Below are 233,662 nucleotides of genomic sequence, written 5' to 3' on the forward strand. Positions count from 1 at the left end.
AGAGGAGTCTGGCTCCTGTGAGCTCACTGTGTGCACCTACGCTTTGATTTATCAGTCAAACAACTGTTAACACAGTGATTGTTGAGTGACTCTAAGTGTTGCAAAATAAGAACAAACATCTTTACACGTTTTTTTTCTTGCATTTATTTGGATTTGTTATTCTGAGTTTACTGTATGTGCAGTCGCCATTGCAAGTGATCAAATACACATCAACCTGATATCGTTTTTACACATTTTATATTTGAAATAGATTCCAGATCTAAAGAACTTGCTGACTGAGAAGGAGAATGCATTTAGGCCAGGGATCAAGCATGAGGTGCAGAGGGAGCAGACTGAGCTGAGGAGAATCGTACCCACAGCTGGTGGCATCTCTGCTGTGAACTGGGATCAGAATAAATACCAGACTCCCGTCTCTCAGCATCTTATCACTTATTGTAATACATTTAAAGTTCTTTAAATCATATGTCTGGTGATTTCCACTGAGTTGTATTGATACAAAACAGTGTCATACCCCGACCGATAAAACAAGCTGCCGCCACTGCCCCAGACAGACAAAGTGACAAGTGACAAGGAAGTGACGTCTTCACTGACGCCCTGCCTTGATGAGAGGACAGACTGCATTTTCATTTTTACTCCCACAGAGTGTAGTGACATGTAAATGTAAATGAATGCACTGTTTGTTCATTGTATTTGAATATTGTCACTGTCGAGAAGGTGAAGTCTTTGAAGATTAAATGTCAAACAGCTTTTCAATTTGCATGTTAACATGGTCATAAAACGCCCACATGAGTGTGTGAAAATGAAAATACAAATTGGATTACTGCATTATATATTCATTTTTTACTTAAATAATACATCCCGTGGGAAGTGGGGGTCACCTGACTGCTGGCCTGATGACCAGGACAGGTGTTGCTGACCGGGCAGCTCACACAGGTGCCTTGAGTTTTCTTTGTCCTTCATTTGAGCTGCTTCCCTCCATCATCTCACCTTTGTTCCTGAGTGTGTTGAGTGAGCACTTTATTTCATTATACTTCCTCAAGTCATGTTTATTATGTTGTTAAGTAGTGCATCCAATCCCCTTGGTTTGTTTTCACATGATTATATATTCAAAGTGACAATGTATTGATATGCTGATTTTTTTGTTTGTTGCTTTATTCAAGATAAAATGATAGAATTTGACCTGTATGAATGTTTTCTTTCATTTGTACAACTGTAACCTCTCACCTGTAACCACTCACACCTGACTGACTGCAAAAGATTAAATACTCAAATAGAACCTGCTGACTGCTTCTCCTGCTTTGCTCATATGCATTATGTCAAGTCCAGTGTAACACACACGTGTGGAAAATTACATTTTAATTTTCAAGTTTAAACGACCATTTGAATAAGGTCCCCTACAGGCTTCTGTAATGACTTTAATGTTTCTAATTTTAATCTATTATTTTTCTGTACCAGATGCTTTGAGGGTGAAAACACTATATTATAATCATGGATTGTGCATTTAAAGGAGAACCCGACCCTTTTTAAGAATTCACATTTCTTATTCCCTGCCCCAGAGCAGTTTGGTCAACATTTGTGAACATGCAGCTCTCTCCTCTAAAGTTTGAGACCAGAGGGAGAAGCTTAAAATGTGTGATGTTCTATAGCAATGAATGGGGATCTGACATGGAGACATAAAATATTTGTAATTTCTTTCACCAAAGTGATTCAAATCTTAAACTTATATCCAATTTAAAATCTGGATGAGACGGGGTACACAACACAGCTACTGTAGGTTATGGCATTAGTGAGGTAACTGATTTGCCCCGGTGGCTCAAAGTAATTTCAGCTACGTAGCTTCAGCAGCCTGAGTGATGAGAGAAAGCCTTTGTCTTTCTGACATTCACCCCTTCATTCATACTTTCAGGTAGAAATTCAATTCGAAAGTTAAAATGTTCTGAAATGTTCCATCATTTTTGGTTGTGTTCAACTTTTAAATCCCATTCATAGTTTTTACACAGTGATAGTTCAAGTTTCATGAACGTTTCTGGACCTTTCCAGATTTTTTACATTAGTGTGTGGTGGAATGTAAACAGGTACTGTGGGTAACATAACAGGCAGAGTGGGGAGAAGCTGTTCAACTGGTCTGAAAAATGTCTGTTTAACTTGTCCTCATGGCCACAAACTTCACTCTTCCCTCATCATTTTTGTCAGAACATAGACAAATTTGTCTTCTTTCATACAACGTGGCTACCAAAGCACAGTGGCTCACAGGATTTGAGCTATGAGCCTCTGAGTGACAGGAGTACCATCCAACTGCCCCATTGGCTCCAATGTTAACTGAATACAGAGGAAAACAGGGAGAGGGGCATTTTTTAAATCGCTGCACATCCCTAATTTTGGACACTACAGACAAATATTTAATATCGCTGCATTAACCCTTTCATGCACAATGTCCACTTGAGTGGACTGAAATATATATATTTTTTTCACTGGACATTTAGATCTATATTGAAATAATAGAGCTCCATGTGAGTTGTTTTTGTTCTGACCACTCAATGCGCTTTACACTACAAGTGTTCATTCACCCAATCACACATATTCATACACTGATGGCGGTGGCTGCCATGCAAGGTGGGACTGCTCTACCTCTGAGCCACAGCCGCCCTAAAACACTCATTTTAGTTTTCAATTGAGAGTAGAAGCACATGCGTTTTATGTTTGTTGAGCTGAGGAGTTAAGAGTGAGTATTAGAATATGTGAAAATGTGTTAAACAGCGTTACAAATACAATTTATTTTATATTATTTGATTTTTATCATTTTTATTCATTGATTTGTTAAATACACACGTTTTCTGTTTCTGTTCCTCAGATTCCATGTGACATTTCAGTAACTCCTTAAATAATTGGTGTAAAAATACTCATTTTAATAATAATTTGTTCTTTTTATGCCTAAAGATAAATAAAAGCACTTGGGAAAAGGCTTTCATAATTCGTGCATGAAAGGGTTAAGCAACAGATTCAACTGTATTATTTTAGAGGCTGCTGTTGCACTGTATTGCATTACAGAGAGGTTTGTATGTTGTTGAGCCTACCCTCCATTATTTGCCTCTAAAGTCTCAAAAGTCAACCTGACCAGTGAGCAAATTTTGAAATATTGCAAGCAGTAACAGTAACTTCATCCAGTTTTCTGTAAATTATCAAACCCCAAAGTTAACACTTATCACACCCCATATACTTTGGAGACTAAAGAAACACCACATGGGCAGTTTATTATGGAGGTAAATGAGAGGTTAGTGGGACAAAATTAGCAGTAGTCTGGCATGTCCCCTCAAGACGCCCAAACTGGGTTTTTGTGTCCTCCTATGGACGTCCAGGACACATGATAGCCCCTCCCCAAACTGGCAGGTCACTACTGGGCATGCGCAGATGTCTGGCAGGTTACACGAGTTTATTTTCAGCGATTTTCATGGAGACGGGTCATGATGGTGTAAACTAACCGTGGTCGAGCCCTGTGCCGAGATAACAATGTTTTTTCCCGGACTCTAGAAACCTCAGTGGAAACGTCTCCGGTGCAGTTTGAATTCAGCGGTGACATGTGAAATGTTGCTGCGTGGTTTGTCGGTATTTACAGGCGGCGACGGACAGACCAAGCCAGGCTAGTGTAGCTAGCTAGCAGCTCGGCTAGCTCCCGTTAGCCTCTCCGTTAGCTGAGCGTGTAGTAGTGTTGACGCAGTGTTTATCAGAGCTGTGCTAATTTATAACAGACCGGTAAATATCATCTACGGCTTCCTAAGTTTTACTGTTTAAGTGCACAGACGGGGGCGGCGGAGCGACTTAGCTCATGTTAGCTACTTTTGTGCGCTGGATACCGCAGTGAATGAGAGTGAGCTGTCCCGTAAGATAGCGACATCCATCATCCAGCACTCACTTTGACATCCAGTCCGGACCAGATCCAGTGAAAGCGGGGTCGAAATGCAGCGCTGATACATGCTATTTGTTAGCTAGGAGCTCACGTCGCATTACACCAGGCATATTGTTTTGGCTGACATGGCAGCCAGCGGATACTCTGACCTGAGGGAGAAGCTGAAATCCATGACACCACACAGAGACGAGCACAAAAATAAATACGTGGACGGGACGAACGGCAGCGGAAAAGGTCGAAAGCGCAAGTATCGGGAGTCTGACGACGATGAATGCGAGTACAGCGACGACAGCGCGGAGCTCCGGGAGCAGGAGGCCCGCCGGGTGAGGAGCAGCATCCTGCAGAAGAGCATCTTCACACCGGAGGAGTGCGCTCTCATCGAGGAGAAGATCGACGAGGTGGTGGCCAAGGGGGAGGCTGGACTTTACCGAGAGCATACTGTGGACAGAGCGCCCCTCCGTAACAAGTACTTCTTCGGGGAGGGGTACACGTATGGAGCCCAGCTGGAGAAGCGTGGACCGGGTCAGGAAAGGTTGTACCGCAAAGGAGAGGTGGATGAGATACCGAGCTGGGTGCATGAGCTGGTGATCAAGCGGCTGGTGTCGAATGGAGTGATCCCGGAAGGGTTTGTCAACAGTGCAGTCATCAATGATTACCAGCCAGGTGGCTGCATCGTGTCACATGTAGACCCTCTGCACATCTTTGCACGGCCCATTGTCTCAGTGTCCTTCTTCAGTGACAGTGCACTTTGCTTCGGCTGCCGCTTCCAGTTCAAACCAATCCGGGTGTCAGAGCCTGTGTTTGTCCTGCCTGTGAGGAGAGGCAGTGTCACAGTACTCAGGTGATTTTGACTGTTTGCACTGATTGAATTGTTGTTTGTTCTGCAGCTGCTTAGACCTGAAGTTGTTGTCACTAAAAGCTTTCTCTCTCTCTCTCTCTCTCTCAGTGGCTACGCTGCAGATGACATCACTCATTGTATCCGGCCCCAAGACATCAAGGAACGGCGGGCCGTCATCATCCTTAGAAAGTGAGTCAGCACACTGTAATTCTAAAGATATGGCTATGTTTTATGCAACCTTGCCCTAAACCATGTGTCTCTACTTGTGGCCCCTCCTCTGTTTGGCAGGACCAGACCCGATGCTCCTCGACTGGACTCTGACAGCCCTTTAAGCTCTTCCCCTGCAGAGAGACCCGCTCCTCTAAAAGCCAAACGCTCTCATCGCAAAGCAGACCCTGATGCAGCTCACAGGTATACACCCCCATATACAGACACTCCAGCGTGTCTGTATTCATGGGTCCAACAGAAATGTAAAGGCAAGAATCAGAAATGATCTACACACTGTACTGACAGCTCCCGGCAGTGTGCGGATCCTTTGATCTAGCACCTATGAGAGGTTTTTTTTGGATGTGCATGTTCTACACCCTGTTCGTTCATTATATATACAACCATGGAAAAACTACCCAATGTGCATAAATCAATTTAAAAGAGAGAGCTCTGACCTGGTGAGGGACTGAGGACAGTCAGACCCAGTCCACAATACACCTGAAAATAAGTAGACTTTGTCCAAAACAGATAGATATCCAACAAACAGAGAGAGGACACCAACACCACCATCAATGATGCATTTGACACTTAAACGCATAAACATATTTTCTCTATTGATGGTTATGACACATCACTTAGATCCTGTTTTGGTATTAGTCATAGTGACATGCAGAGCTGAAAATCTGCAGAAGTAGAATGGGACGCTGGAAAGGTTAACCTGAGTATTATTTGGATCCAGGGAGTTCAGTGTTGGCTAGTAAAAATCATGGTCCAGTGTGATTCTCTCGTAAAACTGGGACATTTCAGTCACAGAGCCGCCTTTTTTGTTGTTGTTGGAAGCAGTTGAAACTATAAACTCACTGGATGGTAGGAAATCATCTCAGCAACCTATAGGGTGGAAAAATGACATCATACAGCTGTAGAATAACAAATAAACATGTTGCTGTGATCTTCTGTTTTCTAAATGAACACTACTGACTTTGTCCATGTAAAATTGAGTGTGGTGTGAAATAAATCCTCAAAAGAAAAAAAAAAAAAAAAGGAAAAGCTAACATGATTCACTTTTCTCAACTGAGTCAAAAAAAAACTCTGTCGCTCTCCAGACTAATTAACTTAAACAGAAACAAATACTGCAACATTTTACTCCTAAAACAATTAACATTACCATCAACAATTACCAAAATAATGAAGCAGCAGTGCACAGTCAACATGTGATAAGTGATGATCCCAATCTGACTCGATGTCTCTCTGTCTCCCACCTCCACTAGGCCGAGGGTTCTGGAGATGGATAAAGAGGAGAACAGACATCCTTCGCTCTCCCGTCATAGTCGTCACGGCGGCAGCACAGAGAACTACTGGAGGCGTGGTCAGGACTACGACAAACACCGGGAGAGTTCAGGACGCAAAGTGAAAATGAGACGTCATTGAGCACTGCTCGCTCACACACATACACCGATAGATATACCCGTTCTTTTATGTATTTCAGTATTGTAACATTCTTTGATCAGACATCATTTTCTCGCTCCAGTTTCTGTGTGGCACAAGGAGCACCGTCATCATGCCGTCTGCATTTTGATTTGAGTCTGGATCAGTTTGAGTGTATATTTGTTTTTGGCAGACGAAGCTGGCGTCTCTGCTGCACATTATAGAACTTCAAGTTACTTACTACAGTTAAGCTCTGTTGTTAAACTGTTCAGTTACCTTAAATTAAATTTTTTTTTTGTTTCTTTGTTCATAGGTACTTCAAAATGGCATGTATTTTTTGTAACCAAGATGTACAGACCTTGAGAGCTAAAAGGAAGATGTACGTATGGACTTGTACAAAAGAAAAACCGGAGCTGTAATCTAACTTGTTATAATGTACAATACATTTGTATAGTCTTTGATTGGGGGAACTTTTATGCAGATTGAAACTATTATTTTTTTGTTGCACCTACATTTTTGATCCATACTTCCTTACTGTGCCATCCCAGATCTTTGCTGTTTGTTCACTTCAGCCTCTCTGTTGCAATTTAAGTTGCATCAACCGGCAGATGTCCGAAGAATCATGCTTTCTGTGTTATGATTTGATTCAGCCACGTAGCTCCTCTTGGTGAAAGTCACAATATGGTGTATCAACTAAACTGATGCTGTATGGAGTGATGAAATACTCAGGCCTTGTTTTACACTCTTGTTTCAGTCTGAAGTGGCTTGACCTTATATATAGTGACACACCATGTTATTGCTGTTCTCTATTAAATCTAATTTTTCCTCATTCAAATTGGGTGATATTTGGGTCAGTCGGAACTTAATTTGAGCAAAGGCAATCCTATTATGTCTTGTTTAACTTTGGTCTTAACACGTGGCTAGGAAGAAACCCAATTTCCAGATGTATTTGTCCTTGTGGTTTGCTGTGTAAACACAGATAAATTTGTTTCTTGCTCCCAGTCAGAGGTACTCATTAGCTGAATGCTAGGTTAGTTTGGAGTCGCACATGAACAAAAATACCCTCTGTTCAGAGGAGAAGTTACTTTCTAAAAACAGGGGGAGTGGTGTTCATGGTTTTCTGAAGCTCTGCTCCAGTTGTGAACTTGAACATGTTAGAAAAAGTTAGAAAACTAATGGTCAATACTGGAGTTCTCCTGACAGTGGGCAGTGGTGGCACATTGGGTGGTTTAATTGGGTGGTTTCACATTTTTGACTAGATGGTGCTGGCTGATTGGAATAAAGCTGAAGTTGTCTCCACAGAGTTGATTTGCCATTCATTACAGCACGGTTATCCCATTACCAAGCTGGCTGTTGAAGGATCAGGCACAGGAACAACACATCAGTGTTTCTTCTATTGCCAGCAGCAAAGGAACCATTAAGATACATATTTAAGTTTTCTCACACATTGGATGCATTTTATAATCTGATTAAAACATGTAAGCAGTGTCAGGTATGTTTTTCTGTTACAATATAATTTCCCTTAAACAATTGACAAGTATATACTGTATATTATCGCTGGCATGTTACAGGTTTTCTGTCTGGTTGGGTCACCTGGATCTCCAGATCAATCACAAATTTCACAAATCATAAGCCTCGGCTCAAACCCACTGCACTGACTGAAAAAGTTCAGTTTTCTTTTTTCTTCTAACAGCTGAAATTTTACGTGAATGGAGACTCACTTAATAAACTAAATGTTTTGCCATTGTTGTAGACCATTTTGAGCAGCTTACTGCTGAACTTGCAGTAGAGCAGTGTCAGTCACAGTTTCTATCTATAGCATCCTTTATTGGTGAATTAATATTAATATATGAAATTTCCACAAAAGTGAGGAAGACAGTTTGTGTTGGGATCTTTACAATTAAATCTTATGATTTTCTCTCAGTTGCGTAATATTGTGTTGTTTTCTTTTATATATTTTCAATTGCACAATCATAAAGTAGTATAGTCTCCTAAGTAATTACCTATAAAACATCGGAAACAAATCTCAGAGTTTCATTTTTAATTTAACGATTTCACAGTAAACAGCAGTCAGAAATAAAAGAAAAATATAAGGGAAGAAGAGAACGGCTTCACATTCTACTTTGTGTGTTGAATAAAACAAGAATAAAAGAACAACTATAAATAGATAGATTTGGCTTTAGCTAGAGAGCTATTATAACATCCTGGGTCCTGGCTATGTAGGAAGAAAAATGACATAGAAAGACTGGCAATCTTATTGGCAGCATGTTTTGAAAAAAGCTGATGTTAAGATAGCACAACCTTTATTCAGAGGACAGTGGGTGGGCTACACATGCAACAAACAAACAAATAATTCAGAATGAATTAGGAATTTTCCTAGTTCCAATAATAAATGAATGATTTTTTTAATGTTCATTGAGGTTTAATTGAGTGAGTGATTGAGTTAATCATCATTGGGTGATTTCTTTCATGGAAGTTCATCTTGAAGCCAATAACAAACTCAACACTACAGCTTCAGAGCTTTGTCTCTATTGTTTTTTTTTTCTTTAAATAGTACCAGGCTACATGGTTCTGTCCAGGAAAACTTTCAAGAAATAAAAAAATAATAAGATCATATTGTCTTAGTTAGATAGTAGGTGCTGGGGGCGCTGCTGCACTTTAACGTTGAGCTCCAACGGCAATTAAAAGGAAGAAGAAGAAGACAGCAGCTGTTAGCTAGCTGGTTGAGCTATATTTAACCTATGGCAGTGAGCGACAGATAATACGCTTTGTTGATGAAAAAGGATAAGAAAGACAGTTTTTTTTAACAAATGCTAATGGTTTGGGGTCAGACTGCTGTGTCCTTCTCCGCACTGAGTGGTAAGTACCTTCACCAGTGGAGTGAAGAGAGAGCTGTCACTGACTGCTAATGTAGCTAACCAACTAGCTGCCCAGTTTCTCTAGCTGGCGTTAGCTGCTCGCAGGTGTTGGCAACCAGTCGTCTTTTTTTTCTGCTGCTCATCTTCATGCTTAAAATACCTGACATTAAATTGGCAGACTGGCCATACTGGCTAGCTGGATGTACATCTGTCGTGTTACGTTACTAATTGTAATGTTACACATCTCTGGCGTTACATCTGTAGACGTTAGCCTCTGTGGAAATACAGGAGAGGAGGCGTTAGCATCACAAGGGAAATGAGGTGAATGTTAAGGTAAATCTGTGAAGCGGAGCATGACAGCAGTCCAGTCAGGAGGGTGGCGTGTTTCTATTTCTAAATAAGCTGAAAAAAAATTAAAATAAATAAAAATCAGCTGTTTAAGGTCCCAGTAGGACCTTGTTGTATCGCAGTGCCTCCACCTTTGGTCTGCACAGTGAAGGGCTGCATCTAACGACAACTTTTCACATTCATCGTATATAGTATAGTTTTAAAATGGTGAGAAAATACCCATTAAAACTTCCCAAATGCTAAAGTGAGGTCTTCACAGATCTTGTTTTCAAACAAAAGCCCAGAACCTTGAAAATGAATTTAGTAAACACTGTATTATGATGATGAAAAGCAGAAAAGTCTCTCATTTGAGAGGCTAAAATCAGATTACTTTTTATTATTTTTGCTTAAAAAAATGTATGAAACGTCCAATCGATTATCAAACTGGTTGCCTGTTACTATTAACGATTGACTGATCAATTAATTATCATTATTATTATTAATAATTTAGCTTTCATACTCCACCAGTCAACTTCTGCCTATTCACAGCTCACAGTTGTACAACTTACACTTTATTGTTGTATACCGTTGTACACATATACACACAGAATACAGGTATCAATCGTGCCATCATGCTGCTACATGAATATATATTTTTCTATAGTTTATACTTGATATTAAAATTTCACCATTTTTTAAAAAGTTTATTGTGTTAAACCTGCCTCACTCCACTTTGTTGGTGTAATTGTGATGTGACAACATTTGATTTGCTTTGATTTCATTGTTGCAGCACTAGTGCAGTTTAGCCTACCACAAACACAAGATCAATTATTCTAAAGATCATGTTATGTATGATTCCTCTATTACTGTCCCACATAGCGAGGCTACCTGTCCCCTCACTGACAGTAACAACCTTGTAGAGTGTGATGCTGATAACACTGTAAGTTTGTCACTGCTGTACTGAGGTATTTGGTATATTTTAAGATAAAATGCTGTGCAGGCTGGAAACAGCAACACGTATATTGGGCAAGAGCATTACTGACCGACTGATCTATATGTTTATCAGTTGCTCTGTTTGCAGCTACAATCAGCTCAACCAGTGTTGGGTAACATCTGTCAACATAAGGTGTTCTTTGCCTTTTCCCTGATGATAATATAACTAAGATTAAATAGAAAAGTGAACTCTGCTCTGACGTTGAATGTACCACCTCTGTACTGTATGTGCTGCAAACATTTGTTGTGCTGTAACTTGACAAGGAAGGTTGTAATATGACCCATCCGGTGTGACTTGGGCATGTATTGGGTCTATAAATAGAGCACGTCTCCATTCTTGGGACCCTGTACCTCTGGCAAGGAGAGCAGACACGCATTCTGTTGGAACGGCTTGGAGAGATGTCCTGTGGCTATTTCTAGGTCTCAGGTGACAGCCGCTAAATATAATAAGCACAGCGCACATGTTCACATTTGTGCAAAATAAAAGAACCGGAATCACACATACTGTATGTGTTTGTTCCAGAGGTTAGTAGGCTTAAAATAATCAGTTCACAGTTTTCAACTCAGACCAAATTAAAATGTTGTTTCCCATCAGTAATAACCTCACACATGGCTTTAGTTTTTAGAAACATACTCCGCTGCTGCAGTTTCATACTCCCCTTGACCACAGGCCCTCTAGTTAGACAGGCAGCTCTTCTAACAATAGGCCCTTGTCACCATAGACATTTTGACATGGCCCTGAAACAACATCACAGGTGTATTTGATAACATTAAAGATGGCTGCCTTCCATTTGGCTGAATGCTTAATGAGACACACTGAAACTGAGCCATTGCTAATGCTGTTAATTACACCTGTGATTTCCCTGCTATGACGTCAGAATATCTGCGGTGAGAAAGAGCTCTTCACAAAACCATGGTTTCAACTTGAGAAACTGTCTTTCTCAGACACAGAAGCAGCCAAGAGAAACAAGCCCGCAGCATGGTATCCAACCCCCTTTTTATAAGTGGAATACATTATCCTGTGAGCTTCTTGCTTTTGAAAATAAGATTCATCAGGGTTTGGAGCTTTTGACAGTGAAGGCCATAAAGATTCACATCATTTTCACATTAACCCAACCATTCAGTTACCCCTTGTGCCCTGTATAAAAAGCATTCACGTTTGTTGCATTTCTCCACTTATTTATCCAGATTTGTCACCTGTCTGTGCGTGTTTTAATATCATGCTGATGGGAAGATTCAATGCAATATTGAATTTTTAAATTAGATTTTATGTCAGTTCCTCTAATGCATTATTCTGACTTTATAACATTCATGCAGAAGTGCAGTTGCCCATGATGATTTCTAAAAGTACAAGATAAAATATGCTGCAGGTAAAGTTCATTTCACCCCTGCCTGACTGTCATGTCTTTTGTTACTTTCTGCTGCCTTCAACTTATGCACTCTCTCTTCACAAGGCTAACCACAAAGAAAAGGAAGCAATGAACTTCCAGGGTAGTCGGAGGCGGGGAGAGGATGGCATTGCCATGGTAATTGACTTCTTGCTGTCTAATGCCCGGCTGGTTCTGGGAGTTGGTGGGGCAGCCCTGCTAGGAATTGCTACACTGGCAGTGAAACGGGTGAGTGTTTTTGAGGTTGTTAGTACCACATCAGTGAGTCGTTCACATGCATTCTTCCTCTGAATATGGAAGATTCATCGGTATTTTAGAGACATGAATTACTGCAAAAATTCCCACTCGCAAGAAAAAGTTTCGGTACATTTTTCTTTACTTAAATTTGTTGTGCACTTCTCGTTCCAGCTACTCCTTATCTATAGATATTTTTTCATTTTCATAGATAATCAATCAAGATTATTACTTATTTATTATAATAGACCTTACCTACCATAAGGTCACACTGCATACCCAGGTACAGTATAGTCCTGCACCCTTGCAGAGCAGCTGTCCCACACTAAGCAGCCAAAATTTCACGGCCCATTTTAGTGTCTTTGTTCACAAATTGTGATGTGAAAACCTCAGATTTTCACACTGAATCAAAGAAATATCGTGTGCGTCCTGGTCATAGTGTGGTAATAAAATCAAAGTGTACCACGGAGCGTCTCTCCTGTGTGGCTCCTGACAGCTGAACAATCAATAAGCAGTAGAAGAGAGGGTCCCACCTTGTGGTTCAAAATGAATTAAGCCAACTTCGCAGGCATTCAGCTCCATAGCTGAAAGTAACGGGAACAACCTATGGACTACTGGCAAATAATCAGCTGTATTTATCTGTTTATCTTGGAGGCAGGATAAGAGAGTTTCAGCGTTTTGTGTTACATTTATCACTGTTTGGCAACTGACAAGATCAACTAACTTCAATCTAAAGTGGACAAATAAAATGAAGGCAGCAAAATGCTCACAGTAAAAAAAGTACCTAAAACACCTCCAACAAGTTGTACCTTTCTGTAAGTTGATTTTTGTATGGTAGTGGAATGAATGAAGACTTTCTGCTGTCAGCAGGTAGCAGTATATATAACACTTTTGAAAATGGTCAATAGTGATGTAAAATATGTCATTTGTAGTTAATGGACTAAAACACAGTCGGAAGTTCCTTTCTTTCTGCCTCTTGAACTTAAATCAGTTTGCCTGCAGGTTAAGACAGCGTACTGTCTGCTGCAGTGCATGATGAGTTGTATTTCTGTGTTCAGTTGATAGAGCGCGCAGGCCGTGCAGCCGACGATGAAAAGGTGGAGCAGAAGATGGCTGAGAGTTGGGAGGAGTTGAGTTTGGTCTCAGCTTCCCCCACACTGATCAAGAAGGGCTTAGAGGGTGTGGTGATGAAACATGTTGCCAAGGCAACCAGACAACAGAAAGGTATTGACTACACCTCAGCAAGTGAAAGTGTTAAGACAGTCTCCCACAAAAGATATCACAAATACAAAACATTTTGAAAGCATATATTCTAATCAGCATTGTAACTCTCAGATAAACAGCTGTTTTAACATCTGTCTCAATCAGCTGACCTGTGCCAACAACCTGAGATGTCCTCTCTGGAAGTGTCTAAACCTGAGTCCAAGTCCAAGAGGCTCCGGCTGTGCGTCCTCAGTTTGCAGGTACACTCTGACAATTCAGCTCTGAGCTCTTGAAGCTGGACAGATTATGCATTCAGTCCCACCAGCTGCTGTAAGAGCTCTGCTCACTGTTGGCTCATTCATTTATGCATATGTGACATGTTTTGCAAAGCACACTGCTTAGGGGTTACGCATTGTTATTCACTGGTAAGGCCACACAGAGCCCCAAGAGCTGTGAATAATCAAAATACAGTGTATTGTGTGGAAGAAGTCAAACAAGCATGAAACAGCTTTGTGCTGGTGTGCAGAACACTCACATGAACAGAAAGGTCATGGATTGTTCTGTAGTCATTACATGAAATAATTTGTTCAGTAAATCTTAGTAGAGTGGTTGCAAACGCATGACTGGACATGAGGGGATTTGAAATAATGGGATTTTTCCTTTTAAAGAAAGCTTGAGCAATTCTTTTATGAACAGTTGCACATCTTTATTTTCTTTTCTGCATCTCTGGAATTCTGCTTTTGCAAAGAATCCTGGGCAGTGCTGAAACAAAGCAGAAAATTCGATTTTTCTCAGCCAAAACTTGTGATGTAAATGACTTTTCTTTCTGTAAAGACAAGTAATGTTCAGGATTGGCACAACATCCACAAAAGAATGAGCAGTACGTTCCTCTATAGCAGAGTGCTTTCAGATGCTTCTCAGCTCACGTCACTTTTGCCTTGGGAAGGGCTTCAATAAAACTGTTTATACAGTAATTTTGGTGTCAGCATTTTGGGTTTGGAAGCACTGACTCCCTCCAGTCATGTAAAAACCATTCACCTCCTCACACCTGTTTTATGATGGATAAGATAAATGCTTCTTTAACAGCAGTATAGACGCAATATTGTTCCTCTGCTGGTTACTAGCTTTTCTCCTGGCAGCAAATTAACAGGCCAAGCATCATCCTGTCACTGCTCTCAAGTCTGCTTAGAGGCACAATATGACTCTGGAGACAGCTGAGTGTATTCCCAGAGGAAGTGTAGAAACTGTTTGGTTCACTTCATGTTTAGAATTGTTCCTTTAGCAATAGTGTTTTTCTGCCTCTCTGAATGTTGCACATCCATGGATGTAGTACAGTACAAGTCTACCTGAACAGTGACCGACTTGTTCTGTGAAGACCTTTCATGCTCTGTATCATTGGAAAACTGTGTCTCCTGTGTGTAGGAGCGTCTGCAGCAGTACTATCACACGAGGGCGGCTCTATCTCCACTTGAGGTCCAGAGGTCTCAGGCTCTCGCCCTGGACATCTGCACTGAGATCCAGGGCTTTCTGCACAGCCGTCACCCCGACATGCCGCTGGGAGAAATGAGCCTCGGAGGCTCTCTGCTGGATGACCTGCAGGTACAAACTCAAACACGTTGTTTTCCTGTCTCATAAAACATTTCTAACAGTATTTCTTTGACCTCAGTGACGTTCTTCACCAAGCCACCTGAGTTTTTGTTTATGTGTGTGTGTGTATATGTGTGCATTAAGGTGGTCAGTGCAGATCATGCATGTCTGCTGGTGCCTCTAAAGCTGGAAGATTCACTGTGGAGTCTAATCCCAGGAGAACAAACACTGCTCACACACCCGCTGCACTGGATGGTCCGACGGGCCAATCTGGAATATTTTCCCAGAGGACGGAGCTACTGGGACAGGTGATCACACACAGACAGGAAAGATGCAGGGAACCTGCACTTTTAGATGCCTATAAGGGGAACTGCAACAAACTATTAATCATAGATTCTATGTAACAACAACAAAAAAATACCCTGAATGAAGGTAATATCTTCAAATGTCTTGTTTTGTTTGACCAAAAGTTCAGAAAAAATGGTCTTTTTGCAACAATAAATGACAAAGAAAAGCAGGAAATCCTCTCATTTGAGAGGCTGGTAGCAAAGTGTGTTTGGCATTTTTTCACTATTTAGGAGGTGACAGTGATAAAGCCCACAGAGACTTCATCACTCTGCCGCTCACTGATTTAAATCATCATCAAAAACACAGATTCAGCAGTGAAAGCCTCTCTTCATCTCTCACCCTGACCAAAGTTGCAGGAAACCTGGGTGTCATGTTTAAAGACCAGCTTTCCTTCTCTGACCATGTCACATCTCTCTTGCAGTCGAGCTGTTTTGCACTGTACACCGTATGAAAAGTTATCATCCTTACCTGACTCAGTGCACCAGGCTATAGTTTTCTCTTGCCTCGACTACTGCAGTGCCCCTCTAGCAGATCTCTCTTCATGCACGGTGAAATCCTTACAGATGGTCCAGAATGCAACAGTGCACCTGCGTTTTCGATCAGACTAAAAGGGCACATGTCTCTCTGCTGCTCATTGACCTACTGATGGCCATCTGAATCAAATTAAAGTCACTAATACTTGTCTTCAGTGACCTCTGGGTCTGCACTCATCTACTTGAACTCAATCATACGGTCTCATGCTCCTTCTCAGCCACTGCGTTCCTTCATTGATTGTTGTCTGGCATTGCTATCCCTGCACACAAGGCAGTCTGAGTCCAGACTGTATGTGGCTCGTCAGCTGTGGATTCTCTTGATGACTCATCTCCTCTGAGAGCACCTCTTCTCGTAAAACCTCTCACACCCTAAAATGCCTAATTCACACTCACTGTGCACTTCTTTACCCGATCTCCTCGCACTTTGTCTTATTGAACAGATTCAGCACTTAGTGCTTACTTCTAGGTTTGCTACTGTACTGAAGGTTGAGTGCTGTCTGCCACTTGTAAGTCACTTTGAATAGAAGCATCTGTAAATGAGTAAACGTAAACGGTGAAGTTTTTTACAACAGCCTTTGCACATTTTATTGAAGCAACAGTAATAGATTTTATATTTTGAGGTTTCATGGCTGAAGATATGAAACAGAAACATGATTGGAAAATATAACCTTTCTCTGAAACCACTCTCCTTTGTCTTGTAGGTACCTGGTGGGTGGTTACCTGTCTGCAGAAGCTGTTGTCAACATGTTTAATAAAGCCATCATGGAAACTGTGAACTGGCCATCAATCAGCAGCACTATGGACTGTCTCGTCAGACCTGTACTGGGAGGACAGGACCTGAGACTGGAGATTCGGTGTGTGTGCTCTGCTGTTTTCAGTGTTGGAAATGAGCTACTACTGGTTTTCATTAGTTAACACAACAGCTGTTGTGAGAGAGTCTTTGTAAAATAAGACTAGGCAATATAATTAATAACAATATCATGATATCAGGAACAACATCTTTCCAGTATTGATATGTCCCAAAATAGCAAATGTATGCAAAATCACATAAAAATGTTTTTTAAAAAACTTCTAATGTGTAAATAAGAAACTTTTCTGCATTTATATGAACCGGTTAAATTGAACTCTAACCCTATCATCATGATATGATTCCACTGAAGTTCAATAAACAATCAAGTATTGCCCAGCCAAAGTTGTAAAACCACGTGTCTGTTAAACTTGATGTGCTCGTCCTTTCTAATGAGCTCTTCTGTTTTAATCCTTTAGGCCTCGAAGTGAAAAAGAGGAAGTAGAGGGCAGTGATCAACCCCTGTTCATCTCCATGTTGCCTCTGCTGAGGCAGGGGGACACGGTCCTGACTGCTCAACCTGAGCTCACCTCTCCCTGGGTCAATGCCTGGCACCTGTCGCTCTACCCATGGGAAACTCAGCATCTGGCTCAACTCGACGCCGCTGACGACGGATACCGCAGACACACGCTTAAAATCCTGAAGGCAGTGTGCAGACTGAACCCTGCCCTGCGACCACTCAAAGCTGCCCCGCTGGCTAACCTCATCCTGCACCTCAGTGACAGTGAGAGCGACTGGTCCGAGAACAGCCTGGATGTGAGATTCCAGCAGTGTATCACAGAGCTGATTGGCTACCTTGAGCAAGGGGCGTTACACAGTTACTTCAAACCGGCTGTCAATCTGCTGAGCGGCTTGTCAGAGGACCAGGTGGACCAGATGGGCTTCATGCTCTACTGTGCCGTGTCAGAGCCAGAAATACTGCTCATATGACTCTCATCACACACAACGCTCCACTATACAGCCTCTGAAACACACAGATCAAAGGAGTAATCTTTTATCATCCATGTTGTATGGTTCAAGTCAAAGATATATTCTTCCCACTGCCTACTCTCCCTCTTTAGCTTTTCCATACTGCATTGTCGAAAGGTAAAGGGGAACAGCTGCAATGACTAAGTGGCAGGCACCATGAACTGATCTCTGCGCTGGAGGAGGAGGGGAAGCTACAAGGAAGCTGCAGATGTGAATGTGATAAGGAAGCAAAACCAATCACCCAGAGGAAAGGAGATGGCTGAGGAAGTGTTAAACAAACGTTTGAAATGATGCCTCGGGATGTGCGTGATCATAATTCCCTTGTGTGATTATTTATTTTCACAGGGAGTGATGGAGGGTCAACGTTGCCACATACAGTTCAGTATAAGCGTTAACAGCAGGGGAGGAGTACAGTTAAATGCTCAAGTTATCCTCCAATTTCTGGTGTGTGCTCTGCATCATTTTCCTAAATCTCTTTTAATATATTCTATCTATGCAGAAAAATAATAATAATGACCTGTGAAAACCACCAGGTTTTGCTGCACTCATTAAATACTATCAGTGTATCTGAGTTTGGCGTATTTAACTCAGGGTGTATACTTTATCATACTGGAGGTTGAAGTGTGCAGTCATTTTTGTCTATAGTCTTCAGTCTGTTGCCAATCTTATTTGGGTAAACTAACCCTTTAGATTATGGTTAAAGTTGCCTAATAATTTTATGCAGTTGTTTTTAAATACAGTATGAATGTGGGCATTTCTTCAGTTGTGTTTTTTTTTTTTTTTCTCTCTGGGTGTGAGAGAAATACATTTTCTGTGATTGAACAGTGAAACTGCAAATAAAAATTAAAGTACTTATTTAGATTCTCACTCAGTGTCTCCTGGGGTTTTTTTCTTTCTCTGTAGCTGTAGTGTTTAACTCCCTCTGGCGTCTTTGTACATCAATGAGTGTTTTAAATTTTTCTGTTAGGGAAACATTGATCAAATGGTAAAAACATGTCATGCGACTTTCAGTTATGTCATAGAGCCAGCTGATAATTACAACCATCAGCTGATCGCAGAAATAGAAACAGCAGAAATGGATGACATGTGACAATGACTACTGACTTCCAATAGATACTTACATGCTCATATGTACATGGAAAGTGCGCTCCTTGTGCGTAGTGGGTGTGGGCTGGTTGGTGCACCAGTAGGGGCCGCCACATAGCTGTGCCCTCAGGACATCATTATACTGTTTTATTATTTTGTTGACCTCATTTTCAAATATGAAGGAAGTTCATGATCAGTTATCGAAAATGATTTCAAACACATGTCACCAATAACAAAAAAATAGCATGTTTTATGGAGTTAGTGAGCTATTTTATTGAATTACTTTCAGTATTTGAAGGTAACTAAGTACTTAAGGTAATTTTGAGGTACTTATACTCCACTGTAATGTAGAGGCATTATTATAGGCCTACTTTTAACACCAACACATTTATTTGATAACTTTGTAGATTCAGCTTAATAATACAAAATCTAAACAAATCGTGAGGTACTATTATAATTTAAGATACTGTGAGATCAAACTTCATAGGCCTATATACCCAGAGATACATTTACAAGCTACCCAGCAGTATTTAAAGTAATTAAAATTACATGACTTGCTATTTATTATTACTTAGTATTACTACATTTTCTTAAGTAAAAGGGTACTTCTTCCACCACTGAAATTTTACAAGTAGGGCAGCTTCTATTTAATATATATATGTATATATGCAGTTGCCAGTTTATTAGCTAGAGCTAGCTACATAACATAATGCAGTCATGAACTGTACAACAGTCCAGAAATATAACCTGCCTTTATAAAGGTAATAATACCTAGTGTTGTTTATTAATAGCGATGATGTGATGATGATGAAGGAAACTCCGCTGACACCGTCTTGCTTGTGTATAAAGAGGTTTATTACAAAGAAGTCCAGCATCAAATCAAGCACCCTGCCAATATGAGTCTCCTCTGCATAACAGCTCTAACTTATATAGGTTGGTTTTTGTCATGAAGCTGAGACAAGAGCTATGGTCCATATCTAAATGGACCTAATTTCCTAAGACAAAGAAACACTCATCTCCCATGTCCTTTTGACCTAGGGCCCCTAATTGAATGTACCAGACCCAGGAAGTCACATAACATATGGAACTTAGGACATTACACTACCTACCTTAGTTTTGCAGTGATGGTAAACTCACTTTCTGTTTTTTGAAAAAAAAACAAAACAAAAAAAAACAATGTGAAAAAACAGAATACTATTGTCTGACATTTTATACAGTGAACAATCAAATGAGTAGACATGGAAATAATTGTCAATTATATTCATAATTATTATTGTTAGTTGTAGTTTTACAGTTTTACTATAACGGAATAATATTCCCTGCCTGTGTTAATTTCTTGACACAGAGAAAATGGAAGCGATTTGATCAAAGTCAAATTGCAACGAAGTTTACAACAAAATAAACAACAAGTACAAAAAAAACCCCTTAATTTCTTAAAGCTAGATTTAGACACAGAGTTTTGCTATAAGAACAGGAAGGAGGGTTGATATTGTTCCTGTTTGGTGCAATCAGATTCTAATCAGATTATACAGAACAAAATGATATGTAGTAAACATGGAGATCTTGTGGCAGTTGCTCACTTTGTCCGGTTTGTTATCCAACCTTAAGTAAAAGGAAATATAGTTCAACAGCACCACAGAGTATAATCTCCAAAATTACCATACAGTTGAATTATTTAAATTGAATTTGAAGAAAAACTGAACATTATAATTTATTGCAGGACTGCTGAAATAGATTGCATTGCTTTATTTAGGTGTTTCTAATAAACAGTCAACTCAGTGTATCTCCAGCGGATGTTCCAAAAATGGTTTTACTTTGAAACCGCTGACCGGAAGTCAGCCTGGTTTTCGTGAAGCGCCGCTTTCGCAACACAAGTGAGCGGCACCGGCGCGGCACCGGCGCGGCACCGGCGTCTGTCACATGGCTAAATATGGGTGTAGAGGCTTCTGTTTGCCGGTCAGATATGTGACACAGAGAAAAGTTTTAGGCTGAAAGTTGTCATGCTAATCACAAGAAAGAGGAACACCAGACCCGGGACAAAGGTTAGCGAAACCGTGTGACTGCCGCCCGCGGCGAACTTTCGCTTCTCCGTGAAGTTTTCTCAGATGCCTTTTCCTGAAAACGGCGCTTGTTTACGCGGCTGTTGTTGTTGAGAAGAAGCAGGTAAGACCCTGATTCCCCCCTTTTTAATGTGGTGCAGCCTCAGTGTGCATCGCTTCACGAGTGTCGTCTACCGAGCAACAAGTTTGTAGATCTGAGGTTGTTGTTGTCGCTGCAGCGGCCGGGCTGAACAGCTGACTCACCGACTGGAGGCCGGGGGCACAGGGACCGGCTGCCCCCCCTCACTGTCTGAAGATGATCGGGTCGCCGGACCTGCTGGCCTTCACCAGCACTGAGGGCTTTGGGGACGCAGAAGAGGAGCAGAGGGCGCAGAGTCTCCCTGAAGAGCTTTCTGTCCCCCTTTCACCTCCCTCCCACCCCTGGACCACTTCCGCGCAGTTCCTCAGAGACTTCATACTGGTGGCTGAGTTCTCAGAGCAGGTGAGTGTTTTTAACTCTGCTGTACTTTCTGTCTGTGGTGGGAGAAGCAATCAGATCCAGTACTTCACCAAAAGCACCAATACAACAATGTAAAAATACTCCATTACAAGCAAAAGTCCTTCATTCAGAATCAAGGGTAAGTACTAAAAGTGCTGGCTTCACCATGTGACTGATATGTTACATATGATACATGGTTAGGCCTATTACTGATGCATCCTTATGTGAAGATAAACTTGAAGGCCTATGAAATAATTAATGGGGGAGGGAAGGAAAAAAAAAGTACAATATTGAAACGTAGTGGAGCAGACGTATAAAGCACCATAAAGCGGACAATCAAAGAAAGGACAAATACCTCAAAATTGTACTTCTTGTACTTTGCTGCTTTCCACCACTCCCTGGACAATAGGGAGAATAAGGAGGAGCAGTGAGTGGAAATAACATTAGATTCATCTCCAAGGGAGAAATTAGGTGTAACAGCCGCACAAAAACATTAATCATAAGAATTTAAGTTGAAAAATTACACAATAGATCCGAAGACGAAAAAATACCTGAAGCTAGATTCCATAAATGTGCCAGTGTGGTTTTCTCTTACATCAAGAGTATTATACTAAATAACAACATTAGGATTTAAGGGGTATGCTAATAATGATATATGAAATAACATGATATAGATATGTTGTACAATAAAATAGTATTTAATAGTTCTGCAGTGTAACCTCGAAGGATGCAGTAATAGTAATGTTAAATAGTAGACTAGTAAACTTTAGTTTTTAAGAGCCACATTTTGTGGTCATGTTGCTAAAACTTCTTCTTAAAATGAATGTCAGCTCAGTTTCTGTCAGGGTAATGGTGTCGCAACTGATCGTGATGTTAACTTTGTTCAGGAAGTCTCAGTGAGATTAAGATCTTTTTTGCAAGAGAGACTTGAGAACAAATTAAATATCACAAGACGGCAAGTCAGCCACACAGTCACGCACACCAACACAGCCATTAAAACGATCACAAATATTAGTAGAAGTATCAACAAGTACAGCGTGTGTCTTGAAGATGCGTATTACGGGAAGCTTTGCACAGATCAGAGTTGATACGAGAAACTTTTAGAGCTAATCTCTCCGGTGATCTGGTGTCACAGTTATTCACTATCCGTTTCGTAAAAGCTTAGACAGCAAGGTTTTATGAAAGGTTTTATGGTGTGTAGGTGCCTCCTACATGTTTCTGAAAAACACTCACAGACTGCTTCAACAGGTTGCCACAGCAGCAACTTTTATTTTTATTGTTGATTCATCTGTTGAATATTGTTTTGGATCAGTCATTTAGATTCTAAAATGTCAGAAAATAGTGTAAAATACCTCATCACAGGTTCTCAGAGTGGTGTCTTCAAATATATTTTTCTTTGTCGGACTAACTGTCCCAAAGATATTCAGTTTACAAAGATGTAAACAGTAAATATGGAAATCAAATGTTTTACATCTGATAGATGCATACGTTACATTATTTGATTATCAGTGGGTGGCAATTAATTTTCTATCATATAACTAATCAATTCAGCCACTAATTGTTTCTGGGCTTCTCATATAACTCACAGTGGTGAGTTTGATAGCTGTCTTCAGCAATGAATGGAAATGCAGTGTAGTTTGGGGGGAGAGGCTGCGGCGTGAGCAAACAGGATTGGGGCTGCAACAAATAATTATTTTCATTGTTGATAAATCTGTACATTTTTTTTCCCTGAGAAATTATTTTGTCTATAAAATGTCAGAAAATAGTAAAAAAAAAAAAAAAAAAAAAATCCATCACAGTTTGCTAGAACTGGAGGTGACAGATTATATGTCTTGTTTTATAAAGTCAACAGTGCAAAACCAGAGAAACAGAGAGATTCAGTTTACAGTTATAAAACTGTCATCGCAGTACGGATTTTTTTTTTTTTTAAATGACTTAAACAATTAATTAATGATAAAATAGTTGGTAATTGATTTTGTGTTGAATGACTAATTGTTTCAGCCCTGCATCCTACATTTTTACTGTAACTCAGTGCTGGGTGATTAAATTATAAGCACAGGCATTTTCCTTATTCTTTTCCTTATTTCTCATAGACTAACATAGTCATTATTGGCAGCCCTAGGCAAATATTTATATTGCAGTGCATCTCTTAAAATCTCTGCTGTGCTTTCAGGTGGGTCCTAAACCTGTGCTGACGATTCCGGACAACCCCAGAGTCATCGGCACCTTTGACCTCAACCACTTCTCTGTCCGCCTGATGTCTGTGGACTACCAGGCGTCCGGCCCCGTCCACACCGCTCACGCCACCCCCGGCCCCCGCCTCAACTTCAGCGAGGACTCCAAAGTCATCCTGGGAGATTCAGCAGAGGATGCTTTTGCATACGTTCACCACCTGACCCTGTACGACCTGGAGGCTCGCGGCATGGTGCGTCCTTTCTGTATGGCCTACGTGTGTTCGGACCAGGCGAAGCTGATGGAGAACTTCTCTGAGCTGTCGACGTGCTTCTCTCAGGCGTCTGACAGCCTCAAGACGGGAAACAGGCAGGCGTTCTCCATGGAGCTGCAGAGAAAACTACAGGAGCTCGAGTAAGATCAGGGTGTCCTCTGATGCAATAACAATATACATTATCCTACGTATTAGAGCCTGACTGATACATCTGCCTCCACCACTGGTTACTGGTCTGATATTAGATTATTACAGACATATACAAATCAACTAAAAGGTAATAAGAGATGTTTGAGGTAATTTAGGAAGTGTCTCCATTAAGGAATTTTTATAGAAATGTTCTTGGGATAGAAAAAAAAAGAATTGAATAAAATTTAAAATATGATTTAAAAATAAATATGTATACATAAATGGATACATAAAATATATGAATAGAGTGAAAAAATAAATATTAGTGAAAAAATAAATATTAAAGATCCGTAGATATACTATGTCCTGAATATACACTGTACACTGGTAGTAATAATATTCAGTATACTATCATATAAATATACAAATAAAAGCACTAAATTCTCTCATCTGAGAAACCTGAACCAGGGCATTTTGGCAACAATCCCAAAAAAAAAAAATCAACTCTCATACAGACTCACTTGTTAGCTTTTTGCACCTGTTGAGGAGGAACAAATGAAACATTTCTTACTGTATGATCACATTATACTTGCATCCTATAAATACATTCTTTCTGGTTTCAATTCAGTGCTATTGAAGTCAAATTCAAGCGATCTACATGCGACTCCTGTGCACTTGCAGGTCAGAGTTCAACTTAAACCGGGCAGATGTAGTTGGTTTGCCAGTAGAAACAGCGCTGCGCTGTTTGTTATTATTAGCTCATTTCATGACCATATTTAGTAAATGAACACACTACCAGACAACAGACTGTAGCCTCACACATTAAGTGTAAACACCTGTTGTGTTGGACATATATGAAGTGACTGGATTCATATATGAGTTAACATGGTAAATATGTAGTTTGTCCCGCTCCATCAGATGCAAAGCTAACGGGACAGTGAGAGTGGTGTCAGTTGAGTTTGGTCAATGCAAACTCACACAGTTCTGGCCAGAAATCCAATCAGCCTCATTAAACAACAGAGCACACAGAGGTCCCAGCCTTGGTGTGATCAGAAGTGAAGCAGACTTCAGGTTTTCAGGCAGAGAGGGCAGTGAAACACTGCTGCTCAGCCTTTAAGTCTGCTGACTACATTTAACTGTCCCTGTTTCAGGTACACACAGTTGACTTTGCAGCAGGAGACGGAGCGTGTGACGGCGGTAAACGGGTTCACAGAAGATGGAGAAAACGACGGTGATCTTGAAGCTGTAAAGCGTTCAATCCTAAATCACAGAGACCTCCTCCGCCAGGTCACGTCCTACCCAAACAGGAAGCTCAAACAGCCTGACTTTCTGCCCTACGACCCAGCTGACTCCCTCACCGATCCTGCTGCATTACTGCCTCCTGAGCCCTGTCCCTTCACCTCCGCCACCACCTCCGAGCACCGTCTGAAGCCGCTGCAGGAGCTCTGCAACGCCTACTTCCTCTCCTTAATGAAGGAGCAGCTGGCAGACACAGAGCGCCGCCTTCGTGGTGACAAGAGTGTCCTGCGAACTTCTCGGGTCTCACGTTCGTTGTCCAGAAAGCTCACGCTCACCAACTTCCTGTTTGAGCTGTGGAGCCCAGAGGATGAAGAGGAGGAGGAGAGTGCTGAAGCAGAGCTGCAGAGGGCGACGGAGAGGAGGAGCGGTGGTGAGGTGTTGCAGTCAGAGCCAATGAGTCTGGAGTCATTCTGCTCCTGTGTGGAGGAGATCCCGATCAAACTGGAGGCAGGAGAAGCTGGGACAGTGACCCCTGACCCCAGCGTTGCCACGGAGATGACAGGAAGCGTGAGCAGTGGCGACAGCATTGAAGTGCTTGGGACTGAGAAATCCTATCGGACGCAACATGTTGTTGCTGGATCTGACAGCAGAGGTAGGTCCACCGACAGATAATCAATAATCATTGAAATCATTTATCAATCAAAAATGCCAAACAGCACCTAGTTTCAGCCTCTCAAACGGGGCAATCTGCTGTTCTGTATCACTGTTGAATTCAGGCAAAACAAGCAATTTTAAAGCGTATCTCTAAGGAGGATAAATCTGATGTCAGTCTGTTGGTTGGTTCACCACTTTGGTCCAGACTGAAATCTCTCAACCACAATTGGATGGATCGGTATAAAGTTCTGCACAGACACTTGTCTCCACAGGATGAAGCCTGATGATAGTGATTTCCTGACCTTTACTCTTGCACTATGATGTTGATATTTATGGCTGTGATGCAGCTCAACATCTGCTAGATGCCCAGATGAGGTTTCCTGTTTAATATCGCGGCCCTACGACCTTCCCTCTAACAACACCATTTTAGTTCAGTTTTAGTTCAGTAGTTTATTTTTTTCATTTTTTTTCATCCAGCACCATCATCTGGTCTAAATTTCCATTTGTCACTTACTTTTGTTTATAACCAAATACCCACAGAACTAATGACCATCAGCCTCAGCTGTACTTTGTGTTTAGTTACATTTAGCAAATGTTAGCATGCTAACATGCTAAACCAACAGGGTGAACATTTTAAACATTAAACCTTCTAGTCATCAACATGTTAGCTGTGTGAGAGAGTTTAACTCACACACAGCCTCACAGAGCAGGAAACGTGGCCGTAGACTCTTGTTTTGCTGTTTGCTGACATTTCACAGACTCAATAATTAATTACTTGGAAAAAACCCAACATATTGATCAATACTGACAATAGTCATTAGTTGCAGTCCTAACTGGCAGTATCTTCTTTCATCTATACACACAGGTAACAATCAAGGATTAACAGAAACAGACAAAATAACCTTTAGAGCTTGTTCTTTCATTGTTTAAGCCTTTTTTTTTTTTTAGCAAACTACAGTGAAATGGTGACACGAATAGTTGATTAATAGATGGAAAAAAAGCTGCCACCTACTGTTCTGGTAACTGATAAATTATTTTATTTTTGTTTCACCTTCTCAAATTTGTTTTGCTTTTCTTTGTTGTTTGTCAAAAAAAAAAATTTTTTTTGGCAAAAAATTTTGTAAAACTTTTTGGTTTTGAACTGTTGGTAAAACAAAACAAACAATTTGACGATGTCTCCTTGGCCTCAGGGAAATTGTGATGAGCAGCTTTCCCTTTTTTTTTTTGACTTTTTATATTAATAATAAAAAAAAAGATGAATCCAGCTGCAGCTATGTAACAGCTGAACAAGGAGCAGCTGACAGTTTACTCTCTTCAGCAGAAACACCAGTTATGCTGATGGACACCGCTGTCAGGCGAGCGGCAGTAGATGCAGGTGTCAGACGTGTGCGAGCGTACGCCAGGCGAGCCAACAGCGAGGACAGCATCGAGGTCCTGAGCACCACCGAGTCCATCTTTCCTGATGACCTCACCGCCATCACAGAGGAGGACGCGGAGCACCAACCTCTGAGCAATGGCTTCGACAACGAGGAAGAAACACTAACAGAGTGTAAGTCTGACGATGCCCTCAGAGAGGAGAAAATACTGAATGGAGCTTCTTTGGAAAATGAAAATGAAAATGAAAATGAACTGCCTGCTCAGAAAGATGACAGTTGTGTTGATAAAGATGAGTCTTTAAAGCTAACAACTGTCAGTGGTGGCGTCGTGATCAATGAGAAACCAGCCATGGAGAGTTTGATGGAGAATCAAGTCCATGAAGACAACAGTCCTGAGAAGACGCCCAAAATGCAACCAGGTAATAAATACGTCTGTTATAATATAAAGATCTCCATCCACACTAAAATGTGAGGCCAGTGTTTAAAGCATTTTCAAGCAATTAATTTCTGTTTTTAAGTGTTCAAAATGAGCTGAGGACCAAAATGGAGAGAGAAAAGAGGTGCTGTCAAGTGTAGCCAACTTAGTGTGGACGCAGTCTTAGTTTCAGAGTGAGGTGGATAGTAAAATTATTCCTCTGCATCTCAACAACTCTTAACTGTTGTGAAAGTTGTTTCCATTATTGCCAAATCACAAGAGGTTATTGGATTTGGATTGGATTTTGCAGGCCCAAATTTTATTTTCTAGATGTCATTTATCATGTTAGGAATAATTTAATTTGAGCAAACAAAAATGTACTTTGTGCTCAATAAATTTATTTGCATGTTTGCTTTTATCCAGTCAAGTGCACAACAACAGCCTCTTGGTTTTACTCATATGTCTTGTCTGAATGTCTCTGTCCTGTGCGCGCTCAAGTTTACATGCATTGTGCTCAAAAGGTCCCATAACATGCTCGGAGCTGAGGCACACATATGATGCCGTAAAATGGAAGTGATACATAGAAGTAACAGTGCAATAGTGCACTTTAGATTAAAGTTTGAAGGACGACTACACTGCGATATAATATAAAATATGTATAGTGAAGGGGTAGAGGGATCATCTAGTGTCTGTGTATCATTGTGTTTGAATTGGTCATCTAGTACCTGGAAGGTGGGATGCAAAAAATGATTCCAGGTATCATATCAGGTGAAATTAAATAATACACATAAACTCAAATGATCACATGCAGTGAATTACTTGTTCCCACGTTCTGGCTTGTGATCCTTCATAGCCAGTCGATGCCTAAACCGACCACTGATGACAGGTTTCGTATCAATGAGCTATGATTAGTTCAACAGTTTACTGTTGTTGTTCATCATCTTGTGCTTTATCTGTTTAGTAAGAACTGAGGAAACTGTTTTTTTTTTGCAGGTGCAGTGAAGTTGATGCCAAAGTGGTCTGAAGTCAATCAGACGGTGCAGTCGGTGCCTGACCTCCGTGTGAACTTCGCCTCTTCTGTTGCCATGGCAGAGGTGGAGCGTTGGTCTCGACCCTGCCCTCCTCTGCGGCTGCTGACCATCGAGGAAGCATCTGACTGCACCAGCTTTACAGGCTCCTCAACCCCCCCCTCTCCCATCCAAAATATCCACAGTATCGCCCGTTTCGAGAGGAAGAGGAGAAGGAAGGCTGGACTCAGAGCCCTCAGGTTCCTCAAACAGAACTCATTCTCCCAGCATGCTGTGTTTTGTCTCCTGAGCGGCCGGCCGCTGGTTGTTGTCGGAGGAGATGAGAGTTTGGTCAGAAAGCTGGTGGATGCTCTGAGTCTCTTCCTGCCTGCTCCCGGCCCTGATGGAAATGCTGTGATGCCGTGTCTGTTCACACCACTTCAGCTGACCGACCTGCTCACCTGGAGACTGATAGGAATACACAGGTGCGCCATAACACACCGTCAGCTGAGGATGGCTGCCAAGCCTCATCATTTATTTTTATGTTTAGTTATGCTGCCACTCTATCCCAGGTCTTTATCTATTTTGTTTGACTAATAAGGCCCTTTATCAACTCTTGTTACAGAGGTGCGGACAGAATAACAGGAACTCTTTACAATAATACCAGTCACAGCACATTTTCTATCAAGTGAATGTGATAATGTGATTTTTGCTACTTTGATCCTATATAATATAATTGAGATTCATGTCGTTGCTTCTTGAAATTCTGGCTCATTTTATGAGGTCAATGTGACAAGTTTAGTATCTTTAAAATGTATGTTTACAATGAAAACAAGTAATTAAGACAACAGCTACATGTTAAGGAAAAGTTTGCATTTAAGATCTTCAGATGGGAGAAAAGCAAAGATGATAAGATTTGTTTCAAATGAAAGAACAAAACATTGGAGTGAGTCAAGAGTTTGAAGGCCCTGAATGAGAACAGCTCAAATAAAATGACACAGGCCCCAGCCGCCCAAAAGAAAAAAAACTACAAATCAAGCTTTAAATTTTGCTTTTAATACACAATAAGGCACAACTTTAAAACATGTCTATTTTTCCTCGACCAGATCTCCCTCCAGCTCCTCGACCGCCATTATTCACTCTCTGGCTCGCTACAGTCGTTATTTGGCCCTGCTGGACCTGGACCAAAGGACTCTGCGCTGTCCGTCATACTCCGGCTCTCTCGTCGGCAGACTCGCCGACCCTCACACTGGCATCAGCCGAGGCATCACCTACCTGCTGCACCTGGAGAGCTGCCTGACTGCGCTGGCCAACCAGGCCCTGCTGTACACGTTTAGTGCTGCTGCACAACGTCCAAGCGCTGCTGGAGGGAAGGAAGATTCAGAGGGCGACGAGCTTCTGATCACGCGAAGATTCTGCAGCAGTGAAAATGATTTGAGAGTGATGACCTTCCTGTCTGACCTCATCAAACAGCGCCACGCAGGACGTGGACCACCAGTTTTGAGATTCTCTTATAGTTCAGTGCAGCTCCACAGAAATACATACACAACATAGAGTCCAAAGACACTGGATGAACAAACGATTATTACAGTTACAACAAAATGCACTGATGTTTTTATCTGTAGTGTTTAAATGTTGGTGTGTGCATGATTCCTCCATCATGCTTTCATGTATCTCTGGATTACTGAACATTAGTGCACTTGTGCCTCTTTGGCGCCAAAAACTTTTATGCGTTGGCAGCCGCTACACCTGAAGTATTTTAAGTTTTTTATTGCAGTGTGTTTTTAAGATGTCACTGGATCACAAATGAACTCTTTGTAATTTAAGATAATTGAGCCACATATGTACATTGTGCAATTTAAACAGGTAAAAAAAAAAAACAAAACTGTGAAGACAGCATGGTTCCGATTATGGATTTTAGTACTTCAGTCTTCCTTTAATTTTACAACATGATTGCTGTTAAGACAAGCTCTGGTTTGACTGAACCACAGGGGGTCACAGGGCTGAGAAGAGTTGTAAATTTAATGCTCAACTCTTAATGCACTGTTTTTAAGATTATCATGTTTTTTTCAAATAAACCTTATGTTTGGAGTAACTAATAGTTAGATTGATGTAGTGCAGTAAAAAGTACAGCACATGTAGTGGAGTATAAAGTAGTAAAAAATGCATATACTCAAGTAAAGTACAAGTATCTCAGATTTGTAAATTCAGTACTTAAGTAAATGCACTTACTTTCCACCACTGAGGATCACACTGCACAGTGGCTTTAAACCTCAGTTAAAACTCAGTGAATACAGCTACACTTTAATCAATAACCTATCAATCAGAACAGCTGATTTGTTTGATCGATTCTACTTCATACAGGGAATTATGATACATTTTACTCAACTACATTTATTTTAAAGCTTTAGTTATCTCTCAGATTAATTCAGATTTATTGATACAAAGTATAATCAATAGAGAAACCATGTTTTTAACTCAGTGTGATTAAACTACACTAAGTGGTCAAAATTAGCCCCACCTTTACTACTGTGTTATTTAAAGCATATGAGTTATGTACTTTTATTTAAATTTTTGAATGTATCTGAACTGCAGCTGAGACAGAGCAACAGCCTCCACCTGTTAAACACTGTAGGTTTATACGTTATTTTAATGATGCAAATATGAGCCGATTTTAGTGTGTGTATATTTACTCTGAAAATAAAATCATATTTTACACTGGAATTCTACATTTTAAGCAATAAAGCAATAATTCAGCAATTCACAGCAACCAAGACATGCTCTTCCTTTTCTTTCTTTTGGCCAAAGTGGTTCATAACGCTGGACGTTTCTTTAATTTATTAACTGTTACATAACAGCCTCATATACAATAAAAATGAATATCGAAAAGTATGTCCAAAAAAAAAAAAAAAAAAAAGTAATTCAGTGCAGAGTTAAACTTGTATCCAGTTCAGACCACCAAGCCATCAAAGAACAAAGCAACATATAATGTCTGTGTGCTGTTATTAAATGCTGAACAACAGTGAGGATGTTAATCTGCGTTTCACAGTCTGTGCAGGTATGTTGTGACATCTGTGCAGAGGAGGCAGCAGCACAGTGACCCCGGTGTTTCAGGACTTTCTCAAGTCTGGCAGGAGCAGTGATGTGCATCAGGACAAGCTGCAACCATCAAGAACAAAAAGAACAAATATTTAAAAATGTTTCAGCTTTTAGTCAGTTTTTGCTTCATTAGTTTCATTATTTGATAATGAAGTCCCATATTACAATTTGACTAATTACGTTTACAATTTTGCCTTTAAGGTGCAAATGGAACTAATAAAGTGTGAGAGGATGAAGCACTGAAAGGAGGAAAATGACACATTACTATTGATTAAGTGATTAAATAGTTTAAGTCATTTATTAAAAAGGTAAAAATCCAAACATTCATGATGCACTGACTGATTATGACAGTACTTGCTTAACACATAGGCACATAGGTATAGGCTCTTTATGTGACTGACGAATAAATAAAAATCTCTTTTTAAGTGTGGAGCAATAGATTTAGGGCTGCTACTAACAATTATCTTCCTTATCAATTAATCTGATGATTTGATTGTTTTATCTATAAACTCTCAGAATAGAGAAAGGTGACATCTTTAACTCTGTTTTTTTGTCTGACCATCAGACCAAAACCCAAAAATATTCAGTCTACTATCACGCATGACAAAGAAAAAGCATTAAATCGCAAATTAAAAAAGTACAATTATTTGATAAGAAAAATAGATACAGATTAATCTTTTGTCAATCGGCTAATCAGTTAATTGTCTAATGAACAGCTCCACTGAGGATCGAAAAAGTGATGCTTAGCTCCAGCTTTCTTAAACCTTAAACATATTAGAGTCATCTCAATCACTTCCACACACAAATTATGGATTAAATTATGAGGTGTAGGATTATTGCTACATAATCATCCACTTTAGGTGACTTCAGGTTTCAGAATTGGTCTCAGTAGAGAAAAATATCTGTTTGGAAAATGGCTCATGAACAGTGGTGTTCTGAAAAAAAGGTAACCGGAGGAGTTTTTGAAAACAGCTAGTTCCTCCTGAACGCTGATGATGGAAATGTGAAGTGCATGGAAGCTAACAGGTATCCCCCTCTGTTTAATGTTGTTCCGTCGATAGAGAACTGGTTGCACTAATCGACCATGAAATGGAGGAATGCAGTGACACGAGGCAGCAAAGAGGACAACTGTGACCAGATGTAAACCCTGTATGAGAATGGTAATGCATTCAGCATATTTGTGAGGCCCTAAAGGTTTCACAAGATGTGTTTTTGTAACAAGTACTGAGTGAAAACTCAACAGGGTACCTCAATATACACCCTGCTTCTAAAAAATATATAAAATACCCACAGCTAAGAATAAAGACACTAAAGACTTCTCCTTTAAAAATGGATTCTGAGGGGAAAACAAAAGGCCAACAGGAGAGAACAGCTGATGAGAGCTGAGGGACTTACAGCTGACACTGTGATGCTGCCTTCACTTGGGAGTAGAGTTTAACAGCCACTGGTCTGCCTGCAGGAGGAACAAACACTAGAGGTTAAAAATCAGATACCACACCAGCAAAATCCATAGTGAAGGATCACCAAAGGTGGCAGGGTGACTTACAGTAGGTGCTGATCACCACATCAGGAGAGGACATGGGAAAAAAGGCAACAGATCAGATCCACACCCTCTCACTACCTTTAACATCCACCATAAAGGAAAATAAAATCTCTACAGCTCAAAAAAGGTCGTTATGCTTTTTGCTTGCAGCAGGTTATGAATTTAATTTGACTCACTGGTCCCAGTTCTCTGTTGAAGACGAGAGAGTGGGTATGATGGAGCGAAGAAAGGGTAATGAATTATCCCCATCTGTCAGGAACAGAAACAAACAGATACTATGTTATGAGGCTGTGTTGTTTCATCTCCATGTAAAGAGACAATGAAGAGTTTTTCACTGCTAGCAGTAGAGATAGGCTGTAAAGCAACATGTCGATGGGTGGATGCTTGTATTCATATCTCATGCTCCAGCGCTACATGCATGAGGACACACACGAAGCAAGGAGCTGTTAGTAGTAATGGTAGACGAGAAGATAATCTGAGCATGAGAACTTCAAGTTGTGTAAAAAAAATCCAGACTTTTAAAATCCAGGTTTTAAAACTGCAAATAAAAGGCTGTGAAGAATTTTGAAGGTACTGATTTGTTGTACTCGACTGCACAAGAAGTCTGAAGTTGTGTGAAAAATTATGCTACATTCACTGGTAGAGATGAGAAAGATTTTTGTGTTAACAACTTGCAAGCTCATCGAGACAGTTCTATGATTAAATACTGTGCATGTTGGTCCAATGGGGGTTAAAATTCTGTGTACTGACAACACTACTGAGTACATTATACTTGGATTTAATGACTCTGAACATTGATTATTTGTGGGTGTAAGGCGTCAATATTTATTTGCTTTTCAGGTGCTTCCATATTGTTAAGCACCAACTCAAATATATCAGAGGATCTTGGGTGTTAAGGTGAGAGCTATAACTTTGATATAAGGCAAATTCTGCATTACTAAGAGAGCTTGAGGGAATTCAAACCCCGCCTACTTTCTTACCTCAGCACACTTGCCCAATAGTTGTGTGAAGTGGGGTTGATTGTCAGATGGTTGAACAGTGTTTGAGGGGCTGAGTCTGAGTTGAAGTGGCAATGTGACAAACACTTCATGTGAGCCATACTGAGGCTTTAAGGTGCAGTAATGTTGGCTGTCAGGGACCATGTTGATGCAGTTCCTATATTTTGCCACTAGAGGTCATTGCATAGTTGCAAATAACTTATGGCAAATGTTTTTTCTGTTGATGAATTTCATGCTGAGAAATTATGAACTTAAAACATCATTTGCATTAAACAAATATTTAATGCATAATTTTACATGAGTGCTGTTGTACTGATACATTTTGAGGAGCTGCTTTTGATGATTTAACCCCCAGATAATGGATGTTCAGAGTTCAGTGCATTGATTCATTATTTAGAGGTTCCCACACACCTGTTGTGTTTTCCATCTCCTGTGTGATCTCCTGTAAGAAGGAGTTGAGGCGTTCTGGATTGGAGGACAAACTGTCCCACAGCCACCGGAGAGCCCACACATTCTCCTGAGGGACATGATAAATATTGGTTAAAAACATTTCGGTCCTTGTTGCAGCTTCATGGTTCATCTGGACGTTTTCACAAAAAGGAGCAGTGAGAGAAGGTTGTTTCTATCATAAGATATTTCACCAATAGATGTGTGAAATTACTTTTATTACAGTATATATTTGATGAATTCTTCACAACCTCCATTATGTAAAATATTGGTCACATATGAAATTTTAACCCTAACCTAAATTTGTTGATCTTTTTGATTTATAACTTCCAACAAATTAAGCTATTTTAGGAGGGATTTTAAAAAGTTGTTTGACAAAAGAAAACAAACAAAAAAAACCCCAACAAAAAACAAAAACACAGACCAGAAAAAAGTCAAATATTTTATAAAAATGAAAGTAAGAATAGTCTAGAACATAGATACTGCAGGACCTCTGCACTGAGCTCAGAATGGGTCATTCTGATGATTTAAGTAAGTTAAATTCCTTAAACAGATCACAACAGCTTGGATTCTTGGCAGAAAAATACAAGCTTGAAACTGAAACAAAATTTTGAATTTCAGTTAAAAAAAAAAAAAAAAAAAAAAAAAAAAGGAAGAAGAACACAAAAACTGTGTGGAAGTCAAGAAAATGTTCAGTCAGCCGTTTGTCCACAAACAGGATGTGAGATCTAAGAGGAAGAGGAAAATACCTTAAATGTGTTGAGCACGGGGAGTGCTGGGCTCAGAGCACCACTGAGGATCCTCAAACCTAAAGCCCCTGTTACCAACAGCAACAAGGCCTGATCTGGGTAGACCTGTGTGTACACACACACACACACACACACACACACACACACACACACACACACACACACACACACACACACACACACACACACACTTTAACAGTTTCTCACTACTTGTTTGATGTGTGCATCTAAGCATACTTACCTCCTGAAAGAACCGTGGGATCTGTATGTTGGACCCATGCTCCAGCAGTATTGAATTCACAACATCCTTTGCTTCCTAAAGTCCAGACACATGACAGATAACAGAGTGATGACAACCACTGAAGATATATGGAAACCTCTAAAAAATAAATGAGTTGGAAAAAAAACTAGAAATACATACATGTAGAAAGTGTGGGCTTGGTGCTGGTAGAGCGGTGAGTGAACCATTAGGTGTGTTGACAACTGTGAGTATACGGGTCCAACACTGAGACTGGATCAGGAAAACATCAGACACAGTCACACATTGGGAAACAAAGGCAAATTTAATCCATAGAGCACAGTTCACAGACATGTGGAAACTCAAAACAGAACCCATCACGATCACTGTGTCACTAAAAAACACACATACACTGTACTAAATGGCTAAAACACAATATTAAGTCATTTAAAAAAACAACAGAAAGAAAAAAAAAATTTAAGTGCAGGTCTGTGCATATCTGAAGACCTAAGGAGGCCATTCCAGTAGCTGGGGTAATATAATCATCAGACTTTGAATTGACCCAAGAGGAGCAGAGACAGTGGCTTCTGTCATGAAACACAGGAAAGAGCGGTGTTACCCATTTGTGTGTTTGTGTAACTGCTATAAAACCCAGCATCCAAACCAAGAAATAAAGATGATCAAAACTAAGCAGCAGCAGGAGCAGTTGTCAACAATTTGCCTGAGCTGATGGCAAGATCACAAACACTTAACACCTAGTTACATATTCACAAATTTGATTAAAATTTGATTAACAGGGTTTGATTAATTTGTCACCATCTGTAGGTGTAACAGGCTCTTTGTAATCTATTGTAAAGCTACAAAAGTCTCTTCATGTCGCCAAACTTGAAAAACCTCTTTAAAAAATAAATTGAAGTTTGCATTAAGGACAGTGAGATTTCTAAAAAGCAAACTGAGCAGTGAGGTTTGTTGTAGACTTACATCAGTGAAGGCAGCAGAGCAGCATCTCTGAACCCTGAGAGCAAACTTCACCAGCTCGGCATGCTTTAGTGGAACAGCATCTAGAGAGAGGAGGGAGTTCCACCTCTGGTAAGAAAATGTTTTGAGATTCTTCAGAGTGAAAATTGTGATGTTTATCTTTGTCTGACCTTTGATTGGCTCCCACGGTGCATCAGAATGGCAGAGCTGTGCTGGCCGACTAACCGTCAGCTTTGGTGCCGTCGCTGTTTGAAAGATGCGAAAATAGAAGAGGAAGAGGGGCGGAGTGAAGCGGGAGGCGGGGGCGTTCAGCGAGGGGAACAAACTGTTGCAAGCTGAGGTGAAGTCTCCCTCCATGCACATGAAGAAAGGGATGAGGTCTTGAACCTGCTGGAAGCTGCCAGAGACATAAACCAAATGCAGAAAGTAAACAACATGACATAACCAATAATGGCTAAATATATAAATCTATAAATGAGACTTTATTTGCCAAAGATAGTCAGACTTTGTTGTTAATTTTCTTGATTTGAAAAATTGTGCCAGAAATTAAAAGCCCATCACAATCGCCAACAGCACAGAACCCAAAAACCTGCACATTAGAGCTGCAACTAGTGATCAATCTACTGATTGTTTTCTTGATTAACATAGAATCACTTTTTTTTTATTTTTTTAAAAAACAATTAGTTGATTGATCAATGGTCAGAAAAATAATGACCAACTATTTTGACTGATAATCGATTCATTGTTTATGTCTATCTTTAAGTAAAAATGCACCACTTTTGTTGAGGATTTGCCGCTTTCCCCAATTTAAGTAGTAACCTGAACATCTTTTGGATGAAAACCTCACCTTGGGTTCTGAAAAGCAGAAGATTCTCATAACTGAGAAGCTCTAGACTACACAAATATCTTATTTTGTGTGAGAAAATATGTCATTAAGCAAAATTTTTATCTCTGCTTTTCATCTGTTTAGACTTAAAACAACTGTTACTGCAAGAAAAGAGATATTCCTTCTCAAAAGACCATCTCTGGTAAATAAAGGTGAAATTAAGTCCAGTTATATAGAAAAACAGGAAAGCATGTAAAGTGTTGTTTGGTGTTATTTGGTCATAAACACTCACAGTGTGGAGCCATCAGTCTGGACCACACGAAGGTAGCGACACAGCTCTCTGTACCTGCAGATACGACACAGCCAAGTTTGTTGTTAAAGGCCGTGTGTGTGTGTTTAGTACAGTACATAAGTATGAAAGACCACCTAAATCCATTTAGTACCTGTGCTGTCGCTGTAGCAGCTCTGTTCTCAGTAGAACTACAGAAAGCTGTTCACTCAGGACGTCCTTCTTGCCTTTGTCTTTGCGAATGCCCGATACATTCTGACCCTTGAGCACAGACACTAGCAGGACGTCATCCCAGGGACGAACACACAGGCTGCAGCACACACACACAAACAAAGTTAAATAAAAACACAAAAAAAAGGCTTTAAGTGTGTAACCTTATGTTACACACAAGCTCTTACAAACTGTTGTTTCACAGTCACATTTGAACACACCAGTTCCTCATGTTCTTCAGCTCGGCAGGAAAATAAAGTCTCTTGTAAAAATCCTGTAGTTTTTGAGTGAACTCTGAAGTGAAATCAGCCAACACCATCTGTCTCTGCACTGATGTTACGACCCTGAAAAAACCCAAACACACATGTGGAAGAAGGTAATTAAACAGGTGAATTTGTTACAGACACACAAAAAGACAGGGTTTTGCGCATGTGTGCGCGTGTGCGTGTGAGCATGCGTTTACCTATGCAGCAATGTCGCTTTAGCCATATCAACACTGGCAAAGGCAGACTGTATGATGAGACCTCTGCAGAGTCAGTTTAACCAAAGACAGTTATTACACAGAAAATTCAAATTTGAAGGAAACCATTAATATAGAACAGGAAATGCTTCCTTCTATGTGTATATCTTGTGGGGGTGTGTGTGTTTGTGTTTACCCTGAGGGTTGAAAATGTTTAATAAAATCTTCGGTGGCTCCCAGTTTCATGATGGCAGCAGCTCTGTCATCCTGTTCATCTGCTTTGTTCAGGAATGATGACACAAACTCGTACACAGGGGTGTAGCTGGAAAAAAAGAAAATTGACGCTGCCATCACTACATGTACTAAACAGGTAAGTTACACTGCCAGGAAAGAGAGGTAAAGTGGTGATGTTCTCTGCATCTTAGGGATGATGAGGTCGACCTATCAATCCAGATAAACATTGGGGCTGTGATCTGGATTAAAATGAACTCTATGGACAAAAGTGTGAGGACACTTTGAGTTCTTTAGGCCTGGGGAAGTTTTAAATCAGTCTGTGCTGGGCCCCTCAGTTCCAACTAAAGGTACCCTGTGGAGTTTCTGACCAGATCAGAACAGAATAATGCTTTCATGAGTGGGTCCAAATATGGTGAATCTCACAACTATTGAATGTGTGTTTGGCACAGTTCTGGATAGATGAGGATGATCCTTACATACTTACATGTTTTTTTAAATTGATTTCTGATATATAAACAGAATGAGATTATCTGAGGGTGGATAACGGATGAGCTCTGCTGCACAACTCACTCAAAGATGCGTCCTTGCTGGTTTGGCAGGTTTAGACCATAATCCTGTAACGTCTTTCCCGTCATGAAGGTTAATAACTGTGCAGAGAGCTCTTGTTTGAAGCGTTGCAGCAACGTCTCTGGACAAGAGGAAGACAAATCCAGTTGCAGTGAAATTACATGTAACTGCAGACAAACAACAAGTGGTTCAAGTCTGAGGAAGTTCCCAAATGTCAACGTGATCTGTTTGTCCACATAGAGTTTTTATGAGAGAGAGAGAGAGAGAGAGAGAGAGAGAACCTGCATGTCGGAGGTGAGTGTCTATCTCGGACAGAGTGAGTTTGAACGTCTTCAGTCCTCCCAGCAATGCAGTGTTTCTCAGGTTGTTCCAGAAGTCGCTCCTTTTGTGGCTGTTGCAGTGACACATACCGCTGTGACACCACATTACACACTGAACACACAGGACGATAATGTGAAAATCAGAAGCCATTTGCATTAATGTGGCTTGAAAGACATTCTTAACCTACACATGCTGTAAGCACTGAAGCTTTCAGTAATTTAAAATTCTTGTGGTCACTAAATCAATTCCAGCAGAAACGTTAGTGGGAAAAATGCTTTTAATGCTCCAAAACAACAGAAAAATGTGACAGTAAAACTTACATCATCTTTGTGCAGCTTCTAATCTTCAGATTCAGAAACATGCCCTACATACCCACAGGGTAACTCACTATTGTGAGAGTGCAGTATATGCCAATGAAAACAGTGTGACTATATCTTGCAACATGGAGGAAAATATGCCTCTAAAAGGCCAGTCTTATGAGGGGAGATTCAAAGTTAAGCTTCATTTATCCACCGACTTTAAAAAAAAAAAAAAAAAATCAAAAAACTTCAATCTTGAGTCAAGATTTTCTAAAACCAATAAATCTTTGCACTGTAAAAGAAGAAGGTAGGATTTCTGTTGCAGTTTAATGAGATATCACTATTTTGAAATAGAACTGAAACAGAACATTACAAGCTGGGCTGTACTGAGCTGTACTGTAAAGGTACTACTGTTATAGTTATAATACTATGACATTGTGTCTTCTAGTCATTCAGCAACATTTCACCTCTTAAATTTAAAGAGGACGACTGACAAAAGCAACATATGTGGTAAAACGCTTCCACTTCTGATAGTGTCTTGCGGTGATGGTTAACATTTCAGAGAGAGCACACAAAATAAAAGCTGCACTTTATTTGGCGAATCTGACAAGACCGACAGGCTGTGGTAAAAGGATATAATATATAGTGTATAGTTGGTGTGGCAACTTAAGCAAGCACTGGCATCTTTACAGAGTGAGTCAACACATACCGCTGATGCCAGCTTGTCACAGATGTAGCAGAAGCACTGCTCACACATGAGCTGGTTACTGGCCACAGGAGTGTTGATCTCACAGTCTGTAGGTCTGTGCGGGACAGAAGAGGAGCAGTGTGATTCTCTCTACTGGAGGGGCAGTATTTCACAAGGTGTGTGTGGGGATTTACTCACATGAAAGGATGTATGGGGCAGTCATAGCGCGCATGAGGCAGCACCTCAGCACGGCGGGAGAAGGTCACGACCAGGTCTTCATCCAGAGCATTTGGAGACAACACAAAATCTGAAACAGAGAGGAGGCACAAATGTTGACTCTTCACAACCCCCAGTCTGACAAATACCGCTGGAGTATAAAGTAAACAAAGTTGTTACCACTGTTCTTCTTCGTGTCCTCCACCTCCACAATGAGAACCGACGGCTCACTGCATGATATGGCATCGTCTTCATCATCACTGAGGATGATTATTTCTCCATTGTCTCCCGTTGTACACATCAGAAACGTCTAGCGCAATAAGGACAAATGAAAACTAATCATTATCCCAGAGATGTATAATATAGCCAACACATCACTAAAGTATGTCTCTATATGTAAGATGTCAGTCTGGTCTTTGAGTAAGTCACAAATTAAACACTTCAAGTTTTGCTCCCCAGTGAAAGCTAACAGGCTTGCCCGTCTTTTTGCCTACTTTTAAGAAGCTAGCTATTAGCTGTCTTCAAGGCAGGAAACCGAAAGTTAAATGCATCCCGCAACGGTCGTCGCCCGTGTCAACGGTAAAAGTTTTCACCTTTTACTTTTTACTACAAAGTCTATTAACATAAACCTAAAATACATTTAAATTGTTGATTTAAAATCTTTTATGAGCAGAGACAGTATTTTCTTACCTTTGCTGTCCGCGTAACCAAAACAAACTTTGTTTTTCGCGCCGGGGTTCTCAAATCTGATAGCACCGGATGTGACGAGTTTTCTTCTTCGTCATCTTTAATGGCGACTCACAAACCAGCTTATAAATGCATCAACGCCACCTAATGGACATGAATGACTAAATATTATATTACACTTACATTGCAGTATATATTACACTGCATCCTCAATTTTACAATAATTAAATAACCCAATCGGATGCATGCCTATTAAATAGAGTTGAATAGTTTTTATTTTAATTTCTTTTTCAACTTCATTGAGGCTTTGCTGAGAGCCTGGTATCATTTGCAGGTAAATGGCTGTTTTCAAATTCTTAAATTAGTGCATCAAAAGCCTTTTAGTCAATTCTCCTGCCTTTACATTTACATTTAGGTTATTTGAGGGTTGTCATTTAATGTCACAATTACGATAAAGCAATAAAAGGAGTATTTCAACAAATGTACTGCATCTGGAGAGTTTTCATTCAGGAACCACTACTACTCGGCCCCTAATGACCCTCTGGGCATTAGGGGCCGAGTAGTAGTGGTTCATTAGCATTTTTCTTGGTGAAATGTAAAAATATGCCCTGTTCATTATTCTACATTACTTACAAAAAGTTCCTGCTTGAATTGCTCAAGAACTCAAACATCTATACTTTTTGAATAAACTGAGAAATGAGGCTGTAGTTGACTCAGCAAATTACCCTAAAATCAATGTTTCAGGTACATAAGACAGTACAGATGGCAACCAAGATGAGGTTTCATTTCTCAAGAATCCTGTATTCAAACTTGCAATTAACTTTTATTACAATAAAAATGACAATGACATTGATATTTTGCTTAAAATGAAATTAAACAAAGTTAACTGATAGAAGGTATATGAGGTAATACTTTGACAAAAAGTCTATACAGTTTTACACAGCTGAATGCAAATAGACAACCAGTGGACCAGAAGTCATGAATATTTTCAGGAGTGCTGTTACAGAGCAGTTCTGCTTGTCTTGTCCCTGTTATGAGAATAATGTCCCCTTTCTTCAGCTCTGTGGTTCCTCTGAGCCTGTGTCAGTCCATCTGCAGCCTCTGTTTTCACCTCTGCAGCGTCTGTTTCAGTTTGCAGTTCTGCCTGTTCACCCTCAGCATCCTGAGCAGGCATGGTTCTCAGCCACTGCTGGTAGTAACCACGAAAACCATCAATCTGGACCAGGTAGTTGTTTCTGGACTTGTACTGAGATTTAGAGAGCAGAGAGAAGAATGGAAGGGAAGACAGATGAAGGGGTGAAATAAAAAGATGGGAACAGAGACAACATGAAAAATATGAGTCAGTTGAGAAACCATTTATCTGCAAATGAAACAAATCCATGTTCTGCCTTAAATGAATCAACCCTAACCACAGAGCAGACATCTGTGTGTGTGCTGACTAGACTGGAACACCAGTGGAAACTCCTGTGTCGCCATGTACTGCTCACCTGGTTGTAGTTGGGAGGATACTGTGCAGCAAACTCCAGCTGTCTGATGATGATCTCGTTGGGCCACACCCCCATGTCCCTCATACCTTTAAGTAGTGTTTTAAGGTAAATGTAATCCAGTCTCCGAGTTGCTCGGCCAATTAGAGCAGAGAACACCTGGACGTTAGGCCTAAGTCCTGCCTCCTGCAGAATGTGAAGATGAGAGAAAGCTCACAAAATCACATCATTTTTCTTCTCCTTGTACCACTACCATTCCTAGTACTGCAGCCAATACACAGCATTTTCTCTATGTCTACATTTATGTAAAACAAATATGAACTAGATAAATCTGTTCCAACTTTTAGGATGTGTGTTTCATCACCTGCATGTCCTTTAGCAGCTGCAGACCGTCCTTCTGACGCTCACAGCCTAATGCGAGGCTTCCAAATGTCTGCACGTTCACACTCACATTGCGCCGATGCATCACACTCAATACACCCTGGAGAGAGGAAGAAATACATCAAAATGAAAATAACATTTACACAAGTATCTCTTTCCAGAATCAGCCTCCTCTTTCTTCTTGATAACCTACAAGAAACAATATCAACATTTCTTCAGTAGAGAAAAAAAACCAAAAAACTGTTCTGTGGATTATTCAGATTAATCCACATACGGAGTCTATATGGAGACCCCTAATGTTCAAAATGAAATTTAAAAAAGTGGACATTATGAAATTAGCTATCATAACAAAATAATAAATTATCATAATGACCTAATAATTATTTTAATCTATTTCATGAACCCTGTGTCTGTTCACAATAACAGAGTTTTTTTTAGGTATGGTTTCAGGTTTTCCAGAGTATATTTTTATTTCACAATGCCATTTTCCCCAGAGAGTGTTTGATTTCATAATGCAACATTTCATTGCTGTTGCTTAAAATATAGGACATGATCATTTATATCATGCTGTCTTGTTTTTTTTATTTGGTTTTGAACACAAAGACATGTTGTATAAATAAATCTGGCCACATATAACCAACATTTACAGTATCTACAAGGCTAGGTACCACTAGGAGGAAGGGTGATTGTTTTTGTTTTTTTGTAATTTGGGTGACTTGACTTTAATGCCAGACACATTGCTCAGTAATGGGCAAGATGAAGGCCTCTTCACCTCTTCAAAGGGCTGTTTGTGGGTTAAGACTTGGTTTTAGGGCTGGAGTTAAAATTAGGTTTAGGGTAAGGGTTGGGGGTGGGGTTAGTTACATTTAGTTGTGATGGTTTAAGTTATAGTAAGGGGCTTGGGAATGAATTATGTCGAGGAGTGTCCTCACAACTATAGAAAGACCATTATGTGTGTACGTGTGTGTGTGTGTACCTTTGCCATCTCTAGGTCACCAGCTCTGGCGGTTCTGCGAATCACAGAGTTAAAGAACGCCACGTCGAGCTTGACGTGATGCTGCTTGGCGACCTGCAGCAGCATCTGCAGAGACTGGTGGTCCGGCTCCATCGTATCGGCCAACAGGGTCAGAGTTCTGAGGTCTGGACTGAGTCCGTTAGCAGCCATCTTCTCCAGAAAACCTTCAGCTCCTCCAATCAGGGCAAGCCTATCAGACGCCCCATCCACAGTGCTGAGGGAGATCACAGCACCCTTCCTCCCATCAAAGAGGTCCAGCAGATTAGGCGCTGTGGAGTTCACTAGGTCAACAGGCAGTGATATATTTTCTGTTTGTCTGACTGGTATCAGGTGTGTGGATTCTTGTCTGCTAAACGACTCCTCACTGCCTCTGTGTGGATCAGGCTGGATAAACAACTGCCTCTCCAGAAGGTCAATGTCTATCACTTCCTTGCATCGGGACACACGTTCTGTCTCTTTCTGGCTCTCCCACTCAGGCCTAAGCAGAATGCGAGTGGCCAGGGCAGGATCGCCAATCCCACAATCCCTTGCAGTTCTCAAGAGCAGGTTATAGTTCTTGGAGTCTGGACGAATTCCTGACTTCAACATCTGGCGCCAAACCTGAAACAAATACAGAGTTAGACTACGTCCCCACTGGGTCGTCTGGATTTTGAAACACTGTTTACGTGCATTACGTTACTGTCACATACACCCGACCATGGCTTGGCATCATGTCTTTGTTTCGCTAATGTTTTCCTCATATGCACTAAAATGCCAGCTTTACAGTTTAAGATTTATCCGCTCTGAAAAGTGTTTTGAGAAAGCTGTGTTTGGAGAGAGAAAAACATCAGCCTCGAGCTGAAACAATTAGTCAATTAATCAATTCATTGATCGATTAATCAATTCGTTGATCGACAGAAGTTAATTGACAATTATTTTGTTAATCTGTTATTCGTTATTTATTTTTGAGCAAACAAATTAACAGGCCCTAGCTTCTCAAATATGGACATTTGCAGGTGTTTTTAATCCTCTGCTTGTGAATTAAATATCTTTGGGTTTTAAACATTTGTTCAGACAAAATAAGCAATTTGAAAACATTCATTAGCTGCAGAACTTAACTCATTAAATTCAGCAAGCTCAACATGCTCTTATTCACTGGAAAATTTCATACACATCTCTAGGTTCCTGCAAACATGCATCTACCTGTAAAGCCAGTCTGAATCCGGTCTCTTTGTCCTTCAAGCAGCCCATCAGCAGGTAGTGAAACGTCTCCTGAGTTACAACATGTCCATTCTGCAGCATCTCCTGCAAACACACACAAACCCATGTATAAACACAAATCTCACACAGTTCAGCGGAGAGACTTCTTTCCAAACACCCAGACAAGTGCTGTACCCTGAGCGTGTGAATGCAGGCCTGCAGGTGGTTGGTGACGGCGTGCGTCTTGAGAAGAGCGTGGTATGTGATGGTGCTGAGGGCGTAGTTTTTGCGACGGAGTTCTTGCTCCAACTTCAACGCTTGCTGAAGACCGGCTTGTTTGGAAGGTGATTCAGCGCAGGCGTTGAACAGTGCAGTGTAAGTCGCATCTACAGCATCGAGACCTCGCTTCTTCATCTGGAAAACACACACACACACGTCATTATACACGTTATTACACGATCTGAGGAAATCAGGTAGGAGCAGTAGTACAAATGTTTCAAAAATATGACTTGCTTGCTTTTCTTCATATATCATTATAAACTAAAGACTGGCTTTTGTGGGTGTTAATAAGACTGAGTTTGCCGTTTAGTCTCACGTTCATGATCTTTGATCTTTGAAAGCATCAAGCTGCAGGCTTGTCAGGTAAACCTTGCTTGTACCAATGCAGTCTAATGCAACAAGCCTGCAGTAATTCATACTTTCATTAAGGTTATTTTTGTTGACACCGTTTCAAACATGGGTCGCTCAAACCTAATGTTAATTTGGAAGAGGAAGTTTGTTGCAGTGTGGTATGTTATACTAGTGTAGGTGTTTCTAATATTTAGTTTCTTCCTGTGGATACGAGTCGGTTGGTAAAGTTGAATCATCATCTTCAGTCTCAACAAAACCTGGACATTGTAACACTCACAGGGCTAATTTTTACACAACATTAGTTTTAACTAGGTGTGCCTTATAAACTTTTTCAGCAATTGAGTGTAAGCTGAACTAATAATGACTAAATCAGGCTGATTGAAGACAGGCTTTTTTATCACTTTAAAATCTGAAGTAACATTTAATGTATTGATGGAGATGCTAAATGAACATATAAACATGATACAAGTATAGAAATGAAAGATTCCTACATCATTGTAGAGTTTGAAGGCCTTTTTGAGCTGTCCAGCTCGACCACAGCCTCCTATCAGGATGGTGTAGTTGTACTCCTGCGGCTGCAGCCTCTCTCCCTTCAGCATGTCTCTGCTGAACAAATCCAAAGCCTCCTGCAGCTGTGAGACCACAACATATGTTTGTCAACAACACAGAAAGAAAACAGGACACACATAGGAGTTAAACTGGACTGACCTTGTTGTTTTTGATCAGCTTCTTGCACTGTAAGAAGTACCAGTACGGTGTGTTTCTCCTCCCGGGCCTCCTGCGAGCTCCCACCGCCTCTGCCTCCTCATCTTCCTCCCAGGCTCCGTCCTCCTCTCGCTGTCGCAGATCCTGGAGGTCTGGGCTGCTTTTCTTGAACAACCTCCTGGAAGAATAGTCGGTGGAAAGGTTGCCGAAGCCCTCTCTGTCTTCTGGGGCTGAGGGGACATCCATGGGGTTCGCACCGCCCTGGGAAGCCGCGGACAGGGAGACAGACCTGACCGGTCGTCCCTTTGGCAGCTGCCAGGTAGTCGGCGTGAGGAGCCTGGACGACCGGAGCTGGGACAGGTTTTGTACCCCTGTCAGACTCAGGCCGCTGGGAGGCTTCTTCACCACCGAGAGGAGGCACAACTTAGCAACAGGGACCGAGATTTTCCTCCCATTTCGCACGCATGAACAGGCCACGGACGTTAACATGATTAATATTTTGGTTGGTTTTTTTTTTTTTTTAAATCAAGCTAACGACAGTAAAGTAAACAGGTACACGGCTCATGAGGCTCATTCATGGCTAGCTGATACCTGCGTAGCTTCAGTCATGTCAGGCACCACGATGTTTCAAGGCCGAACGAAGCGAGACTGAGACCTAAATAATCGATAATGAAAGAAACTCGTAAACCCCCTTGTTTTGGCGTTTCGCTCCTCGGAGAGAATTAACAACAACTATTTCTCTGAATTAAAACCTCATTGTTTATTACTGGGCTGTATAAACAGTTGAAGGACCTTCACATTTTCTGGTTGGGATGTGGCACTCCGATCGACTGCATCGTCGATAGATTATTATGCCGCTACAGGCTGCACAGGTTGTGTAAATAATGAAAGCACCGCCCCCAGCTGGGTTTAAACGCGTCTACACGTGTCTTACGTCTCTTCCTGGGGTGAAGTGAGGAGAGGACAGTGTGTCAGGATTAAGAGGAGTCTATAAAGACTGCTCTGATTCAGCTGTCAGAGGCCACAGGCTTCACGGATACACAGCTTATAATGGTAAAATAATGTGTGTGTGTGTGTGTGGTATTTATGTGACAACATTATTACCGTGTGAGATACCTATGTAGCAGTGTAGCCTAGTTTTGATGTCTCAGCAGAGGGCTCCAAAGTTCAAATAAAGAATTTGACTTAAATGTAATTACAGGCACGGAAAGTGATTTATTATTGTGATTAAAACTTCGCTCACTAAACAAGAGCGTCCTGTGAATGATTCAGTGAAAGACACCAGTTCTTTCAGTATTTTCAAGGCTTGAGGATGTGGGGTCAGTATCTTTAAATACAAGTGAAAAAGGAGTTACATTGAAATTAAACGAAGGCGCTGGCAGTATTTTTCCCGTCAAAATAGTTTGTTCCTCATGTTGTTCATCTCATAATTAATCGTAAATGTACCAAGGCTCAATAAAAGGCCATTTAATGTCACAGTTCTGATGATTTTCTGCCACATTTACATACTATCTAAAAAAAAAAAACAATAAACATGATTTTTGTACAGGCTCCTGAACAAGACCAGCAAGCTGCACCCTCCCATCCTGTGTCCAAGGCCACACCTCCTCCTGGTGCAAAGCACACACACACACACACACACACACACAACAAATGTACAATGTGATTAAAAAAAACAACATTTTTGTTTGAATTAAACAGTACACTCAATGTTTAATTTTGTGAGTGATTTTTCAGACATTCTGTGTTTTGAGGATGCGTTTTCCTCAGTAACAATGCACTTCTGAAATAATCATATAAAGCTCTATTTTAAAAATGAGACTCTGAATTGGTGGTTTAAGTGTTTTTCTCTCTCTTGTGAAACGGCCAGATGATTCACCGACAGACGAACCTCAGACCAGAGCAGACCTCTTACAATGTGAGTCCTGTTATCTACAGTAAAGCCAAACACAGTCTCATCAGTCAAGTGAACACTATTGAATTTGCAATAATTTGATTTAATCCCATTACCTTGGCATCACAAGTAACTGAGTCATTTTGTCGCCATAAAGGGATAAAGGCTGTTTAGTACAGCTGCACATTAAAAACTGTATTGAATAAAGGTGATATCATCCCTCTGCAGCATATCTGGGCTGTTTTTAGTGGACGAGAGTATGAATTTATTCTCAGTAAAAAGGATTGTGCTGGTGAAATAAAAAAAGAAACACAACACCTAAAATTAGTTTATCAATGAAGAAAGAACTTTCATGGCGTGATAAGCTAGCTGTTTCCCTCTGTTTCTTTATGCCAAGCTAAGCTAACCAGCTGATATCAGTAAGAATGATATCATCTAACTCTCAGCAAGAAAACAAATAAGTGTATTCCCCAAATTGTAAACCTATTCCTTCAAACACACTCTGGGAGGGAACACTGTTCAAGAACAAGTTTGAAATTCACCCAGCTGAGAGTGCAGCTGTATTCCTGAGGTAAAACCCTGTCACACATTCACATGAGGTGTATAAATGAACGATCTGTCAGGTTTTGTACATCTGTCCACTTCTTCCTCTCCACTCCAGATTACTGTCACCTCACCCTGAACCCGAACACAGCATACAGAGAGCTGCGTCTGTCTGAGCACAACAGAAAGGCAGAGCTCACAAGTTTAGTCCAGGACTATCCTGAACACCCAGACAGGTTCTCACATCTCTTTCAGGTGCTGTGTGATGAGGGCCTGTCAGGGCGCTGTTACTGGGAAGTGGAGTTTGAAGGGTCTGCCGAAGTAGCAGTGGCGTACAAAGATATTGGCAGATCAGACTATTATCACGAGTGTGCATTTGGCTGCAACGACAAGTCCTGGAGTTTGGACTTAAACAAAAACAGCAAATGTTTCCGACACAATGATGAGGAGACTGCAGTGCCGGAGCCTCAGTCCTCCAGAGTTGGTGTGTACCTGGATCATAAGGCAGGGATTCTTACTTTCTACTGTGTCTGTGACACGACGCTGCAGCTGATGCACAGAGTCGAGACCACGTTCACACAGCCTCTCTACCCCGGGCTGTGGGTGGCAGACAAGGCCCATTTGTGTGACCTGGAGTAGCAGTTCCTCCCAGTGTGTGTCCAGTCAGCCTCATGTCAGCAAATGTTGGTCCACCGGCGATACTGCACAGTGGGGTCGAGCATTATTGCTTCCAGCAAGAGTGTGAATGCCACAAAACATCAAGCCACATAACAGGATGCAGGGAATACAAAGCCTTGATTTTTTAAATATTTTTTAGGAATCAGAAAAACTTTGTTAAAATTGATTTGACTGTCAGACTTAATTAATCACTTATTTCATTCATTTTCATTGTTGGCCATGCTAATGAGTCCAGGAATGGCAATGTCAGTATTGGACAGATACTACTAAACATAAATGTATTAGCATGCTGATGTTAGCATTAAGCTCAAAGTTTAATCTGAGCTGCTAGCATGAATGTAGACTCCTGTATCGAAGTAGCTGTTATAGTGTATTCTGCTTAATATGTCTCAGATTTGTTATGATAAACACAATAGTTCTGCATAATTATTGTTATGTACTTTAAGTCAGAAATCAACAAACGAAAATGCCATTTTACTTTTTTTTTTTTTTTAACATTTTACTGTCATTGGTTAATTTGTTTAAAAAGTACATATCCATATCTGTCTTTTGTTATATGTTTTGATGCAATATAAGGAACTTTACCTCTGCTAAAATGTCTCAAACTTTCTGGAGCAACATGCTGTAAATGTCTGTGCAAATCACCATTGAAACCATTGCAGAATGGCTGAGTTGCAGTATCCTGCAGGACTAATGGAGAAAACACACTGTAGGGCGGAGTAATTGGGTTGCAAAAACTGTGGTGCACATCTGATGTAAAAATGTTCATTTCCTAGATAATTCGAAAAAATGTACACAACTAATCCCCCAGACACAGAACTGAAATGAACCGATCCATGAATTTTTACCTTTCATGAATGCCTGAGATTAGACATATGTGACAAGGAGAAAGTACCAACGTGGTGTTGGTATGCAGACAACAATATTAAAAGTAATTTATATGGAGTTTATTACATCATTAAAGTTTCAGAACAAATACATAATTTAATTCATATATTTGGCACTTATTTTCAAAATAGCAGAAATGATTTTTGATTGAGAAGCCAGAATACAGGCCCTCATGGCACCAAATATGAAATGTCATAGAACAAGACACTAAAAATCCCCACCAGCTCCAGAGCATCAGTCTGTAGCTAACCCTGACATTTGACCTCATTGTGGAGGTGAGTTTAAGTAAGTTTCCCTCCGTAGACCATCATTACTGAGTCATGTAAATGTAAGCAAGCATTAGTGGTGTCCTGTTGTAACCATTGTTGGTGTAACAGATCACAAAATAAGAAATCAGAGCACAGATGACAGTGTCAGTCTCTTTCATTTGTGATTTTCTTTTCCTGCAGAAAAAAAAAAACAGTTTGAACACCTAGGCTGTTAAGCACTAATCACACTGAAGCTTTGTGGTGATGTCACAGTGGTGATAAATGTGGTGGTTGGGCCACATGGCTCTGGAACAAAGTTATCCGATCCAGCAGCGTTAGTGGGATATCTCTGATGACTGAAGGCAGGTCTTCATGTTGTAATGGATAGATGACCACACTCAGGGCTGAGCGCTCAACTGAAAATCTGACCGAGAGAGAAAACACAAGAAAAGGTGAAATCTGTGATTAGACACACAATGAGATGCTTGATGGACAGTGTGGCCACACACACACACACACACACACACACACACACACACACACACACAATCACCGACCTGTCCAACAGAGCTTTCTGCAGTGTGCGACAAGCCACCAAGGTGCCACCCATGAACATGTGACACATGATGACATGACAGCATCGCTCCATGAAGGCCTCTGTGGCTGATGGGTCAAAGGTGCCGCTGCGTGAGATGAGGCAGAGACGTTGCAGACGGGAGCAGGAGGACAGCGCCTCAAAGAATGACGCGTTGGCATTCAGGTAGGGCTGCTCTAACCTAAAGACCAAACACACAATTTTCAACAACGTAGAAAAAAAAAAACAAGCAAAGAATCCCCTATTTTTTGTAGTGAGTTTAAGGTATCACTTTTGACAAAAAACAACAAAAATAAAAACATCAAACTACAAGGTTCAGTCTGAATACATGGTTTGTATGTTTGCAAGTTTCTATAATTGAAATAATTATGGGATATGATGATGATCATGACAGGTTTTATAATTCTCTGTAAAAAAAAAATTAAATTACAAAAATAATAGATTGATAGATAATAGATTCTTCATCTTATTACAAAATTAGCCGAGCATGTAATGTCTCTAAATCTACTTAACATCCCATTAACATCCCACAGAGAAAAACTAATAGAGATTAAACTATTAGTTTTAATAATTAATTAAATATTTGAATTAATTAATAATACATGCTTCTCGTGAAAAGGGGGAAAATCTGAAAATCTTCATATCATTGCAGTAAATGACAGGTAACAAAGGTGCCTTCTAACCTGAGTTCCTGCAGCTGTGTGCACTGTTTCAGCGTGTCCAGCAAAGCAGGAGTGTAGTTCATGGTTTTTAGTGATCCCATGTTGGCAATGGACAAAACCTGTAGGTCTTTGCACTGCCTGGCCAGCTGAACCAAACCTGTCCCCTTTAAGACCCCAGGAAGCCCAGCCAGAGTCAGACGACGTAATCGAGGCAAAGCCTCAAGGGCGGCCAAATGCGAATCGCCGACTCCTCGAGCCCACGCACACATACCGCGAGGCTCCACACTGGCACGAATGCAGGGCTCAAGCCGAGGCAGCGCAGAGACAAAACCTGGGCCAATGAGCTCTAGGGTCTCTAAAAAAGGGCAGCCAGCTAAGAGCTGAACGAGCCCTGATGTGCTGTCCCTTGACAAAGACTCTGAATCGGGCTTGTAAATCTGGAGCCCCACACGTGGAGCTTTCTTTAGCCCCAGGAACAATGAGGAAGGAGACATGTTGTTTGTAGAGATGTGATGTGTGTTTAAGCCGTCTGACAGAGCGCAGGCAGGCAGCGTGAGAGAGCGCAGGTGTCTGAATTTGACCAAGCTGGCACACAGGTGTGTTTCCCCACCGAGCCCAGGTGAGTGTTCATGATGATAGTGTGTGTGCATCAGGTTCAGGTGTTTAATGTTGGAACAGCCCATTGCCAACTGGCTTATTGTCCCAGGAACCAGGTGATCTTCCACATTCCTACATTCTGAGTAAAGGACCTGGTTGATCCCGCTGAGGTTCAGGCTGGTCAGCTGTGTAGCATCTCTGACTCCTCCCTCCAGCAGCGACTGGAACACCTGAGGCCACAACGCCGGGCAGCGACTGAAGCTGAGGTGCTTTGGACTGTTTCCCTCCAGAGCTCTCTTCAGTGACAAGGAGTCCAGCCAGGAGCGAGGCAGCTGCAGGGCCTCCAGTTCACCTCGTTGACCCAAGCTCTGGGCCAGTGAGGGGGCAGCAGGCCAGTGAGCAGGGTTCGGACCAGGAATCGAGACGAGGAAAACCTTGAGGCGCTTCGGAACATGAACACAGAACACTGCCAGGTAGAGAAGGAGCAAGGTCTGGTTTACCTACGGACATTACCACAAAGATATATCAGTTACAGACATTAGGCACTTATTACAGTGTATACTGCAGGTGTACTGTATGGGAACATATTACTTGTACATGTAATACCAACAAGCTCACCTCTCCTGGAGCCAGCCTCGCAGTGAACTCCTCCAGCTGCTGGTAATGTGGCACACTGCTTTGACCCACCATTAACTGACAGCATACACCGACACCCTCTCTGGTCACATCTGGGATGTCAAACTGCAGCATCAGCCTACAGTACACAAATACAGACACGCACATTCAACGCTGTTCATATTTTTAGCCATGCTAGTGGCATGGCTCTAGGGATGGCGGCCTCAGTGCGTCCAGACTGAAATATCTCAACAACTACTGGATGGATTACCAAGAAGTTTTGTACAGGCATTCATGGTTCCCTCCGACTTTGGTGACGCCCTCACTTTTCATCTAGTGCCGCCATAATGTTGACATTTATAGTTTTGAGTGAAATGTATCCACAACTAGTGGATGGATTGCCATGCATTTTGGTACAGACCTTCGTGTTCCCTTCAGGGTGAACTGGGGTGACTTTGGTGATCTTTGGACTTTGGATTTCACCATCAGGTCAGAATTTTAACTTGTTCAATTCACTGATTTATGACTAACATGACACTAATGACATTCACATCAGCCTCAGTGTTACTACATGATGCATAAATGCTCTAGCTGGTATCCTCACATTAAAATTGATAAAAGTAAATATAATGCACTGTGTGAAATCTCAGTAATATGACAGATCCTTACTTGCGGAGTTGGGCGCAGCACGGCACCACGCCATAACTCGGGGTCAGCAGCGTCTGTCTGAGCTCCGACAGGCGGCTCAGCGAACCCACTGCCTCTGAACTAAGCTGAGCAGAGTTGAAGCCCGGTGCCACATCAAAAGCAAGTGATCTAAGTAAAGAGAGGGAGGAGAGGAGACGGGACAGACGAACGGAAGTGAGGCGACAGCCGGTGACATCGAGGTGTGTCACTGCCCTGCAGCGAGCGAGATGGTCCATGGTAGAGCCAGACAGCCAGTAGCAACCATTCAGGCTCAGAGACTGCACCCGATTGGCTAGCTGCTTCAATATGTGCTGAACCAAAAGATCATCAGCCTGGAGGAAAAACAAGAACAAAATGTATTATATTCCACTGTGATGTTAGAGAAATGGTTTTAAATACACAGAAAGCTCCATAGATGCATGAACTTGATTATTAGATATACTGTGATAGAAATCTTTACTTAAACAATCCCGAAACATGCCTCATCAGAGCAGAGGATAAAACGTTTTTTCAATAGCTTTACCAGATACTCCTCAGACAGGCTGACGTGTGCGAGCAGGGTCTTATCGTGGCACAGCGTCTGTAACTTGTGGCAGACATTCGCCACATTCAGCAGCAGGTCACACACTGGAACATGGCGGAGGATGCACAGTAGGATCTCATCGGACAGATCCGACATTCCCACCGAGGTAGACGACATTGTGTCCTCATCGCATACCGCCTGAGACCAACGGTAAACAGTGTCACAGTTAGGTGCAGTGTATACGGTCAGCATTTGAGAAGAATTATCAAGATGGTCAAAATGCTAGAGATCTTTTAATGGCTGGTAACAATAACTAATTCCCACTACTTTGAATGAACGAAGCATCTTTTATGGTGATAGCTCTCCTTTTAAATCTCTGGTTGTAATAAGTAATTGGAGGAAATATTGTAAATCAATAAGCAGGACTACTTAATTACAATACTGAATATTTTATAGATACACTTTGCCTCAGTGCATCCTTTTGAGAAAATGTAAAGCATCATGTCAATAGTGAAATAACCACAATAGATAGACACTGGGTCTTGTAAATGATTACATGCATTTTTCTCTATTTCCTGGCATTTTATAGACATAAGAATTCATTGATTAATCTAAAAAATAATATGCAGATTACTCGATAATGAAAATGGTCATTATTTGCAGCCCTGCACACAGGTATATAAATTAGCTGATTACAAAATAATGAAGTTAATGTTTCAAGGATATAGCTTTTTGTATCCTGATACAAGACCCTTCACAGAGATGTACAGATTTGTTCAGATATAATATTAGTATTACCACCAGCAAAAGAGTCTCTGTCTGGCCACTGATTTACAAATTAATTATATTTTTGTCTGTTATCAGGTTGACTTAGGCTCAACGTTTGAAAAGAGACACTAAAACACATGTAATTCTATGGCAGTGCCCATGTGTTATTAACCAAACTTGGTCGAACAAGTTAACTGAAATTTGAGTGAAGTCTGGTATGATCCAACTTAGCGTTAACATTAGCTAACAGTTCAGCTGGTCCGCTCTGCGTTACCGTTGAGAAATTAATGAGATATCGATGAGGTTTGTCGGTCCACCAACCTGCACAATCTGTCGATCCATGTCCTCTGAAATGCCTCTCACTGTCCCACTCATGATCGGCAAGATTTTAGATGTTCATCCAGCCAGCAAGTGCTTCATGTCTCCGCGAAGCCGCTTCACAGTGAGCCAACTGTTGCCAGGACGGATGATGTTTGCTGCTGCACAACGGCGGAGGCTTTTACACTGACGGACACATTTCCTGTCGCTCCAGTCCGATTTTTGTTTGTTTTTTTGTTTTTAAATAAAATGAGCGTTTCTCACAGAAAATTGCAAAACATCAAAAGGATACTGGAAATAAAAATATGAAAAGTAGTATTTAGTAAAATATAGGCTATAATTATTTTTGATTATTATATATATATATATATATATATATATATATATATATATATATATATATATATATATATATGTATATATATATGTGTGTATATATATATATTGTAAGTAATAATAACAGATTCTGTATAAAATAAAAATAAAAACAAAAATAAAGACTTTTTAACGTTTTTTACATTAACGGCAAAACTACAAAACTAGTGTGTAGCTAAATTTTTCTTCATTAAAAAAAAAATCTTTATTTTTGCTTTTCATACAGAATCTAAATAAGTGCATTAAAATAAATCTTGCAGCGATATGAAAACCATGAATGGTGTAAATGTTCAGCTCCAAGAACAATTCATGTTGTTATTATGCACTCTGAACTGGCCCAGTTGCTTTAAATGTATATTCCCTTACAAATAATGGATGATGAGAGGAGGAGCCCCGCTTTTATTTGTTCATAAAATGTGAATATTTATTTCCGGTAAATGAGTGTAATGGGCAGTAACTGTTCCATCAAACCGAACTGTATGTAATTAACAGAATATTGTTCAAACCACCGAAAGATAGGTTCACAATTTTAATGAAAGTTATTTTTTTCAATTTCATGACCATATATTCTACACCTTCCATTCAACAGCACTATTAATACCAATTCTACGTGTTGATAATTTCTCACATTAATTCAGTTGTCCACACGATGGCACTATAACAAAAAGTTTCACAGTGAAGTGACCGTTCATCCAAAATTTGCCCTTTGTGTCGTTTCACTGCTTTATGAATAGTCAGGTTGACTTATCAGTTAATGGTGTCCAGTATCAAGTTTTAAAGATGGACCAAACATTCATTAAAAACTTCTGAAACTGCTTCTGTAGTCAAATCCTGGATTTGTAATTTAGGTTACAAGTTCAATACTTCATTGAGGAGACCCTCTAAGGAATTTGTGGAATCGAGTGGTAGTTTGACAGTACTTGGTTAAGACAGCCTTCGTTAATAAGGAAAATTACACTTTTGTGTCATCTTAAAGACAAAGCAGGTTTTGACTTGACATAAGAATAAAAGCATGGGTGTCCCCAGTATGAACAATGTCTCCCAGATCTGTGAGCCAGCATACAATGCCAATACAACACAAGCCTGAGTAAGCTAAATCCCTCAGTATATCAAAATATCTTCCATGAAAAAAAAAGGCCCATTCATATGGTGGAGATGTATTTGAAGGTGGTGGTCACATTTTAACTTCCAGAGTGTAAAGCAACATGTGTCTTACCTTCATAAAGTCTGAAACGCAGTTAAATGTCATAAAATAAGGTTCCTTTGATTTTTGTGTGACAAGATAAATAAAGACCAAGTAGCCAGACTGGAATCTCAGACATGTGCGCTTTATTGGGTTGTTGTGTACACCAGAGGCTTGAAGCCCATTGCACAAACCTTCATACAAGGTAGAAGCTTTGCCTTTTGCATAATGACAAAAACAAACTGGACCAAGTATCGTTTAAGGCTGAAAGTACAAAAAACAAAAACAAGTATCAGATTACATAATTTACATATTAAGCAATACTACAGGTCTGTTGGGCTGTGGGCCCACCAGAGAATAAACCTTCATAGAGGCAAATAAGGTGGTGAACAAAGACATCTGGAATGACCTACACAAACACGACAATGGACATCATGTTCCTTCACATTCACACCGCCTGGGACGCTCTGTACTTCCGGCAGAGTTTCTCCCCATCAGGGGGCATGGTGCCATAGCCATAGTGATGAGGGAAATGGGAAGAGGTGTTGTGGGCTCCGCATACACCAGTGTGTTGGTGTAGGCATGTATGCAGAGCCAGTCGTTTGGGTTTGTAGCAGTGTGTGTTTTTGGGGAGGGGACTGACAGTCTATTTAGAAGCACTTCCTGTGGACAATGCTGGGGCCGGACTCATCATACTCCTGCTTGCTGATCCACATCTGCTGGAAGGTGGACAGGGAAGCCAGGATGGATCCTCCAATCCATACAGAGTACTTCCTCTCTGGGGGAGCAATGATCTGCATGGAGGAACAAAAAGTATTTAATACTGGAGTCCATTTACATCTGTTTAGAAACTGCACTTCCTGCAAGTACTTTAAGTCTACATTAAATATAGCTGAAGGTCAAAGGCAAGCAACAGACTCAATACTGCATTAACAGTGTTTGTCCACTGAGTGGCAGTAGAGGTACAGAACTTTCTGGAACATTTCTACATCATTTCCACAGGGAGGATGTGAATGGGTGATAAAGAAGAGTTTTACCTTGATCTTCATGGTGGTGGGTGCCAGGGCAGTGATTTCCTTCTGCATACGGTCAGCAATGCCAGGGTACATAGTGGTACCTCCAGACAGCACTGTGTTGGCATATAGGTCCTTACGGATATCCACGTCACACTTCATGATGCTGTTGAAGGTAGTTTCATGGATACCACAAGACTCCATACCTGTGAAAAGAGATTAGAAAGTGAAATGTAAGTCAAGGTTTGTGTTCTATACATATGAACAAATCTAAAACTCAAGTCTCATTTTCTGCTAAAATTACTGTGCTTCCCAACATTGTAACTCCTTTTATGCATTTCTTAAACTATCCATGAAGTATATAAATATTATTATTATTATTATTTTTTTTAATTCTGTCAAAAATAATGGCTCCATGATGTTACTTACCAAGGAAAGAGGGCTGGAAGAGGGACTCGGGGCAACGGAACCTCTCATTTCCAATGGTGATGACCTGTCCGTCAGGCAGCTCATAGCTCTTCTCCAGGGATGAGGAAGAGGCAGCAGTTCCCATTTCTTGCTCAAAGTCCAGTGCAACGTAACACAGCTTCTCCTTAATATCACGCACAATCTCACGCTCGGCTGTGAGGAGAGAAGAAAAGACATTTTATCATATTTCTGGTCTCCCCTAGTTTTGAATATCAGCTTGTTTTGAAGTCAGTATGTGTATGCTGCTCACCTGTGGTGGTGAAGCTGTAGCCCCTCTCAGTCAGGATCTTCATGAGGTAGTCTGTGAGGTCTCTGCCAGCCAGGTCCAACCTGAGGATGGCGTGGGGCAGGGCATAGCCTTCATAGATGGGCACTGTGTGGGTCACACCATCACCAGAGTCCATGACAATACCAGTGGTACGACCAGAGGCGTACAGGGACAGCACAGCCTGGATGGCCACATACATGGCAGGGGTGTTGAAGGTCTCAAACATGATCTGGAAGAGAGAAAAATGAGAGATGAGTCATCCAGTGAGTCAAAGTAACCTGAAGAACGCTGTAGGGGTTAGTATAGTCAGATCAAGAAAAGCACAGCACAAAGGCCTGTTTCGTTTTGATTATAGACACCATAGTAAAACCAGTCATTACAATAATCTATACTTTAGTTTGGTTGTGTTGACTGTACAAGATGGAGTGCAGTGACCTGCTCTACCATTATCTGTTGCATCATGCAGTAAGTGTAGTTAGATGCTTGTCATCTAAGTCCAACACAAGCCTAATTTGAAAACAGCAGTGACCATGCTGCAACTAGTCATTCCTGATGCATCACAGTGCAGAGAGATAGAGACCTGAAGCATCCGCAGAGATGAAAAGATCAGCTCAGGACAGAAGAAACCTGGAGATTGTAGGAGCAGGAGGAAACAGGTTGAGGGGAAGAAATGCCTGGGCTGCAACACAGTTGCCTGTTGGGCCCCTACAGCTGAGCTGAGCTGAGCAGGTTTCCTGACTGGGGGGATTTGTCAGTGTGTCAGCCAATGTTACCTGGGTCATCTTTTCTCTGTTGGCCTTGGGGTTCAGGGGGGCTTCTGTGAGCAGGACAGGGTGCTCCTCAGGGGCAACTCTCAGCTCGTTGTAGAAGGTGTGGTGCCAGATCTTCTCCATGTCATCCCAGTTGGTGACAATACCGTGCTCAATGGGGTACTTCAGGGTCAGGATTCCCCTTTTGCTCTGGGCCTCATCACCAACATAGCTGTCTTTCTGGCCCATACCAACCATCACACCCTGAAATGCAAAGAGGAGCGATTAGAAATTCAAATCAAAACTTGCAGTATACAAATGGGTATGTCATTTAAGGTTTAGAATTTATATCATGTAATTGGGGAGCTGTGTACCTGATGCCTGGGACGTCCAACAATGGAGGGGAACACAGCTCGTGGAGCATCGTCTCCTGCAAAGCCAGCTTTGCACATACCAGATCCATTGTCAACAACAAGGGCGGCAATTTCGTCTTCCATTTTCTAGATAGAGAGGGAGAGGAAAGATATAAAAAAAAGGGGAGAGAATGTTTAAAACTGATTCTCTGACTGTTCTGTGTTGAGTCTGGCAAACATCAATTCGGGTAAATCCTTGTCATTATGGAGACTGGACGCTGGATGTCGCAGTGGCGCAGGTTCCAGTCCAAATCCAGTGCTGAAAAACAAAGGCAGCTTCTCCCTGTGTCTGACCATGGCCATATAAGGGAAAAGTGAGAGCAGCTTAGAGACGGCGGCCCGGCCCGAGTGTCGTTTAAACCTCAAATGACACCGACAGCCGGCCCCTCCCCTCATCAGGACCATCACCACAGACTTCACCACCTTCATACGGCGGGCATGTACTTTAAGGCGGTCATTTAACAGGTGAAATGAATTAACTTCCATCCCATGTCATCAGGTGTATCGATATGTCGTGACCATAGTTACAAGGGGAATAAATTAAATAAATAAAAATAAATAAATAAAGCCAACTTCTGACTGACATTCGCAAAGATGTTTGTCAAATTACTGCAAGGCAACATTTACATGTCTACCTGCAATCTGAGTCAAGATCTTTTTAAGTTTAATCGGTCTAAGCAGCTATCATCTGTTTGTCTCTCTGCGTGTGCGTGCGTGTGCGTGAAACTGGAGACACCGGAGCCAGGACGCCGTGCCAAAGCAGATGCTTACATGTAAACGAGACGGTCAAGCTCTTTAACGCAGTCTGATTTGTTTGACCGATGAAGCGATGACAACATGCAGCAGCCAGGTTACTTCCACACTAAAACGACCGCATACCAACCACATATCTAGTTACACTCATAACTGCTAGTGACAGCGTCCTCTCACACTGCAACGATCAAAAGCCTGAGCCAAAATAAAAAAAAAAAAAAAAAAAAAAAAAAAAAAAACTTAAGAAAAAAATTTAAGTTCCAAGGACAACTTCAACTTAAGGGGTGTTGCACAGACAACCTCACATCACAACTTAACCGATGGACTAAATTCACCTTGTTGGCTTAAAACATCACATATGCACATATTAATTAAAAAAAAAAAAAAAAAAGCATTTAAAATAAGGCGAAAAAAAAAAATGACATCCCCATTCCCGCGGCTGCCTTACCTGTGTGAGGGAGGGTTATCGGCTTAGGAGGACTGTGACTGAGCGGTGCACTCCGGTAGGATTTAGTGTCTGAGCTTCACTGCAATGAGGGCCGGCGGACTGCAGGGTTTTATCAGAGCTCCTGCTGCAGCCCCTCTCCATAAAAGGAAAACTTTCCGTACGGCGCCCTCTGATTGGTCCTGCTGCATCCACTGGGTGTGGCGCATGCAGATAACAGCTCTGCGCCCTGACAAGACTGGAGGGACAAGTGACATGAAAACTGGCCTATACACTATCAAAATGATCAATCTGGGCTTGTTCGGGGTGTTCAATAAAACATGCGTCTCTCGGCTTCATTGTTGTTATGATCGCAATGGTGGTGATATACCAGTGTGAAACTGTTCTGGTAAAACACAACATAATCAGTGAGTAAGCAGCAAACTTAAGATGCGGGTCTGTTTCTGGCACTGCTACATTGAGCCAATCTTTTGATGTAATTCATATACATTTTAAGCCCTGACATCACCCATAATGGTAAGGGGCCTACATCCACTCAAATCCTGAACCACATTTGATCAAATAAACCTACGCTATCTCTATATTTGTGCAGAGCATTGACAAGCATTCCCTTAATTCTTCTAATTTCACTGAAGGACAAAGGTGACTCCAGAGCGCACTGCTAGATTTGCACTGAAGCCACCTAATGCATTTGTTGCAAAGCACAATTTTCTCATTCATCACAGATACTTGTGGTGAGTAGTGCCAGGACATGGGGTGATTACAATCTCAGGGTCACTGACAGCACTGTTAACACCCCGACTGACACGTCTGGCCTCGGCACACATCACACACACAAAACACACACACTCTCATGTGGTGTGAGGTGACAGTGATACTTGTGGTCAAGCTGAGGTATGTTGACAGCAAACACTAGGGAGGTTGTAAATCTCTCACCACTTGTCTGATAATGTTTTAAGTTGGTGGAAGGGGCAGATTAACCTTGCTGGCCTCAGTGAGATGTGACAGCCAGGTGTGTAATTTCCGGACCACACCTGCTTGATGTCAGCATGAAACCGTGAGGCCTGTTATGAAATTATTATTCATCAACGCGACTCACTTAGGTATGCATGAACACACCTAATCATGGACACGCCAAGACATGTCACACAGCTTACCTCACTGTGATTCTCTCACCTGAAATATTTGTTAAGATGTTACAATTATTTTTATGAACACACGCTTGGAAATCTTCACGCAAAAAGATCATCTTATAAATTGACCGGAGACTAAGTGGGTGGGTAAGGGTGCTGTTTTAACTCAATAAGGGCACTGGACAAAGACTCATAAACTTACACTAGGAATTCTTGCTGGCTCTATGTGTTCCTAATAAGGATATATGGCAGCTGGCTCACCAAAAGAGACAGGAAGTAGGTTTCACAGACCCTCACTTCTGCAGATGCATGCAGGAAGTGACCACACAGTCCTACAAACACACACATCCATACACATGCCCATATGTCATCAGGTATGGAGCAGTTAAGGACAATATAGAATGAGCTGATCAGGGAATTGGCTTTTCAGATTGGCATTATCCTGCTCCAGACAGGCACTAAGCACACACACAAACACACACAAACACACACACACGCGCACACACACACACACACACACACACACACACACACACACACACACACACACACACACACACACACACCAAGTTTAGACTCAGGGCAGGACAACCATCCCTTTAAGAGTTCCTTTGGATGACGTCCATATAAGGAGATATTGGAGCGAGTCACATGGGGGGAAGAATGCATTGCTCAGGTCATGTGACCAGTCTGAGGAAATGAATGAATCTCCCTTTTTAAGGCTGTGTGTGTGTTTGTGTGTGTCAGTGCACATGTTGCTTTATTTTGCCACTTTTCACCTTGATTTCTGTGTTTTTCATCCATACACACTGTTTTATATTTAGAGTTATTTCCTCCTCTTTAATTTTGCTCTCACTAACTCATTCCTGACAATCATCGTTTCCTCTGGACACTCATGCCATTCCTCAAGCCATTTCAAAATTCGGCAGTGTGCATGACTCATGCATGTATTACAACACACGCGCACACACACACACGCACACACACGCACTCCCTCCCTGCATTGCTCACTCGCACAGTCAGAGAAACTCACAGGCCTGGCTCTCAGCTCTGACTAAGACCGTATAAGGAAGAAGCTAGCAGGTAGCTTCTGTCCACTTTCACTCATCCCTCTCCCCATCTCTAGCTCTCTCTCTCTCTCTTACACACATTAACTGGCTTCCTTTATTTGCCACATTTCCGCCCTCTCCCGAATCAATCACTCCCTTATTCATTTTCCCAGGATAGGGACAATTATAGGAGTGCAATATGAGGTCAGTGCACATATTTGCCTGTTTCACTCCCTACCAGTCTTTCCCAGTCATTTATGGCATCACATTCCAGCTCAGTTTCATACACGGCATCGAGCGGGAGGTGTGGCTTGTTTGTGTGTGGCTGTGTGTGTGTGTGCTCCAGTGAGAGGAAGAAGGTATGTTGGAAGTGTAATATTATAAGATACTAATTTATATAGACAGAAAATCTCAATGAAAAGCAAACACATCACATCGTTTCTCAGATCTGTGCAACTACTTTTCTGTGGTTCGGGTCCAAATACATCTCTGACTCACTCTACAACGGCTGGTTTAACCTGTTGGGGATCCACCCTCTATCCACAGAAAATCCTAATGAAAAGCAAACACATCACATCGTTTCTCAGATCTGTGCAACTACTTTTCTGTGGTTCGGGTCCAAATACATCTCTGACTCACTCTACAACGGCTGGTTTAACCTGTTGGGGATCCACACTAACAATGTCCTTAATAATAATGTCCTATGACTACAGTGTACACTACACTGGGGCCCTTTCTAAGAAAGGACCACAAGATTGGGTTGTAAATATCAAATTATTTACAATCTGGGGTTTTTGGGGCTCCTGGGGGCCTGTGGCCCCAGGACAATTCTCTGGTTTGCACAGTTGGTAATCCAGTCAAATTTTAATCTTTGTTTCCTTTCTTGAAACTGACTGGCCACTTGGTATGATATTGTGAACTTGTTAGCAAACAGTTGTATATTTACACATCCAGCAAATATAGAACGTGTGTGTGTGTGTGTGTGTGTGTTTGTGTGTGTGTGTGTGTTTTGTTTTCTGAGAGACCCAGGCTAGCAGTTACCCCTGTTTCATTCTTTAGCTAAGATAACTCCTTATTCCTCATACAAAAATGAAAGAGGTATTAATGGTCTCATCTAATTTTCCCTCAAAAAAGCAAATAAGCATATTCTTCAAGCAGCCAGACCTTCATTTAACTTTCACTTGCATCTTGATCCATCTTGAAGATATATACAAAAATATATACACTGATACATATTTACACTTATTGTTTTACAATTTTTATTAACAAAAAAGAACATTTGAGGCTTAGATAGCAAAACTGAGCTGCAAATACCAGTGTCAAAGCAGGTTTGATTGTTCTTTATGTGTGTCAAGCAGTCCAGCTCTTCCCCAGGTCTACCAGCTCCATGCCTTCACAGTAGGACCGTGGCCTTGAAACCCTCACCTGGTTTAACACAGGAACAACAGATAATCACATACTGAAACTAGAAACATGTCTTTCAAACACACACGCAATCAAACACTCACTGTGGGTGTCCTGTGGGAAGCCAGTTGCTGCAGAAGTGGGAATGGAGTCCACTGGATGGGTTCCACAGGCCAGCTACAGACGGAGAGGTCACTGGCCTTACCCGAGTCCAACACACCATCCCCCACACTCATTTCACTTCCCCTCCAACCGTACTGAGAGCTACAGGTAATACAGAGCCAAAGGATTAGTTATTGTTACACAGGCAGTGTCATCATATGTGTGAATGCATGCACATACTGGTAGACATACATTAAATTACATTAATTTAATTAGTGTTATGTTTTTTATGTTTGTGTTTTACCCATTTACTTGTTTGCTTTTGGATTCATTTAAATAAAAATACTCAATCTTATAGTTAAAGCTGCTGTAAACAAAATTTTCATATCAACAGTGGATGAAATGGTTGTTTGTAATATGATAGAGATTTGAGAGAATGACAAAGCCACCGAGAGTTATCACTCCACTGAGCTCTACATGCCTTTTTTTAAACATTATTGTTTTCACTCTCTGACCGTCAACTGTACTATTTTGATTCAGTTTTACAGCTTTTATTGGCATTTTTTTTCCAGATGCAGGCAGCTGCGAAAAAGCAGTGATAAAGTCACTGTACTCTACCCGCTCACCTCTAAATAGCACATAGACAAAGTTAGCAACTAGATAGTGAAGATAGTGGAGCATGTAGCAGCTGCAGAGCCAAATATTTCCCTCGGGAGTTAGACAGAACCACAAGAGAGCTAAAAGGAGAGCTAATTTACATAAGTCACTTGGCCTGACATGACTTCAAATGAGTACTAATGTTGCTCCTTGTCTGCTCTTTGTTTAATAAGCAACTATTTGTTAACATGTTTACTATTAACAACTTTATAGTGTGATGAAGTGTCAGTGTTGTATTTATTTGTACTGCTGTGCTCAAGTGCCCAAAAACAACCCAACATAGGTGTGTGTGTGTGTGTGTGTGTGTGTGTGTGTGTGAAAATTAACATTTCATTGAAAGCAAAAGTAAAATTGCATCTGAAATAATTTCTGGCAAGAACAGAAATAGCTGAAATGGAAAATAGCTGTCAGGTCATTTTAATCACCATGTTTTATCTTGTGGTGAAGGTAGCAGGATGCAGGATATGTTTGAAGCAGAGAAGATTTTATGAAGTAGACCATTAGTTGCTGGATAAATCTCTTCAAACCAGCCTGTTTTGACAGAAATCTTGTTCTGTATAGTATGTGGAGGCTAACTCTTTTCCACCTTAAATGGATAGCTGGACTGGGCTTTTGTACGGACGCTCCAGGCAGCAAGTTGTATGCATTTAGCTTCCTTGTTATGATCTTGATCATTACTTTCTTAGTTAGTCATCACTTAGGTATGATTTTGCCTTATTTGGTGTGTACATGACAACAGAGTAAAGGCACATGTATATTATATATGGTACACATATTGTATTAAATACTTTCATATTTTCCAGTGGATTTCACCAGATGCCCGATGACAACAAACCGCTGAAGATTCAAAAATGGGTTCAGTGAGAACAAAATAACATATTAACTTCTGACACTGAATGTGTGTGTGTACCTGTGTGGGTAGATCGTATTGATGTGTGTTCCATGGCTGGGGCAAGTGGAAGCCAGTGACAGTGTGTCGTCGTGGTAACAGCAGGGGCGGTCGAGCGCCCGCAGGTGCAGTAACTCATCGGAGCGTGTGAAGGCAGGATTGTCCAGTGAGTCTGCTGATCCTGCCCACGATCGCAACCAGAACCGACCGGACAGCTCATCAAAATGGTTGAACCTGCGATAACTGTGCCCACAACAAATCCTAATGAGATGTTAAATATTCATGGGACGCAATATTTGTTGTACCGGCTTCAACTGGACTTAGTTTGTAGTTAGAAATTACTAGCATAAAATTATTTATATACACCGTATATATACAGATTGTGCACAGGTTTTAGATGTTTAGTCAGGGAGGTGTCTGATCAGTCCAAAACAAAGAACTACATTCAGCGACATGAAGAACAACGAGTCCTGCAACAGATGCTCTGGCCCCACTGGAGCCCTGATCTCAACATCATGGAGTCAGTTTAGGATCACATGAAGAGACCGAAGACGCTGAGACAGCCTGAATCCACAGAAGAGCTGGGACAGGTTCTCCAAAATGCGTGGAACAACCTACCTGCCAAGTGGAAATGTTCCAAGGAGAACTAGTGATGTTTTAGAGGCACAGGGAGGTCACACCAAAATATTGATCTGATTTGGGTTTTCTCTGTTTACCACACTTTACATGAAACTAATTTATTAATTAAACCTATTAGTGTCTAAAAATGTTTATATATACGCTCAGTTTATTAGGAACACCTGGCTAACACTAATGCAGTCTAATACAACAGTCCTGCAATAAATCCTCTCTAAAAAAAAAAATAAATAAAACCTTCATGAAAGTTCAATGTTCAGTATTTGTTGAAACTATGTGAAAAAGGTGTTGATTCAACTGTATGATCATTTTGGAGGATGTTTTCTGTGATGCTGGCAAACTGCACTGCGTTATTTTGTCCACCACATTTAAATCAACGAGGGCAGGCTAAACAACAGACACTATTTGTGTAATGCATGAGTATTCACGTACATATACACTCACTGAGCACTTTATTGGTTTTAAGAGGCTGAGTCCAAATGTTTGCACTTAAACACACATGCGAGGAGAACATGTATGACTGAAGTCCCTGAGGGTTGTCTGCAAGGCGGAGAGTGGATATTTAGATTTAAACTGACAGTCTCAACACAAGAGTCTACAGCGCAGCTTTCATCTTCAGTATGTGTTTCTGCAGCCAGACTCTGACACCTAGTGGACATTACTGTAATTACATTTACTGTGTGTGCAGTTACGCCCATCTCAGTGATTTTCCCTGTGTGGATTACGACACATGACCTGCCACCAAAGTTATCAGTCATTCAGAGTCATAATTAGTCAAATGCATCATTATGTTAACCATATGTGTGTGTGTTAACATGTGTGTATTTGAAAGGGTCAACCAAGAAGCCCATTGCTTTGCTCGACAAAAACACATTTCCACACTGGTCATTAGAGATCGTCCTCTAAACACCTAATTGTGTTAATACGTTGTGTTTCATGTACAGTGTAGTAAAAGCCTTAAAAAGCATAGAGGCTGTCTTCCAAAAAAAGGCCTTAGAAGATATAAGTTCATTCGTAAAAGTCTTAAATAAAGTCTTTTGCCTGCAGGCAGTAATGTCAGTTATGAAATGTTTTTGCATTTGACCGTGACCAGTTTTACTGTGGGACTTGCAATAAATTTTATGTGGTATTGAAAAGTTTAACTGGGTGAACCCTGCTGAAACCCTTCATGTAGCATTACTGTGCACTGTGTGTATCATTCGTTGTATTATAGGTTCTATGTTGTGAGCAGTGTGTACACATGTGTACATTAGTGAGTGAACGTGTACCTGCTGCGAGTCTGATCTACTTTGGCCTGGATCAGAATGGCTCGGTAGCGTCGCACTGCCAGAAAGGCCAAAACGCCGATGACAGTCACCATGACAAGTAAGATGGCAAGACATGCGCCCACGAGCCGCACTCGGGTCATCCTCATGTCACACCTCTGACCCATGTACCAGAAGTCCTCTCCTACAAGGCAGCTAATACACAAACAAAAAGATGCTTACATGCACAAAACGTTCTTGTACGGGTGAAGAGATACATAATTGGCATAGAAACATGTGCACCTGTGTTGTATGTGCTTACCGGCAAACAGGAAGTTGGCCTGGGTGGTGTGTACAGATGCCATGGTGGTGGCAGTAGTCAAAGTGACAGACAGAGGAACAGCTATAGTTTGCAGCGCCAGGCCGGGACACACATTTGTAGCCTGCTGGACACTGTAGTAACCAGTCACACACATCACCCTGCAGACCTGGAGGGAAGATGTGTTTAAGGATACGGCTGATGTCACTCTACATTTACATCACTGTAAACAAATCCCATAAAAAGACCAAAACCAATATTATGTTTGTGACTTCCTATTCCTTCCATTTGTACCAGTTGAAGATGTAAAACTTTAAAAAAAAGGACACAAATACATAGTTTATATACATTATTTTAAGGTAAAGGTAATATCCAAAAATAGCTGTGCTGTAGTTTTTAGCCAACGGTTCTCAAACAGGAGTATTTGTTGTGCATTTTTTTGGGGACTATTTTCAGCTGAGGATTAATACATATTTAGTTCACAGGCCAGCAGGATGGTGTAGGTACATTTGACTTTAAATAAACTTCAGTGGCCATGTTCGTCATAATAACAGAACATGTCCCCCGGTACAACTGTGTGACTCATTAATGTGTTTTTAATAGCTGTACAACAATGGAGGTGGCACAGATATAACAGGCTTCAGCTACACTGGAAATACTCAGTAGTATTAGCAATTTGTAGAATGATTCTTTCGTTGGTTTGTTTTTTCTCCCAAGGGGTGTGTTGACTGTCAAAAACATATAATATTATCAGAATTATCCTTTAAATGTGCTTAAATGTCAATGTTAAAACAATATCAGAAATACCTTGCAGATGATGGGGCATATGTTCCAGGAAATCAGCAAATAAAATAGTAAATACATAGGCTTTGTTAGTCGATTTAGTGTAAGTTAGTGAGTATGTTTACAAGCAGAATTGGCTGACTTTTGTCTGACCTGTATTATTTGACACACTGCAACTCCAACACAATGTGCCTTTCAACCTCATTTGTCCACCAGCAAACAGTAAACAAATGACTGACTGAGGTTGCATTATTCCACATGACCATGTGTTTTGACAACATCAAAATGCAGCCACAGCACTTGTGTCACTGTTAATTTTTACACATAGAAAACACCACAAGTGAAAGGAGTAAAATGATAACCTGCAGTAACAACAACGTTAATAAGAGTAAGACAGGCACGTTAATGAGATTCCTCATTATTGGATTATGATCGAAACTGAGTCAATCTAACTGAGTTATGATGTTCTCACGAGTCTGTCTCTAACAGGGTTTATTAATTAGGCAAGTTAAAAATTGAATTGTCACTTGTGACTCCACTGTGGCTGACCGCTAACCTGGCAGTTTAAGTATTTTCGTGTGTTCGTTAGGAAGTCGTCAGAAGAGAGATGACGGGAAATGAGGGAAGAGGGGTAGAGAACAGGGTGCAGCAAAGGTGGATGGCTGGATTTGGCCACCTGGTTGCTACAAGAGTTAAGAACCTTTAGACGTAGCAGGTAGGCATCTCAAGACAGGCTCACCTCCCAGAGTGATGTTGGTGATCTTGGATGATCTGAACTCCTTCCCCTCACGAACTGCCTGAGCAAGCCCTGTTCGCTCCATCAGTGATGTGGGTCCTGTCATGCTGAGCCACTGCAGAGCCCCGCTGGTTTTAAACTCCACAAGACTCTGCACTGCATGGCCGCTGGAACGACAGCAGAGCAGTGCACTCAGCTTCTGCACTGTTCTTCACACAGCCCACTGCAACCTAACCACAGTTTGTGCTTCTCATGTATATAACATTAAAACCAAAAGCTAAGCAACAAATTTCCTGAAAAATAAATACTTGGCCATCTTTGAAAAACCCCAGGTCATTTAACACCACTTCCCTTTGCTCTCAAGGTATTCTCAGTATTTCCAGAATCTCTTGCCTGTGGATTACAACACCATTAGGAGTCCTGAGCCATGCTAGCAGCTCTCTAAGGAGATGGTTTGAGCTAAACGCTAACATCAGCATGCTAACACGCTCGCAAAGATAATTCTAACATGCTGATGTTATAATGTTATATGTTATGTTATAATGGTATAATATTCTCTATGTTCACCATCTTCATTTAGCATGTTAGCATGGCAACATTTGCTAACTAGCACTAAACACTAAAGTGCAGCTGAGGCTGCACAGAATATCAGTTAGTTTTGCAGGAATTTGGCCATAAACCAAAGTATTGTACAAATTAAAAATTTTGACCTTTATGTGCTAAATGAAATGTAAAGGAATCACTAAAGTTATTGTAATTCATCCTAAAGGGGCACATGAATATCTGCATCAAATCCATCTAGAAGTTGAGATATCACATAAGATGTGACCTGCTGATGGCACCACAGGGAAAATCAGACATTACGATTCATCTTCTTGGTGCCATCCATAACTAAATTTCATGGAATTCCATCAAGTAATTGTTGAGATATTTCCTTTGGGATTAATTTAGCTGGGTATGTATTTTTCTCAAATTTAATGAGTTTGGTGACTTGAATTTAACACATGAGAGGGATGAACTGGAGCTAACTGCAGCTTAGCCACAGATGTACTTTATACCCCCTCACCTGCTCCAGACCCCCAGCAGCCTGCTAAACCCTGGGGCTTTCTGTAGGTATGGCTCCATCTGAAAGAGACAAGGAGTAAGAAATTTGTGGCACTATATAAAACTCTAAAGCTGCAGTTGTGTGACAGTCTACACAACCCCTCACCCATGCAACAGTGTCTTCCTCCAAGCCAGCAGTAAATGCAGATCTGGACTCTTCTACAATCATCTGCAGCAGCAGCTCAATCGACTCCACTGTACAGAACAAGCACATAATTCCATTAGAACAGGCCTGGATATCTAATTACACACAAAAACACAAAGCAAACATTACCTCTAACAGCTGCAGGCTGGTCTGGCACAATGTAAAACTTGGGTGTCTGACTAGTTGCAGAGTTCCAAGTGGGTGTGGAGGTTAAAGCAGAAGGCGTGAGCACTTCGTGGCTCTCCTGCCCGGGATATGGGTCTGTCGAGGGTGGAGGTCGCCATGGTGGTCCAGCTGTGGGAGTGTGTGTGGTTGTGCTGCTGGACTCATCCTCTTTCGCTGTTTCCACTTCTCTGTCTCCATATCCATATTCTAATTTTGCAGTTGTGACTGAGAGCAGAGGAATATGTGTAGTAGTAATGTAGTCGTGGGGCTGTTTATGCGTAGCAGGGATGTTAGTAGAAGGCAGCAAAGGTGTGTGTGTAGATGTGGATTGGATTGTTGATGTTTGTGAGGATGTAGGCACGGTTTCGTGGTTGGCAAAGACTGTGTGCAGGGTGGATTCATCGGTGAGAGAGGAGGTTAAAGTCATGGGTGTGTTAGTGGTGTGTGTTTGGGGCGTGTATGAAGGTGTAGATTGGAGTGGAGATGTACTGAACTGCAAAGTAGGAACAGGAGTCAGTGAATTTGTGGATGAGTTTTCATGTGGGAGTGTGTAAGTGGGATGCAGTGTATACATTTCAGTAGCAGTTCCCGTGGCAACTGAGCTTTGGACAACATCTCCAAGTGTCAGTGCTGCTCTGGGTGTAGGAGATGAACCTGGGAAACTTGACGTGCTGTCTTCAACTTTGGTAATGAGAGGTGAGAAGGGAGGAGTGTTTGTAGTCATGTATGCATTAATGAAATCCCTTTGTGTACTTTCTGTTGTATCTGTTTGCATCTGTGTGAACGTAGAGGTTGTGTAAGGAGAGTGTGTGAGGCTCTCTATGCTTTGTGGAGACTTTGTTTGACTCTGTGTGGACGGAGTAAGGGTGTAAAGCTTTACTGGGTTGTTGTATTTATCAAGCGCAGTAGTTTGACTGGAAACATCTGAAGCAACAGATTCAAACGAGTCAGTTCGGCTTATGTTTGGATGAAACGACGCTGCCGCCACAGTACCAGCAGCTGTGTCAAGCTCCGTGATGTTGGTGGTGGGCGACTGATGAGTCTTGGTGGGAGCCTGTGAGGATGTAGATGATTCGTCAGGTTCGGTATCAGCTTGTGCACGGCTGGAGCCATCCTGCGGAAGTTCGCTGGGTGATTTTAACGGGTCAGAGGTGATGGCAGAGGTCAGATCAGAGTTAAGTCTGTCTGTGCTTCTATGGCTCCTCCAGGAATGGGGCTGTTTCTCTCCAAGTGTCCCACTAACAGCTCCACCACCTGGGATTAGGACAGTACCACTCTCCCAGGTTGTCAGGGAGGGTAGCTCAGGGAGGGAAGAGGTGAGAGGTGGGATGCCAGAGCTGGACATAGGGGCCTGAGCTAGTGCAGTTGTAAGTCTGTCTCTGTTTTTAGACATGTGAGTGATTGCATATGTGTATGTGTCTGTGCCAAGAGAGGTGTCGGAGCTACTGGCTGTTTCATCTGTCAGTGTCATCTGGGTTTGAGGGCGCTCGCTGCCAGTGTTTGTTTCTGTGTTTGGTGTGTCTGTATGGAGTGTATGCTGAATACCGGGGTGTGTTCTCTCTCTGGCAGATATGGGAGCATCAGTGAGGTGATCAGCTCCAGATGTATCCGCTCCATTGTTTGGTCCTTCCTCAGGAAGAGGGAGAGTTTCCCTATCGGATCTCCCAGCCACAGTGAGTCTGTGCAGGGGTGAGGTGGGGTGCCCTTGGTCCTGAGAGGAGGGACCAGACACAGACTGAAGCCTAGGACTCCATTCCAGACCTTCATGGAGGCGGCCTCTGACCCCTTCTGTCCCACTCACCACCTCTTGACGAACAGGAGTTGCGCTTGTAAAGCTGGTTCCTGTCTGGGACCAACGTACGAGGTCTCGGTCTGAATGTGGGCTGGTGTGGTCCTCCGAGGAATTCCTCTCATCTTCCTGGACTGGATGACCAGGAACAAACACAAAAACAGAGAGGGACAGAGTGAGGAGAGGCAGAGTGGAAATCACAACAACATCTCACCGTCTCTCACACCACAATGAGTGTGATAACAGCTTTCCGACTGACAGATTTACAGCTCAAAGCACATTTTGAACAATATGTTTCCACAGTGTATTTCCAAAGGAGTAACCACAACATTCCTCTTTACTGTAAACAGAATATGTTTTTTCAGCATTGCACTTCTTATTTATTCACCAAGCAACCAACATAAGCAAAGCCCAGTTCTAAAACAAGTCTGATCCAAATGTCATTACGACTATTAGATCAAACTCTTGTGATCAGGGTGCAAGCACAGGCAAGTAGGCCATACTGGATTAAACTGGGTAATTGCGTTAACAGTTTCTCACCATAATAGGACAGCTGAATTGCATTTGAGGAGTGTCCTGCTCCTGTCCAAGTGAGGGTGGCTTTGTTCCCATCACAACCGGAGAGCAGAACCGTCCCCTCGCTCTCCAGGACCTGATCTTCCTTCTTCCAAACACAGCGCACTGATATGTTTGAACCACTTTCCAACCACACTACCTTCAAAAGTACCGTCCTACCCAGAGGAATATCTATCGTCCAAGTACAAAATGAAGGGGTTTCGTCAGACTTGTTGGTGTCTGTAAAAAGTCCAGGTAAAGTGAAACTGACGTGACCAACGGGCTCTTGGTCCAGGCTGACATTTCCACCACAGTGGTGGTGCGACAACGCCAATGTTTTATCTGAGGAAGGAAAAAAAAAGATGCTGGTAAAAGAGGGGGTCACTCGGTCATAAATCTCCTGACCTCTGTGTGATGTTGGAGTTTAATTAGACATTTATGGACAGTTGTGAGCAGTTCAACCAAAAGTGTGGTTTTCATTATGAGATAATTTCATCTGAAGGATTTTTGAGGCGTGAAAAGGTTACAAAAATCTTTTTTCACCCAAAACTCTTTCTCCCTTCTGTCTTATTCCTTTTATCATCTGATGACCCCTAGAATTTGGACTCAGACATTCAGTTTACCACTAAACTGAACTCTGTACACAGAAACCTCTACTGGTCTAGTTCATGTTGTCAACAGAGCAGCACTATTGTGACTTTATTCAACAGTAGCAGATAATGAAACAGCAGTTTCAGCTAAAAATGTGTCCAATACAAAGATCAGTGATGATAAAAGGAGAACATAATGAAACCTAGAGCAGATTCAAATAATAAACGCGTAGGCTGTCATGCAGAGTCCAGTGATTTCTTTACCTGTTGTGATAATAAAAAGCAACAGGCAGGCGTGGAGCTGCATTTCCAATCCTGAGACATTTCAGTGTCAGAGACCCTTTAAATCCAAAATCCATACAGATTTTCCAGACTTGCGTTATTTATGAGGACGAGCACACCGCGAATAGCGAACACGATCTCCAGTTTTCCTGCGGACGGAGAGGCGTCAGAAACTTTCCTCCTCCATCATTTCCTTGTAACGGAAACCGCGGTGCTGTCAGCGGCGCAGCGGCGCACAGTCACCCAAATGAGACCCACGTGTGTCAGCCTGTGTGTCCCGCAGCGTGGGGTGGACACAGAGGCGGCGGGGGGAGAGGTTTACGCGGCCTCCGGGCTGTTTGAATCAGTCCGCGTCTCCAAAGATGAGAGGAAGGAATCCAGCGGTCGCCGCAGGAGCTGCTTCTTTACGCACTGCACAGGAAACCTTTACCACAGGAGGCATGAAGGCATGAGGGCGGGGGCAGGTCATTAGGGCTTTTACATTTACACTCTGCTATGTGTCAGGCAAACATGATCGGATTAACCTGTTAAAGGGAAAACATTTGTTGTGCCCCCCCCCCCCCCCAATAATTGGAAGAACCCTGTTTCCTCCAAGTTCCCATTAAGTCCTGCCAAACCAGACCTCCTGAGCTGAAGCAGCAGACCTACTAAATGTCTTAGTTTGTGGTAATTTTGTCAAACACAACTTTATTTAGAAATATGCTCATGTGAGGACATTATGAACAAAAATAATAAAACTAAAATTTCACTAAGGGAACATCCACAAGACATGACCAGATAACTAACTAATAGGCCTGATGCAGGACCCACCTTAGATTATATTGTACTTGGTGTTGCAAAGATCTTAACATATTTGTAGCTCATCAAATGGACAAAACCAGTTGAAAATAAACCTGTGTTTTTTGGCCATGTCACAATCTGGGGCATCTGGGCAGTTTGCCTCATAGCCTGGTTTGTTGTCCAGTCGTGGACAGGAAGTGTTGGGGACCACTACCCCTTACTGGGCGTGTTTGTGTTTTGCTTCAGCATCACTCAGCTGCTGTCATTTTCTAGTGTTGGATCATTTATAGAGCTGTATTAATCGTTTTTTTTTTCCACATGGGGGCAGAATTACTCCAAAACCACCCCACAAACCAACAATGCTGAGGAATTAGTGCCTTATAAAGTCATTAAACCTCCAAATAACTTATTTTTTAAGCACTTGGGGGGCTGTAGAAACAAGTTGTGAAAACATCACTTTTTAAGTTGATATAGAGAACTTCAACTTCCAACTGGGAAAAGCAGAAAACTGCCCCTGAACCCAAGAACCAGGGACCTCAAAAGCCCCAAGTTCAGTTTAAATGAACTGTGTTTTAATTTGAACCATTAAAGAGCAATATTAGATAACATGTGCTCTTCATCACTGAATCCTGTGGTCCTGATTTTGTAGAAGGGTGATGCTCTTAGTTTTGGGTGTTTATTGAAAGACCATTATAGTTTGAATTTGCATTGTGTTCATGTGTATATATTTCTAAATAAAATGAAGTTGGACTTATACTTATACCAATACTGATGGTGGTTTAAAGAGCTTTAAAAACACTTAATATGGTTCAAAAGTCTTTATTGCTTTATTGGCTTGAGAAAGGCAACACAAAAACAGTAACTCTAAATAGTACACAGTGGTAGTGATCAACACAAAGATTTAACAGTTTTGATATATAAAATTCAGACGACAATCAACAGTTCTTTATATGACAAAGGCACAATCTGTGATTCAAATGTGTCCCCACCACCAGAATCAAAACAGGAATAAACAGGACTACTATCTCTCCCAAATTCAAACATGGCGTAACACTAAACTACAACTGAATTTAAGTTTCCACAGGTGAATAGTTCTTATAAAATCATTTTGCTTTGAACCTGAGTCACTGTCGGGTTCATTACATTTAAAAAAGTAATTAACAGATCTGATTTCACACTTGATTAAAGAAAAGCCATTGAGCATGTCACCCAGAATGCATTCCTCAGTATGGAGATGGTTTGTATTGGTTGCACCTGTCTCCAGTCAGTTGACGGTCACAGGTGAGAGTGTACAGGATCTCGATGCCACCTCTTGAGGCTGGGCAGGTGAATCTGTGCGTCCCCTGCGTCAGGGTCTTTGTACATGACCCCAGAAGGTCGTCTCTGCCCCAGTCTTTATCCCAGACTTCAATCTTCAGACTCAAGTGTGTGTCCACCTTCAAAAAAAAAGAAAAATCTGTAAAAGCTAAATTACAAAATCAAGTAATTAAAGAATTAAATTAAATAATTACATTTACAAAATGCTTGTTGCCTTTTTTTAAATATGCCAAAACATATCACCAATTTATTATGGTTGGTTTTTACAACTAATCACATCAAAAGACAAGACAAGCAAGGCTACCTGACATCTGTTGTTTCATATGCATATAAAGTGGTTTATGAAGGAATCTTTGGTAATTCTCACTTCTTTTAAATCAGTTTGCCACTGCATTTTATTAAGTTAAACTTGGGGCTATTTATTCTTATCTTGCACATTGTAAGGTTACTATTCTGTTTTACCTGTTTTATTCGATTGTATCTTATTTTTATATTTTGTTTACTTATACACTTAAATCATTTTATATTGTCCTTTTAATATTGTCTTGTTTTTCTTCTTTTAATGCGTTTTATGTTTTATGTAAGGCACTTTCAATTGTTGTGTGATTGAAAGGTGCTATACAAATAAATTTGCCTTGTCTTATGCTTGATGCTAATACTAATAATAATAATACTTCAGTTTTAAAGTAAATCATTTCAGATGACTAAACATAATAATATCTAACTCAACTCTGTTAGGCACAGTCTTTATTTTTGGCATTTACAAATCTGATTTACAAGCCTCATTCAATTTAGTTTTTTTGAATTGTGTCCAAGGTAATTACAGTCTACTGCTTAAAGAAATATCTACATCTGGGAAATGCACTCTTTATTGTTTGTTTGATTTTTTTTGTCAATATTCATGAAGAAGCTTGATATTGTACCACTTTCATAGCTACAGTTGGCAAATTAAATTTCTTTGATGGGTTTCTTAATTCTTAATTCTTAATTAAAATCAGCAGAGAAATCTGGAAGCTGATCTGTGAAAACAAAATAAGTACTGACTTTGCCCAGATCATAATGTGCATTCCAGTGAGGGCTGTTTGATCTGATCATACGGGTCTTGCGGTAGATGGAGCCGTACCCCATCTTAGCATATCTGTAAAATGGAAAAGAAAATAACTGTATCAATATTTGTGTTTGATGCCTCACATTCACTGTGCCTCTTCTCTGTGTCATGACTTGTTCTCTACTCACCCATCAGTCTTGCCCCATCTATCTCCTTTCAGATTCCAGGCTCGGACGATGGTCACCACCAGTTTTCCCTTCCAGGTCTGTTTAGGACAGCACTTGGAATCCAGGTTAGGGTCCCTCCAGCCACAGTACGGTTGTCTGATTGAGCTCTTGATGCCGTTGTCTTTTAAGTACTGCTCTATGGCAGCCTTCAGCCCTTGCTTTTTTGTCCAGTTTGGCACCAGCTCGTACATTGGTCTCAGAGAGTACCAAACAACATCAGGGTGATCCTTGAGGGTTTTCAGCCACTTTTGGTAGCCCGCAGAGTCGTTACGGGTGAGTGCAAACTCCCCCACCCATCCTTTGCCTCCTACCACCTCTGTGTAATGCTGGTGCAGTCCGGAGCTGAACGAGGTGGAGAGATCCTGGTTGTTTAGGACTTTGTTGCAGGACTTTATACTAGCAGGCAGTTTGATCTTCCCCAGGCCTACGTTGATACCCAGTGACAAACAGCCGTGCACCTAGATGACAGGATGGGATTTTAGATGTTGTTTTTGTAACAGAATGTGTGAACCTGCCTTCAATAGAAGTGTGCAACAAATACCGCAGATGAGGAGAGGCCATTCAGTGTGGACAAACAGGTACGTGTAGCTGTGACTCGCCTGAATCGGCCCCCAAGATAAACCTAAAATTACACACAAGAAAATGTTGTGAAGACAAAGAAATATGGTGGTGTATTCCTTTGAAGTCATTAGTCAAGAAGTCAGACAAATATTGATGTGTGTGTGTTTTAACCTGGCGGATATAATGTGTGCCGTAGGTGTCTATGATCCGTCTGTACTGGGCCCTGGTTGAGTAGCTGTAGGAACTGGGCAGGCTTTCCAAATCCCTACTGAACTCATAGCTGAGGGGTGGTCTGTCTGACACACGGTAACTAAATGCAAAAACAAAAAGCAAAATAAATACAAACTCATATGATAAATAAGACATTGTGTGTTGATGTAGGTGGAGATCTTCACACCCTACCTGTAATGGATACAAGTGGCCCTGTGAGTGCTGAAGGTGTAGCGGTCTTCTTTGGTCCTGGCTGTAGCAAAGCTATATGCAGTGGAACGTGTTCCTCCCACCTCCAGGCCAACAAACTTCTTCCAATCTAGTCCCACCTGATAAAAAGAGGAGAACATGAGGACATGAGTTCCTTGATGTCCTAATGTAATAATCATGTTGCAGTATGTTCATGGTTCAGTTCAGCCAAATCACAAAAAGGCTTATTTTCTGTTTATGTTTTATCTGATGAAGAGTTGTCTGAGATTTTTGCTGCCATCCACCTTGCTATCACAGATCTCCATTGCCATAAAGTGCTAAAATTGCAGCACTAATTTTGTTTTTGTTTTTTTGCTCAAAGAATTAAAAAATTATTTTTAATTTTTTAATAATTATTTTAGTGGTATCAGAAACTTCAGCAGATAAAACTAAAACTAAAAATCTATTTTGGATAAAGAGATCATTCAATTCAATTCCTGAAAGAATTGATCTTGTAGATCAAAGAATCAAATGCATGAATAAACAAATGTACTAATTCAACATTAATATACTGAAAATGTTTCATACTTTCCAGTCGTTGCTCTCCTCGTTAGTGTGTTTGAGAAGCAGTGAGCTGTGGACATAGTCAGATAAAGTACCATGAAAATTGTTTAATTTCCTGAAAACATTTTGCATTTATTTGCATCAATTACTTATTAATTATAGTTGTTAAGATCAGGCAGCTTCAGCTAGAACTAGAAATGACACAGAAAACTTGTAAAATAAGAACCTAGAATATCAACAATGAATGGGGAGCTGACTTTGTGAATTTGACAGTGGTGGAAGAAGGACTCAGATCTTCTACTCAAGTAAAAATTGCCACACCACAGTGTTACTACTCTGTTACAAGTGGGCTAAAAATCATGCATACATTTTACTTGAGTTAAAGTACAAAAGTATTAGCATCAAAACACACTCAGAGTGACAAACGTAGGTACTTATAATGCAGAATAGCCCATTTTACAATAATTTCACTATAATATATTATTGTATTATAGTTATTAATGCAAATCACATTAATGTTACATCTTGTAAGATAGGGGCTAATTTTAACTACTTTATGAGGGAAAATGTACTCCCTCCCCTTTCTGTCCTCTCAATGTGGATCCTGCCACCTCCAACTTACCATTCCAGACACTCTGCTGAAGCAGTACTTAATATGTCTTAGTTTGAGGTAATTTGATTAAACACAACTTTATTGGGACAATATGAACTAAAATAACAAAGGTCTTAAAACTAGAGTTTGACAAAGAGTTTCTCCACAAGAAATGGTCAGACAGTTAATAATGATAGGCCTACGTTAGCTGTGGGTCTCTCAGGTAATGGTAATCCAGCCTTGGATACATAGTTTAATACATTTGCACCATAATATAAATATAAATATAATATGATGATCTCAATTTTCAACATAACTAATAGCTCAAACTCTAAGTAGAAGTATTAAGTAGCATAAAATAAAAATACGAAGTACAAGTACCTACAAATTGTACAGGACATGAGTAAATGTACTTAGTTAATGTCCACTACTGGAATTTGAATGGCAGACATCATCCAGAGACACTGATGTAACATCAGCACTCAAAGAATAAGGTTTATATCAGGAACTATTGACTGATCTGAGTTTTGGTACTGTAAAAACCCCACTATGGTCACAACACTGTGAGTGTTTATGATGCTGTATCACAGAATACCTGATGGAGTTGTGCACACTGCTGTAGAGATGATAACTGCAGCGGCTGAATGTGCGCCAGTCTACTGCAGAAAGCGGCAGCTGAAAAGAAAGGTGAGACCACCAGGATGAACAAGTGAACAGTGTGTATATGTGACAAATTTGCTGTTGTATTTGTAAGTTTGTCTTTTCTGCTTTTCTGCTTTAAATTACTTTCTGCAGCACATTGCCCTGAAGAGGGTTGCGACGGAGGATGCAGGTGCCATTTGGGGTGAGGAAAGTGTTCACGTCGACCGTGAAGGCTCCTTTCCGTCGCAGGGTGACCACATCAAAGCCCTCCCCCACCAGGTTGTAGCCCGGCACGAAGGGGGCGGACTCACACTGCTTTAGGACTGTGGTGTTACAGGAGAGAACAAGGGAGTGGGATGACAGAAGGAGGAGGAGACTCAGGTAGAGAGGGGGTGGAGTTGACAGGGAGAGCATGGCTGGGGCCAAAGAGACACTGAAAAGTTTGAGACAAAGACAGAGAGAGCAGGAAAGGAACTGAATGAGTATTATTTCAGCTTTATTGTAATCATGTAATATTAATAAAGTTAACAAGGACTTCAGTGTCTTTTGGTAAACAGTCTTTATCTTTGAATTTCAATTTCCATTGGCATAAAAATATCAGTCCCCAGTTTAACATCATTGAATCTGTTTTAGTTTATTATGATACCAGGACTGTGCATGTTGATGGTTTCTCAACATGTCACCAAAAATACAAATAGCTGATCAAAGAGTTTGGTCATGAGAAATGGTCATAATATTTAAGAGTTCAACTAACAATAAGTTTCATTATCAGTTAGTCTATCAATTATTTTCCAATAAATCAGTTAATCACCAAGTTAATGTTTTCACATGTTTTGTTTCGTCTGACCAACAAACTGTACAAAGACATTCAGTTTTTAATGATATGAAACAGAGAAAAGTGGAAAATTCTCAGGTTGGAGAAACTAAAATCATCTCACTGTTTTTGCTTAGTGGCTTAAATGATGAAACAATTGTCAAAATAGCAGATTACATATAACAGATTAATTTTCTGTTGATTGACTAATTGATTAATAGACTAGTAGTTGCAGCTCTAATAATATTAACACTTTACAGTTCACTTATTCTTGCTGTTTCAGATCAGCCTCATGCTGTAATGCTTTGGATTTTTTTTTTCTGTATTTGTCTGTCCCTCTATTCCTGTGTAATGTTTGATGATATTTCATTATTATTATTATTGTTATTGTTGTTATTATTGTTGTATGTTCAATTTCTGGCGCATGTTCAGCAGCCCAGGCATTTCAGTCTATGATATGACAAGCAGTGCAGCGTGATATTTGACATAAATATAAAAACATGAGCTACATGATTAATGGTTTTGTTAAGGTTCGGTTAAGTCATTATAAGCAGTGTGAGTGCACATTTAGCAGCGCTAAGGAATCACGGTGATGCAGCCACAGCCATTTGGTAGTGAAGTTCATGTCACAACAACAAAAACCAAACTGCAGTTACATTATAACACACAGGACAAAGCCAACAATCATGGTGATGCATTCACATTTTCTTGTTATTAGTCTTGAAGTACATTTAACTCAAATAAATAAATAAATAAACAGATAAATAGAAAAAAGTCTGTAATATCATTGTCAGCTTGCAGCCACGCTAGTCTTATAAGAGAAAGACAAAAATCCCTAAATGGTCTGTTCACACAGTTTAATTCTTACATTTTATACTAATGAAAAAATGAATAAATTATGGCGGAAATCTCAGAATGATATAAATAAAACAAATAACTTAAATTTGATTGAAAAGAGAATTTGAATATTAATCAACATGCATCATTTGATGAAAACAAGATTACCTGTTCAGGCTTCAGCAGAGTTTCTCTGATACTCCTGCAGTGTGAATCTGCCCGTGAGCTGGAGATGAGGAGCTGAGGATGTGGTGATGCTGTCCAGTAACAGAACTTTTATACACGAGGAGTCCTGCACACAGGACTTGTTCTTGAACTACTGCATGTGCCATGAACACAACAACCTCAAAAAACAGGACAAACCACATTTAACACTTCAGGGAAATGGGCAGCAAATATAATGCCTTCCCGTCAACTGTTTAATATGCATTGAAAAGCTTGAATGACAACTTGAAATTATACTATTTAATCTCCACTCCTCAACCACTCCTGGCATATTTTAAAAATGAGATCTTTTGACTTAAATCTTTGACATCATAACGTAGTTTGTTTTGATTACATTTATGTAAAGTAAAACTTTTTTTGCATCAATGTGGAAAATGTAAAGTGTAAAACAAGGAACTAGAAAACAGTATTTTTTCAACAACTTATATTAAATTGTTAATTAGGTGAATCATTGCACACAGTGATTGACAATAATGGGGAAGGCTATTCATGTATAGGCATACACAAGTCACATATGTACACACACATATTCATTCTCATTATGATTATCATTATTATGAAAAACAGACACAAGTGGGTGTTTACTGAGGTGAACATGGGTGTATACTTTGGTAGGGTGTTTGATTCCAACAAAACGCTACCAGTAACAGAAACTCCAGTAAGTGGAAATGAGACACTACACTTACTGCATCATGTCAGCATATCTGCTTACTACTGTTACTGAAAAAAGAAATTTTACTCAGATAGAAGTAAAATTACTTGTTTTACAGTTTTAAAAGGGGAAATGAAGGCACAAAATATGTTATATGGTGATAATAATGATGTATGATAAAACCTTTATTATTAATGAGCATTTTTAGGCTTCCAGGCATATGTGTATGTGTATATGCATGGGTATTTCAATACATACTGTATATGCAGATTCCAGGTGAGAACAACATGGAAAGCAACCAATTAAGTCAAGTCAGACACTTTAAAGCCTGTGCATACAACCGTTGATGACTAATATACACTCAGCAGTTTATGAGGAATGCCTGTCTGAAACTATAGTCTAATACAACAGTCCTGCAGAATGTCGTTTCTCATGACGGTTGTAATGTTCAGTGTGTATTAAAATAGTGTCATAGAGTTGTTGATGTACCTGGATGATCATTTTGGAGGAGGTAGTGTGTGGAGCTGTTGAGCTGTATTGCATTGTACAGAGAGGTGTTTCTGTCATTTATAAACACCAGGACACCACAGTCAGTGTCCTTCTACAGCAGCGGTTTTAAGTTGGCATATCAGTTCCAAATACTGGTTATCGGTCTCCTTGATTACTAATAATTGGTATCGGATTCAGCCCTGGAAAGGTATCAGTTGAGCCCTAATGTTATTCCTTCACAAGTGTCTCATGACTTGCAAGAAATCACATCATGACAAAATTGAAGAATGAGGGGGTGTTTTCTAAGTTGAGCATGGGTGTGTGCTTTGCTAGGATGTTCAAATAAAACAAAACACATAAGAAATGTCTAAAGCTAATTTAAAGATTAAATCAAAACAAAATCAACACGTTATCATTTTCTTTCTAATATGTATCAAGTTCAGTACTGAGGAATGGCCGTGTCTTCTTGTCAAACACAAGATATTTCATATGTTTATTCATTGTGGCTCTGCTTTGCAGCCATATGCTGTATTCACATAATTGTGGAAAAATTGTTTTCTCTTGCATCAAACACTGTATGAGTCTCTGAAAAACTGTGATCTGCTGCTTGCAACATTACTATTGTACGAAATGGCGTCATTTGATATGCACCCCCAGGGTTTTTGGAGTGGTTACTATGTAACACAGAACATGTTGCTCAGAGCAGCATGGAAATTTTGATGCTCCTAAAATGCATCCAAAAAAACTGACAACCAACTAATAATGTGTTCCAGAAAAAAGTATTAAACTGTGACTAAGTTAGGTTAATAAGTTCATCTCTTGCTGTGATATAATAAATTACAGGTGTTGTCATGATTGTAAGTGAATGTCTTTTGATTTGTTTCATCTTCCTTTGAGCATTCCTATAGAGTTTTACAGATATTAATACTCATATATTAGTTAAATGAGCATCAATGTCACTGCACTTTTAGAGGTAGATTCTACTGGGCTCTAAATCAGAACTGAGCTGGATAATCTTAAGTTAGTAGAGAACAGTGTAGCATGACTACTACTCTGTCCAATAAGAGAACTAGCAATGAGACAACCAATGAAATGCTTTAAATAGAAAACTGGATTGTTTAACTTTGCTTAGAAATCTAATAGTGTTAAATCAACTTTACTATCTGTATATTTTAATCAATTCATTTTTGTCTGGATAAGGGAAAAGTTTTACCTGCTGGTTGTGCTACATGGAAGGTCAGAGGATTAACCAACTCATTAGAATACATTCTCTGAGACTCATAAATATCAATACAAAATATGGTGCCAATACATCAAAGGTTTTGAGATATGTCACTGAATAAGTGAAAAGTCTGATCTGCAAGTGGTAATACAGGTTAATTATCAACAATATGACTTAATTCAGTACAATGGTAATGTTGCTTTGCTGTCCACTGATGATCCCCATCCACCCTGATGGCGCTTGAGAGGATCTGCAGAGAACAAAGGCAGAAAATCCCCAAATCCAGGTGAGCACAGCTTGTTGCGTCATACTCAAGGCTGTAACTGCTGCCAAAGGAGCCTCAGCTGAGTAAAGGGGTGTGAATACTTATGCCAATGTGATATTTTAGTTTAATAAATTTACAAAGTTTTCTCAAATTCTGTTTGCACTTTACTTTTGAGGTTTTTTATTTATTTTTTTTATAGATTGATCTGTGGGTAGTGCAACATTTATTGCATCCATTATACAAGTTTGTATTAACAGTTGTTTGAAGCACCGACCAAATCCAAAAACATCCAGTGCATTATGTTCGCTGTAAGCAATGCTTGTGAAACCCTTTCCTGTTATCAGTGTGGTGTCTAGCTTGGCTATATGTCACCTAGAAACACAAACTCAGCCAAAACTTAGTTGAATTAAAAAATGAACAAATGATGTTTAACCCTTTTACAGACACCCCCAATTTTGTGATGCCCAAAAATAATGTACCCAAAATAAGAGTGCTTCCCTGATACTCCTGCAGTGTGAATCTGTGAGTGAGCAGGAGATGAGGAAAACATGTCAGTCAAGGATGTAGCAACAATGCTAAGTCTGCAGATAACAACATTTTTATACACGAGGAGTCCTGCACACAGGGCTAGTTCTTGAACTACTGCATGTGCTATGAATACAAAAAAGCTGGAAAAAAACAGACATACTGCATTTAACACTTCAGGGCAATGGGCAGCAAAAATAATGCCTTTCTGTCAACCGTTGGATTTGTATTGAAAAGCTTGCATGACAGCTTGAAATTATACTGTGTAATCTCCACCCTGAACCACTCCTGCCATATTCTAAAAATTAGACCTTGTGACTTCAATCTTTGACATACATTACATCTGCACTTGAACTTTGAATCTGAATTTATACAATTATGATAACATATTGCTGATTGTTTTGAGTCCCAGTTCTAGATTTATATAAAGAAAAACTTTTTGGCATAATCTGGAAAACGGGGAACTAGAAAACAGTCAAGACAAAAGAGAATTTCTTTTCAAACACTAATAAGCCACTGAATTATTAATTAGGTTACTCATTGCAGACAGTGGTTGAAACCAACACAATGTAGGTTATTCATGCACAGGTTACACACACAGTCATTCATTCTCATTATGATTATCATAATTATTATGAAAAACAGGAACAATTACAGGGTGTTTGCTGAGGTGAATGTGGGTGTATACTTTGGTAGGATGTTTGAATAAAACAAAACAAAAATGAAACGCCACAAAATTTATTATGAGGGGCCATGAGGGACATTATCAAAAATTACCATACACATATGAAACCATACTCATTCTCATACTATACTGAAAACCTCCCAGACATACAAGTGAAAAGGTTTTACACACACTACTGAAACCCTCTCACACAAACAACTGAAAAAGTATGTGCTCACATACACAACTGAAAAGCTCATAAAAACTACAAAAACTTTTTACATATAATACTGAAAAGCTTTTACACACACTAGCAAAATGTTCTTATACACAACTGAAAAAATTACTCTTACACAGACTATCATTGGATAATCTGTCATTCTTTAGTAATTTAAAAACGAAAAATACTAAATATGTTATTTGTTTTATAACCAAAACAGAAAAAACGTTTTTGGTGTCACAATAAATTGGCAATTCGTTTTTATCATTATTTAGTTTGAAACCAAAACAGAATTCATGTCGTTTTATTTGATTTTGGATTCTAAATCAAATAACAAATAAAAGCGAAAAACCAACTTCAAAAAACGCTCCAATTTTTGTTTTTTTGCAAATTCATTTTCTAACCTCATTTGACAAGAACAGTAAAACGGTGGACAGACAGGAAGAGGAAGTGAAGCGTAAAAAATTCAAAATAAGAGCCAAGACGACATAAAAGTGTAACTTTAAGCATAATTAATAGATAAATAAATTTTATGGTTTTGCTCTTTTAATTTCGATATGTAAATTATTTCATACAAAAAAAATGCAGCATACATTATTCAGTTGGGTGGCGTAAGTTAATAGGAAGCAGGAGAACAGCGGTCAGACTGATGATTGGGTCAGACTCAGCTGTAGGGAGCAGTTCCCGCTTTCATCCATCACCAGTAAGTAACCATTAAATGTTTTTATTTTCCTCTAAAATAGTCATGTATTATATTTCCATCCGTCACACAAAGTCATGTGATCATTTTGTTGTCAAGTGTGACATTAGCAACTCTAGTTAGCCTAGCGGGTAATCGCTAGCATACAGCTACTGTACCGTACATTTCATGATTGCTATTGATAACGAGACATGAATGTGTGTTTATGTGCTGCAGTGTCACAATTTGTTGTTCAATGCGTGTTCATGTTTAATGTTGACTTGTTGACAAAAGCTCAGACAAAAGCTGTTGTGGGTGTTTTACTGTCTAGTTATCTAGCTACCTAGCTAATGACATTAAAGTAGCTCCGTGTATTAGCCCATCTCAAGCACAGGTGAGAATGACAGCTGTCAATGGTTGTATATATCCATGTCATCTAATAAATACACACTCTGTGCAAGGTGCTCCACCATGTAACTATTGTTATTGTAACTAATGTTACAATAGAGACCTGAACCTCCCCATCTCCAGCCTGCTCTGGTGTATGGCAGCAAACACCACTGTACTTGTTGTAGTCCAGCAGGTTCTGTCACAGAGCAACAGTGTTTCTCACCTTAGCAGAGAGACAACACAACAGCACATGAGAAGACAAAAGCCTGTGCAAGTGTGAACATGTATGACAGGGCACAGAGTAAAAAGTAGCAAGACAACAAATATTCCTGACTTGCTGGTTGGTGACAGGGATGGTTCCTCACCTCCACCAGAAACTCTGCCAAGCTGTCAACTTTGTCCATGCCTGGTCTGCCAGAGTTATCCACAGCCTGAAAAAACGCAGAGATGAGAAACAAAGTTTGAGGACAGTGAAGTGGAAGTGATTGTGTTTCTTTACACATTTATTAAGGTACATAACCGGACTAATCAGGAAACCTGAATCCAGTGCAGAGGAGTCACCTGGCTGTGGCATGGTGGCAGCAGCCTCCCAGCCACCACCCTTCAGGCTGTCGGTGTTGACAGTGGGCCATATCCCCGGAGAAGGTGAGGAGAGAGGACAGCTCGCTGGTCACCACCGCAGTCTCCCAATAATGGTTCCACCTTCCAGGGGGTACAACTGGAAATTTATTGCTTTTTTCACTGGTTCTTGCTCATCTCACTCAACAACCTGAGTGAAACTGTAGCCCCAGCAGTGGCTAACTGATTTCCTCCAGACTCATCCTCATCCAGAAGACCACAACAAATAAACATTAGTTTACTGCATACATAAAGGCACCACTAAAAATGACTTACAATAGAGGCTACTCCTAGGCTGGTGTTCAGAGCAGGGCACTGGGTCCTCACAGCAGATGGAGGAGGAGAGGGGCTGGGGGTCCTCCTAGCCACTAAACTGGGCTTCAAGTGAGGTAGACTGTGACCCACCAAAGCATGATTAAGTGAACTGAAAGGAGAAAGTGCTAATTGCACCATAGGCCTAGTCTGAGGCCATAGACTGCGAGGCTTTAGCAGCAGACTGAGTGATAGGCTGTAATAAGAAATAGATACATATTTTGCTATACTTTACCTTCTGATAACCCTAACTCTCAGCTGGACCATCCACTCTCTATCCTCCATGACCTCGATGCTCTTACGTTTAGTTTTCATCTAGACACAACATGGAAATAATGACAGAAATATTAGTTACACTAACAGTAGTTACAATGGTGTATTGCAGCATAGACATGGTGTGCTGAGCAAGAGCAAGTGCTTTTGAATGCAGTAACATTATACTGGTAGGACAGTAAAATACACATAGTAGATATATACAGCCATTGACAGCGGTCATTCTCACCTGTGCTTGAGATGGGCTAATACACGGAGGTACTTTAATGTCATTAGCTAGGTAGCTAGATAACTAGACAGTAAAACAGTAAAACGTTCGGTACTGTAAGGACACCCAGCTTTTGTCAACAAGTCAATATTAAATATGAACATGCATTGAACAACACACTCTGACACTGCAGCACATAAACACACATTCATGTAGCGCTACCGTCATCAAGACCAATCATGAAATGAAAGGTACAGTAATAGTACCTTACCTTACCTTGTCTTTTAAATGTAACTATGCCTGAAGCTCTTGGCATGACTGGTAAGTAAACAGCTTCTATTTATTGTATGTATATGTATGTATGTATATTACATCTCACCTTGTTGAATATTACTTGTGGATGCTGCCACTATAAACAAATTTACCTGCAGGTATCACTGTTTCTTCTCATGTCGCGTTAAGTACTTCATTCATAGTTCTGTTGATATTGCTTATAATTAACAACTCAGTCTCTTTCATATGAACGTGCTTGTAGCTGGATAAACCCAGTTTCCTGGTTATGCTGAACTTGCTTTGAAGTACAGGCCTCTGAGCTCAGCTGACTAGGCTGAGGCTGTTTTTCTTTTGTGTTGTTTTGTGCTGATGTTTAATGAGATTTACTGACATTTCCCAGATCGTAATGAGCGTTCCACTCGGGGTCGTTTGACTCCATTGTTCTAGTCTTGTGGTAGATGGAACCATAACACCATAATCTTAGCATAGCTGTGAATTGGAGAAAACAAGACACAACAACACTGGAACACTGGAGACTTGACATAACTCTGCACCTTAGTATACATTTAATTAATTTTCACATTTGAATGTAGTTCCATTCAATGTCCTTTGGCACATTCATGAGTAAGTTATATCCCACAAATGCAAAGCAACAGAAAATTGCATATTTATTCTTACAGAGTATGTTGTATAACATTTGCTGGACGTCTGACATGAGCACCACAAACACCATGATGTGCCTGTTAACTAACATTAATGTACTGCAGTAGGTGGGGGAGGATCTCTTGGGGAAAAGCCCTGTGTACCTGAGAACTGATTACTGATGGCTCTCACCTGTGTTTAAGCTTGTGGAGGATCACACTGAAAGAACAGAGGGCACTGAACAGCTGGATGAGCTGGATGACACGTGAGATAGGGAGGGACCGGGGACTAGTTGTTTGTTTAACATTTTCATGTCTAATATTTGTAAATTGATTAAAGATTTATCTCAAAAATAGATTTTAATAATTGGATGCCCTATGAAGGCCCATGCAGTCAACACTGGTAGCTTAGGCGGTCCTCTATCTCCCTCTATTGGTAAAAATGGTTCTGATCTGAAATGGAGTCATGTGCATTATGTGGGCAGTGTATTTATCTCTGTGCGCTGTAATACTTATAATTCACTGCAATAAATACAGCACCATTTTTACATGTACTGTAAGAATAGTGTTCATCTCTCCAGTAGAGTTCAGAGACCCAAACAATCTGTGCCAAAGGGCAAGAAAGCTCTGGTAGTCCTGGTGGCTCAACATCACACTCAGACACTAAAGGTCTATATTGTGTTATTTTCTTGTAGTTGTTCTAGAGAGGCTGTAACAGAAACTTGCCATTGATAGAAATTACATTTCCTTGAATTAAGTCAAACAGTCCTACAATAGATTTTAAAGGTCCCACATTGTAGAAAGTGACATTTGCATTTTGAGTCATTTTATGAACAAAAATAATAAAACAAGAATTTCACTAAGGGAACATCCACAAGACATGACCAGATAACTAACTAATAGGCCTGATGCAAGAACCACCTTAGATTATATTGTACTTGGTGTTGCAAAGAACTTAACATATTTGTAGCTTATTAAATGGACAAAACCAGTTGAAAATAAACCTGTGTTTTTTGGGCATGTCAGAATCTGGGGCATCTGGGCAGTTTGCCTCATAGCCTGGTTTGTTGTCCAGTCGTGGACAGGAAGTGTTGGGAACCACCATCCCTGACTGGGCGTGTTTGTGTTTTGCTTCAGCATTGATCAGCAGCTGTCATTTTCCAGTGTAAGATCATTTATAGAGCTGTATTAGTAGTTTGTTTTTCTTTTTTTACCACATGGTAAACTGACAAACCGACAGTGCTGAGGAATTAGTGCCTTATAAAGTCATTAAACCTCCAAATAACTTATTTTTTAAGCACTTGGGGGGCTGTAGAAACAAGTTGTGAAAACATCACTTTTTAAGTTGATATAGAGAACTTCAACGTCCAACTGGGAAAAACAGAAAACTGCCCCTGAACCCAAGAACCAGGGACCTCAAAAGCCCCAAGTTCAGTTTAAATGAACTGTGTTTTAATTTGAACCATTAAATAGCAATATTAGATAACATGTGCTCTTCATCACTGAATCCTGTGGTCCTGATTTTGTAGAAGGGTGATGCTCTTAGTTTTGGTTGTTTATTGTAAGACCATTATAGTTTGAATTTGCATTGGGTTCATGTGTATGTATTTCTAAATAAAATGAAGTTGGACTTACCAATACTGATGGTGGTTTAAAGAGCTTTAAAAACACTTAATATGGTTCAAAAGTCTTTATTGGCTTGAGAAAGGCAACACAAAAATAGTAACTCTAAATAGTACACAGTGGTAGTGATCAGCACAAAGATTTAACAGTTTTGATATATAAAATTCAGACGACGATCAACAGTTCTTTGTATGACAAAGGCACAATCTGTGATTCAAATGTGTCCCCACCACCAGAATCAAAACAGGAATAAACAGGACTACTATCTCTCCCAAATTCAAACATGGCGTAACACTAAACTACAACTGAATTTAAGTTTCCACAGGTGAATAGTTATTACAAAATCATTTTACTTTGAACCTGAGTCACTGTCGGGTTCATTACATTTAAAAAAGCAATTAACAGATCTGATTTCACACTTGATTAAAGACAAGCTATAGAGCATGTCACCCAGAATGCATTCCTCAGTATGGAGATGGTTTGTATTGGTTGCACCTGGCTCCAGTCAGGTGACGGTCACAGGTGAGAGAGTACAGGATCTCGATGCCGCCTCTTGAGGCTGGGCAGGTGAATCTGTGCGTCCCCTGCGTCAGGGTCTTTGTACATGACCCCAGACGGTCGTCTCTGCCCCAGTCTTTATCCCAGACTTCAATCCTCAAATTCAAGTGTGTGTCCACCTTCAAAAAAAAAAAAAAAAATACATACCTCACAGTGGGTCATGTCAACTTTATATTTATAATTTTTTTCAAAATGCTTGTTGCCTTTTTTTTTTTAAATATGCCAAAACATATCACCAATTTATTATGGTTGGTTTTTACAACTAATCATATCAAAAGACAAGACAAGCAAGGCTACCTGACATCTGTTGTTTCATATGCATATAAAGTGGTTTATGAAGGAATCTTTGGTAGTTCTCACTTCTTTTAAATCAGGGTTTAAAACTTTTTTGTTTGCCACTGCATTTTATTAAGTTAAACTTGGGGCTATTTATTCTTATCTTGCACATTGTAAGGTTATTATTCTGTTTTACCTATTTTATTCGATTGTATCTTATTTTTATATTTTGTTTACTTATACACTTAAATCCTTTTATATTGTCCTTTTAACATTGTCTTGCTTTTCTTCATTTAATGCCTTTTATGTTTTATGTAAGGCAATTTCAAGTGTTTTGGGATTGAAAGGTGCTATACAAATACATTTGTATAGCTCTTTTTAACATCATAATAATACTTCAGTTTTAAAGTGCATCATTTCAGAGGAGTAACCATAATAACATCTAACTCAACACTGTTAGGCACAGTCTTTATATTTGGTATTTACAAATCTCATTTTTTAATTGTGTCCAAGGTAATTACAGTCTACTGCTTAAAGAAATATCTACATTTTTTGGTCAAGATTCAAGTAATAAGATTGATATTGTACAACTTCATATCTATAGTCAGCAAATTCACTTCATTTCTTTGATGGGTTTCTTTGCCTGGGGCCAGGGTCTTGGATCACCACTGAGTAAGACAGCTAGCCTTAATTACCCAGAATGCATCGTCACTATAGTTTGGTTACTAGTGAATTTTAATACTGGTGTATCCCCATTATACATTTTATGGTAGGATCACTTTTATTTCCAAGTAAGATATCAAAATGTAACTGTCATAATTCAGTTTTGACTAAATAGTAAGTATGTTTTGGCTTTGTATGGCACTGTAGCTTCATATTTATTGGACAGACATGGGAGTTGTATAATTATTATAATTTTTTTAATCTAACTTTTGGCAAGAAAGCAACAAACCTGTTTCCTAAAATATCAAATTATTCCTTCAAAAACCTCAGCTGCTTTTGATGTAGTTGTGGAATTAAAATCAGCAGAGAAATCTGGAAGCTGATCTGTGAAAGAAGATAAGTACTGACTTTGCCCAGATCATAACGTGCATTCCAGCGAGGGCTGTTTGATCTGATCACACGGGTCTTGCGGTAGATGGAGCCGTACCCCATCTTAGCATATCTGTAAAATGGAAAAGAAAATACCTCTGTCAGAATTTGTGTTTGATGCCTCACATTCACTGTGCCTCCTCTCTGTGTCATGACTTGTTCTCTACTCACCCCTCAGTCCTGCCCCATCTATCTCCTTTCAGATTCCAGGCTCGGACGATGGTCACCACCAGTTTTCCCTTCCAGGTCTGTTTAGGACAGCACTTGGAATCCAGGTTAGGGTCCCTCCAGCCACAGTACGGTTGTCTGATTGAGCTCTTGATGCTGTTGTCTTTTAAGTACTGCTCTATGGCAGCCTTCAGCCCTTGCTTTTTTGTCAAGTTTGGCACCAGCTCGTACATTGGTCTCAGAGAGTACCCTACAACATCAGGGTGATCCTTGAGGGTTTTCAGCCACTTTTGGTAGCCCACAGAGTCGTTACGGGTGAGTGCAAACTCCCCCACCCATCCTTTGCCTCCTACCACCTCTGTGTAATGCTGGTGCAGTCCGGAGCTGAACGAGGTGGCGAGATACTGGTTGTTCAGGACTTTGTTGCAGGACCTTATACTAGCAGGCAGTTTGATCTTCCCCAGGCCTACGTTGATACCCAGTGACAAGCAGCTGCGCACCTAGATGACAGGATGGGATTTTAGATGTTGTTTTTGTAACAGAATGTGTGAACCTGCCTTCAATAGAAGTGTGTAACAAATACCTTGGATGAGGAGAGGCCATTCAGTGTGGACAAACAGGTACGTGTAGCTGTGACTCGCCTGAATCGGCCCCCAAGATAAACCTAAAATTACACAAAAGAAAATGTTGTGAAGACAAAGAAATATGGTGGTGTATTCCTTTGAAGTCATTAGTCAAGAAGTCAGACAAATATTGATGTGTGTGTGTGTGTGTTTTAACCTGGCGGATATAATGTGTGCCGTAGGTGTCTATGATCCGTCTGTACTGGGCCCTGGTTGAGTAGCTGTAGGAACTGGGCAGGCTTTCCAAATCCCTACTGAACTCATAGCTGAGGGGTGGTCTGTCTGACACACGGTAACTAAATGCAAAAACAAAAAGCAAAATAAATACAAACTTAGATGATAAATAAGACATTGTGTGTTGATGTAGGTGGAGATCTTCACACCCTACCTGTAATGGCTACAAGTGGCCCTGTGAGTGCTGAAGGTGTAGCGGTCTTCTTTGGTCCTGGCTGTAGCAAAGTTATATGCAGTGGAACGTGTTCCTCCCACCTCCAGGCCAACAAACTTCTTCCAATCTAGTCCCACCTGATAAAAAGAGGAGAACATGAGAACATGTGGTTCTTGATGTCCTAATGTAATAATCATGTTGCAGTATGTTCATGGTTCAGTTCAGCCAAATCACAAAAAGGCTTATTTTCTGTTTATGTTTTGTCTGAGGAAGAGTTGTCTGAGATTTTTGCTGCCATCCACCTTGCTATCACAGATCTCCATTGCCATAAAGTGCTAAAATTGCAGCACTAATTTAGTTTTTTTTGCTCAAAGAATTAAAAAATTATAATTTAAATGGCATTGTCAGCTGGTTGGTCAACCACTTTGGGTCAGACTTAAATAAACTACTAGATGGATTACTTTTAATATATTATATATAATATTTGAGGATTTGAGTGAAATATCTCAGCATCTATGGACTGCCACGAAATTTGGTTGATGCCCCCTTGCACGATTAACCCTATTTACTTTAGTGATCCCTTAATTCTTCATCTATCCTCATCATCAGGTCAAAATTTTAACTTCTTTACTTTTATGACAAAGTAGATCTGCAAAGTAGATCTGCAAAACTAATGACATTAGCTTTTTATGCTTAACTAAGATGGTAATATGGTAACACTACACTTGCTAAACATCATTATTAACTTAAATTCATTCTGACTTATTATATTATTATAACTTATTATCATTCTGAAGTCAACATTTAGCTCAAAGATTCTTAGTCTTGTTTAGATTTAGTTTTTTGTGCACTGTGCAAAATTGTCCCTTATTTTATTGGTATCAGAAACTTCAGCAGATAAAACTAAAACTAAAAATCTATTTTGGGTAAAGAGATCATTCAATTCAATTCCTGAAAGAATTGATCTTGTAGATCAAATAATCAAATGCATGAATAAACAAATGTACTAATTCAACATTAATATACTGAAAATGTTTCATACTTTCCAGTCGTTGCTCTCCTCGTTAGTGTGTTTGAGAAGCAGTGAGCTGTGGACATAGTCAGATAAAGTACCATGAAAATTGTTTAATTTCCTGAAAACATTTTGCATTTATTCGCATCAATTACTTATAAATTATAGTTGTTAAGATCAGGCAGCTTCAGCTAGAACTAGAAATGACACAGAAAACTTGTAAAATAAGAACCTAGAATATCAACAGTGAATGGGGAGCTGACTTTGTGAATTTGACAGTGGTGGAAGAAGGACTCAGATCTTCTACTCAAGTAAAAATTGCCACACCACAGTGTTACTACTCTGTTACAAGTGGGCTAAAAATCATGCATACATTTTACTTGAGTTAAAGTACAAAAGTATTAGCTTCAAAACACACTCAGAGTGACAAACATAGGTACTTATCATGCAGAATAGCCCATTTTACAATAATTTCACAATAATATATTATTGTATTATAGTTATTGATGTAAATCACATTAATGTTACATCTTGTAAGATAGGGGCTAATTTTAACTACTTTATGAGGGAAAATGTACTCCCTCCCCTTTCTGTCCTCTCAATGTGGATCCTGCCACCTCCAACTTACCATTCCAGACACTCTGCTGAAGCAGTACTTAATATGTCTTAGTTTGAGGTAATTTGATTAAACACAACTTTATTGGGACAATATGAACTAAAATAACAAAGGTCTTAAAACTAGAGTTTGGCAAAGAGTTTCTCCACAAGAAATGGTCAGACAGTTAATAATGATAGGCCTATGTTAGTTGTGGGTCTCTCAGGTAATGGTAATCCAGCCTTGGATACATAGTTTAATACATTTGCACCATAATATAAATATAAATATAATAAGATGATCAATTTTCAACATAACTAATAGCTCAAACGCTAAGTAGAAGTATTAAGTAGCATAAAATAAAAATACGAAGTACAAGTACCTACAAATTGTACAGGACATGAGTAAATGTACTTAGTTAATGTCCACTACTGGAATTTGAATGGCAGACATCATCCAGAGACACTGATGTAACATCAGCACTCAAAGAATAAGGTTTATATCAGGAACTATTGACTGATCTGAGTTTTGGTATTGTAAAAACCCCACTATGGTCACAACACTGTGAGTGTTTATGATGCTGTATCACAGAATACCTGATGGAGCTGTGCGCGCTGCTGTAGAGATGAACACTGCAGCGGCTGAATGTGCGCCAGTCTACTGCAGAAAGCGGCAGCTGAAAAGAAAGGTGAGACCACCAGGATGAACAAGTGAACAGTGTGTATATGTGACAAATTTGCTGTTGTATTTGTAAGTTTGTCTTTTCTGCTTTTCTGCTTTAAATTACTTTCTGCAGCACGTTGCCCTGAAGAGGGTTGCGACGGAGGATGCAGGTGCCATTTGGGGTGAGGAAAGTGTTCACGTCGACCGTGAAGGCTCCTTTCCGTCGCAGGGTGACCACATCAAAGCCCTCCCCCACCAGGTTGTAGCCCGGCACGAAGGGGGCGGACTCACACTGCTTTAGGACTGTGGTGTTACAGGAGAGAACAAGGGAGTGGGATGACAGAAGGAGGAGGAGACTCAGGTAGAGAGGGGGTGGAGTTGACAGGGAGAGCATGGCTGGGGCCAAAGAGACACTGAAAAGTTTGAGACAAAGACAGAGAGAGCAGGAAAGGAACTGAATGAGTATTATTTCAGCTTTATTGTAATCATGTAATATTATTAAAGTTAACAAGGACTTCAGTGTCTTTTGGTAAACAGTCTTTATCTTTGAATTTCAATTTCCATTGGCATAAAAATATCAGTCCCCAGTTTAACATCATTGAATCTGTTTTAGTTTATTATGATACCAGGACTGTGCATGTTGATGGTTTCTCAACATGTCACCAAAAATACAAATAATAAGATGATCAAGGAGTTTGGTCATGAAAAACAGTCATAATATTAAAGAATTCAACTAACAATTAGTTTCATTATCAGTTAATTTATCAATTGTTTCTGACCAACAACCTATTTGACATTTGCTGTTTCAGATTAGCCTACCCTTTCCTCTTGCTGTGATGCTCTGGAAATTGTTTTCTGTATTTGTCTATCCCTTTATTCCTTTGTATAATGTTTGATTATATATTTGAGTATATATTTCATTAAGGTGCTATATAAATAAAGTTATTATTACTATTATTATTTCTGAAAATGTTCAGTTTCTGGCACATGTTCAGCAGCCCCAGCATTTCAGTCTATGATATGACAAGCAGTGCAGTGTGATATTTAATGGTTCTGTGGTTAAGTCATTATAAGGAGTGGGAGTGCACATTTAGCAGTGCTAAGGAATCATTGTGATGCAACCACAGCCATTTAGCATCACTTGTGTAGTTCATGTCACAACAACAAAAGTCAAACCTAATATTATAATGCATAGGACAAAACCAACAGTCATGGTGATGCATCCCCATCTTTTTGTCATCAGTTGTGAGGTACGTTTAACTCAAAAGAGAAAGCCAAAAATCCCTCAATGGTCTGTTCACACAGTTTAATTCTTACATTTTATACTAATGAAAAAATGAATAAATTATGGCAGAAATCTCAGACTGATATAAATAAAACAAATAACTCAGACTTCCATCCTAACCAAACTTTTTGTTATTTGATTGAAAAGAGAATTTGAATATTAATCAACATGCATCATTTGATGAAAACAAGATTACCTGTTCAGGCTTCAGCAGAGTTTCTCTGATACTCCTGCAGTGTGAATCTGCCAGTGAGCTGGAGATGAGGAGCTGAGGATGTGGTGATGCTGTCCAGTAACAGAACTTTTATACACCATGAACTGCTGAACAAGACAAACCACATTTCACATTTCAGGGAAATGGGCAGCAAAAATAATGCCTTCCTGTCGACTGTTTAAAGCTTACATGACAATGTGAAATTATACTATTTAATCTCCACTCCTCAACCATTCCTGGCATATTTTAAAAACTAGACCTTGTGACTTCAATTTTAAACACCAGGATGCCACACTCAGTGTCCTTCTACAGCAGCAGTTTAATGTTGGCTAATCAGTTCCAAATACTGGTTATCGATCTCCTTGATTACTAATAATCGGTATCACATTCGGCCCTGAAAAAAAATGTATCAATCAAGCTCTAATGTTATTCTCATGACTTACAAGAAATCACATCATGACAAAATTGAAGAATGAGGGGGTGTTTTCTAAGTTGAGCATGGGTGTGTGCTTTGCTAGGATGTTCAAATAAAACAAAACACATAAGAAATGTCTAAAGCTAATTTAAAGATTAAATCAAAACAAAATCAACACGTTATCATTTTCTCTCTAATATGTATCAAGTTCAGTACTGAGGAATGGCCGTGTCTTCTTGTCAAACACAAGCTATTTCATATGTTTATTCATTGTGGCTCTGCTTTGCAGCCATATGCTGTATTCACATAATTGTGGAAAAATTGTTTTCTCTTGCATCAAACACTGTATGAGTCTCTGAAATACTGTGATCTGCTGCTTGCAACATTACTATTGCACTAAATGGTGTCGTTTAATATGCACCCCCAGGGTTTTTGGAGTGGTTACTATGTAACACAGAACATGTTGCTCAGAGCAGCATGGAAATTTTGATGCTCCTAAAATGCATCCGACTCCCCACTATAAATGTGTTCCAGAAAAAAGTATTAAACTGTGACTAAGTCAGGTAAATAAGTTCATATCTTGCTGTGGTAAAACACATTAACTTACAATCATGAAAATAATATTTTTTCTTACAATACCAGTCAATACCTGCAGGGAGATCATATGAGAATATTAGCTACTAACCAAGTGCAGCTACATAAATTGTATGTGAAATAAAAACAGATCCACAGAACATCAACAATAGACTGATTTAGTGTAACAAAAATGAAGGTGTCGAACCTGTGTGACTGGAATTAAATAAAAATGAAAGCATGTAAGTGACAGGGCGTGTCCGCCTGGGGAGTAGATGGGGCACGTGTAAGGTGCTTTTCAAGGACAATCGAGCTTGACATAAAAATTGTTCACAGCAGCAGATAGAGTTTACAACATTACAACAATTTTATTATTTTATTTTTTTTAATTAAACATAAAACAAAAACCAGACACAGATCAACATATACAAACTTGATCACACCAAACAAACCAAATAATAAACACAAAGATATAACAATACAGTGACAATCAGGCTTTCCAAAAATAATTTTCATCAGCAGCTTTGAATATAAATCAACAAATCAAATTGTTGATATAACTATTTTTTCTGTAACTGTTCATTACATTAGTACAGTAGTACAGTACTTTGAACTTCCTTCCAAAAAGGCTGACACAACATGACAGTACCAGAAAAGATGTACTGTCGATTCAGATTCTGTACAACAAAAACGACAGTCATCTGACTCAATAATACCCCCAATTTTTAAGATTTTTCTTGTGGGCAAAAGATTATAAATGATTTTTAACTGAAAAAATCTTATAATTGTATCTACTTATCACTTCAGCTTTGATGCACTCTAAGAAAGGATTCAGGAGGTTAGTTAGTATGACTTAAAAACATGAGCTTTTTCAACATAAAAAATCCAATTTGTTACATGTCCATTATTTTATTAAGTTGATAACTTATTTCAAGAAGTTGATCAAAATTAAAAATGAAGAAAGTTGTCTTCACTCAAAAATATATTGATTTTGGATAAGCATTTCTGCTTTCACTTAACAAAGAAAAGAATTAAGTTAATGAAACTTAATATTGTATTATAATATTAAGTTAGTGCAGCTTCCTATCACGTGTGCCAGCAGAGAACGTGACCAACGGCCATTTTATGCTGCCAGACTGCACCAGCAACAGAGGGAGAGACCGCAAGGAGTGAAGGTCAGGGGGTTGGATTAACTTTACTTGGTGAGTAAATATTTTTTTATTGTCTTTATTATATGTGCAACAGCAAGTAACTATCAGCGCTCAGTCCAGTCACACAACACTAAAAGTGAAATGTCCGCAGCATGCTTTGTCCTCAGCTTTTAGCCAGCTATCTAATGTCTTCAAAGTAAAAATATTTTTATGTTAAAAGTTGGTTAATTAAAAGAAAATAATATTCTCCACATGCAGTGTGCAAATGTAGGCTGAGAGCCAACACCACATCAAGTAAGTTACAGCCCCTGAAAATAAAATTAAGGGACTCCGCAAAATTATCAGTTTCTGTTTTTGGCTCCAGAAAATCAGTGTTCAAAATGAAAAAAAATTGCAGTGTTTTCAAACCTTGAGTATTGCAAAGAATATTAATCTTTTTTATATATATTTTGAACAGTTAATATTTTCTGCAAATACAATCAGAGAAACTTGTGATTTGGCAGTGATCTCTTTTTTTCTGTAGGATAGTAATAAGCTATTTATTTTGATCACATTTGATTTTAACTGTATTTTTTCTTCTTGTTTTTCAGAGACGGGAGAACTGGTCGCACCATCCGGTTAGGAAAGCAACATTTCCCAACAACAGTTAGCAACAGATAGCAACATTAAAACATTGAGAAACATCATATAGACAGCAAGTTATTACAACAGGACTAATGCTACATAAAATTTAAGTTCAAATAGACAGAACTTACATTTACATCACATCTGTACATTTTGTGAAGTTGTGCTGTATACACTTTATTCTATACAAGTTCAGTACATTTATTACATAACGCACAAACCAGCTTCATTAAGGAAGAACCCTGTTGAGATAGCAGGCAGTGACAGTGTTGACTGCAATAAAAATTGTTATCGATATTGAAGTTGCTTACAATAAATGTGCTTTGACGGTAAAACTGGAATTGCATTGTCTAATTTCTTCTGACTTAAGTGAAATAAGTTAGTTGTACTCAATAAAATTGAAGTAACAATTTGCATGGACTTTTCTGAGTAGAAAGAAAGTAAAATAAAGGAGTTATAGCAACTTAAATAGAGTAAGTTGACCACTTATTAACACTAAAACTTTGGTATAAAAATTTAGTTGGTTCAACATAATTAAGCTTGTAGAGGACAAAACAAATCAAGTTGGTTGTACTAGACTAATTGAGTTAGTCCAGCTACAAAAGTCTCATGGGAACTACTCAATAATGTCTTAGTTGGAATTACTTAAAAAGATAAATGCAAATTGTTACAACAATTTTTTTAAGTTGAGCCAGTGTATTTTTTATTAGAGTGTGGTTTTTTTTATAGATTGATCTGTGGGTAGTGCAACATTAATTGCATCCATTATACAAGTTTGTATTATTGGTTGTTTGAAGCACTGACCAAATCCAAAAACATCCAGTGCATTTTGTTCACTGTAAGCAAAGCTTGTGAAACCCTTTCAGTGTAGTGTATAGCTTGGCTATATGTTGCCTAGGAACACAAGCTATAAATGAATAAATGAAAAAATCATGTAACCCTTAACCTTTTTACAGACACCCCCATTTTTGTGATCAAGCCCAAAAATAATGTACCCAAAATGAGAGTGTTTCTCTGATACTCATGCAGTTTGAATCTGTGAGTGAGCAGGAGATGAGGAAAACATGTCAGTCAAGGATGTGGTGACAATACCCAATCTGCAGGTAACAGCATTTTCATACATGAGGAGTCCTGCACACAGAACTAGTTCTTGAACTACAGCACGTGCCATGAATACAAAAAAAGAAAAAAACAGGGCAAACCACATTTCACACTTCAGGGAAATTGGCAGCAAAAATAATGCCTTCCCGTCAACTGTTCAATTTGTGTCAAAAAGCTTGAATGACAACTTAAAATTATACTATTTAATCTCCACCCCTCAACCATTCCTGGCATATTTTAAAAATTAAACCTTGTGACTTCAGTTTTTGACATGCATTACATCTGCACTTGAACTTTGAACCTGAATTTATAAAAATATGACAACATACTGTTTGTTTTGAATCCCAATTCTAGATTTATATAAAGAATTTTTTTTTCATTATCCAGAAAACGGAAAGTGTAAAACAGGGACCTAGAAAAAAAAAAGAGAAAAACAACTGATAAGCTATTAAATCGTTAATCGGGTGAGTCATTGCACACAGTGGTTGAAACCAACCACATGGAGCCCATTGATGCAGAGGTTATACGCACATAGTTATTCATTCTCATTCTCATTTTCATCATGAAAAACAGGAACAATGACTACAGGTATTTGCTGAAGTGAATGTGGGTGTATACTTTGGGAGAGGTTTGAATAAAACAAAGCGAAAAGGAAACGCCACAAAACTAATTAACTAAATGTTTTGATGCCCAGCTGCTGCTGTTTTGCTTTGAAGTCGTATGGTGTGTTCACATTATCGTGAAAAAAACTGCTTTGTTATGCATCAAATACTGTTTGAGTCTCTGAACCATTGTGCTCCTAGCACCATTACCATTGTAGTAAATGGTGTAATTAGGTCAGTGCCCACAGGAGTTTCAGATTGGTAAACACTGCGCTAACCAAGTGCAGAATGGAAATTAAGACCACAGATCAAATGCATGAAGGCTTTAAATTAAATGTCTAACTTTGTTTGAAAAAATTAATAGTTTAAAATCAACTTTACTATCTGTATACATCCTGCATTTCTACTTCTTCCTGGTCTTGAATGTACAAAATGATTCCTTCAAAACCATTTACATTTTAGAGAAGCAAACAAAGGCTATTTCTTAGTTAACTGCCTTAATTTATTATCTGATGTGTAAGGTCTAATGCTGAACATCAAAATATTTACTCTTGTTCCACTTAATAATGATATCCATACAACATAAACTGAAAATATTCCAGTGGGGATGAATGTTGCTTTTAATTTTGAAGTAATTTGTTTGACTGGAAATAAATGAAAGTATCTCAGTCATACACGAGCCATCTGACAAAACAAGCTTGTGACAGGGTGAAGCTGGTGTGTACCTGTGGAGTGGATGGGGAACATGAAATGACAAATACTGTTTAATTGTCTTGAATTGCTTTTCAAGAAGCCTTGAGCTAGACTTAAGTGCAGCAGCTAAGAGTATCATTTAGTACAGCACTCCACAGAGTTTCAGAGAGGTAAATACTGGGCTGAGCAACAGGGACACCAGAAATGCTCTGAGTTACAATGCATTGAGAAAGTGTTCAGACCCCTAAACTTTTTTAACATTATGTGACGTTGCAGCCTAAAGCTATTCATTTTTTCCCTCATCAACCTACACTCAAGTTTTCCCTTTGTCGTTATGAGGTTTTGAGTCTTGATTGATCTTGATCGCTTCGCTTGAAACTGACCATATACAAGTCATAAATAATAAGTGAGTCTAAACTTAAATTTGTTTTTGGAATGTAAGAGAAAAATATAACCTGATTAAGAGAAAACACACTTCATATAGCACTTATAGGGGAGACTGGGTCAGGTATATAGAGCTTCTTTTAATAGTAAAAGCTGGGTGGGCTCTCAAGTCGAGTAGTAGAACTGATTTAAAGTCAAGTCCAATAGCATCACTGCAGAACGTGCTGACCATGCAGAAATCAGTGAACATGATTCACCAAAACAAATCAGGGAGATTTCACTCTTTTCTGGCCTAACCTTAAGAAATTCTTGAAAGAGCAACAGGATACCAGCTTTTATACCATGCATATTACTGGATCCTGCAAAGGCATACATTTGACATGACAACACTGTATATAGAGCAGAGGAAACTTTAATCAGAATTGCATTACATACAGCTGATATATTCAATCCTCTGCATAGTATGAATTACTGAATAAATTCGAGACAGTTAAGATTTCTTTAGAGGCAATATTGAAGAAGAAGGCAGATTAATTAGTTTTCTTCACCAGAGACATAAAGGATGCAAATAGGCCAAATCAATATCTAGGTGACCTTTTAAGAAATAGGTCCCATAACCAAAGCATATCGAGGATTAAGGACTTGAAATGTATCCTTAAATACTTAAACAGAGAAATAAATGGTATTTTTAAGGTGCTACAGCATGTTTCTGAATTTAAGACAAATTTCATGGAAAATATGATCTATTTCAAAATGATGGTTTTTCATTTTAAAGTTAGCATAAATCAGTATATGAATTTACCTGTAATTTATATGTAAAAAAAAATGACTGAGCCTTAAAAAGATATAAAATATGTGTAAACTGTAGGAAAATAAATGTATGTCCGGCACACTGTGTGTTACTGGTTCATTGCAATTAAAGTAAGTCAGTCAATCAATAAATGCGATATTGTACCTGATTAAATAAAAGTGAGCGGTATTTGAGAATAATGTGGCCCCAAAATGCATTTCTCACTCTGCAGATGGTTTGTAGCGGTTACACCTCTCTCCAGTCAGATGACGATCACAGGTCAGAGTCAAGGAGAACTCAAAGCCGCTTGAGTCGTTTGAGCAGGTGTAACCGTAGCTCCCCCGCTTCAGGTACAAAGAACATGTTAACAGAAGGTCGTCATAGTACCAGTCATCATCCCAGACCTCGATCTTCAACTCATAAGCTGTGTCCACCTTCATAAAAAAAGAGACATTAAAACAACAAACAACATTAAATTTACTATCACCTTGCAAATCCTGAGACCAGGTCTGCATATTGTATTGAGTAAAAGGGCCTAATTCGTTAAACGTCTGTAAACACAGATATGAACTTGACTTGTGCAATTAGATAGTATTTCATCAATACTATCTCATTGAAAATGAACAAAATGAACAAAACTAGCTAGCCACTGCTTTCTGACAGCAAGTCACTGTAGCGTCCAGTCTGCCCTCAGCTGCTCAGAGGGCGTATTATAACCTCTTGTCTTTTAAATGTAACTATGGCTGAGTGTTAGACTTAAGCCAGATAATGAAAAGATATCCTGGTTATGCTGAACTTGCTTCTTAGCACAGGCTTCTTAGCTCAGCTGACTAGGCTGAAGGATGGGGCTAAAGTTTTTCTTTTGTGTTGTTTTGTGCTGATGTTTAATGAGATTTACTGACATTTCCCAGATCGTAATGAGTGTTCCACTCGGGGTCGTCTGACTCGACCGTTCTAGTCTTGCGGGAGATGGAACCATACCTCATCTTAGCATAGCTGTGAATTGGAGAAAACAAGACACAACAACACTGGAATGATTAGTGACCGATTAGCAATTGATTGGAACTACGATGAAGCCCAAAAATAATGTACCCAAACTAAAATAAAGAGATAAACATAAAGAAAATTAACTTAAATCACAACAGCACATTTTGTCTTGTTCTCTTGTCCTTACAATTACTGAAGACTTGACATGACTCTGCACCTTAGTATACATTTAATGAATTTTCACATTTGAATGTAGTTGCATTCAGTGTCCTTTGGCACATTCATGAATTAATTATTAATAATTAACCAATGCAAAGCAACAGAAAATTGCATATGCATATGCTTCCAGAGTATGTTGTATAACATTTGCTTGATGTGAGCAACACAAACACCATGTTGTGCCTGTTAACTAACATTAATGTACTGCAGTGAGGAAATGTGGGGGAGGATCTCTCTTGGGGAAAAGCCCTGTGTACCTGAGAACTGATTACTGATGGCTCTCACCTGTGTTTAAGCTTGTGGTGGATGAGCTGGAGGACATGTGAGATAGACTGATGCTTTTGTCCATGGTTGAGGCTGGGACATCTTGAGGTTGAGGCCGCTGTCAGCAACTTTTTCATGTTTAATATTTATAAACTGATTGATGATTTATCTTGAAAATAGACTTTAATAATTGGACGCCCTGTGAAGGCCCATGCAGTCAACACTGGTAGCTTATGGGGCCCTCTGCCTCTCCCTATTGGTAGAAAGGGTTCTGATCTGATCTGGAGTGATGTGCATTAGGCGGGCAGTGTATTTACTGCTGTGCACTGGTACTGTGCTCAATATTTCTCCCAGGGTGTGTGTAAAGTTTATTCTAATTCATTTGCAGTGGGTTGCTGTGTGTTATGTGTCATATGGTGTGTCTTGTGATCGACCTTTGTGGACACATTTCATGTAGTTTTAATGAACCGATGTTTTTCAATAAAGGCTGTTTATTTTATCCCGATCCCTTTCTGCCTCTGACACCGGACCAGACTGAGGTAACAACGGTCGTTGCAGCTTTACGCTACCTTTTAAAGTCCTTGATAATTACAGTTTATTGCAATATATTAACGCCAGAAACACAGATTAGCTTTCACTGAGAACCCCTCCTTGACCACTGACTTATAGTAGATTTATTTGAGTGCATCATATTGCTGTCCTTCTGTAACTTGTGGTGTAAAGTGCATAGTCCTTTCATAACTTTAAATCTGTTTGGACCTCACTCTGACCGTCACTATGGTCTAAATAGAATAATCTTTGTTCTGCCTACTTTCAAGACCTTATGTAAACAAAGTCATGCCCATCACCTAGAAGTGGAACATCCTGCACTATAAAAGCTGGGTAAACTTCTATGTGTTAACGGTTAACCTTTGGTCTCACAGATCCAGAGGTACATTCGTAACTTAAGTTTTAACAACTTGGGAAATATGTGATGCATAACAGCAGTTAAGACTCTTTTCACTCTTTGTTGTATATTACCAGTCACCAGAAACATTAGTCCTGTACTGCTGAGTGCCATCAGTTACAGTTCCTACATTTCAAGGTAACTGTAAATATTTCAACACAAAGATATATAATGTGAAATACATTTGCCTACTTACTCACTAAGTAGTCGCTACTTACGCGTCACTCTTAGAAAATGAATCTCCATTTAGACCCCATGCTCGGACAATGGTCACCTCTAGAGTCCCCCTTGAGGACTCTTTAGGACAGCAGTTGGAATCCAGGTTAGGAGTGTACCATCCACAGTTTGGTTCTCTGGGTGAGGTCCGCTGAGCGTTGTCTAGTAAGTACTGCTCTATGGCAGCCTTCATACCTAACTTCTGTGACCTGTTTGGCACCAGCTTATAGATTGGCCTAATGTTGTACTCAACAATAGCAGGGTGATCCTTGAGCGCCTTCAGCCAGTTTTTGTAGTTCAGGGAGTCATCATGAGTGAGTGAAAACTCCCCCGTCCAGCTTGTGCCTCCTGCCACCTCTGTGAAGTGCTGGTGGAGACCAGAGCCATACAAGGAGGCGATGTCCTGGTTCTGTAGGACACTTTGGCATGATTGTTGGTTATAGGATAATCCACTCTTCCCCAAGCCTACAGAGATACCCAGTGATAAGCAGGAGTGCACCTAGAAGACAAAGGGGGTTATTTATACTCAGTTAGTAGATAGTAGACTGCATTTAAATAGTGCCTTTATGCTGAGAGCAGTGAACAGTCTCTCAACATAGCTTAACGCCTGTGGAAGATCTTCATCCTACACACCACATGACAGAATATCTTTTGTAAGAATGGTGTTCATCTCTCCAGTAGAGTTCAGAGACCCAAACAATCTGTGCCAAAGAGCACTAAAGCCACTCTGGTGGTCCTAGTGGCTCAACATCACACTAAGACACTAAGGGTCTATATTGTGTTATTTTCTTGTAGTTGTCATCCATCTCTATGCTGCTCAAGTTCTAGAGAAGCTGTAACAAAAACTTGCCATTGATAGAAATTACATTTACTTGAATTAAGTCAAACAGTCCTACAATATATTTTAAAGGTCCCACATGTAAAAAGTGAGATTTGCATTTTGAGTCTTTTTTTGGTGATACAGCAGGTCCAGGTTATCTGCTATATAAATACTGTGAACATGCATACCTGTTTGGCAGTGTAGCAGTGTATGTGTTTGTCTTGCACACGGCGAGGGTACATATATACAGCTTTTGTGCTCCATGTACCTTACTGACAGAGAGCCCATTTAGTGAGGACAAACAGGTACGTGCAGCAGTGACTCGCCTGAGTCGGCCCCCAAGGCGGACCTGAAAAGAAGTTTTTTATTTACAAGATAAAGAAATCAATATGGTGTCTGTGTGTGTGTGTATGTGTGTATTAGTTGTATGTGTGTGTGTGTGTGTGTGTGTTTAACTTGCCTTCCCTTTGAGGACAAAAATCAAGTCCCCATAACATAAATCATCCAATTTTAGGGTTATGACTTATAACTAAGTCAGTTTCTGTAATGTCCACCGTGTGTGTGTGTGTGTGTGTGTGTGTGTGTGTGTGTGTGTGTTTGTGCACGTGTGTGGAAACCTTGCGGATGTAGTGTGTGCCATAGGTATGTATAATCTCCTTGTACTGATCCCTGGCCGAGGAGGTGTAGTGAATTGGCAGCCTGGACAAATCCTTAATGAACTCAGAGCTGAGGGGTGGTCTGCTTGACACACGGAAACTAGACATGTGGAAATAGAAAAGGAAATGATCTTATCTGAAATTACTTTAACAAACCTGGCTGAACAATCTAATATTGTGTGGTGATGCAGAGGTCTCCAGACCCTACCCGTAATGCTTACAGCTGACCCTGTGAATGCTGAAGGTGTAGCGGTCCTCTCTGGTCCTGGCTGAAGCAAAGGTGTAAGCAGCAGAGCGTGTTCCTCCCAAGTCCAGGTTGGCAGCTACAAACTTATCTAAATTGAGACCAATCTGATAAATGACATAAAAAATAAAATTTCACTTTAACGTATCATCACTTATTCTGTTAGCATCAAGGATATTAAGGACAATAAATTTAAAAGGGAATTAATGAGCCATAAAGTGCATTAATATGCACCATGCTTAGGAAGCAAGATGCTCCAAAAGCTATGACACCATTAGAAAAAAAGTGAACAAATCACTGATTGATCAGTGATTGTTTTGGTGAATTTTATTTTCATCTATTGTTTTCTGTCAGGGTTAGGTTGTACGTCTTCCTACCTTCCAGTCATGACTGTCCTGGGACATGTAATTGTTAATCAGAGAGCTGTGGACACAATTAAAGGGACAGAAACACAATTTTAAAATGATGTTTTGCAGGTTTTCCCCGTTGAGTCTGTTAAAATTGCTTTTTTCTATTCTATCTATTCTATTTTTCCTATTTTTCAGTTACAAATTAACATAAAATATGAATGGATTTGTTACATTTCCTTATGATAAGAGAAGACAATTCAGGGTAAGGAGTAGCTGAAATTGAGCTTATGAGTCTGTAATCTCAAACACTCCTATGCTCATTAAAGGGGAATATTGCTCATTTTCATGCCTCTGCGCTGGCAACAGCCAGAGACATATTTCCTGCAACTTGGCTGGTTGATTATTATGTTTAATATTATCTTTGTTGGGTAATTATAGTGTCACAATTAAGATAAAAAGCAATGCTGTGATCTTTAGACAATGAATGGGGAGCTGAATATGTGCCATTCTGTAAGATGCTGAATGGAGCTGTTAGACCTCAATTTGATGCCATGAAAACTTTGATTTCATGCAAAGACACCAGTTGGATGAGAAAATGAATGTCCTAGTCAGTGCTTTTGGAGATTTTACAAAAGAGGAGAAAACACAAAGGCTCATGCATATTCATAAGTATTCACTTGCCTGTCTTGAAGCACAGATATGTCATATCTAAAATATGAAAATGGTTGATAAAACTCTTTTGTAACTCAGTGATTATAATGCTGTGTGATAAGCATGCTGTACAATACCTGATGGAGGTGTGCGCTGTGCTGTGGATATCAGTATTGCATTCAGTGAATGCACGCCAGTCCAATACAGAGACTGGTAGCTGAAAATGAAGGTGAGAACAGCAGGGTTAACATGCACGCATAAAATACACATTACTGTTTAAGATGCTGTATAATATAAAACTGTGGTTGTACAACTAATATTGAAATTACTCTCTGCAGCTTGTTGTCTTGGAGAGGGTTGGAGCAGAGAGTACAGGTGCCATTTGGAGTGAGGAAAGTCTTCACATCAAGCAAGTAGGCTCCTTTCTGTTGTAGGGTGACCACGTCAAAACCCTCCCCCACCAGGTTGTAGCCTGGCACAAAGGGAGCGGACTCACACTGTATGCGGTTCCCAGGCTGACAGGAGAGGACGGGGGAGTGGTACAACAGAAAGAGGAGGAGACTCAGGTAGAGAGGGGGCGGAGTTGAAAAGGAGAGCATGGCTGGACTCAAAGAAATACTGAAATATTTCAGAGAAAGACAGAGAGAGCAAAGAAAGTTACTGAATATAATGTCAACTGTATATGTCATTATTAATGAAGATAACAAGAACCACAAATATTAGTTGGCCCCTTACCATGTTGTGGGATGAAATGTCACTCTACCTCCTCCTCTCCATTATATACTCTGTTTGGGTACTTTGCTACGATATCTTGCAACCGTTTACCACGGTGTGGTTAATTTGTGCCTACTGTTTGATGGATTCTGTGTCTGGAATCATGCAAATTAAAGGTGATTACCTTTTCATGTACCTCTGCTGTATGTATCTCTCAGTGGAGATGAGAAGAGCGAGCCACCCCAGGGTGCAGTGCGACTGTTAAGTCTGCAGGTAACAGCAGACATTCTGCTCATACATACTGGATAATAGCTTAATAATGAACACAGGCACTGTCACAGTAAAATAAAAACAGCACTACCCAGAGCTCATGACCATACATTTGGAACAAAGATTGACTGGTAATCAAAAGCTTTGACTTCTTTTCAGTTCAGTCTTCGATCCAGTAGAGCATCCACATTACTGCTGATGCTGCACCGGCCACCAAATCAGAGGGAACAATCCAATGATTTCAAGTTGAGAACCATGGCCTCAGACCTGGAGGTGCCGACTCTCATCCCAGATGCTTCACACTCAGCTGCAACTGCCCCATTAAGCACCGGAGGTCACGTTCTGATGAAGCCAACAAAACTACATCATCTGCAAAAAGCAGAGATGCAATTCTGAAGTTCCTAAACTGGTTACACTCAGCTTGGCCACGCCTTGAGACCCTGTCAACGAATACCACAAACAGGATTGGAGAGAACTCCAGTCCAGGTATGGTTGTATCTCTCTGTCATGCTAAAAGCTGGTCTGTTTGTGAAAGGAGGATCCTTTGTCTCTGTTTCCCATGAATTTGATAGTTTGATGGTGGGTCTGGTTGAAGTTAGTGGCCCACTACACTACACTGCCCACTGTTTCATCTTGCCATGTGGTAATTTGTGGGATTCATACAGTTTCACAAGCAGTTCTCCTTGTGTACAACAAATATTGCAGATATAAAGAAGTTGTGTGTGAGCACTGATGGTTTATCACCATAAGTGCACAAGAGAAGAATGGATTCAACAAAATAGTCGTAAATTTGGAGGCAACTATGTAGAAGCTGGCTTCTATGACAGGGCAATGATCAGGAGCAGACTTCAAAACAAAGCTTTTGGAACATCCCTCACATTCCCCAGCTCTTAAAAACGCTGCCTCTGAAAGTGGGGGAAATTCCATTTTATTTTTCAGTCTGTGTGCGTGTGTGTGTGTGTGTGTGTGTGTGTGTGTGTGTGTGTGTGTGTGTGTGTGTGTGTGTGTGTGTGTGTGAAGCCCTTCCTGTCATCTAGACGCTGCCGGGAAAATCTGAGGCACAGACACCAGGCAGCATTTCATACTTAAAACAGAAGTTCAAAAGCTGGATGTGTAGCTGAGATATGGCTGATTTTAAATGTGATTGATTACAAATGACTTTTTATTGGCACTTTCCCATGATGTGACTAACACCCATCAAGAGCTGCCTATAGGCCACTCACAGACAGTCTGACCAGGTTTGGTTAGATAGCCTGGTGCAATCTGGACGCAATTACTGCCTCACCGGTGAGTCAGACCGCCAAGCATGGCACAGAGTTGGTAAGGGCACTTTTATAATATAAATAAATGAAAATCCCACAGATTCCTCTGAAAGTGCATGCAGCTTATTGTGCACACGTTGTGCAGAGCTGACGTGTGTGCGTCTTGACCACCAACACGGCGAAAGCTGGTCGGTTCACAGCGACACAGTTTATTATCAAAATCAACTATAGACCCAGTTTTTCAAAATAAAAGAGACCCAGCTTGTTATATTGACAGTTTTCCTGCATTAAAACGACACACTGCTTTCTATTTGACACGGGTCTGAAATGTAAACGGTGTTTTACCTGTGTTCATCTGCGAATGATGAACTTCTGCAGGAGAGGTGAGAGCTTAGGATACACGGCAGTCCATGAAGACGCGCTCCGGAGCTGCTGTGTGAAGCAGGAGAATCTCCCTGAAATCTGCGCAGTGTGCTTTGGAGGTGGTTTAACTCTCAGTATTGAGGGCAGAACATTAACCTCCTCTCAGCTTTTGGAGAATCTGTTATTAACACAATTAGACATATTTGGAGTGGGTGTGGGTTAAGATGGGGAATCTCTCATACATGGAGGGAAACGTGATCCTCATTACATTTTAAGTCTTAAAATCTCAGTCTGACCTATTAAAGACTGTTGATGGCGTCTTTCTACCTGTTCCAGAAAGCTGATGGCACTGTTCCACTTCGAGTAATCAAGGCCAGGAAGAGTCTTGGTTGTTAGATCAGAAATGAGGATGGCAGCTTATGAGCAAATAAATAAAATAAAAAAACAGGCAAGTAGCAAATCAGAGGAGAAAGGATAGTAAGAATAGTAAAAGATGAAGAGCCATAAATGTGTGTCAAATAAAACAGAAGATTAAAATGCTTGGATGAATGTGTTTTAATGGGGGCATTTGTTTGTGTATTTCGTGGCTAAAAAATGTTTTAAGAACCAAGCCACAGTCCTCCATCCTCATTCTGTGTGAGCTGTGTGTAAATGGCACATGATTTTGAAGAGGTCTGTGATACCACCTCTGCTTGTGAGTTGGTCTGAAGAGTCAGAAACACTTTACACAAACTACTTTGGTTTGGTGTTAATTAGCAAATGTTAGTGTGATTACGTACTATAACAAGTTGGTAACATGGTAAACATCACACCTGCTAAGTATCATATTAACATTGTTATTGCCTGTTAGCATGTTAGCCTGTACCTCAAAGCACTGCCATGTTCAGCACCACAAAGCTGCTAGTGTAGCTGTAGACTCTTAGATGTTTTTATAAATTAAAGTAGATCACAAGTATATAGACTATGATATATCTTTTGCAGCTATTAAAGTAACATCGATAGAATAACTATGAACAAAACAATTTAACCACTGAGTGTAAGGAATACATTTGCAGAAATATTTTAACGTATTTTTTGAAATTCATTTTGTAATTCATTAAGTACCCAGCGCTATATTTTCACTTTGATGCCTTGTCCTTTCCTCATGTGGATATATGGAGCATGTCATCATACACAACAAGACAAAAGGTTAAATGCTAATTTAACTTGCCAGAATTACATCCTCGTTTCAGTACCATGGACAGCGTCACTCAGCCAGGTCAACCAAAACACTTATTTATATTTATAAACCTCGATATTTAATAGGAAATAATCTTGAAATGCAATAGCACAATGGCTGTCAACATAAAAGTAAGTATTTGTTAGTAGGCTATGCATATAGACACTTATTAATTCATCAGAAGCAGGGATATATAGACCAGGTGAGGGAACATAGCAAACAGTATTTTGGACATTCAGATTGGGAACCACAACTTTATACAGCTTTATTTGTGTGTCCTTGTACCAGTGTGACTGACTGGTTCCTTGAACTTAAAGCAAGTAATGAGCAGATCTGATGTCACACTTTCAAGAAAAAGGAGCAGTATTTATACGTGGCGTGGCCCCAGATTGCTCCTCACTGTAGAGATGGTCTGTAACGTTGACACCTGTCTCCAGTCAGATGAGGGTCGCAGGTCAGAGTGTACTGGACTTCAAAGCCGCCTCTCTTGGCTGGACAGGTGAATCTGTGTGTCCCCTGGCTCAGGTACCTCACACATGATCCCAGAAGGTCGTCCCAGGTCACGTCCTTATCCCAGACCTCAACCTTCAAACCCAAGTGAGTATCCACCTTCACAAAAAAAATAAATTTAAATGTTAATGACAGATTACCTTGAATCCATGTTTTTTTTTTTTAATTTGAGTAAACTGCCTGTTTTCACCTTTTTGGATCCCTCTAAAGAGATGGTAGATCTGGTAACTCTAGTACATTACCTCAAAACGTACATTAGAACTCAGCCGGTCTAGAGATTGAATAACTGAATTAAGGTTTTTCTTTTGATTTGATGCATAAAGAGAAGATTTACTGACCTTGCCCAGATTATAACGAGCGTTCCACCTCGGGTAGTTTGACCTGATCCAATGAGTCTTGTGGTAGATGGAACCGAACCACATCTTAGCATAGCTGTGAAAAGGAGAAGGAAAGGCAACTGATAAATAAATGTTGTTTTGGATATACCACCTTCAGCTCTTCATCCGTGACCTCACTCTAATCACCCCTCAGTCTTGCCAGTGAGATCTCCTTTCAGATCCCAGGCTCGGACGATGGTCACTACAAGTGTCCCCCTCCAGGCCTGTTTAGGACAGCAGTTGGAAGCCAGGTTGGGAACGTTCCACCCACATTGTGGTTCCTTGGGTGAGGTCCTCACAGCGTTGTCTTCTAAGTACTGCTCTATGGCAGCCTTCATCCCTGCTCTCTGTGTCTCATTTGGCAGCAGCTCATACATTGGTCGAAGGGAGTAAGAAATGATATCGGGGTGGTCCTTGAGGGTGCTCAGCCAATTCTTGTAACCCAGGGAGTCATTATGGGTGAGTGAAAACTCTCCCAACCAACCAGTGCCTCCCGCCACCTCTGTGTAGTGTTGGTGGAGACCAGAGCTGTATGAGGTGGCGACGTCCTGGTTCTGTAGGATCTTGTTGCAAGATTGTTGGTTGCCAGATAATTTCAGCTTCCCCAGGCCTACAGAAACACCAAGTGATAAGCAGGACTGCGCCTAAAGGGCACAAGGGGAAATAAGATGTTGTTTATAGCCAGTGGTCAGTAGAATTAAATAATGCCTTTAACATAAGAGCAGTGAAAGGGTCTATCCTGATATAAGAAATTCTATATGAATGTATTAGTTTATGGTATTTGGCACATAATAGCATACAAATGACTTTCATTTGTTCTTCTGTACCCTACTGAAACATATCTTCTTTGTCTTTCAAGGCAGTTTATCAGCACATATGCTTTTGTGCATATGGAGTGTGTACAAATATGTTGATAAGTTGCACCTCATTTGAAGAGAGCCCATTCAATGAGGACAAACAGGTACGTGTAGCTGTGACTCGTCTGACTCGTCCCCCAAGATAAACCTGAAATGAAGTAATATGTTGTTAAGACAGAAACTATGGTGTTTTTTTATTGTAAAATTAGGAAATTAAAATACTGTCTGTGTGTGTAAACCTGGCGGATGTAGTGTGTGCCATAGGTAAGTATAAGCCCATTGTACTGATCCCTGGTGGAGGAGCTGTAGAAACTTGGCAGCCTGGCCAAATCCTTAATGAACTCAGAGCTGAGGGGTGGTCTGCTCGACACACGGAAACTAGGCACGAAGAGACACAAAAGGAAATGATCTCATCTGAAATTGATTTTTAATTATAAGCTTAGCTGAAATATGTGACATTCTGTGGTGATGCAGGGAACTTCAGACCCTACCCGTAATGCTTACAGCTGACCCTGTGGGTGCTGAAGGTGTAGCGGTCCTCTCTGGTCCTGGCTGTAGCGAAGTTATAAGCAATGGAGCGTGTTCCTCCCACCTCCAGGTTGGCAGATACAAACTTATCTAAATTGAGACCAACCTGATGAATTAAATCAAAAATAAAATTTCGTAAACTGTTCAATGTTCAACCATGATCACCACAATATTGTGTATTATTGGTTGCCAGTATAGGATCTTTATTGACTTTATTCATTTTATTCTCCACAACAATTTCCTGAAAAATGCAGTGGAAAAATAAGTGAATGAGTCACCTTATAATTTGATTGTCTTGGTGAATTTAAATATTTAAACTTATTAACAAGAAAATTTTCTACTTATTCAGTTCATAACAATCATGTCAACGGTAGATGTGAGATTCTTCCTACCTTCCAGTCGTTGCTGTCCTGGGAGGTGTAAGTGTTTATCAGTGAGCTGCGGACACAGTTGACAGGAATTAATCATCATTAAAGCTCTTTCTGAGAGTCTTTTCTGCCTTTTGAATATATGTCAATGTTTGTATTTATAAATGAACACAAAATAGCAGAGGAACTGTCAGGTTCTGTTAGCCTGTGTCTGTAAAATTGCACCATTTCCACAAGACAGAAGATTTTTGATTCTGTAATCTGACTATGCTGTAAAGTCAGGCTGATCTTTAAACAGTGAATGTGGAGCTGAATTTGTGGCCACAAGACACTGCCATATTGAAATAATATCATATGTTTTAGCATGGGTAAGACAAAAACATTTAAACCTGACTTTTATTCTAGATTTCATGGTTCAGACACTGATGAGAAAGTCAGTGTCTTACTTGCAAAAGAGTAGAAATCACAAAGGCTGAGTTCTCTTGCTTATACCGGAGGAAGATTTTGATGTCTTTTCTTTGTCTCACAAAATAAATACAATCTTATTTGCAGATCACAATAATCTGACTTGTTTCTCCTAAACCCCTCATTAGGAGAAATAAGGAGCAAGAGAAGAGATCTAGATCTGAGAAATCAATCCTGTCCAATTTGGGAATAACAGGAGAAACACAAGAAAAGCAGGAGATCTTATGTGCTTACACACCTTCATTTGATCACAATCACAATTTCAGGTGTTGTGCATTTATAAGCCAGCAAAGTTTTCTTTAAGATCTTACTGTTGTCTTAAGAGCTGATTATTTCAGACAAGTAAAGATCAGAGAAGTGAGAGAAAAAGGAAAAAAAAATCTTAGGAGAAGATCTTAGGAGATAGAGAGTTAAGATAAAGAAATACAAAAAAAAAAAAAGGTCATAATCTCATATTGAACTTAAATTAAGATCAAGTGTGTCTAAGACAAAGAAGCGATCTTATTTTTGTATTTTCATTTCCTCTGGGTGGTGCTTATTCAGAAGTATTAATTGAGCTAGTGATTATAATGCTGTGTAATAACAAACCTGATGGAGGTGTGTGCACTGCTGTATAGATCATCACTGCATCGGGTGAATGCGCGCCAGTCCACTGCAGAGAGTGGCAGCTGAAAACAGAGGTGAGAACAGCATAGTCAACATACACAAATAAAGTTTGTGAAACTGATTTAGCTGCTGCAGAATTATTGTTAAATTTATGTACTATTTACTTTCTGCAGTCTGTCATCCTGGAGAGGGTTGGAGCAGAGGGTACAGGTTTCACGTGGGGTGAGGAAAGTCTTCACATTGACCATGTAGGCTCCTTTCCGTTGCAGGGTGACCACATCAAACCCCTCCCCGACCAGGTTGTGGCCTGGTACAAAGGGAGCGGACTCACACTCAAAGAGGTTCCCGACCCGACAGGAGAGAACAGGGGAGTGGTACAACAGAAAGAGGAGGAGACTCAGGCAGAGAGGGGGCAGAGTTGGAAGGGAGCGCATGGCTTGGATCAAAGAGGCGCTGAAATGTTTCAGACGAAGACAAATAGAGAAGATGAGAAAGTAAGTGATTATTATTTTGGTTGTAGATGATTGTCAGTGAAGGTAAAGAACAGGTTCCAGGCCTCTTTTTGACAGTAGCCTGATTTTTCTAATGCAAATGCATAACATCTAAATCTTATAGGCTGTATGCACTGTAATATAAACACATCTACCTACCCAACAACCTATCTACCTACCTTAGAAAACTGTCTATTTTCCTGCTGGTGGTATCTCTGGTGGTCCATAGTGAAGACAGCAGCAGTTTATGCTGAATGTTTAAAAACACATCACACTGATGCACAAGGTGAGATGCTCAGTCATTATCATAAAATGTGCACTGTAGTTTGAGTCTCTCAAATACACTGTTCAACATGGAGTTGTAAATTCTCACTTGTACACCAAATATTAATCCGCCACTCAAAATAGTCCCAGACAAATATACAATATGCCTTTGTTTGAGTGAAAGGGCTCAGGGCTCAGATGTTTTATGAATATAAAGAGCCTTTGTAGACATTAACTATTTATGACTTTCAGGAGGAACCAAAGGGCTTAGGACTGAGTAATAAATCTTTTTTATAATGCCAGCCTCATACTTTAAGACTGCATTCTTATGTTACATACACTCAATTGCATGTTACTAGTGCTGTCTGGTTGAAGAAGTACTGCCCCACTACATAACTATTAATATTTAAAACCAGAGTGAGAGTTTGAATTGTTCTAGTATTGGTACTGGATGAATTAAACAGTATTTACACATATCGATAACCTTTAAAGATACCACCACAGTGCAGATAATTGTAACACCTGTTTGGACTGTCACAAATTTACCAATAAATTGTAGTGAGATTATGATCATCAGTATTACCCATATAACACAAAGACATTTTAATTATAATAAATCAATTTTTATTTCCCTTAGAACCGCACACACCAGTACAAGATTACTGTCGACTGGTGTCACTCCACTTATATGCTGAACTGCCATGTCAGTGGCATCTCATACAGACACTGATGTTTTGCTTCTGGGTTGAGTTTGACCACAAGGGCTGACTTTCTTTGCATTCATACAGTTAAACATTTAAAACTTGAAGGCTTCAAAAGCTTGAACAAAGAAAAAAGGGCAAAACAATTATTGATCTAAACGTCCGATTTCAGAAAATAATGCCAGCACACTATACAGAAGTATAAACTCAGTGAAATCACAGTGAAGTCTTGCAAATCTGAGAGTTTCTTTTGTCATTATTTATTGATAAAGTTCAAAGCATCAGAGCCCAAGTCATGCTCTCTGTTTACTGCATCATGCAGTGGTTCATCTTAGGTTAAGTTTAGATTTTAAAATTCATTCTCAGGATGCTCTATTAAATAAATATATCTATTAAGTACTGTTGATGATATGTACCTGCTCCAAATGCCCAAAAAGTTGATGTTGCTGTTCCACTTCCAGTCATCAAAGTCAGAACTAGCCGGAGAAAGAGCCCTGGTTCTTTGAACAGAGATAAGCTGAGGATGGCAGCTAATGAGGAAATACAAGATAGAAAGGGAGCAGAAAATCAAAGGAGATAAGGATGGTAAAAAATCAACCAGGAGTTGCTTATTATTTCCTGGTTTTAAGATATGACCTTGGACTAAATTACAACACAAAGCCCACTCTTCATACACTGTTACTGTTTTCCTTTCCTACCTTGCAACTTTGATTTTAGCGCAGCGCCTGTGTTTGTCTCCCTCTGTTTTCACACCCTGGTATTCTGCCGAGTCTACTTGAGTTGGTTTAAGCAGTTAAAAACAAAAGTGAACATAATCCAGAATATAACTATTGAAAAGCTGAAGGGTGCTTTTGTGTGTGTGTGTGTGTGTGTATGTGTGTGTGTGTGTGTGTTGATTGGTTTGTTGGTTGACCCACCTCTTTGGTCTAGACTGAAATGTCAACAACTATTATATGGATTGCCTCGAAATTTTTGGATGCTACCAAAATGTGAATGTTTGAACTCATCCTGTTATAGAAATTTCAATCTTATAAATAGTAGATGGACTTTCATAAAGTTTTTAACTTTCAGTTCTGAGGTAAGAAAAACTACTGATTTTGGCAAACCCCTTATTCTATTGTTAATTCTACTTTTGGTATTTAGTGAAATGTCTTCACAACTTTAAGACTGTTTGCTGTGACACTTGGTAGCAACATTCATGTCTCTGCAGGATCAATTGTAATCCCTTTAGTGACCCCAGAACTGTTCATCTATTTCCATAATCAGGTCAAAACTTGTCCAGGACACAGTAGTTTTTGGCGTAATAGCTGCAAAGCTGATGACATTCAACATGCTAGAATAAGATGGTAATCATAGTAAACATTACACTTGCTAAATATCATTGTTAGCAATGTCACTGTGAGCAAGTTAGCATATAGCTCAAAGCATCACAAATACAGCAAGTACAGCATCACAGAGCTGTTAATATGGCTGTAGGCTCGTAAAGGAAAAATCAAGAAAAATTAAACAAACATATTATTTTGTTTCAAATCTGAGTGTTTTTGGACTTTCAGATTGGGAACCACTGCTTTATACAGAAACACATCTTCTATTTGTCTGTGTTTTATTGAGAAAAGTAAGCATGGACTGTTAAAAGTAATTCTCTGTTGCAAGTTGTAGAGGCTGTTTGAAGTTTGGTTGCTTTGCAAGTTACAAAAGTGTTTCCATAGCTTTATTCTGTACTTGAAGACACTTGAAGACAGAGTTCATGTTTTCATAAACTTTATTATGAGCATGAGAAATGAGACAACCATGTCGCTCTTACAGTAGAGTTTACAAGGATTTGACAGTTTTGACTTAACTAAAAGATGTAATCTGTGATTCAAATGGAAACCAAAGAATAGCCTCAACACCAAAATCCAAAACAAACCTACTGTCAGTTCTTGTCACATAATAAATGGTTTAACAGTAATTAGCTCCTGAGTCAGAATGTTAGTAAAAACAGACCCAAACCAGGAGCCTGTTTTTTCTACTTATGATCAGTTTACTTTTATAAGATTTATAATTTAATTTTCCCTTTGATTATATTCAGTGGCAATATATATATTTTTACATGTAGTGACAAATTAAAGAAAGTAATCAGATTTAATATCACACTGGAGATGGTTTGTACTCGTTGCACTTGTCTCCAGTCAGGTGAGGGTCACAAGTGAGAGTGTACTGGAACTCGAAGCCGCCTCCGCTCATTGAGCAGGTTGATTTGTGTGTCCCCTGGCTCAGGTACACCCAGCATGATCCCAGGAAGTCGTCGTAATACACGTCCTCATCCCAGACCTCGACCGTCAACTGTAAGTTTGTGTCCACCTACATAAAAATTAATTAAAAAAAAAAAAAAACCCTTAGTGAGTTTAAATCCGCTTTGAATCAGTTCATCATTGCCCCACTGAAATGTTTAGTATTTATTTATTTATAATTAGAAACTTTATTCTACATTTGTGTTGAATTCTGTTTTGTTTCTGACACATTTCATACTTATAACTGTCCTCCAAACAGTCTCAAGGTCACCTATACTGTACTGTGGAAGATGCAGTACATAATCAATGACTGTAGCTACATTATTTACAGAACATTATTTTTGAATTTACAAATCCTGTTGTTGTCAGTGGCACCACAAGTGGCACATTTGTAAATCCCATTTTGTATTTTTTTGGCCACCATATCTACACACAGAAAAGTAAGCGGTTACTCTTGCCTAGATATGAATAGTCAAACAATGGGATTAAATTTTTCTAAATGTAAAATGCTGAATTTTGAGTTGATATGTAAAGAGACCAGTTGTGGTTACCTTGCCCAATGTAAAGTGTTGATTCCAGTAAGGATAATCTGACTCGATCACCTTAGTTGTGCGGCTGATGTCACTGTAGAACAGCTTAGCATACCTGTCATTTGGCAAAAACAAGAAAGAGCAAAAGAACTAATTAATTAATATTTGTTTTTATACATCACATCCACAGTATGCTCCCTCTCAGCACCTCCGAATCTCAATCTATTTTATTCTATACGCACGCTTCAGTTGAGCCGAAATACTCTCCAGATAGACCCCAGGCTCGAATGATGGTCACCTCCAGTGTTCCCTTCCAGGCTTGCTGAGGACAGCAGTTGGAATCCAGGTTCGGGACATCTGCCCCGCAGGACGTCTGACCGTTTGACCTCGTTACACCTTTGTCTTTTATGTAGTCCTCAATGGCTTGCTTCAGCTGTGGCCTTGTTGTTGCAAGTTCATGCAGGGGTATAAGGAAATACTCAACAACATCAGGATGATCCTTGAGAGTTGTCAGCCAGTTCAGGTAGCCCAGGGAATCATTACGGTCAAGTGCAAAGTCCCCCATCCAATCTCTGCCTCCTATCACCTCTACGTGATATTGATGGAGACCTGACTTGTAAGAAGTGGCGACGTCCCGGTTCTGAAGGAAGTCGGTGCAGGGCCTGCTGAGACTGAATAAATTGCTCTTCCCCAGACCTACTTTTATACCCATTGTTAAGCAGTTGTTCATCTAGATGACAGGAAGAGAAAGCAGATGTTATTTATGGTACAGAGTGTTTCTCTCATGGTCTAGCTTTTTAGAAAGAAAGTGAAATATTATTTGTCATCTGTTTAAATGCATACTCAAATTGTCTCTAATAAAACTATTATGTAAGAGGCTGATGTTTCACTCTTATAATCACTAAGCCATATGCTATTTTGTTTTAAGGCAGTAGAATAGCTAACTTTATTCTGAAAAGTGAGAAAAAGTAAGTGTATCTGTGTATTTACAGTGTCTCCCTGAACCAGCTTCATTTATTTAAAAAATCATTTAAATGCTTCTGAACAATGCTGAAAAAAGTTAGGCATTAAACAATATTAGATATTAGTGTAGAGTGACAATATCAAATAAATTACAGCTAGACTAATACTGGATCTTTGAGAACAATCTCAACATCTGAATTTTTAAAAATCTGATAAAATATTTGCTGATATTTAGACATAAAACAAACATTCTTTAATAGGATCCTTTAAATTTGGCTACAGCAAAAAAAAATATTCCTGTTAATGGTCTCTGGTGGACAAGCTGTGTAATAGAGACACTGACTCTGAATTACCTCCAACATAACTTTGGCATTTTTGTACAGCAAAATTTGAAACATATCTGCCAACTTGTCCAGATGTGTAATGCGCAGTTCTTGAAACCAGGATGAGCATGTTAGTACAAACAGGTTACTACTGGCTACATGTACCTCTACTGTGGAGAACCCGTTCAATGAGGACAAACAGGTACGTGCAGCGGTGACTCGCTTGAGTCGCCCCCCAAGATTAACCTGAAATAAAGGAAAAAGCTGATGAGACAAACAAAAAAAAAACATGATGTAATTTGTTTTTAATGAAATAGAGGGCTGAAGTCATGATATCATATCTGGTGGAGTCGACTCCATTAGCTTATGTTTCTCAGTGCACTTCAGTATTTCTTTTATCAGCCTTTGTGTGTTCCTGAGGATTGCTGTTCATTTCTAGGTCAGTCTGGCATCTTCTATAGCACCCACTAATTAGAAATCATATCCTTTGTAATTTTAGCAAAGTTAAGTTTAAGCAATGATTACTCTGTGAGCACAGAAAAAACAGTGTGGTGATTGGTTTTGTCCATAGAACTCACCATTGCTGTTTTTTAAAGTAATTTTCTTAACTTTTTAGCTGTAATCTCTTCTGTGTAAAACATCTATGGTTTTCACTCCTATCTGTCCTGCTGCTACGACGGACATGTGTGAACGAACTAACCCTTCGACTCGCTCATGGACTCCCCTTGGCTGCTGTGGTGTGTTGCTTTACTCACAATGGTCAAGGAAGTATGACAAAAGCTGTTTGTTAAAAGCCGCTAAAAACTGATTTTTATTAAGAAAATAAAAGTGGTGTGAGACAGAGAGAATGGTGTGTGTGTGTGTTAACCTGGTAGATATAATGTGTGCCGTAGGTCTCTATGAGCCGCCTGTACTGGGCCTTGGTGTAGGGGCCATAGTTACTGGGCAGCAGATCCAGATGTCTACTGAACTCAGGGCTGAGGGGTGGTCTGGTCGGCACACGGTAACTACACACAGAGAAACAGCACAGTAATTTAACTGTGTCGACTGAAAATCTGACCTACTGTGGTGATGCAGGAGTCTGCACCCTACCTATAATGGCTGCAGGTGATTGCGTGTAGGTGGAAGGTGTAGCGGTCCTCTCTGCTCCTTTCTGTAGCAAACTTACATGCAGAGGAACATGATCCTCCCAAAGTCAGGTTTGCCGCAACATTATGGAACTCTAGGCCAATCTGATAAGAAAAACAAAAACAAACAAACAAAAAAAAAGCAAGAGGCTTTTGGGTATCAGACATCTATCAGTTACAAAAATGATAATATGATATTTCCTTGCAAATTTCTTCCCAACAATCGCTGTGAAATGGGTCCTACCTCCCAGGTATGGCTCTTTTGAGATTTATATTTGCTAGCCAGTGAGCTGTGGACAAAATTACAGAAAGTAAGTGTTATCTCTTTGTTTTTGAGAATAGATAATTTGGATTATTAATAGTTAGCAATAAGTTTGGTAAATGAGGAACAGCAATACAGTGACAGCAGGAGTGTGTAATATGATAGCACCCTTATTAATATTCAGAGTGAATTATATCCACATTAGCATATTATGCGTTCGTAACACTCTTTCCTAAAATTGGGAATGACACAGAAAACTTGTGTTGGAAAGTCAGGGGCTGAACTGCACACAATAAATACTTAATTCAGTTTATTAGGCCATACCACGCAGAGCTCAGTTGTCCACTAAAAGTTAGTCCCAACATTTTAGCACTGCTAATGGATATCTGTACATCAGACATCTATTTCATGTCAAACATCATGCAGAAATGCAAATGGGACAACAAAATCAGTATCTGAGTCAGATACTGTGAATACAAATTCAACTGTGCAGACACATGCTACCATGTAGAGGATTTTTTAAGTTAACATTTTTGCACCTCTGGTTCCCCCATCTCAAAGTCTATGGATTTTAGACTGGGATTTTAGTTAGATACCAGATGCCTGAAAAAAGGCCTATGGTTAACACAAGCTCAAGACATTTTGTTTTATTCTATGACATAAAATATGTCAATAAAAACCACAGTCCTGATATCTTTAAAGTTTTCATGTCTTAAAAGGCTGGTTATTAACAAGTAGCTAAATGAGGCTACAGAGGTTGCTGTGGTTGTTAAACGTCACCAGGCCGAAGATGAACAGCGATCTACTCACCAGTCCATCTTTACAACCTTGCTGTGTTTATAGATGCGTCCTTGCTAACTAACACATCAAATCAAACTGCAAGTTGAAAATTTAACAGTGGCGACGTTGAAGTCATGCAGTTCATTTATAGACTATCGTTAGCTTTTTTACAACTGTATTTATGCTTCAAAAATCATAAAAGAAGTATTTATGATATGTGAAGATTATCTTGCTGAACAAAGCGTGTAAGTATCATAAACTTTTGTTTGTCACCCAGAGCTTATTTTTTGCAATAATCTAAAAGCCAGTCTTTGAGTCCAGGTGAAATTTTTTTTTTACTAAATTTGAAGAAATTCCTTCAAGGTGTTACTGAGATATTGTGTTTTTTGAGGTCAACACAATGTTGACCTTTGACCACCAAAAACTAATAAGTTCATCCTTGGGTCCAAGTGAATATTTGTGCCAAATTCGTCAAGTCCATCACTGATATCATGTCCATGAGACATATGTACATTCATGGAGAAAAACAATATGCTTCTGGCCGTGGCTGTCGCCAACGTGGAGGTATAGAAATCCTATTGGCTTTTTGTTGAGGGAACCAGGGTGATGCTAACTTCTGAGTTTGCCTACAAAAATATACCATCCCTGCAGCACATCTTCTTGACCAATGTGCATAGTTGTAACAGTTGTACCGTTAGTGGGATCCTTCATGGCCCAACCTATCTCAAGATTAATTGAGCTACAGTAATGAAGATAACACAGCAGCAAACAACACTGACAGCAAAGACACTAAAGGTACAACAGTTAAAACTAAAGGCCTAAAAACCACACGGTTATATGAAAAAGAAATTAGGTGTTGTTAAGGTTGCTAGGTGACAGGAGCCGTGCTTTGCAATGCAACAGTAAGGGCAGACACAGCTAGTGACGCAGAGCGAAAACACAGCTATAGTTAAACCCTAAATCAGTGATAGTACAATCATAGCTTAGCTACTGTTACGAGGCAATGCAGACTTGTCAAGTTTTAGATTTCTCTACAAATGAAGGGAGTGTGCATTACTAGAGAGACAAAGTGAAACAAGAACTTCCAAGTTCAGTTTCAGAAGTCACGGCTCGCTCAAATATGTCTAACAACAGAGTTTGATGTGGATGTGCGATGTTGTACGATGATGCAAAGACCCGCGCTTCTGGACCTTATGCTTTCCTCATGTGTCCAACTAGCAAGCTTACTACCAACAATTCTAAAAAAGCATTACCTCCAAGGCCAAGGAGGTTATTAACTATTAGCATTCATATGTATGTCTCGGTTATGAAATGCATATACTGTGTCAGAACAGAGAGGCTGACAGTCCCCAAGTGGTAGTCCCCAAGTATTGGATGTGGAAGACAAAATGTTTACCAAAAATATGTATTACTAAGCATGTTGTGATAGGGAAGCTGCATGTTTATAGATATTTACTGACCTCCTGTGGGGCACTAGAATAACAATTTAAAAGATATTACGGAATAATATCATATACCCAACACTGTCGTGTGCACTTCCATCGAGTGTAGTATCACATCGGCTGAAAGCGTGCCAGTCCACTGCAGAGACTGGCAACTATAAATGAAGGTGAGAACAGTTTAGTCAGAAGTGCATAAACAAACAATTTGTGTACAAATGTCTGTAAGTTGCTGAAGAATATACTGGAAGAGTATGTGTTTGTGCCTTGCTGTTTTAAATTACTTTCTGCAACATGTTGTTTTGAAGAGCGTTGGGACAGAGAGTACAGGTGCCATTTGAGGTGAGGTAGGTGTTCACATCGACCATGTAGGCTCCTTTGCGCTGCTGGGTGACCACATCAAAGCCCTCCCCTGCCAGGTCGTGGCCTGGCACAAAGGGAGCGTTCTCACACTCGCTGGGAGTCCCAGTGCGACAGGAGAGGACAGGGGAGTGGTATGACAGAAAGAGGAGGAGACTCAGGTAGAGAGGGGGTGGAGATGAGAGGGAGAGCATGGCCGGGGTCAAAGAGACACTGAAACATTTCAGAGAGAAAGAGAAGATACAAAAATCTGAATAATTTCAGCTGTGACGTACAGGTTTATCAATGAAGGTAACGAAAACTGGAAAAAAAAACAAATCACTGTTGTATGATCACTCGGTTCCCAGTTTACACTCATTGTATCCACTATGTATTTAGTTTTCTTTTACACCTTTCGTGGACTGATAGGAGCTGCTTTGCAGGGTGAAATTTTATCAAACATCACACCATGTACACATTAAGTTTGTCAGGGAAAATAAGTATGTATGTAAGTATTCACAATTTACACTTAATGAAATACTGCTACCACTTTGGTTTACATTTTCTTGTTTTGTCCAACAGTTCGAGACTCAAGTTTACAGTGTTATAAAACAGAATAGCAGCAAATCTTGAGTCTGCATTGTGTCATTGATAAAAGAAGAAATAACACGATCTTCCTCTTACAAATGAGGAGTTGAATTCACAATCAGTAAAACATTTACACTTACCAATTTTGCTCAAAACAAGCTATTATCATTTCTCTAAATTTTTCATTGTTTGTAAACAGTGAAAATTATGAGTTAGCAAGCAGATATTGGTGTCACATTTGTGTTTGGTATCATTAAATTACTTGTTTACTGACATTCGTTTTACTTTCTAGTTTTCCACCATGCTGTGCTTTGCCAAATGTGTTTGGCAATGTGTGTGAATTTGGGAGGCGGAGCCTCTGACAGAGCACTGAAAGGATGTAAGGGATGTAAGCACTGAGAGGATGTAAAGGGTGTATTTGTGTTGCTGTTGATTTCAAATATCAACAGTCTTTCTCCAGCTCTGTTTATTTTACCTTAAGGGACAAGGATGAACTGATTAAATTTTGGTGGTCAAAGGTCAAGGTCAGTGTGACCTCACAAAACACTTTTAAGCTATTACTCAAGACTTCACACAGCAATTATGTCAAATTTTGACAGAAATGGTAATTATTTTATATATGACTCTGGATAAACATATTGGATAAACATATTCTACAGGTGTAAAACCAGTCTGTCCACCTGGATACTCCTCTCCCATAATTCCTGTGGTTGATCTGACATTTATGATGTTTACCAAGCAGTTTGAGTTAGCTGTTTTTCTATATCTGATCTTCAAAGTATTTACCATTTCCTGTTACTTAGGCAGTTGTAAGAGTTGCTGGTGCATGTATTGCTAACCACTGTAGTTTTTGAGAAATGAGGTTAAGCTGGGTTTGATAAATAATGATATATAAAAGAAGTTATTACCTTCTCCAGTCTCAGCAGGGTATTTCAAGCACACCCGCGTTAGATATTTTGATAGAGGTGAGGAGAATGACAGCCCAGGATGTGAGACTCTCAAGAGACTATTAACTCTACAGGTAATGCAGGACTGTACTTATGTAGTTTCAACCACCGGACCAATGACCACCGGGTCTGGTTCATGAAAGGATAACTTTGGGATTTTTGAACCTCAGCCTTATTTTGCCATGTTTTTATGTGTAAATGATTGCTAGAGAGACAAACAAATAATGTAATCAAGCTGATTGAGGCAGCTGTATTCATGCTGAGTCACTAGTCAAAACAAACATGCCAACCACAGGCATAGCTACTAAATTTCCCCAACCCACGAGGAAATTTGTTGTTCATTCAGTTGTTCTGTCAAATTTCCAGTATTTAAAGTACAGGAGTGCTTACAAAGACAAAGAGCTACTCATGTTTTATATTACTGGTTACTCTTATTCACATATCATATAAAACAATCTCCAAACCAAATCAGATGAATAAGATAATTTAACAAGTAATCAAATATCAATATCCAAAACTCACATTTTGTACCAAAAACATATGAAACTCACACCAGACATTAGTGTCAAAAATCTGAGTCTTGATTCAGTTAAACCTAAATACACAGACATGATAACACCACTGCAGACAAACATCCATAAATCTGTTTAGAAGTCAGAGAAAAAAGAAGCTCCTTAATAAGAAATCCAGTGATAGCTGTCAGTACATAACAATCAGGAAATTGAAATGGCTAATTCAGTTCATTCCATTTTCCAAAATGTAAACAAACATGGGCTAAAAAGCCCACAGCTTAACCCACTTAATTCAAGGCAAAATATTTCCTGTTTCCTAGAAAAGTTTAGTTTATATCTGTTCCGTTATCCGGAACAGTTTCTAGCACTGCATGTGGCTTATAGTATATCTGACGTATACAAACATTGTAACTCGTTTGACCGGTGTTGAGGAGGGGTAGGTATGTCTGTGTATTTTATTTAGTTGCATTTAGAGTAGATGTACTGAGTGAGGTTGTGTTGCTTTAAGTTTGTATTAAATCCAGAGTCCTCTCTGAACCTGTGGGTGAGCTACTGGTGGCTTGCAAGGCACCTGTTGGAAACCTCTACTGTACTTGAAGACACTTGAAGACGGAGTTCATGTTTTCATAGACTTTATTATGAGCATGAGAAAGGAGACAAACACGTTGCTCTTAGTGCAGATGTTACAAGGATTTGACAGTTTTGACATAACTAAACTCACCAACAACTGTAAAGATGTTCTCTGTGATTCAAATGTAAACCAAAGAATACCATCTATCCTAATCCTAGTCGTAGTAGTAGTAATCCTAATCCCACTGTCAATCCTAAATCACCATATGGTTTAACAGTGATCAGATACCATCATCTTTCCATTTATTATCACTTTACTTTATAAGATTTATAATTTTGTGTGCCCTCTATTCAGTGACAATATATATATATTTACATTTAGTGACAAATTTAAGAAAGTAATCAGATTTAATATCACACTTAATTTTTCTCACAGTGGAGATGGTTTGTACTCATTGCACTTGTCTCCAGTCAGGTGAGGGTCACAAGTGAGCTTGTACTGGAACTTGAAGCCTCCGCCTTCGTCCATTGAGCAGGTGAAACTGTGTGTCCCCTGTCTCAGGTAAACAGTACATGATCCCAAGAAGTCATCAGAAAACACGTCCTCATCCCAGACCTCAAATGTCAACCATAAGTTTGTGTCCACCTACAAAAAAATTAATTAAACATACCGTGGATGAGGTTAAATACACTTTGAATCAGTCCATCACTCCATCCATCCATTATCTATACCATTTATTCTTACAGGGTCGCAGGGGGCCTGGAGCCAATCCCAGCTGACATTGGGCAAGGATGGGGTATGCCCTGAACAAGTCCCCAATCTGTTGCAGGGCCAGCATATAGAGACACACAACCAGACACGCCCACATTCACACCTAGGGGCAATTTAAAGTCAGCAATTAGTCTTTGGATTGTGGGAGGAAGCTGGAGTACCTGGAGGGAAACTTGAATTCTATGTTTGTTTTTCGAAACATTTCATACTTTGTATATGTAGCTCATCTGCTGTCCTCTAAATAAAAGTCTCCAGTAACAACTAGAAGTGTACCAACTGATCACTCTCTACTAATAATACATTATTACCTGTAATTAGTATAAATTATGGTTCTTTTCAGGAAACTTCTTATGAGATAATTTGGAAATAATAGGGTAATAATATGGGTACACAGAACTTATGGACCCATAAAATAAAGTATTATCCAATTTATCACTGATACTGTATGAGGAAGATGCAATATATAATCAATAAATATACATTACTTAATACTTTTTTGTCCATCATATCCACACACAGAAAAGTAAAATGGTAACTCTTGCCTAGATATGAATCAGAACTAAAGGCCAAATGATGGGATTAAAGTTTTCTAAATGTAAAATGCTGACCTTTGAGTTGATATGTAAAGAGACCAGTTGTGGTTACCTTGCCCAATGTAAAGTGTTGATTCCAGTAAGGATAATCTGACTCGATCACCCTAGTTGTGCGGCTGATGTCACCATAGAACAGCTTAGCATACCTGTCATTTGGCAAAAACAAGAAAGAGCAAAATGCTCAACATTCACCTCTCAGCACCTCTGAATCTCAATCTATTTTATTCTATACGCACGCTTCAGTTGTGCCGAAATACTCTCCAGATAGACCCCAGGCTCGAATGATGGTCACCTCCAGTGTTCCCTTCCAGGCTTGCTGAGGACAGCAGTTGGAATCCAGGTTCGGGATGCCGCTCCTGCAGGACGTCTGACCGTTTGACCTCATTACACCTTTGTCTTTTATGTAGTCCTCAATGGCTTGCTTCAGCTGTGGCCTTGTTGTTGCAAGTTCATTCAGGGGTATAAGGAAATACTCAACAACATCAGGATGATCCTTGAGAGTTGTCAGCCAGTTCAGGTAGCCCAGGGAGTCATTACGGTCAAGTGCAAACTCCCCCACCCAATCTCTGCCTCCTATCACCTCTATGTGATGTTGATGGAGACCTGACTTGTAAGAAGTGGCGACGTCCCGGTTCTGAAGGAAGTCGGTGCAGGGCCTGCTGAGACTGAATAAATTGCTCTTCCCCAGACCTACTTTTATACCCATTGACAAGCATTTGTTTATCTAGATGACAGGAAGAGAAAGCAGATGTTATTTATAGTATGGAGTGTTTCTCCAATTGACATGGTCTAGCTTTTTAGAAAGAAACAATCTAACCACAAACATCAACCCATGATAGCATTGCCATTAGCCATTGATAGCAACATTTGCAGAAAAATTGTTAATATGAGTAACAGCAAGTCAGCCAATGTTATCATGCTACTGTAGCTGTCACTAATGAAAACACACTTATAACATTATGTAGCATTAACTTACTTATACATGGAGGGAAAGAAAACCAGTTCAGAGTCAAGCTGGAGCCCTTTAGCAGCTCGTAGGGTTCTCAGTCTCAGTAAAGACAGAGCAGAATTGGCTCCACGGTTGGACTTGAAAAGAAATTAATTATTGGACTTGGTCTGCGGTCGCACAAACGACACCAAGGGAGCCGGTAAAGACAATTTGAGCTGGCAAAAACTTAAGAAACTTTGTTTTGATGGTCCAACGGCCAAACGGGACCTGACTGTAGCCCATCTAGGAAAGCCTGAATTCAGCTTTGGATTTATACGCAATCGCATAAACAAACTTTGTGGATGTTTTGAGAGTCCACTGGCCGATCAGAATTTGAGCCAGCACTCCCCATGGCCAGTCGGCCTGTGTTCTGGTCTCATCTCTCAGGAAATTCTGGAAGGTCACATTTACTTGAACACTGTGTACTGCACTGTGTCAGCTCACATGTGGGCAGTGCCCATGTGTTTAAACATGGGGAAGGCCAATGGTCTAGCATGAGGGACTAAAACCCACGTACATCCCACTTTCTCAGATTGGTTATCCAAACCTAAAACAGAGAAACAAGCATTTCTTGAAAGCAGGATGAGCATGTTTGTACAAACATTATTCTTGGCTACATGTACCTTTACTGAGGAGAACCCATTCAATGAGGACAAACAGGTACGTGCAGCTGTGATTCGCCTGAGTCGCCCCCCAAGATTAACCTGAAATAAAGGAAAATCCTGATGAGATAAAAAATGATTACTCTGTGAGCACTGGAAAGACAAACAGCATGGTTTAGTCCATAGAACTCACCATTGCTGACTTTTTTGCTGTAATCTCTGATGTTTAAAAATGTCTTTGGTATTCTATCCTCTCTGTCCTGCTGTTACCATGGACATGTCTGCACTCACTAACCACAACCCTTCAACTTGCTCATGGACTCCCCTGCTTTGTGCCAAGGTGTGATGCTTTACTCACAATGGTCCAGGGATTATGACAAAAGCAATTTGTTAAAATCTGCAAAAAGCATGTTAGGTTTTTATTATTATTTTTCATCTGTATTTGATAGAGTAGACAGACAGGAAATATGAGGAAAGAGAATATGCAGTAAACCCGGGACTACCTGCTCAGAGCATTTATGCCAATTTGACATACACTTTAATCACTCAGGTATTGGGTCGCCACAGATATTAGATTGTGTTTTTGTTTTTTGTCTCTAAAGATGTGGAGTGTAACACAACACAGAACTAAGTAAGGTTATGTGTATGTATGGATATTTAGTTATTACCTTTGTAACACATGTCAATGGGATTTGTTGGGAGTTATGGGAGTTATTTTTTATTTCTGGAACGAAACCAGGAAGAGGTTGTTTCACATAAGCACTCTTTAAGAAAATAAAAGTGGTGTGAGACAGAGAGAGTGGTATGTGTGTGTGTGTTAACCTTGTAGATATAATGTGTGCCGTAGGTCTCTATGAGCCGCCTGTACTGGGCCTTGGTGTAGGGGCTGTAGCTACTGGGCAGCAGATCCAGATCCCTACTGAACTCAGGGCTGAGGGGTGGTCTGGTCGGCACACGGTAACTACACACAGAGAAACAGCACAGTAATTTAACTGTGTCGACTGAAAATCTGACCTACTGTGGTGATGCAGGAGTCTGCACCCTACCTATAATGGCTGCAGGTGATTGCGTGTAGGTGGAAGGTGTAGCGGTCCTCTCTGCTCCTTTCTGTAGCAAACTTACATGCAGAGGAACATGTTCCTCCGAATCTCAGGTTTGCCGTAACATTATGGAACTCTAGGCCAATCTGATAAGAAAAACAAAAAAGCCAAAAAAAAAAAGCAAGACGCTTTTGGGTATCAGACATCTATCAGTTACAAAAATGATAATATGATATATTGCAAATTTCTTCCCAACAGTTGCTGTGAGATGGGTCCTACCTCCCACGTACGGCTCTCCTGAGAGGTGTATTTGCTAATAAATGAGCTGTGGACAAAATTACAGAACGTAAACATCATCTCTTTATTTTCTAATGTGTTTTTTTCCCATTGAGAATATTAATAAATGTAATGTGTGTAGTTCATTTAGCCTAACATTGTGTTGTGTTTAGAGCAAGTGGTAACCCACCGTGATGTCACCCACTGGTTTGTGGACTGCCATTTTGAAAAGTTAAGTTAATAATTTGGCTGTTATCATCTTGGTTTTTTGAAACCAGAGGAAACCATATTTGGACTAGAAGGTGGAGCCGAAGAGGAGTGAGGGGTGGATCCGACCTGCTCTTTACTCTATCCTAATTGTCAGGCAGGACCCTGTGTGTGGTGCAGCCTGTCAGTCACACAGTAGCCCCACCCAAATGCATACCCTGTTTTATCGCCTATTTACCTCTAAATCGGACCATAATTAAAAAAGCATCATGCTGTATTGAAGAAGACTTGAAACTAGCGATTCAGACCTTAAACTCATTGGGAAATTGTTTATTGAGGTAATAAATCAATTGAGGAGTAGGGGCATTTTCATCTAGATTTCTATACAATCGGACTTCTTTTTGCAATCAGTGGAGTCACCCCATGATGGTCATTAGATAGAACGCAGATACTTCCGCATTGGTTTCACTTTTCAGACCCAGAGTCAATTTTTATTACAGTCTTTGGTTTAGAGATATTTACTGACCTGTCATGGGGCACTAGCATAACAATTTAAAATTACTTGTATTAATTGTAGAATAACTGTAATATCACATACCCAACAGTGTTGTGTTCACTTTTTTCAAGTCTAATATCACATCGGCTGAAAGCGTGCCAGTCCACTGCGGAGACTGGCAACTATAAATGAAGGTGAGAACAGTTTGATTAGAATTACATTAACAGTTTGTGAACACATGTCTGTAAAGCTGCTGCTGAATATAGTGGAAAAGTCTGTATTTTAATTACTTTCTGCAACATGTTGTTTTGAAGATGGTTGTGACAGAGAGTACAGGTGCCACTTGAGGTGAGGTAAGTCCTCACATCGACCAGGAAGGCTCCTTTGCGCTGCAGGGTGACCACATCTAAACCCTCCCCCACCAGGTTGTAGCCTGGTACAAAGGGAGCGGACTCACACTCGCTGCGGGCCCCAGTGCGGCAGGAGAGCACAGGGGAGTGGTATGACAGAAAGAGGAGGAGACTCAGGTGGAGAGGGGGTGGAGATGAAAAGGAAAGCATGGCAGGGGTCAAAGAGACACTGAAACATTTCAGACAGACAAACAGAGAGAGAGAGAAGACACAGTCAGTATAATTTCAGCTGTGATGTACATTTTTGTCAATGAAACTGGAAACCAACAAATGCGTTGCAAACAGTGTTAGTGATTCTTGCTATTTGATGTTCTATCACTGTTGTATAATCAGTCAGTTAGAAACCCAAATTTACAATGTTACAGAGAAAAGCAGCAAATCCTGAAGCAGCACCGTGTCATTGATAAAAGAAATAACACAATCTTTGTCTTACGAATGAAAAGTTGAAATTACAGTAAAACACAACATTACATTCAGCAATTTTACTGAAAACAAGCTATTTTTCTAATATTCTACTGTTTATAAATGGTTCCCGAAATTAAATAGGGTTAGGAATAGGGATAGGATATCAAATAGGGATTTTCTACTTATTACAGCTGCTGGTGCCTAGCCAGACAGATAATTTTGATTTTGTACAAAAACTTCTAGGGCCATTGTAGGGAAAATAAATAAATAAATAAAAACATTATGGAACCAGGTGGAGGGGGGAAAAAACGCTGAAATTAAAGCCGTAAATTAACGAGAAAAAATTTGGATAATCTCTGAAATTAAAGTGGTATTTTTATGAGAAAAGATTTATGTACTTTATCCTACATAACTGATTCATGGCAGTGAACAGTTACCAGTCAAAAGAAAGAACATGCTTTCAGCTGTACTTGAGTATTTCCATTCTACGATACTTTATACTACATTTCTGTCACAGCTGCTGCCAAGAACACAGGGAACAGGTCCCAAATGCAGACACAAGCAGAGCAAATGCAGTTCACTGATTTATTAGACAAAGAAAACAAAGGCTTACTTGATGGTGAGGCTGTGCAGGGTCAACAACACTCAAGGCAGTCTGAGATGTGAAAACAAACCCAGTAAGAAGCAGGCAGAAATCCACAGTCCAACAGTCTTCTGAGTTCACTTTACAATTGAGACAATGACCCGTCTCAATTGTGCACTAATTTTTATACCATTGCTCCGCCGTCCTACTGTGAGCCTACTTGTTTGGACATTCCTATTGTCACACCTCCTGCCTATGCTGCCAAGACACTATTTTTCATGCTAGTTACTCCCCACCATTATAAGCTTTTTTGTACTGATATCTTCTTGGAAGCTGAACATCAAATGCATTCTAACCTCATCTCTAAATCACCTTCACCACCCCCTTGACCTCCTCCTCCATGGAGGATGATCTGGTTTTGGTCCCCACCAATATCTTCACCATTATCTTCCATATCCCAACCTATGAGTTTCCACCTATTTTGGGTCTCTGCCTTTTGCCCTTTGCCCTCACCATTTCCTTTAATGTTTTTTTTTTTATTTTATCAAATAAATATCTTTATATCATGCCTTGCCTTCCCCCATAAACCATCCCTGTCTTTTGCCTACTCTTCTGCCACTTGTATCTTTACCCTTGTGATGTTTAATGTTTGCTCCCACCTCTTCACAACAGGCAATATCAAAGGTGCTCTCTATATCTCTCCTATGGTAGTTATTACTCAAATTTAACATTTAACATTTTGACATAGACATAATAGACATAACATTGAACTCTTTCACATTAGTTTTAGAGGCTACATATTACCTTTCACTGGGCAGATGTGCACTGCACTCAGGTACAACAAATGTATGCAGAATTCAAATGGCTCTGCTTACCTTGTTTTGCGGCAACCTCTCCTGGCTGTCTCGTCAATTCATTGTGCAAGAAAAATCTTCACTAGAGCCAGATGGGATCAGACTCTCAACCACGATTTTTTTGTCACAAATAAACAGTCTTCTTGTTTGATGTAAAATAAGTTGTATTGTACCTTTTGATAATGCATATGTGGTAGTTTTATTTCCTGTATGTTTTTTTGGACTTCTCTTCTGTTCCACCTATTTTTCATCGTTCTGTATTTCTAGCCTCATCTTCCCCCCTATAAGTTGCCAGAACATCGCATTAAGTTGTGTTACTGAGTGCTTCAAGTCCTTGTTCCTTAGAACTTTGTCTGCCCTTTGGCCTTTTTGAAGTGACAATCAACTTGATCCAACATGTTTTCAATTACATGAGAGCCTGGTATGATCTTGCATTTTCATCTCGGGGGTTCTGTTACACGTGTTGCTGAGTCAACACAAACTGCAGCAGGGTCGAAGAAGAAAAGTTGACCGAGTACCTCATGCTCTTGTTGTGAACATGGTAAACATTACCTTTTTTCAGGTATTCGGCTCAAAAATCCCCCAAAAATTTGTTCATTATTTTGGACGTCGGTATGTCCAGCAATTTAGTCCAGATGATGTTGCCGGAAAAAGAATCTTGACAGTTTATCCCGTGTGGAACATAAATATCGAAATATTGAACAAAAATAGCCGTTGAGAGAGATTTGATTCTGAACTGAACCTAAAACATGAAGCAGCTGGTGGCACAAAGGGAAAAGTCAGGGGATCGTCATCTCTGGACCAGTGCCATCTCAGCCCTTAGAGCCACACTGCTAAAATGTGAACAACATGGGTCGTCAGAGCAAAAGATATAAAGGAACTTCACTTGCATTTATTTCCAACAAAGAAGTCGAACAGGTCCAAACTTTAGCCATAGCAAAAGATTATTTACATTATAACAATTATTTTCTTCTCATTTAATAGCAGGTCATTATGCTTGTCCCTCATTTAAGTTTGTCCTTAACAAATCCTTATGCACCCACCATCTCTCAAATGCACAAGCAGTTTTGTCGTGAGGTTCAATGTGTTCTTACAAAGAGGAACTCAAAAAGGGAGGGAGGAAGGAAAACTTACAAAAAAAAGACTTTTTTCTTTATTGATGGAAGAAGAGCCCCAATAACACAACAGTGTAACAGTTCATCTGAAACTTGATGCTTTTAAAAGCTGCAGAGCTGATTGTTAAAACCTGGAAGTTTTCAGCGGTGCCATCTTTGCATATCTACAGAGGGAAAACGTGCACTTGTCAAAATGGATAATGAAAATAAATTTTCTGATTCTGTTTGTGACATCTGCAACAAAAAAAAAATTAAATCAGTGCTAAATGTGGAGAACTCAAGAGAAACCGTTCTTTCTCCAATTGCAGGAGTCTGCAATGGTCAGAAAGTATCTTGAACATTTTATAAATCCACTTTGTAAAACAGAAATACAGATAGAGGAATTGCTTTGGCACACATACCGTAGAAATGGAAAACATACAGTAAATGGTCCTTTTCGAAGACATGCACATACAAAAACACAAGCTTTTACAGATGCATTCTCAAACGCACTCATCATGTGAAACTGTTTCCACGGGGCAGTCACTTCAACAGAGTCACAGGCACTCATAATTTTATATAATGGCATTGCCATGGTTAATAAAAGCTTGAGGTCTCACAGGAATAATCTGCAATACTCCTTGATGTTCAGTGTAATGAAATTATCCATACATGTTTAATTGTGCTTGGAACAAAATGATCCCACTTAAAATGATGCGATTCAGCCCATAAGCTTTGTTTATTGGGTGGTGGGTGTCATTAAAATAAATCACAGGACTGGTTGAGTTGGACTGTGTGTGTGTGTGTGTGTGTGTTTGAGGAGGATAGTACAGTATGTGGCTTCTTCTTTTCAGCCAGTACGTAGGATGATGTGGACCCCAGAGTCAGTAAAAACAGGACCGCTCATGTCTCCCACTTTAAGAGCGAAGGAGGCATCTTCAAAAGGCTTCTGCATTTGACCTGGAACATAAACACAGATACTGTGTGTTAAAGCAATAACACGCTGCTTCAAATTAAAAGTAAGAAGGCATAGAATATGTTGTATGTTATTGTCATCATCATCATGTGTGTACGTAATTCCTACATTTGTATCTACTACAGTACTTGTAATTCATTTATTTGTTTATCTAAATTGCCCAGGTTTCAGTTTTAGCTGTGGAGTTGAAATCTTGCCACCACAGTGCTGGGAAGTGAGACCAACAGTGCCAGAATGATTACGCAATCAAAGACAACATACTGAAATTGGCAAGACATGGAAACTCTTTGACTCTGACCCTAATTAAGTACACACACTACAAGAAGGCCATTGACAGTGATCTATATTTTTATTATTATTAACAAATCCCATGAAAAGTGTGTGTTAGTCTGTTAATACTTTCTAAATTCTAAATCTGTGTTACTTAACTCCAAGCCCTTTTGTTCCTCCTTAAGATGTAAATCTTTAAAAACAGGTCCCAAACAATAATCAAACATAAGTCATTTATCTACTTTTCATTTGAGAATTGAGTATTTGCTTTCAGCTGCGGATTAAGACACATTTAGTGCTCTGGTGGGTATTTAGGGCAAAAGGATGGTGTATATGGGATTGACTCAAAATAAACTAGTGTTCCCTATAAGAAGATGTCACCAAGTGAAGACAGTGTTTAGGCAAGTCTTGTTAAAGGGATATATTTGTTGTTAGGTCGGGTCTTTTCATGGGATTTGTTGACGATAAGTAAATCAGACTCCTGTATTTTGTATTAAGTCTTAATTTTGTCAGAATTCAAAGGCATAAAAAGGGACAGGTATGGCAAATTAGCTTCAGCTGTTACCTTTTACAGCTGTTATTCATTTGCTCATTTAACAATGTTTATTCTGGGAAAAAAAAAAAAAAGAATGACTTAAATGTAACTAGTACAGTTCTGTGTACTCGTTACTTTCTTTGTGTATGGATTAATAAGGGCATACCTGGGAGGATGTATGTATAGTGGTGTACTATGTATACAGTATGTGTGTGTGTATACCTCTGCCAAACAGTCCCAGATCTCCACCGTTCTTAGCTGAGCTGCAGTCGCTGAACTGAGAAGCAAGATAATCAAACTTCTCTCCAGACTTGATCTGGTCTATGTACTCTGCACAGAGAAGAGAATTAAAAAAACAAATGAAACGTGTTGATCGACCTGATAGAATCCCACTCACCCCTCTGCCTCACTTACTCTGGATGAGTTCCAGGGCCTCGTCTTTAGTTCGTGTGATATTTTGTTCCCGCCAGGAAGATGGACGACGTGACTGATTATGCTTCACCAGGAGGTGAGAGCAGCGTACCTGGGTGAGTGAAAGAGGAAAAAAAAATAACACAACACAAACTGATCAGTGTCAAACGCCCCAGGATCAATAATAGAACAACAGAGATTAGGGAGTGGTCTGTTGAGTCAGTCTTTGTTAGATGAGTCAGCAACACTTTCGAACAAGACACAAAGTTTTATACGTAGTAACTCATGGCTTTGTCATTGTTAATAGAACATTAATTACTACTTTACAGTAATAATCAATTTATAAGACCATCCTTTGGGTTTCTGTGCTGAGGTTATCAATTAGCTCTTTTATTCAAGCCAACAGCTTGTTAGAAAGTGACACACCCAGGGCTCTTTATTTTAGATTTACTAACATAACATTTATTAACGCTGCAGACTTTTACAGACTTGCATGACAGTAACTGATCAGGTTAGGAGTTGTAAATGTTAGCTTAGCCTCACTGCCATGCTGGTGGCCCAGTCATAACAAACTGATGTTGTGTAGCCAAACTTTGCTTAAACCCACAGAGCCAAAGTTTTAGAGAAACTGGAAATTTGGACAAAATATCAAAAAACCTCCCTGGTCACTTTTCCCTGCTATTTGGATGACAGATTTATTAATCATTTCATTCTTTTATAATTATATTTTACCATTTCATCCTAAGATATTGTACAAAAATATGTACATGTACAGCATCACTTCTAGACAAGAATATCACAGATTAAAATAAACAAAATAAACCTTTTAATACAAACATGTGATTTAATCCACAATATGAAATCAGTGAGGTATTGTACCACAGTGTTTCGGACCCTATCTGAAAGGGCTGCTATCATTTATACAAACCACCAGGTGTCCCTGTTCTTACTGAGTTCAATGCTCTGAAGCTTCAAGTCCCAAATCCAAAACCCATCACTAGTTTTTAAGCATCACATCTCTAAACTAGTTCAGTCTGTTTTTATTTAGTGAAGCACTACACTTTTTGTTTTTTATACTTTTTCATTTTAAATGCTGTATTAAAAAAGTTTAGTGTGATTATTATATTATATATAATAAATATATCAAAAAATTGCACATAATAACCTTATCTGGTTCTCCACGGCCATCTCCCACTGGACGTTCCCACTGACTGGCATTGGTGATGTGGTTGAAGTAGTATACCTTGCCTAGACAGGCAAAGAGAGAAAGGAATTAAAGCTGCAAGTATTGATTTTTTTTTAAACACGTGGAGGTAGTGGAACAAGCTAAAAACACCACACGGACATATTATTCGCCTAATAAAGTCATTATGGCAATCCTGTCTGGAGATGCATTGATTCAATACCCCACACTGGAATTAGCTATGACTGATGTAAACTGGATGCAGTTCCTTTGTCAGTCTCATCATATGAAATTCAGCATTCTACAATCAGCTGCATTCATTCGGTCATGGCGAGCCGCCGAGTGAGATTTTACTGTCCACAGCAGTCGCTAGCCTAATAAAACCTCACATACACATTATTATGATGAGTTCTACATAGTGAGATGCACAGGTTTTAATTGTGGGTAAAAAGACAGAGCTAGTATTGCTCTGAGCCTGAACTGAGGTATTGGAATCAGGAGTCAAAAATTTGCCTTGGTGCCCCCCTTAATGTGTTAGCAAACCATTTCTTATTTTACACATCTTGCAGACATTCAGCAGCATTTGAAATCGTGTTTCTGGTCACCTGCTGCAAGTAAGTCCAAACTAGAACAGAATATAATTTTTTTTATTTTATTGTTCACCAGTGTGGAAATTTGTCTTCAGTTCACCAAAGAATAACAAGAGAAACAGAAGAGCAGTTAGTACAACAGACACAGACAAGGTCACATTACACATTAAAAACAGATCATGTCAATGTCTCAGTCACTTTGTAGACTGCAGAATTTGATGGCACTCAGGATGAACTACTTCTTAAATACAATTATAGTTGCCTGAGGAACTCTAAAGCAAAAATTGTGGGAAAAATGTCAAACATTCTCTAATTCCAGCACCTAAAGGATTTTCTGCTTTTCATATCTCAAGATTAACAATTTGAACTTGTGTGAATTCACCTCTGATATATTCAAACTGACTTTGTATGCAGTCGACCTGCTTCTTAAATTACCTCTGCGTCCTTTCCTAACACATCTTGACTTTTAAGACTGTAAACATGTCTTCATGATGCACTACACTGTGCTAAAATTTTCATTTTCATTACATAAAATTAGCTATTTCTGTGAGTCAGTTGTTACAATCACTGTCAAAGCTCCTAAAAGAAAAAAGAAGATAATGAAATGAGAAACTTTTTTCACTATTGTAAAAATGAATCGGCAGATTGTGAGCTGCAGCCCTGGGTGGAAGAAAAGGCCTCTTTTAAATGTCTGTTTACCGCAGGGGGTGTATCTACTTCTTGTCACTTTGGAAAACAAAATCTGCAGATTTCCCGAGGATGGCCCACACAAGTGTGCATGCAGTTGAAATTGCGCTCTTTTCAGTCTGCAGGTGAGGCGCTGATGCAGTATGACGTCATGCAGGGCCTTGCAGGTTGAATGGGCCGGTACCACATCTAATAACACCCAAACACCCACATTTAAGCAAACATACCCGCAACACTGATCTACCCACCATTAGTTTCAGCCTCTCCTCATTAAACCTAAACTTCTTTTCTGCCTGATTTCAGCAGTAAACCTCGATGTTGGGGCTGCTAGCCACTAAGCTAACTTTACTATATATGCCATTTAGCAAGCAGGCTAGCTCATCTAGCCCCTTCTGGCTTTCGTTTCATTACCTGAACTGCGGCTCATTCTTTTCTCCCATCCAGACGGTAGATTCTCCTCGTCTGCCATTATTATTATTATTACACTCCCTGCAGCAGCGTTTATTTAAAATGTGGCTACCGTGTGACAGGCCGGGCTGCAGTTAGGCAAGTTACAACACTCAGCAACGTGTTTACGGTACGAGTTGTTTTCGGAAGCAGGCCCGCCTTTGACGGGGGACTCTGTTCTGTCATAGGTCGATGTGGGCTGTCAATCATGGGCGTGTCCGTCGGATTGGTCAAGAGCCTAACACGCTAACTACATCGGCTTTACGGCAAACGGGGGCAGCAAGCGTTCCAGAAAATACCAGCGACAGGAGATTATTTGTTATTTTGTTCGCTTTAAGGTAGGAATGTTACATTTAACAGAGTGTAATTATAAACATAAACAAGTTCTCGGTATTCCCAGGACAAAGAGTTGCTTTACTTGTGTGCTTTGTAACATTACGCACATTTATATGTATAATATGCGACGGTGTTAGCTAATGTTAGCTAAACAAAACAACCTGATTGCACAGTCTCTTTTTCTTCCATGTGGCTAAGTGTGAATGAACCAAATTAACTATAACTCCTAACTATATGTAGCAGTATACAGTCAGTTGGCTGTTTATTAGGTACATTGAGTCAATACTAATGCAGTTTAATACAACAATGAAAACCTATCCGCATGACTATTTTGGAGGATGCAGTCTGTGGTGCTGTCTCACTGCACTGCGTTATGTTAACAGGTGTTTCTGTTATTTTGCCCCCCACATTCAAATCATTGAGGGTAGACTAGTCAACAGATACACCTCTTTTTAGAACACAATGCAGTTCAGCAGCACCACAAATTGCAGCTTCTAAAATGATCATACAGTTGAATCAACACCTTTGTAAAACACAAACTGGACATTGATGCCTTCATGAGGTTACAAATTATTGCAGGGTCGTTGTTATAGGCTGCAACAGTTATAGCTGGGTGTTCCAAATAAACTGCCAACTGAGTGATCTAAAGCCCACATGTTATTATAACTAAAACATTTCCTTTGGTTGACAGGAACCAACAATGATTGAGGTGGTCTGCAACGATCGTCTGGGCAAGAAAGTCCGGGTCAAGTGCAAGTATCCTTCTCTGAGACTGTCCCACATAATGCTGAATAATGTGTCCTGGCACATGTTTCAAACCTTGGTCCATGCACACATATTGGTTCCCTAGAGATCCACAGGCAATCCACAGGGGACTTTACAACAGTTATAACAAATTTAACTTCTTGTGTCATGCTATCAATATCATCTGCCAGTTGGCATTTCCACATGCACATGTGTCCCTGTTATGTATCATCACTTTTATAATTATGTTGACAATATGAGATGAAACATAATCTTATTGTCCTTATTAATATGGGACTTTCACTTATGCCTATTCTGACCATGTTTTATGCTCCAAATTTTAATATCAACCTTAACAGTGTGCTGCTGGTTTAGTTTTCACTTTGTGAGTCTGTGTGTCACCACGGCAAAATGTGGGCTTAGTGACACATACTGTAACGGGAACGACTACAGAGGTGGTTCTGAGTACTTTGGCAGGTGTTGTATGTCTGTGGCCAGATTTTTGTCAGTGCAATAGCATCACAACCATGCAAGATGCAGTTAAGAAGCTTGATGTGTGTAGTTAAGATCAAAACAAAGATTACTGACTTGCATAATAGTGTAGTAATGACTACTCATAGGTTGGAATGTCCACATGATGACAGGTGTCACAGCTGGCGTGATCCCATCGCATTTGTAGTTAAAATTCTATTGATACCAACATTAAACTACTTACAGCACACAATTTATCCTCAATGAATACATATTGAGAAGCTGAGCCCAGAGTTTGGCATTTTGGCTTAAAAATTACCTGAATAAATCTAAATAGTAGCAGATTAATTTTCCCAGATGTGAGAATGTAAATCAACGAAATCTGTGTGATTGTCATTATTTAATATTTAAAATAAAAATTGAAGCATACATAGTACAACAGGTTAATCTGAATTAACATTTGAAACCATTGTCAAAGGAAATGTTTTGTTTAGTTTGTTTTTTTTTTAAATCACTTTCTTAAAAAACTTTCTTTCAAAGCTTTCTCCTTTTACCAGCCTGTTTCCGTCACAATAATACTAATAACTTCTAAAACAAGAACACACTGTTACTTTTATAAATTCATCCAAGATAACAATTCAACTCTTCAGTTGCATTCGAAGAATCATACTAAGCTAGACGAGAAGTAACAGCATGATTTTTAGCAAACATCCTATAATCCTGGGCTAGTTAAACCACTTATAAAGAACAGGGCTTTTATTTTTTATTTCTTTTCTCGAGCCCATCATTGTGCTGCTTCTTTAACCACCATATTTCAGCTCTGAGGATACCATTGGAGATCTGAAGAAGCTCATCGCTGCCCAGACAGGAACACGACATGACAAGATTGTATTAAAGAAATGGTAAGCTCTCATCTGATCTGCCCACAACAAGTGTTTCTATGCCTGTTTTCCATGAGCAGCTAAATGTTCCTCTTCTGCTCCCACAGGTATACCATATTCAAGGATCACGTGTCTCTGGGTGATTGTATCCTTTCAACAATTACTTCAAAAGTAACAATTAGATAACCTTAAGTACCAGACCAGAAGTCAATAAATTATATAAACTGAGGATGCAGGTGGGTGGAGTGGTGTCATACTCATTAGCTATAACAGCAACTTGTAAATTATCTGTCCGATACCAATATTTTACAACTGCAGAAAAAGATAAAGGTTGACTTTTTAGATTGACCAATTTCTTATTCTTTTAATACGATTTTTGTAAATGTAGAAATTGTAAAGAGGACAATTTTTACTAACATGTTCACCCTTTTAAATGGTAACAGGTATCAGTGCAAGTACTACAAATGTATCTGTCTGTCTGAAACATTATTACACCTGCTCTGTTCATTCCTAATCACAGAAGAAAACTGTAAGAAAAGCCTCTACATTATTGGCTGAAGTTACATTTCAGGAACAATAACAGTTATTTAATTTCATTTTATATCCTTTTTTTTTTTTTTTTTTTTTTTTTAAATTTAGCCCACAATTTGATCCTGCCTACAATCAGCATCCTGTTTTCCTAAATATTTTATTTACTATTTCTGATTTTCACAATAACTATTTGTTTTTATTTAATTGTTATACACTTAGGATTATGACTAAAACTGTTATTTTTTTCCCAAACTAAAACAGCAGGAGCATTTTTTATGTCTTTAACATATTAATAATAGTAAACTTTTACAAAGAAAATAAACAACTATCCTCTCATGATCTGTTGCACTTAACCACGACCTCTGCAGATGAAATCCATGATGGGATGAACCTGGAGCTATACTACCAGTAGACCTGAGAAGGACCACGAGACAATGCTACACACACACACACACACACACACACACACACACACACACACACACACACAGTTGATAGAATCTGTTGTAGGAAAACACCATGATCAGATAACACAGCTGAAAGAGAGAAGGAGCTGAACCTACAAAGCAGAAGACACATGCACATTCTATTACAGTTTCAACTTTTAATTTTTGTCCACACATTATTATGTGAAAGACATGTTATTCTACAATTATTTTTGTTTTGATATTTTGGAAATAAAACTGATATTTACCTACCTACAAGACTGAGTGCTGGTTATTGTTCGCCATTGGTTGTGATTTCTCATGTGGAAAAAGACTGAAATACTTCCTCATATGTGTTTGTCCAATGAATGTTAAATATACTGATGTATCGTTTGAAAGCTATAACTTAAATATTCACTTTACTGTATGCAAAGATCATTACATTACTGGCACTGGAACAGTGTATGTTAAATTATGTGTGTCTTTGTTTTGCATCTGTGGAGAAGATTGCCATTGTGCAAAAATAATAAAAATAAGAGTCTTACACCACAGAAATAACATCATTTACTGAATTACTGTACTCACTGTACATTGCTTAGGTATTAGTGTTTGATGTGTAACAGCTGAAGTTATTTTTTTTCATGTGAAAGACAAAATATAATTCATTGCTATAAACTACAGTATATAAAGCTGCAAAAAAGATTCCACTTCAATACTTACATATTAATGCAAGAGTAATAATTCAATATACAGTATATAATAACATAACGTTAAAGGCTACTTTCATTTATGGAACATTTTCAATGCCCAACTTCTACTTGTAATGGAGTATTTTTAGACTATGAATTCACACTTGTACCTCAGTAAAAGCTTGAAATATTCTCACAACTCTATTTGGTCTGGTGCTATTTTCTCACAGTTTGGGTCAGACTTCTTTGTTCCAGTCAAGGTAAATCTTAATGCCACAGCATACACTGATGTTCTATATAGTTGTGTGCTACTAGCTTTGTGGAAACAGTTTGAGGAAGAACCTTTCTGGTCTAAACATTACCATGCCTCAGTCTTCATGCTAAGCTAAGCATTACAGTGCCATAATTCACAAAGCCACATTCATAAAGAAATGATCTTCCCAGTTTGGCATGGAAGAACTTGAGCTGCCTGCTCAGAGTCTTCTACTCAACCCCATCCAACATGTTTGGGATGAACTGGAGCCAAGCCTTAATCACCCTACATCAGCGATTGACCTCATTAAAGCTCTAGTGGCTGAATGGGAGCAAATCCCTGCTGCTATGTACCTTGACCTTCCCAGAGGAGTGCAGGCTCTTATTGCAGCAGATTGATAAACCTGGGTTTGGACATACATTTCGAGTGTAGACTTTGTTCCAAGTTAGTTGTACATACATAAACCAGACAACATCGGGTCAGCTGAAAAAGTTTTATTCACATCACTAGACACTCATTAGATCACAAATAACAGCATCTCTCTCACACGCACACAGACACACCCGTGCATATGGGTTAATGCAATCGATGGAAACCAGGTATCACACAGATTCCTACACATACAGTTTGGGTCCTCACATCTTCTCTGGAGCCACGTCAGCAGTAGTCAGAGTAGTCCTCCTCCACATAGTTGGCTGGGAAGAACCCCACCTGGAAACACAGATGTAATGCAGTTAAGATACAAATGTCTTATGGGGATTATGTTTTTTTTTTTGGTTTTTAATGTGTGAATGTTTGCAAATTCCTCACCCGGCCGTACACTTCTCCTTTCCACCAACCACTGTGACCTTTCTTGGACAGGATCTTGATGGTATCTCCCTCCCGGAGTGAGAGCTCTGAGCGGTCTCTGGCTGAGAAGTCGTACCTGGCCCTCGCTACGCCGAAACTCCTCATGCTGCCCCCTGTGAAACAAAGCCCACGTTGGAGCATGGACAAACTTGACAGAATAGCTGGACATTTTGGCAAATGTTTTTTATTTTTGTCTTGCTGAGAGTTACATATGAAGCTACAGCCAGGAGATGGTTAGCTTAGCATAAAGCCTGCTGGGTAAAAAATTGATTAAATGGATTAAACAAATAAGACGTAATGTGTGATTTTCCAGCTTTACAGGCGCTGGTGGGAGGATTTTTAGCTAACGGCCATGATGGTCTGTCAATGCTTGGTTGACCCACCACTTTGTTCCAAACTGAAACATCTCAACAGCTATTTTACGGACTGCCATAAAATTTGGTAGAGATATTCACGGCCCCCTGAGGAGGAATCCTACAGACTTGATGAGGTTGATATTTTTGGTTTACAGTTAAATATCTCAACAACTATTTGATGGACTGCAATGAAATGCAGACATTCATGGTCTCCTCAGGATGAATTGTAATAAATTTGATCTCCTCGCCTTATATCTAGCACCAGCACTGGGCCAACATTTAAATTCTTCCAATACTTTAGTTTCTGAACAAAGTTTCAGTATTTCCCAAAACACAGAACTATTCATTTAAGATGGCTGCACTGAGGAGTGTGTGAAGTGACGGAGATGCACTCTACCTGGTGTTGTATTCAGCGTGTTGTTAGACGAGTTGCTTTGCTCTGGTTGTTTGTAAGGAGTGCGCAGCGTGGTGTCCACATCCTTGAAATACTCCTTCAAGGAGTTCTGCTGGTAAAACTGAATCATCTCCTAACACAGGGAGAAGAACAGTAACAGCAGGAAGAGGAGAGGATGAGAAACGTGTGAGATAGATGTTGGCTGTGTTTGAGAGGGGGAAATTAGGTCAACTGTAAATCCACAATGTGAGAGACAGTTTCAATGTGTGTGTCAGGGTTTAGCCGGATAAGGGTGTCAAACTTACAATTAAACCCTTGAATGCTTTCTTGTCATTGATGCGGTACAGGCCTTCAGCGGACGTGATCTTAATGTGTCTGATGTCCATGTTGAACCTGGGACAGCAGAGCGAGGGCAAAGAGAAATGCACATGTAGCAAATGCTTTGAGATGAATAACAGTAAAGGGAACGTTCACACAAATCTCACAAAGACATTAAATGGTGAAGGTTTAGTGTTTGGTTTGACAGCTGAATGGTGTAGCTGCTCGTCTCAAAGAAAGAAAAATGGATTTTTCCACTTCTGCAATTTATGTGTTTTATGTGACAATGGCTGAATAAAACATGTACTCAGCGCTACTAGCTGAATTTCCCTAGTTTTGAGAGGAAGTGAAACTTCAGTTTGAACACATCCAGCAGTTGTAGATCAAAAGACATCAAAAGACAAAAGACATCAATCAACCATAGTTACATACAGACATTGTTTAGACAACATTTCAGTGACCTGCTTTGACACTAAAATATAATGAAGTTATTTAGTGTTATATATAACCAAGACCTCTATATAAATGGGTCATTTTTTCTCTAAATTAATAACAAATAACAACTCGTTAAAGATTGTCGTTATTTTTGAAAAACAATTTAGCCACATCTTTCACCTGAAAATCTTTGAATGAAAGAAACTAACCATTTATGCAATTCTGGATAGGCACAGTTCCTCCCAAAATCAAACAGTGCTTTTACTGACGACTAGATGGAGGCTTACTTGATGCTGATGGCAAACTCTCCTCCATCTTTCTGCCGCACGAGGAAGGTTCCATCGGACCGGGACATTAGCAGGTTTTTGGCAGCGGTTCTGTCCATGTTCCCAGCAAACCTTGAATCACAGTGAGAATTGAAAACTTGTTCTTTGCTTTGAGTAACCAAGTATATTTTGAAAGAGGATGTAGCACAGTCTTCAATGGACAAATTTAAAAAGGAAAAATTTAATTTTTCAGCAATAAAACAGTTCAGTTCAGTACCCTCAGTGGTTTCCCCTGACTTTATGAGCCTCTCTACTTCTGCTACAGTTTTAGTCATTAACATATTGTAGGAATTGTCAGACAAAAAAGGCTGTTTCAAAAGTTAAAACAGCCTATTTTATTTGCTTTAAAGTTTTGTCATCACATTACTTTCAGTGCCCTTATTTAATATTTGTACGCAATATACAAATGATTAATAAATGGTTCATAACACACTATGATGTATTTGCACGTAAGTGTTTGTTAATAAACAGAATTTGTCAGCAATTATAACCTCTCCTATGAAGACATAGTTTATATTATTAAAACAGTGTTTTACTATATTGTCATTCATTATCTGTTTATGCACCAGCCTCAGAAGCAGTTACAGTTGTTGACAAAGACATTAACAAGCTCTTATATCTGCTTGCAACTACATTATAGTCTATTATAAACCATTTACATATGTTATAAACCATATTTTCTAAATGTTTACATACTGCTTATAAATTGATTTTAAATAGGGGTAAATAAATAGGGGTGTATTTTTTTCATAATACTTTTTTTCAAACTATTATGATACAAAGTTTAGTTTGTGGAAAAGGTACACATTATCTGGATGACAATTATTTCATCCCTCTGTCATATTTGATTTCACCACCAGGTGGCACCAAAGTAAAACATTTTCAAATCCTTAACACTTTTTGATTTTATACTTTGTTATTTGCAGCACTTTGAGTCCTTTGAGTCGGTACATCATTGTTATTATTATGCTCAGGGGCAGAGAGAATTAAGTATATGATAAGTACTTAATAAGGAAAGGTTACTTTACACATAGAAAACAATGGTTTGAAATGGTAGGTCCCACTAGTGATACACTATATGTCTCAAAAGTTGCTTTAAAAGCACGAGTGCTTTTGAGTGTCTGGTTCTGTATTTGTGGCTGTTGGTGTCAGCTTTATGGTGTTTCTCTGTCAGTGTTGCAATGGCTTGGTGTGCATGTGATTTAAACCAGTTCCTGTTGATACTCACCAGTTGAAGGAAGACAAGTCAGGGGTCTGCCTCTGGGAAAAGATGAGATCACACAGAGGTTAGACATGAGATTTGGTTTGTGGTTATGGCAGAACCTGTCCCTCACTTCCAAAGACTGCTAATGTTGGTTTCAGTACAGCAAATGCTGTAGCTGCTGGTACAAGTTGACAAATACCACTGGACTAAAATGAACAGTTAGTCTTTTGTTTGTTTTCTCATGCTCAGATCTCTTTTGGCAAAACAGGAAACGTTGCTTTGTCAAAATGCATTTTGTTTAACATTTTGATGGCTTTTTCAGCTCTGTGGCTCATATTGGCTGCTAGGTCGTACTCACCGCGACGTAGGGCTGAACCTTTTGGCAGGGGAACCATCCCATTTGACCAACCGTCAGGTTTCTTCCCTGAGTGGCACACACAACAACAAATCACATAGTCGAACTGGGCGGACCAAGCAGCAGTCATTGCAACATATTAATAAATCAGCAGATCAACATGGATAAGTGTTTGTTTACAACTTGTAAATAAACACCACCCAGAAACAAATTACTCAGATGCAGTTGCTATTGATCTGAGGTAATTCACACAACATTTGTATGCACATGAAAATACTTTGTTTGAGAGTAAATGTTGTGGCTCCACTAAAATCAACTTGCAGAGAAACTTAATTTGGATTTCTAATCATCACAGTGAAAAACAAAGAAATAAAAAGGGCTTTTTATTGTCAAAGTTAGACAGTTACATAACTGAACAATAAAGCTATGGTGTGCTTCGGAAAAACGATCAGCAACACGCTAAATATTATCTCATTACAGTCATTTACACAGCAAATATTTTTACTCGTCATAATAGTAAAGCACAAATGTTAGTAATAGCATTAAAGATGGCTGTTTACTATTCAAGTGTCCTAGTGCGCCATGACAGTGTGACAGTGAGCCAGCATGAACCAGGACCCTGAAACTGACAGAGCTGAATGGAATTCAGCCATTCAAGTTCAATTTATTTTCCAATTCAAAACTGTTGAAGTGAATCACACAGTTAGAAGCAGATAGACATAAGTGCAGGTTTGGGCACGAGGGAGGAAGTGGAAGCTAGAGACGAGATGCAGAAAGGAAAAAGACAAAAGAGACTGAAAAAGACAAAAGCATCTCACACCTACACATGAACCACAGGAAACAAGGCTTGAAAACAACATGAAATAATGTGTGACCCCTTCAGTTTTCAGAATTGTGAACTATGTTTGCTTGAATTTGTTTTTTTAACGTTACCTCCCACCATGGCAGGTCAGCATCAGCCCGGGTCAGCTCAATGATGTCACCTTTGGAGAGGTGAAGCGGTTGGCCAAAGCCCACAGGAGGCGGAGGCAAGCCATAGTACTCCTGACATACCTCCATCTTGGGAAATCCTGGGAGAAAGAGGAGATGTTAGGGAGGTGACAGCCAATGAAATTACTTTATTTCCATGAGATATTTCATTTACTCTTGAATATTTAGGAGCTAGTTTTGGAGAATAAGCATGAACACAACACTGGAAGCTTCTAAAGTTTTTTCAAAGTAAAAGATGTGCTGTCTAAATGATCATATCATGAATTCCTTACCAACGCTGGAATGTCCGGAGGACCTCGGTGTTTTATTCTGGAGGAACAAAAGACAAAAATTTTATGTATTTGTACAAGGCTAGTTTAAAAAGGGATATTAAAATAGTGTAAGTGATTCATCCCCTCTAACAGAATAACATAAAAATTATCCACAATGTCAAAGATGATTGTAGTCTTACCTTCTTCGTAGTGCCAGCATGGTCTGTAATTTCAATGGGACAATCAATGTGAGACGTGATAATTATGCTAAATCATGATAATTACACTGATTAGAAGTACTGTTTAAACACATCCACGTGCATGTGTACAGACCTGAGTTTCTTCCACAGGCAGGGACTCTGCCTAAACACTCTTTATGTGCAGCCATTTTACAGCGAGTGCAGCGGTAGCCCTGGAAAAATATCCCTCTGCAGATGACAGATGGAGAGATTCAGCCTCAGCAGACAAGTGTTTGGGTTTTTTTTCTAAGCTAAGAGCTAAGACAGGGAGTGAGAGAAACAGCTAGTGAGACAAAAGTACCTCAACAGCATCGAGCAGGCCTTGCAGGAGGTGGTTTCCTCGAAGCAGTGCATCTGGAAATCATGGTTGTTGGCTGTGGAGTTCTCTGGACACATATTTGACCTGCAACCATGAGGCACAGCTGTTTAGATCAAAGCCGGGGAACCAAACAACCACAGAGCTGGTTTTCACTTTAACACTTGCACGTAGATGGTGACAGTAACTAAAGACACCGACAGTCGCAGCAACACAGTGCAGATCAGATTGTATGTAACATAATCACCAAATTGTCTGTTCATTTCCTATGGGGTTAAGCAATCAGCTAAATTGCAACACAAAACTATTAATGACAACTGGCTATAGTCAAACTCATTTACTTATGTTTATGAAACATTAGGAAATGATCATTTAAGATAATAAAATATTGATTACTTTTTATTTTACTGTTTATTATTATATATTCTATACTAATTATTATTTTGGTTACTTAGGAACAAAGCAAGTGGTGAGCACAACAGTGACATATCATCACTTTTTAAGTTGCTATGTGAATGTGATCTCAAACTATTAACTATTCACACATCCAGCAGAAATGGAGCAATGTTACCATTCATTTGAAGGTGTGATTCTGGTCACCGGGCAAATGTTAAGTCAAATATTCACTGTAACGACTCCTGGGGGAAATATCTGAACATGAGGCATTGAGCTGCTAAATATTCACCACTGATCACCAGCTAGTGGCTGTTTGTTGATGTGCAGGTAATGTACAGTGGGTTTGTTAGGGCCTTTTTTTGCCTGCTGTGGCCAAAAATGACACTATGAGAGAGAGAAAACCAAAAAAAAAAAAAAAAAAAATTGCTGAAAGAGGCTTTAAAGCCACAAACTGACAGAGAAGTGCTGAGTCAGGTGATAATTTTCTTGTGGGGTTTGAAACTCCTTTCACATTACATATAGTCATTTAATCCATTATTATTATAAAAACATATTCATTATAGCAGCTTTAAAGACTTTTATAATAATCAAAAGCTGTATAAACATCAATAGGCTTTATTGAAGACACAGACACTTTGCACTCTTTTAAGTCTTTGGCAAAAATTGTATGTGTGTGTGTGTGTGTGTGTGTGTATTTTCATGTGTGTACTGTGTATGCATAAGTATGTGGTTACTCACAGAGCCATCTCAAACTGCTCCAGCCATTTCTTCTTCAGTTCTCTGGTTTTGAAGAATAAATCGTACCCAGACCTCCCGCAGACGTCCAGCAGGAGGAACGAGTAGGACCACTGCTCACACACACACAAACACACACACACACAGTCAGACTCATAGATGATTCACAGATGTGCTACCTGGTATAAGTGGTGCTACAGATTGAAGGAAGCAGAGGAGAGGACCTTTTTATTGTCCTTCTCTCCTGTGGTTTCATCTCGGATCTGGTAGTGCTGTAGGTCAATGATCTCCTTCAACTCAAAAGTCTCTCCACCCTTCTTCTTACATACAAACATGGCTTTATCAAACAGGAATGCATACCTGACAAACAGCAAAACACAAAGATTCGACAAAAGGTGAGATACTTGACGTTAACACATGAAAAATACACAGAGAGATATAAACAGCACACACCTGTCCTGTTTCGACCTTTTCTCCGAGCTGCAGATCTTCAGCTCTCCGTCAATCTTGGGGCGACCATAGAGAGCAAGAGACTGAGTCTAAAGAGCAGAGGAGAGGAGGATAAATAACCAAACAATTAACTGTCAAAAAGAAATAAATTAAACTGGAAACTGTGCCCCCACCATGTTTTCTATGGACAGCTGGAAGGTGGTGATCTGTCTGATGATCTCATTGTCTCGCTTCACCTCGTTCACACACTGTGCCAAGTCCTGGAAACACACACACACACACACACACACACACACACACACACACACACACACACACACACACACACAGACACAAAGTCAAACAGACGAATGTTTAAATATTATAAATTTAAGCTAGTAATTACAAATACAGACACTTACTCTCATGGCATCAAGAGCTGTGCGTAGGTTTTCCTTGTCTGTTGGGTCAGTGGTGTGCTTCACCAGCTCCTGCACACACAAACACGCCACACCACATTATAGCTGCTGGGTAAAACCAGCTGAGGAAAGATAACAACATATAACGCAATACAAGCACACACACACACACACACACACAGACACACACAAACGTACCTGTAACAGCAGGTGATATTTGAGGACCCTCTGCATAGGCACCATGAGTAAATCTCTGAGAGAGAAACGTCCACTGTTGGCTCTCTTTGAACACTCCTGAGGAAGAAGGAGAAGGAAGTGGACATCTGCAGTAAACCACAGTCGTAATACGAGGCTGTTAAGTAGTAGACTCAACCTTCCTGTTAGTGGCCAAATTCACTACTGAAAGATAAAATCCCCCCTGTGGTGGAGGGGATTTTTATGCATCTAATAATGCGCACATGATGCACACACACAAGGTCTGGTTTTGATTGGATACCAGGTCCAGGATCACTGTCTTCAATACACATAAACTGATTTTTTATTGTTAAAAGCAGCCAATGAACAATCATGTAAGGTGGAGAAACACATTATGGTTTACATTATGGTCCAGGATGTGGTCTAATCCCTAATCTGTGACGCTGTCGATAGATAGACTACACTGTGGTCCAGAAAGTATTTCCGCTGTAGACCACCATTACAAAACATCACAAAAGCCACAACCATAAAACTGTTCATAAGACACCTCAAATATTACTCTTTGTATTACAAAATATTAAACCATTGAGTTTTATTATTGGTCATAACAACTCAAAGCATACTCTTTGTGTGTGATGTCATCAAAACGGTCAGTCAAAGGTAAAGTTCATTATGTCAGCATACAAATATTAGTTCTTTAGCACTAAATGACGACCCTGGTGACAACCACAAGCCAAAACGCGTGAGTCTAATAAAATTCTTCTGTTTACTGCAAGTGTTACTGGAGTTTTCACCTCTTTTAATTAGCACTAAGCGCTGTCATTATTTTTTCAAGCATTTAGTCACTGTTTCAGAAAAATGTATATTTTGACCTGATGATGGCACTAGATGGAAGACTCATTCGGAAGACTCATTCATTCCAGAGAAAGTTGCTCACACAGCACTTAAGCCAAAAAATGTTCTCGCTTCCTGGTTTGTTTCTGGATTTTGCTGCCCATGACTCAACACTTTGCATCTTTCCCTGAAGCTGCTGACTCAGCCCAAAATCACACTCATAAAAGTAGCTTTGCTAGGCTCTGGGAAAGTTTTACAAATTTTTAATCTTTGTGGTTTGAAATGTCTGAAGAAAAAAGTGTAGTAAATGACCTTGTGTGTCATTCAAGATGACCTATCAAGGATTCTTATTTGTTGTAGTACAAGTCTGACTGCCACACTGCATCCACCTCTCTTCATACATGCATCAAACTAAAAACAACAAAATGCAACTGAAAGCTACTAAAAAACATAACAGTCATTAAAATTCACAATGTGCACACAAGCACACAATCCCTCTCCGGCTTCCCACCACCACTTTACCTTTAGCTCAGACTGAAGTGGAATAAAACTGCACCTTTAACTATGTTGAACATTTTATTAATAAATACTGCACACATCACCTGTGCTTCTGCCTTTGACAGTGTGAGTCTTCCTCACCTCCAGTTTCATCCTGATATCCTCCCTCATATTTGAAAGCTTGTCGAGGTGTTTCGTCGCCGTTTCCACCTGACTACAGTAGCGACCGTATAGTAAGAGCCTGAGGGGGTTAAGAATATAAAAACATATTATAAGATACATGTATCTCCTCTGTTACTGTACACCAGATACAATATGCATGTGTGTGTTGTGTACCTCTCCTTGTAGCTCAGAAACACCTGGTAGAGATTCCTTGCTCCATAACTTAGGATGGAGCTCCGGACCTCCTCCAACAAACCACGATGGGTGTTGGCCAAATCCTACACTCACACACACATACAGAGAAAACATGTAAACAAGGCTAATGCATGAAGTTAAACCTGTCCACATCACCAGGAGTATGGATGGATAATCTCCGTCTGTACCTCTATGTTGATGAAGATACTCTCAATGTCTTGATCCTGGAGAAATCTTTCAAGAGGTTTCATAAAGTGCTGCTCAAAAGAGAAGAGACGTTTGTTAATTTGTCTTTAAATGTACGTACTGTATGAAAGTTCATTCGTGTGGTTTATCTGTGTATGAGCTGCATGGATGGCTAGATCTTCTTTGGTCAGACTAAATGAGAACATGAGGAAAAGATGTGTGCATACCTGTAATATAGATTCCAGTGTATCAGAGTATTTCTCTTCTGTCTGTCTGATCTCCTGCAGGCAACACTCTCGTTTGTCTACGCCTGTCTTCTGGTGCTGCATAACACACACAAAAAGTGTGAGATTTATTTACTTAGATCATTACTGACACAATTTGTAGAAGTGAAATTTATTTAACTTGTATGTTGCAGCTGAACATTGACGGCCGACCTTCCGGAACAATCTTTTTCTCTTCCACCTTTTCTCTTCGACTTTCACCATAATGGTTATTAAATTCCTCTTATTGATGCCATGATTTGTCAGCGTTTTCTGTTTTCTTCTGGTTGTGTCATGAAAATACAAAATTTGGCTGCATTTTCACACTAGCCATCTAACTGATGCATAAATATTTGAAAAGAAGGAAATGCTGCAGCAATACTCAGCAATAAACAAAAAATGTAATGGCATATTTGCTCTTTTGCCTTATTAATTTTTGACACTGACTCACGAGTCTTCATTTACACCACCCTTCACAGTGTCACATAGTGAGCTTGTGCCTACATCCATGATGCAGCTAGGTGACATTTACACATACTGCTGTAATTGGGTGGGGCTGCTATCTGGAGATGGCAACACACTGCAAAAATCTCTGCACAGCTCTGGGTGGTTTCCAATCTGAGGGTCTGAACACCCACGGAGGGTTGCAAAATAAATCTAAGAGAATGCAGGATGATTAACAAGATAGGGAATCTGTAACTGTTTATCTTCAATTTTTGTCAGGGCTCTCAAATGTATTCAAATAAGACAAGAAAATAATTGTTAGACACATGGAACGTGTCAAGTGGACGCAATTAGAGCTGGATATCAAATCTCAAAACTACGTTTCAACCACTGGGTATCAAAAATAGTCAAGAACAAAAATCTGGCACTTAATGTCTGGTCAGTTTTCTAATTTTGTTAGTTTATTCTTAAATCTAAATTTTGTAGTTAAACACAATTTAACATTTGGCACGTTTTGTTAAATAAAAATGTTTTTGAAGAAAAACATTATAACATACTTATATTTTTCAAGGTAAGGCATCAGAACAGTACTGAAACTCAGGCACGATAAACAGTAGGCACTAGTATGAAACATTTTCAAATTATTCCTAACCCAAACTAAACAGGTATTATTTAGTTTTTAGGTGCTCAAGCCAAAAAGGTCAGAAACAACCAGTTTACACAACCAAGCACGTACAGGACTCTAGACTTTACACATTTGATCTTGTGACAATCATATGGACTACAGTGCACTGTACATGTCACTGACAGACCTTCACAGCTTGTCTGAATCTTCCCTTTGATCTAAAGGAAATGTTGCATGTGAACCACTCACAGTTTCAGGTGGTTCATCTGTCCTCATCAAGTCCTCATAGATCTCATCCCCTTCGTTCTCCTCGTCCTCCACAAAGTCGTATAAATCGTCATCCTCATCCACAGTGTCACTGATACACACACACACACACACGTCTTAATCGATATCCCTAAATGTACTGTGCAAATATTCACTCTTCCTTGTAATTTGTGTTGGTATTTGTACAACACTTTTTATTCAGATATCTTTCACTTTCAGTTGACATGTACTGTACTCAGCATATGTACTAGTCTGCGTGTACTGATTTGTGTTCTTGCCTTACAAGTTATGACCAAACATTGGATGTGTACCGGAGAGGATGAATCTTTGGTGTAACTACGTACAGAGCAAAAGGGGATTTGGAGAATGACCCATGTTCTATTTTGTTTTACAATAGAAAACAATAAAATGAAAAAAAGCCTCTTATTCCCCAAGTTCTCAAGTTTAGATCATTTAGATCATCATTTAGAAACATTTTTGAGAAAAATGACTCACTCTATCTGGTCAGATAGGCCGCTGTAGATCTCATCATCAGGAGCGCATCCCTCCAAAGGAAAAGGCCTAGAGGTGAAAATGTTATGTTATATTACTTCTGTGATACAAACTCCCAGTATATAAATAATCAGTAAATTGTTTATCACACACTATAATACAGCTGTAAGCAGATGTAAGTGTTTATTAAAGTATTTGTCAAACACTAGAACTACTCCTGAGGGGGTGTAGTATATAAACAGATAAGGCAATGCAATGACAATATAATAAATTATAATGAAGACATGTAATAATAATAGAAGGGAATCATTGATAAATACTATACATTCATAAACACTTAAAATTTCCTTGCATCTATTTTCAGCTACATTATAGTGTGTTATAGATCATTTATTAAATGTTTCTATAGTGCGTAGAAATGCTGAACATGAGGCGTTAAAAGCATTATTGAAATACTTACAATTATGCAACATAGGAAGGAAACTACTTACTGGTGTCCTCTTTGTATCGCAATGGATGAATGAGACAGAATGGACAAAGTGTCTATGACCTGTGACACAGACACATAAATGGGTTTGTAGTTAGTATATCCTGTGCAGACTGAGACACAGACTGGTGGAGAGAGAATGAGACATTAACACTGAATAATTCTCCTGAGCTGGTTTCACTCTTATTCTGTTTGACTGTGTAAATGAGAACTGCAGTATCACGATGAGTGATCTCAGTTATCCAATTTCATAAGAGATGTGATCAGAAATAAACTCAAAGTTGTCGCATTAAACTTCTAATGAAGTTGATCATTCTTTCTGATACAGCAGCAACATGTCTCAGCGGGCTGTATCTCTCTGCCTATCTGTGCTAGTGTCACGTTTTTTAATGTTTTAGAGCTGCTTTGAAACCAAGAAAATAATGGATTTTTTTGTTACTTCAATTATTTTTCTTTGCCACTGATTTTTTTTTCTTCTCAAAGATCACCTTTGACTTTTGCTCCAGTTGAAACTTTTCTACTGTAGAAACATTCATAAGTTGTCTCCAAGAGTATAGATAGATAGATAGATAGATAGATAGATAGATAGATAGATAGATAGATAGATAGATAGATAGATAGATAGATAGATAGATAGATACTTGTGATGATACAATGGTTCTTTTCTTTTGGAGAGACAAATAAAGCCTCTGATGTAAAATAAATATTGTTCAAGTTAAGACTTAATGTCAGTCAGTACTGGTGTATTGCTTTTCTCTGAATTCTACTTTCATTCAAGACAGAGAAAGGAAGAAAGATGTAACAAGAAGTGAAAGTCTGTAAGAGAAGTTCAGAGAAAAATTTACAGCCTTAGAGCTATTTAACAACAACTTTACGGAAACACTCTCACATTTTAGGAAATGTGTCTTTTTGGTGCAAGCTACATGAGAAGATTGATAGCACTCTCATGTCACTGAATATCAGGCTACAACCATCATCCAGTTAGCTTAGCTTAGCATAAAGACTAAAAACGTAGGAAATAGCTAGCCTAGTCCTGCCTGAGAGTAACAAAATCCACATACAGCAGTGTCTCGTTAGGGTCCCTTGTCAGTTTCCACGTGTGTATGAGTTGTTGGATTTCCCCTCTAAACCTCTCAGATTTGCAATTTCAATAACTGTTTGAGGACCAAAGATGTAAAATTATTATTAAGATTTTACAAAAAAGAAAACAAAGATTAGAGAAAAGTCTCAAAAATGAACACACATTTGTGTAGCAGAATTTTTTTCTTCTTTCCAGTTCTGTTAATCATCTTGCAGTCCCTTAGATTAATTTTGTGACCCTATAGAAGAACCAGCCCCATAGGTTGGGAACCACAAGACAAAAACTACCAAACTATTCATGAAAAGGGTAAAACTAGCCTCGACCAGCTACAACACAAAAACCTACTGACACATTGGTGCATCAGTAGTTAGAATATAACAATGGTGTCTAATATCTATCAGTCACAGGTACAAGTTTGATGAATGAGTAAATGAGTAAGATTTTTCTTGCAGGTCTTTTACTTTTCATGGGGGTATTTTCAGTGTTGTCACTATTCTTACATAAATAAAAGCTCTGAATGTTGCTTCCACCACTGTAAATAATACATAGCTTACAGATTACACCACGCCACCACACCAAGTGTTTACTGTCCTTTACTGCATTGGATGACTGACTGTAAGCAATAAAGCGAAACGAGAAGCTCAGTGACAGGAACACACTGTAAACTTCATAAACTGTAAAAAAGACCCCAGAGTCAGGCTGAGGGTTAGGGTTCCACCTCCTGTTGACTCATTTCGTTCTTGTAGACAATGCTTCCTCTTACTTTGTACATACAAACCAAACGAGGGCACATTTTGACTCTCCTCTATTTCACACTTAAGTGCAGTGGCTGCACTGCACCGAAAATGAAAGAGACTCTCAAATTCTGAATTCATGTGTTCACTGAGCCGCTTCAATTAGAAAATCACCACGATACTTCCTGTTGGGGCTATGTGGGTGTCTGCAAGCTGCAGTGCTTCTGAATTCTACCATAATGACTGGTGTATGAGTGCACAAAGTGTTTCCCAAAACAGGGGTCATAGTTACTGCACTGCGTTCGATACAGGGGTGCTTGAAAGTTTGTGAACCCTTTTCTGTCGTTCTGCACAAATAACTCACCGGTCCTACAGGTAGATAAAGAGAGCCCAAACAGACAAAAATATTATACATGGTCACTTATATATTGAGGGAAATCATCTAATGTAACACATCTGTGAATAGCAAAGGTATGTAAATCTCTATGGTAAGCAGTTAATATGAAGGTGAAATCAGAGGGGGGTGTTTTTAATCAATGGGATGGCACCCTGTCTTATTCAAAGAGCAGGGATCTATCAAAGTCTGGGTACATGTTTGTGGAAGTCTATCATGGCACAAACAAAGGAGGTTTCTGGGGACCTCAGAAAAAAGTGTTGCTGATGTTCATCAGGCTGGAAAAGGTTAAACCAGAGTTTGGGCTCCATCAATCCACAGTAAGACAGATTATGTACAAATGGTAGAATTTCATGACCATTGTTAACCCTCCCAAAGGAATGGTCGACCAACAAAGACCCCTCTGAAAGCTTGGTGTTTAATAGCCCACAAAGTCACAAAGGAACCAAGGTAACTTCTGCGCAACTTAAGCACTTGAGTCCACCATCAGGTGAACAGCGAGCAACAATGGTGAGCATGTGAGAGAAAGCCACTGCTCTCCAAAAATAACCTTGCTGCCCGTCGACAGTTTACTCAAGATCACGTGAACAAGCCAGAAGGATACTGGAAGAAGGTTTTGTGGATAGATGAGACCAAAATAGAACTTTTTGGCTTTTTAAATGAGAAGTGATCCATCTGTGAAACATGGTGGTGGTGGTGGTGGTATCATGATTAGGGCCATTTTTCTGCATCTGGGCCAGGATAGTTTGTCATCATTAACTGAACAATGAATTCTGAATTATAACAGAGAATTTTCACGGAAAATGTCAGGACATCTGTCCGTGAACTGAATCTCAAGAGAATGTGAGTCATGCAGCAAGATAATGACGCTAAGCCCACACCTTTGCCCATTCATGGAGGAACGAGCAAAGGTTCACCTATAGTATAAGATTTCAGTCTCATTTGTTTGACTGGGTTCCATTTGGGTTTCATTACCATTGATGTTTTAGGTCATATTTGTGCAGAAAAATAGAAAATTAGAAAGGGTTAACAAACTTTCAAGCACCACTGCAGGTAGGTAGTTAGGTAGGTATGTACTGTAGGTAGGTAGGTAGGCTGGTACGTAGATAGGTGTTGGGGTTATACCTTTGCAAAGTCCCGAACATCAAACAGGTCAAAGGCTTCAAACAGTTCACTCTTCTTGAGATAAAATCTCTCTTGGCAAACTCCCAGGAACGTCCTGATGTTCTTTAGGCACAGAAACTAAACACAAACATAAACACAAATATTTCTTTACTTTAATGCTGAAATGGTTAGTCAATTAATTTAGTTTATTTCATATAGCCCCAAATCACAGATTTGCTCTACAATCTGTACAGCACAGACACCCCCTATCCCTTGGAACCTTGATTCTGATGAGGAAAAAGCCCTTTTTTTAATTAGTTGATCAAAACATTATTAACTGTCAACAATACTAATGATCCAACAATCTTTGCAAAACATTTTATGGTTTCGGCATCTCACATGGTTTTGGTTGGTTTTCTCTTATGTTATTTTACTGCAAATTGAATATTAACATAATCATTAGAGGAATCAGTAAACACACATTAATTAACATCTCTGTTGTGTAATTACAGTGTGTTTATTAAAAACAAATGAAAGCTGTGCAACAGCATTGAAATGCATATCTTTAGCAAGATACAGCACAAACTAAAAAAAAGAACAACCTGAAAAACTTAGGAACAAATGAGACTAAACATTTGAGACTAAAAGAAGGTGGCATTAAAAACAAATACCAACATGAACATAATAAACCTGTTAAGCAGTGTCACACATCACACAGCAGGCAGAATTCAAACAGACATTGTTGAACATATTCTGATGAAAGTACTGTTAAACACATCGGTTCTGCTGATTGTCCAATGAGACGACTCTTAACTTTCTTAAACAACTGCTGTGGGCACCACATGCACAAAACCACAAATAGATGCATTGAAAACCTATATCAAAGTGCATCTACATGCCAATCAGCCACACAGACCACATGAACATGAACATAATGTGCTGATGCAGAAGAGACACGTAATGCTAAAAGAAGCAAAAGCAGAGGCAGAATTTTGAAGCTACAATATAACTACAGAAGAAACCACAGACAGCACAGAGCACAGAGCGACTGACAACACGGTGGTCAGACATGCAGTTTTTACATAACTTCCTGAACCAGCTGCGCTCTCTCTCTCTCGCTCTCTCTCTCTCTCTGTCTCTGTCTCTGTCTCTCTGTTCAGCAGTGGGAAATGCGGAACTCTAATTTGAGAAAAGGGGAAATGTTGAGTTCTGGCTGATACTGCTGCACACTTCACATCAGGAGTTTATATTAACACCCAGCTGTAAATCTGTCCCAGCAACAGTAACTCACAGTGTAGTAAACATTATTGTAAGAGAACAGTGCAGTGTCATCAAATGTGTCATCAGGTGTGTATGTGTATGTCTGTCTGTGTGTGTGTACACGTGTGTACATGTCAGAGTGGGCTCCAGTCTTCTCACCGGATGTTTCTTAACCACCCTTGACCTCATAGGATTTCCCAGAGTTTCACATTACACGTGACAAAGCACACACATGCACACGCAAAGACGTTTAAGACATCATGGTCAGTCCTGCCAGATAGGATTCAAGGACTTCCCGTGAAAAGTTTTGGCCAATGCTAGACAGGCATGTCTCTTTCTTTTTCATACTCTCATTCTGTCACTCTCACATCTCGTATTTCATCACACCCTTCTTTCTAATTCTCTCTGTCCACTCAGAGATGACCCAGTTTCTTTGTTATTCTCTTCACTCAAGTTTTCTTGTGTATTTGGTTATAAGCGCAGCATGATCTCTCAAAAGCTCGAGAATAGATTTTAATGAGGTTTGGTGTTTTCGAATTTCAAAATATTTTCAAAAAAGATTTCTTGAGGGAAATAGTTTGACATTTTGGGAAACAAGTTTATTTACAAGTTATTTTGTTGCAGAGAGATGAGAAGATTGATGCTACTCTCGTGTTTATTCAGTAAATATGAAACTACAGTTAGCAGGCGCTTAGCTTCGGTTGGCATAAAGAGTGGGAAATTGGAAAACAGCTATTCTGGATCTGTCCGAAGGTCAAAAAAATCTAAATCTTGCTAACTAAAATGTTATATCTTCAGTTTTTGTGCTGAGATATGCTAACTGGCTGTAGCTTCATATTTAGGATGCAAACATGAGAATGGTTTTAATCTTCTCATCTGATTCTCGGCAAGAAAGCCAATAAGGGTATTTCCCGAAATGTCTAAAACTATTCCTATAAAATGTTGACATTGACATTTTCAGCATTTTTTTATTGACTAATGCTCTTAAAATGAATGGGAAATGCAACGGTATATGACTATTTTGGTATAAATTTGTACAGCATCCAGATACAAATTAAATATATTGTATTTTGTATCATTTAACTACAAATATAGAGGAGTTTGCAGAACTTGTGTCTCATACAAATCACTTTTCATGATTCCAGTGATGATTCCATCTTCCTTTAATGGTGTCCCTGATTCCTTCCAAACTCATGAAACAAGTTCATCTTTAAGGAAAAAGGTTTACAGATAGAGATCACAGCATTTTCCTATCGGGCTGCCTCTGGGCTTCAGTGCTGCCTGCTGGTTGCCAAGGAAATGTCCTATGGAAATGAAGGAGGAAAAGGTTTGTGTGTGTGTGTGTGTGTGTGTTACCTGGGACATCTGTGGGCGCAGGTTGATCTCTCTCAGGTTGACCGCCTGTGGTAGCAGGTTGTTGAGCAACTGGCAAAGCAGCACGCCATCTCTCAGAGCCTGAGCCAGGTCACACACCTTTCATCGCGTGCGTGTACACACACACACACACACACACACACACACACGCACGCATGCACACACACGTACACACATAGACAAACAATTAAATTTGGGAACCAAGAAAGGACGTGTATGTGAAGCTTTGTACATGTATGTGACACCGATTTACCTGTGCTCCTTCCCATGTGACCCGGTGGTTCTCAGGAAGAACTCGGCAGTCGATCAGCCACATCGCACACTGCCGCCACAACTCCATCTTTGTTTTCTGTATAACACATACATACATACATACATACAGAGAGACAGACAGACAGACAGACAGACAGACAGACAGACAGACAGACAGACAGACAGATAGATAGATAGATAGATAGATAGATAGATAGATAGATAGATGTGAGGCAGGTATTTTGTTAAATAACAATATTCAGCGACCAGTGATCACTATTGTTCTGCACAGCACCCAGTAGCAGTGAATCACTTTGTCTGATTGTAAGTTTGCACTCTTCTGAGAATTAGAGATGACTCTGCTTCACAAGAAGTTAACAATGTTTTTTTAGATCATTTGTCGAGTTTACACTAAATAGAAATTAGATGTATTCACTGTCTGAATTCACACATGCAAAACAGCCTTGAGGCACAATAACTTTTTTCAGCTTTTACACATATGAAGCAGCTCTAACAGTCACTTTGTCACAGTCTAACCACTCCTCTTTTTCTTCGTAAACTAGAACCTGGACAGGAAACTCTGAACATTATTTAATCAGGTTATACGATTCAATTCAGCAGCATATTAGTCAGCCTTGTAGCGAACAATGAGTAGTCCCATCCTTTCGGTAAAATACTGCAGCCTTCTTGAAACCCAGTAAAATTTAAAAAGAAATGTCACTGCTGTAGCGGAAAGCTGTAACTGTCTAACTGTGTATCAACGTAGGATGATATTACAGTCAGCTCTCACCTTTAGTAGTTTCTCCTGGCAGTTCTATGTCTTCGTTCTCAATGTTCACCTTGCTTTCATTATCTCATTTTCAGACTTCGGCGCTCTCGTTCTGCCTTTCTTCCGTGGTGGGTGTTCTGCAGAGCTGCACTGTGTTGAAGGCTTTTAACTTCATCCCGCAACTTCCTTTTTCCTCTGACGCACCCTCACACAGTTGCATTGATACTCACAGATGCACACACACACACACACACACACACACACACACAAAGCTGCTGCTGTTGCTGCTGCTATGAGTGTTACAAATTGATAAAACAGAGTGTGCACTGCCTGTGAAATGTGTGCATGAGATCAGAAAGGATAGGAGTGAGAGTGCATGTGAGTGTAGGGTGTCAATCCCAATTCACTCACTCAACTTAAAAGTTTATTAGAAACAGCTTCCACACAAAACTTTTAGTTTAGTACAGTAACATGAAAGTTATATGTACACCTGCCACAAAATAACTGTCACATTTAACACAACATTTTCATTTTCAACCAAATGATAAAATTATTTGTTTTATTGCAGAATTCTATGTCATCTTAAGTGGTAATAGCTAGTATACATATCACAAACTTTTTTAAGTTAACATAGGTTTAGTACTGCCAGAGCTGATAGTAGTATTTGTGAATTTGTAGTATTTAAGTATTTGCTCAGTGTTCAATGTTTTTGAATGACTCATAATCACTGATGTTTAACTATTTAAAGTAGACTAGCCATTCACCCTCTGTTCATAGCTGTAGGATTTTTTTGTGAGCATTTGGTTCACTTCCACTATAAAAAAAAAAAAAAAAACATAGTGTAAAAAAGGGTCATTATCTCTATGATAATTAACATCTATAACTTTACAAGAAATCTCCCTATAATTCCATGATATCTTTTACTTTTAATGACGTTAACTGTGAGAGCAGTCATACACCTGGATAGTTATTCTGACAAAATCATAAAAAAACTTATGGCTGAGTTGTTGGACAGTTGTGTGTCGTTTCAACATTACTTCATATAAATAAAAACTCACTTGTGGTTCAGAATCCACTCTTTGGTTCAAGATAGAATGACTTTGAATAATTAGACTACAAGTCTTACCTCTGCAAGAACTCCAGAGTTGCTCCCGGTGGCTTCTGATGGATGACTGATGTTGAGGCAGTAGTAGTCAGTGCAGTGGCATTGTCGAAATTCTGGACACTTCCACTCAGAATGGTTTGGTCTACTGAAATCAACAACAGAGGAAAATGTCACATTTAAAGTTAAAAGATCAGTTTAACATCATGACTATCAAAACCCACAATGAAAAAGTACTGTAAAAATATTTTACCATTATTAGGCTTACAAGTTGGCAAAATAAGAAAATATTCCTGCTAGCTGCCGGGGGTGGTGGCTAGCTTCTGCCATCAACTATAATTATACTAAATCAAATGACTTCCATGTCATTCCATGACAAACAAGGGCATTTTAAGCAGCTCTTCACAATATTGAGAAACATTTAGCTTTACTTAAAAACCACCAAGGGTGACATTTAATAGAACAGCTAAAACAGTTTGAGTTTGTTTTTAAAGATGCCTGCTTTAGCAGCAGACGCTCACAACAAATTTCTGTTGAAGTTTGAAATTTCTATTTAAGTGGATGATGTCACTATCTGTATTGACGTGGGCAGAGGGAAGGATCTATACTGCGATCACAATAGCATGCAACAAATTAAGCATTATTGCACAAATTTTGGTTTTGTTACACAAATAGAGAAATGGAAATTGCTCACAAGCGTAAAATTCAATGTTGCTTTGATTAAGTTTTTTATTAATGTATGTGTTCAGCATAACTCTGCAACTTTTGCTGTAGTTTTGTGTTTTTCTTACGAACGCAAATTTTGAATTTTATTGAGCAAGAAAGTGAAGGTAAAATGCAAAATTTAGAAGTATCATGTTGAAAGTTTTTTACAAAGATGTTTTATCCATTTTCATGACTCTAAAATGCTGTTTTGATTAAACTGCTCACAGCAGCTTTAGGGGAAAAGACTATACAAGAGTAATAAAGTCATATAGTATTGAACAACTCATATTACATTTTTGAAGTCTGCCCGAAAGCTGAACAGCAGAGAGACAGACTGCTGTCATAATGTCAATGACGGAAAAATCATGGAGCTGCTCCATGAATAATGAAACAGCTTCTCAGACACTGACAGCACCCAGAGGTGATTTACTGGCATGTGAGAACATTTTTGGATTTACAACTTGAAATCCCTACAGTCAAAACTTATTCAGATGTAACATCACAAAAAAATCTCAGAGTCATTTATTTAGAGTCACTAGTTCAACAGATGTCAGTGTCAATTAGTGATGTAAGCGACTCAAGGCATCACATTCTGATGTTCAATTGTCTATATTTGTTGACCTTGACCTTACTGTCCCAATTCATCAGAACAACACTGTAAATATAATTTTTAGGTGGATTTTTTTTCCTCATAGGGGTCAGGTCACCCAAATCACACCTGCACAAAAACATATTTTCTCATATAACCGTTTTATGTACGTTATGTAGTATATATTACCACCACCTTTTTGATCTTTTTCTATCATTCATATTTATTTTTTATACTAATTTTATTCTATTTAGTTACTATACAGAATTTGGCCTTTAATTGAACTGTTTGTTATTTACCTACCTCATTGTTTTTGTGATTCATGTGAAGTGCCTGTTAAAATACTTGAAATCTGTTCATGTTTTAATGGTTTTGAGATTTTTGCTGCCACCCCAAAACAACATCTTAATGCAATTTAATCTGACCTAGTTAAAGAATCCAAAATCTGTATTTGAAAAACTGGTTTTTCCAGAAATAATGTTTTGGTTACTGAGGAAAATCCAGAAATATTTCTGAAACTATGAGTAATGTACATGAAACATCCTTCACCTCCATTGCACTGAGGTGGAGTTGAAGGAAGTTTCAAATCTTTTGGACACAAAACTGAACTATCTGCTTGTCTAGATGCCAGTTGAGATAAGTTGAGGTTTGGACATACCGATTGTTAATACCATCGGTCAACAGACTAGTTTGAAGAGTTGAGACTCTGTAACTTTAGCTGTACAGCAGCCACTGTGGTCACAAGGGGTAGTTACAGGATAATGATACATGTTACAACATAGTAAAACTATTGCGTGATTGAAGAGGAGTCATAAAGTGAGTCAGTGAACTGATTCAGTAATTCCTCTTAGATAATAATATCTATTAAGTCTGGTAGCGTTGGCCAAAGTGACCAACTGGTCATACCAGACCAAGTAAAGTTGTGGCAATTTGGCAATTTGGAGTGTATTACATTGAGCACAGTTTGTTTATTTGTTTGTACTGTCTGTACAGCACTTTGGTCAACTGAGGTTGTTTTAAATGTGCTATATGAATAAATAATCAATCAATCAATCAATCACAGTTGTGTTTACTGAGTATAAATTAAATTCTTTATTCTTCAGAAGAAAGGTGTTTTATGTCATCTTTTAAATATCACAAAGTCTCACTTTAGACATCAAAATATGAGACTGATATCGTTGTCATGAGAAGTGATAAGTGAAATTCAATCAATCAATCAATCAATCAATCAATCAATCAACACTCATTATAACTATTTTCTTGAATTCACACATTACTTTGCCAGCTTTTCCAACTTTATCATTTTACTCGAGGACAGTTTGGTAGGATGTAAGCTTGCTGGTGTGAAGCACTGAATCCAGGTTTTCCAGACTAAGAACCAGGGTTAGAATTACAGGGCAATATGATTTCAGACATCCCTGAAGTGGACCGTACCATTTCTTAGAGCTCCTACAGACTCCTACTGAGTTACAGAGAAAAAAATACAACTGAACACATAGTGAGTTTCAGTCCTCATCATGAGTAAACTGATCTTTTATGTGTAAAATTGGCCCTTTAAAAATATTTAAGTGTCACTTTAAATCACAATCAGAAAAAAGACCTGTTTCACTTTTTACTTCAACACCAGGTGTCAGTCTAACACATCACCAGTTTCCCTGCAGCTGCTGTATCTCCTAGCATACGACCTGGACAGATAGACAGATTGGAAGACACACCACTGTGCATGCATACCCATCTCTGACTTGACACGTTGACAGCTGCCTAACAGTCTTACATTTTCACACATACACCCTTCCCCCCTTCTTGTTTTTCTGAACTCTATCTCCGTCTCACGGCATGCCTCAACCTGCGCTCTCCGCCTTCCTGAGAGCTCATGCTAATTCCTACTCTGTGATTTGCCGTCTTCTGTGGGGTACTGTGTGCCCACTGCAAAATCTGATTGGCTCTTTCAGTGACCCAGCAGGTTTGAGGGGGAGCGGGCTTCCACTGTTACCACAAAGATAAGTGAGAGATAGGCTTGATGACAGAGGTTACATCTTAGATGAGAGCAGCTGCAAAGTAGGAAAGCAAACAAAAGAAAAGTAAGAAAAGAAAGAAGCATTATGAGATAGTAATATTACAAGGAGGAAAAGAGAAGTAGAATCCCAGAGTGCCTTGGTGGACCCTGTAAACAGGTAGGTGTTACATACTGTTGCTGCTGCAGTGCAAACAGTACAATGTCTCTCTCCTTGTGTGTCTGTAAAGTAAGCTGATATCACACTCTTAAAACTCTTTAATTTGGGATTTTCTCTGAAACTTGTGCAGAAAAAAAAGCATGTACAAGCATGCAAGTGTGTGAGTTTGCATGTGTGCTGGTATGTAATCAGTACCTCTTCTGTTCAGACATGAATAATCGCTCCATCGCCTGGTGGCTAAGACAGATTGGCCTGCCACAGTATACCAAGATACTAGAAAGTGAATATTATGGTCTTGAGGTATGTGGATGTGCAAAACGCAACCTATGCTTGTGTGTGCTTGTCAATATCTCTTCTGTCTTTTGTCTGCACTTCAATCTTCCTAATCCTCTATATTCCTTGATCACCTTGTTTCCCTGCAGGGCTTGATGAATGTAACTGATGGAGAGCTGAAGGATGCAGGGATAGAGGATGCAGCACACCGAGAAACCATCCTCAGTCAGCTTTCACGACACAGACAGAGACTGGACCCACACTCTGGTGACACACACTGGCCACACGCAAACACACATGCGCACTAGAGCTATGAGACAATGTAATATTCATCATTTGCTGAATAGTTTATATCAATTAAGTGGAATCATATCATTTTGTATCACATGCATGGCAGACAACCAAGCCCCAGAACACCAGGAGCCATCAAAGCTTCACACTCACCATTTGTTTGTGCTAATGTAATTGAAAAATTCATTGGAAATATGTAGCCCTAAAGCATAATATCAGCTGAAAAGGGCCTTGAGGCGAGTCATACTTTATTACTTCATCTTAAGGGGCCTGTCTTGAGGATGCACGGTCCTTATTTTTAAGACCTTCAGCATTTCAGTTTTATGTTTATTTATACCATATTGCTGATTAATGTTTATTCAAATTACCACCTAGCAAATTTTGAGGGGTGGGTATTTTCAGCACTGCACAAAGACTGGGAGAACAGGGGGTTAACAGGGACCCAAGTGATCATTTTTACTCCTTGGGGGCCTTGCAAGTTTGTCTGGCAATGAGTATGGTACCATGTCATTCTACAGACTTCAGTTGTACAAATTAATAATTCAAAGCGAGTTATAGTCTAAAATTTAAACTTTGTTATTGAAGCTGTTTTACAAACAAATAGTTTTGAAGAGTTTTGAGTGCAACACAGTTCTTTGCATAGAACATCAGTGATTTCATTATTTTGTATAATGCTTTGCATATATTTGCAATATCACTACACTATATTGATATTCAGGGCTAGGTATGGTTTTAAACGATTTTTGGTAGAAACAAAACAACACTCATTTGAATACCTTTATTTCAAGGTTGAAGCACTTTTTCTACATTTTTTAATTCAAGAAAAGAAACCAAATTTAATCATTTTCATTTAAATAAGAAACTAAGTGTAAACAAGTTTATGAATCTGACATGTGATGTCAGCTTTCAATGCATGACAGTTTTCCATCTGGGTGATACAGCAATGCTTTGGTTGTCACTGAAAAGTGGACTTATTCGGTAAGTGTCTACACATAAAGGTTCTCCATAGGTCACACTCACATGTCATTTACTATAAACAATAGTGCACTGTCTTTTTATAGGAACCAAGGCTCTACGGACCCTCTGCGTGTGGTAGCAGAGATAGGATAGCCGGAGCCTCTGGTGAAGCAGGTCATAACAAACAGCCTGTGTCTGTGTCTCATGATCAGTTAGCCTCTCTTAGTGGGACAGAGGTGACTGGGATACAACATGAGTCAGTGAAGATGTGAGTTAGTGTTTAGGATTAGGTGTCCAATAGACTCTTCACAGATGCCTGGATGTGATTTAGTCTATGAAGAATGACCCTATTTGGACATGTAGCAGGTATGATGCAGTTATGGGGTTAAATGTGGTCAGCAGGAAGGATTCTTTCAGAGTTGGGTGGCATTACACAGTTAACTTGCATTGCTCATCACTCTTCTCCACGATGCATTGAGCATCAGTAAAATGCTTCTGCTTCAGACACGAGTCTCCATCACAAGACACAGCTTTGTTCATAATGGAAAAATATTCTTATTAATGCTGTGATATGGATTTTAATCATAACATCCAGTCCTAGTGCGCACACATGTGCACATGCCCCCACGCATACTGTGTCAAACACAAGGGAGACTGTCAGCCTCATTTGCTCTTTTTATCTAAAGCAGATTATGATCATTTCAGATTATGATTGAGACTTCATTAGTTTATTCAAGCAGTTCAAGGAAATATGTTTCTGTGTATGGTGTTAATGAAAGAAGCCTAAAGATGAACTCCTTTAGTCATCCATTTCCATTTCAACTTGCACAGAGCAGTCTCTGGTCATGCTTCATTCATGCTTAGTGTGACTGGCCTTGTTTATCAACTGAAACCACAATTTATCATGGGGCGTTTACTGGCTTGTTTTTATATAAAGTATAATTCAAATAAGTTGAATGTGGAAATCTAGAGAGTAAGGCCTGAATAAATGATCACATCAGATGTTAAATAATGTCTTGTATTATTTGGCTGTGTCCTAATGTGAGAAAATATACCTGAACCTCTAAAGCTCACAAATTAAAACGCTATATCTTGTTTGTTCCAGTTTCATATTTATCGGACAGACACGATAGTGGGTCTTCTTTCCTTTAGCTCTCAAGCATGTACACATACTTTCCAGAATGCTTAACTATTTCTTTACAGTGTCATTTTGTCCCCTAAGATGTGCAGGTCCTGGAACGCAGGGTGAGCCGAAAGTACTCCCTGGGATCGTCTATGGACCTGGTGAGACCACAAAGTTGGGACCAGATAGCACCACAAACACAGACATGTCCTCAGAACACATTTGTCACCTCGCTGTAAGACAATGCAAACAGTAGTAGCTCCAAGAGCCACACTATTTGGGTCTCTACCATGTCCTGCAGGTGAAGCCTCGGAAGGACCTGTTCCGTCAGAGTTTTCTGCCCCGCCTCCACCGCGCTGACAAAAAACACCGCCTGTCTGCCTCCTGCTCGCAGCTCCGCCCCCTGAATGAGGACAACGCTCACATCAGTGAGACGGACCGCTGTCAGGACAGGGACAGCAAACACAGGTAGGCCCACCCTCCTGTGGGTGTCGTATGTGCATCTGTGAGAGAGTGTGATTATATGTGTTTGTGTGTGTGTGTGTGTGTGTGAGAAAGAGAGATCCAATTACTCCAGGTAGTCTACTCATATTTGGCTAATAATTAACCAGTGCCTTACAAAGTCTATGTCTGAGTTTGTAAGCTGACGTAGTTGTACCCAACAATCAGTTGTCTCTGAAAAGGCTGAAAAGACAACACCAATGAAGAGCCTGTACTTTCATCATTGAGGAAAACCGCAGCTCTCTGATGACGAACATAACAAACAACACACCTTGGGACTTTGATATTTTGGTCACTCTCCCCTCCAGTGAGAAGCCAAGGACTAGGTGACAAAGGCAAGTGTGTGTGTCTGGCAGTTGTTAATCTTGAAGTCCAGAGAAGGTTCAATGCAGCCTCATTTTCAGCATTAAACGGCCAGATCACTTATATTTACAAAGCAAAAAGTTTCCACTCTATCAAATAGTTTGGGTTTTGGTTAGCCGGTTTGTTGAGTTTTGGTTGGAGATATTCAAATCTAAGACTTCTGCTGTCACCTCAATACAACAGGAGTGATTGGAATTCTTTCTGAGGTGGTAAACGCACTGAAGATTTACATTAGAAAACCTCAACAGCAGAAGGGTTTTCACAGGAACTTCTTCTTTCTGATGTAGAAACTGTCCCTATAAAAAGAGTATCTGAAGAAACACAGCTGTAACTTCTCAGTTTTCTGAGGGCGACAAACGACACTCCATTCTCCTCCACTGCTGTGAGGTGGCTGCAAAAGTTTCAAAGGTGAATATTTCAAAATCTCAGTACATAAAACCAAACCTACCTGCGTGCCTAGATACTATAATTGAGGAAGTATGTTCTTGTAATTTGGCATAACTAACCCTTTAAGATATTACAGCTTTTTTAATGCCTACCTGCTCAAGGGTAGAAAGAAAAAAAAAAACACATTTTCTCACTATATACTCAACAGATATCTATCTCCTAAGATTTCTGCTGCTTCCCCAACACAGTGGAGGTGCACTTAATTCCGTATGTGCAGCTTTACGAGGCTGAGATAGGGAGCAAAAACATGATCAGGACTTGCCTACGCTCAGAATTTCTAACGAGAAGTATTAGTCACTTTATACAAAGGCTCCCCGGTGCCTTCGGCCCCTCACCTGTGCCAGATTCAGCTGCTGACTTTTTTTTTTATGGTTTACTGCACTTAAAACTATTGAGTGAGAAAATACTGTTAATGTGTTTTGGGATTTGGGGGAACCAACCCTTTATTGCAGGTGTAAAAACTGTTTCATTTTAGAGATTATTGAGTCACATCCATGGGGAAATGCACATGAATATTTCTACATGAGTATCCCATTTAAATGTAACAGCTGACAAGTACTGCAAGTGTATAAATGAAGGCTGTCAAGTTCAGGCACATCTCTGCTCCCTTGTTGTAATGTGGTGAATGTTTAAAGCCCCTGAGGTTGTAAACCTACTGTTCTCAATGAAGTAGATAGTTCTCTGCTGTAATTGGCTCAAACTCATCTGAAACCAGGTAAAATAACTGATAAACAGACCTGGGCATGCAACACCTAAATTAGTGCACCAGGACACGTGGGAAGAAAACATTTAGAAACGGTAATCAATAGACACATGTCGATTATTTAGAGTTTAATTACTGAGAATTTGTGTGGCTGTTGTGGACTAACTGCCTCTGATATTTGTGCAACATCTTTTCTGAGCCATGTTCTTTCTAGAGGGCAACGCGCTATACATGGCAATTTCATTACTTTCCTAAACCAGCCAGTACTCGACAAAAAATGACAAAATATTCCCTGGAACCAGCTTCTCAGATGTAAATATTTGCTAGTTTTCGGGCTTTCTGTGACAGCAAACTCAACATGGTTGGGTTTTTGACTGTTTGGGCTTTTTAGCTTTTCTGTCGTTTAATATATTATTAAAAACAATCAATTGATTATTACAGAAATGTAATGTAATGTGATGATATGAAAATTGCTGTGTGCAACTCAGCTCTGCCATGATGAAATGATGGGGCCTTTGCCCAGGTTTTCTATATGTTAATTACTTGACATACAGAGAAAACAAAGCAATTTGATAAAACACTGTACAAAAAAAACGAGCTCCAACTTGTGTTTTTTTTAGAAGCAAATGATGAGGAGTAAACCTGGGGCTTTGTATGCCCCCCTGGTAACCCAGCCTCGGTCTGATCTGAAGTTTGAAGAGACTAAATTCATACCATATGTCTTCCTGTCACATACCTCTGTACTTCTACCAACCGTATAATCCTGACTGTGGCCAGGTGATGTGTCAGCTCAGCTTGTGTCGGTATCCGAGGAATGCTGGGGAGATAGCGGTGTTTCAGCACCGGGGCCCGGGGCGGGGAGGAGGACCAGGAGGAGGAGGAGGAGGAGGAGGAGGAGGGGAACTTGTAAGGACTCGTCCGAAACTGCTTGCACAGGGAAGAGGGAGTACAGAGGCGCTGGGAGGGGCCGCAGCGGAGAAGGACTGCAGGCTTGTCCCCGGCTGTTGTTGAGGTCTGCCTTTAGTTTGGACCGCAAAGCGTAAAACATGTCCCCGACGAGCTGGCTGTGAAGCGGGCTGACAGGTAGGAGCGGTGGCCGCCGCCGGTGGAAGGTTTCCGAACAAAGGTTAACCTCGTTAATTAACGCGAGATGTTCGCTTTTAACTTTTGCTGGGACTTTCTCAACATTTATTCCTACCTCTGGACATATACAGCTGTCAACATGTCGATTCAGTCTTTTTTTTTTTTTTTTTTACTTTTGGTTACTCCTTGCTATCTAACTACCTGTTGCATAATTTGTGGAGTTAAGACAAGAAAACTGGATTTTCAGTTTCAAAACTAACGCTACCAAACAAAGGCCATTAAACAATCTTCCAGTGACATTGGCTATCAGCTTTAAAGTCTGTGTCGATCAGATTACCCGGAGGAATACCAGCAGACTGGTGAACCTGGTTAAAATAGTTTGACACATAGTTATGTGAGGTTTCAGGTTGCATTTCACAATAGTGGCTCTGGAGTATATTGCACAGGTGTTTCTGGTGTCCTGCCTGGGCCAACGCCCCTCAAACAGGATGTGGCTCCTTCTTACCTCATCACAAATCTTAAAAGCTACGATTTATATGGAAAAGTGTGTGTGTTTATGTGTGTGTGTGTTTCTGTCAGTCAGATATTTTACTGCTGTCACCTGGGTTTTTCACATTCATCATTGCCATTTTAATAAGCACACCTTGGGAAACCCATTGCAGATCATCCATAAATGTTACCTTTGTGAAGGTCATAACGCATAGTTTTCTTATTGAAGCTATTTAAACAGGTTTTGGTTCAACCTAATCATCTTTTTGGAGGCTCTTGTTTATGAATGATTTTAGTAGTTTGCTGCTGTTGAACTTTATTGCATTACACATAGAGGTTTTTCTGTTATTTATCCTGTCCTTATTGATTTGAATGGGGTGGACAAAATAACAGAAACACGTCTTATAATGCAGCACGGCTCAACAGCAAAACTGCAGCCTCTAAAACAATTATACAGTTGAATCAACACCTTTCTCAAACAGCTTCAACACAAGCTGAGCTTAATGCGTTAAGGGCAATTTATTGCAAGATTGTTAAATTAAACTGCATTAGTTTTAACTGTTTGTTCCCAATAAACCTCCAATTGAGTGTGTCTTAGTAAGGTAAGACTAACTACTGGAGGCACCTGTCAGCATAATGCAATACACTTAATGATAATAATACATTTTATTTATAGAGTGCATTTCTGGAAACTCAATGACCCTTACATGGCAAGTTAGGTCAGTAAAAAGCCAAAATTATACTAAAACTATACACAGTACAATAAGAGCACAGAATAGTTGTGTAGAACTGAGGTAAAACAATTTGTACATTAATTCATTAAATTATTAGTTGATCAACAGAAAATTAATTTTGATAACAGATTAAGTAAGATTAAGTAATCTTTCAGGAAAAAAATGCCAAACATTACAGAGTACCAGCTTCTCAATTGTGAGGATATACTTTGCTGATCATAAACTGAATGTCTTTGGGTTTGGGGTGGACTGTTTGAAGATATAACTCTGGGCCGTAGGAAATTAAGGTGGGGGTTCTTGATGTCTTAATGGACCAAATGTATTTATCAAGAAAATGGCAGATTAGTCAGTAATGTTAGTTGCAGCCCTAGTGTAGAGTAGGGTAAGTAAGAATAGTAAGATTCATGTCAATGTTTGTTGTAAAACCCAATAAACAACAGGTGAAAAGGCCCAGTCCAGGTGCAGTGCTTGGTCAGTGAGCACGGCTGTAGCTGTAGCACCCCTGAGGGCACTGAGGTCATGTTCTTGTTATTGTTTGTGGGAGTTTTGGGATTTTAACAACTTTGGGCCACTTTTAACATTCCACAATTAAAACTTATATGTGATGGGTATTTTTATTAGAGTGATTACACTCTTTCTAGACTTTGTGTGATAAAACATTCAGCATTTCTCCACTAGATATGTATTCCAAGCAGCACGGAGAGGGCTTTAAAACTGGATTTAGATATTTCTGTTAGGAAATGAAAATGTAAGGCTTTATTTTTCTTGGTTTGTGATTTTCATGATAATTTTCCAGGAAGTTTTCTGGAAAGAATTATGAAATCTGGTACTAATCACAGGAAAGATGGAGAAAAAAATCTGAGATTTTTGTCTGAGCTTGTTTATGGGCAATTGTTTTTGATATCTGACACAGTTTCCATGAAAGAGCTGCTCTAAATCTAAAGCAGAAAATATACCTGACCAGCAAACCATAAATATGAAAACTTTTGTGTGTCTGTGGGGTAGTGTTGGGAAAGACTTTGACTCATGACCTCAGTCTTTCTAAAATCCTGTTACAGCCCTGTCAGTGGGAGAGGGGAAAGCCTGGTTGTGGATGGATTTGTAAGTATAGAGCAGGAGTTTATTTTAACAGCACCACAAAACTGCAGTCTCCAAAATGGCCTTAAAACAGTTTCAACCAAACCTGAACATTATTATCTTAATGAGAGCACAGCTTATTGGAGGACTGTTCTATTAGTCTGATCTAGTCAATATAATATTAACTGAATTAGTTAGGAGTTATATTCAGGGTCAAAGTAGGGTAAACAAGCAACCCTCACACCACTGCTGGAGCACAGTGGGAGTTATCGAGTTATTGAGTTCAGCCCTGTTGTGAGTTCTCTGAGCTGCTCATCTGTTTACAGAGCCAGGAAGGTGGAAGCTTAGGGAGGAAGGAAGGAGGAAAAAAAAAAAACAGGCTATTAAAAGTCCCTCAGTTTGTCTGGTGTTGATGACAGACCCAGACCTTGGCAGTGGCCTTCCATCCTTGTACTGTTCATGTTCAGAGGAAAAACATGGCACCATCCTCTGTGGCTCCCCGGGGTTTCATTAAGTAGCTTCTAATCACCTCTTCTCTCTTGTTTTTCAGCAGGAGCAGAGTCAGTGCATACTTCAGCCAGCTGAAGGTAAGAGGTTAAACAAACGACCTCTCTGACTCTCACCTGCTCTCTGTAGCCACCCTTTTTTCCGCATATTTTCCTTTTTAACGCAGCTCGGGGAAAAAAAATATGAGCAGAGTAACTAACATGCAGAGTAACTAAGGTCCTTGCTTGGCTGCCGCTCTGTGCATTGCAGGTTTTTGGTGGTCGGAGAGAGATGGACTCATTGAAGAAGGAGCTAGAGGAGGAACTGAAGCTCAGCACTGAGGACCCAAGGAGCCATGCATGGTACCATGGACCGCTGACCCGAGAGGTGCTCAATGGACCATACTGTTCTCATTATTTATACTTAACCACACAAATTACAGGAATACATTGACTATTAGTTGGGAAATACACTTATTTGCATTATTTTGAAGAGTTAGGTGAGGGGATCAATACCACTCTCACATCTGTATGATTAAATATTATATAATATATTATATAATATATAATTTAGCTTAGCATAAAGGCTGGTGGATTTATTGCACTAGACTGCATTTGTTTCAGCAATTTGTACCCAGCAAACCATAACAGCTGAGTCTCAGCGTAAGTTATATACGGTATGACATCAACACATATGTAATGACCAGCTGGCCAAGCTAACCTGCTGAGTTTTTCTCAGGCTGCAGAGGCTCTGTTTGAGAAGGACGGAGACTTCCTGGTGCGAGACTCAAGCTCAGCCCCTGGCAGCTATGTTTTGAGCTGCTTATGGAAGAAGGAGCCCATGCACTATAAGATCATACGAGTGGTCCTACGTCCCAAAAAGGTGTGTCTATGTTGTGTGTGTGTGTGTGTGTGTGTGTGTGTGTTCTTTCCTGTGCTCATTTATCATTAATTGATCTCTTTGGGTTTTTGAGTGCTGGTCAGGCAAATCAAGCAAGCTGAAGACGTTACCTTGGACTTGGCAATTGGCATTTTATAGACTAAAGGAAGTTTAAGATAATTTATGGTTACATTTATTTTGTTTTGCGATTCATTTTTTGGACATATTTTTATATTTGACATGTGCTTTATATTTAGAGGTGTTTCTGATGCTGTATCCTCCCTGTTTATGCCAATGGCATCAGACACAACATTGAAAACATCTTTCAAAGTAATGCAGCCCAGTACCATTAGCCAAAACTACACCTGTCTGACAAAGTATGTTGTAAATTAAGAATGGAAAATTCTAAAGAAATGATCAGAACTCCTAAAATCACACATGGACTATAATCCACCTTGCTGACATTGATCCATATGTGGAGTATGTTCCCAACACTCAAAGACACAACAGACACACTACGCATACATTATTTATATGTTGCACTAGTGCTCCCTCATAGCTCTGAAACTCTGGCAGAAATATGCTATATATTAAGTGACAAAGTGATGATTGATTGGAACATACTGAGCATGCAGACCAATAGCAGAGAAGTAGATTGTAAGAGTGGTTGGAGAAATATTTATGCATGTCTTTGATGCTTTTAAAAAAATGTTATCTTCTACTATCTACTGTGAATCCTGAGACGAAGAAATACTTGGGGGGTGAACATCTATTACTGAAAAGATAGATTTTTGTCAGACCATTCCTTGAAAGCCTCTGCTTGATATATTAAGTGTGTGCCTCCATCTGTGTGACAGGGCTACTCTCGGGAGCTGTTCCAGTTCGAGGAGGATCGCTTTGACAGCGTTCCCGCTCTGATTCGGTTCTATGTGGGCGACCGCCGGCCCATCTCCCGGGCCTCAGGTGCTGTGATCTTTCACCCAATCACACGGACCCTTCCTCTGCGTGTCATCATGGAGCAACATGCTCAGCCCAAAAGCAGCAGCAGCAGCAGCAGAGGTGCAGGGGGGGAAAAGCACACTGATTCCGACAAAAGACGCAGCCTCAGCTCTACATACACCGACACACTGCAGGCCATCAATCCACTGCTGAGGTGGGAGGAAGTCTGTTGAAATGCGCTGTAGAGCACATACTCATGTAAAGTGCTGAGACATGTTTCGTAACAAATTCAAATAAACATGAGCTTTATTTTATGTGTGACAGGAGTGGGAGTCAGCCTGCTAACTTGGAGAATGTGGGACGGAGGCCTTCGCTTCAGTCTGCACAGTCTGACAGCAACCTACGAACCGGTACATTCTCATAAACATGCAAGCTACACATACTTGTGTCTGTCATTGTTAACCTGTAATGTGCAGATTCAGCTGTGTCATGTTTAGACTGTCGCAGCTGCTGGACACAATACAAATGTCCACTGGACATGTAAACAAATGAAGCTCACTTGTGAACATATATAAATACCAATATTTCCTGACAGTTGGACATGAAATTAATATTTGATGTTAGATTTTATTATTTTTATTATTAATAATTGTCTTTATGAAGATAGTGTACACCAAAACTAATCTGTGATGCAGGTGAAGGAATGAAAGGTTTTTCTTCTGCTAATATACAACATTCAGGAAATACAGATACAAAATTAATATAGGGTGCTGTGCTGTGCAAAGTAAATTAAACAAGTAAATTACAGCAACATGCCACATTGATTGTGAATCAGTTGTAAACTTGTTTACTTGTAACACAACATGAGTGGAAATGCTTGAAGATTGTGAGTTATTTGAAAGACTCCCAGTGGACGTTTGAGCTGCAACAGAGACACGACAAATGGACAACTGGAGATGGCCTCCTCTGCTGCAGGGTCAGGCTATAGTGTATCTCAAAAATGATTGGAGCAGGTATGAAAGTGTGGAACAAAACCATCATTGGAAAAAAATTGTGAAGTGAATGACAAAGCATAGCTGCTCTCAGAGGAGGTTGGTCTTCAAGCGATTTTGGAAGACAGAGCGATTCTGCTGACTGAGTTGGGTCACTTAATTTGATGGGTGCCTTGCCAGTGGCCTCTCTGTAGGCAGTAGTGCTAGACTGATCTATCAGCTGATATAAGATTATTGCAGTTATATATAACTGGTGTATATGTCGGCTGACAAGCAACTAGAAATTGCAGCACAGAAATGCCAAGGTGGATATAAGGTCATTAAGAGACGGTGTCTAAATCTAAATCTACAGGATCCATATCAACACCATGTGGTTTATTTTTCACCTGGCTGCTGCGACTGTTTTTCATCCAGGTGTTCCACAGACCACTCAGTCAGAGGACACCAGCCCCGCCCCCATCTCCCCAGTGTTTCGCACAGGCAGCGAACCCCTGCTGAGCCCACGACCACGGCACACACGTCCCTCCCATCCAGGTAACTTGCAGACATAAGCACAAATGCATCCTCTTTCCACTCAGGATACATAAGTCACACTCAGAAACACCCCGCCCCCCTATGTGCCTGCAGGTGGTGGTGTAACTCTACGAGGTTCAGATGGGCAGCTGCACCCCAGAGCTCCTCCTAAACCTCTCAGGGTCTCTGCCGTTTTTGCCAACGCTACGCCTCCTCCACCCACAGACCCAGACAAAGACCCTTCCTCTTGCTACACTGAGCTGGTCATCCGGGTAAAATATTCTACGATTGCTTCACAGCTCTGTTCATCTTTTTTTTCTGTACTGTCTCTTTTTCTATTTGGGAAATGATGAAGGCCTCACAGGCTCTCTGTAAACCCTCAATAAAGAGTTTATGTTCACGTGCTGTTGCGTCCAGGTGCCACAGTCCCGGCGGAAGGGCCACGTTGACCGACTACGTGCAGAGGAGAAGTGGCAGAGCCGCGCCCGCCTCACAGAAACTTCCTTTGGCTTCCTGGAGGCCCAGAAGAACGATGCATCGTCACAGCTGCTGTTTGACAAAGAGCTGCAGGGGAAGGCAGCAGAGGAAGAGGACGACTGGCATTTTGAACGGCCACATGTTTGTATTCATCATATTTTTATTTACTGTTCGTAGTTTTCATATTTGCTTCTAAGTAGATGTGGACCCAAGGGTCATACCAGTGTTCTGTAAGTATCAGCTGTTTAACATCAAACCATGTGTACTTTACATTTTGTTTTTCAGACGCACATCCTGTATATTTTTACAGTTTCCATGCAGCCAACCGTTTCTGTTCATTTCCTTTTAACATATATGAAAAACAGACTCTTAAAAGTTGTAGGAGTTGTGTAATCCATCACAGTGTGGTAAAGTCAGCATTAGATTTTGGGCAGAGCTGCATATTGTAGCAGGGTACCTGCCACGTAGAGCTCAAACTAACTAACTGCAATCAATTTGATAATCAATTAATCATCTAAGAGATTTTTTTAACTACAAGTACACTGTAGATCTGCAACTTTCCATGTTCCTGAGGACAGATCTAGATGGACTCTTGCTAAAGCGGACTCATTCTTGAGAGAGTCTGTGTCTGTGTTGTCTCTGTCGAGTGACTGTCTTCTGCCACCAGGTGTCACAGTGATGCTGTATGTGACCGTTTGTAACGGCTGTTTACTATTTAGAAAAAAAGAGAAAACCCTCAGTGGACTGAATATTTAACAGTGTTGTGAAATAAAGTTTTGGACAGATGTGTACCAATGTTGTTCTCTCCTTTACACGATCGCAGATAGAGTCAGGATCATGTTTCCAGTTGGATCAGTTTGAGTCGCTGCTCCTTCCAGAGAACAACCGACCTCTGGAGCCCAGCGTCCTGCTGTCTCTCAAAGAGATCTTCAACCGCTCTGATGCCAACACCACCGCTCTGCACATGCTCAGTGTGGACTGCCAGGTACCCAACAGCTGTTAAACTTAACCAAGCACATTTCCAGAATAAATATATGCTTTATTTTTATTGAAGTGCTCCAGCCATCTAGGACCTGCCGTTAACCAACAGACTCGAGCTCAAAGCTTAAAGAGTATTTTTAAGTTGTAAGAAATTTGAGAAACAACTTTTATTCCTACATCTGTGATTAGCCTAAAAGTGAGGGAGTTTTACTTTGATCTTTCTCTTCAGTCCCAAATTTCACTTTTAGCAGTTTGATAAATATGGACCCACAAACCAAAGTCCCAGATACTGAGAGTAGTTTGAATAATTATTCAATAAACTGCATGTGAAACCTGACTGGCTACTGACTTATCATTGTTGTGATACTGCAGGTAGCACGCATCGTTGGTGTGACGGATGAGCAGAAGAGGATTATGGGAGTTGGATCCGGGCTGGAGCTTGTCACTCTGCCACATGGACACCAGCTACGACAGGATTTGTTAGAAAGGTTCTGCTTCTCCGATTACTGACGTCACTACAAAGTATTTGAATGGAATTTTATTTCTGGTGCTGAAACCTTCAGAGAATTAATTTGAGTTGCTCATTGCCATAAGTGAAAGTGAGGAACACACACACAGTGCTAATATTTTCATCTTTCATTTTTTTAGGCATCATCTAATAGCACTGGGTGTCGCAGTGGACATCCTGGGCTGCACAGGGACTGTGAGCCAAAGAGCAACTGTTTTACATAAAGTAATCTTATTGGCCCAGGCCCTGAAAGAACACGCCCACAACCTCTACTCCTTCTCAGCTGTGATGAAGGCTCTGGAGATGCCTCAGGTGGGATGATTATGACAAACAAAAAAAAGCAACATAAAATTACACAGAGTGGAAACTGGTTGAAGTTTCCTCACACATATATTTGTGTGTGTGCACATGTGCAGATTCTGCGACTGGAGATGACATGGCGAGCGCTGAGGAGGAACCACACAGAGAGCGCCGTTTTGTTTGAGAAGAAACTCAAGCCCTTCGTGAACTCGCTGAACGATGGAGACGGTGAGTGGTGGCGTTAGAGAGAGAGAGAGACACATCTTATTCCTTTAGCAGGTGCATTTGTTCAATGTCACTTTTTATATGTCATTACATATTGGAGGTGCAGCCCTCCCAGATGAACAGCTCTAAAAGAAATTCAATGGATGTAAGGGTGCTGAGGTATAAAAAGAAATGAAATACTGAACAACTGATAGGAGCTGCAGTCTTTGCTTTGTTTTACAGAAGTTTCTCCTTTATTCTTTACTGAATATTCAGGGATTACCTGAACACCAAATAGATTTTAAATTATATAATAAAGAAAAACAGAAAGTAAATGTGAGCCCTGTTAAATGTTAGTAATACCTTAGAAAGTAAGTATCATACATTGAGAACAGTGAATCACAATTCTCCATGAACCAAAGTGACATCTTCAGATACTTATTTTATTTGACCAACTGTTCAAAACAGTTATAACCTGATTCATAGTGCTTCACAGAAACTTCCAGCTTTTTTTGCCTAAAAATAACTTTTAATGGAGAAATCAGAATATGTAATAGAATATGTAGCTGTAAGCCACAAGCCTCAGCAGTGATGATGAGTGAGCTGCCCAACTCACGCTGACCCAAGTGACATCACTTGAGGAAGTTTACACAGCTCCCTCTAGAGACACAAAGGGCTTTATAAAACTTTTTCACCTATTTAGTAGTAGTTACCAAGACCTGTAAACAGACGATGTTTGATGTGAAAAATCAGCACTCTTCTTTCATAGACCTAACTTTCTTCTGTGTGTTCATATATTTTTTCCATAGATTCCGTAGTTCAGGGTCCCATCGCCGTGCCACACCTTGTTCCTCTGCTGATGCTGATGGAGGGCGAGGACCCGGTTGAGAACAGCGACAGAGGCTGTCAACTTCTCTACAACGTTCTCCAATCAGCTCGCAGCGCTGCGCTACATGCCCAGGATTATCAGAAGCATGCACACACTCTGCTCACAGGTACAAGTATAACAATGTCCTCTCTTTTCAGAAACACTGACAATCTGCCACTTGCAACAATATTTAACTCTTCCTAAATCTTACTTTTTTCTGACGCTTGTTTGTATGAGTCTATCAATTTGAATTCACCAAATTGTCTTAATTTCTTTTAATACTTTTCATTTTAATTTAAAAATCTTCATAAATCATGAATGTCGCCTGTTCATGAGGAGATCCTGGTTCATGAGATTTCATCATTGGCATTAACAACACCACTAAATGACTATACTCACGTGCCAAATCTGTTCATACAGGTGGTTATTGTAACTATTTTTGGTAAAAATAAACACTTTCTCTGACCATATGATCTGATCAAACGTCTGTCCCACTGCTCCACCAGCAGGCTGGGAGCCAGTCCCCGAGCTGCTGGAGGGTTTCCGGACAGAGTTCGCCCTGCGGCTGTTCTGGGGTCAGTCGGGTGCGTTGGCCGACAGAACGGAGCGCTACGAGAAGTTTGACAAAATTCTTTGTGTCCTCTCCGATAAACTGGAACCTGTGGAGATCACCCCACTGCAACCTGACCCTTTAACCTGAGCCTCGAGGCCTGTTTCACCAAGTGAAAGGTGAAATCAGCAAAGATGAAAGGAAGATGTTGTTAGCTGAGTTGTGGTGTGTCGGGGTAGCAGAGGCAGAGATGTGACCTCTGACATCACACAGACATGGAGGGAGAAGTTTTTTCCTTTACTTGCTGAGATGTGACTGTTGAGTTTTGTCACATGACAACTTGAACACAACTTGTAAAAACTGAATTATATCTGTAACGTGTGGACAGACCTTTATTGAAAAGGGCTGCGTTTGATTCATTTTCCTTTTGCAGGAAATCTGAAATTGTTGCATCTGTTTACTTTTACAAATGACTGGAGGCTCCAGCGTGAGCATTACAAACATTATCACTACTATTACGAGTCAGCTCCCTTTGCACATGAACTGCTGCTATGAGGGACCACACTGGAAATAGTTTTTTCTGCTTGTTTTCAGTGTTTTTAACACAATAAATGAATGTGTTTACTTTTTGTTTGTAGTTTTTGCTGTAACATTTCTCAAAACTAATAGCCAGGACGCAAAGAAACAAGAAATCTGCCTTTTTTTTCCAATTTTTGACATTTATGACTCAAATGATACATGTAAATACATACATTTTCTTTCTAAAAATGGAACATACAATAATACCCCTTAAATGTTCATAAAACATTTACTAGTGCAGGACAGAATGGTACAGAAAGAGATGAGTAAACCTTACACCTTATGTCCCCACTCAAACATTGTGTTGCTTCTTACTGTTTTTCAAATTTTATCTCATGCCTCTCGAAACCTGAAACCTCTTGTGCACATACTGCATCCTGAAAGCTGACTTTTCAGTGAAGTACGAGACATCTTGTGTGCAGCAGTTGAATTTTTCTTTAAATATTTGTAAATTCATAGATTCTAGCTTTTCAATGAAGGATAATAAGTAGATGTAATAATAAGATAATTTTAAACTAGTTAATTGACTTCTATGTGGAAAAGCTATATCAGACACAAATTGTCATTTAAAGTGAACATATTTTTATGTCCTAAAATGTGTCTCAAGGGGATCTTTAAATAATCCAGCCAGGATGAAAAGTGCTTAAACATTTTTTTTTTTTAACCATTTATCACTCAGTGATTCAGTGAGGAGCCAAATTTCAAAACTCCTATTTCATCCCCATGAAATCTGTCCCGTCACTGAATCAGTGTTTTTTTATTTTAATGGCCACAGTTTAAGAGGATTTGAGAGGGACAACAAGAGTGAGATTTAGAGGTTTGGATATGAAAACAGGTGGTTAAACCATGTAAAACCGGAACATGAGAAACAAAAATAGTCAAAACACCACTTGTTCCCCAGAACTGAGACAGTTTCAACTCGAGAGTCCAGCCACTTTAATGCAATATTGGAAAGTGAAAATGAAACTGAATAATATCTACTCTATCTAGTATTGAGATGCACCTATTATCAGATTTCACAATGTCAGTGCTGTGCGATGATCTCTGCAGCTGCACAGAGGCCATACCCTCAAATACAGGCAGTTCACAGGAATTATAAAATGATAAATGATCTTTGCTAATTTTAACCGTTGTGCTTTTAAGTTTCACAAAAACATTGCAAAGCAAGTTTTCTCGCAAATCCTTGCTGTAGAATGTAATATATCATATGGAGTTCAAGGATAGGCTGACATTTTTCAAGTCTGTATTAAAACAATAGTGACATGCCTGTATGTACATCAACAGTTTTTGCTTGTTGTAATGACTCCCCCTGTTCACACTGGCAATTAAGAATCTTTTCTTCAGGGCCAGTGTAAACAGGGGGAATGACTACAACAAGCAAAAACTGTTCACAAAAGTTCACATGGGCACCTGCCTGGAGTTAAAAGACTGATATAAGAAGCCTATCCATTACTGTGACAGCACATTGAGAGATATTATATTTCGTCACTCTCTACAGAGTAGTGGTTTTCATCCATTTAAAAGTCATAAAACATCACATCACTATGATAAAAAAAAAAAAAAAACTCACATTATTTTGTCAGGAAAGAGGTTTTAGCAAATGGCTGGAGTTACAAAAAAGGGAAAGTTCAGCAGGTTATTAGAAATCGCAGCGGAAAAGTCAAGTGGGTGGATATATTGACACACAAACGTAGCGTTAAGCTACTATGATGCTGAATATGTTACACAAGTCGTCACTTTAGCACTGTGACAGAAAAAGTTCAGGTATACATTCAAAAGTTTGGTTTTAGAAGAGCTGAAATCTAGAAAGATCAGACAGGACTGGCAGCCTGCGTTCAGAGATGGCCTCTCCTGCCACGGCGAGCAGAGACAGGGAGCGTATGATACGGCAGTCAGCCTTGATAACAAGCTTAATAATCACTCACTTTCATCTCACCATACACGTCACCAGCTGAGATAAAGGATGTAGAGAACAGCTCCAATTATCGCAGATGACTTTGTATTCACCTTTGGCTCTTAACTTCCATCACAAGCTCAGAGTGTGTGTGTGTGTGTGTGTGTGTGTGTGTCTGTGTGTGCGTGTATTTGTGTGTGTGTGTGTGTGTGTGTGTGTGTTTGTGTGTGGTGGTATGTGTGTGTTACGGGGTGAGTCTGACATAGGATGAAGGTATATAGCCCTCCTCTCCACTGGCTCTGAGGACTCTCATCCATCCGTCTCCTTTATCCTCCTCCATTATACTCAACAGCTCTCCCTCTGTAATGGAAATGGTGCCCTCACTGTTGCCTGCACACAAACACACACACACACACACACACACACACACAAGTAAGAGATGTATAAAAGCCTGAAGTGAAATACATTTATGAACAGGATAAGTGTGAATATTAAAATGTACCTTCAAAGGTGTAGAGAGCCGTGCACTGGCCAATAGGAGATTCTATGTCGTCAAACTCATCGTCAAACTCTGTGTAGATGTTATGGGACTGGTTGGCTGCTACAACACTGGAGATACACACACACACAACACATCAGGTCAAAACATGCCATTTCCTCTCACTTTGCAGCGTGGTCTGTTACTAACATTCAAGGGATTAAGGGAATAGTTTGACATTGTGGGAGCTGCTGTACGCTTTTCTTAATAACAAACAATCTGTCCAGTAAATATGATGCTATAGTCAGCAGCAACACAGCTTAGCTTAGCATAAGGCCTGGAAACAACTAGCTTAGCTTTATCTGATGGTAACAAAATCCACCCACCACAGCCTCTTTAGTTCAGTAGTCAGTTCCTACTGAAATATGTCCATTGTAACATTTTTTTTATCAGAAATCATCTAACCCAGAGTCAGGGTGTCCTATTAACGACAGTAATAGCTCAAACAGCCACTAGTGGTCAAACAGCAGTGAGCATGCTGGTTTCTAGCTGTAGATTCATATTTACCACACAGACAATACAGTGGTATCAATCTTCTCATTTAACTCTTGGCAAGAAAATGGCAAATTATTCCTTTGAATACAGGCCTCACCCATGTTGAGTATTGTTGTTGACGGTGTTGGAAGAGTCCTCTCCTCCCATTGCCTCTGACAGCCACGACTGAAATCAACAACACATAAAGAGTTTTTGGAAAAAGCACAAATACTTTAACATCATCTGTGATGAACAAAGTTAGTGTGTGTGTGTGTTAACCTCATATTTGGCCAGCTCCCCCCTCAGGCGCCCTATGTTCTGGGCAGTCTCTGTGATCTGAGGCTCCAGACTGGAGGGGTCTCCCATCTGTGGATTCTGCTCATACACACCCTTCATCTTCTCCAGTGCGTCACTGAGGTCACACAGGGAGAGAAAAGTGTTATTGTTTTGAAAATGTGAGCACTGATTAAGGAAGCTTCTCTCCTCTGCAGCACTGCTGATAAGGATGGGAGGGCTTGGCAGAAGTGTTTACAAGTTGGGAAGAGTTGACGAAGGTATGTGTCAAACTACTGTTTATGACAATAAAGGTCGGGCACTGATGGTGGGCAGTAAGAGCTGGTGTTCCAGTTCATAAATACCAATGTATGATGTAGCATTTATTTTTTCCATCATTGGAACACAAGGATCTGTCCCAAACCATGAAAAACAACCCCAGACTAGTTGAACACAAAACTATGTGGACACCTTTAGCTTTATAATAGATGTGCTGTATGTCAACTCTGAGGAGGGTCTGAGAAAGTCTGAGAACAACTGGCACAGAACTGACTGATAGCATTTATTATATAATTTAAAAATGCATATGCTTCTGAGGCTTGTCTGTTGCACATGATCAAAGATATCACAGTAAAACTTAAAAAAAGCTTATCTCCATTGGTGAAACATATCATAAATGGTGCCGAAAATATATATTTTTTAGTTTATTTCTATAAGCAATGTGGTCCCACATTAACGTTTGAAGTTGTACAGAGATGACATCATGTATTTTCCATGCGCTAATCAGGACTGAACAATATTTGAATCAAAATATGATAAGAATCATCAGGTTACTGCTTATGTTGCCAGGCCACTGTCGGTCATATCTGATCTAACCACACTCACACAGTCCTGATGAAGCAGAGCTCAGTGTTAAACTCCTAATAATGCAAATGCTCATTTAGTCATGGATAACTTCAAGGGCTTGTGCAATTACTTAACCAAGCTAGTTAACTTGGATTATTGTATTTTGTAGATTACAACCACATTTCAGTCCATTTTATGCAGTCGAAAACAACTTTTGCTGATTGCTGTGAAAATCACGAGAGTCAAGTGTGTGATTTTTCAGACACGGCTTCGATTTTCTTGTTGTTATCACCTTTGGTCCTGTGTTTTCTGCAGCTCTTTGGTGATTTCATCAATCTTCGCTTGCAGCCTCTTCTTCCTCTGCTCCGGAGGAAGGTGAGAGAAATCTTCTGCAGCCGGTGGCTAAAAAAAACAAAAAAAAACAAACAAAAAAAATGCACAGACAGCACAAAAAACAGACATAGTGAGCACCATGTGTACAATGTATATAATGCTCACCACCAGATGTCACTCCTCCCTGTCTCTAGCTCACTTTCCCACTGCTAATAATCTGTCTACCCTCAGACTGACAGGTTAATACTGCAAAGAGCTGGTTAGTCAAAGAAGCCTAACAACAGAAAGCCACATAATCATACTGTGTCAAAGAAACAAGCCCTGTCCAAGGTATGAAAGCAGTGAGGGCAAAACAGAGAAAACACACACATGGTTATGGACAGTGAATGAGAAGCATGACTGCTCCTTAATCATCCAAAGGGAGTAACAGTGAAATTCTGCTGTGTCATGTTTTGGACTGGTGTATACTGACTGAAAATCTCAAACAACGAAAAAGACTTTTTCCTGTGATGCCATACCAATATACATTTAGGTAAATGCAAGCATTTGATTGATATAAACTGATTAAAATTTAAAATTATTATTTCGATCCTCTAAGATTTTGAGAGAATGTTCCTATGTTTAGGAGTAACAATGGCAAAAGCACGATCACCCTGACCTGACCTTTGAACTGCTATAATAAATGCATCTAGATATTAATAATTACAGATATAAGACAAACAAACTGGTACTATTTCTTAAAGAGAAAGACTGAGAGACTGGTCACAGTGTGTTTGTTTGGATTATCAAAAGTAGCAGTGATACTGTTTCGGAAATGAAATGTTTCCGTTTAAAATGTTTTAAGTGTAAATTTTCACTTACGGTCTCCCTGCACTGTAGTGGGATCATTTTACAGAAATTTCAAACACAGATATCTAAAGCAAAACCAAAACTATTTGCGTGGCTAGATACCACTGGAGGTCAGTAAGGACAGATGTGAATTTGTATGTATTTTGGGTTGACTGACCCTATAAGTCTATTATTTCTAGTTTGATTGATCTTGCTCTGCTGTCATATGAAACGTGTGCGGGCATTTGTTCTCAACAAAGGACTGGTTGATTTATTAGTATGGCATTACAGAAGAAAGGCTTGGTTCTTTGGTTTTTAGTTTGGAGAGAAAGTGAACACATTGATTTACTGAGTTAATTTAGTTCCCTAAACAGAAAATGTAGTGTCATCTGCCATAGGAAAAATGCATTTGATTTTATAAATTAAAGAGTAACTACATCCAGACAATAAATTTTGCTTGCACTGTCAACTAGTGGTGAGGCCAGTGGAATCATGACAAAGTAAATCTGTGTGAAGTTTTTGCAACGACTTTGACTTTATAACACATGAATTTGTTGGATATGGTGCTGTCACTCAGCCTTCCTGACTCATTTTTTCCAGCTGCCACCTGTGGCACTGCAACAGAAAAATCCCCTGCAATCCAAAAAGCGTTTTCTCCACAAACCACCGTTATCAGTCAGTAAAACTGTTGACAGAACACCTCCAACTGCAAATAAGGTCTTTTTTCATATTTGTAAAACTTTCTCACAGCCTAGAAGAGAGTTTTACTTGTGTGGCCATGAGGCGGGGCCAGCGGGGGAAACGCTGGGCCGAATAATGCTGAAGCAAATTTAGAAGCTAGAAAAAACTTTTTTGCATGTGCACCAGGCGAGCAATTCTCATTCAAGTGAGTGGGCGCCATCTTTGAATCCAGAATCCATAGTGGATTAAGCTAGCTAGCTTGGAGAGATTTTTTTTAGCTCTTCAATAACTTGTGGATAAGACGTAGATAAATATTGTGGCACTTTCAGGTGTGATGAGGCCTTGATAACTTTCAACCCACAGAGGTCAGTGCAGCAAGATCTAATGTGGAGTCACTCCCTAAACATTATTCCCCATTGAAAAGAATCCAGCACCAGAATACTGTTATCTAAGCACCTTTCAAGTTTTCCCTCTATGTAACAATAACAAGTGTTACCATGTGCTTTTCAGCATGAGATATCTAAACAGAGAGACATGGAGACTCAGTATGAGACAGGTATGCAACACATGGGTTAACTGTTGTTTTACAGCACAGGTACAAAGTAAGTATGTCCAGGTGTAACAGCTTATTAACAAACATAGCATCAATGAGACGGATGTGAACACAACAGTGAGACAGTCAGACCAGGACCGAAGTTGGCCAAGATGGGAGTGTCACTCACCAAGCAAGATTTGCGTAATATCTTTAAGGTGGAAATCCTAGGTTTGACAGAGCGATTCAACTCCCTCAGACAGAGAGAGAGGGGGGAGCGCTGCAGCTTGGAGAGGGGGAGGGAAAGGGGAAGAGGGTGGCTGCCGGGGGGGAAAGGGGACGGGGGAGAGAAAGAAGGAGGGATAAACTAAAGAGGGGGGAAAGAAAAATACATGGGAGCATGGGAAGAGGAGCAAAGGAGGGAGAAAAGGACACTGGTAATGAGAGGAAAAGAAGAGGAGAAGGAGTAAGTCAAAGAGATGCAGAAATGTTTGTAATAAAGGGGATAAAGAGAGTGCAAGGGGTGTTTTCGGGCAAGTCTGTGCAGCAGACTGGAATCAGAATTGGCCCCTGAGGGCAACAGGGTGGTGGGGTAAGACATGAGTGGAATGTGTGCTGAGTTTCATGTGTGGCTGTTTGTTTAAAAGCATTGTAACGAGACCATGTGGGCGTCATTTTGCCCTTCTACAGTCCTCAACAGGAGCAAGATAAGAAGACAGCTGTGCCCTGCTCTTTATATGGTTTCGACTGTTCATTTTTTATAGTTCTTCAAAGCTGTTTGAACATTTGTCTGGAGTAGTTTTTCAAGCCCCAAAACCTGCAAAAACACAGGTTTATCCACACTTAGCTGTAACATGACACCGCTTCTCAGGACTTTAATGAGAAATGTTCATGTAATTATTAAAAATGAAAACATTTATCTTATTAAAGAATAAGTCTGGTGATATTTATTTTTCTTACGTCAACAAATCCCACTACAATTCATTTATTCTACTAAGAAGTGTTGTCTGTGTCGCTAAAGCCTGATACACAATAGCTTATTCTACCCTAAAAACTATTAAAAACACATCCATGAGTCACACCTTTGCACTGGCTGACGTGCCATTTAAAAAAAAAAAAAAAAAAAAATTCACTTGCATGCCAATGCAAATCTATCCACAGCTGAAAATAGTCCCTCAACAGCTATATTTACTCCTGTTTGAGTAACCTTTGCTAAAATCTACAGTTTACGGGTGTTTTGGAAAATTACTGAGGCATTACTGTGACCTGCTTTTAAAGATTAACTTAAAGATCAACTGACTGTTTACACTGAGAGTCTAACACTAACAGACTAACACTTTGTTGGCTTTGATCTTTTTGTAAGAACAAATGTGAAAATATTGTATATGGATTCAATTAAATAATACCCTTGATGTCGAAACAATAGTCTAGTCATACTCTTTTTTTGGGCAACATCTACTTAGTTTGCAGGAGCTGTTTTATAATTTGTCATTTAAAAACTAAATTTGAATAACTGTACCTGCTTAGATAAATTAAGACTGGAGTGAGTTTATAAATTACAGGTAAATGATCTAAAATCAGACTAATTACTGAACTCACTTGACAAATTGTAGAGGCCATTTAATTTGCTGTTGAAGTTGTTGCTGCAGGATTAAATGATAAATTATTATTATAAATTACATTCAAAATAATAATCAGAATATGGTTAAATCTTTGAATTAATTATGATGCAACACCAATTATGAGAGTGCTGATTATGTTTGCACAACATGTTGACTATATTTCAAAATAAAAGCATTGCATCGTTTTAAGACAAATCATGTTAACTGCATTTAAAGAACCAAGTTATACAGATGAGAAATTACAACACATTAGCCGAGCTCAGTTAAGAACAGGATCCAAACAGGACAGAGAGGATATTCAGGTTGTCAAAAGCAGGTGCAGGAATAGCAGAGAGGGGAGAGGCAGTGAATATCTTCCCTTTGAGATGCTACATTTCTTTAATGCAAATTCCAAGAGAGGCAAATCTGAGTGCGAGTTCACCTTGTGCTTCTTGCTGAAAGGCCAGAGCTTGGCGCGCACTTTGGGTGGGTTTAGGCTGGAGTCAGAGGTTGCTGGTTTGATTCCCTGGCTGTAGTCTTCAAACTCCACATCTGCAGGTCGCTCAAAACCAGACTTGTGCTGCTCTATGAAGAGTATCGAGTCCTGCAGGGACATACAAACAGACACTCATTCACATCAAGGAAACAGACACAGATAGATGTCAGTTCATTTTACAGCATCAAAAATGTGTCAGTGTGTCAAATATATGTTACTTCCTTTTCTCACTTATGGAGACAACATAGGCGATACAATAAAATTGCCTTACATCTACAAAAAAAAAATTATTAGTATTGGAACATGCAAAAAGCCAAGTTCAATGAAAATCAAACTAGAGGTGTACTGGTTTGGCAGTACATCCTTTCAAATTCAGAAAATGTTACCTTAAATTGCATGGGGTCTGATAAATACCCTTATTAAAGGAATAATTTGACCTTTGGATAATATGCTTCTTTGCTTTCTTATCAAGAGTCAGATGAGAAGATTGATACCACTCTTATGTGTTTTTGGTAACATGTTAATTAGTGAGATTTAGAGTTGCCGGTAGACTGATTCTGTCACCTTTGGCTGTTTTCCCTTCATTTACAGTCTTACTCTAAGCTGAGCTGAGCTAACTGGCTGCTGCTTGTAGCCTCAAATTAACTGACAGATATGAAAGTGATATCGATCCTCTCATCTCTCTCTTAGCAAGAAAATAAATAAGCTTATACCAAAAAGTCAAATTATATTTTTAAATGCCTGAACATTGATCAGCCTCCTTTCAAGTTTCATAACAGTCGGATCAGGGTGTGTTTGATATGACACTGGACAGACAGAAAGATAAACACACTCCCCTTGTTTTAACCATGTGGGCGAAACAATGCAACAAAATGAATATACTGTATGTAAACGACATTTATCGACACATATATAGTCTTGCTAACATTGACCTGTTTCTCATTAATTTTCACTCCAGCTGCAGAGATTCCCTCTAGACACTTGGAGATGATGGGCACCACCTTCTTTTCAATGTCTGAAAACTGGCAGTAGCCCTCAGCCAGCCGCCGGATCCTCCGTTCATCCATGTCCTGCAGCTTCTGTTCACATACATACAACAATCTCCTTTCATTTTATATTACAGTCACACTGTGAGTTTATACAGTGTATATCCAAATGCATGTGAACACATCAGAGAAGGACAATGAAAAAAACAAGGACAATACATTACATACATGGGTGTGTTTGGTTTGTACTGCACCTCATCAGGAGGTATGTGAGCTCTGCCTTTACTGCATTGTCAACATGTGAATATGTGTGTGTGTGTGTGTGTGTGTGTGTGTGTGTCTTTGTCTCACATTGAAGATCTGCGGTATCTCTGTGTAGTAGAAAAAGTTTTGTTCTTTGTTGTATTTCTGGAGCTGCGCTGCATAGTCGTTCCTGCACTCCTCCGCCGTGTGTGTGCGGGCATGGGCATGCTGCTTGGCCTTGAGAGCGAACGATAGATGGAGTGGGGGAACAGACAGAGGGAGGGGAGGATCAAAGGATGCAGGAAGAGGGAGAAAAGAAGGGATGCAAAATAAAATGCAAGGTGGGAGAAATGCAGGAGACGACACCAGCAGGTAGGAAGAGGAGAGGAGAGGAGTTCAAGTATCGCGTTTGACTGAAAATATCTCAAAAACCAACAAGGTAAAAAAAGAAAATCAGTGTTTTGCTGTTGATGCTAAAGTGCGTGTTTACTTTCTCGACATCGAGCTTCGTGGCGTTGAGGTCGTTCTCTGTTTTCTCTGCTTGTTGTGTGGCTTTATCAGCCTCCCCCCATTCCTTGGCAAAGCGCTTCTTAGTCTGCAGACATGAACACACACGCACGCACGCACGCACGCACGCACGCACGCACACACTTTAACACACTTGAATTAACAGAGCATTAGTATTATGACAAAGCAATTTTGGGAATTGAGTCCAAAAAGAGGTACTAAAAATGCAAGGGGACTCTCCATCAAATATATAAATACATTATGCTGTGTCAGTTCACCCAAATTATAAAAAAATACAGCAGATATATTTTCCCTCTTAGTGGTATCTAGTGACAAATATAGCTGTGGTTTAATTTGGCCTGGCTTTTAAATATCTATCTCAGAGATTTCTCTATACCCTTGAAAAATGTAGTTAAATAAATTTTGTTTGTGGAGCTTGAAACATTAAAATATTACAGTTTTACTTTCAGTTAGGGTCACTCTCTATAAGGGATTTATACATTTTATAATGAATAAATCTTTACCTGCTTTTAAAATTAAGATCTCTTCTATCTGTTCTATTTCACCTATATTTAGCACTAAATTAATCTTGTTGAGAAACTGTGGAAATAACTGACCTGTAAAATCAAACTTCATCATAAAACTTATCTGTATGAAGAGATACTACAAGAAGTCTGTCAGAAAATATGTTTTTTTAATAATTTGGGTGAATCGACCTTCAAATAAGAATCATGTGATTCAGCCATAGATGTCTGTAAGCAACAACAAATGACTCACACTTTCTAGGTGTTTAAAGCTGCTCTCTAAAGTCTGCTGGGCCTTCTTGGCATCAGACAGGTGCTGGGGAAGGAAGAGGTTGCAGTAAATGCGTTGTGGTTTGACATGACGACACAGCGTACCACGCCAATTTGCAATCTGCCAAATTTCCCCGTTCCTTCTGTCTTCCCTTCTCTGCCCTCCCTTGCTGTCTCCCTCCCCTGCGTGCTCCTCCTCCCTCTCTCACTGTTTTCCGTTCCTGTTTGAGATCCTGAAGGTACTTGGTAAGCTCCACGCAGATGCCCGTCATCATGTTTTCAGCGATGAGCTCCCGCTGGCCAGCGTAATCGTTCAGCTCATTCAGGATCTCCTGGAATGATGCATGATTGCTGAATCTGCAGAAGGGGGAAGGGACCATTAGGCAAATCGTCACAGCTGGAGAGACCAACATTTAACTGACCGTTCACCAAACCAAACCCCTGAACTGTGACTTTCCAATCGATGGAATAAACTGTCTGTCTTTGCTCTAAAGTAAGCTGCAAAGCATCAGAGCTATTATTAAAAATCACTCACAGATTTCTATTGTTTTTAAGTTTAAAGGTCCCAAATTTTACACTTTTCCAGTGTTTTACTTTGAAGTTTTGATAACCATAAGAAGATATATTTGTGGTTTTTAGTACCAAAAATCATCTCAATGTAGTTTTACATCTCTTCTCTAAGGCTTTTCTCTGGAGCTGTAGCAACAACAGATCAGTCAGCCAATCAGCAGATAGCCAATAGCATGATTCTTATTTGAAGGTTGATTCACAAAAATGATTAAAAAAACATATTTTCTGATACGTTCTTCTGATTGGCTGACTGTGTTCTGAGTGATCTAATAACAATATAGTAGATTTCAGGTAAAGACTCAGAGAAACCAAATCCTACAAGGTTAGATGGTGGGTCCAGGTGGGCTGGGCTTGGAGCATGGCTGAGAGTGGTGAGTGCTTTGTTGTGACATCACAAAGTTACAGAAGTCCTGACGGCTCGTTTTAAGGCACAGCTTCTGAATACAGGCAGCGTGCACCTGTGGACTGATACTTTCACAGTATTGATATAGCACCTAGACCTGCTTTATAATAAATAAAAAAACATGGAAATCCCACTTTATACAATATGGGACCTTTAAGTTAGATATCATTACATTCTCTGAGCTCATCAATTACTTCTCAGTAAGTGTCCAACCATCCTAAGATTATGTTCAAATAAAGAACATTTCATTTACAATTAAAATGAAATGAATTTATTCAGCTCCATTATTTCCATGTCTTCTCCAAGGCTCATCAGCTGACAAGAATGCTGTTTTTTTTTTTTTCCTTTTTGCCCATAACATGCAACTTGAGCCTGAGTCCTCAGTTTTAGAAACAGCCAGCAAGATCTGCTTGTAACGGTCAAGTAATTTCAGCCAACAAAAACCATAGTCAGCAGGTTTTTGTTTAGAAGCCTGCTTCTGTTCACCTCTGTCTGAAATCTAAGACCTGTTTTGAGTGGTCCAGTAAATCTGCCACCATTATCTTTTAACTACACACAAGAATGGAAAGCTAAGTGTTACAGTGTTATCTGTGTAAAATAAGAGAAATGAGTGAGGAGGGATGGAAACTGGTAATTTCATTGGCTTCTCACTTGCAGTCTTGCTCTTCCTTGCTCCCTCGTTTGGCGTATTTCTTTGTTAGACTCCTGTTAAACAGCATAAAGGAAGCATTGTGACTCTCTATTGCACACATAAATACACAATGACATTTATGATCCCATTTCATGTAGAAACCACTGGGCTCACCTGAGTTGCTTGGCGTAGCTCTGTTCTATCTCCGTCCGCTCCTTCACAAACTTTATGTAACGCTCCACCAGGTCGAGGCCAGACTGCGTGTGCTTGTCAATGACATCATATTGGTCCTAAAAGAGGAACACACTTTTACACACATGTATAATATGTGCAGACAAACATCGGCTGAGAAACAGCTCGAGCCTGACACGTGGCGACACATTCTTCATTGTTTTGCTCTGTATTGAATCACTTCTACTACTTCTTCTGAGGACCAGACTGAAATCAAAAAGCCCCAAGAAACAAGTGGTAAACAAGAAGAGAAGCTGGCTGCAGCAGGAAACCGCAACAAGTGTCTGCTGATGTCTGCGGGTCAGAGACTTCAGAGTAAAACCGAAAAGCTCAGTTGACTAATCAATTAGTCAATTGCAACTGTTTTGATCCATGGTTTAGGTAAAAAAAAAAAAAAACATTCTCTAGGTCCAGCTGCATAAATGTGAAGACGAGTCACTTTACTTTTACTCCATATTTTTGGGTTTGCTTGAAGACCGTTTTTTAAAGATGTTGCAATGGTTTTTTCATATTTTTTCACTATTTCACTTCACTATTTGCTGATTACCAAAAATCAGCAAATTAATCAATAATGACACCACTGTTCATTGCTGACCTATGTCTGACAGTTACTGCATGCACTATACTTTATTTCTTTTTTTCTATACATTTTGTCCCCTGAAATTGGAGACCTATGTATGAAAAAAGGCACACGCTTTATTTACATTTATTTTCTAATTGTAGCTTTTAAACATTTCTTTTTTTCTCTGTTTATACTCCTGGTTTTGTGTGATGGACATTTTTCACTATTTTTATGATACTGACATAAAAATGGATTCAATATTTTGCCAGCAAAGATGGATACATGTGCAGTCACTGCTTCCACCATATCTGATTTTCTTACCATGGTATCTCCTCAGTGAATGACAGAAAATAAGATTCCATAGCAAACTGTTTAGATGAAGATGGCTACTTTGATCAAATAAGGCTGTGGCATTTTGCAGGGCCGCAGATTATCTGCTGACTACTGTCTTGATTAATCCTCTTGTCTGTATAATGTCAAAACTGTTTTTATTATCTGAAGAAGCAATGTGATGCAGTCAAATTTCTTCTTCAGTCAATTTATCAGTTCTGCCTGAAAAGTGACTTAAATGATTCATTTATCATGAGTAGTAATCACCGCCTAAATTTCTGTTGATCAGCTCAACTAGTTGTATTGATTATTGCGCATCCCACTACATTCAGGCTCTGCACTGACATCCAAACATCCACAGACATTGAGAGTAGTCCTGGATAGGTCTGCAATTAACAATTAAGATCATTAAAATAGTGAAAGATGTCCAACACATGTCAACAGAGTGATGTCTTTAAATGTGTTGTTTTGTACGACCAACAGGCCCCAAAATAGAAGATAATATAAGAGTACCAACACCAGGAAGTATTTACATTTGTGGAGCAGGAACCAGTGGATATTTGACTTGCTCAAATAAATAAATAAATAAATAAATAAATAAATAATGTATTGGTTAATATTTTAGAAACAATTAATGTTGATCAACTAATTTACAAACTGTAGAGTGTATTTGCAGTTATGTATGTATATGCAGGCTGTGGATTTAAAACTACAAGCCTACAAATAACCCAACACACACCTAAACAAATACACACACCCACACACCACACACACACACACACACACACACACACACACACACACACACACACACACACACACAGTATCCTCCCTTCTTTCAGTTTCTTACATACACACATAATGTACAAAGGTGTAGAAATAAAAGCGCACACTGGTCCTACTCTTCTTTCAACATTCTTCTTTACACACATCCATGCCTTTGACACACACACACACACACACACACACACACACAAAAGCACGTATACACACTCACAAACCTGTTGGACAGGTAACATTTGTCCTCTCTGTCCCCACTGCCTTACAGCTACACAGTGCCATGACAGAGAGTAAAGAGCTCGCTGTACAGTGTGAATACATGAATACATAAGAATCACTAATGACAGGGTGGTTCTGTTGTTGTGTCTCTTGTGAAATATAAAGAAAGACTCAACCTTTTTGTTGTGTGTGTGTATGTGTGTGTGTGTGTGTGTGTGTGTGTGTGTGTGTGTGTGTGTGTGTGTGTGTGTGTGTGTGTGTGTGTGTGTGTGTGCAGAGACTGCAGGGTCTTTTGGAGCAGAGACATAGATATTGAGTCCTCAGAGGAGGAGGAAGCTAAATGCAGATCAAACTGTAACACAGTTAGCAATGTCCTGGATACAAAAGAGCTGGGAGAAGAAAGGGAAGGAGGAAGGAACAGGATTAGAAAACATAAAAAGACAATGTGAGTGAAATAGACACTTTGCCAAAAGAAACCTGCACCAGGAAGGAGTGTGATCGGGGGAAATCAGAGGGACGATAAACAAACTCTTGATCTTGATGGAAAGACTCAAAAGTCTGTGAAGAATCTTTAGAGATATATCCCTGCATGTATTTCCCGATTGTGTTGCTACGCCCCATTACTCTACTGAAATACATCTGCATGTTTGTGTGCGAGGAGGAAATACTGATAGTGAGACGGAGAGGGTTCAGGAATGAGATAATCATTAGCTCAGTGTGAACCTCCGCCCTGTGACTGACGGTCCCGGGGGCCTCTCCAAACCCTGGAGCCAGTTGGACTAGTCCCACCCTTCTCTGTGACGAAACACAGCAGCGTTTCCTTATCCAGGCTGATCTGAGGTCAGACTCTCACTCATATCAATCTTAGTGTAAGCTACCAAACAACAGTACTGGCCCCACCAGCTACTTGTAAATCAATTTCTTAATAACTACAAGCTGCTTTTCTAAGAAATAATTTACTGAAAGGGGTTGCACCATTAAATCTTAAATACCCCCTTCAGACATATTTTAAGATATAAAAACACTTTGTTTGCAATAATAATTTGTACTTGATGAGTTTCTGTCACAAAAAAAGTTCAATTACCTTGATAAGAATTCTTAAAACGACATCTACTCTCTTTTCTTCATTCTTCAAAATACAGAATATAGGAATATGCAAATATTTCAAAATGTTAAAAATGTTTAACTGCTGGACACAAGATGTCTTCTGTCTCACTGTAATGTCCACTCTCAGTGTATGTGCACTGGAGGCTTCAGGTTTCCACACAGTCACAGGAGTGACTTCAAAACAAGTTGTGAAGTCACAGAAACGTGATCGTGTGTACAATCCTTGGTGTTCTCAGACAGGGAGCAGTTTCCACCAATTGACAGTTGGCAATCTAGAGAAATACAGGAAACCAGCATCAAATGCAACAAACATCCCCCGGCCAGGATTTGAACCGTGGATGTTGTGCTTTAACCATTTGACCACTTGCCATTGTTGCCAGCACAAGCAAGGAGAGGGCAGCTGCCGCCCTCATAAATGCACATTGCAACTGATGATGGTTGAACGTTTTCAACTTGCCGCCGTGGCTCGCTGTGTGACCATGGCAACCACAGAAACTACAGCACGGGAAACGATACAAGAGCGGATTTAATCCTGAGCTCCCTGAATCACAGTTTATACCTCCTCTCCCGCAAACAGATCAATGAAGAGAAACATTACTGGAGAAAAATTAGCTTCAAAGTCTGATTATCCACTCTGGGCCTACACTTACAGTGTAAATTAATCATGTTGTCTTGCAAACCTTTTTCTTTATTTTGAGCTACAACCTGCTTCTTTTAGCTGCGTGATGAGATTACAGTCGGGAGCTAGCAGCCTGCGGTGTATGGCCTCTTGATTCAAAACACAGAACACTGATGGCTGCAACCACTCACTGTCTGAAAGCAACTTAAAAGGTGACCACCGAGAAACTTTCCTCCTTTGGCTGATGGAGTGCAAACTGCACTTAGCCCACATTAATTTGCACAGTGAAGGTCAAACCAAGAGAAGTGACAATAAGCACAACACATGCTCGACACATGCTGGAACCTTTCCTCCCAGCATATTTCAAAAATGAAGGGGCAAACGACTGCTGAGGATGTGGCCCTGTGGCTACATAGTATGTGGCAAGACTAACTGACTGCAAACTAAAAATTCAAATTAATTGAATTCAATGAATTAGGTTGCACCACACAAACTTCTTACATAGAGGTTATTGTTGTTAGGTATTTACTCCCACTAACTGCCAGGTTGAACTGCAGTGTAGCTAACTGAAGTAACTAACGATAGCTTGGTGACATTTGACCTGTGTAGAGTGAAGAGTATAGAGATAATATGGAATATGACCGGACACTTGTATATAATAAAATGCTGTTTAAATCATGTAACATGTAACCTGAGAATAAATTACATAATATACCTCAAATTTCAAAATGTTACATCAATAACTTTACTTTAAATGTCCTAACAACAACAGGCTGCCTCAGAGTTTCAACTCCACTTTGTCCTTCTGCCCAATTCAGTGTGTTTTTGTGTGAAATGTGATCAAAACCTTGGTGTGTTTGGATTGTTTAAACAGCTCCTACGCTATGCCATGTTTAATAACAGCTGGTGATCGTGGTGGTTTTACCCTCTTATACCCCACTGACCGCCTGGTGGGTCAGTCACTGCAAACTCATGCTCTGACACTATGCAGTGCTCAAACCCACTGAACTGGAAATCCCAAAATGTGTCTTCAGCTGATATATAAGACATTTAAAACATTGCCATCTTATGAAGGGCTACAGCTGTAAAGAGCATGAGGTCTTTGATTTCTAACTTTAATGAAGAGGCGCTGGTACTGGCTGACACAGAATATACTGGATGTACTGTCAGACAGTGAGGAATAAGATGATTTTTCCAGCTTAAAATCTACTTGTGAGGGGGGAAAAAAAGCATATTTCATCATGCTTTTCAATGCATTCATTTGTTTTCAGTTTGTGTGTGTGTGTGTACATGTAATCTCTTTGCAGGAAACATCTAATTTTTCATTGGGTCATATTAAGTACAGATCAAATTAGGGCTGCAACTAATGGTAATTACCTACTGATAAATGTTTAGATTATTTTTTACTATTAATTGATTAATTTGCTCCATTGAAATGTTAGAAAATAGTGAGTGTCTTAGGATGGCTTGTTCTGTTGACAACAGTCTACAACCCAAGGACAGGTTACTATCATGTATGACAAAGAAAATCAGCAGCTCAACCCACTATGTTCAGGCTCTGAGCATGAACACACTAACATTTGACATCCACAGACACTGAGAGTAGTCCTGTGTTGAATTTAGGTCTGCAATTACTAATTCATTTCATTATCAATTAAACCACTGATTATGTTCGTAATTAAATATTTGGTCTAGAAAATGGTGAAAAACCAGTACAAAACCAGTACAAAACCAGTACAAAACCAGTACAAAACCCAGAAAATATTTACAAAACATTGAGCCTTCTCGTTGAGCAACTAATCATTTCAACTCTAATTGTTGTAGACTGTTTGCATTTGCATTACATTTCATCAGGCTGTGGAGCTGCCACAAATATTAACTAGAAGCCTATATAACCCAACACTCAAACACACTCATATACAGACACACACAAACACACACACACTGTAGTTGAGAATAAAGGTGAATAGCAGCTCATCACATCTGAGAAGCTGGAAGTAGACCCTAGATAATGTTTGATTCATTATCAAAACAGCTGCTAAAAGAGCTGAAACGATTAGTTGTTCAAACCGAAAATGAATAGTTGACTGATCATCGATGACTCACTTGATACCAAACCTCAATTGCTTACAGCCTTACAGTGGTCTGACAAAACAAGCAGTTTTAAGACGTCACCTTGGGCTTTTGGGGAAAGTGTGATGGGCTTTTCATGTTTTGGTTTTATCACAGTGAGGTCTGATAAAGTTCACATCCACAAACAGCAACGGCTTCTGAACAATTTTGAATGTCAACTCTTTATTAACAAATGCAGCATTAAAAAAAAAAACAGCCCAACAGCCTCACCCACTCCGTGTGTAACTGCTGAATAATCTCAGAGGCATGTAGTCAGAGTCCGACCACAATCACAGCAGCATCACCAGCGATTGAACCAACTACAACAAACTATCCCAGAGAACATAAACTGTTCTGTACACAACATCAGCCCGACTGTGATCAGCGTAGAGCTAAAAATGATTAGTGACTCGACATAAAGTTAATCAACAACTATTTTTATAATCGATTAATTGTTTATCAAGCAAAAATGCTGAATATTCTCCACTTCCAGCTTCTGAAAATGGAGGATTTCCTGCCTTTCTGTGTCATAAATAGAATATCTTTTGGTTCTGGGCTGGTGGTCAGACAAAACAAGCAATTAGAAGGCTTCACCTCGGGATTTAGAAAACTGTGATGGCCCTTTTTCCCCCTAATTTCTGACAATTAATTGACAATGATTTTATGAGCAGCCCTGACTCAGTGGCTGGGGCTCTTTACTGTACTGCTCAGAGACTCTACAGAGGACAGTGATGTTGTGATGTTGGAGGTTTTCTGACCTGATGTTTGGGATTCACAGCTGGGACACTGACCAGACCCAGTGACAAGGTATTTTCACAAATCAACCTCTGTCTGTGGACAATCGGGTCAACAGCTCAACACCTCATGAGAGGCGCTGGCACGAAACAAAGCTGAGGTTCAAGCATGCTAAAAGTAAAAAGGTGGTGGAGTGTGGCTTTTAACCTACACTGCTGAGAAGATAAGAATGCACAGCCTTCCTGTGTCCACAAAGAGCCATAAACCTCTCTTCTTTCCCCTCTGCTTATGATAAGGTATGCAGCAGGAGTTGCGAAATCCTGTGGCTGCAAGCTTTACAGACAGACTGCTGAACCCAGGCCTACCGTGGAAAAACAAGATCCCCCTGTACATATTGTGTCGACGAAAACAATAGCAGGACAGCCTGCTCTAAAGGGATGTTGGGGGTATTCGGCGTAAATGACTTCTCCCAGTGGGCTCCGCTTCTTCTGAGTCAGCTGTCAACTTACCCACAGATCTGTTCCCCAGTCCATGTCTGCAAAAGTTCAGCCGCCTGAGCAGAAGGGAGGAATCCTCTCCCGTGTTGTTTCAGGGGGAAGAGAGAGGCGCCCAGGTGCTGGAGGAGGAGAGAAGGGGGAAGACTCCTCTCCTTACTGGGATTCCACAAAACTTCTGCGCCTCGACAGCGGAGATGGCGGAGGAAACGCTTGGAGGAAGTCTACGCCTTCTCCTTGGCACGGACGCGGCTGCTGTCCTGTTTCTCCAGCCAGAGAAAAATATGTTCAGGCGCTTTTCCTGAAACAAGTTTGGGTCCCTGAGAGAGAGAGAGAGAGAGAGAGAGAGAGAGAGAGAGAGGGGTGGGGGCGGGGGGCGGGGTGGGAAACCCTTCCAGCTGTGTTTCTGACCGCATTATCTTAAAGATGTAGCTTGAGGTTATTTGTCATAAATGCGAATGAGAGCCGGGAACCGCTGGATGAACACAAACTTTCTCTGAGTGTGAAACAGGAACAGTTTGAGTTAAAACATCGCAGCTGAGAGATCAGACATCAGTCCTGACCATAGCCCTCACACATGGCATTCTTTTAACGCTTTAAATCCCAGTTTGTTTACATGAAACCACTGTTTGCTTTGTTGTCATGGACATGCAATCACATACATTTGCATGTAGACACACACACACACACACACACACACACACACACACACACACACTTCTAAGCTCGAAAGCCTACTGTAACTCATATACAGAAATGTACTCCACCTATACATTTTTATGTTTTATATTCTCTTGAGTTTGTGTGCATGTGTGTGTGTGTGTGTGTGTGTGAGAGAGAGTGAGTGGATGAAAGTGTGCGTGTGTGTGTGTGTGTGTGTGTGAGAGAGAGAGAGAGAGGGAGAGGAGAGGGACAGGGACAGAGACAAGGGGGGCAGGGGATTGTGATCTGCAGTACAATATAATTTAACTTCACATATTCACACTCATTTCTCAGTATCCATACCAACACACACACACCATTTCAGTTGCATGCATATGTTTCAGTGCCCTATGGTGCCCCATTATAGAGCAGCAATACCCCAAGTGGAAACCAGGAAAATGTATGTGTTCGCTCCATAGACCAACTATGGCTTCATCTACTGGAAATGTTGGAGCCAGGACTTTAGAATGAAAGCCTAATAAAATAGATTTTATGTTGCACTGGCAGAGGGGTCAGTAATTGCACTTTAATTTAATTAATGGGTTTCAAGTGGGACATTTTTGTCCTCGATGACCTAAGTGAAACTATTTTGTGTATTATAGACGTGTCACAGGAGCTGAGGTTGAAATTCCAAATTTCCCCTCGAAATACACACCTTTGCAAAAATGTATGCCTTTTACAACACAGCCAAAATTATCCAAAAAATTACATTTGAAAAGGACCAAAATGTCCCTTAGGAGGCACAAGAGTAATATCGGTATCAGGAAAATATTCATTATGCAGCAGAATGCCTCCTTTTACATTTATATTAGGTTATTGATGATATAGACCTATGTAGCTGGCAGTGTTAAGAAGTAATGGAATATATGTGATGATGTTTTGAATATAAAATATGAGTAACTGTATTTAGTTACACCTAGAATTTCAATATGTAGTAATCACAATACAGTTACATTCTCAAATGTAGGTTACATACTTTTTGCCAGACAAACCATCACCATCAGAGTGACCCATCTTAAGGCAGCAGTATTTCATTGATTCACTGCGTTACATGCATTTCCTGTTTGCAACACAGAAGTCCAACAGATGGTGCCAGTGGGCAAAATATACAGCAGGATAATGTGAAGTAATCCAAAGAATTTAAAATACATTCCTCACTTTGAGTAATCTAAGAGAATACGTTACAAAATACATTATGACTTATGGCTCCTTGTCCCACTATGTGTTCCACAAAAGAGTGATTTTCTCTGTTAATGGGGCTGAAACATTTGAAAGTACTGTCTTTGTGTGAAGTAATATGAAATGGAAATATAATAATATTTAAGTGCAGTGGTTCAGACTGAAATATCTCAACAACTACTGGATGAATTGATGTGAAGTTTTGTACAGACATGCATGGTCCTCAGGGGATAAATCCCACTGGCAGCAGGCTGATATTTGTAGCTTCTCCTCTTTAAGCATTGTTTTGGAGTCACAGAGCTAATGTGTCCTATTTTCTGAAAAGAAATATTTGATAATCTTTGAAAAAACAAGACAAATCATGGAGTAATTTAAAAATGGAATAATTGAAAATGAGAATATGTACTGATGTCCGATTTGAACACTTTTGGTGCTTTGTGTTTTCTGTTATGTTGTTTTTGTACTAATGCTGCATGTTACTGGTTTCAATTAGTATTAAAAGTTATATATTGATATATTGGTCTAGTAGTTCTAGTTCTAGTTCTAGTATAGTAGTATGTCTTATTCTGCATCGAGCACCACAGCACACCTTCATGTTTTGACTACTGTTTGCATGTGTGAGATTACATCAGCCTACCTGCTGAGACCACACCTCATAAAATCTGATGAGGTTCTGCAGCACCAGGGCAGCACCATGAGTCCTGCCAATGTGCAGCTCGTCTGTTCTTAACTTGCACATCTCAGGAAAACTAGTTTTAATGTCTTAATGTCTCACACAGCCTCAACATTTGATCCTCCTACTTGGATGAATTTCTGAAGTACTGGCTAGTTTGAAATTTTCATATGTTAATAGCAAACTTAGTCTTTGTGCATCATGCTGTGGAATATCTCAACACCTATGCTATGGACTGACACGGACATTCGTGGTTCCCAGGCGGTGAATCTTAATAACTTTTCCTCTAGTGCCACCATGAGGTTGACAGTTGTGATTATGGATTTCTGTGAACGTTCCCAGCAGGATGAACTGGAATAACTTTGGTGATCCCTTAACTTTTCCTCCAGCGCCGTCATCATTTTTTCAATCTATCCAACACTTTGATTCATGACCCACTACTACCTGCAAAACAAATGACATTCCCATTAGCCTCAGCTCTAATTTCTATTCAGTGCTATTTAGCATGTATGGCTGGGATCCCAGTTGAAAACAATAGGGAATATAATTAAGCTCATTATATTTATCAATGTGATGGCACAATGAACAAATCTAATTTCTTCTTCCAGAACAAGACGTCCAATTTCTACACTGAGGAACGAAATTGATCCTATTACTGCTATGACTAATAAAAACAACAACAACAATAATTATAACAATAACAGTAATAACGCTGTTAAATCAATCAAATTTATTTATTTAATACTCACTCAAATCAACATCAATCAAAAGTAATAACCACAAAATTCTGCATAAAAAGCAATGAAACTGAATGAGCAATGAAAGTTATCATCAAAAAGAACATAGGGAGTAAATGCATGCAACCAATTCATCTAAAACATTATGCCTGCCTGTATTTTTGAGACAATCAATGATTAAGAAAGAGAAAACATATTGTTGGTATTGAGTTCAGTAGGACAAGAGATGATGTTCCCCCACCTCCCAACTCTCCTAGCCTGATGGAGGGTAAAGTAATGTAATTAATCTCCAGTTAATCAGGTTAAAATGTGCATGAACACTTAGCGACCGATCTAATTTTCATGTCAACAGTCTTAAGGGAGTAGTTCCAGCCTTTCCACGTTTGCCAAATGACGTGGACGTTTTCAAAGCCAATGGCACCGTGAGGTGCGTACATGCCGTTGGGGTTTGCCATGTGGCAGGCGTTGTACCAGAATGAACCCAGAAAATGCTGAGCGCAGTTTTTATCCCACTGATCCTGGTCTTTGTCATAGGTGGTGAACTTCATGGACTTGTGATTTGTTAAACTGTCTCCTAGAAATACAGAAAGAACAATGTGAGCAGAGTTTAAATATAATTGGTATTTTGAACACAGAAAAAATGCTTGCTGTTCATTCAGGGTTTTTTGCCACTGGAGGAAATTTAAAAGAATTTATGGATGGTGTGCCCCAATAATTTTCATACAGTCCCTTACCCACCAAATATAATTTACCTTCACAGACTGGATCCTGTACTGCATAAATGCTGAAGATGAGCCAGGTTTCTCTTAAAGCATTAGCATAGTTCATTTTGGTTAACTAATATCTTTATTTATTTACATAAATAACAACAAAGTGTGTTGACTACCATGGGGTTTGGAGCGTTCAGCCGTGTTGCCCCTCGACTCTGGAGCTCACATCCACAAGACATCTGTAATATTGATTCTCTTCCTATCTACAAATTCCACCTCAAAATACATCTCTTCAAAATTGCCTATTGTGTTAAACTCCAACACTAGCATCCAATACAATCAGATTTCTTTTTATGCAATTATATTTATTAAAATGTATTTTGTATTTTATGACTTGTTGTTGTTATTTTATTTATTTTACAGTGTATTGTAAGGTGTCCTTGAATGTCTTGAAAGGCATATATAAATAAAATGTATTATTATTATGATTATTATCATTATTATTAACACTAGAGGTGTTTTAGGTAGGTAGACAGGTTTTGGACCGGCATGCACCTGGGTGGGCAGCAGGAACCACAGTCCCTTTGTTCTTCTGTTTGCTTGCTTGTTTGGATAAATAAATCAAAAGAAGAATGCAATGGCTTTGTTTGGACAGTTGATTTTTCTTTTTTTTTTGCCTGCACAAACCACATCCCCATGGTGCATCAGTGGCATTTTGATTTTATGTTCGATTTCAATTTGTTTGAAGACAAATAGCCACTACACTATTATTCTGAAAAAACTTTTTTGCTGTTGAAAGAGGATTAATGCTTCATTTTTTATTAATCTGACAGCAGTTTAATTTATCTCTGAAGAGCCACATTTTTACTGAATTCACAAAAATCAATATATAGTTTTTTATATATCAAGATGTAGTTTTTTAGTGTGATAAATTCAGTCTTCACCTGTCTCATTGTTGAAAACCTAGAAGTCCAAAAAAAGGAAACATTTTCATTTAAAAATCGACAAAGAGACGCTCACCTGCTTCTCCCCCAGTGAAGCTGCCCAGGTGTAGCTGATATCCAGCATTCTCAGAGTCGATGGAGAAAGAGGAGTACTGGGCAGAGGCCTTCCCTCCCTCCCAGTCTTCCATATCCACCCGCAGCTCATTCTTCTTCCTCAGAGTCAGCAGGAAGATGTTATCCAGGCCTGAAAAGACACATAAAGCTCTGTTTCATTTCATTTCACCTCTTGCACCAAGGCTCTATATTATTTCTCAACTTTCAATTTCACTGCTAAATGCTCCGCTGTGTTCACCTGCCAGTCAACTAACTGTCTGTCTGCCACGTGCTCCAGGTGCAGGTGGTATACTGGATTTTCGGAGCCTTTTTTGCTGAAAACAGCTGCCTGCTGTGACTGAATTCAATCGATTGTAGCTGCTTTACTATATTTCTTCCTCCAGAACTCACCCAGCCAATATTCTCCAGCTACATTCCCAAATCCGGCCTTATATTGGTCCCAGGGCCTGTAGAAGTTCTCACTCCCGTCCAACCTCCTCTGAAATACCTGAAAGGGAAATTAGAAGATTTTACCAAAATAAAATTGTGTAGATTTAATTAGCAGGACTTAAGATGACTAAATAGCACTTTAATAGAAAATATCAGAAAATATTTTAGACTCAACCAGGTGAGCACTACTTTTATGACTGTCTGTGAACCAGTTACATCTACAAGAACACAAATACAGTATTTCCATAAATGACAGGTCTTCACAACACTTGCTACACATACATTTAAATTTCAAGCTGCATCAATTGAATTTAATTGAGGCAACAGAGCAAGTTGAAAGTACATCATGTAAAATATTATTGATTACCATACAGCATAGAGTTTGTAAACAGTTACTTATTAGCATTCATTCAGAGTCATGTTTCTCTGCTGCTAAAGTCTGGCCCTGAAATCAGACCAGTCAGCAAGCTCATGTTTATATGCTCTTGCAGATGGATCTGTCGTCCGTCCCATTCAGACAGATTTCCATCTGTCCTGAAATCACAGCCATTTATCTGAAATGGGTTTGAAGTGGGTTTGATACAGTGACTAACACAGCTGTTGAATCCGCTATCGTGGCTGTATTAAACAAACTTGATGGCATATCTGCACTTTTGCTGGAGCCCGTTTTTCTGTCAGCCTGTGCTACGTCACATGATTTGCTGGTTGGTCTGGTAACTGTTGATAACGCCCCCCCCAAAATGAACCGACAGGTTAGAGACCGATTCACAAATGTAAACTGGTCTGGTGATGCCAGACTAGTTAAATTCTGCAACAGTTTCACCTGGTTTTCCCATTTTCATTCGGTGTTGGGCATGCAGCGTACAGTAGATTTATTGGAGCTTTTTTGGCAAAACTCAGGTGCTTGCTGCTACTGGAGAGATTTTGAAAAACCAAAACAATTAGCTTAAAGGGATTAAAATGCTCCTTAGATCTGAGCAGAAGTCAGATAATTCTCAGTTGGTTTGAGACTCTCAAATCAAATCCTTAAGCAATCAAGTCTCAAATAAGTCATGTCCTCATATTTGTAATTAATGTTGTGTCCAGTTTTTAGAATTACTTTTTCAATTCAAGGTTTAAATGAGGCTCACAATAAATGTTTAAAAATATAAAATCAGATAAAATATGTATAATATGTAATACGTTTACTGACAGTCCATCGGCCTCCGTCAGTCTTCATGTCACAGTAAACACGCAGGGGTGTGGTGGGACCTCCTGGGTAGATGGTGTATACCCCACTGGAGCTGGTGTTGTCATGGCGATAGATGTCATCACAGTCAATGGGCAGGGAAAACTGGGAGTCGGAGTGAACCGAGGCCACCAAAACCAGCAGCACTACAAATAATGTTACCTGGGTAATAATGGAAAGAGATTTATAATACTGAATGCATCTTCTACAGTGTTTACCTGCACACACATACACAGTATTAAAAGGTTCGTCAGCTGCTCTGTTTTGTTGAGGATCTTCTGGTTCTGTGGTGAAAGGGGAGTGGTTGAGCCATTAAAGGACAAACAGCTCTTAGCACTGCAACATTCGATGATCTCTCAAATCCTTATCAAAGCATCTGATCTTTAATTACAAAAAATTGCCTGAATGTACTTCCTTTCTTTTTCGTTCTGTCTGTTCATCTAAAATATAAAATGTCTCACTTCTAGTGGAACCTAGCCATGCAGATGGCTGCTTTCCTGGGATTTTGGGATATTAAATAGTCATTACAATTTGCTGGCCTCACAATAGCTTTTGTAATTTCTTTTTTTTCATGGATGGTAATACACATTTTCAGCAGCAGCTATCATTAAATGTTGCTGTGGACCTATACAGATGCTTCATTCCCAAATGTACTCTATATATTTGTTGATTAGCTTCAACAAATAGGTACACATTATAATAACAGAGAAAAATAAATTAGTGCTGAGGATTTTTTTAATTATCAATTGGCCTTAATTTTTTTTGTCTTTACTGACAAATTTAAGCAACAATATGAAAATTAAATGGTTTAGATGAGCTATTAGAAAATCAAAGACAAACATTTGCTTCACTGATTAAGGTTAGTATTAGTTAATTCTTTCCAACATGGAATTGTTAAATCTGCATTTCCACTTATGATTGCTGTAGTCCTGGTTTTCTAAATTTCGACTACATATAACTGCTCCCATAGACAGTACTACCTGTTACTGCTAATAACTGAGCTTACCTGAGCTCTTACCTGCATCATCATCATCATGGAGAGGAAGGGTCACAGCTGAGTTGGACTCAGAACTTGGTGGGAAACAGAGCAGTTTTAAACAGTCCGTTCAGGGCGTGTCTGCAGAAGCATTTGACATGTGCACGATTTGCTTGCACAGCATAAACAGAGTTAATTATCATTAACCCCCTGAGCTTTACAGAAGTGAAACTCACATTGGGAATTTGTGGTTTCACAGAATTGCACAATTCCCTAAAGCTGTTTTTTATAATGCTGATTGTGATATTTCTAGAGTCAGTATTTTTCCATTTTTAGACATAGAAAGAAAGAAAGAAAGAAAGAAAGAAAGAAAGAAAGAAAGAAAGGGGGATAAAACATAAAATTTTAAACTGTGTGGATGAAATATGGACTCAAGGACTTAAAGAACTTCCTAAGTTCCTAAGAAAATTATTCATTTTATAGCGAAATTTAAAAGAAAAACAAAGATGAAAAATGTACTTAATTTAACAAGCATCCACCCAGTGTTCTGCAGTGTCTAAAAACAGTCACAATTACAAACAGCAAAAGTAAGCTACTTTTAACACGTGCAATGTTTGGGAAATTCCAAGTTTTAAGTTATGGTTCTTTGTAGTAGATTCTGTCCTGTTAGGAAATCCCTCTACTGACATGACCTCTGTGTCCAAGAAGTCAAAGGCATAAAAAGATGTAGCAATGTTGGGGAAGTCAACCTATCTCATTTCCTCAGTTGAGCAGTAAGGGATACACACCCTAAATACCGATATAAACTCTAACATAATATAGTACATATGTTGTACTTGCTTTTCCGATCAACCTCTGAGTGAACTCCCTGTTATCTTCCTCCTGTATCTCTCCTTTTTTTTTTTTTATAACTCTTATCTCTGCACGTTTATGAAGCAGGATCATAAATCCCTGAGATGAGTGCAAATTCTTTTTCTCAGGGTGAAACATTTACTGGAAGGTGGAGTGAAAAGCTGTTATGACATGGTTTAAAAACAGTGATAACAACACACATTTTCAGACAGTCTCACCAAGGAAACATTTATGACGTTGCACTTGGTTTTCGTCTGAATGTCGGGTCAAACACAGATCCACATAATCCAGTCATGGAGAGGTGTGCGGGGAGGGGGGTCTTCAAAGCTAACCAACCATCTGACACGCAGTTCAGAAGGAGTATAAAGCCCATTTAATTGCGCCACCACTACAATTTGCTTTGTGCTCTGTCTCAACACAGTCAGTTTCACTGTGGCCACAACAGAACTGATAGGCTTGTTACAACTTTTTCATAAAACAATGCAAAATTTACCTTGATCACATCTTGCATTTTCCTTATCACTCAAGGTCAAACACATTTTAAGATTTTGAAGGAGATGCTCTACATCCTCACAATGAATTCCTCCATATGTTACAACCGGACTGTGGGTCCACATTCTTGGCTGATTAAGTGAAGCACTTTCTCAGAGGCTGTTGGACTCAACCCGGCTGCACTTTGTCACAGTTTTTTCTGCTTGCAATTTTCATGGAGAAGATCTGAAGCGCAGCCGAGATGTGGAGTGTGTGGTGTAGTGGCCTCGGGACTGAATCTCCTTTTGCGCTTGCGCTTTTTGCAGATGATGTGGTTCCGTTGGCTTCACCAGACCATGAAACACAGTGAGCACCTTTCAGCCTGAGGCCATGGTTCCCTGCTGGAAAACAGCAAATTGCTCACTCTGTGTTGGAAGTGAGTCACTGCCCCAAGTAAAGCAGTTCAAATATCTTGGGGTCTTATTAATGAGTGAAGATAAAATGGAATGCCACATCGACCAGATTAATGCCATGTCAGCAGTAATGTTGGGACTGAGCTCTCAGCTCAGTTGCTCACTGTTCTTTCCAACCTTCACCTATAATCATGAGCTTTGGGTATTGGCCGAAACAACGAGATTGTGGATACTGTGGCTGACTTTTCAGAGTGGCAGGGTTTAGAGTTCAAAGGAGACTCGCTGCTCCAAAAGGGGAAGGCGGTTCAGGCATCTGATAAGGACGCCTCCTTTTCCCATAACTCAGGGAAGTTTATTATAAATTATAGTGCACATCCCATCAGGCTCAATGGCTTAGAGAGGATTTGGTTGGAAAGGTGTCTGGGCAACCTTCAGACCCAGACCTGGATAAGCGGTTGAAAATGGATGGATTGCAAAAGTGGGATCACCAAAATCATGACAATTTATCTGTACTAAATTCGATGGCAATCCATCCAATAATTGTTGGGATGATATTTCAGCCTGACACCAAAGTGGTGGACTGACACTACCAATACAGGGTTGATTGTACAATAAAGACACAACATTTTTGACTATTCATTTCCTACATTGATTTAAATATGTTAGGTTATAATTTGATTTGAAACCATCTGTTTGTTCCAGTGACTGATGTATCTTGATGTTTTGGTCTTGGCACTGACTATAGAAGCCACTCGTGTTGCGCGGGGAATGGATAAGTAAAACACATTTATCTGACAATATCTGACAATGATACAAAAGGAAAAGTCAAGAGATCACCAAAGGTATTACAGTCAATCCTGTGAGGAACATAAATATCTGTGTCATGATAATCCATCCAGTAGGTTTTGAGACATTTCACGTCAAACCATAAATGTCAACCTCATAGTGAGGACAAGAAGAAAATTCAGGGGATCTCAGAGGTCATTAGGGCGCATTGTCTGAGAACCAGGACTGTCTGAACAAAATGTTGTGGCAAGTAGATGCTTTATTATTTGCTTTATAGTTCACTGTTGGAGGGAAAACCTTGATTGTCACAGGAATCATCCTCACGAACTTGTGCGCAAAATTTCATGGCAATCCATCAAATTGTTGTTGAGATATTTCAGCCTGAATTAAAAGCAGTGAACCGCCTGACCAACAGTGCCATCCCAGTAAACACGCCACAAGCAAAGGAAACAATATTATCGTATTATTTACTTAACATAAAGTGGTGTATTTTAATTCAATATCCTGAGGGATTGGATGTGCGTATTCTCTCTTCAGTTTTTGGCTAATTGGTTGTCGATTTGGACAGAGACAGAGTTACTTGTCCTCTCCTTTTCGCTTTCCCCTCCTCTGATCTTCCTGCCTGAGTCACTGCAGACTTAGTAGCAGCTTGACACTAACAGCACAGTTATTGATGGCTCATCTCAAACACAGAGAGAAAATCAAACCCAGGGGCTTCTGAATGATGAACCAGGGAAAGGTCAATGAAAAAAGCAGATTCTTTCTTCCATTCTCATATATCTCTCAGTCTCTCTCGCGATCTCTCTATCTGTCTTTCAGTCCTTTTATCTCAATCTCTCTGTCAGGCTTCTGGTGGTGTACTGGTTCAGAGGAAGCAAGAGAGAGGGAGAGGGAGAGAGAGAGAGGTGCGACTGCTGGTTTTCTGCCAGGTTTTGATCCTGTCGACATATAATCCATGTTAATAAATGACTCTTGAGGTCATCACTGTGTAGCCAGAGGGGGAGTAGGAGAAAAAGAAAGGCAGGCAGAAAATGGATTTCTGTCTGAGTGTATGAGAGAGCTAGGAACAGGGTATATGGCCAGAAATATATGGACACCTGAACGTTTCACCCATTTGTGATGGCTGAACATTAATCCGCTGCTAAAATACCCTTCACTCTTTTGATTTCAGGCTTTCCACAATATTTTAGCTCCTGGCTGCAAGAATTCCCATAACCTCACCTCTTCAAAACCCTTGTGAGGCTTGGGTGCTTTGTTCTTCCTCGCGTTCCCGCTGTACTTTACAAACAGTGATGTTTCACTCTGCTATTTTGTAGCGGAGTGAAGTAAGTGGTTGTGAGACAAACAAGTCATTTTCAATGAGGGAAGTAATTTTCTTTCACTTAGGAAGATCATGCAAACCTGTCGCAGGGAAATTATGTTTATATATTACTAATTTGTTTTGCCCGATTGAGAGAAAACATAATTGCTGCCTGGATCAGTGGATGGTTAGCATGGGAAGTGCAGGACATTGACAGCAAAGACTAAGCAGGCTCGTATCCCCGGTGTAGTTAGGATGAGATTTGGGAAAAGATCATGGCACAATGTTAGTGAACACATCTTGTCTTGTTCCTAACTTGTCCTTCATAATAATGTTGTCTATCACAGTCTGTCCCTAACATTAACCAAGTGTTGTAAAGACCTAAACAAAACCATAAAAACCAATACCTGGTTTTAGATGCTACAAGCAGATATTGTATTACAAGAGTGGATACTGTAAGAAAACAAATCAAAAGCATCGTCAGTGAATATTTTGCCAATACTGATGCTGATCAGAATATTTGGCAATAAGTTCATTAAAATTGTTGCTGTTGCAAATGCTGTTGCAAATTTAACCTCTTTGTAGTTTCTCAGTTTGCTTCACGACTCACACAGTGATTCTTTATTTTTCTATAATCTTCTTTCATCTTTTTTCCCTGCATTGTTTGTGTGGTTGTCAGTATTGGTAATCAAGGTTGATGTAGATACAGTAGTGAAATGGTGGTTTCTGCTTTTTGTTGTAGTTTTCCCTGTTTTAATGTGAGCAACCATGATCCACAGCATTAACATCAACTAGTAAAAGTACCTGGAACTTGTAATTAGTGCTGAAATTTAGTTCCAGGAACTTTATTACACCTGCATTAAGTGATTTCTGTTGGTCACTTGGAGGAGGCAGAAACAAGCTGTAAAAAAACACATCATGGCATAAAAATATTATAGTGAACACATTAGCAAACAGTTGTCTATTTATGCAGCCAGAAGACCGCTAGCACCATTATCATTCATTTAGAGAGGTGTTTCTAGTGCCCAATAAAAGTCCAATATTTACTCTCCTTTAGGTGTTTTTGGTCTCTACCTTTAGCTGCTAAATGCCTCTCTTGTCTGCTTTTTGGTACTGAGCGGGTGGTGTACAGTGTCAAACAGCTGCTACCTCTGGGAACAATGCTACGAGAGTGGACCAAAACAGTAACATTATTTGCCAGAAAACCAAAACAATGAGCTAAAAGATGCTAAAACAATCTGCGCTCAGGGGAACTGTAAAGTGATAATTCACTATGTGTTCATTACTATGGGACCTTCCACATACACACGATCTGTTGTTGAGATAAAAATATTGATGATAGCATCTTTAAGTTCTGGGTGCGGGGGTCAAGACATAAAAGACAGACACATACTTTTGCCCATATACTGTAGTGTAATGTAATAGTTATATGATTAATGTATTATTTTTTATAACATTTAAATAATTATCATATTTAAAATACAGATAAAGAATAATCATCTGCATATTATTTTAAAGGACTTGGAAATCAGCATTTCATGTTGAGTGTGTATAAATGTGTGTTTGCGTGTACTACACTCCCAAAATATCACACTCAAGGTCAGAGTGTGTCACAGGGACCATATGCTCCCTGTTTTTAGCTCTGCTTCTCCTGCACCAAAGACCCAGGGCTGAAAGGAGCTGACGTCTTGTGCTTTTGGTTTGTGTAGTTATGAATGAGCAGCTATCATTGTTCACACACAAACCAACACAAATGAGCACAAATTAACAGATGTTTATTAGTGAAACGATACGTTGCAGCATTTCTCTGCACCACTGGATGGCACTGCTCCTCCTCTCTCTGCATGCCGTCCTCCACTCCCTCCTCACATGCACTCCCTTTCTCTCCTGCCCTTTCAATGCGTCTCCTCATCTTGTGTAGGAGGGAGATTAGAATCGCCAGAGAGCACAATGAGGATTACCAGATCGATATCGGAGACAATCTCTTTCTTCCATCTCTTTTACATGGTCAATCCCTCCATTTCCATCTCTTTTCTGCCTCTGTCACTCACTTGCTCTCTGTGGTTAATTTGTGTTTTCATCCTCTGCCCTTCAAGTCACTCATAGCTCCTGGGTGTATAAGGGAAAATAGGAGAGAGAAAGGGTCTGTATAAATGTGTGTGTGTGTGTGTGTGTGGGGGGGGGGGGGGGGGGGGGGGGGGGGGACAAACATGTAGACATGCACAAATAATTAATGGAAATAGATAGAAACAGCTCTGAGACTGAGGCAGAGATGACAGATTTTGTTTCCTTTCACTCCAAAGATAGTATTGATTCACCATGACCCTCTTGCACACACAGTCATAATATGCTGTGCTGTTAATTCATTACACAACGTCAGACAGGCTGAGCTGAGGCTCGCGGAGAGGCAGCATAACCCATTTCATACACGAGCACAGATTCATAGCTGAGCGCCGATGATAAAAACACCTAGAGGGATTTCTCTGTCCTCTCAGACAGACTGAGGCCTGAGGAGAGGAGTGGAGAGCAGAGGAGAGGAGAGGTGTGGAGTGAAGAGGAGAAGAGAAGAGAGGAGAGGAGAGGAGAGGAGAGGAGAGGTGTGGAGTGAAGAGGAGAGGAGAGGAGAGGAGAGGAGAGGAGAGGAGTGGAGTGGAGAGGAGAGAGAGGAGAGGAAGACAGAAATAAACACAGGTGCACAGATCCATACAGGTTTAAAATAACAAGGAGAACCGTTGAGCCTTGTTTGTCCAGGTCGTAGGAACACAGAGAGGTGGTAAATGAAATCCTACAAAAAGAAGATTAGTCAATAAACTCAGGTAAACACTTATAGATATAGTGGCGTGTGTGTGTGTGTGTGTGTGTGTGTGTGTGTGTGTGTGTGTGTGTGGGTGTGAGAGAGAGGGGTGGGGGGGACTCATCTTTTATGTATGAGTGTTTGTTTAGCTGCACTTGCAGCTGTGCCTGGGTTACTTCCCATCTCAGTCACACACAGTTGACTAATAAACCCTCTCACTATGTTTAAATTCATCACTCAACACACTCCAATTAAAACTGTCTGAGTGTTATATATGTGTGTGTTATATTTACTATATATCATGTTCAAAATATTACCTTAGAAACATTAAGACAAACATGATATTTGGTGACTCTATTGGTGACTGAATTTATAAAAACATGAAAAAATCTCATTAGGTTTGGTACGGCTGGGAATACTTGTTTTGTTTGTGCATGGATTTTTGTGTGAGAACAGTGTGTGTGTGTGTGTGTGTGTGTGTATGTGTAATGCCCACCTCCTGGTACAGAGTTCTGCCTAGGACAATGTGCCTCACAATCATCTGTTCCTGACCAAACACCCACTTCCTGTGTCCAACTGAGATACAAGCTGGCCACACACACACACACACACACACACACACACACACACACACACACACACACACACACACACTTTCCTTCTCTCTTGCATAATCAACCAAAATAAAGTCTGCCAAAACTCATGGCTGTATTAGCAAATTCAAATACCAATGCTCGCACACACATACACATGAATGAGACATGACTTTACAGATGTGTGTGTGTGTGAATCTCATTGATATGTGTGAGCAAAGGCGTGTTATTGGTTCCTATGGGCACGTTAGGGGCTAATTAGTGAGAGTAATGAGATAAGAGGAGTGGGAGAGGGAGGTGATGCTCTGATGGATGTGGGGAAGGGGATGGCATCTCAATGAAGACAGGCTCCAAGGGAGGGAGCAAGATCAAATTAGAGGATGAAAGGGAACAAGAGGGAAGGTAGCGAGGATGGGATAACACTGGGAATCAATAATGTGGGCTGAAAGGGAACCTCAGCGTTTGTGAGCAAACGCTGACAACAAAGTAGATCATCTCGACTCTGCTGGAGACATGTTTCTGCTCACTTAAACTTCAGCCGTGTGTTTAATCACATCATTTATTTTCAAACCTGATTTCTGATTGAGCTCTTCTGAGGCTGCCTGTGTGTGGACTTCTTCTAGTAGATCGATAATCACAACATTCATGTCCGGAAAACAAAAGTAAATTCAGGGGAACAGAGTGACATTTAGTGGTCAGCAGCCTATTTTAAGTTTAGCATAAAGATAAGAAACTGCACCCAGCCAAGAAATAGTCTAACATATAATCCTCCACACAAAATCTTGTTTTTACTGTGTGCTCATACAGGGCGCGAAGCACTTTTCTTTAGGTCATAGTCTTAAAGATGCAAAATTAATGCAAAGATATACGTCTGCCTGTGTTGAAAATATGTCAAAAAATGTACATGGGTCCCAAGGATTTTGAAAAAAAAGGGAAAGAGCAGGAGTTTCTGGTGAGTTCAGTCAGATGTTGAACTTTCAGACACACAGTCAGTGGGTCGGTTGCCATTTAGCTGAAGGCTAACGTCTGTGTTACAGCTAACGTTTGTACAGTTGATCCATTGGCTGTTTGGGGTGAATATATCACATGGACGGCATAAATGGTCGCTCAACAAATTTCAATGAAGTGAAACTTTGCTTTCTGTCTGAGACAAATGAGATACAACATGTTAATTAGTGAGCTTCAGAGAGGCTGCTTCTGTTACCCTGCTGGTGATAGCCTTACAGTATATTTAGTGCCCAGACATGAAAGTTGTACCAGTCTTCTCTGGTAACTCATAAAAAAGCAAATAGCATATTTCCCAAAGGGTCAAACTACTATAAAACAATATCACTGAGTCAAAGATCTTAAATTGCAAAAATTAGAACTGGTATCTGTCCTCTACATATTTAGGTTGGGACATTAGAAGATATTCACAGGGGAAATACACTTACATTTACATTTACTCATTTGGCAAACGCCTTTATCCAAAGCGACTCACAGGTGAGGGACATCACTAAAGCTTCACTGCAATAGGAAACCTACTATTGATAGATGTGTAGAAATAGATTAGCTGTGTGATTTGGGGGAACTAGAAATTGAGTCCCATTTTCCTCTGTGTTGTACAAACTACTGAGTGTTAATCTTTAATGAGGAAGTGTGACAACGAGCAAAAATATTACCAGCAGATCAAAAATTCGAAAGGCTGTTATACACTGATGAGTTTAAAGTGTTAAAAATAAGGTATGATGCATTATTTTCTAGTGTAATTAATACTGACTTTGAGTTGATCCTGTATATTAGTATTTTACTGTTTAAGGTTTATTGCACAGATGAAGGTCTGTGAATCAGATTATGTAAGCTATGTGAAGTGGTATTCTTTATTTTTTTTTTAATTTTGATGGTCTCATATGAAATGCAGACTACAAGCTGGTGAAGTGTTCCATTAATTTGTGGTGTCCTCTAAGCCAATGCAGGCTGAATGTATTTGTATGCAAGACACAACAATAAAACCCCAAGTTTATGTTTCCCCAGTGATTCTGCAGCGCAAGCTGTGTGTAGTTTCTTTTATGTATGCATACCATTTACATTGTCATTTAGGTTTTATTGGTTTTAAAGTATATGCTTTGCTGACGGTTAATGTTTGAATAGCTTTTATCACAGCGAACGGATTCTCTAAATGAGGCCTCACATATTCAAGAGAAAACTTTTTTCTTTTAATCGATTGAGCTGAAGTCAGTGTGAAGGCACAACAAAGTCAACCTAAACCTGAGAAAACCTTGACATTCACCCAGGTGGCTTTTACATTCATATTTGCACACTTTTGTTCCCCTTTATACAGACTATTGTGTATAGTGAGTATATAATAAATTCTCTTGGTTTTAGGCCTTTCATTCTCCACTGGTGTTCTGTGTGGTATTACCCACCTCCAGCTCAGACAGCTGACTGAGGGTATTCACACTGAACCCATCATCATGTTACTGTCACTCTTTCACCAACACCAATGTCTAGGCAACATTAGGGAGATATTTCTATATGGCTTCTGGTTCTGTCCTAATAATTGTCAGAACACCGTTTCCTCTCGTACACAGTAAATGGTGCATGGACTGCATTTATATAGAGCTTTTATCCAAAGCACTTCACAATTTGCCTCTCATTCACACATAAACACACATACACACACACACACACACTCACACGCTGAAGGCGGCATTGCAAGGTGCTGGCCTAAACAGTTGTGGCCCCCACCGTCTGAAACCATCTTCCACTAGTCATAAAAAATGCCATCTCAGTTGACAGTTTTAAGAATCTGCTAAAAATTGTTTCATATGTGCACAGATTCATTCTCATGGTGCATGAAAGAGTGATTTAAGAGAATTTCTTACTAATTCGTACTTATAATTTTGTTTTGAGTCCTCCGATATGACTTGTGACATTGCGAAAGTTGTTATATTTTTGTCTGCATCTGATTTGAAGCTCCACAGTGTGGAATTCATCGTTTTACTCTTGAAATGAGAGATTTAAATTTGTGTAGATCAGAGATATTGATGAATCTGACTCTGACAATATTCATATGAACAAACCTCAAAGGTCCTAACTGCAGCGACCGGTGTTCGATTGCCCTTTGCTGCATGTCATCACCTCTCTCTCTCTCTCCCAGACTTTCCTGCCTCTTTCTCACTATGGCTATCTAAATTTAAAAAATGTCCAAAAAACATAATTGAACTGTAGATATCATCAGGTCCTGAACTCATAGGTGAGAAACAAGCGTAATCTGCAACTTCCATCCATTGTTGGTTGTTTGCCTCTGAACTGCAAAAGCGGTTACACAGGAACATTTAAAGCAGATTTCTTGTGTTCCAGTTTGTTATTTAGCGGCTGCTGCGTTGCTGAATTACATCACCCCCACCACAAGATGCACCACAAAACTCAGCCCCTCAGGCTCAAACATCAGCTAGGGTTGTTATTAGTGGTCTGGGTTGGAGAGCTTCCCACAGAGGTCCCTGAAGAGAAGATCCAGGTGACAATGAGCGACAAAGACCACAAGTCCAACAGCTCTGTCTGTATGTGTGTGTCTGTGTGTGTATATATATACATATGTGTGTATGACTGACTGAGAGTTTACCATTGGCAGTGCAGCTTGACTCTAATTGGTTGGTTTCCTGTCCCTGATGTGCTTTGACTTCTAATAATAGAACGGCAGACGAGCCGGGGTGGAACCTGACGCCTCTCTTTTCTCTCTCAGACCCCCACATCCTCTCTGTTGCTCGTTTACACCCCTCTTTCCATTCCCACGTTCAACAGGGGAACCAATCTTCCACCCGCCTGACCCCCTCCTCCTGCCATCCGCCTGTGTTTCCCTCCCAGGCTAATCTTTCAGACTGTGTCCATTTACTGTTTAATAGGCTGATCTCTGCATCATTAATTAAACATGATCACAGGCCATGTGTCTCAGCGCTGCATTGATGTGCGTTTAGTTTGTGTATCCTTCTCTGCCTTTCTGCCATAAGGGGAATTTATTTCTCTTTTTTCTTTCCTCACTCTACTTCTCCATATTCTGTTTCCTCCTTCCCTCCTCTGCGCCCCTCAGGTGGTCTCTTTTAACAGGAGTAAATAATTCATCAGTCTGATATCCGCCCAGGAGACAAAAGCCAATGGATAGATGGACAGATAGCGATGAATAAATAAAAAGCTAAAAATGATATATCCGGCATCTATTCCATGCCAAGAAGCATTTTGTCCAAGGCTGTGTGTTTGTGTGTGTGTGTGCACGACTGTGAATCCCTGTGTGGAATTCCGGCGGCTCTTCCGGAGAAGCACCTCCACGATGCAGAAAAATCGGAGCCAATGATGGTGATAGATGGAGAGAAGGGAACCTTGCAGCAGGAACCGTGCCAGAGCGACTGCGGCCTCGCCAAAGCCAGCAGGGAGGTGGGCGAATAAAGAGGACAGAGAGACGGAGAGGTGGCGGTGGTGGGGGGGCAGGGAAGCTCAAAGGGATGGAAGGAAATCGAAGTAAATTCTCAGGGAGTCTATATACAGTCTGTCACTGCAATGTGAATCCAACAATATGCTCACTTGTGCCAGGAAGCAGAGTGAAAATGTGTGCCAGCTTGTTATGTAACATGTCTGCAAGACTAACATCCCAAACTGCAACACTAGACATGGACTTGTGCTTTACTGCGTGAAACAGGCTGCAACGAGACAATACTGAGAGAAGAATCAATCCATCGCAATTATGGGCAGATTTTTTAGTTGGATTTTTAGATAACATAAAATTAGAGGTCAGTAATTTCCTTATAATTTCCTGTGAAGTTTCCTGGAAATGTAACATGATAGTAATTAAAGTGAAAATGCAGGCAGTGTTCAAATGGTACACTTAGCTCCTAATCTAAAGACGATTTTAGTCAGTGCAGGGCTAATCATGCTAAAATATCTACAGGAAAGCATAAAATTAAACATATATGAAGAATAAAGTTTATAATAATACAAACAATAAGTACTTCTTCAAACGGAATTCCTCTGGAAATCACGAACAAAACAAAATGTCTCTATTTTCCTATATTTTCTACAATCAGAAGAAATTGTTTTTTTGAAAATGACAACGATAAGGATTAGGTAACAGTTCAGTGAACAGTGATCTACATGGTTCACAGTTCCACAAAAAACAGTCTCAGCTAAATGGACAAGTTTGTTTTGAAAATGAAAAAGTGACTCCAGTAGGCAGGAGTTTAATAAATCAATGCTGGAACATTGTTGTTTATCGTTTTTCTCACTAATGATAAATTGCAGTTTTGAAAGTTGAAAGCTGTTTCAATTGTGCATCAAAAATGCATTTGCCAAATTTGCAACAACACTAGACAATGTCGAGTTAAAGCGTCTATAATGGACATTTTTATCTGTATCATATGATTACTTGTAGTGATGAAGTGTTCTCGTGTCTTTCAGCTCATTGTCTTAAACTTAAAAACCAGTAATAGAAACAAAATTATGAATTTTGAATGTTAAAAAAAAAAAATAAAACCTCTCATGAGGTGGTTTTTCAGACTACTCAACAAAGCAGTGCTTTGCTAAATGAAATGGACACCTTTTTCGCATCCAAGTCATGGCGCCTGCCATATCATGCCCCAGGGAGCCAATTCCAACCGAGAGGCAGACCGCTGGGGGTCCATCGTCACGTTTCATTGGAATGATATTGAGAGAGGAGAAAACGCCACTTTATTCGCATAATATCACTCAGTGGAAACACAGATCATTCACTTTTCAAAAAAAACAAAAAAAAACTTGCTTCTATATTGCACAGAACTGTAATGGAAGCCTGGCTTCTGTCTCCCATTTAATTCAACTGAATCCTGTCCAACTGAACTGACAAATTCAAGCACAGGTTTCCTGTTTCTCCACCATCCAGCCAGCTATGGGGGACTTGCTTGTCAGCTGTGTTCAACTTTCAGCTGCAAATTTGTATGGAGGGCCAATAAAAACAGTTAGTCCTTATTGTAGCAGGATGTCATCATCTTGTTTTGTACAATTTCGCTGGCAACCAGCCTATGAACTGCAGCATTGCTCTCACACACTTATTATTGCCTGCGATCACTCTGCTCAATATTTATTTACACATCACATCTTTTTCCTCGGGGCTGAGCATGAAGCTGTTTTGTCAAACAGAAAACTAATGTGACTGTACCTTGGTGCCAAAATTCGTTAAATAACCCAGTTCTGGGTCATTTAACTGTTGTAATCATCAGCTCGTCCCTTGCTCTGTGTAGGAGAGGAAATGAACGGATGCATCAGGTTCACACCTGTTCCCTCTGGAGGCTGTTGCTTGAAATTCTGGAAATGAAGAAACCAATGACTCAGGCAGAGGAAATCTCCTAAACTGTTGTGAACTTCACAGTTTATTGATACATGAGATTGGATTTTCCCCTTCCATATTAGGATTACTAACGCATCTGTATGAAAACGTTTTGATTTATTTTCTGGGGCTGGTTAAAGTAAGATCTACATACTTAATCACTGCGTTAATTAAAAGTCTCAAATTAAATAATTAGGTAGGAGAAAATAAGTCAGTGACCCATACTCAAGGCAGTTAGACACATCATCAGAGTCACCATGGCAACCATGGCCAATGGTGATGTGTTCACAATTTAGATCCACATATAGAATCAGAATCAGAATCAGAATCAGAATCAGTTTTATTGCCAAGTATGTTTTCACATACAAGGAATTTTTTCTGGTGATTGGTGCAATTGATCAGCAACAGTGGGGCTCTCTAGCCTTGTTGATGAGGCTAATAGCAGATGGGAAGAAGCTATTTTTGTGGCGAGAGGTTTTGGTCCTGAAGGACTGCAGCCTCCTGCCAGAGGGGAGTGACTCAAAGAGTTTGTGTCCAGGGTGGGAGGAGTCAGCTACAATCTTCCCTGCACGCCTCAGAGCCCTTGAGGCGTACAGGTCCTGGAGGGACGGAAGATTGCAGCCAATCACCTTCTCAGCAGAGTGGATGATACGCTGCAGTCTGTTATTGTCCCTCTCCGTGGCAGCAGCGTACCAGATGGTGATGGAGGAGGTGAGGATGGACTCGATGATGGAGGTGTAGAAGTTCACCATCATAGTCCTTGGCAGGTTGAACTTCTTCAATTGCCTCAGGAAATACATCCTCTGCTGAGCTTTTTTGATGAGGGAGCTGATGTTTAGCTCCCATTTGAGATCCTGTGTGATGGTGGTTCCCAAGAAGCGAAAATGCTCCACGGTAGCCACGGGGGAGTCGCACAGGGAGATGGGGGTGGGTGGGGCTGGGCTCTTCCTGAAGTCCACTATCATTTCCACTGTCTTCAGAGCGTTTAGCTCTAGGTTGTTCTGCCTGCACCAGGTCACCAGACGCTCAGTCTCCCACCTGTAGGCAGACTCATCGCCATCAGAGATGAGTCCAATGAGAGTGGTGTCGTCTGCAAACTTCAGGAGCTTGACAGACTGATGGCAGGAGGTGCAGGTGTTGGTGTACAGGGAGAAGAGCAGAGGAGAAAGAACGCAGCCTTGCGGGGATCCAGTGCTGATGGTCTGGGAGTCAGACACGTGCTTTCCTAGCTTCACGTGCTGCCTCCTGTCAGACAGGAAGTCGGTGATCCACCTGCAGGTGGAGTCAGGCACGCTCAGCTGGGAGAGCTTGTCCTGCAGCAGAGCCGGGATGATGGTGTTGAAGGCAGAGCTGAAGTCCACAAACAGGATCCTGGCATAGGTCCCTGAGGAGTCCAGGTGCTGGAGGATGAAGTGGAGAGCCATGTTGACGGCGTCGTCTACATGGGCGAACTGCAGGGGGTCCAGGAGTGGGTCAGTGATGGATTTGAGGTGGGACAGGACAAGACGCTCAAATGATTTCATGACCACAGAGGTCAGGGCAATGGGTCTATAGTCATTTAGTCCTGTGGGCCTTGGTTTTTTGGGGACAGGGATGATGGTGGAGGATTTGAAGCAGGCTGGCACGTGGCAGATCTCCAGTGAGGTGTTGAAGATGTCTGTGAACACTGGAGACAACTGATCAGCACAGTGCTTCAGGGATGATGGAGAGACAGAGTCAGGACCGGCTGCTTTGCGGGGGTTCTGCTTCTTAAAAAGCCTGTTGACATCTCTCTCCAGGATAGAGAGAGACGTTCCTTTGGTAGAGGAGGAGGAGGGGGGTTCTGATGTGGCTCTGATGTGGAGGTTAGTGTCAGGCTTGTCCCACTGTCTTTCAAAGCGGCAGTAGAACTCATTCAGATTGTTGGCCAGACGGAAGTCATTAATGGAGTGGGGGGGTTTAGGTTTGTAGTTAGTGATCTGTCTGAGCCCTTTCCAGACAGAAGCAGAGTCATTGGCTGAGAACTGGAGCTGAAGTTTCTCAGAGTACAGTCGTTTAGCTTCTCTCACCGCTTTGCTAAACCTGTACTTGGACTCTTTAAACTTGTCCCTGTCCCCACTCCTGAAAGCTTCCTCCTTTTGCCTCCTGAGCTGACTAAGCTTAGCTGTGAACCAGGGTTTGTCATTGTTATAACTCACCCTGGTGCGTGATGGGATACAGCAGTCCTCACAGAAGCTGATGTATGTATGTATGTATGTATGTATGTAGCATCTTTATTATCCCCCTTCGCTTTCTATTGATCCAATGTTTTGTTCATCTGATCATCCATGAGACTGGCGCCTCTTTCACCTGCCTCCTCTTCTTTCTCTCTACACTGTGTATAGTGCGTAGTTTACCTCTGACCTTATATATTAGCATACGATTGTGTGTGTGTGCGTTTTTATGAGTTTGCTGGTCTCAGCAAACAGTACTGTGTAATCTCTGCGGATACCCCCCCCCCCCCCTTTTCAGCTCATAATAGTCACTTAAATAATAATGAGCAGGTTAACCTTTGCAGCTGTGCTTGACCCAAACTCACAACAACACTCACATCATCCATAACACTACTGGGATCAATTAGAGCTGATGAAAAACATCACCACAAAAGGAAAACTCACAATTAACGCTGAATATTGCTTCAAAGAGAGTGCCTTTTGTGTACTGGTTTGTGTGACATTTCTAGGTCCATTGAAACGTTATTGTCAGGAGCAATTAGCTCCACATGTGAAAGGGCTCTTTATCTTTGTGGCTCCACTTGTCAGCAGTTGCTTAACACTGTTCTACCTACAGCACTAAAATGTTTATGAAGCACTTGTCTAAGGTTTAGTCTAGCATTAAATTTGGACTCTGTCACCTGTTCAGCCAGAGTTGCTGTTTGCTCGCCGGTCGGGGACAATTGAAGCCATCTGTCCTCTCGCTTCCTGCTCCTACAGCCAGGTGCAGGCTGTAGTGTTTTTTTGGGAATGGCAGGTAACTACAGAATTTTCTGTACAAAACATTTGAGTTATTTCAGTGGTCTCCTGCCTGCCAGTGCACTTTTTGTCTACGCCTGCGCTCCTAACTAATGTGCCTGGGTTTGAAAAACATGTGTTTGCTCTATTTAAATTGGTTGTTGACAGTAGTGAGGTGGGCGTGGGTCCAGATCTCCTGCAGATGGAGTGGAGCACCCAGTGTCATATTTCTCGTGCCATCAGTGAGCATACACCACAATTTAACAAGAGGCCCTTGCTCTTGAATTGGCTCTTACAGCTTTGCCCACATGGCAATGCCATGGCTGTGTAGCATATGATGATGGTTTCTCTGGTTATCTACACCAATAACAGTCCTCTTGTTTCCATTATGAAATTTCCAAATATGAAACACCTATCTGAGAAGAATGCATATTTTTTTCTCCAAGACTTCAACAACAGACTTCAATATGTTTGATTGAAACGTAGTAGCTCTGTTAAAACTGTGTATGAGTAATGTGAATAGAGTGTAGACATTCCAAACTTTCCCCATTGTTCATTATAGAAAAGTGGGAGTCTGTGTTATAGTGGTAAAGTGTGGCCACCACCACAGCTGTCGTCGCTGTACATCAGTTAACAAATGTGATGTCCTTCTCATCACCTCCTACAGTCTGTGAGGGGGTTCTGACATCAGTGTCAGTGACGTTATTGTCAGACAGTTTTTTTGTGCCTTGGTGTGTTCACTTCATATTTATAATCATGTGTGGCCGATTAGCCATGAGTCATGTAACTCACAGGTTATAGCACCACATTAAAGGAAGGGTCTCTTGGAGGCGGCAGGGAAAACAAATTATGTTTTTTTTTTACGCTGATGACATTTTGGTTATGAGTCAAGACCCTGCCCACTCTGTATCAGTGCTGTTACAAGTTTTTGAAGCATATTCCAAAGTATCTGGTTACAAATTTACTGCCATAAATTAGAAGCTATGTCAGTGTCTCAAACAAACCTACCATCTACATTTAATTTGAAATGGCTGCCAAAAGGTGTGAAATA

The 233,662-nt window shown here is 39.9% G+C and overlaps 20 protein-coding genes and 2 long non-coding RNA genes across 39 annotated transcripts; 7 read left to right on the forward strand and 15 right to left on the reverse strand.

Moving 5' to 3' along the window:
• Positions 1–3,410: 3,410 nt before the first annotated feature.
• alkbh5 (alkB homolog 5, RNA demethylase) lies at positions 3,411–7,673 on the forward strand. The gene is made up of 4 exons (XM_071503319.1): positions 3,411–4,745; positions 4,851–4,931; positions 5,031–5,153; positions 6,218–7,673. Exons 1-4 carry the CDS (start codon positions 4,030–4,032, stop codon positions 6,375–6,377), a joined length of 1,080 nt encoding a protein of 359 aa, XP_071359420.1. The 5' UTR covers positions 3,411–4,029; the 3' UTR covers positions 6,378–7,673.
• A 1,379-nt stretch (positions 7,674–9,052) lies between these two features.
• mief2 (mitochondrial elongation factor 2) lies at positions 9,053–18,528 on the forward strand. Its single transcript, XM_071503318.1, has 8 exons — positions 9,053–9,233; positions 12,007–12,168; positions 13,233–13,398; positions 13,543–13,637; positions 14,800–14,976; positions 15,109–15,272; positions 16,547–16,699; positions 17,112–18,528. Exons 2-8 carry the CDS (start codon positions 12,031–12,033, stop codon positions 17,620–17,622), a joined length of 1,404 nt encoding a protein of 467 aa, XP_071359419.1. The 5' UTR covers positions 9,053–9,233; positions 12,007–12,030; the 3' UTR covers positions 17,623–18,528.
• Positions 18,529–20,614: 2,086 nt separating this feature from the next.
• On the forward strand, positions 20,615–31,275 carry smcr8b (Smith-Magenis syndrome chromosome region, candidate 8b). 3 transcript variants are annotated; one of them, XM_071503313.1, is made up of 7 exons: positions 20,615–20,910; positions 21,026–21,288; positions 23,459–23,871; positions 25,012–25,751; positions 27,072–27,548; positions 28,538–29,036; positions 29,658–31,275. In XM_071503313.1, exons 2-7 carry the CDS (start codon positions 21,103–21,105, stop codon positions 30,103–30,105), a joined length of 2,763 nt encoding a protein of 920 aa, XP_071359414.1. In that variant the 5' UTR covers positions 20,615–20,910; positions 21,026–21,102; the 3' UTR covers positions 30,106–31,275. The 3 variants fall into 3 exon arrangements, with proteins under 3 accessions (XP_071359414.1, XP_071359415.1, XP_071359416.1); XM_071503314.1 differs by having other exon boundaries at positions 27,075–27,548; XM_071503315.1 differs by having other exon boundaries at positions 21,042–21,288; positions 27,075–27,548.
• LOC139635818 (uncharacterized) lies at positions 31,220–41,530 on the reverse strand. Of its 3 annotated transcripts, XR_011694294.1 has the most exons (21): positions 41,404–41,530; positions 40,894–41,023; positions 40,696–40,804; positions 40,519–40,612; positions 39,471–39,621; positions 39,193–39,310; positions 38,585–38,710; positions 38,392–38,454; positions 38,150–38,272; positions 37,873–38,028; positions 37,722–37,775; positions 36,774–37,000; positions 36,607–36,686; positions 35,809–35,898; positions 35,629–35,703; positions 35,388–35,492; positions 34,603–34,708; positions 33,370–33,442; positions 33,197–33,271; positions 33,046–33,103; positions 31,220–31,710 (listed from the first exon to the last, which is right to left on the reverse strand). XR_011694294.1 is itself a non-coding variant. In XM_071503316.1 (20 exons), the coding sequence occupies exons 2-19, from the start codon at positions 41,012–41,014 to the stop codon at positions 33,085–33,087; spliced, it is 1,890 nt and encodes a 629-aa protein (XP_071359417.1). In that variant the 5' UTR covers positions 41,015–41,023; positions 41,404–41,530; the 3' UTR covers positions 31,220–31,710; positions 33,046–33,084. The 3 variants fall into 3 exon arrangements, 2 of the variants coding, with proteins under 2 accessions (XP_071359417.1, XP_071359418.1); XM_071503316.1 differs by lacking the exon at positions 33,197–33,271; XM_071503317.1 differs by lacking the exons at positions 33,197–33,271; positions 33,370–33,442.
• A 645-nt stretch (positions 41,531–42,175) lies between these two features.
• ptcd1 (pentatricopeptide repeat domain 1) lies at positions 42,176–47,426 on the reverse strand. The gene is made up of 8 exons (XM_071504420.1): positions 46,798–47,426; positions 46,581–46,721; positions 45,655–45,873; positions 45,463–45,564; positions 44,242–44,880; positions 43,249–43,365; positions 42,888–43,070; positions 42,176–42,646 (listed from the first exon to the last, which is right to left on the reverse strand). The coding sequence occupies exons 1-8, from the start codon at positions 47,281–47,283 to the stop codon at positions 42,401–42,403; spliced, it is 2,133 nt and encodes a 710-aa protein (XP_071360521.1). The 5' UTR covers positions 47,284–47,426; the 3' UTR covers positions 42,176–42,400.
• Positions 47,427–47,706: 280 nt separating this feature from the next.
• Positions 47,707–50,505, forward strand: LOC139636379 (stonustoxin subunit alpha-like). The gene is made up of 4 exons (XM_071504422.1): positions 47,707–47,847; positions 48,344–48,407; positions 48,665–48,712; positions 49,350–50,505. The coding sequence occupies exons 1-4, from the start codon at positions 47,845–47,847 to the stop codon at positions 49,868–49,870; spliced, it is 636 nt and encodes a 211-aa protein (XP_071360523.1). The 5' UTR covers positions 47,707–47,844; the 3' UTR covers positions 49,871–50,505.
• Positions 50,506–50,841: 336 nt separating this feature from the next.
• On the reverse strand, positions 50,842–55,986 carry fbxl18 (F-box and leucine-rich repeat protein 18). The gene is made up of 7 exons (XM_071504419.1): positions 55,814–55,986; positions 54,725–54,922; positions 54,184–54,533; positions 53,518–53,653; positions 52,324–53,399; positions 51,603–51,821; positions 50,842–51,469 (listed from the first exon to the last, which is right to left on the reverse strand). Exons 1-7 carry the CDS (start codon positions 55,865–55,867, stop codon positions 51,313–51,315), a joined length of 2,190 nt encoding a protein of 729 aa, XP_071360520.1. The 5' UTR covers positions 55,868–55,986; the 3' UTR covers positions 50,842–51,312.
• A 1,506-nt stretch (positions 55,987–57,492) lies between these two features.
• actb1 (actin, beta 1) lies at positions 57,493–61,621 on the reverse strand. The gene is made up of 7 exons (XM_071504158.1): positions 61,481–61,621; positions 60,241–60,366; positions 59,891–60,130; positions 59,100–59,346; positions 58,811–59,002; positions 58,406–58,587; positions 57,493–58,162 (listed from the first exon to the last, which is right to left on the reverse strand). The coding sequence occupies exons 2-7, from the start codon at positions 60,361–60,363 to the stop codon at positions 58,019–58,021; spliced, it is 1,128 nt and encodes a 375-aa protein (XP_071360259.1). The 5' UTR covers positions 60,364–60,366; positions 61,481–61,621; the 3' UTR covers positions 57,493–58,018.
• Positions 61,622–64,883: 3,262 nt separating this feature from the next.
• LOC139636715 (uncharacterized) lies at positions 64,884–75,499 on the reverse strand. The gene is made up of 11 exons (XM_071504996.1): positions 75,042–75,499; positions 74,173–74,529; positions 71,808–73,766; positions 71,640–71,728; positions 71,496–71,554; positions 70,433–70,596; positions 68,914–69,079; positions 68,616–68,807; positions 66,733–66,954; positions 65,168–65,327; positions 64,884–65,084 (listed from the first exon to the last, which is right to left on the reverse strand). The coding sequence occupies exons 1-11, from the start codon at positions 75,082–75,084 to the stop codon at positions 65,010–65,012; spliced, it is 3,486 nt and encodes a 1,161-aa protein (XP_071361097.1). The 5' UTR covers positions 75,085–75,499; the 3' UTR covers positions 64,884–65,009.
• Positions 75,500–76,670: 1,171 nt separating this feature from the next.
• LOC139636477 (perforin-1-like) lies at positions 76,671–81,603 on the reverse strand. The gene is made up of 9 exons (XM_071504590.1): positions 81,334–81,603; positions 81,143–81,222; positions 79,980–80,025; positions 79,395–79,531; positions 79,164–79,302; positions 78,973–79,053; positions 78,393–78,889; positions 78,201–78,294; positions 76,671–77,275 (listed from the first exon to the last, which is right to left on the reverse strand). Exons 1-9 carry the CDS (start codon positions 81,601–81,603, stop codon positions 77,063–77,065), a joined length of 1,557 nt encoding a protein of 518 aa, XP_071360691.1. The 3' UTR covers positions 76,671–77,062.
• A 5,909-nt stretch (positions 81,604–87,512) lies between these two features.
• LOC139636776 (uncharacterized) lies at positions 87,513–97,766 on the forward strand. 2 transcript variants are annotated; one of them, XR_011694461.1, is made up of 8 exons: positions 87,513–87,805; positions 88,683–88,816; positions 94,249–94,320; positions 94,427–94,528; positions 94,756–94,833; positions 95,019–95,128; positions 97,423–97,519; positions 97,628–97,766. It is a non-coding gene; the product is annotated as an uncharacterized lncRNA (long non-coding RNA). The 2 variants fall into 2 exon arrangements; XR_011694462.1 differs by lacking the exon at positions 94,756–94,833.
• On the reverse strand, positions 88,890–97,888 carry LOC139636774 (perforin-1-like). Its single transcript, XM_071505077.1, has 9 exons — positions 97,619–97,888; positions 97,428–97,507; positions 96,267–96,312; positions 95,225–95,361; positions 94,994–95,132; positions 94,797–94,877; positions 94,217–94,713; positions 94,025–94,118; positions 88,890–92,796 (listed from the first exon to the last, which is right to left on the reverse strand). The coding sequence occupies exons 1-9, from the start codon at positions 97,886–97,888 to the stop codon at positions 92,584–92,586; spliced, it is 1,557 nt and encodes a 518-aa protein (XP_071361178.1). The 3' UTR covers positions 88,890–92,583.
• A 7,408-nt stretch (positions 97,889–105,296) lies between these two features.
• LOC139636773 (perforin-1-like) lies at positions 105,297–114,901 on the reverse strand. 3 transcript variants are annotated; one of them, XM_071505076.1, is made up of 11 exons: positions 113,271–114,901; positions 111,578–111,660; positions 111,009–111,297; positions 110,817–110,896; positions 110,056–110,101; positions 109,643–109,785; positions 109,396–109,534; positions 109,047–109,127; positions 107,961–108,457; positions 106,229–106,322; positions 105,297–105,760 (listed from the first exon to the last, which is right to left on the reverse strand). In XM_071505076.1, the coding sequence occupies exons 2-11, from the start codon at positions 111,583–111,585 to the stop codon at positions 105,548–105,550; spliced, it is 1,590 nt and encodes a 529-aa protein (XP_071361177.1). In that variant the 5' UTR covers positions 111,586–111,660; positions 113,271–114,901; the 3' UTR covers positions 105,297–105,547. The 3 variants fall into 3 exon arrangements, with proteins under 3 accessions (XP_071361177.1, XP_071361175.1, XP_071361176.1); XM_071505074.1 differs by having other exon boundaries at positions 111,009–111,660; XM_071505075.1 differs by lacking the exon at positions 113,271–114,901 and having other exon boundaries at positions 111,009–112,220.
• Positions 114,902–115,968: 1,067 nt separating this feature from the next.
• Positions 115,969–120,393, reverse strand: LOC139636775 (perforin-1-like). Its single transcript, XM_071505078.1, has 7 exons — positions 120,091–120,393; positions 118,383–118,671; positions 118,201–118,280; positions 117,172–117,217; positions 116,743–116,885; positions 116,319–116,629; positions 115,969–116,038 (listed from the first exon to the last, which is right to left on the reverse strand). Exons 2-6 carry the CDS (start codon positions 118,650–118,652, stop codon positions 116,446–116,448), a joined length of 723 nt encoding a protein of 240 aa, XP_071361179.1. The 5' UTR covers positions 118,653–118,671; positions 120,091–120,393; the 3' UTR covers positions 115,969–116,038; positions 116,319–116,445.
• Positions 120,394–121,418: 1,025 nt separating this feature from the next.
• LOC139636404 (perforin-1-like) lies at positions 121,419–138,123 on the reverse strand. Of its 5 annotated transcripts, none has more exons than XM_071504469.1 (11): positions 138,106–138,123; positions 136,730–136,771; positions 135,592–135,880; positions 135,404–135,483; positions 134,602–134,647; positions 134,329–134,468; positions 134,105–134,243; positions 133,304–133,384; positions 131,929–132,416; positions 131,745–131,838; positions 130,373–130,973 (listed from the first exon to the last, which is right to left on the reverse strand). In XM_071504469.1, exons 3-11 carry the CDS (start codon positions 135,859–135,861, stop codon positions 130,758–130,760), a joined length of 1,554 nt encoding a protein of 517 aa, XP_071360570.1. In that variant the 5' UTR covers positions 135,862–135,880; positions 136,730–136,771; positions 138,106–138,123; the 3' UTR covers positions 130,373–130,757. The 5 variants fall into 5 exon arrangements, with proteins under 5 accessions (XP_071360571.1, XP_071360572.1, XP_071360570.1 ...); XM_071504468.1 differs by lacking the exon at positions 138,106–138,123 and adding an exon at positions 137,575–137,683; XM_071504470.1 differs by lacking the exons at positions 130,373–130,973; positions 131,745–131,838; positions 131,929–132,416; ... (6 more) ...; positions 136,730–136,771; positions 138,106–138,123 and adding exons at positions 121,419–122,017; positions 122,499–122,592; positions 122,720–123,207; ... (5 more) ...; positions 127,656–127,944; positions 129,207–129,340.
• Positions 138,124–138,683: 560 nt separating this feature from the next.
• pin1 (peptidylprolyl cis/trans isomerase, NIMA-interacting 1) lies at positions 138,684–143,871 on the reverse strand. Its single transcript, XM_071504475.1, has 5 exons — positions 143,711–143,871; positions 142,005–142,087; positions 140,843–140,951; positions 140,651–140,758; positions 138,684–139,607 (listed from the first exon to the last, which is right to left on the reverse strand). The coding sequence occupies exons 1-5, from the start codon at positions 143,766–143,768 to the stop codon at positions 139,498–139,500; spliced, it is 468 nt and encodes a 155-aa protein (XP_071360576.1). The 5' UTR covers positions 143,769–143,871; the 3' UTR covers positions 138,684–139,497.
• Positions 143,872–143,966: 95 nt separating this feature from the next.
• ubl5 (ubiquitin like 5) lies at positions 143,967–147,407 on the forward strand. The gene is made up of 5 exons (XM_071504476.1): positions 143,967–144,084; positions 144,774–144,838; positions 146,116–146,199; positions 146,286–146,323; positions 147,078–147,407. The coding sequence occupies exons 2-5, from the start codon at positions 144,783–144,785 to the stop codon at positions 147,119–147,121; spliced, it is 222 nt and encodes a 73-aa protein (XP_071360577.1). The 5' UTR covers positions 143,967–144,084; positions 144,774–144,782; the 3' UTR covers positions 147,122–147,407.
• A 1,148-nt stretch (positions 147,408–148,555) lies between these two features.
• Positions 148,556–168,951, reverse strand: LOC139636403 (proto-oncogene vav-like). 2 transcript variants are annotated; one of them, XM_071504465.1, is made up of 29 exons: positions 167,726–168,951; positions 166,937–167,032; positions 166,666–166,782; positions 164,071–164,187; positions 160,741–160,799; positions 160,253–160,318; positions 159,740–159,848; positions 158,386–158,481; positions 158,161–158,229; positions 157,952–158,055; positions 157,757–157,856; positions 156,287–156,382; positions 156,092–156,160; positions 155,864–155,950; positions 155,694–155,779; positions 155,465–155,600; positions 155,244–155,353; positions 154,095–154,196; positions 153,888–153,982; positions 153,755–153,777; positions 153,576–153,612; positions 153,247–153,383; positions 152,317–152,382; positions 151,983–152,014; positions 150,716–150,826; positions 149,981–150,068; positions 149,679–149,808; positions 148,887–149,038; positions 148,556–148,787 (listed from the first exon to the last, which is right to left on the reverse strand). In XM_071504465.1, the coding sequence occupies exons 2-29, from the start codon at positions 167,021–167,023 to the stop codon at positions 148,734–148,736; spliced, it is 2,535 nt and encodes an 844-aa protein (XP_071360566.1). In that variant the 5' UTR covers positions 167,024–167,032; positions 167,726–168,951; the 3' UTR covers positions 148,556–148,733. The 2 variants fall into 2 exon arrangements, with proteins under 2 accessions (XP_071360566.1, XP_071360568.1); XM_071504467.1 differs by having other exon boundaries at positions 153,367–153,383; positions 167,726–167,867.
• Positions 168,952–172,096: 3,145 nt separating this feature from the next.
• Positions 172,097–188,636, forward strand: sh2d3a (SH2 domain containing 3A). Of its 4 annotated transcripts, none has more exons than XM_071504461.1 (20): positions 172,136–172,274; positions 172,483–172,574; positions 172,697–172,814; positions 174,901–174,927; positions 175,018–175,079; positions 175,220–175,386; positions 180,866–180,902; positions 181,072–181,188; positions 181,540–181,683; positions 182,538–182,833; positions 182,944–183,029; positions 184,026–184,145; positions 184,239–184,396; positions 184,542–184,742; positions 185,425–185,586; positions 185,955–186,070; positions 186,231–186,402; positions 186,507–186,618; positions 187,404–187,589; positions 187,969–188,636. In XM_071504461.1, the coding sequence occupies exons 2-20, from the start codon at positions 172,485–172,487 to the stop codon at positions 188,160–188,162; spliced, it is 2,565 nt and encodes an 854-aa protein (XP_071360562.1). In that variant the 5' UTR covers positions 172,136–172,274; positions 172,483–172,484; the 3' UTR covers positions 188,163–188,636. The 4 variants fall into 4 exon arrangements, with proteins under 4 accessions (XP_071360565.1, XP_071360562.1, XP_071360563.1 ...); XM_071504462.1 differs by having other exon boundaries at positions 180,869–180,902; XM_071504463.1 differs by having other exon boundaries at positions 187,972–188,305.
• Positions 174,956–177,824, reverse strand: LOC139636409 (uncharacterized). The gene is made up of 3 exons (XR_011694393.1): positions 177,687–177,824; positions 175,208–175,321; positions 174,956–175,076 (listed from the first exon to the last, which is right to left on the reverse strand). It is a non-coding gene; the product is annotated as an uncharacterized lncRNA (long non-coding RNA).
• Positions 188,637–189,258: 622 nt separating the features above from the next.
• On the reverse strand, positions 189,259–208,714 carry trip10b (thyroid hormone receptor interactor 10b). Of its 2 annotated transcripts, XM_071504473.1 has the most exons (15): positions 208,426–208,593; positions 201,396–201,511; positions 201,242–201,295; positions 199,827–199,974; positions 199,601–199,663; positions 198,807–198,911; positions 198,425–198,553; positions 198,020–198,166; positions 197,034–197,195; positions 194,955–194,978; positions 192,909–193,018; positions 191,777–191,909; positions 191,616–191,683; positions 190,988–191,094; positions 189,259–190,875 (listed from the first exon to the last, which is right to left on the reverse strand). In XM_071504473.1, exons 1-15 carry the CDS (start codon positions 208,447–208,449, stop codon positions 190,730–190,732), a joined length of 1,536 nt encoding a protein of 511 aa, XP_071360574.1. In that variant the 5' UTR covers positions 208,450–208,593; the 3' UTR covers positions 189,259–190,729. The 2 variants fall into 2 exon arrangements, with proteins under 2 accessions (XP_071360574.1, XP_071360575.1); XM_071504474.1 differs by lacking the exon at positions 194,955–194,978 and having other exon boundaries at positions 208,426–208,714.
• A 2,957-nt stretch (positions 208,715–211,671) lies between these two features.
• On the reverse strand, positions 211,672–216,228 carry LOC139636305 (microfibril-associated glycoprotein 4-like). Of its 2 annotated transcripts, none has more exons than XM_071504253.1 (5): positions 216,133–216,228; positions 215,091–215,288; positions 213,860–213,956; positions 213,432–213,599; positions 211,672–212,275 (listed from the first exon to the last, which is right to left on the reverse strand). In XM_071504253.1, the coding sequence occupies exons 1-5, from the start codon at positions 216,160–216,162 to the stop codon at positions 212,004–212,006; spliced, it is 765 nt and encodes a 254-aa protein (XP_071360354.1). In that variant the 5' UTR covers positions 216,163–216,228; the 3' UTR covers positions 211,672–212,003. The 2 variants fall into 2 exon arrangements, with proteins under 2 accessions (XP_071360354.1, XP_071360355.1); XM_071504254.1 differs by having other exon boundaries at positions 216,145–216,193.
• Positions 216,229–233,662: the final 17,434 nt, after the last annotated feature.

The sequence above is a fragment of the Trachinotus anak genome, unplaced genomic scaffold (assembly GCF_046630095.1).
Source record: "Trachinotus anak isolate AG129_WGS33_773 ecotype Australia unplaced genomic scaffold, CSIRO_AGI_Tana_v1 ptg000019l, whole genome shotgun sequence".
Taxonomy (NCBI): Eukaryota; Metazoa; Chordata; class Actinopteri; order Carangiformes; family Carangidae; genus Trachinotus; species Trachinotus anak.

Bases quoted from the DNA above. Each gene is read 5' to 3' on its own strand.
- LOC139636404 (XM_071504469.1), bottom strand. From the start codon at position 135,861: ATGCTTTCCTTTTCATCTCCACCCCCTCTCCACCTGAGTCTCCTCCTC. The intron at 134,648-135,403 runs GTATGTGATATT...TTTTGTCCACAG, and splicing joins AGTGAACACAACACTGTTGG to CTCATTTATTAGCAAATACA. The intron at 130,974-131,744 runs GTAACCACAACT...ATTTTTTTGTAG, and splicing joins AACACTTTACATTGGGCAAG to GTGGACACAAACTTATGGTT.
- sh2d3a (XM_071504461.1), top strand. From the start codon at position 172,485: ATGAATAATCGCTCCATCGCCTGGTGGCTAAGACAGATTGGCCTGCCA. The intron at 185,587-185,954 runs GTACCCAACAGC...GTGATACTGCAG, and splicing joins TGCTCAGTGTGGACTGCCAG to GTAGCACGCATCGTTGGTGT. The intron at 187,590-187,968 runs GTACAAGTATAA...CTGCTCCACCAG, and splicing joins TGCACACACTCTGCTCACAG to CAGGCTGGGAGCCAGTCCCC.
- ubl5 (XM_071504476.1), top strand. From the start codon at position 144,783: ATGATTGAGGTGGTCTGCAACGATCGTCTGGGCAAGAAAGTCCGGGTC. The intron at 146,200-146,285 runs GTAAGCTCTCAT...CTGCTCCCACAG, and splicing joins AAGATTGTATTAAAGAAATG to GTATACCATATTCAAGGATC. The intron at 146,324-147,077 runs GTATCCTTTCAA...CGACCTCTGCAG, and splicing joins TCACGTGTCTCTGGGTGATT to ATGAAATCCATGATGGGATG.
- LOC139636305 (XM_071504253.1), bottom strand. From the start codon at position 216,162: ATGATGATGATGATGCAGGTAAGAGCTCAG. The intron at 213,600-213,859 runs GTGAGTTCTGGA...GTGTCTTTTCAG, and splicing joins AGCTGGAGAATATTGGCTGG to GCCTGGATAACATCTTCCTG. The intron at 212,276-213,431 runs GTGAGCGTCTCT...CTGTATTTCTAG, and splicing joins CTTCACTGGGGGAGAAGCAG to GAGACAGTTTAACAAATCAC.
- LOC139635818 (XM_071503316.1), bottom strand. From the start codon at position 41,014: ATGTGTACAACGGGAGACAATGGAGAAATAATCATCCTCAGTGATGAT. The intron at 37,001-37,721 runs GTGAGTGTTTAT...TGTCTCTGGCAG, and splicing joins CAGACTGATGGCTCCACACT to CTTCCAGCAGGTTCAAGACC. The intron at 34,709-35,387 runs GTATTTTCCTCT...CATGTCCCTCAG, and splicing joins CCGTGCTCAACACATTTAAG to GAGAATGTGTGGGCTCTCCG.
- LOC139636477 (XM_071504590.1), bottom strand. From the start codon at position 81,603: ATGCTCTCCCTGTCAACTCCACCCCCTCTCTACCTGAGTCTCCTCCTC. The intron at 80,026-81,142 runs GTATTCTGTGAT...CTATGTCCACAG, and splicing joins AGTGTGCACAACTCCATCAG to CTCACTGCTTCTCAAACACA. The intron at 78,295-78,392 runs GTGAGTAGAGAA...TCCATTTTACAG, and splicing joins AGATGGGGCAAGACTGATGG to ATATGCTAAGATGGGGTACG.
- LOC139636403 (XM_071504465.1), bottom strand. From the start codon at position 167,023: ATGGAGTTGTGGCGGCAGTGTGCGATGTGGCTGATCGACTGCCGAGTT. The intron at 160,800-164,070 runs GTATAACCCCAA...TCTGTGTCACAG, and splicing joins ATGTTCGGGACTTTGCAAAG to GTCATAGACACTTTGTCCAT. The intron at 159,849-160,252 runs GTGAGTCATTTT...TGTGTGTATCAG, and splicing joins GGCCTATCTGACCAGATAGA to TGACACTGTGGATGAGGATG.
- LOC139636774 (XM_071505077.1), bottom strand. From the start codon at position 97,888: ATGCTCTCCCTGTCAACTCCACCCCCTCTCTACCTGAGTCTCCTCCTC. The intron at 97,508-97,618 runs GTAATTTAAAGC...CTTTCTTTTCAG, and splicing joins AGGGCAACGTGCTGCAGAAA to CTGCCGCTTTCTGCAGTAGA. The intron at 94,878-94,993 runs GTTAAAACACAC...GTGTAATTTTAG, and splicing joins GCACACATTATATCCGCCAG to GTTTATCTTGGGGGCCGATT.
- smcr8b (XM_071503313.1), top strand. From the start codon at position 21,103: ATGATCGGGTCGCCGGACCTGCTGGCCTTCACCAGCACTGAGGGCTTT. The intron at 25,752-27,071 runs GTAGGTCCACCG...TACTCTCTTCAG, and splicing joins TGCTGGATCTGACAGCAGAG to CAGAAACACCAGTTATGCTG. The intron at 29,037-29,657 runs GTGCGCCATAAC...TTCCTCGACCAG, and splicing joins AGACTGATAGGAATACACAG to ATCTCCCTCCAGCTCCTCGA.
- LOC139636775 (XM_071505078.1), bottom strand. From the start codon at position 118,652: ATGCGCTCCCTTCCAACTCTGCCCCCTCTCTGCCTGAGTCTCCTCCTC. The intron at 116,886-117,171 runs GTAGGAAGAATC...TTAATTCATCAG, and splicing joins AGGACAGCAACGACTGGAAG to GTTGGTCTCAATTTAGATAA. The intron at 116,630-116,742 runs GTAGGGTCTGAA...CTTCGTGCCTAG, and splicing joins GTCAGCTGTAAGCATTACGG to TTTCCGTGTGTCGAGCAGAC.
- trip10b (XM_071504473.1), bottom strand. From the start codon at position 208,449: ATGGACTGGGGAACAGATCTGTGG. The intron at 197,196-198,019 runs GTCAATGTTAGC...ATGTCCCTGCAG, and splicing joins TGAAAATTAATGAGAAACAG to GACTCGATACTCTTCATAGA. The intron at 191,684-191,776 runs GTTAACACACAC...TGTTGATTTCAG, and splicing joins GGGAGCTGGCCAAATATGAG to TCGTGGCTGTCAGAGGCAAT.
- LOC139636773 (XM_071505074.1), bottom strand. From the start codon at position 111,368: ATGACATATACAGTTGACATTATATTCAGTAACTTTCTTTGCTCTCTC. The intron at 110,102-110,816 runs GTATTGTACAGC...TTGTGTCCACAG, and splicing joins ACAGCGCACACCTCCATCAG to CTCTCTGATTAACAATTACA. The intron at 109,128-109,395 runs GTTTCCACACAC...ACTTCTTTTCAG, and splicing joins GCACACACTACATCCGCAAG to GTCCGCCTTGGGGGCCGACT.
- fbxl18 (XM_071504419.1), bottom strand. From the start codon at position 55,867: ATGAGTGGGACAGTGAGAGGCATTTCAGAGGACATGGATCGACAGATT. The intron at 54,923-55,813 runs GTTGGTGGACCG...CGTTGGTCTCAG, and splicing joins TGGATCGACAGATTGTGCAG to GCGGTATGCGATGAGGACAC. The intron at 53,654-54,183 runs GTAAGGATCTGT...TGTGTACTGTAG, and splicing joins TGCTGCGCCCAACTCCGCAA to GCTGATGCTGCAGTTTGACA.
- pin1 (XM_071504475.1), bottom strand. From the start codon at position 143,768: ATGGCAGACGAGGAGAATCTACCGTCTGGATGGGAGAAAAGAATGAGC. The intron at 142,088-143,710 runs GTAATGAAACGA...TTGCCTGTCTAG, and splicing joins AAGAATGAGCCGCAGTTCAG to GCAAGGTATACTACTTCAAC. The intron at 140,952-142,004 runs GTTATTATGTGC...TCACTCACCCAG, and splicing joins GCCGTGGAGAACCAGATAAG to GTACGCTGCTCTCACCTCCT.
- actb1 (XM_071504158.1), bottom strand. From the start codon at position 60,363: ATGGAAGACGAAATTGCCGCCCTTGTTGTTGACAATGGATCTGGTATG. The intron at 58,588-58,810 runs GTAAGTAACATC...CTCTTTTCACAG, and splicing joins CTTCCAGCCCTCTTTCCTTG to GTATGGAGTCTTGTGGTATC. The intron at 58,163-58,405 runs GTAAAACTCTTC...TCCTCCATGCAG, and splicing joins CCACCACCATGAAGATCAAG to ATCATTGCTCCCCCAGAGAG.
- LOC139636715 (XM_071504996.1), bottom strand. From the start codon at position 75,084: ATGCAGCTCCACGCCTGCCTGTTGCTTTTTATTATCACAACAG. The intron at 71,729-71,807 runs GTAATGTTTGCT...TGTTCTGTACAG, and splicing joins CCAGCCTGCAGCTGTTAGAG to TGGAGTCGATTGAGCTGCTG. The intron at 65,328-66,732 runs GTACACACACAC...TATTACCTGTAG, and splicing joins AATACGATCTACCCACACAG to CTCTCAGTACGGTTGGAGGG.
- alkbh5 (XM_071503319.1), top strand. From the start codon at position 4,030: ATGGCAGCCAGCGGATACTCTGACCTGAGGGAGAAGCTGAAATCCATG. The intron at 4,746-4,850 runs GTGATTTTGACT...TCTCTCTCTCAG, and splicing joins GGCAGTGTCACAGTACTCAG to TGGCTACGCTGCAGATGACA. The intron at 4,932-5,030 runs GTGAGTCAGCAC...TCTGTTTGGCAG, and splicing joins GCCGTCATCATCCTTAGAAA to GACCAGACCCGATGCTCCTC.
- mief2 (XM_071503318.1), top strand. From the start codon at position 12,031: ATGAACTTCCAGGGTAGTCGGAGGCGGGGAGAGGATGGCATTGCCATG. The intron at 14,977-15,108 runs GTACAAACTCAA...GTGTGCATTAAG, and splicing joins CTCTGCTGGATGACCTGCAG to GTGGTCAGTGCAGATCATGC. The intron at 15,273-16,546 runs GTGATCACACAC...TTTGTCTTGTAG, and splicing joins GGACGGAGCTACTGGGACAG to GTACCTGGTGGGTGGTTACC.
- LOC139636379 (XM_071504422.1), top strand. The intron at 48,408-48,664 runs GTGCAAAGCACA...TGAAACGGCCAG, and splicing joins CAAGGCCACACCTCCTCCTG to ATGATTCACCGACAGACGAA. The intron at 48,713-49,349 runs GTGAGTCCTGTT...TCTCCACTCCAG, and splicing joins CAGAGCAGACCTCTTACAAT to ATTACTGTCACCTCACCCTG.
- ptcd1 (XM_071504420.1), bottom strand. From the start codon at position 47,283: ATGTTAACGTCCGTGGCCTGTTCATGCGTGCGAAATGGGAGGAAAATC. The intron at 45,874-46,580 runs GTAGGAATCTTT...TGTGTTTTCCAG, and splicing joins CCTTCAAACTCTACAATGAT to ATGAAGAAGCGAGGTCTCGA. The intron at 43,071-43,248 runs GTGATGAAACAC...CACATTCTGCAG, and splicing joins AGCTGCTAAAGGACATGCAG to GAGGCAGGACTTAGGCCTAA.